Source organism: Vitis vinifera, chromosome 7 (assembly GCF_030704535.1).
Source record: "Vitis vinifera cultivar Pinot Noir 40024 chromosome 7, ASM3070453v1".
NCBI classification, from domain to species: domain Eukaryota; kingdom Viridiplantae; phylum Streptophyta; class Magnoliopsida; order Vitales; family Vitaceae; genus Vitis; species Vitis vinifera.
Genome location: NC_081811.1, coordinates 294,606 through 570,782, shown reverse-complemented (window position 1 = coordinate 570,782; position 276,177 = coordinate 294,606). Strand labels below are relative to the sequence as shown.

The following is a 276,177-nucleotide window of genomic DNA, read 5'->3' as shown; positions in this document are numbered from 1 at the left end:
TGTATTAATAATCATTTTATCATAATTGATTATCAAATATTAATAAAAAAAAGGAGAATATTAATTATAAAGGGAAAATAATCATTTATCAAATTTGAGGAATTCACAAAAATCTAGACTTACTTTATTGTTCAACCCTCTTGAAAATTTTTAAAATAAATTTTAATTATTTTTAAAATAAAATTTTATTTTAAAATTCAAGTTTATTCTATTTTTGATAAAGACATTGTGATAAAATTAGAATTTTCTGTCAAAGTATTTATATTATCTACAATTCCAAAATAATATGAATTATAAAACAAGTTAAATCATGTGAGGTTTCGAAAAGCATTAAGGTAAAAGAAAATTGATTTTATAATGTTTAATTTTATTATATAAAATATTAAATATATTTAAAATTAATTATATATTTATTTATTTTTTTATAAAAAATAAAAAAAGAAATAAGTGAAATAAGTTTGAAATAATATATAAAATAATTTATTGATTTTAAATTTATTCATATTTATTTTATTTTTCTTTTTCATTACTTTTCTTTAAAAAAATTTAATATCGAAACATGACAAAAAAAAAAAAAGAATTTTTCATATTTGATTTATATTGAAAAATACCAAATAAAATCAAATATGATTAAATCAATTAGAAACATATGCAATTTGGAAATATTTCATTTTTATATAAACAAAATAAATAAATAAAATAAATTTAAAAATATGTAAAAATAATTTATCAATTTAAATATATTTTATTTTCCTTTATTTATTTTTTTTAAAACAAGTTTTTAACTCTATTTCTTTTTCTTCAACTTTCCCCCAAAAATTATAAGAGCCAAACACTGAGGAGAGGTTGTATTGGGCTTGGCTTGAACGTAAGCCTGGGCCAATCATTTTCTCACCCATCACCCATGGAGGTAGCGAGCACAAGAAGCAAACCGACGTCGTTTGGAACTTTGGAGTCACTGCAGGTAGAGTCGTAATTTCCTTGAAAATAAGGGCTCTTTGGATAGAGTACAACCTATATAAGGGGCACGACGGAATGAGCTGACTCCTGAGTCTCTTCCTTCTCAACGGAAGCTGAGAGGCCGAGAGCTGAGACTTCACTCCAACCAAGGCCATCTCTTCCATCTCCGAAACCCTAACCCGCCTTCCGTACAGTTCCGGCTCGTCCGAGTTTGAGTGATGGCGAGCAATCCCTCGGAAGCTCCAGCGGACGATTTTCTCGAGCAAATCCTCGGAATTCCCACCTACCCCGCAGCTGACCCTAATTTGGCTGCTAATGACGTGAATTTGGCCGCTCCTATGGTGCTTCAGCTCGGCTCCGGCGAAGGCTCTGGCCACATCGCCGGCGGGTACCAGGGAACCATGTTTCCGTTAGGGTTGAGGTTGGAGCAGGGAAAGAGCAGCTTTCTGAAGCCCGAAGACGCGTCTGGCAGTGGCAAGCGCTTTCGTGAGGAGGTTATTGATGGTAGAGCTTCTACCGTGAAAAATGTAAGTTTTTCTTTCTCTAGCTTTTGTTTGGTTGCTGAGAAAATGGAGGAAAAATGAAATTACGAATCTGTTATATATATCCTTGTAAATTGTTAGTTGTTTCTTTTCCAATATTTTCATGTTGTGTTTTTGTCACCTTCCATGTGGTACTGCTGAAGTGTTCATTTCAGCGGTTTTTCTTTTCCATTGTAGAGGAATTTATAACTTATTGGAATTATTTTATTTGATTTTTTACTTTCAGAGTAATCAGCTCTTGCATTTGGACACACCTTGCTCATGCAGTTTCTTGAATTTGGGCGTTTTTTAAATAATTCAAAGAACTTAACATAATACGTTCAATTTCATGGCAAAAATTTTAGTGGAAATTTTTTCTCCTTGATAGTGTTAGAAAATTTAAGCTGGCATCTTGGTTCCTGTTGAAATCAAAGACATTTCACTTTAAACAACATGTGCGAAAAGTTCGCCTGTGAGATAATTTTTTCAACTGAACCAACACCTGTTTGACCTGTCGATACTGGCACCTAGTCATCCGCTTTAACTGGAAACAGTTTATGTACCTCTTTGGCATTTGGATAACCGGACTTCAGAATTTTGTTGTCTTTTCAGCAATCTTGTACTTGCAAAGAAATTTGCCTTTTTTTGTTCTTTGAACTGGAAATTGTATGTGAAATTTTCATCTCTGTCTCCATTATTACACTTTGTCTAAATTCTTTAATGGTATCAATGCTCCATTCAACATCATTTTCATATTTCTTTGCCTGGTTTTCTTTTTTCCTTCAGAACAAATGAAACCCAGTTGATTGCCGCTATTTGCTGTCTTGTGAATAAATAAGTAAATATTGATCTTAGAAAATAAGGATCAACTGAGGTTCAAACATATATTGAAGGACACCATATTTATATAGAATTCTGAAGTTTCTGGGGTATGTAAAAGAGATCTTTTGAGGAGTGGTTTGGGGGGTGGGAGAATTGTAATTCGAGGGAAGTGAAGAGATATTTAGTGTTGTGCATTTAATCTGAAATTTTAACTTGGGTGAAGTGGGGATATATTTGTCTTTTATTTATATATTTCTTTTTTGCGTTTATGGGAGAGATGTCATGCATTTAATTAGTTGCTTCAGCATTCATAATCACTTCCCTCTTAGATCTCTGCGTTTTACCAATATAAAAAAAAAATGTTTGGTGCTCTTTTATTTCTATTAATTTTCATTTATAATGATGAAGTTATCCTCCAAAGCTTCAAAATGATGTTGCAACAGATTCCAGAAGCTGTATTTTGGCGTTCTGTTCTTTTATTTTAAAGTAATTTCTGGTGTCTGTTGGTTTAGATGGTGCTGTTGTCATTACTTCTTAAAAGCATTTCCATTTACTGTTCAAACATTTCTCCTTTTCCTTGTACTGTTCCATTGGGAATGAAATTACCATCCTGTTGTAGGCTTTCCATGGTCAACCAATGCAGGCTACCGTTGCTGCAGCACCACATCCTCCTGCAATTCGCCCAAGGGTGCGGGCGAGACGTGGACAGGCCACAGATCCACACAGCATTGCTGAGCGGGTAAGCTTGACATAATATACATAAGGGAACAAAAAGGCATAAAGTATTGTAAGAACATAGAGACATAATGAGAATTTTGAAGTTTCATGACAGCCTCCAATAGACAGATATGGAGTATAATACTAGAAATACACAAAGATGTTGTGGCCCCATATCAAACGAAGCAAAAATATGTGTCTGTAGTTTGTAGACTGTCACTTGAAAGTTGGGGAATGAACAAAGGTCCTCTACATCATATGTGCATGAAAGAAGGTGTTGCCTTGTGAAAGAATATCAAAGAAACTATTTTTACAAGGCTCTTTCAGTGGTTTCTTGTGTGTATTTGTGTTTGTAATCAGTGCTAATGATATGCTGAAAATATTGCTAAAATTCTGGTCATATAAAAAATGGAATGATTATCAACTGCTGCAACTCTTTTTCTTCATTCTTCCCTTTGTGTATGACAAATTGGGCTTTTGTTTATAATTCTCAACAAAAAATTTTGGTAGGCATAATTCTCTACAAAAATTGGTGCTCAATTTGAGAGAATCATCCAACAACAAAAAAGATAACAATAATAATAAGCTCATTCCTGTTTATTTGATAAAATTTAGTACAGAAATGGATTTGCTCAAATATGGCTAAACCATGGATCTTAAGTTGATGCATTACAGAAAGAGCACTTCTTTCTTTGGAATAAGCTCCTGTATACCTGATGCCATTAATTATGAATTGGATGCCAAGACCTGGCTGAGAATTGTGATAGTAAGAATAACTAGTGTGTTGATGCACATTGAAGCCATGTGTTTATGTCTCCTTCTCTTTCTTTTCAAAGTTTGTTGTTCCCTCTCTATTTCTTATTGCATAATCGTTGTCCATCTCCTTTGTTACAGTTACGCAGAGAAAGAATAGCAGAGAGAATTAGAGCACTGCAGGAACTAGTTCCTAGTGTCAACAAGGTCAGTGCCTCCTCGATATTGTCATTCTATAACACTATTTCCACTTTGTTGGTTTTTCTGTTTACCTCAGTTGAAGTAAATGTGTTTTTCATCTACTTGATCATCTATAAAAAAGAAAAAATTCTACTTTGACCACTCGAACTTTATCACCAGGAGAAGATGAGGGAAATTATTCTCATTTCTGCAAATAACTACAACAACAACAACAATAAAGAAGATAAAAGTCAAATAGAGCCTAGATTTGTCCCTTCTCAAGTTAGAGTAAAATCCTTTCTTAGGTTAATGGTAAAATTCTTGATTAACTTAATAATGAAAAAAAATTGAGGTTCTTAGCACTTCAAAACGATTTTCATATTGGCCCTAGCATTTCAAACCAATTCAAGTTACTGTAACAAATCATAAACAGCAGAAACAAGGAAAAGAAGCGATTATCAAGTTTATAATCAGGTCTTTCTTCACTGAAAATTAGGCTGTTGGAACATGGAGTATGCATTGACACCTCCCGCCTAGTTGAGATGGTCGTTGCATTAGCTATAGAGAATTGAACCAGTTGCCATCTGATGTACATGCAAAAACAGTAATATCGTAGCCAGGACCATTGAAACATAGGAAAGAACTCTGAGGCTCCTATTTATCACTTTCATTATTATAGGCTTTCTTACTGACTGGGATTTCACTATCTGAATTGTTTTTTGCAATTTTGCCACCTGTGTCATTCTGTCTTGAATATTAAAAGAATCAGTGAAGAAAGGCTTAACTACATTTACTTGTTTTAATGATTCCCTAGAATTGTGATTTAAGATGTTGAAAGTTAAGCTGAGCAGATAATTAAAATCAGCTGTTGGATTGATACGTATTTACATCTGGTTGATACTGGTAACAGGTACATGACAATTTGTTACTTAGTGCTGAGCTCTCTCTTGCTAGTCCCATACCATTCTGTCGGCTATATCCTGATATGTTGTTGCAAATTGATTCAATTTTTTTTCCTACAATCCTCATTTGATGATGAATTTTAGAGACTTTGAAATTATGCCCCTTGTCATGTTGGGGCTGAATTTCAAGAAATCCTAAGCCCTCTATGTTGATAGATTTTAGAAACTTTGCAATTATGTCCCCCTGTCTTAGTGAGCTAAACTTCAAGAATTCTTATTGCAGCAATTCCTAACTTTTAAGTTCCTTGAGTGTGTTTGTTCCAGCTGCTTCTTCTTTCCTTAACTAACCATAATTTTTTAAGTTCAACAAACAATGATGTCTTAAAATTTTCAGACACAAAAATACCCTAGTTTTATTCCAAATCATCTTGACTTATCTTCTTCTCATCTTGTTACATATTTTTTTTGTCGACATGCAAATCTCATATTTGTTGGATCAAGGACTATGAGCAACCCAAGATTGTGGTATTATCTGTTCCGAACAAGAAGAGAAACAGCTGAATAAGATTGTAGTGGTTTCCAGTGCTTAAAAGTACAAAATTTGCAACATTGCTGGAAACACCAAACATAAACAAAATTGGCTTTTCAATGTGTGCCTACATCTCAAGTATCCATAGCCAGAGCATTATCTTTGTAGCTTCTTTGTAACAATCTTAAAATTTTGTGATTGAGATCAAATAAGGCTGGTCACCATGACTGTGTGTTAATGACATTTGTTAGGAAGAACTACTAGTTTACTCACTGCTCCAATTCTGAATCTGGCAATTGGAAATTCTCTACACAGCGGATGCAATTAAGTAGCATGGCCATAGTGATTACAATGTTATAGACTGCCTAATCTCACCTTTATATTTAAGAATTATAGCTGTACATTCATGCTCATGCAAAATACAGAAAATAATGTCGAACTTGGCATCCCATGATACTGATCTGTTGTCCTTGTTTGTGTAGACGGATAGAGCTGCAATGCTTGATGAAATTGTGGATTATGTGAAATTCCTAAGGCTCCAAGTAAAGGTAAAGTGACACAACCATTCTTCTGAAGTTAGAATTGAATTTTATTTATTTATTGGTTTTTAAATTATCTAGTTGTTTTACCATAATCAATCCAAAAATATGTTTAAGTCTCTAGGAGTCAGGTAGGCTATGTAAACATTGTTCATTTAATTTAGCATTCCAACAATATAAAGCTTTAAATAGTTTCCATTTTGGAAATTGGTAATTCACCCCATGAGTTTTCATTTTCATTATCATCACCATTTTGTGCCAAGTTTCTAAAAATTACCAGGCTTTCCATGTGTTCCCTATCTCAGACCAACTTCTTTCCGTTCAAACAATTATTTCTATTTCGTTTCCAGGAAACTATGATTCATAAGTTTCCCATTCTAATGATGGATATCAATACCTAAATTGTGGTTACAAACAGTCAAATTTTCTTTGAGTGCTTTATCGTTTAGATTTCTTCAATTCAAAAAGCGCTCATTATAAACTCAAGCATGAGATGTGTCCTTTTCATTTGGAATTTCCATCCCCAATCTGCTATTGTGGAATCTTAAATAGTGCGGTTGTAATAAGAAAACATAGGACTTGAGGTTGTATCCCATCATCATAGACAGTTGAATTGAGCACTCTCAGATTTTGACGAGGGAACACCCAACATGTAGAAGTCAATAACACACTTGAAGGAATCATGTTTATGCCATCCAGTAAAGGTTGTGGACCATTTGCTTGATAGGGTGTATTTCCTTAGTCAAAAAACAGGGAATAGGGACTACCTAAACTTGTTCCCATTCTCATTTTTCGGAAATCTTCAACTTCATTTTTTTCCCGATTACTGATATTCTGTTCATTAACCAGGTCTTGAGCATGAGTAGATTGGGCGGAGCTGGTGCAGTTGCACCACTTGTAACAGACATTCCATTAGCATCAGTCGAGGTAATCAACAACAAGAAGATATATAAACTTGCCATTTAATTCTCCCCATGTCTTTAATTGTAGGTTTCTTTCTTTTTTCTGCTTTTTTTAAGGAAGAAGCAAGTGAAGGGGGAAGAAATGAACCGGCATGGGAGAAATGGTCAAACGACGGTACAGAACGACAAGTTGCTAAGCTCATGGAAGAGAATGTTGGGGCTGCAATGCAGTTCCTTCAGTCCAAGGCACTCTGCATCATGCCCATCTCTCTCGCTTCAGCCATTTACCACTCTCAGCAGCCGGACACAACTCCACTGATCAAGCCCCAGACAAATCCCCCATCGTAAAACCTCTCCCCACTCCCAAAAAAAAAAAAAAAGGTAACACATCTCATTACCCCGTCCAAATTTTCTCTAAATGCGCCATTGGCCCCACAACATAATCGCATAGCCAGTCACTCCCTCTTAATTGCAATCGAAGTCAGATGCCATAGTCCCCAACTTTTTTTTTGTTACCTTTATATCAGCTTTGTCAAAACAGGGTTTGATGTTATGCTCTTAAAAAAAAAAAATGCATATCACACCCTTAACGTCTTGTTTGAGTTGGAGTAAAAGGGAGAATTTTCAAAGCTCCAATAGATTGATGTGGTCTTCCTTTTTGTATCAGCCAGTGGGGGGAGTAGTGGTGGATGAGGAAAGCACTTTTGTAGTGGGGGGTGTGGTCTCAAAGACTCAAAATATTTTGGTAGTGGGTGGTGGGACCTTGTAAAAGGGATAGATGGATAGATAGGTAGATTGTTAATGTTTTTAATATGTTTATGAAATTGTAATGTATCTTGAGAGCGAATGAAATGCAGATTGTGGGAAGATATAGGAAGGGGATGATGGTTGGTTGGTTGAAAAAGTAGGGTTTTAAAGTCCAAGGGAAATTGATAGTGCTGAACTTGGTCCGTTAAGGGGTGAGTGGGGTGTGTTTACAAAAGTATTTTTGACTTATTTCCCAAATTCTTCTGCATCGATGCATCATCATCATTGGAGAGAGGGCAAAAGAAAGGAGGGATTATTGTGACTGGGTTTGGTGGTAGTGGTGGTGGTTGTTTGGGAAGTTCAGATTGTAGGCAACGTCTTTATGGCACTGACTTGCCTTTTTGTGTTCCTCCAATGGGTGAACGAATTGAACGTATGAAACGAGAGATTCGATGAGATTTTTAGGGCCAAAAGTTTAGTCTTAGTCTTGGGTAGGCCAACCCCACATAATTTTTTTTTTTGATAAGTCTTGGGTCGGCCAACCCCACATAATTTTTTTATGAATATTCTACAAGGTTGGCAAATGCCTTTTTCTAAAAAAAAAAAGAAGAAAAGGAAAAAGAAGATAAATTAAAATAATCTTGCTAAATATCTCTATTTAATAACTAACCTTTTTTAAAAGTAATCTCACGTGATTAAAATTAAACAAATTGAGTACGTCTAAAAATTTCTGACCAAAAATTTTAATAGAAAAAATAGAAGAGCTTTTTCCAAAAAAATAAAAATAAAAAGAGCTTTTGAACCAACGTAAAAGTACAAAGAATTTTATAAATTCCCTTCAAGGAAAAAAAAAGGGCTTAGACCCAAATAAAAGAGATTTAGCCATGCAGAAGTAAACAGTTTATGATCGGTGATTTCTTTTATTTATGGTGTGCAAAAGTAGTTGTCTCTCTTTTATGTCCTTGAAAATATAATCTCAAAACCGGCATCTTGCCTTTTGGTGACCAATCACCGTACACTAAAAAATAAAATAAAATAAAATTAGAAATTAAAAAATAAAAAACTTGTGTAAACGGACATTCAGCAGTACGTAATCCATCCGTCATTCTTGATTTGTTGATACAATTAGAATCAGCCCTATTCAGCGGTTCGATCACCAACTTTGGAACTTGCTAGTTACTGCTGACCCCAGAATTTGTAGTAAACATTTGTATCAGAAATAGTAATTTGTGTTTGTTTTTTTACTTAATTTTAAATAAAACCTTAATATTTAATAGTGTTAAATATTAGGTTGTTTGTTTTTATAGTATTTTATTTCTATTAAGTATTAAAAAGTAAAAAAAATCAATATGTTATTTTTTCTATTTAAAAAAAGTTACATATTTTGGTTTTTTCTATTTAATAAAAAATTTATAATAAGTCATGAAAAAATAGAAAAACAAACAACCTAAATTCTAAAACTAAATTGCTTTCAACAAAAAACCAAAAAAACAAACACCATCTAAAACTTGACTCCCATGGAGAAAAGAATATGAAAGCATGGCCTGCCAAATTTTTGGAAACTCAATGTAAGAGATAAAATTGTTTCTTCTCCAATATTTGCAAATAGCCCATGGATTATTATTGAAGACTCGCACTAAGAATCCAACTTGGTTCTCAGGTATATTCTAAAATAAGATGAACTATTTCTGTGTTCACCATGGTTCACGAAGCAGAGTGTTTATCCGGTCATTCCATACAAAATGAAAGTAAGAACTCGTAATTAAACCAAACAGAGATATCCACCAGACATCAGACTGGTAGAGTAATGCATTAAAAAAAGAATACGGAGACGGTCAAGAGCAGCTTACAACCGGGGGAAGACCATCAGCATGGAAGGTTTTACATTATTGGAGACAATATTTGACAGATTCAAGATTTAGCATGCATCGAGATCCCTGCATGGAGGCGCCTTTGGCTCGCCTAACAAAGTGGTATTCCCTCCTTCTGGGCCACACCTTGTCCGCTGAGGGTTTTGTGTGCCATGCTGAAATGCAAAACAGCAAATAAAAAAAGTGTAGATATAGGACCATCAAACCAAGGCAGAAATGTCAATGTTCGTTGCCCATTTTCACTTACTGGTGGTTTCTCCCCCCTTCTCAACATCTCAACTATCTCAACGACACGTTTTGGAGTGACGTCTTCCTGAGTTTAGCAAAGGGAACACGTAAAACTCCAGAAACTTTCAACCATTTGAGTGAAGAAGTATCACAAAGTGGAAAGAAGCAAGAGGGGTTATAGTGAACTTACATAGTAGTTGTAGGTATATCCTTCAGATCCAGTTGAATAGTCTGCCACTGTGATCATAGGAGCATTTACACAACATCCCTGGAGAAACCAACAAGTTAATAACATCATACCATGCATTCATCACTGAAGATGAGTTGGCGTTGGATCCCACTTAATCGGATCAAAATGGTAAATATGATCTTATGGGACCCAGTGCCTTTAGATTCCCATGAGGACAATGGTTTGATGCCTTATGGTCTCACGGGGAATCCACATGCCCAAGCTCAAGTGTATCGACACAAACAAGAAAAAACAGGTAGACCACACCAGTGGTGTGGTACTTATACGCACTTCTGTCCAAAATTTTTGTTCTTTTGAGATTGGACTTTAGCTGTTTCCTAGATACGCTCATTATTGCCTTAACCTCTGTTCTATAGGCGTCCATTGAAACACCAATAAATGATCCAATTCCGTTTTACTTGCTACCATAATACAATCTCCTCAAGCAGGTAAGCAATGAAGGTGCAGACAGCTAAGCAGGCAAGGAAAAGACTAACCATGCATTCCATTTCACCGACAGAAAACAAGCCATCCTTTGTCACTTCTGCACACCAGAAATTAATAGTGGCTCATTATTTGAACTCTAAGTTCAGATTCTAAAAGCCTGTAAAAGGGTATTGTAATATGAAAAACTAGAGAAAAACATGACACTGTTAACTAAAACTAACCATTGCGCTTCACTCCTAAGTGTTTTAGCAAGGCATCTTCTATTTCTCGCGAACCACGTATCATACAAGGTGTCGTGCCGCATACCAATAGGTGGTACTTACCCACCTGCAAAACCCATGGAAGAGCAGTTCAAGCAGGTAAAAGTTAACTCGCATATAAACCATGAAGCCTGCATTTATACTAAAACTTAGACACGAAATTTTGAAGCCAAGGAAAAAATGAAAACAGAATAAATTTCCTAACCTTTGCTCGGTTGAACATCGAATAAAATGTTGCAACTTCATATACACGGATGGGAGCAACCTCTACAACCTTGGCCACCTGGGCGATACATTATAGATTGGATTACACAGCTGCAATTTATGTAAATAGGAGAGAGTATGTGCCTGGACTTCCTCGTATATCCAAAGAAGCAGGTGATGGGTATACTGTATTCTTCAATGGATATAGAAAAGTTTATCTTCAAAGGCTATACATAAAAATTTGAGAGCATTTTTATGGAACTCCAAGCATCGGCAATTTACATTGTTGATAACTCTTCAAAGGACACATGAGATCACTGTACTATGATTAGTGGTGAAACTAATAGGGGATTCATACACTCAGGGATCACAAGTGTTTAGCATTCAACTGCTCTTTCTTAAATATTCAGCAAGTCAACTAAACTCATCAATAAATAGAGAAAGGAAATTTACTTAAAGATTGTTGTGGCAATCATGAGTACAAGAAAACATTTTCTGTTGAAGCTTAGAACATTGTCTATAAAGCATTAGATTGTTGGTAATTATTCAAAGGACACACAAGATACTTATCTTCTGATTTGGAGGTTACATTAGGGTAGGATCCTGCTTGTCAGGAAGCCATTACAAATAATTACTAGAACATCAGGAAGCAAGGGTTTCGAAAGAAAAAAAGGATCTATTTTTCTGCAATAAGGAAATCAAAGAAGGGTTGTAGTCAAATTTCAACAATTTGCAAAGCCTCTTCAATATTCCTGAAGGTTTAATATATTTTATTAAGCTACATGAAGTTTTCTTTCATCTTCAACAGTGGCAATGAGAATAAACTTAATGTGGCTAGACATAGTCAACTACCACACGACAAGCAATGGAGATAACACTAGCAATCATCTCTATGAAAATTATTTGTCTCAATTAAGGCAAGAGCTTGTGGAATGTGTGTGTGTTATTTATTTATTTTTTTAAGTTTTTCAATAGGTGCAAGAGCTTGTGGGATGTTGCCATGACAATGAGGCAAGTGTCGCTGATGTGTGGTAGCACTTTAACAGATGGAGAAAAGTCTCTCAGACATTGGTTTATTCATAAACATTGACATATGTAGACAAATCAATGCATGTTAGGAATTGTTGTGCATGAAAACATACTGCATCCATTGCTGAAACAGGGAGCCATCCTCCATGCTGCTGCTGTGCAAGATCTAGCAGAGGAATTACTGCAGACTGCTTGTAATTGGATGGATAGTGAGATAGTATCTCCTTAACCTATGCAAGGTAGTCAAAACCCAAAAGTTAAGACTGTTACATCTGCCAAACAATACCTTAATACATTAAATATATAAATATATGTATGTATGTAGATATGAAGACCATGCATATATGTATGTGGTTGAATGAATCCTATCATGAATTCAAGATATGTATTCAAATTTGAGAGTGCAGAAAGTTGTGTTCATAACACCACTAGAAAAATGCACTTTTCATCATCAAGATACTGTATTATATCATAAGGTACATGCTTTTCTAAAGGAGGGAAGTTTCTAGAACCATTTTACCTTCTTTCTGCATCCATTTAGTATAACTTATTCAAAATATTAATGTGATATGTCATGATGCAGTGAAACAACTCTTGAAGTAGCACTTTCCATCTAAAAATGTCATAATTTATTTTAAGTAAAAAAATTACAATGTGTAACTTATTGGATGAGACCAAAATTCTTGCCTATTCCCATGGGAAGAACTCATCTAGGCCTGGTTCAGCTCCAAATGGTTAGAGTTGGTTCACACTCCAGTTGGCTACAGGCCCAAGTAGATAGAGTAAGACCCTAACTAGCTTCAGTTCAACTGTGGCCATGATACCCCATTTTTTTTTTATAGGTAAAGTAAATTCATTAAGAGCCAAAAGGCTAGAGAAAGGGTATACACGGAGTATACCAAATACAAAGAAGCAAAAAGCAAAGGGACAAACAATCCTGACCCTTACTTGGTGGCTAGCCAGTCTACGAAATCTATCAAAGACAAAGTGTGTTCCTCTATATACACCCTAGCCCAATTCACAAAAGTGTACAAAAAAATGGATTTAATATCTTGATCGTTCCTCTCAATATCATCGAAGACCCTCCTATTGTCCACATCAGGTAGAGGGGGGCAGCTCTCCAAGCTTTCTCCCTTTTCTTGTCCACAAAAGATCCATGCCAACCCAGGAGGTTTCTTTTCATCGAGGAGTGCATCACCCATTGCACCCCAAAAAGGGAGAAGATCAAAAGCCATAACATTCTGGCTTTCTCGCAAAACAGAAGAAGGTGATCTGTGGTTTCCTCCTCATATTTACACAAAAAACACCTGTTAGGGATGCTCCAACCAAATCTCCTCAGGCGGTCAGTGGTGAGCAGCCTGCTCCAAGCCACCTCCCACCTAAAGAAGCTAGCCCTAATTGGAACCCAAGGCGTCCAAATAGTTCTAGCCGGGAAGGGGGGCTCTTTGCCCCTTGAGAGTAAGCTATAAAAGGACTTGACAGAAAATGTCCCATTCTTGTTCTCTTTCCACAAGAGCAAGTCATCCACACCTCTTCTAATGGTCAAATGATGAAACTTGCTTAATAAGCTTTCTACTTCTCCCACCTCCCAATCATTAAGGTGTCTATTAAAATGAAGCCCCCAGCTACCCCCAACTCCGTCTTCCTCCCAAGCCTCAGCAACCCAGCCTTCTTTGTTGACGGAGAGATTAAACAAGATGAGGAAAGCTTCTTCCAAAGATTGATTTCCACACCACAAGTCCTTCCAAAACTTCACTCTAGTGCCATCCCCTATGATGAAGCGGGAATGAGAACGAAAGTTCTCCCAACCATTTCTAATGGCCTTCCAAGCCCCCAACCCATAACGGTCTCTTACACCTTTGGAGCACCATCCTCCCTCTTGAAGGTCATACTTGCTAGAGATAATTTGCTTCCATAGGGACTCATTCTCATTAGCAAATCTCCACAACCACTTCCCAAGAAGGGCCTTGTTAAAAGTAGCTAGACTGCAAATGCCCAAGCCTCCTTCCTTTTTAGCTGCACAAATAGCCTTCCAACTTACCAAGTGAGGTTTATTCTCTAAGGCTCCACTGCCCCATAAGAAATCCCTTTGGATCTTTTCAAGCCTTGCACACAACCTCTTGGGGATCACAAAGAGAGAAAGGAAGTAGGTTAGAAGGCTAGAGAGGGTGCTTTTTAGCAAGGTAAGACGACCACCTTTGGAGAGGTATTGCCTTTTCCAAAGAAACAACCTTTTCCTAAATCTTTCTTCCACTGCATCCCACTAGCACCCTAGTGGATTTGTAAGGGGCTCCAAGGGGAAGACCCAAGTAGGAGGTAGGTAAACTCCCTATCTTACATCACAAGACCGACGCAAGAGTCTCCATAAGAATGCCTTCCCCCACTAGGATGGCCTTCGTTTTGCTCAGATTGACTTTTAATCCTAAAATTGCCTCAAACCACATGAAGGTCCAGCTAAGATATTGTAATTGATCTACGTTGGCGTCACAGAAAATTAAGGTGTCATCGGCAAACAAGAGATGGGACACGAACAGCCCCTCTCTTCCTCTTCCTCCCACTCTGAAACCAAAAATAAAGCCCTCATTTCTTGCACAAGACAACAATTGGCTAAGAACTTCCATGGCAAAAAGGAAAAGATAAGGGGATAGAGGGTCACCCTGTCTCAATCCCTTAGAGCTACGAAAGAAGCCCGAAGGGCTTCCATTGATGAGGATCGAGAAGGTAGCCGTAGAGCAGCACCATTTCATCCGATTAATCCATCTATGCCCAAATCCCATCTTAGACATCACATCCATGAGAAAGTCCCAATTGACATGGTCAAAAGCCTTCTCAATGTCCATCTTGAGCAGGAGGCCCGAGATGTTGTCTTTCAATCTAGAATCAAGGGCATTGTTAGCAATAAGAACAACAACCAGAATCTGTCTCCCATGGACGAAAGCATGTTGAGAATCAGAAATCACCTCCCCCATCACTGATTTTAGTCTATTGGCAAGGACTTTGGCAAGCAATTTGTACACACTCCCTACCAGGCTGATTGGTCTAAAATCTCTTAGGTCATCGGTCCCCTCCTTAGGAATGAGCAAGAGGAACGTGAAGTTTAAGCTTCTTTGGAAGGTCCCATGGAGGTAGAACTCTCTAAAGAGACCCAAAATCTCTGATTTAACAACGTCCCAACAAAACAACCAGAAGGCCATTGTGAAGCCGTCCGGGCCTGGGGCTTTGTCACCACAGAAGCTGCTTAGGGTTGCAAAAATTTCTTCCTCAGAAAACATAACTTCTAGGCTGCTGGCCAAGCCTTCTCCCAGCTCCTTGAAGTTAAGGCCATTGATACTAGGCCTCCAATCCCCAGAATCTAAGAGGAGGGACTGGTAGGCTCTACAAACACCTTCTTTTATATCTTCCAAGGAAGAGAGATTCACCCCATTCACTTTAATTTTAGACAGGAAGTTCCTCCTTGCCCTAGCATTGGCCATTTTGTGGAAATATTTGGTATTTTTATCGCCTAATAAAATGCTTAAGGTAACAAGTTGATTTGGCCCCCCAAGAAAAGGTGTTGCTGCTGGAATTGTTGGTGATGCCTAGGTGATCAAAATGCAATATGCAGTGGCAATGCCTAAACACATAAATGGTTCCCTGCAATTGACCTCTCCTTGCGTTGTCATGGGCTTTAAGTGATGCACCTGGTTTCTTTACTCAAAAAACTAGAAACACAAGCAAGGATATTTAATAATAGGGTCTATTTAGCAAATTTTCAATAAAATTTCAAAAAAAAAAAAATAGTTTTTAAGAACAATTCTTACAGACAATTCTCAAATGTTTTTCGGAACAAAATTATGACCGTACACTCAAATATGAAAAACAGTTTTCTTAGCCTATTCTTCTTAAAAACACTGTGCATTTATGTACAAAGCAAAAGTTTAAGACCTGTTATTTGTATTCCTCAAAACACTCTATAAGAAAAACCTAAAAATACCTTAAATATATTCTTAAAAATCACCCTAACTTCAGAACAAATTTTTAAAAATCTATTTGAAAATTGTGTTTTAATTTTAGAACATTGTTTTGTACACAGTGGAGGAGCTATGAATGGAACATGTCATCAAGCACTGATATCAACTATACAAATAGCATTGCACCTCCCATAAACCTCCTCAGGTTCTCGGAAATTGCGAAGGTCAGGGAGCATTTTCTCACATGCATGGTAGTTCTCCTAATACCCTGCAAAGGGTCCCAAAACTTGTACCATCATCAAGATATACACCTATATCATAACTATCATTCAACATACTTCAAAGATTAAAATATGATTTTTAACACTCCCTGCTGTTTTCTTTTGCCTCTTCTACTAAAGGATATTCCCCCATGGAACATAGAATTTACAAAGCTCAAGATGACTCTTACCACGTATTTCCAAATTCCATCCATTTTTTTCCCTTTTGCTTTCATAATTTCAACATTTTCTTCTTTTTCCTTTATGCTACTTGCTTCACATTCAAAGAGAAATGATCTAATATCTTTCTAAGAAAAAGGTTAGAAGACTCCTTATGGTTTCACTTCCCACAGTTTGGTGAATAGGTAGTTAATTCTTGACTAATAGAAGCTTGGTAAACAGTAGTCTAAAAAATTAATTTTGTGGATTTTGTAATGAAAATTAATGCCATGACGGACGCATTACCCTAAAAATTATATCATCTAATCACCAGCCTCCAATGATTGCATACATACAAAACTTATAAATGAATCCGAATAGTTTGAGGCTTAATCATGAAATTGCTTATATATTGCTTTATCCTTCATTCTTGCAATAGAAATGTGTTCGATTTCCCAAACTATCAGCAAAAGTATATGTAAATATCAAAGATCACTTCAATGTAAGTATCGAATACCATAACATGAATCACAATTATTCAGAGATTCAAAAATCTGAGCATTACTCACTTTTCCCTTGTTAGCATCATTGAACTCCCAAGGAATGTTAGGGTTGTTATCCGGAGAATCAAGATGCTGAAAAGACCAATTTCACCAACACACTAAATAAAAAACAGAAATAATAATCGAAAATCAAATGCGATCAGTAGAATCAATGTATCGAACTCACGTAGTTTAGGGCAGTGGAGAAGGATCGAGAAGTCTGGCGGAGAAAACAAAATGCAGAAAAGAAAAACCGTAGTCAATTAAGGAAATCGGGGAGTGATTGTACAGAAAGAAAATGAGAGTAGCTAAGAAGAAAACCTGATGATTTTGACGGAAAATCTGGCGAACCTCAAGGAGGCGTTTGGTGGCGAGACGAGCGAGCATTTTTGGATGAACCGAGAAGAGATTTGGGGGAAGAGAGAGAAACGGCGTGCGTGAGGAGTGTGGAGATCTTATGTCAGTTTTTGGGCTTCTTGACGAATCCACCCAGCTTCGTATCTGGGCTAAATAGGTTGTGGGCCAGGGCTGGCCCTTGGCCCATTTAAATCCCTCGATGAATTTAATCATGGGAGAATTATCTTTGAAGGTAGATGGACCCAAATTAATAAAAGGTCCATATAACTCTTCAAATTAAGTTGAAGGATATGAAATAGTAATGGACAAATATACTCTTTAATAACATATATAAAATATTTTATAAAATTAAGTTAAATAATTTTTTTTCAATAATTTTTTTTTCAAAAATACTAAATTAAATAAAAGTAGTTTTCAAAAATATTAAATTAAATAATTTTTTTTTCAAAAATATTAAATTAAAATTTTTTTTTCAAAAAAATTAAATTAAATTAAATTATTTAAAAAAAATTAAATTAAATAAATTTATTTTAAAAAAATATTAAATTAAATAAATTTATTTTAAAAAAATATTAAATTAAATAAAAGTATTGTAAAAAATATTAAATTACATAAAAGTATTTTTTAAAAATATTAAATTAAATAAAAGTATTTTTCAAAAATATTAATTTTTTTCTCAAAATCAACAAAGGGCATTTTTGGAAATACTGAAAGATGATATTCTTCAACTCAATTTCCATACTTTCATTGGGTCTTGGGCTTAATTTGAAGAGTTATATGGACCTTTTGTTAATTTGGGGGCTCATCTACCCCCAAAACATAATTCTCCCTTTAATCATTTGCATGCCAATATATTGCACCAATCTTTCTTTTTAAGCGTCCATTTACATCCAAAAAAATTAAAAATAAAAATAGTATAAAATGTAAAAAAATAAAAATAAAAAAGAAAAAAATAATCTTCTATGTAATATTTTAGGCTATGTTTGGTTATCGATAAATTTGAAAAAAAAATACAGAGGGAAAAAAATAGAAGAAAAATAAAAAATAGATTTAAAGTTAATAAATTATTATTATATAATAATTTAATTTATTTTTTAACTTATTTAGCTCTTTGTATTAAGGTTAAATAATTTTAAACTATATAATTTTTTTAATAATTTTAATTATATATATATATATATATTTACTATTTGAAAATTGTTTGTTTTTTAATATTTTTTTCCTTTCCTATTACTTTTTTAAAATCAAACATAACATTAGATATGTTATTACTAGTTGAAGAATAATTTTTTTTAAAGTTACATTTGATTATCATAAAATACTAAAAAAGAAAAAATATTAAGAAAAACATTTTTATCATGTTTTGTTCTAACATGAAAAATAAAAAAATAAAATAAAATATAATTAAAATTAAATAGAAATGTATGTATTTTAAAATTATTTAATATTTACATAAAAAATGAAAATAAGTGAACTAAATTTAAAATAACATATAAAATAATTTAAATTTTTTAAATTTATTTTTTACTTTTCATTAAATTTTTTTCTACTTTTTCTCTTTATTTTTTTTTTCTTTCCCATTTTCACTCCTATATTTCCATATACCAAATATAGCCTACATCAAGACGTTATAATTACACTTAGAATGCTCTCTTTTCTTTAGTATTTTCCACGAGACAACAAAATATAAAAAGTTTATTTTCTTTAATATTTTTTATTTATTTGATATGTTTTGAAAATTAAGTATAACCTAAAAAATCAATTTTTTCATATTTAGTTTGACTATAAAAAAAGATGAAAAATGTTAAATATAACTAAAATGATTAACAACTTATATATTTTTAAATTATATAATTTCTATATAAAAGAGTTAAATAAGTTAAAAGAATTTATAATAGTATATAAAAATAATTTATCATTTTTAAATTTATTTTGATTTTTCTCTCCATTTTTCATCGAACTTTTATGATACTTTACCTTATTTTATAATTTTCTTAAACTCTCTGTTTACCGTTTAAGAAAATATCATATATTTATATTTTAAAATATTTGAAGGGAAAAAAAAAAGAAAAAGAAAATAGAGAAACAAAAAGTAATTCAAAATTTTAGAGCGTTAGGTTTTAAAGGCAATATTACTTGATAAAGAAGAGCCTCAGAAAAGATTTCCTTCTTGTTTTTGGCGCCGAGAGATAAATATCTGAGAGAAGAAGGCGAGGGAGGAGGGCAGTCATGTTGAACCAAACGGTAGGAAGAACAAGTATCCTCAACTGTGTTCCCAAAACCCCTCTCTTCAAAACCCAAACCCTCTTTTTGTCGCCATGCCCAAACCCCTTCTTCTCTTCTCTGCCACAACCCAAGACCCAGTTGAGATGCTCTATCATCTGCAACTACAACAATGACCACCACAACCAGGCTGTATCATACCCTAGACCCTCAGAGGTGCCGTGGAAGAAGGAGCTCTGCAACTCCGTCAGCCTCATCGGCATCGTCGGAGCTCCGGTTGAGATTAAGCATCTCAGCTCCGGTAAGGTCCTGGCCTGGACTCGTCTCGCCGTCAGGAAATCCGCCTCCGACACCACCTGGTGATCCATTTTTTCGTATCTCTATGTATTTTCTTGTTTATTTTGAACTATTTTGTTAAATCGCCCAAAAAGCCCTATTTCCTTGTCTACTTGTGGTGTTTTGTTAGAAAAGGGCAACAGTTTTGCGGGATTAACAAGCATTGGGAGTTTGGATGGTAGTGATAAATAGTGAAATGAGTGGATTATTAGTTTGATTGATTTTGTCAATGAGATTATGTGAGAAATGTAGTTTCAGATAGTAGAAATGAATTGGTGTGAGTTGGTCTATCAATTATGGGTGTTTCTCTAACGTGATAGATGAATGCTGTGGGGTTAGAGGTGCTAGGAAATTAGCTTCCTAATAACAGACAATGCCAATGCTTTCATGAAATTTGCTAAGGATGGAGCAGGGATGAATCCTGTATTTCAAAATTTCCATATTTTACAGTTTCATTTCTCTCTTACATTAATCAGGGAAATTTCTCCTTGCCCACATGCTTACTCATCTGTATTATTATTAAGTTAACGTTCTAGAGTTGTTTTATCAACACCGACATCACATTCTTTTTAATATGTTTTTGGTATTATCTCAAGACCAGCATCACTGCACTTCCACCAAACCTGCCAAACTGCACTGCAACCCCCAACACACCACAATGTCATCATTGTGTCATCACCTTGTATGGTGACTGCTAATGATTTTAAAATGAGTTTGCACAACCATGAGCCAGCATGATTTTAGACGTTGCAGGTAAAGATCTTCAAAAGAAACAAGCCAAATTGGCTTTCCTCATAACCACCATCATATAAATACTTAAGAATGTGTAAAGTGTTGGTGTCGGCCACATCATGAAACAGCTGTGGATTTGGGAATGTGTTGAACATGCTAATTTGGGATATGGGTAAGTGTGAGATATATGTTGCATATGGTTATTAAAGACTTTTTCCTCACAAGAATGTTTAATCCAAGTTAGTTACCTGCTTCTTTATATCTATAAGTTCACAAGAAAACTTTCCTGTTGCATGAATATTTACAATGAAGTTTGCTTATAGAACAACATGGAGGACAACCCTAGGGTGGTTGTTACACTAGATGAACTAGGAATTCACTAGTTTAGGTTTAATGATGCAGGAGCACTCATGAAGTATGTAAAGGTTAAATCACCTCAGTACCTTAAAGATAGAATTGTTTAATCATTAAGAATTACTTGGATTAGGTTTCCATATATTTACGTTTTCTATTCTAATTGGACTTTTATTGTATTAGTTTTATACTTTATTTAGGTTTCTATTTTATGTTTTCCTGTTAGAAATTGTTCAGTTATAATTAGGATATACCTAGGATTTTAGACCATTATTCATATCATCATATGATAAAAGGTGTTATTTAAAATATTTCTCTCTTGAATTTTATTCCAAGAAAAGTTTGTACTCCTTTGTTTGTCACTTTTTTTATTTTTTTGCTGCATCAAATTGGGATCAGAGCACAAAATCTGTATCATGATTGGCCATGGTAGAAGAGAAAACTAGGACCAGCAAATAAAGATGTTGAGATGACAGAAGTGATTGAGGATTTGTCACGAACTAATATAAATAGTGGAAAGCCCATATAGAGTGTTTGGAAGGCAACCGTAACTCCTTGGACATACTAGAAGGTAATCACGAGGATGAAACTTTTGAAATAGAAGAAAACCCCCTTTACTATGCTAAACAAAGAGATAGCATAGAGTGAAGTCAGTTAGAATATAAATTGATTCAACATTTCAACATTTGATTTGAACAAAGGAGGAATAAGAAGTGAAGTCGTTAATTTTTTTTAGGAAGATGCATGCCTAAGATTATCTTAATTGGGAAACAAGTTTGGGGAAACACTTCAAGTGGAAACCTATGGCTAATGAAAGAAAAATTTTGTTTGTTAATGCTTAAGTTGAAGGGTACTGCACTTCGATGGTAGCAAAGAGTTGAAGAGCAATGTAGTTGACAAGGCAAACTAACAATCAGTACATGGGAAGACATGAAAACAAAAACCAAGAAGCAATCTTTACTGGTGGATTATTATACTATGAAGTTGTATGAGAAGTTATGCTCCTTAAGCTAAAGGGATATGTCAATTGTGGAATATACCTCTGAGTTTGATAATCTTTCTGTTCAGGTTAGTTTAAATAAGAGTAAGGTAATAAATGATGTCTCTTTACCTCGTAGGCTTGAGTGCATAATTAGAGATAAAATGGGGGTGATGCGTTTGTTCAACCTCAAAGATGCTCGACAATATGCCTTAATGGCCAAAAGGAAGGCATGGTGCTTTGGTGCGAGAAAACTGTATCTAAGTGCCTTAATGGTGTGTCACACTTGAACATAATTGTTGGCCTAGGTGTTTGGAGTGATCAAACAGCTTAAAAGAATGAGCAAAAGATTAACTAGTTAGACTGCTGATATCAATATCCATGTTGATAGGGGTAGAACAGGGAAAAAAAAATACATAAGCTCAAATTGTAAAATGCCCTTGCTGCAAGCTCTTCAAAATTGGACAACATGTCACAAATTTATTGTTTCACTTGTGGAGAGAAAGGACACACTTCTTGTGCTTGTGCACAATGGCGAGTAAACCTCACGCAGTATGAAGATGAAGAAGAGGAGGTACTGCCTACTGGAGCCAACATATGATGATATGATGAAGAAGAAATGGATATTCTTCTAGTGCAAGGGGAATCCTTGATGCATACTTGTCGTTCATAGTGGTAAGTATGCAATGTTACTCTTGATAGATTAGTAGCGAGAATATTGTTTTAAAAGAGGTTGTTGAAAAGTTGCAGTAGTCCATTAAAAGGCATCCTACCCTTTACAAATAGCATAGTTTTGAAAGGAGAAGAAGGTTTTGGTTGCTTCCCATTGTTTAGTGAAGTTGACTGTAGTGGTTGCTAGTAATGATGAAGCTTGATGTAATGTTGTGCCTATGGATGCTTGTTACATTCTATTGGTAAAGACTATGGTTATATGACAAAGACATGGTCTATTATATAAATCTAACACAATTAAATTATTCCTAAGAGGAAAACATAAGATTAACTTTATAAATACCCATGATGGTAGACAATTATTCATTCATTATTTATTCAATAAAACATATCATTTGAATCTCTATCCTGAATTTTATTCCAAGAAGAGTTTTTACTCTTTTCTTTGTCATTTCTTTCCCATTTTTTCCCTTGCATCATTTAAAGAGAAGGAGGAACTAAAATTATGACAACAGAAAAAGAAAGTAAAAGTCTAAAAAGATAACAACGAAAAGATAGGATGACTTGAAGTCTCACTAAGGCCTTTCTAGCAGTTTCACAAGGAAGAGAAACAATGAAGTGTCACCACTAGAAATTGCAAAGTTTGCGGAAAAAAAAAAGGGGCATTATTCATCATTAATATCGTTTTACAGCAATTAGCATTATTCAAAGGTTTTAAAAGAACTTAAAAACTAGATAAAATCATTAAAAAAAAAAAAATCTAACCTATGCAGTAATTTATTAGAACTCTTCTTTTCTTTCCTAAAATTCTAGAATCTTCCAAATAATGGAATTAAAAAATTTCTTTTTAAAATTAGAAACTTAAAACTTTATAGACATTTCTTATAATAAAAGCTTCTAATAAAGAAGTCAATCCAAATTCTAAAAAGGGCTCAAGTAAAAACTTAAAAAAAAAAAATGGAAATAAAAAATTTAGAAATATAGAAACTTCTTCTAAGGAGAAATTTCTAATAAAAAAATTTTCAAATTCTGAATGAGACTCAAATAACCAACTACTTACTAATCCCATCGACAACACACTATTATAGAGACATTACATTTTATCCTTGGTGTGGAATGTAAAGATTGGGAAGCGAAATGATTTTGCTATGCTTCTGTATCTTGAAAAGTGGAGGTCAGATAAATTTGATACCGAGACACATTACATTTCATCCTTGGTTGTTTCATGAAATACGAATGCTATTTTGAGGTTTTAAACATCTCGCAAAAGTGACAGGTGATTTCTTGTTCTTGTCTTATTTTTACCTTTTTTAAGGATCAATTTGACATTCTGGGATGAGCTGGCACATGTTGCTTCTCAACATGTTGAGAAAGGCCAACAAATCTATGTTTCTGGTCGGTTAGTTTCAGATACAGTTGAAAATGATGAGGGAAAACAGCAGACATACTACAAGGTCTTGTGATTTATAACTGTACATTTTTACTATTCTATGTGCGTATGACTTTTTTCCAAATAGGTTATGATTATCTCAGATTCCTGCAGGTGGTTGTTCAGCAACTGAATTTTGTTGAGAGAAGCTTCTCATCAGCGGACGAGTCTAATTCCTTAGCTGCAGGCAATTCATTTTTGTAACAGATCATAGTCTTGTAGGAGCAGGACTTTGGTTCCATTTTCTATTTATTTACTTATTAATACTACTACCTTTTCAGGTAGAAAGCTTGGAAGTCCTGCTACCAATAGTACAGGGTCCATCGAAGAACTGTGGCAAGCCTTCTTTGCTAATCCTGTAGATTGGTGGGATAACAGGAAAACCAAGGTAGGTTTTTCAGTTCTTTCATAAATTTGGAAGATATGTGTATATTATGTCACTACTGTGTATCTTCTTGGGCAATAGGCTTAGATTTGATGTAAATGTGTTCATTTGTATAAATATCCTTATATGGGGGCAATGTTCTTGTGGCCTTGTGCCTAGTGCTGGCTTTGCCTTTCATGCATTGAGGTTCAGATCCACCATCCAAACTAGGAATTTGCAGTGCCTATACAATAAATTGCATGACTCCATGGAAAATATGACAGGTAACTTAGAAATTAAAAATATGGATGAATTACATTTTTCTATGTTATATTTTTGGCATGGATCATAGTCGATGATGAACCTGAACTAACTGGATTGAAATACTCTATTGAAGTTCTCTGGACAAGCACTATATGTGGACTTGAAATATGATTCCATTCCAGTTGCATGATCATATTGTTATAAAAAATGTGATGCTTTATCCCTTGAACTTTAAGTCAATCTTGTTGTGTGATTTGCAGAAAAACCCAAAATATCCTGATTTCAAGCACAAAGATACTGGGGAAGCATTGTGGGTTGAAGGCAGGTACAATCCATCATGGGTGAAATCTCAACTGGCAATACTGGACTCAAGAATGGAGTCTTTTCGTGATCAAGATGCTAGAATGCATGTAAATCTTATGGCTGGTGATGATTTCATGCCTTTCTAGCTCATGTTGCTGATGTCGGATTTGGTATCATCAATATATTTCTTTGTATAGTTATGGTTTCTTTATTTCTTTTTTTTTTTCTTCTTTTTTTTGTTCCTTTTTTGGGTCAGAGATGATTATGAAGAATCTCAATGGGCTTTTTTTTGTAGCATGTACTGTGTACTGTGGAATTTATTTTGTGTTCTGGTTGTATGTTGCTCCTACCTTTATTTGGCTCTTTAAATCTTCTGGAATTTTAATCAATCATATTCACAATTGAAAAGTTCTTTCTTGAGGTTTGAATGTTTCTTTCATAGAAATCATGATATGTTCACTAGCTATACTCTGACTAGTTATACTAGAGTTTGCAGTTTTCCAGGGTGCTTGGGCTCTAAATCTGGCTACCTCAACCCACCACATTTATGATTCATCTAAAATCTCTAACCTCCCCAAATTCATTAGGAATTTAAGTGGAAAGTCGCATGCAATATGATTACTAAAACACTTCAGAAGTTTAACATGATTGTTGGCCTTAGGTTGGCAGGTAATGGGAGCCTGACCCCAACATGACCCTTCAGGCAGATTGGCAAGTTCAGGTTGGAGTTTGTATTTAGTTCAAGTATGGATGAATATTTCACTTCACAAAATCGAAGCTTGGAGTGTGTAATGTTCTTTTCCTTTGAATGGTTTGGATAAATATTCCACTTAACGAAATCAAAGCTTGGAGTGTTTAATGTTCTTTTCCTTTGAATGGCTTAGGTTGGTTGCTTTCCTTGCAACATCTCTTCAGTAGCATGGTTTTACCTATCAAAAAAAAAAAAGACCTTTGCAGTAGCATGTGCTAGTTGTTTGGGTGGCCATCCTAACGCCTGAATATCAGGGTTTAGGTCCAGCTATTCAAATTAGGCATTGGGCTTTATTTCCTACATGTATATGCAGCATCTTATTCAAATGCTCGGCTTGGAGAACCCACATGAGAAATTACTTTTTGGGTTCTCCGAAAGTTGCTGCAGTTGTAAAAGCATCATGACAGCTGAATAGATGTTAGCTTAGACCCAGTACATTATTATTGCTTCAGCCTTCAGAGTATGTGGTCATAGAGTTGAACAAAACATTTTGTGTTGTTGGGAATGGGTGAGTGGACATTCCAAATAGAGGGGTTGCTTTTTCTTATTGCTTTTAGTCACTATGGAATTGGGACCAAGGTTTAGGTTCTTTAGCAACATGAAGGAGAAATCCTATTGGATGAGTTGTTGATCACAACTAGTGTCTTGTGTATCTTCTAATCCTGGCAGGTGGGCTTTGTTGAAGCAAATACATTACTAATTTGATGCCATGAAGCCTAGTGGTCAAGTGGATAAAGTGATGAAGGTTGTGAAGATCATGGGACCATACAGATACTGTTTGGATGGGGTTTTGAAGTTGGAATATAAAAAGAGGGTATTTATTTGGTGGCAGCATTTTCCTGTCTTGAATATGTTTTCAGCTTTTAGGAGGTGAACCCCACAACTGCAATGCAGTTGCTTGTAGAAGTGTTGCTGCTGAAGGAGTCATCAGGATTCTGTGGTTGGAGTAAAGTGGCTTTAGTAGTGGAGTTCACTCCATTTTTTGTATTTCTAAGGCAGACTCAGACAGTTACTGAACTGTGATGTAAGATAGGTTTATACTTCAAAGTATCTTTAACATAGATCATGCATTGTATTGAGTTCAGGATTCGATGTCATTATTTTTGAGAATATTTGAATGTAGATGCGCTTCCTAAATAACTTAACCTGTATCCAATTTAATGTTAACCCAGAGGACTGTTAATAGGTTAATGCAAGACACAACTTGATATATGGTTTGAGTTCTGAGAAGTCAAATCATTCATCCGTTCAACAAGAAAACAGAATCTAAAATTGCCAACAGAGAAGGAGGCCTACTGCTTGATGGCTTTGCTTCATATGTCTGGATGCAGACTCCATTCCAAGTACCAAGTCCTATAAAAAATTATTAAAGGAAAAATAGAAAAGACTACTGGGTCCATCCTCTGCATATGAACAACATAGAGGGCTTCCACCTTCATGTAATAAAGACTGTCATCTGTTTGAATATTGTAAAACCCTTTTGCGGGTTTTGTGCTCATTTACAGAATAAATTTACATTGCTTGTTGAGACTTCCAATTGATTTTCTTGTTTTTCTTGTTCTTTGAGATGGTCAAAATTGATTACCTCTTGGACTATGTACTATCTCCATCCTCAAGCCATTCTCTTTACATGGATGAAATTTTTTATGCATCTTTATTGCCTTGGTGATCTAAAGGAGGTTTTGTAAACTAGTTGATTGACCAGCTGTAGGCTTCCAAGAGGGAATTGACCAAATGATCTGCTATTTTCCCAATCTTGCATCTAATGTATTCATTATAGGATTATTTCTTGGTCTTAGGCACTTAATATTTTGGCACAAAAAGATATGCATCAATTTCCCAAACCATGAGAAAGGAAATGCAACAAGGCCGATTAGGTGATCTTCCTTTTTTTTAATGGCGAATCATTCATTATTTATGGATGCTGTTTGTAAGACTTGCCCAGTTGTTATTGGTGGAAATTTTAGATGCCTTGAAGTTTCTTTTATTTATATTTCTACAGTACTTGAAGCTATCGCTGATTCATACTGAATGCACATAAGTTTGGAAGCATGGAGTCCCCTGACTGAACAATACCATCCTCTATGCTTAGATATGAATATCCTAAAGCATGTCAGATGCCCATATGATCTAGTTAGGGTTTTGCTGCAATCTCCTTTCAATTGTAGCCTTCTGTGTTCTAGGAGACTAGGACATCTTTTTTGTGAAAGCATAGAATATTGTGCTAAGTTTTGAAGCAAATCCCAAATGCCAATCTGAATTTTAAGGACACTATGATTAGCCAGAGATTAACAGAACCACTGCTTATTAGGAATTCCAGCAATCTAACTTTAATGAACTCATTTCTGGGTGTTTGATTATTTAACTTGTTTAGATGATGCCTCTGGTGTAGATCTAGTCCCTTTTCTCTTCAGCTCAGTGGTATGGTTTTCCTATCTGGTCCCAAATTTCTACATTTCAGACGTATTAGGTTCTTCTAAAACCTAGTTCCTGGATTAAAACTGGAACACCCCCACAAGGTGGATTGCTCTGGTATTTTCCCCTCCCATCCCAGCCCTAGGTATTTACAGAAATTATGGTGACCCAGGTCACAAATTTAATCCAGCGCATGGGGCAAGGGGCTAGATGACTTTGAAGTTTACCAATTCAATTAGCTCACTGCCCGTGACACACTTCCCACTCATCAATTTTTGAGGATTATTCTACTGGAAATCCATTAAATGGCATCTGAATTTGAAGAAATCATTTCTGACGATATGAAGTTGATCATTGCAGGGCTTCAAAAGACTTGAATCCTGTTTAAATTTGGTTGTTGTTGCATCTCTGGGATATATAAACCCCTCTTATGATCAATCTTTTAGTTTCTTTCAGCCAAGGCAGATATATATAGCTTACACAAAATGTTGTCCTTTCCTCTTTTCTATATTCTTTTGATAATACAGAGCCAAAAAAACAGCAAATATCGGGAAAATTGTGAAGGGTAAAGCTTATTTTCGTTTTGTACACTGATATCTAATGTAGTATAGGTTTGGTTTGATGAGTTGTTACAAAACTCGACAGCAAGAAAGTATTATCAACATTTGACATATATAGATCTATCTTGTGCTGTGTAGGTGAAAACCGAGAGCCCAAGCCAAAAGATTATGTGATCTGATCATCAGAGCCTCCCCATCGTTAAGTAATTCTAATTTTCGGGTTTCATTCCGATCCCTTCATGATTCTTAGCCTCTTACAGGATGAGATGAACATCTCCCATGGAACATCTCCAACCAGCATCCAGTCACCATCTTTATCTTCATAAGCAGGGGTATAGTCAGATCCATTGTAGCCTTCCCTCTCTGAGTACTCACCTGAAGAAGTAAAAATACCATCAAACTCATCAGTCACCATAAACAAACATAGATCATCATCATCATAGATCACTAGTGTTGAGAATCTTATCCTCCTTACCTATTCTGAACTTGAACATATTCTCCAAGGCGTTGAGGAGCTCCGGGTAGCTCTTGTAAACCTTGAGATCGATCTTTCTGAGGTAAGGAGCTCCATCCATGCTCACTTTCACGTACATTCCGGCCCCCTCGGCTTCCCCTTTCCTCTGTTGGAAGCTGTTTTTCCGGTATGATCGGACCGGCGGCCACCCCACCACTTGTGCTCTGCAAATTCATCACATAACAGTATATTAGTCTCATTTCATGCAACCAAAAAAAAAAAAAGGGGAAAAACCCTAGTCATCGATCAGTCCCTAATCTACAAAGTACTTACTTTGGTGGAGGGGCGTCGTCGTCGGCATCGGATATACAAGAGCTGCTCTTAGACCTAGTCTCCTCGGCCATCTCCGGCGATGCTCTCTTTTTGCTCCTAACACTAGTAGATGATTGTTTCTCAGGCTCATTGGTCCCCGGTAACCCTAGTCTTAGCTCGGTCGCCTCAAGATTAAGTCCGTTATCGTAAACCACTGGCTTCTCCATTTTTCCCGATGATTTTTCCGGTGAGATGTTTTTGAATTCCGATCAAGAGTTGTAATGATGAAGAAGTGTTTGCTGTGATGAGAATGCTGGGAGGATGAGAGAATTTTTATAGTGTGATAAGGGTTTGGACAATATCTAGGTGACTTGTTCTCTTCGTGCATGAATTTCACACGGGGAAACACTAGGCCCACACGCTGTGCTCCTACGCGCTAGTGGAATGGACAATTAGACGAGGGAGAAAGGAGGGTGTGTGAACGGGGTGCACCACGTGTGGGGGAAGCGCGTGGGGTAAGGTGTCGACTGGGAGGGACATGCACAAGTAAGGGTGTTGGTGAGAGGAGAGACAGATGTGGGGCAGGTGTCGCGTGGTGAGGGGACAAGGGAGGGACAAGAGGAACCGTTAGTATTGAAGAGGGTGGACCAGGAATGGACGGCGGAGATATGGGGGTGGAGAGCAGGGCATGTGAATGAATAGCATGGGCATGTGGGTGGAGGCTGGTGGAACCCATATGGGGTGATGCACGGCATGTGGGATGCCATGTGGACATGCCCAAGCCCCCATACTATTTAATTTCCCATGAGAAATTTCAATATCTCGTTTTATGACATATTTGTAAAAAAAAAATCCTAAGGTTATTAAATTGATAAGTAAATTTGAATAAATAAATAGGATCTTGATCAAAACATAAACAAATAAGATTATTTTTTATTATATAATTGTATTATATTAAAATTCATCTTTTTATCTTTTTATATAACATTTCAATAATTATTTTTTTTAAATTTTTAATAAAAATAATTTATTTAAATGATATAGAGATCTTTATGATTTTTTTTAAAATTAAATTTTTTTTTATATAATATCAAAAAATTATTTTCGATATTATAGAAAGATGCTTCCTCTTTCTTTTTTCTTAATTTTCAACACATGACAATCCAGATTTGGTTAGTGGTTGGGATAATAGAACCATGATATGTAAGATGGCTCATTTGTAGAGCTTATGAGGAATTATCGTGAGATATTGAGATGAATATGTCGGGGGACATGATTGAACAAAGAGAGAGAAAATCTATGGGGATATTGAGAAATGTGGAAATGGTGGGGAGGAAATTAATATACAGTTAGCTAAAGGTTGAATCAAAATAAAGTTGTTTCGAGCGTGTGGAGTACGGTACTCCATACACCACCCTGGAGGACCACCTTGGGCCAATTCATAAAAGTTCAAGATGCCACCTTCTCCACCTTTTTTTTTTCTTTTCTTGTTTTTTTTTCTTTAACATGTGATTAAAATTAGTTAAAACTTTTTTGTCTTTTTGGATTACTTAATCTTTATAGAGATAAATAATTTATTAATTTTTAAAAAAATTCTTCAAATTTTTTTAATTGAATTATCTCCCAAATTTCCAAAAAAATATTCCAAAAATGCTAAACATATTCAAGATGAAAAAATAAAAAATAAAAAATAAAAATCTAGAAGTATGTTGAAGAAGGTGACAAGAAAAGTTGGTGATCATTGATTGCTTGTATGCATCTTATATTAAATGGCCTAAGATTTTCTTGGCTTAAAAAATTTCCAGGTTAGCTAAGGCGTGTGATGCATGACACTGAACCTGCAGGGCCACCACAATGAAATCCATATAAGCATCTCTGCCAGCAGAGTTGGCCAGTTGAGAAAAATTTGTGGTTCCTGAGCTGAGTCTCAGGTGGTGCAGTTATGGCCAAAATCTTCTTAGATCTCAAATGCTTCACTGAGATGGGGATGTACAACAAATTGTCTGTTCCTGCATAAAATGCGATAGCGCAATGTGATCGTTACTTCTATGAGCTTCGTCCACAAGTTGTTGACATGAGCCCTTCGTGTGTGGATTTCATAGCCTCTCAGAGACCAGGGTGGTTGTGCAGCAGCTGTGATGGAATGTGCCGACGGCGACTCGGGTTTTTTGCGTAGTAATTGTGAAAAGTATCGCGATGATACAGTCATCGGCATTGTCCTCATCATCATCATCATTAAATCTATTTTATTTAATATTTTTGTAAATTTTTTAATATTAAATAAAAGATAAATTATAATGTGGAGTTCAATATGGGGTGATTGAAAAAGCATGGGAATGGTAGGAGTAAAGAAATTGCTGTGGAATACTTTTACTTTTATTGGTGTCGGTCGGCACGCTTTTGACATATTGGATAGAGTGAGAATAAATCCTAGAATGGAAATCAAATTTTGTTCGCCTCTGGATAAGGATTTCTTAGTGGAGAAAAAGTTGATCATAGAAAATGTATTTTTCTTGTGTTTGGATGCAATGAAAAAATATGAGAAAAAAAAAAATAGGAATAGAGGATGAACAAGGTTTAAAAGATTTTTTTATTTTTTTTTCATTTTACTTAGAGATGAGAAATATTTGGGGAAAATTGCATTGCTTAAACAATCTTATTTTACTTCCCTATCAATATTTTCATAAAAAATTAAATAAGAGAAAAAATAATAAATTTTATTCTTATAATTGTTTGGTTTTAGCCAATTTAAAAGAAAAAAAATAAAAATTTAAAATCAATAAATTATTTTTTATGTATTTCTTACAAAAATTATTTTCCTCATTATTTCGTTTCTTATTTGAAACAAAAAATCATATACAAGAAGCAAACACAATCCAACACTCAATTGATTAAACCGTTATTTTAGTGGGCCTAACTTTGAAGAAACATTAGTGGTGATATGAACTAATAATTAGTTTCGTCAAACTATTTGGACAAACTTAATTAATTCTCTTTTTCTTTTTTTTTGGTTCAAAATCAATCAAATCGAGGTTTGAATTGAATAGGGAGGGTGGCGGTGGGTATGAATGTAGACAAGAAGGGGAAAGAAGGTCGATATTTTGTGGGATCCCAAAGCACATCCACACACGTATAACACACCAAAAAAAGGAACAACTCAGAGATGGATGGGAATGAGGGAAGAAAAGAGGAGGCATTAGGACAAGGGAAGGTGTCACAATTGGAGGTACCATTCTTGTAATAAATCTGGAGGCATGGTCTTGTGAAACCAACTCACTTATTTTGGGAGGACCACAGACACCAAGGTCCACCACCTTTTTCTGCCCTCCTCTATGGATAGGATGTTTTTATTTTTTATTTTTTTTGAAGTGTCTGTCTATGCCGAATTCCACTTCTCTGCCACCCATTTTCATGCCCCACTTCATAATAATTCTTTGGACCATCTTCCCATCATCCATGCATGCATGCATGCATGCATGAAATGCCCTAGAATTTCCAACCTACATTTCAAGGAAAATGTTAATAATGTTTGGTTACATGGAAAAAATATAGGAAAATCAAAAGGTCTTAAAAAAAAAATTCTATTGTTTGGTTATTTATGAAGATAAATTAAGGAAAAAATTAATTTGAGAAAATAATTTCGTTTACTTATATAATATATAAATAATTTTAACTTCATTAACCTGTAATTGGTTCTTTGATAGTATGAGGAAAAATACAAGGAAAATGAAATTTTTTAAAAAATAAAAATAAAATTAATTAATTTTTTTCCATAGTTTTTTTAAATTCATATAATTTATTTTTCATTAATTATATGAATATAAAATAATTTGAAAATGCTTTTAATCTAAATTTTTGATTTCTTTTCTTTTGTAATTTTTATGATCAACCAAATATTTAATTTATTTATTCCACTAATTTCTAGATATATGATGAAACTTTAAATAATTTTAAAATCTTAGGGTTTGAACTTTGGGAGGTTAATTGATCCGATTACCCAACATAACATGTCGGTATATAAATTATGTAAATAACCCAAATTCAGCACTTGGAAGTACATGTATGAAATTCGAGAAACAACCCCACCAAACAAGATGCAAAATTTAATTGGTGTATGAAAAAAAAGGGGACCACATAGAAGGGGATAAGAGGGCAGCAGGCAGCAGCTTTACAGAATTAAACAAGAAGATACACGGAAGGAGGGCTGTCCCAGCTCCACACACACAAACAGACGTACGTGTGACTGTGCGAGGTGTTTAAATGGGTGATGGCGAGGTGTGTGTGGGCCTCTCAAGTCTCAACCCACACGTGGTACTAGACTTCTGGTAAGAAAATGCCACTCTACCAACTGCCCATGTCCCCCCCACCTCACTTCCCTCCCTGTTTCCTCTTTCGTCTACCTCTTCATTACTTATTTCTTGTCTTTGCCCATACATGTTTTCCTCTTCATAACTTTGGAACAACTAGTACATGTTTCGGATCTAAAAAAATAGTTTTTAAGAACCGTTATTAATTAATTATTATTTAAAAAATAAAATTTTGTATTGAAATATAGTGTAAATTTTTTTAAAATATTATTTATTTTTTAATTGTTATTTGGAATATTCAACAAACCCACTACTAAAAACACTTCAACTTTGTTCTAAAAGATAATATATTTTTTAAATGATTTTTTTATCAAGCATATTTTTGAAGTTAGAAAATTGTTTATGATTCTTAGAAATATAATTTTTTTTTTCAAGATCAATTTTGAAATAGTTCCTTAATATATGTAAGTTTTTTAAAACAATTCATTGTTTGAACTTTAATATAGAAAATGATTTTCTCGTAGGACTTATTTTTATTAAGGTATTTTATACTCATTATAATTTATTTAAATTATTTTTTGAAAATGGTTTTTAAAAATAGTTTTGAAAATGCTCAAATACTCAATGAATAAATAGTTGAAAACACCCTAAATTTATTTTAAAAAATAATATGTTTTTGAACAAATTTTGGAAAAATTATTTTTTATCAAAAGTTTGTTCACTGTGTTTTCTAAATTAGAAAAGTGTATTCTATTTTTAAAAATAGAAAATTAGTTTTATGAATAGTTATCAAAAAAAAAAATGTGAAAACACCTTAACTTTGTTGGGAAATTATACCATTTTTACAGTAAATTATCAAAAAATTGTTTTTTTTTTAAAATAAATGAAACTTATTTTTAAAGTTAAAAAACAAAAATTTTAAAGACAATATTCAAAACATTTATTTAAAAATAGTTTTAAAACGGAACTCAAAAGTTTAATATTATATTAATATGTATCAAACCAACTTAGGACAAAACCTTAATAATTAAAGTTGGAAATGTAACTTCATAATAGAAAGGTTTGCTTGTGTCATTTTTACGAGACAGCTAGATGAAATACTTTTTTAAATCTTTTGGGTGAAATTAATTTTCTCAGTTACCAAACAAATAATAGAAAAGAAATAGATTAGAAGGTCCCATTAAGCCCTCTTACATGCATGGGTGGGTGATGAATATTAGAGGCTATCACAGGCCTAGCGAACTAGCTTGGCCCCATGGTTGGTTCACATGCATGAAAAAAAGTCAACAAAAGAGTAAAACCACTCTTGATTTTGACTTGGAATGGCTCAAGCCCAACCTTAGGCCCAAACCCAAAACTCCAATTACTTTTAGTTTCATGGAAAAGTAGGTTTTTTTTTTTTTTTTTTTTTGAAAAAAATGGCCAATCTAGCTTGAGCTTAAGGCTATGTTTGTTCCCGGAAAATTTGAGGGAAAATGTAAGAAAAAGAAAATAGAAAAGAAAAGTGGAAGGAAAGAAAAAAATGAAGGAAAATAAAAAATAGATTTAAAATTAATAAATTATTTTTATATATTTCTTCAAACTCATTTCACTTAATTTCCTCCATTATATAAAGATTAAATAATTTAAAAATGTATAAATTTTTAACTAATTTTAATTATATTTAATTTTTTTAAAAAAAATTTATAATAAAACCAAACATAAAAAAACTATTTTCTTTTGCATTTTTTTCTTTCTTTATTATTTTTCAGGAACAAAATATAACCTAAAGTAGTATTTGGCTTAAAATTAGAGTCGATAACAATGATTATATATATAAATTTGACTTAGTTTTTGTTTCGAGATCATCATAAATTAAAATTAATAAATTAAACATCCTAAAATCTAATTATAGTCCAAATATTGACCTCGAAACCCAATTATTGATAGAGAGCACCGTATCTCAAAATTGGTAGATGAGAGTTCCTGGTGAACATGAAGGGTTACTTGCAAAGGAATGTTGATATAATATGATTGACAATTCAATCAAGTTGAGTATAATTAAAACTCTTATCACTAAATTAGGCATAACTACTGGGCTATCTCCCCATAACCCAACAATATTAATTGAGAAGCAAGCAATACAAGATGCATTCACACTAGGGATGTCGTGAAATTAGATGTAGATTCATGGTCACAGGTCAATGCCCATTTTATATTTTATATTTTATATTTTTATTTTTATTTATTATATTTTATAGTATTTATTTATTTATAGTACAAAAGGGTGGCAAATTCAATATTAAACGCCAAAAATAAATGAGTAGTCCAATTTCAAGTCTTGGCGTCACAAGAGACTATTAGAATGACCATGGAAACATGACAACTAGATTTCTTTTCCTTTTTTTTTGTTAGTTTTTTTAAGAAGCTTATTATTAGGGTTTTTTTTTTTAATGGTGAGAAATTTTACTAAAATAAATTAAATAAAAAGAAAAAATATTTCTTGTTCTGGTTGCTATTTATCTTTAAAAATTTTCAAAATTTAGGAAAGTTTCCCAAAGAAAATTTCAGATATAATTTAAAATTTTTGGGTCTAAGGGTATTTGAAAAATATATATTTATGTTTTTAGAATAAAAAATTATTTTTTAACTTCAAAAGTATATTTGACAAATTTTAGACTCAAAATAGGTTTTTAAGAATTTATTTTTAAAATTGGATGCCTTTTAGAATAAATTTGATATGTTTTTAGAGTTTTATTAGAGTTAATGAGAAATAATTAGAAACATGAAAAATGGAAATTTTAAATTATACATAATTTATATGATGCATTCATAAAAAATAAGTTGTGAATTTTCTATTTTTTATTTTTACATATTTGAGTTTTTTAAAATTATTTTATTTTAGTTAATTTAAAAAATTCATTTTTGAGAAGTATTTGAAAGAGCCCCCTAATTCCAGACCAACTGAGCAATAATATTTTCTCTTCCCTGAATAATTAACCACCGTCCAATGAATAAAGTACAAATATATCTGGTCCAACAATAATTGAATTTTACCTCTTACCCAAAACCCAAACCAAAAAATAAAAAATAAAATTTTTTTTTTCTGACATAAATCATGAGATGATGATTATGATCTCTGACCCTTGATTTTTCAGTGAGATATCCACGTGTCGAAATCCCAGATGAAGAAGAGGAGTCAGACTGTGGCCTGCAGAGCAGTGAGGAGGATCATAATTGGGCTGCTGCAGCTGCTGTTATTATTTATTAAATATTAAATGCTTAAATAAATAATAAAAATAAATTTATTTTTTGTTAAAAAAAAAAAAGGGCAAAGGAGGAGAGCAGTGGGCTACCCTGGAGCGGCGCACATGGGATAAGGTTAGAAGGAAAGGTGACAAAGGCAACAAGCTCACATGCAGAGTTGGGGTGGGACCCACACCTAGAATGAATCTCAGCACATGCTTCTCTTACACGTGGGTCCCACTCCCCTCTTAACCAACCACCGATTTTTTGGGCCGTCTTCATTTTCATCGCCATTTTTTCACATTTTTATTTTTCTTTTTTATAAAAAATGCAGTAATAGTAAACTACAAAAAGGACCCTTATATTTTCACTTATATTTATTTAAGTCATGTTTGAATATATATATATATATATATATATATATATATTAGATTAAAAATCCTATAAAAAAAAAAGTAGGAATTCATGTGTAAAAAATTCATACATTTGCCAAAAAAAATTAATTTAAGAAGGTAAAAAAATTTCATTTTTTGTATTTTTAAAATTCTAAAAAGAGCTTTTAAGAACATATAATGATCTTATATTTTATATATAAGTTTTTATTTTAAAAAATAAAAACCCAAAAGTGTATCAAGTTGTTACCAACTCTTAAACTATTTTTTTTAAGTAATATCAAACTTATTGATATCCTATTTTGTAAAATCTAGATTGACCAATTATAAAATGTCATATGTTTAATACATATCATATGAGTTTCGGCTTAATACTATCGAATATCATGTGTTTTGATATTAACATAATAGAGGACACATATCATCCTTGATCTCCATGCATAGATGAATCCATCATTTAGGTACTCCTTCCATAACTTTTATACGATAGTTTCATGTCAGTTAGATATAAACACGTATCCTCAAATCGAGAACTCTAATAATAAAGTGTCTATTCTATTATAATGTTATATATTGTTTTATTTGATATTATAACATTCAAATGCTTAAATCATATGGAATTTTAAATTATTATAATGGAAAATATTAATACAATAACTTATTTACCATTGCCCAAAAAAAAAAAAGATTTGAATTGAGATGTTAGAATATAAAGAGAATTTTCCCATAGTGCTACTTGATAGATGGTACAAAATATTAAAAGGGAAATTTTAAAATAACTCTTATACATTTGACTTCTTATCAAGTCCAAAGCACAAAACAAAAATTTTGAAAAAGAGGTAAAAAAAAATAAAAACCTAAATTAAATATATCATTTTGAGATAAGAGATTATTAAAGTTAGTGTAATTTATACTAAAAAATAAAAATAAAATGAAAATGAAAGTTTCTCAATATATAGAGATTAGGTTGGAAAAAGGTAAAAAAATATGTTGGAAGAATAAAAAAGAAGATGTCTCCCATGTGTGAAGTAGATTTGGGACCAAACACCACATAAAGGTTTGTCCATGGATGCCCTAATGGCAAGGCAGTTGAGTGTGGCTTTCAAATATTAATGCAAATCTTTCTGCTTTTGTGTTCAAAATATTTTTGGGGCACAACCCAACACTTAATGCTGCCAACATGTTTTCTATGCCACCTTGTGGTACATAGGTTTGGGATTTTTCTACCTTATGTTATTAATGTTTGGATCTTCAAAAGAAAAAAAAAAGGAAGAAGAAAAAGAAAAGAAAGCCCTTCATATGTTTGGTTTTTGGAAAAATTTGAGGAAATACAATGAAAAAGGAAATAGAGATAAAATAAAAAAATAGATTTAAAATTAATTAATTATTTTTATATGTTATTTCAAATTCATTTTACTTATTTTAATTTTTCCATATAAAAATTAAATAATTACAAAATATATAAATTTTTAACTAATTTTAATTATATTTATTTTTACTTGATTTCTTTATAATACAATCAAATATGATAAAATCATTTTATTTAAAATAAAATAAAATAAAAATCTTTAATACTTTTTGGGAACCAAATATAACCTATGAGTTAAAATCAAAGTTTAAGAAGATTTTGAGGTAGCAAATCAATATAAAATCAAATGCAAAATTTAGATAATTGAAATTTATGATCATCGAATGAAGGTGTAAAAAAATAGAATTTACGTGGAACTAAAACATTCTTATAAAGCAATGAAACTATTGTGAAGATATAAAATACGTGTTTTTATCTTCAAAACACTTTGATATTTTAATTGATATAAGTTATACTTATTCCAAATTCTAAAGGAACATTAATTCTAAATATGTACTTTTACAACCATGTAATAAAATTCAATAAGGTAAAGAATTATGTTAGAATCAACAAAAGGATTACTTCCCTTTTTTGCCTTGCTTAATTAGGAAATAATTTGATAAACCAATTAATTGAAATCTCATGTGTGTGGACCACAAGTTTAATAATCAAATCATCACAAATATCCCAAAAATATGTGAGGAAAAAAAGAAGAAAGAAAAGTAAGGGTGCATACAACCATTGGAATAATATAAGAAAGAAGCCCTAGTGGTCCATGGACAACCAACATTTGTACCCTCAATTAATTAGTATACTGCATGTCTTAATGGTTTGATAGTTGTACATTCAAAAGAATCCACACCCCATGTTTGGTCAAAAATCCGTAGCCATGAATTTGAGAATGTTTTTTCTCATATGTTATATTACAAGAATCAATTCTATGGTTCTAAGTTGTTGTGTTGTACAAATCATTCATGGTTGGCAACAAAATTAAAACAAGATGCAAATCATAACAATGATTAAAAAAATGAAGAAAGATAGAAAAAAAAAATAGTTTTTTTTAATTGAATTTTCTTTGTAAGTGACGGTTTCTATAATACAGATATAGAAAGAGAGAAAGTCACAAGAGTCTGGTTAAAAATAAATAATATTCATATAGTTTAAATCACTTAATGTAAAAACAATATTAGATATTATTTTAATGTGTCCCTATTTTTATGAAACTAATTTTCAAGCAAAAATAGTTGAAACATCATTGAAGAGTTTGTAGGAATAACAAAATAGTCAGCATTAATTACTGGTTTGAAAGTGTCTTGTAATGATATGACATATTTAGAAAAAGTAATATGAGAATCCTTTGTCAAGAAATAAGAAAATCTTTCTATATTAGAATATTAGTTGAAAAAAATCATAAGCAAATTCCTAAGCCACTTAATATGACACAGAGAAGAATCAAAATAAAATCTTTCCATATGCTTAAAATTAAAAAGGGATGACACAGAGAAGAATCAAAATAAAATCTTTCCTAAAGCATTTAATGTTTTTATTGGCAAAAAAAATACTAATTATTTATTATAAGATTACGATTCACAAAATCCCATAACAACCTCACATATAATTCCAAAACTGTTCCAATAAAAAAGAGCCAGAAGAGTCATCCATTTCTTGATGCTATAATCACAATCAACAATATAACATTCTATCTACTAAATATCTTAAAAATATGTCTACAATGATAAAGTCTGTCTACATAATTTATTTAATAAATAAGTAGTTTTTTAATCAATCAACATAATACAAATTTGACCCGTATTGACCCATTTAATAATCTTATCGATTAACCTAATTATAACTTTAAATTATTTAACTCATATTTGACTCATTTTATTTTATTTTTCAAATGAACATATCAATTAGGTCATTAATATGTTTGATTGAAACATTAATCATACAGTCTTATATAATACTTACCTCAACCAAATTATTAAATAAAATGATTTGATTATTAAATAAGTTATATAACATGTTATTTATTTAATAATTAGCAGGTTTATATTCTTTACATAATTATTATTCATGTTGGTTTTTGGTTGACTTATGAAATAGAATGCATAAATTTTGACACAATACGAGCAAAACCCATCAACACGAATTATCACCATTATTTCAACGGTTGTAAATAAAAGTGTTTTAACTAAAATCACTTTCACATATACTGTTAAACCCTTTTACATTATGTGTTTAGTGAAGTCCATTCCTTGGGCAATGTTGGGCTTATAATGGTCCATACTTTATGCATAGATATTTTACCCACAACCAAAATGTAATCATTGCCACTTTTAATATCCTAACCTTTTCTTCTTGATCTCTTAATGTAAATCTTAGAGTAAATAAAATTAACTTTAAAACATCATCTTCAAAAGGGTTTCACTTTATCCATCCACCCACTATTCTATTAAGAATATACCCTCATCATTAACTCTAGAATCACACTCAAACAACTTACCAATTCCTCTAGTAATTTCAATAAAATCATTAGTATTATCATCATTAATAAAAATAAAAATAAAAAGTAAAAAAAAAGTTAAGAGTAAGGCAATAATGCTTAATCTTAATCCAAATATTCCTAATAAAATAATAATAATAATAATAATAATACATAACATACGCTTTACATTTTCTCTTTTATTATTTCAAAAAACGTAAGTGTAAGAAACCAACAACCCTCAATGATTTAACAAAATATTAGTAGATAGATGAATAATATGAATTAATAAACACAAAAAGAACTTAATCTTGAATATCGAGTTCAATTTCCAAATTCAATTCAACAAAGTCAATTTTGAATGTAGTTCTTAATTTCTAATAAGCCCCAATGAATCTCTTGATAACCATTATTATTTAAAAAAATAAATGAAAAAAATGTTATAAAATACTGTAAACCAAACCTAAATCAATCCATGAAAGAGTCTCTCCATATATAATATTACACAAATTAATATCATCTACAAATAAATAGGTTTCATATAGACCAAAGACCACTCTATAAAAGAAACCATTATTATTAGCTACGCACCATATCCCATGCGAACAATAATATTAATATACTTCCTTTTGTTTAAGATTAATTTCCAAAGGATAAAGTCATTGTTTTCTTTGTTTATAAAATTTGGTTACTTTGTCAACAAACTAAACTATTGTTCTACTTTAGATTAAAAAGTGAAAACAAGAAAAGGGTTGGTGACTTGTGCTTAGTACTCATGATAAACTTGGATCCAATAATCAAATATGCTTTCATTGCATCTATATAAAACAAAGGAAGATTCATGGTTTGGTCATGAGAAGTTGATTTAAATCTAGATAAGTCAAAAAAAAGTTAAGAAAGAAATCTAATGCCATCTTTTCGATCATAATGATGTTTATGATTATTTAGATGTTCTTATCCTACTCCATGGATTGAATTTCACTCTAGAAGTTTGGTTGATATTTGTGAAGTTATTGAGGAATTTGAACAATATTTTTTTCTCCTTTTTAATAGCATAAAAAAGGAGACAAGCATGGGAAATAAAGAGAAAAACATAGTTTTAGATTATTGGAAATTTATAACAAAAAATTGTTTTTCATTTACTTCTTTCTTTTACACATACTTCTCTTATATTTTTGTCTTTGCACATTTGTTTCTTAATGGAGGAAAAATATTTGTCCTCCCATTTAGTATTTTACCCTCAAGGAAAAAGGGTTTGAATAAAAAATTTAAACACTTTTCTTCTTTAGGCCATTTCTCAACTTCAACAAGTTTGTAAAAAATGACATAAAAAAATATGATTAAAAATATTCATAAAATATAAAACATGGGTTAAGATTTAATATTAAAGGGTACTTATCGATGTTATATTTGTCTTAGTCCAATCTTAGTTCAATAGATATAAAATAAATATAATTAAAACACGGAGAGTGTGGTGATGAATTGCTTATAAAATTTTAGGTTTTATTATAGTATCAGTATGATACACATCAAAAAATTTGATCAATTAATTAATATTACATGCACTTTATTTATTTCTTTATTTTGAACTGAAGTTTAATTTCATTATTTTGTATTTAAATTAATCTCATTTGTTTCGTAGATTTAAATCTCATCATATGTTTTTAACGATTCAAATAGAATTTTTGGCAGGCATTGTTATTATAAAGTTTTTTATAGAATATAAATGCATTTAATTTTGTAATTCTCATTAATTATAAAACTCTTTACACGAGTCTTTCACATGGCCTACCACAAAAGGCATCCCTTTCCCACTTTCGATATTAAATAAATGCGTGCAACCAAAGGGGTCCCTAGTTATTGACAAACAGAAAAAAATAAATAAATTGAGGATTCAATTAATCGGGCCGATCTTTGCGATAAAAAAGCGGGCGTGGTAGCCCCACAAAACACAATCATAGGACGCTAACGTCACCGTGTTGTCACCAATCCCAGCAAGGTTGGAAAAATCCAGCTCACTAAATCCACCACGTGTCACCACCTCAATTATCGAAACCCAATAAAGACAATGCACCCATCCGTATATTAATACCACTAAAGCCCTCAACACCCCGCTCCCTCTTCCTCTTCCACCATTATATTATCGTCGTCTTCTTCTTCTTCAAAACTACTTTCTCTCATTAACTTTCTTTCCAATTCAATTTCTGACTGCTGTTCTTTATACAGAGCTCTGAAATATCTGTAGAAAGTGAGGTAATATCCATGGAAGTTGCCCGGAAAATGGCAACCATGCACGGCGAGGAGCGGGAAAAGCCCGACCTGAACTTGGAGGCGACGGAGCTCCGGCTGGGGCTGCCGGGAGGAAGTGAAGGAAGTGAGGTGGTGAGGAAGAGAGGGTTTTCGGAAACTGTGGATTTGAAGCTCAATCTGTCCGGGAAAGAAGCGGGTGTTGATGACAACAAAGTGAAGAGTCTGCAGAAGGAGAAGAGCAAGAGCCTTCTTCCTTGTGGTAATGATCCAGCCAGACCTCCGGCCAAGTGAGTTTCTTAACAGATTTTTTTTTTTTGGCGATTTATCATTTGTTTGTAGTATAATTTTGAAAATATGAAAGAAATAAGCGAAATTATTGTAGTGGGGGTTGTTAGGTGGGTGAGGTTTGGAGCTGGTTCATGGGATCAATCATGAATCTCTACTGTAATTTCTTTTCTTTTCTTTTTTTGGCAAAATCAAGAGGTTTTTTTTTTTTTTTTTGAAAACGACATAAAAGCCAAGTTTGCTTCCAAAAATTTTGAGAATATATATGAGAAAAAAAAACAATAAAAAAGAAAAATAGAAGAAATGAACAAACAAATAAAATTTAAGCTAATGATTTTTTTTTAATTTATTTTATTTGTTTTACAGAAAAATTAAATAATTTAGCATTTTTATTTTTATTTTTTATAATAAAGAAAACGTAAGAAAATATTTCTAGGTATCTTTTTAACTTTCCCTTAAAACCAAACCTAGCCCTATGATTTTTGCAAGTCACCATACCAAAATTTCAACAATTAAATTGAGGGAAATAAGCTAGAATTTATCAACCTTTTTGGCTTTGATTTTCTTCTCTTTTTTCCTGTTAAAAACAGTTGTTCTCATAATAAAGTCATTAACTAAAACCATACATAAAAATAAAGCAGGTGAATAATTCATGGAAATTGGAATTTTAGGGCACAGGTTGTGGGGTGGCCACCGGTTCGGTCCTTCCGGAAGAACATGTTGGCCGGGCAGAAGGGCGGCAGCGAGGAAGGGGAGAAGGTGAGCTGCAACGCAGCCTTTGTGAAGGTTAGCATGGACGGAGCGCCGTATCTGCGTAAGGTTGACTTGAAGATGTACACTAGTTATCAGGAGCTGTCCAATGCCTTGGGCAACATGTTCAGCTCCTTCACTATTGGTGAGTATAATGCCAAAAATTAAAGTGATAGAAGTTCTAACTCGATATATGTACTCAATTACTTTTAATTGGAAACTCATTTGACCTCAAAAGTGATAATATCTATATTTTAGGGAATAAACCAATGATGTGGGACTTTGAAAGATCTCGTAATCTTATAAAGATAATGAAGATATTGTGTCTATATTAAGGGTTATAAGCATGTTTAATTATGGTATGATTCTTTATTTTTATTTTTTGAAGGGAATTATGGATCACAAGGAATGAAGGATTTCATGAATGAGAGCAAGTTGATGGATCTTTTGAATGGTTTTGATCATGTTCCAACATACGAAGACAAAGATGGGGATTGGATGCTCGTTGGAGATGTCCCATGGGAGTAAGTTCTTCCAACCATGAGTTTTGGCTTAAATCACCAAAAATATATATATTAGGCAGAAAAATAGTTTTTGAAATAATTCTAAAAAATGATTATCAATTATTAATAAAAATAAAATTTTGTTTGCACATTCAAATATGAAAAACAATTTTCCTACCTTATCTTTGTGAGGACATTATACACTTAAATACTATGTAAAAGTCCCTAACTTATATTTTGTATTTCAATTCAACATTTTACAAAAATAACCCTGAAAATACCTCAAATTTATTATCAAGAATGATCTTTTCATATCAAATTTTGCAAAAACTGTCAATCTATAATTTATTTATCATGTTTTCTAAATATTACAAAAATAATTTTAAGAATAAATTCTAAATAGATCCTTTAAGTTATCTTATTTGGTTTAAACCACTAAGATATTAATAAATAACAATTGATAACATCTACCCTTTTGGTTCCATTCAGGATGTTTGTGGATTCATGCAAACGCTTGCGCATAATGAAAGGAAAAGAGGCGATAGGGCTCGGTTAGTATCTTCAAATTATTGCTAATTAAACCTTTCTATAAATGATATTTGAGTTTATTTTTAGAAATTTCTTATTTTCTTTAGGTATTTATGCTAATGCAATTTTTATTTTTATTTTTGGGTTTAATTTCAGCACCTAGAGCCATGGAGAAATGCAAGAATAGGAGCTAAGGCAGTGGCCACCACAGCCTGCTCCTTTGATCTTCAACGACCGAAAGGGCCAAGATGGATTGAGCAGGATGTTTGGGGGTGTGTAATATTATTAATTGTGGTTTGATCATATAAAACTTGTGAGATATTTGAGTATTAATTATGGACAGGACTAAGAAAAAAACCCAAAAAAAAAAAAAACTATTTCTATTTTGTGTTGCAAGACTGGGTCTCTATGCCTTTGTTTAATTAGCATTATGGCTTGCTTAATGACAATTATAATAATGTCCCATTATGTTGAATCTATTGTGTGTGTGCCTTCATCAATATCCTATTAAATAATTATCTCCACTCTTTCAATATCTGCACCCAATGTTTAAATGTCTATGGTCTTGTCTCAGAATCTTGGAGATTAATTTGGTGTTGTTTGATAACTTCTTTTAAGATATATTTTTTTGCTTTATGGAATAGAAAAAAGTTTTTAAATTTTAAAAAATGGTTTTTTAATTTTTCACATAAAAAAAAATAAATTTGAAAATCATTTTATTAAAAGAATTTTCGATTTTAAAGTATTTTCAGTTTTTTTTTTTTATATAATGTTATGAAACATGACTGAAATGTAAACGATATTTTAAAAACGTTTCGATTATACTTAAATGTTTTAAATAAATTTTGAAAACCATTCTTAAAAATTGGTTTTTAAAGAAAATGTTTTAAATAACATTAGGGAAACATACCAATTAATAATTTTTGAAAGCAAATAATATCTTTTCTGTTTAAAAATTCAATCTTTCAAATGGGATTGTTTGTAGGTGAAGACTCAAAATTGAGAACTGAATGTGTTCCATGCCATGGTTGAAGGAGTGAGAAGCATATCATGTGAATGTGGATGGAGCATCAATTATTTATTGCCCATTTGATTAGAAAATTGTTATATATATACATTTTTTTTTTTTTTGTAAATTTGTGATATGAATCTACAGGGTAGCCCATCATGATTAGTAGACTTGACCAGTGACTATGGTCCCCCTGTGTTAGTGGCCATTCATTGTTTGAAATTTGTGAATGGGTTATGCTGGTTGCTGCTACCACTACTACAATATGATATTCCATTCCATTCCATTTAATTGTGTATATTTGATCAACGTGAAATTAAAAAAATTTGTTGACTGAGATTTTCATTAGTGGAAATAATGGGTTTGTGTCTCTTTTTTTATTTTATTTTTAAGGGCTAGTGTAGAAAGTTCTTTTAACATAATAATAAAACAAGATTAACTTCTATAATATTTTATGAAAAAATATAAAGGTATGGAAATAGTCAACATATTGACTACAACCTCTCTCTCTCTCGTGTTCGTTTCAAAAGGTTAATTTTATACCATGTTTGATTCCTAGAAAGAAGACATTAAAAAATTGATTTTGTTTTTTTCATTGTTAAATATCATGGGAAAGAGTAAGAAAAATGCTCAAAAAGAGGGGAAAAAAAAAAGAAGCAAAATGTTCAAAGGGATTTTCCTTCACATTTTTACAATTTTCCCTTCATACATTCAACGAATAAAAAGTAGAGAGGCCCTCAAAGCCATGCTAAAAGTAATATTGCAAAAAGCATTCATCACAGCTTTACAAAAAAGGGAATTGAAGCTGAAAGCTCTTCTACTTCAAAGTTTTCAATTGGATCTTTTGTATAGCACCAATAAAAGGTCATAGGGTAGAGAAGTTTACAATTGGGTCCTTTCTATAGCCCCAATAAAAGGTCATAGGGTCAAAAATCTCTCTCTTTTCTTTTTTCAAAACATTAATAAATTTCATTGCTTCATACTGAACCCTTTTTATTATACCTAATCTCATTACTTCATTCTGAACCCTTTTTATTATACCTTCAGATTTGGCTATATACTGTAAAGATTCAGACTTTTTTTAATAGTTGGGTATGGTATCCACTAAAATTATACTCAAAACTCCTTGAAGGAGGACTCTTTATGTAAACTGTCAGAACAAAGGTTTTAGACATTCAAAAAAGACAACACCAGACTATACCATTACCACCATGCTAAAGTTGGTTTTCCAACATCCAAGTGGGGTGGCCACTGTTTACCAAATGGGAAGCAATGAATTCAATCATCTATTGATTCTTCCTGGACACAGTCGACAGCCCTAACTTTTCCATACTACACACTTAATATTCTGTATGTTGGTGTATTCACCATTGATGGAGACTTCCTCCATTGCCTGGATTCTTGGGTAGGTAGGTAGGAATAGGAAGGTATGATGCAAAAATGAAAGAAAAATTTAGTCCTTAATGGATTATGGAGCTGAAGCTTATGATCTTGAGCCAAAACCTTAATGAAGGAAAAGAAAATTCCAAAAGAAGAGCAAACCAGGCCTCTACTGCACAGTTGAAGTATCAGAGCCTGAAGCTTCATCAGGGTTTTGAGACTAAATTTGGGAGTACTGAACACTTTTAATTAATTCATAAGCAGCAGAGAACAGACAACTATCTCAGAAATCTCAGAGCTCTTTCTGCACAAACAAGAGTGGTGCAAGTTTCACGAAGTGTTTCTAGACCCCATTGTTATGTTTGGATCCTGGCAAATCCTAAAGAAAGGGATAAAAAATATCAAGGAAAATTATTTTCTTATATTTGGATTTCCCTCTCCATTTTCCTTAGATAAAGGTGAGGAAATTTTGGGAAAAATACATTTCTCAATCATTTTTTCCCTCACACTTTCCATAGATAACCAAACAAGAGAGATTTTTATTTTTTATTTTTAATTTTCCTTACCTTTTTTCTTTTCTTATATTTTGCCTCTTTATTTTCTTTTCCTCAAACCTTCCAAGAATTATACACAGCTTATATTTCAGCCAAAGCACCTACAAATACAGTGGAAAGAGCACTTTAAACAAGCGCATGCTATACAACTTTTAGGATTCAGAGACAAAGGAATCATAACTCGAAGACTAGCACTCCAGGCAAGGGCAAAGTGATATTCCATATCATGGTGGAATATCACTGTGAAGGTGTCTCCACCATCATGATTAATTTAGCCAACAGATTCTCTCTGGGTCATTCAAAGAATTTTCATATGATGCAAGAGGATAGATATTTCTGCAGAGGTGGTTTCTAGCTTCAGGTGGGTGCATAGGTAGGAAAGGGGAAAGTGGACTTCTTAGCTAAAGCGTCTGATGCCACTGAAGAAACTGTAACCTAAGCATGTTTCTTTCTTCTTCCTATCCTAACCTTGCTTGCATTGATTTAGGGATGAACTTCTTCTTGCTGTTTATTTCCTGTATGCTCCTTTCTTAAATAATTAAGGTATCGTTTTGTTAGTATTTTGGAAATACTTTTTCGAGAGAACTAAAATGACCTTAATTTCAGTTTAAAGTTCAATGGCAAAGGAAACTACAGAACCAAAATTAAATGCTAATAAGCTAAACTAGGGAAACAAGGGGATTAGATTCTGAAGTTCTATCCCTCCCTTTAAGGAACAAAGAGATCCCCTTAACACCAACTTAAAAATTTTCCTCTATGGGACTGTTTTCCATTGAATAAAAAGCAAACCCCCAATAAATAAATTTGACATATATACACATATATCCTAAGTTCACATAAAGAAAAAATTATTAGCTCCCTCAATTTGTTTTTCATTATTTCTATACAGTGGGTATCAATTTTATTTGGCATTGGGTTCAACTGACCTCATGACATTCATTCTCTCCTAGACACAGGAAGGATTCACCAACAGGTTTCAGAAATTCACTGACCTTATTACTAGGTCAGCATTTCTCTTTGACTTGATTATGAGCTCTGCATTGGGCCGATCATTGTATTCTATCTGAAAGCCAATTACAAGTTAAAAACTTGGAGGATCAATTAGGATTTAAAAAAAGGAAAAAAAAAACACTTTAATAGAGAGGTTTGATGATAAGGAGAGTGTCAAAGGAACTGATAAGAACCCAATGAAGCTTACCCGCCATTTAGCAATATCTGGGGGCTTTCCTATAAAAAGCAGAACATAAGCAGATCAGTACAGGACCATTTTTTTTCACTTTTACAGATAAGCAATTGCTTAACAATATGAGACTGAACACCTGTTGAAACATGTCTTTTTACAACTCGCTCCATAGATGTATTGATGTCAACCTCAATGAACCTAGACAAGAAATGCAAGGGATAAGAACTTAAGTAGGCAAAGCACAGAAACCACACCCACCCCCTTCTAAAACACTTAAATAAGATCATATTAAATTGTTAAGCATGAAGAATTTCAAGCTTAAGTTTGTGTCCAGGTGTAGCATAGAGTCTCAGCAGTATTACTATCATATACTTCTCTCAACAAAACATTGCTGCCCTCAAATAACCAAGGGAGCAATAATTTCCAGAAAGAATTCAATGCTTACCATTTCTCATCAAACATAGATGATACCTCCTTCCAATCCCCTTCTTGCAAGAGTAAATAATTTCCTTCTACTATCACTACTTTGTGCCTGCAAACAAGAAAAAAAGCTTGTTTGATACAGTATGGACAAAAGCCCCTACCACTTGGATAAAAGAGAGTTATGTGCTGCTGCAACCACCTTCACAAAATCAAACAGAACAAACAACCCCAAAACACCATGGCTGCATTCCCTCCACAAAAAAATAAATAAATAAAACAAAACAAGACAAAATGAAACACGAATACATGGAAAAGAAAGAAAAAAAAAACAAAGAAAAGGAAAGAGAGTAAAGTGGCCAAAATATAAATCAGTTAGAAAAAAGAACTAGTGTCCTTGATTCAAAATGGATTTTCCAAGGTACACATGTTGTACACCAACACCCATGTTGTCCCTCAATTACATAAATCAAAATTCCATGGTTACTATCATATGGACTGGATAAATGTTCATAAACACCCAGTTCATTATGAAATCAGCGGCAGCTGTTGATAAGATTATCTATGTGAAAGAAGTAAATTACTTACTGGAGGCTGATAAATATATCATCTTCAACTGGATCTCCAACACCATGATCAAACGATGGTGCATAAACTGACCCCTACAGAAAATATTGCTCATCATAATGCAATATGAGAAAAGTACTCATGTACCACAAATTTTTTATTTTTTATTTTTGAAAAAAAAAAAAAAAGATAAGTTTATGCACCAACCAGTTCTAAAGTCTCAACAAGAATAAAATGACGCAGCCAACATCAATAGCTACTCACCTCATGCCGCAGTCTCTTCAGACATGTCAGCAGTCGAGTGGGATCAAATGTCCATGGAGCTGATTGACCAATTGCAGGATTAAAACTGGTAATGTTTACAAGGTTTCAAATTAGTGATATCATAAATAGAAACCTCACCTCCCCTTCTTGCGTGGGCTTCCTCTGGATCCTAAGATTCAAGAACATTACTCAGAATTACAAATATCTGGAAAGTTTCAACTATGAAGCATTATGGTTCATATATATGCAATCATAATACCTAAAAGACAGTGCTTTAACATCTTATAGCACCTCTCATGGTAAAATCAAAAGTACATATATAGGACCACAGTATATTTAAAGTGCTTCATACCACAAAAATGATGCATCAGATTGTAGGTTCTTCTTTGTTTTATGCCATTCACAAAAGATGAATAAAATGATATTCCTTAAATGCAAATTAATATAGTAACTAATATTCTTCAAACCTAAATCCCCAAGATAACTCACTTTAGGATATTGTTCCAAACTCGTACTCTATTCTCGCTTGGAGTTCTCTAAATAAATTTGGATAAAGACCTTTCCCACAAAATTTCTTTAAAAATGATGTTTAAGACTCCTTATAATCTCATGTGTTACACCTCAAGCATACAGCATATTGATGCATCTAGTTATAACCAGTATCAAGATTGGTGATTTGTGTTCAATTTTTTTTTTCAACAGTTGCATCATAGTCTGTTCCTTAATAACATTGAGACTTGTTCCACAGCACTAGTGTTCTCTTGCATTTTATTTGAGGCTTTTCTGAGTTTATTGTCATTCAAATAGTGCTCTAAAGACTAGGAAATGCCCACAAAGTAAAGCAATGCTTTGGAATGGAAGTCAAGGTAGAAAACCAAAAAATAAAAATAAAGTAAAAATTTTGGGGAAGGCCAACCTCCATTGCATCCAGCTGATGACGATAAAGATGGAACCCATCCATGGGAAGAACTGCAGCAACATCTGGAGGCCCAACTTGAGAATCAAATGATGAAGCTTTTTGTGGCCATAACTTGTTGACACGCCAAGCTACTTCAGATGCTAGAGTGCTCTTTCCAGCACCAGGAGGACCAGCTAAACCCACAATACGCCTGCACAATATTTTACACAGATAATTCTTCTGAAAAGTAATAAAAAATCTTTTAATTGGTCAAACAGGAGCAAAAAACATGCTCTTTACAATAATTCCTAAATGATAAAACAATAAGTGAAACTAACATACAGTTTCTCATTGACTATTATCATGCAGCCCCTGTGTCCTATAGTTCAAAGCCTATGGAGAGAAAGCTGGGAACCACAGGTAGGAAAAGAATTGGAAATTTATAACCACACAGACATTCATAAGCATGTCCATGTAGACTCCCATAAACTCTAAGAGAGTTAAAACCCAAGGATGTACCCATTGAAAGATTTTTCCTTTGCAATCTAATTTCCTTTGCACTATCCTAAAATGACATGAGGGATGCTTTGGGTTGGTGCATGGACTTATGATTTGGGTCAATAGATGGGCAAGCCCAACAACATTTTGCCAGGGTGACTGGCGACTGCACGAACCGCTCAACCTCACTAGGACAAACTCCTGCACACAAGGATAGTTGTGTGACCCCTAACTATGCCCCTCCAACAGTCAGGTCAGTTTGGAATCTACCAACAGAGCTTGCAATAAACAACTGGCTCTAGGATAGAAGCTCAACTTTTGCACCAAATGGAGAGTGCGTTGTAGTCAAGCATAGGAGTTAGAGGGAGTCATACTATGAGAGATAAACAGGCTCACCCCCAGCTGGGGTCTGGGCATCCTTATGTAGTCTCCAATGTCCTAACCCTGGCTGGGTCAACGGTTACCTTGCTGGTGTATGGGAATGGAGCTGAGGCACCACAGATTAGACAATTCCGATTTCTCAGGCTGCGCCTAAGCCACTGTGTTAGGGCTGCCATTGGCTAGTCAATGTTGCTTCAGATGGCGACCAGTGGACACACTTGGGTCAACAGAATTAAACAACCCTATGGCTACATTCTCCTATGTAGTCCCCTTCAGATTTCAGACAGAAGGCCTTGATTGGACCTTGCCTCTGGCCAAAAGGGCTCCAACACCTCTTATGGGCTACTCCAAGGCCAATATGTTCTCAATTTGGCCCATTCGGCAGACGATGTCTCCTTCTCAGCTACGATGAAGCAGGCCCAGGGAGTGGGGCCTCAGGTTGCATGGTCTGCTCCAGATCCAAACTCACCCAGGAGTGGCCGGGCCCTTCTCTTTGCATCAGGAAAGAGGTGTCCAATAGTAAGGTACCAATATATCAATTCTCACATTTATCATCAGCATGTAGAGTGAGAAGAAAAAGGAAGAAAAGAGGAGCCAGACAATTAGGATAAGGCATTGTTGAGTGCTTGAGTCTGCAGTATGTTACTTAGCAGCACTGTTCAGTAATACAACATGCCAACATACTAAGATTGCTTGATGGGCACTTTTGAATGACACTTCATATATATAAAGTCTTATTTGCCTATCAAAAAATAATTATAATAAGATTGCTTGAGTCAAGAAGCTATAACTTACTTTAAATTAGGATTTGATGCTACTGCTGCAGTAGGAAGAAGACGTTCAGCCAAAGTATCATATATCTCATCCATACACCTTGAAAAGAAATGAAAACGACAGTTTAAATTCAAAGAATACGCATGATTGCATACACAACTGAAAAAGTGAACATTTTTTTTACAAGTAAATTTTTGTTCCCATTGGAACTTGAACCTAAAACCTCCCACAAACCCTCCACGACCTTTTTACTACTTGAACCAGGCCTCAAGGTCAACTGAGAAGTGAAAACATCAAAGTAAATAGTGTTCAACTTCCCTGCGTTTCATAGTTCATAGAAAATTGGATCATTAGGAAAACATGCTTGCTGTCGCAACATATATTTAAATCAAAACTACAAAATGACCATCTCACTTATAAATGTATGATATGAATCAAAGAGTTTCAGTTCAAAATGGTCTTTCATCCAAACAAAACATCCCTTGGGGGAATGTTTTGAAACTTTTGTTCAAAATAGCCTTTTTCTCGCTCATCCTTTGTCTTTCCATTTTTTGTTTTCTAAAATTGTTTGGAACCACCATTTCAAAATGTGGTTTCTAAATAATTTATATATATATGTATATGAAAAGGGCTAGTAGCCTAGTTCAAATAACAATTTGAAAACATGGCTAATACATATATTTTATTATTTTGTTGGGTTAAAGAGCCAATTTGACCCGAAATTATGAATCAAAGTTATAGCATTCAAATTCAGCCAGAAAAAATGACACCACTGTGATACTCTCATCATATTAAAAAAGAGAATGTGATTTTTTTTATTTACTTTATCTTTTCCTATTTAGCGAGGGGTTTCATGAACTTCTGAATCTAGTCATCCAAATTGAAAACCGGCATACCTGCCATCCACGACAGGGATTTCTCCCTTTTGACTACATGAAACCTGAAAATTAAGTAAGCCAATATATCACTAAAAATAACCATACCTATATTTACAATTCCTAAAATTCCAAAAATTAAGAAGAAGAAAATATTTTGATGGTTAGCAGCAAAATTTAACCTTCAAACAGCTTTCCCTTCCAAATTGAGACCTAGTCCCACCAAACAAAGGTTGCACACTTCGTCTAGTTGGTGAATTGAGCACGGAACATCTATACGTTATTGGAACCTTCACCTTTCTTAGCAGAAAAAGCTCTGCAGATGAGTCACCCCTCTTAATCAACACAAACCAAGAACAATTATCCAAAAAAAATAAGCGATCAAACAACACAAAACCTAAACTCAAAGACCCGAAACAAAGATAATTTGAATGAGTAAACTTCAAACATGTTTCAGTTTCTTCTTTCCAAAAAAAAATTACTTTCTCTTATGAGTATCTGGTCTTGGCCCTCGTTTTGATCCTTTGAACACGAAATTTCCCCATATCAAAGGCATTGCTGCAAAGAATCGATATTTTGCTTTACATAAAACATAAAACATGTTTCGAAAACAAGATACGCCTCGAAACTGTCATTTGATTACCAGATCAAACACATTATTCTTCAATTAATAAAAAATTAGGGCTGTGGATGCATTTTTTATATGAAATTTACAATTTTGCAGTATGTAAGGAAATAACGCAAATTTATCTGAAATTGTGGGGAAAAAACGAATAGAGAATTAGGAGAAGAAGTAGACCTGATGAGGAAGAAGAAGACCAAAACCCTTGTGAGGATGTTGAAAAGGAAGCGACCTCCATATTTGGACGTTAATACTGTAGAGTGAGAGAATGAAGAAGAAGAAGAACGTGGCGTCGAGTTTTTCATCCCAAGTACAGGAGGAAATTATTAGGTGCGTTTTATTAAAATTCCAAATTGATCCTCAAATTTTATGAATATTACGGTTCGACCACATTTACCTTTTCAATCTCTGCCATTAAAATCTATGTTTTCTGAAGTAATGGTCTAAAATGACCTTTACCACGTGTACTTTTTGAGTGTATAAAAAGTCGATTGAAAGGATAAAATAATCGATCAAACCGAATTTAACGGTTGATTGGATCAGAAAAACATGATCAATTAGGTATATATTTTTAAGTTTTATTGATGGTATCCTAATTACTTTGCTCTCATTTGATTCGAACTTTATTCAACCATTTAGATTTTAATAGTTCAAATTTTTTGTTCCATAGATATCACCACGGTACCTTAATATTTTTTAATGATTTTGATTTTCTAGATGTAAAATCAAATTAAGCGGCTTTGATGCACGATTTTCTATTTAAAAGAGAGATAATAACTAAAGTTAAACCAAAAATTATATATATAAACTTATAATATATAATACTTATTAATTATGTTATTAATGTTAATATTATATCCATCTATTGACACATAAGTCATGTTATAGTGCAAGCCTTTGGTATTTATTCAAATAATATCTACTTATAATTTTTTTTTACCCAAATTAACAAAATAAAAAACAATTCTTCTAAAAAATCATATGACAATAGTTTTAAAAAACGTTTTTTAGAATCACTTTCTAATCAAAATAATCATTAATTATATTGATTCAGTTTAATTTTAATACTCAAAATCAAATCAATCAATCTATACTTGAACTTTTATTTAACAAATTTAGAAATCACATAAAAATCGAATTTAATACAAATTTAAAAATCATATATCTTAAACCCGTGACTTTAATAGTTGTCTGACTGATTGGGGGCGAATCCAACAACTACTTTAGTTGCCTGATTGACGACCAACACCAATTGTCCATTTTCCTTGGGACAAACTCCTGCAAACAAAGGTAATTTTCAAGGAGATATTATTGGATTCGCCCACCAATCAACCCTATCCAATAGTTCGTGTACCAACAATCAGGGAATGGGAAATGGGAAATGGGGAACGGACAAGGCTATTTATAGCAGGGCCTTGGACACGCAAAAGAAATCAAAACAGAAGCTTGCACACAAATGCGATGACAAAGGGAAATAAATTCTTTATTTGAGAGGCAGGAAGAGCCGATAAACTTAAATGTTCATGCCATGTCTCTTCCTATGTCAACTTGACTTTGAAAATGAAACAATATTTGTTTTGGGATGTAAAAGAGGGTAAGGCACTATTCAGTGGGCACCAGCACACAAACCACCATTTCAACAATTACAGATCATTTGGTTCCTGAGGACCAACAAGAATTTGCTCTTGAGTGTACAGTTAGTGTGGTGTTTAGGGCACATATATTACTAATCCATGAGCAGAGTGCACCGGCGTTTCTGGGCCCTCCCCATCTTAAAGTCTGATGGCTATAAAAGAAAACAAAAGCTTTAGTAAGATACTGAAATATAACACGAGTTGGTTTTAAGAAAAGAAAGAGCTTCAACTAGAGTTTAGTCATATAAATGGAAAAGGAAAAATGAAAATCTGCAACTAAACTGTGCTTTGATGATATTATTATTATGGTGAATTCCATTTGCTAGTCATTGAAGTATTTGTACAATATGAGACAATCAGGCATGCATAATGGCATACCCCCACAAACTTCAGAGAATTAGTAGTTATTAACAACAAACTACCAATTATAAACTGCAAGCATGAGACTGAGTTGCCTAAAATTTGTCAACAAAACATTTCTTTATTACAAACATTGCTTACAGTTAAATGGGCTTTTCAATTTACCTGAGGGCTTAAAAAATATGGAACTCGAACCCTCTTGGAGCCATCAGCTAATCGTTTGCTAGGGAACTGATTTTCTACAGCAGAACCATTATTAACCTGCAACACCAGGAAATTGCAAAAGTTTGATGACCATAATTTTGTGCAATCCATTTCAATCTTCATATAAACATAAGGAAAACATTATGTTATATTCGAAGGTGTCACAAGATAGTGTTATATTCAAACATGCCATAATAATCTTGTGGAGTGTGAATCATGAAAGACCAAATTTTGAATGAGAATCTGAGCTCTGGTCAAACCCACCTCAACTAGAATCAAATGATTGATAGATTCACTTTTTTATTCATTCAAAGCAAATGTAAAGGACATCAAATATGTTGCATGAGGCCCACATCACTAATAGTTTGATATGTATCTCTACTTTGATGCAATGTTTTGCTGAATATAAGATTGGGCAACATAGACAACTAGCATATTTTCGTGAAAGGTGTTCCATAACTTGTGCATCAAAAAGGATAAGAACATGGAATTTCAACTAAGGATTCCACCAATGTAATCTTATACTCTGCTTGGTACAATAACGAGGTGAACTAGGATTTCAAAATCCTATTCCCATGTTTGGATAGGGGTAAGTTGCAAGGACTGATAAGTTATCCAGCTCACTAATCCCCCATAGATGGGATTTAAAAGTCCCACTCATGTAGGTAGGGTACACATCCATGGGATTGGATAATCTCATCTCAACATAAGGTTTTGCGAACAAATATGTTTTCCAACGTCATCCTTATTTCAATAAAGAACCAGACATAAAATAGGGATATTGTTTCCTGAGAGAATAATATCCTTGAAACATAATAAAACCTAGTTCATCACATTTGAACCTTTTATCCAGCATGCCAAATGTAGCCTTAAAGAACGACATTGTTCCAGTGAAAGGAAGCACATAAATTTATAGTTGTCATGTGAGTGGGTGTATTATTAAAACACATTACTAGCCTAATTTCAAGAAACTAATACCAGAATAAGAAAAGGGAACTCTTTTCCATCCTGCAGGACCATGAAATTCTCAATCAACAAAGTGACAACCATATAATGCTGCAAACACACTAGTTTTGGGGGTTCAGTCTGGATACCAAAGAAATTACCAATCCTTTGGACTCGCATTGACTAGGAAAGCAATCATCCAAATACTAAAACATATCAGTGCACCATTAAAAATGTTTAATGAACTCTACGAGAAACTGGCTTTTCTACCTGGCTTTCAATGGCTCCAACTAGTATGTCTTGGCAACCTGATGCGTGTACGCTCTCCAGATTGGGACACTGAAGAAGCAATCTCTCTGAGGAAAAAGAACAAAATCATTAATTAAATAAAAGAAATCCAAATTCCAAGTCTTTATAAAGAATTAAAGATCATGTGCTCAGCAGAGGGCACCAGATAACATACCTGGATGCAAATTTGTACAAGAGTTCAGATTCAAATCATTGAGTTCAGGGCAGTTTAAATACAGAGCCTGCAAGTAAATTCACAAATTCAATATTTAAAGACAGAAACTGCCTCGATAATGCTCTATATGCTTAGTTATCATTTTAGGATAAAGAAGCTCACATCTAAGCCAGAACAACCCCACAAACTGAGTTTTTTCAACCGACTGTGTTTAATGATCAGCTTCTGGTAAATAAGGTGCATCTTACTGTTGGAAACTTGCTGTGATTCACAATCAATGTTTTCTTCAGAGGGTGGACCCTGGGAATTTGGGTCACTTATGGTCATCCCACAGTCCATAAGTTCCAAAAGGGGCAATTGAGCTGTGGCAAATTGAATGCCACCTGAAAGACAAAAGATAAGAGATTAATAAACAATAGCTAATTCAGGAACAAATAAATAGACAAACAAAGGAGTATAGCAGATTGGGAACTGGAGTTGGAAATTACTGGATGAAATGTTAGGGCAGACTGCAAGAAGCAGTCTTGATAGGGTTTCAGGGAACACATTGCAAATCATTCCAATGCCACTGTCACTGATACTAGACCTGAAAAGGTCAGAGATAGATTCAAAATGAGAGTCTTGAAAATCAAGCAGATTAGATCTTTCTTCTAAAATCTCAATTGCAGGTAAAATATCTGAAATCAATTTCATACTGTGTTTTCATTAGGGAACCTACCCTTGCAGACCTTTTCTCTGTTTTCATAGATGTTACATAAGACTAGAATTAAGACACAACTTAGGAAATTTATTACAAGTATAGCGCTCACTTCTACAGTATTATTATTTTTTTAAGTGCTCACTTCTACAATATTATATTAAGGGCAAGTTACATATGGAGGTATAACTTAACTACCAGAGTATGAAGTCTTTTTCTCTGAAAAGTTAAAAACAAGGGCGAATTTGTTGCTTAAAAAAATTGAGCTTTGCCAACTACCTCACTTAATGAATAAAAAGTTGAGGTAGCTGCAAAACAACTAAAAACTGGAGGGGGAATAACATAAAGTGAGAAGCATTTACACTGCCTTAATCTGAAGACAATACCAGAACCTTTACAAGTTACCTAAGCAAATAGCTTTCAAGACTAACCGATTATCTTATAAATACTCAACAATCAAAACTATGGACTAGTGCATACCCACTCAAATCAAGCAATTCTAAATTTGAATAGCTTGATGCAATTGCAGCAACTGATGCATCAGTGATTTCTGATCCAAGTAGAAGTGAAAGCATTCGCAGCCCCCTGAACATAGAGCAATCAAGCAGCATGTATCAAACTTCTAGACATTAGACATCTGGTGCTTAAAAAGTCAGATTTTTCATAAGTAGACTATGAAGGTTCTATGACTGCAGTGCTGAATAGTTAGTAATGTACTTTTAATGCTTCCATCCATATTTTAGTAATTGTAATGACACATAATTATTAAACTGAATTAATAAAATAAATACTGGGAATATCAACAAATAATAAACCCAGCACCAACCACAGTGTCAAATTATTAGACTAAGGATTAGCCACATTACCAAATTAATAAGCTAACTATGAGTTGCATAACCAAAGTAACAAACTAAACATGATTGAGTAATGCTTTTAATGATCTCTTAACAGATTATTGATGATATTCCCATAATTAATGAACTAAATATTAAGCATGATTAAAGTATTTGGAAAACCTGAAGTTTGCAGCTGCAAGAGCAAGGACAACTGAATGAGAAAGTCTAACTGAAGCAATGTGTATGTTTTGCAACCTTAGGCAGGTCCTTGCCAGACCATCAACCATGGTAGTAAGATCAGTACTATCATTTTCATGACGAGAAAAGTCCAAGGAAATCTCTTTTAAATTGGGGCAATTAAAAGCCTGCATAAAGGAGGCTTGGATAAGTACACGAGAATTGGTTTAAATGTAAAAGTAAGTAGATAAATAAGAAAATGAGTTAGAACTGAGGATGATCAGCACCTTAAGAGAGAAAAGGATAAGGGAAAAATAATCACCATCTTAGACAGGGAGTGCAGATCTGAAAGCCAAAGCGTAGAGAGACTTGACGAACAAAGAATAAAACCCCCAAGATTAGAACACCCTTCCATCTTCAGGCTTTTAAGGCATCGTTTATCCGCCACAAAACGACCCAATTCATCTCTGCAATTGGAGATCATAAGATGACCCAATTACTTACTTGAAAGTAGTATAGACTATTTATCTTACTCCACAGACCCAATTACTCACTTGAAAGTGGTACATACCATTTATCTTACACCACACAGCAGAGTTTAGAACAAACAACAATGAGACTATAAAGTTCATTTGATACGTTGAAGGGCTAGAGTTCATCTAAACAACGAAAAGCAAACCAACACCCACAAACACAAAAGGCAATCTGAAGAGTCATGACCATGGTCTACAACATCAACAGTGAAAATGACAAATTGTTTATGGTCCACATCCACGCAAAAGTATCATGTAATCAGCATTAAAATTCATTGTCCAATTTGGGAATTATCAAGTTTACCCCAATACTTTTTAAAGCTGGGTGGTCTAATCATGCTCTGCATTCATGCCAAATCCAGGTTTGGGCAATAATTCAGATTGAGTGGGTCAATATTTGCAGTGTTTCTGAAATCTATAACATGATAAAAATAAGCGCACCAAATAAAATGAAATAAAAGAAGTAAATTATCATTTTAATCAAGAGAGCAAAATAGAAAACATACCCTGTAATCCGGTTGATGGCAGTGACAGCTGTAGAAATCTCCATGTGTTCAAGATTAGGGCATGAAAATGCAATGCAGGCCAGCATTGTTGCATCCACAACACTGCACAACCGAACAAAAGTATGAAAATCAGATCAATACTCCTTCACTTTCAATTTTACACTTTCTGTTTAATCTTTTTTTCCAACAAATGCATAATTTTTACTACATAACCGCTAAAATTAATCAAATAAAGATTTTAAACAAATCTTTTCAAGAAAAATGACGGATCTAATAGTGATCTGTCAAATTAAACATTCTGATTTTCCAGCTCAGAGGTTGATTTGTGGTTGATAAATAAATCAGCATCAATTTTTCACTTAAACAAGCTTAAAGGAATAATCTTTGTGGTAGAACTCCATAATAAAAAATTTAATTTCCTCCTGTTGAAGCTCTAGATGAGATCTTTATTTACGTTTATTATTATTGTTATTTTTTGCATGAAACTTCAGATCGTTTTCATTTAGTTAGCTCACATCCTTGGATCCATTATCGACTGAGTCATCCCACCAAACCCTAGATCTGAAAGATAGTGTCATCAAAACCCTACAAAGACCCTAACCTTTCCATTCTAAGAGAGAGCCTAACAAGCCCCGGACACTTCTGCAACACCGATCCAACAAACCCAACCTGAGCCCTCGCCGGAACCCTAAGCCTGAGCTCCTCCGCGGACCTCCATAGCCTCCTCGCTGTCTCTCTCCACCCCTTACACACCTGCGCCGCTGCCAGCATTGCCGCCGGCGGCAGTCTCCTCATCACCTCCCACAAGCAGCTCGCCGGCAACCCACCGCCCCCCAACTCCGATCCCGCCTCCTCCTCATCTTCAACAACCACCTCCTCCTCAGCCCCTGCCGACCGCCTCACGTCGCTGTCATCAAACGAAAGCGCCCGCCGCAGGTGCGTATATTGCTGCCTCGGCGACGGATCCGCCGTCGAGGCGGATGAGTCCGTCGGCGTAGCGGCGCCGCTGAGGTTACAAGAATGGCCTTTCTTCGGCTGACCACACCTGCCACAGTTATAGCTGCCACGCTTTTTACCACGCTTGGCGTCGGCCAACGCCGCCATGGCAGAGGCGGAGCTGCCGCCGCCGGTGGGTGGATGAGGCACGTGGCGGTGCTGCATTAGAAATTTCTAGAGTGAGAGTAAATGAGAGGAGTGAGAGGGAGATTGACTGAGGGCGCCAACAAATAAAAGAGTGGTCGGAAAGGCGCGGGAGATTACAGAAGTTTTGGCGCCACGGTTTTGAAAAAAAAAAGGAAATGGGAAGGAGCGTGAGCTGTCTAATGGAATGACGTAAATGCCCCCACGGTGGCATAGACTTTTTGTTCGTTTACTTGTAGTTAACGGACGAAAAAGCCCCTGGGATTAGCCGCTTTAATTGGATGTTCTAATTTGCGTGTGCCGTCTGGATTTTCGCTTTTAGCCTTTTACTACATTTATATTTTTGGATTTTTATTAAATCCCACGTGATTCTATTATTCCAGGCAAAAAATTAATATATATGATTAAAAAAACTTAAAGGCATATTTTTAAATTATTAACAAAAATGATTTTCTAACTTATAAAACATGTTTAATAAACCTTCGATACAAAAACAAATTATTTTTTTAATATATAATTTTAATTCTTTTTATAAAATATGTTTAGTAATCATAGAAAATATTTTTTAAAAATTATAATTTTTATATAAAATGTGAGATATTTTTATAAAAATAAGTTTAAAATATTTTTTTCGTGTTTAAATTTTAAAATAAAATGTTGAACCATTTTTTAATAACAGTTTAAAAAAATCATTAGCAAACAAACGTTTCTTCGTTAAGCCACCTTCTTATTATTATTATTATAAAAAAAAATTAAACATAACGGTTGACATAGGCATCAATTTGGTAACAATAACAATATTAAATATGAATTTCAATTTTGAATATTGACCCAAGCTACCATTTTCCACATCTACTCATTTAATAAGTTTGACTACTTATTCGTGTTTAAATTTTTAAATAAAATTTTGAACGATTTTTTAATAACTTATTTTAAAAAATTGTTAACAAACAAACTTTTATGCATTAATTCACCTTACTATTATTATTATTATTTATTTTTCAAAGAAAAATTAAACTTAATGGTTAACATATTGGTCTATTTGGTAACAATAATAATATTAAAACATGAGTTTCAAGTTTGAATATTCACCTTTCTATGGAAAATTTAATTTTGAATATTGACAATTTTCTAGGAAATTTTTGCTTTACCAACCTTACCATTTTACACGTCCGCTCGGTTAATAAGTTTGGCTTTTCATACAAAAACAAAATGAATAAAAATAAGGAGAAAAAATCATTTAATAAATTGACTGTTTATACAAAATAAATAAATAAAAATAAGGATTAGTTGTCAAAACTTTGGGATGAAATACTTGGAATTAAGGTTTGGTTTAACAAAATAAAATTTGAAATTAATGTTTTTATTTTAAGTGTATTTGTAAAAAAAAATTCAATGTGTCAATTACAAAGACAAATCAAATTAAAGAAAAATTGAAAAAAAACAACTTTCAAGACTTTATATATAATTTTTTTGTAAAATTGTTGGTGTACTAAAACCATCAATATTTTCATAATCGGACCAATCATTAAACCAGAAAAATTACTGGTTCACGATTCATTGGTCGATGACGTCATAAATATATAATTTATAAATTATTAAAATTTAAAATAATTTATATTATTTAAAAATTAAAATTTTATTTGAAAATCAGAACATTAGTTTTAAATTATAAATTTAAATTAAAATCAATAATTTATTTAAAATTGTAATGTTTTCAATTATTTAAATTAAAATCATAAGTTAAAAAAAAAAATATATATATATATATATATATATCAAAAGAAATAAATAATAATGAGATAACCGATAAGGTAAAAAAAAAATTTGGAAGAACGAGATGAGAGGAGTGGGCAGGTTCTAGCAGGGTTTTGGAAGGTGGGGTTTCCACTTCCAACGCGGGCTTCCGACGGACAAAAAGGGGAAACCTTTTCGGTTTTTCCAGCGTAGGGGAGAGGTGGTGGTTTCCAGCACAGGGAGAATTCCGCCGAGCAAGAAAAGTTTTTCCGGCGCGCGCAAGCAGGGAATGGTGGTGTTCCAGCGGGGTCGCGGGGTGGCTTTGCAAGGGGGGTGAGGGGCTTGCCGACAAGGCTTTTTCCAGCGCGAGGGTAGAGGGGGTTCCAACGGGATTGCAGGGAGGTTCCGGCATGCAAGAAGAGCGCACACGGGAGGGGTGGTGGTGTTCTGGCGAGGTCACGAGGTGGCTTTGAAAGGAGGTGGGGGTGGGGGTGGGGGTCCTGCTGGTAGGGTTTTTCTGGCGCTCGGGCAGGGAGGGTTCCAGTGGGTTGCCAGAAGGGTTTCGTCGGAGGAGAACGACAACAATGAAGAAAGAAAAAAAAATGTTGAACCAGACGGTTATGAGGAAACCGTTCGATTCATCCGATTCACCAATCAGACCACCGGTTTAACTGCTCCAATTCCGGTCTGACCATTTTCCAGCCCAATTGACCAGATCGGATTGGAACCGTGACCGGTCGACGATTGGACCGGTCGAACCAGCTGGTCCGGTCCGGTTTTTAAAACCATGAAGACCATACATTTTATATTTTACTTAAATATAAAAAACCATTCAAGTACTAATCTGTTTTTATTTTTTTTATAATTCAATAATTTCATATTTTCAATTAAAACTTTGTGTCAAAGTTTTTATAAACGTGTTTTAAAAAATTTTAAGAAGTCAAATATAAGTTATTGAATGTTTCAAACCTTGAATTGAGGTCTTTTACAGACTTTATAGTCAATGTACATCTGCAAACACTTTTTTTCCCCATAGCATGTATTCAACTAGTTAGTGTTAAACCTTAACCAATCAAAGCACGAAACCCCAATAGTCACCTATCAAAAACATTAATTGATAATAGTTAGTAAGTCAATTGAATCATTGCTCTATCAAATGACCCCAAATTGTGTCTAATAATTAGTTTGAGTTTCGAACTCTTATAAAAAGACTCAAAACTTCATTGTAATATTTGAGCACTAAAGGAGTATATTTTTAGTGTGCCTTACTTCAAAACTTGCATTCTACTAACGCACCATTCAATCACGATTTATTGTGTACCAAGTGAACTTAAATTTTGTACTATGATTTTATAAGAATGTGTGAAACCAACGTTTGGTTAATCTCGATTTTGATGATAACAAAATAAGGTTTAGAACTAATAATTATATTTCAAGTGTGATTAGGCAAGACGATTTCCAAAGTGGCAATCACAAAAACAAATCAAGGCAAAGATAAATCATGAAGAAGAAGACCACCTCAAAGAGAAGTGTTTTTCAAGACTCAAACTTCATAAGATCTCTTTGTAAGGTTGTTGGTGCACTAAGATTTTTATGCATTACATTTTTTACTTATGCACAAAAATCATCAAAGAGTTATTTTGTTTTAAATATTTTAAAGATTGGATGATTTCATGTTTTCAACTAAAACCTTGTGTCAAATGTCTTTCCAACTTGTTTAAAAGGTTTTAAGTTGAAAAAACTAGTTTCTTGAGCCAAAAACAGTTCAACCGATTGAATCGGATGAGGAACCGGTTGACCGACCGCCAGCTCAACCGGTCGAGGGTGCAAAAAACTCTCTTTCTTCCAAAACGGTTGTTCAATTGGTTGAGGTCCGATTGAGATCTAATCGAGGTCCAATGGTCACCTATCAACCATTAAATGCTAACGGCTAATCAACCAGTCGAACCCCCAAAGGCTAGTTTGGTTTTTTTCTTCTATAAAAATGTTTCAATCTTCATTGTTTCATGAACTTAACTTTCCTAAACCTTTCTTTAATATATTTGAGCCTTGGAATAGTTTTTTTTTTTAGTACACCATTGTTCTAAAATTTGCATATCTTTAATGCACTATTCAATCTTAGTTTTTTTGTATCATTTGAGCTTAAAGTTTTTGTACTAGGATTTTATGAGATCATTTATTTGTAAATCTTTGAGATGAAGTTTCTCAAGTGTGTGGTATCACTTGAGGGGTTGTTTAAGAGTAAGATATCTCTTGAGAAGTGTAAAGGGTGTTTAGAACCAAAAGTCCAAGATAGTGAATTGGATCATAATCCAATTGTATTTATTTAAGGCTTGGTTTGAAAGCCTTGAATTAGTGGAACTTCAAGCTTAGGATTTAAATTAGAGGAGAGTGGATGTAGATCGGGTTGCGCCGAACCACTATATCTTTATATTGCTTATTATATACTTGCATATAATTGTCTCTTACTTTCACATAGTTTGAATTTGCAAAAAAAGACCATCACCCTATTCTCCCCTCCCCCATTCTCCCGTTTTAAGGTGATTACCATATATTGGATTAACCTAATTTTTCTAACAGAATGTTTCCTACCATTTCATATAAACTTTTTAGAGAGAAAAATCTAAACGTTAGGTATCATTTAGTAATCCTCAAATGTGGTATATCACTTAAGGGATTATTCAAAGTAATTTATTTTTTAAGGATTGGAAAGAGTGTTTGAAACCACAAGTCTACAAGGAATGATTATAACTATAATCCAATTGTAAAGTTTGGTGGCTTAGGTTATAAGTCTTGGAATAGTAGAACTCTTACTCGGTTAGGAACTTGATGATAATAAACATAAGTCGGATAGTATCGTACTATTATAAAAATGAGTGTTTGCATTTTATCTTTCTTACTATTTTTCATTGTATTTATTATATATTTACATATAGTCGTATTTCACATTCATACAATTTAAATTTGTCAAAAAAAACTTCGTTTTATTCATCCACTTCCTTCCTATATGGTGATTACTTCAAATTGTTCTAACTAAGATCTTAATAAAATATATGTTGAATTGACCATTGGTCAAAATGCATATGTTTTATACTGAGATTGCAAAAATAAATGTTATTTAACCTTCAACAAAATATTTATTACCATGTATGTTTTTAGAACCAATGATATTACATAGCTTGATGTGATAAAATAAAGTATTTGATTTTCTAGACATTATGTTTGATGGACATGATAGTACACTCCTAAGATGTTCATGCAATCTTGTTTTGGGATCTTACACGACTTATGTAATCCAGTGACGTCTTAAAGTGAGATTGTTAGTTCTTATATAATTATATTAGGTTAGTGGTAAAATCAAATGCAGCAACATAGTACACTTTATTGTGCCCGTGATGGGATGACTAGGAGAATAGCTTTTTGGTATTGTGATTTGAGGCAATGGGACCCTAATGGTACGTGGATGTGAGAGTTCACAAGTGTTGGGCTTTTATGCAGCTAATAAATTGAACATAAATAAATAAATAAACTTTTAATGTTAGATAAGGCTCAGGGATGACAATCATATGAAATTTGCCAAGTACATTTCATTCCAAGCCACAACAATGTATCAAGAGCACACAAAAACTAACATCCTCCAAATGGATGCATATTTCAATGAGTCGTTACTTATGGATTTAAGACCCTTCATAGGAATTATTAGAGATAGACCAAGGTATTTCATAGGGTTGTAAGTTAGGTTGGCCCAACCCAACTCCTTGTTTGAAGGTATTTTTTCTTTAATATTTTAAGAAATAATACTAAAAAGGTTTGTTTGAAAATAAATAAATAAAAAATAACATTTTTTATTACTTATTTTGTTTTTATACTAACCCCATTTTTTGAAAAGAAAAGTTCAATTTTTATAATAAAAGTTTTAATATTGAGTTTGGTTTTTTTTTTTTTTAAATATGATTTTACTTTTTTTTTTTTTTATACATTGAACTCATTTTTTTCAAAACACTAGTTTCATGTGAAATCCCAAACTATAATAGTTTTAGAATTATTTTTGAAATAATATTTTTTTAAAATAAAATAAATAAAAATAGATTATTGCACTTGTCAAACAGGCCACACTTGAAAGCCTTAGACCATATTTCTGGCCAATCATTATGGTAGAAACAATTAGACAAAAATGTGTGACTTTTTTATTGTTTAAAAAAAATAAAAATAGATTATTGCACTTGCTCTACAAAAGGTAAGCCAACATTTGGAATAATCACATGTCTCACTTTTTTTATTGTTTCATAACTAGTACTTTACCTTTTCTCCTCACTAGAGTTGTAAAAATGTGACTCAATCAATTTTCTGATAAAAAAGTAACTATCGATGCAGTCAATTTATATTTGAATCGAAACCAAGTCAATTTTTAGTGACAAAAAACCTAAACCAAATTGGACTTGATTAAGATTTGTTTAATTTGATTTAAATGATTTGTTGAATGCAAGTTAATTTGAATCCCAAATCTAATTTATTTTTAAAATTAATTGAAATCAACTTAGATTTAAAGTTCAAAAAATGTTTAAATTTTTTAACCCGAAATATAAGGAATGCATATAAAAATTAACATGATTATAATATAAGAAGAATGAATTGTTTTACTAATCTAATATAAAAAAGCTCATTACATATTAAACAATTATAAGTGTTATGAATTTGAGGCTAATCCAACTTATGGTAATCACCCTAGAGGGAGGGTGAATAGGGTGGTGGTCTCTTTTTCACAAATTTAAACTATGCAAAAATAAGAGACAATTATATGCAAGTATATAATAAACAAAATAAACGCAATTGCATATAATTTAAAAGAGTTAGGGAAGAGAAAGTGCAAACACGAGAGTTTATAGTGGTTCGGCACTTCCTTGCGTACGTCCACTCTCCTCAACTTCTAACCGAGTAAGGGTTTCACTATCTTGAAGCTTCAACCAAGCTTCCAATCTCTTTACAATTGGATTATGGTTCCAATTCACCCTCTTGAACTTTTGGCTCCAAGCACCCTTTACACTTCTCAAGAGTTATCCCACTATTTGAACAACCTCTCAAGTGATACCCCTCACTTAAGAAAATTCATCTCAAAGATTTACAAATAAAATGATCTCTCAAAAATCCTATCACAAGAACTTTAAGCTCAAATGATACAAGAGAAAGCAGGATTGAATGATGCACTAAAGATATGCAAGTTTTGGAATAATGGTGCACTCAAAAATACTCTTCCAAGGCTCAAATATAATCAAGAAAGATTTGGGAAGGTTTTGCTTATTAAACAATGAAGTTTTGAGCCTTTTTATAGAAGAAAAAAATCATACTAGCCGTTGGGGGTTCGACCTCGACCGGTTGACTAGCCGTTAGGAAAAGTGATCGTTGGGCCTCAACCGGTCCTCGACCGGACGAGCATTATCGGTAGACCGGTTGAACCGGTTGAGCCATTTTTTTGGCTCAACACTCAACCTTTTTCAACTTAAAACCTATTAACACAAGTTTGAAAATCATTTAACACAAGGCTTTAGTTGAAAACATGAAATCATCTAATTCTTAAGATATTTAAAACAATATTACTCTTGGATGATTTTGGTGCATAAATAAAGAATGAAATGCATGAAAGTCCTAGTGCACTAACAACCTTACAAAGAGAGCTTAAGAAGCTTTGGTCTTGAAAAACTCTTCTCTTTGAGGTGGTCTTCTTCTTCATGATTTCTCCTTGACTTGATTTGTCTTTGGATTGCCACTTTGGAAGTCGTCTTGCCTAATCACACTTGAAATATGATCATTAGTTCTAAACCTTGTTTTGTTATCATCAAAATAAAGATTAACCAAACCTTGGTTTCACAATAAGTTTTAAAATATCGATTTTATTTTATTTTTATAAGTTATAAGACAATAAAATAAAAAATCGATAAATTCAGTTTCAAATTTCTCAAAAATCGTTTAATTATGTTTTTATTACTAAGTCCTTAATTCATCTTATTTTGAATCATCGTATCTCCATTTATTCTCCGACCTCTTCCTTATCTTCATCCATGGTTAGTAACAAGTCAACCATTGTTGTTATCGGCTTTAACCGTTTGGAATAGTGAATTAGAAAGAAAGTTGTGTCTAAAAATTTAAAGTAAATTTTAGAGTGTTTTATCCCTTTCAAAATAATAAGGTTTTTCTTCAAATGTGGTGTAGGAGACATAATTTTTCTTAATTAAGAATTTTGTGTTAAAATATGGACTCATGTATGTAACATAGTTCTTGATTAAGCTATCCGTATCTATTTCAATTTGTGTTTATTGAGTATGGGTCACCTTATGTGTAGAGGCCAATGCCATAATGAGTCTTAGATGATGGGCCTAAGACACGCGAGGTCCAATAGTCCAAAGGGTATGGTCCCTAAGGTATAGAGGGTATATAAGGATAAGTGTCTGTTCCTTTTGAACACATTTTATTTTAAATAGAACAAAGCGCGCTCTCTCCCGCTCCCATCGTTAGAGAGATTATAGAAATGGTGGATACTCCTCTATAGCCTTAGAAGATCCATACCTTGTTCAAAACTCAAAGGAAAAATTGACTTAAGTATGTTCTAAATCCGTGGACAAGATGACATAGTTTCTTCACATGATTAAACATACGATTCTTGTATGATATTATTGGATTTGAAATGGTTTATGCATCAATTGGTATCAGAGCCTCATGTTTAATCATTAAGAAATTGCCAACATGAAACTCAGACAACCAAAACACATAATTGGATCAAAATTCTTTAATAGTAGTCAAACCAGTACCATCTGTGCAATGCCTTATGAGCACGTGGGGGTGGCTTGTGTCGTCTGTCGGCCATGGGTGCCATTGGGTGTAGATGAGGCGCCGGTCGGAAAATGCGCCATTGTAGGCGTTCAAAAGTCGTCACGTCGTTCCCGTTCCAGAGACGCCGTTCAGGCGCCATCTTGCGCCGGTAAGAGACGTCGTTTAAGCGCCATGGCACAAGCGTTCAAGAGACGTTGTTTAGGCGTTGTTGCAAGCCTCCTTGTGACGCCGCTCTCAGCATTGTTGGGGATCGGAGTTGAAGACGTCGTTTGGCGTCATTTCCAATCAGAGGCGTAGTCGAAGACGTCGTTTTGGCGTCGTCCCTAATCAGCAACGTCCGGCATCGCTTGAGGGTTGCACTGGCACCGTTTTGGCGCAGCGAATGACATGGTTGTAGGCGACTTTGGGTCGTTTGGGGCTGCAGTGGATAAAAAAATAAAAAATAAAAATAAAATAAAATAAAATTATGGGCTTGCAATGAAGGAGATTGAGCCAATGGCATGGAAGCCCAACATGATTTGGGTTTAATTAATAGTTGACCGGTTTGAAATCCCTTCCAATATTCAGAGAATAAGCTTGGGTTGTTTCTTGCCACTGTAGATGCTCTTTTTATAACACTTGTCCGATTTTCTTTACTGGTTTTTAGAATGGCATTTTCCAAGCCATGGGAGTTAGTGATGTTGTTCATACCTACAACACCTGCCACTTATGAATATAATTTATCCACAACGAGAGATAACCATAAGTGAAATAAAATAAAATATATATATTTTTGTGATTGATTGTGAGCTTCATTGTTAGGAATTCAGCATCTTCTATAACTGCAAATGTTAATAACATTCATGTGCCTAATGACACAAACTTCAAGAAATGAAGGAACACGTTATAATTGTGTTTGTGTGCATGGATTTGGACTATGCATTAAGAGAGGATCGTCATCCAGACCTTACTAGTGTCAACACTGCTGAGCAAAGGTCTACTATGGAAAAATGGGAGCGATCCAATTGCATGAGTCTAATGATAATGAAACACTCAATTCCAGAAGCTATAAAGGGTGCAATACCCGAGGCAACCCAAGCCAAGACATTCTTAGACTAGATAGAAAATCGATTCGCTGCAAACGAAAAAGTTGAGACAAACACTATTCTTAGTAAGTTTGTCTCCATGCGGTACAAATGGAAAGAGAATATAAGGGAGTACATAATGGAAATGTCCAATCTTGCGACTAGACTCAAGGCACTAAAGTTAGAGTTGTCAGAAGATATACTCGTGCACTTGGTTTTGATTTCTCTGCCTACACAATTTAGTCCATTCAAGATCAATTACAACACACAAAAGGAAAAATGGACTCGGGATGAGCTTATTGTTCAGTGTGTACAAGAAGAAGAGAGATTGAAACAAGAAAAATTGGAAAATGCTCACTTGGCTTCCACATCTCAGGGATTTGGTACCAGCAAGAAAAGAAAGAGGGACAATAAAAGAAAACAAACTGCAGTTTCTGGGACATCAAAGTAAAAGGTGCAGAAAAAACAAGATAAAGAGATCATTTGTTTATTTTGCAAGAAAGTTGGTCATATGAAGAAGACATGTACCAAATACACTGCTTGGCGTGAAAAGAATGTAGGACCTCAGGCGCTACCAACTCTCCTAAAAGCAATTGCTTGTAGGAAATGCGCATACCCTAGCCTTATAATGCATTCACCCAAGCGCCCACGGCGAACACAAGGGGAGCTGATGGACGTGACCAACCCTCTGATCTGCCAACAATCTCCCCCCAACGACACCCCTAGGGTTCAAACCCGTGACCTCGACTCTGATACCACTTGTAGGACCTCAGACGCTACCAACTCTCCTAAAAGTAATTGCTGGTAGGAAAGACGTATACCCTAACCTTATAGTGCATTCACCCAAGTGCCCACAGCGAACACAAGGGGAGTTGATGGACGCGACCAACCCTCCGATCTGCCAACAAAGAAAGGTACACTTCTCAACTTTGTTTGTTCAGAAATTAATTTAGCAATAGTGCCTACTAACACTTGGTAGATAGATACGAGTGCAACTACTCACATAAGTGTCACAATGCAGGGTTGCCTAAAAAGTCAAAGGCCAACCGATGGTGAAAGATACATCTATGTGGGAAATGACAACAAGGCTGTAGTCAAGGCTATTGGTCTTTTTAGGTTACAGTTAGACTCTAGATGTACTTTGGATTTGGAAGAGACCTTTGTAATACCATCGTTTAGATGGAACTTAATTTCTGTTTCATGTCTAGACAAATGTGGATATTATTATTCATTTAGAAATGGAATGGTTAGTCTTTATCAAAATTCAAATGTTATTGGTACAGGTAGTCTATCAGACAAATTGAACATAAAGGCCTCTAATGGAAATGAAACCTTGTATTCAAGTAATTATGGCATTAAGCGAAAATTAACAATTGAGAATTCTTCAATGTTATGGCATAGGTGTTTGGGTCATATTTCAAATCAACATATTCAAAGGCTTGTGTTAGAAGGAATTCTTGATCCACTTGATTTCTCGGACTTTCAGGTCTGTATAGAAGGTATTAAGGGTAAACAAACAAATATAAGGAAAAATGATGTCAATAGGTGCGGTGATGTCTTGGAATTAATACATACGGACATCTGTGGTCCATTTCCTACCCCTTATTGGAATGAACAACAATATTTTATTACTTTCATTGACGATTACTCACACTATGACTATCTTTATTTGATTCATGAAAAGTCTTAGTCATTGGATGTGTTCAAGAATTTTAAAGCTGAAGTTGAGAACCAACTAAGCAAGAAAATAAAGGTCGTCAGATCTGACCGTGAAGGTGAATATTATGGTAGATATGACGAATCCGGTGAACAACGTCCAAGGCCATTCGCCAAATATTTGATGGAGTGTGGTATCGTTCCTCAGTACACCATGCCGAGGACTCCAAGCCAAAAATGGGGTAGCAGAAAGGCGAAACCGTACTCTTAAGGATATGGTAAGAAGTATGATCAGTCATTCCACCTTACCAGAATGACTTTGGGGCGAAGCTGTCAAAACTGCAGTTTATATTTTGAATAGAGTCTCAAGCAAAGCAATAGCCAAAACCCCATATGAGTTATGGACTAGCAAGAAACCTAGTATTAGGCACTTGCATGCCTGGGGTTGTCCAGTTGATGTTAGGCCTTACAAGCCAAATGAAAAGAAATTGGACTCTAGAACAGTGAGTTACTACTTTGTAGGGTATTCTGAAAGGTCGAGAGGTTTCAAGTTCTATGACCCCTCAACTAGATCCTTATTTGAAACGGACAATGCTAAGTTTATTGAGGATGTTGAGTTAAGTGAGAGAGAACCATTAAGAAAGGTGGTCTTTGAAGAGGAATATGTTAGTATTCCTATTATTACAACTGAACATGGTCATATTATGTTTGATGACACTATCCATAATGTACAACCAATAACAGAGATTGTAGACACACCTGAGATTCCTCCTGCTCAAGTTATTGAACCAATTCAAGTTCATAAAGAGGTAACTCAACAACCTCAAGAACCTCAAGTACAAGTGCCACTGAGAAAATCCACTAGAAAAATGAAAAGTGCAATTTCAAATGATTATGTTGTATATCTCCAGAAACATGAGTTTGACATGGGTCTGGAAGACGATCCAATTTCAGTTAGTCAAGTCAAACAAAGTTTTGACTCTGAAAAGTGGATAGAAGCCATGAAGGATGAAATGAAATCAATAAAAGACAATGGTGTTTGGGACCTAGTAGAGTTGCCTGAATGTGTAAAACCGATTGATTATAAATGGATTTTAAAAATCAAGCGAGATTCAAAAGGCAACATTGCTAGGTATAAGGCACGCCTAGTCGCAAAAGGTTTCACTCAAAAAGAAGACATTGATTATAAGGAGACCTTTTCATCGGTTTCATCAAATGACTCCTTTAGAATCATCATGGCACTTGTGGCTCATTATGGTTTAGAGTTACATCAAATGGACGTTAAAACTGCGTTTCTTAAAGTTAACATTGATGAGACAATATACATGGTGCAACCGGAGAACTTTGAGTCTAATGATTCAAAGCAACTTGTATGCAAATTAAAAAGGTCCATGTATGGTTTAAAGAAGGCATCCCAACAATGGTACCGAAAGTTTGATCAGGCGATTACTTCATTTGGTTTTAAGGAGAACATCGTTGATCAATGCATATATCTCAAGTTCAGTGGGAGCAAATTCATTATCTTGGTGCTATATGTAGATGATATTCTATTTGCCAGTAGTGATGTAGAACTCTTGCATGAAACCAAGCGATTTCTATCCAGTAAATTTGACATGAAGGATCTTGGTAATGCATATTTTATGTTGGGTATACATATCTATAGGGATTGTTCAAGAGGTATACTTGGGCTATCACAAAAGTCCTACATCGATAAAGTGTTAAATAGGTTTGACATGAGTAATTGTGCACCAGGAGACACGCCTGTGGCAAAATGCGATAAATTTAGTTTGCACTAATGTCCGAAAAATGAACTTGAGAAGAATGATATAGAAAGGTTTCCTATGCCTCAGCAGTAGGAAGTCTCATGTATGCACAAGTTTGTACGCATCCGGATATTGCGTACATTGTTGGAATGTTAGGCAAATATTTGAGTAACCCAAGTATGGATCATTGGAAAAAGGCAAAACGGGTTATGCGGTGTTTACAAAGAACTAAAGATTATATGCTCACATATCGTAGATCCAGTCATTTAGAAATCGTGGGATATTCGGACTCCGATTTTGCGGGATGTCTTGACAGTAGGAGATCCACTTTAGGCTACATCTTCATGTTGGCTAGAGGAGTAGTTTCATGGAAAAGTGTTAAACAAACACTTATTGCTTCTTCCACCATGGAAGCATAATTCATATCCTGCTACGAGGCATCAAACCATGGGATATGGCTACGGAATTTTATCACTCAGTTGCAAATCGTTGATGGTATTGAGAAATCATCGAAAATCAATTGTGATAATAAGGTCGCAGGACTATACTCTAAGAACAACCGAAGTTCGTCAAAGTCCAAACACATTGACATCAAGTTCTTGGTTGTGAAATAAATAGTTTAGGGTCTTCAAGTATCGATTGAACACATAAGCCCAAACTCCATGATTGCGGATCTTCTTACTAAGGGTTTGCCACCCAAAGTATATCATAAACATGTCACACATATGGGTGTTGTACATATTGATGATGTGCTATTATAGTGAGAGTTTGTATTTAGATTTTGTGTTTGTTTTCTTGATGTGTTATTATGTTTGTGTTATCTATACAAACCTTGATTTTAAAGATTATTGTATTTGAATACTCTGAATTGAAATGATGACTTTCAAAAGGAGTTTAGCATCAAGTGTTGAAAGTGGAATTTGACTATTTTTAGTCATAAAGTAGGACCAATTGGAAATAGACATATTAAAGATCACATTCTATGTAATTTCCATTCTACACATTCATACTTGATCCATGTTGCTAATTTTGTTAATGTTGTGATCATTGATGGATCTAATTATAAATACGATTAACGAAGGCCGCTTTAATCCTATGTTAGCATAATTAGTCGACTGGATTGTTTAAGGATATTTAGATAGAATAGCAAAGATGAGCTCAATAAAGTATTATCATGAACATTGTTCTGTAATATATGTGGTCCAAGTGGGATATTGTTAAAACATGGACTCACATATGTAACATAGTTTTTTATTAAGCTATCTATATTTATTTCAATTTGTGTTTATTGAGTATGGGTCACTTTATATGTAGAGCCCAATGCTATAATGGGTCTTAGATGATGGGCCTAAGACACTCAAGGCCCAATAGTCTAAAGGGCATAGTCCCTAAGGTATAGAGGGTATATAAGGATAAATGTTTGTTCCTTTTGAACACATCTTCTTTTGAATAGAACATAACGTGGTCTCTCCCGCTCTTATCGTCAGAGAGATTACAAAAACAGTGGATACCCCTCTACAACCTTAGAATATCCATACCTTATTCAAAATTCAAAGGAAAAATGGACTCAGGTATGTTCTAAATCCATGGACAGGATGACATAATTTCTTCACATGATTAAACATACTATTCATGTATGATATTATTGGATTTGAAATGGTTTATGCATCATTTTGATTTAATTATAAAATATAAAATTATCTCTTATTTTCAATAAAAGTGATTTAAAAATATTGTTTATAAACATAAAATCCATTTTTTAACAACAAAAGAAAAAATTAAAAACCATCTCAAATAATTTTAATTTATTTTATTCAAGGAGTTGTTGAAGTCAGTATTATTTTTGCTTTCAATCTGAAATGTTGCTTTTATTTAATTTTTTAATGCCACAATGTACGTGCAGCACGTGAGCGTGAATAATTGAAATGTCGTTATCTGCTTATCCATTAATTATTTTAATAGATGTATTCATTCATATTTATTTTTTATTAAATCAAGTTAAAATATAAAAACGACAAATGAATCCTATCAAATCTTATTGAGATATTCGTAATCTTAATTGATTATTTAAGATCATTTATTTTTTATTCATAGATCTAAGTTTTGGTCTATTATCTTTTACATAAAAAACAAAAACAAAAATTCGGTATCATTTCTTTTGCACTGTTAGGATAGCCATGGCTCAATTACATGATTTTAAATAAAATTTAAAAAATAGCAAAAGAATTTTAATAAAAAATTAATAGGTATATACAACATTAGGACACTTTGTAACTGACACTCTTGTGATCGATTTAATAGATATTTTTTATCATTCATATTTTGGATCGAGTTTATTCTTGCAATAATAAGATGAATTGAGTTATTGACATTTCTTCAAATATGTTATTGAAATCAATCAAGATACAAGCAAAACTCTTATGGAAGAACAATACAGTTATTTTACTCATTTTATTATAAGTATACATACACAATGATGGGTCTCTCGAGGATATGAGTTATTTTTCTCTTTTTAAAGTTTATCGTTCTCATTATATTTTTTTTGAAGGAATTTATATATATATATATATAAAGGATCGTATTTCTTTTATTTTCAAAAGATAAGAAAAATTATACTTAATTTACTTTTTGAAACAAACTATTTTAATTTTATTATTTTTATAAATCATATTCAAACCATAGGTTGTGCTTGTCAAAATTTTTATTTTGTAAAAACCAAATTAAAGTAAGATATTTTCATGAGAGCAAACATAAGTTCTTTGCAATGGAATATCATATTTTACAAATTATTGTATAAGGTTGTTTTCTTTAAATAGTTTTTTATTTATTTTTACTTGATGTAGCAACCCTGCTTAAAGGGCCCATTAGGAGACTAATCGTATTGCATATCAAAATCAATAATGAAACCATTGACTCAAATGATGGAATAAGAGTAAGCAAACTCAAAAGTAAAAAAAAAAAAAAAAAAAAATCTATGAGAAGGAAAAAGGTATTAGAATCCATAAAGTATGGATAACTAAATAATATTGAATGGGCTATGATACTAAAGCTTACACTCGATGATTGGTTCTAGGCCTAACTTAACTTCAACTGGACCTACAGGTTTCTCGTTTGAAAAAAAACAAAAAAGTTTTATTTCATTTCAACTCGGATTGTTACAATTGATGTATTTCTCCTTCACTTGGTCATATCCTTCCAATGAAATAACCTTTTTAAGCCAAAAAAAAAAAAAAAAACAATTTATAAAGTTTTAAGGAAAAATAATGAATGGCTACAAATATTAATTGAAAATTTTCACTTGGATGTACAAGGTAGTTGAAAATATGCTAGCTAGTGGAGCAAACACATCAAATATTGTCATTCAAGAGTAGAAGCACGCTACTAAAATGTCATTATTTTATCTAAATCATGACTAGCAAGTTAGAGGGGACATCTCTTAGCCTCATCTTGAATTATTTGTATAACTTACTAATTTTGTTCGAGTTAACATAAATTTACCCTAAATCTTCTAGGTGATGTGACTAATCACCAAAATTTTGGTTTAATAAGTGAATTTTTTTTTGACATCAAAGCTTTACATCTTGTCACCTTTTATTTATTTGATACCATGATTAATTTTTCCCTATTTTATTCATCCTATTTGTATCTATTTATATTTTGTCGCTTTCTTTTTATCATTGGTCACATTCTTATTTCATGCATGTAGATGAGATTAAATAATGACAATAATGTGGCCCCAAAAGGTATTTTTCAAACCCTTAAATATTATATTTAACTTTTTAGGGAATTGTATCGGTTTTCATGGATCAACTAAAAATTAGACGAAAAAATAATCTAATAAGTTAATAACTTAATTTATATTATTAAATAAATGGAATATGTTTAATAAAATAATCTAATATTATAATTTAAAAATGAAAACAATTTTGACTATAAAATATAAATAATTTATACTTAAAAAATAAGAAATTTGGTATCAAACTACCTGTAATGTAATCGAGTAAAAGAGATTTACAATTCAGAATAGGTTAATAACTTAAAAATTATTTTAAATTTTTAATTAGAATATTAAATTATTTAATCATATATAACCAATCTACTAAATAAATTTAATTAAATTATTAAATTATATTAAATCATTAAATTATTTTATCAAATATTTTTTTATGAATTATTTAAAATTAATTTAAGTTATTAAATAATAAATATTAAATTTTATCAAATTTTCTCTAAATACTGGTTTTATCTAGAAGAACTTCAATTTTTTTTTTTCCCCAAATATCATCAATTTCCAAACATCCTCTAAATTTTAAGTAGAAAGAATTCAAATAGATGTATCTAATATTTTTCTTAAAAATAATTTTTAGAGGAAATATATGAAATTTAAAACCCGATAATAGTTTAATGTATCTACAATAAACCCCACGAGGAGTTTACCACTTTGACCCAAATTCCGCTTATATCACCACATTTTTAAAATAATAATTTATTGCAAAACAACATAATTGAGCTGTAAAATATATTATATCTTTCATTATCAGAGATGGCCGGTATGTGCTTTGGACCACTTCGTGGAAGATGACGATAAGAATAAATTTAGAAAATCATGTTGACAGAAGATATTTCCAAGAAATGATACCATACATATTATTAATATTATTTTTTTTATAGGCACTTTGAATTATTAATATTATTAAACCTAGTATGGTATTTAAATAGTAGATTAGTTTTTAATTTTAAATATTTTTTATAAAGAAAAAAATTAAAGGAACATTTTTTCTCACATTTTTAATTAAAAAAAGAAATAAAATTTTATTTTCTTAAATCTATTTTTTCAACTTTTTTTCATAACATTTAATATAAATTTATTTTATTAATAAATTATTTTTGCATATGGATTTAAATTCATTTTATTTTTAAAAAATTAAATGATAGTAAATTACATAAAATTTTAACTAATTTTAATTATATTTTATATTTTTTTTCATGATAAGTCAAAGAAAGTAAAATTTTCCTTATTTTTCATGGTCAACCTAACAGAAACAACCTTTTATCGAATAATTTGACATATGTGTTTAATTATTTTCACGTGTAAAATAAAAATAAATAAATAAGTGGAAAATAGACTTTATATGAAACGAAGAAAAGTATTCCACCTCGATGGCCTCCAAATGTGTACGATTATTGAATTTATTCAAAGCATCATCATCAAAAGTACTTTTGTACAGTGTAAACAATTTAAAAACATTTTCTATATATTATTTTTCTTTAATTAAGGTTTTTTTTATAACTATAATTGCTTTTTAACAAAGCATTAGCTAACAGATTTTAAATCTACTCCAAAATAACAATAAGATTACAATCAATCAGTGGGCGGTTGAAAGGGAATCTGGGTTGGCGTTTGGAAGTCAAGAAAATTGGGCAAAATGTGAGGAATATGGAAAAAATGAATTTATTCCAAGAAAGGCCACATTAATTTAAATGGCTGAAAATGGAAGAATTCAATGACGTGACTCCAGCTTCCTCTGTAATATGAAGTCCAACCCATTTCCACTGTCGCCCGCCCTACCAACCTCATTGAATTTTATTCTCTCCTGTGATGGAAACGTTTTGTTACACATAATATAAAATCAAAATAATAATAAGTGAAAATAAATTAATTATAAGTTAATAATTTTTTTTTATTTTCTTTTTTAAATATTTTCTGTGGTTTTTAAGCTACCACACATGCATCCCAATATCCCATGACTGGAGAATTGCTTCTCGTGATGCATGCCATGTATTATAATATTAACAAAAATCATAGTTTGGAAAAGGGAGTGGTTGTCAAAGGCTAAAAATATTTTTCTAATATTTTGAATACTTTTTTTTAATTAAAAATTTGTTATTTTTATGAATAAGATTTTATTTAAAAACTCGAGTTTTCAACTTATATTATTTGAACACACAACACTTATGTGTAATGTAAAAGTTTTTAAAATATTTTTTATCTTTTGAATTATTATTTGTAATACTTTAAAAAATTTTAAAAACATTAAATTTATTTTAAAAATAGATTTTTTTTAAAATAAATGTGAAAATTTTATTTTTTGTCGAAAGTTGCAATATCCCATCTTGACCACCGAAAAAAGGTTATTAACATTACATGAATATGCATAATAATATAATTTAGATTATTAAATATGTTTGATAAAATAATTTAATGCATAACTTGTTAAAAATAATTTTAAATATTAAATTAAAATAATTAGTTTATTGAATCTATATCCTTCACCCTGTTTGCCTCTTTTACGATTATGGCTTCTCATCAATTACTTTTTTTTTTTTTTATGTATGAATTATATTTTTAATATGTATATTTAGTAAATAAATTTTATTACTTAAGATTAAAAATATATATTAATAAAAATAAATATATAAATTTGATAATTTATAAACAAAATTTAAGTTCATTGTATCAATCAATATTAATAAAAATCAAATAATAAATTTAAGCCTAGGATGGAGTTGGGTTCAAGACGTAGGAATGTTCAACAATTTTTTTAAAAGTTTAAAAACCATTAAATAAAAAATAATTCTAAAGTTATTGTATTAGAAAAAATGGTAAACTCGTGTTTACAAAAAGACGAGTTGCATATAAGAAATAATCATCTTTCTTAAAAACCAAATTTAGATAATAGATGAGTTTGATATAAAAAGAATCTATTTTTTTTTTAAATACAAATTTAGAACTTGTGGGAAATTGTAGTACTCAACCTACTTATTGTAAAAAATAAAAATGTTTTTACTATAAAAAGTAGAAACATTTAAAAAAAAAATATATTGACGAGAATTATAAATGATTTTAATATTTTAAAAGTGATTTTTAAATTTTATCAAACACTTAAATTTCTTCTAAAAATAGTTATTCGGCTATTAAGTGTTATTTAAAAACACAACTAAATGGAACCTAAATGCAGTACATTTCATTTAGTTTGAAATGGGGTTGGAAGGGAAATTTGACCATATTTTTCAAATAAATATTTTTTCAAAAAAAAAGAAAAAAGGAAGTAAAATTGTTGTGTGAGCCACGCGAGGGGAAGAAGAAGGCTGCTCTTGACCGTGTGTTTCCACGGGTAGGTCCTTCCAAGTTCCAAGTTCAAGGTTACAAATCGTGGAGAAAAGCGCGTGGAATCTTAGAATTTCTAGGAAGAAGACCCTGGTTAGAAACCATTGAATAATCACTTTGATTACATCATAAGGTGACCACGAGTATCATATGCTGGGATTTTTTTATAAAAGCACTGACCATAGCTTACGGTACAGCATATATAATATCATACCACCTCCCTAGCCTTTCTAGACTGCAACCTCGTCCTCATCCCCATATCTCCATTTTTTTCACTTTCACTTTCACTTTAAGCTTTTTTCAGAAGCTTCAATGGCCATCTCCATCGCCCACATGACCCTTCCCTACACAAGTCATGGGCGGAAGTCAGAAAATATTTTTCCAGCCTCATTTTCTAGCCAGAAACCTCAGTTTCTACGCGTTGATGCAGACGAGATCAGTAGAAAGATGAGTACCGTGACCAGGGTGTCGTCGAAAACCACCAATGGGTCATCAACGGGCATTGGATCGTTGTATTCCATCATCAATGACCTCGAGAAGGAAAAGACGGTCAAAAGAGAGCATGAGGAGCTAGTATCGGAGCGGTGGAGGGAAATCCATGGCGAGGATGATTGGACTGGAATGCTAGATCCGATGGATCCCCTGTTGAGATCGGAGCTAATCCGGTACGGAGAAATGGCTCAAGCTTGCTACGACGCATTCGATTTCGATCCCTTCTCGAAGTACTGCGGGACCTGTAGATTTATGCCCAGAAAATTCTTCGATTCCCTCGGAATGGCCGGCCATGGCTACGACGTGTCGCGATACCTCTACGCCACATCGAATATCAATCTCCCCAATTTCTTCAAGAAGTCCCGATGGCCTAAAGTCTGGAGCAAAAACGCGAACTGGATCGGATACGTCGCCGTGTCGAACGACGAAAAATCAAGAGTTCTAGGGCGCCGGGACATAACCATCGCCTGGCGCGGCACGGTGACCAGACTGGAGTGGATCGCGGACCTGATGGACTTTCTGAAGCCAGTATCGTCGGAGAACATTCCCTGCCCTGACCGGACGGTTAAGGTGGAGTCGGGATTCCTCGACCTGTATACGGACAAGGACGAGAGCTGCAAGTTCTGCAAATTCTCAGCTCGGGAGCAGATTCTGACGGAGGTAAAGCGTTTGATAGAGATGTACCCTAACGAAGAACTGAGCATAACCTTCACCGGCCACAGCCTGGGCGGCGCATTAGCGGTGTTGAGCGCGTACGACGTGGCGGAGACGGGGCTGAACGTGCTCAACAACGGGCGGGTGCTGCCGGTGTCGGTGCTCTCGTTCTCCGGGCCTAGAGTGGGGAATGTTCGGTTCAAGGAGCGGCTGGAGGGGCTAGGGGTGAAGGTGCTGAGGGTGGTGAACGTGCACGACGTCGTGCCCAAGTCTCCGGGGCTGTTTTTCAATGAGCAAGTGCCGGCGATGGTGATGAAACTGGCGGAGGGGTTGCCATGGAGCTACTCGCATGTTGGGGTGGAGCTGGCGCTGGACCACAAGAACTCGCCCTTCTTGAAGCAGAACGCCGATCCCATTTCCGCCCATAACTTGGAGGCTCACCTGCATTTGCTGGATGGGTTAGTATTGCCTCAAAAATATGAAAAAGATTTCCTTAATTACCAAAGCTGAATGTTTAATCAACTTTTTTAAAAATCTAGGTAATAGTAATTTTTAAATTAGTATTTTCCCTTTGAGATAGTGTCTACTGTTTGATAAAATTTTAAAATCCTAGAAAATGACCCCAGTGATTCCATCAGTGATCAGTCGCTTATTATGACTTTTTCATATGTTCTCTTAATCCAAACACTCAAGCTCACTTGGGTTTCAGGGCGATTTCTTATAAAATTTAGGTATTTAATTGATTTTTAAAAATCTAAAAAGTTACTTATAGATTACAATTTAAAACTTTATACAAGGCATTATCAAAAATATTATTAAAATATTTGTTTGTTGTTTTTAATCTATATGATCTAGAATACTCTAAATAGACTCACGTCCGATCACTTATCACTTAAATTTATTATTTATATATTAAGCTAAAATTTAGAAGTAGGAGGCCTAGGGACTTTATAGGATGGGACACAACGATGAGACCATAGCATTTTAGATTCCACCCCAAATGGCCAACATCATGTGTCACACGATACTTAGGACTGTTGTGGGTGGCGACATTATGAATTTTATAATAAGTCCTTTAAGGTGAGATAACCATACAAGCAACTGAATAATCATAATAATATGTTCCACCGTACTTTAAAAAAATATTAATTTATTGAGTATGATCGGTTCTGCAGATACCACGGGAAAGGCCAGAGATTTGTGCTGGCAAGTGGGAGAGACCCAGCGCTGGTGAACAAGGCATCTGATTTCTTGAAGGATCACTACCTGGTTCCCCCGTACTGGAGGCAGGACGAGAACAAAGGCATGGTCAGAAGCAGCGATGGGCGGTGGGTGCAGCCGGAGCGGCCCAAGCACGAGTTACACGACCATAACCATGCAGATATGCACCACCACCTCGGCCAGCTAGGCCTTTCTTCTGGCCAATAGAGATGGTTTGACTCATGGCTATAGCCTACTTCCAGTTTTGGGTCCTCTCCATTTGTACAAAACAACAAGTATATATGTAGTTTGTTTATTTACATCTGTCTTTTTTGATAATTATGCGTAATTATTTTTAATTTTATTAATTTTTAAGATTTGTTTTGCCTATGAACACATTAATTTTATTTTAAAATTTTAAACTATGAGTCGTATCTGTCATTGTATGTGTGATAAAGATGCGAAAGGATTAGGTAAGGATATTAAATGATAAGCATTGGATACCATATAAAAAACCAAATATGTTATTGAAGAAGAAATTACTAGTCTATTCTTAATATTTTACATTTTAATCTCATTCAAATGAAAAAAATAACATTCATTGAACTTCACATTCTTAAAAATCATTTACAAATTCAAGATAAGCTCGTACATATATAATATTAAAATTTTATTCATAAAAACATTGTTCATTTGGTCTAATCGGTTTCTACGACTTTAATGCATATGCACAATTAAAAAGTGTTTATACACAGTATAGTGATATCATTTGCAATTATTCATTCCTTTGTTTAATTATTAAGCTCGTAGCTTTAAAACTTAAAATTAAAAGAAGATTTTTTAACCTTCCTCTATGTAGATATCATTAACTCCTGGTCATCCCGACTTTCAACATGTATATGTAAATGAAAAAAACCCATGTATATTTATATATAGGCCACAAATTTATTTTATTTTCATATTTTGAACATGGGATATATCAAGCAATCTTATTATTTTATATCATAGTTTTACGTGTTACACCCAAATTCTATTATAGGCTAAATAGCCCAAATTACAATTTTGATATCACGTAGAATGAGTGCTTTTTCAGCAGCAAAAAACAAACACATAGTTGATTAGACATGTCACTAAGTTATTAATAAAAAAATACAAATTTGTAGAAAGGGAATCATGATTAAAAATTAGCAACTGGCAGCCATTATCATGTGAAAAACACATCACTTGCAATTTACTATTGCTGTTATCATGGACGACCTTTACCAACTAGGAGTTAAAGCCACATTTTTTTTAACCCACCAACCTATTATTTAAGACTTAAAAAATGACTTGGAAACTCTTTTAAAAAGACCACGACATGATGGGTGCAAGACTAATTCATCAAATTATGACTTTAATTACTCTTAATTAGCCTTGAAGCATAGGGTTAGGGTTAAGTCATAATGGTTTAATTGACCATGCACTCCACTTTATTGGTTTAATAGTGTGACTTAGGTGCACAAAAACCTAAGCCATGTTGAGAAAATCAAACCCTCTAACTAGCAACGAGGATACCAATTATGACTTTTATCATGTCTACAAATCCAAAGGTGGGCTTAAATTCATGGATTAAGACGTTACGTTGATTTCCCATTTTCCCTTCCCTTTTGGCCAGACTTTTAATGCTCTACCCTCAATTTTTTTTTTCTCCAATGATTTGTTCATTTATATAGAATCATAGGTAATGATAAATTAATTTTAAATTTAAGTTTTATCATGACACAGTTTTGTTGTGACTATTTTTTATTTAAATAATTAATTGAATTTAAAATTTAAAATTTAAAATTAAAACATAATTATTTTATAATTATGATAGGTGTCATAAAATGGGAGCCTACCGTTTCTTGTGTTTGTAGAATATCCAAATTTAAGTATAAATTAATATATACTTCCTTTTATTTTAATTTAATAAGAGTAAGAATTATCGTATGAATAAAATTATTATTTTAATGTTTTAAAATATCATCCAACAAATCCTATTTAATTATGCCATACTCACCACCTCGAGCTTCAACAAATGATAGCATGTGTGTTTTTTTATTATTAAATAATTAAAATTAAAATTAATTAATTTAATAAGAATAGTCAATTGTATATAGATTTTTATTATACAATATTAATATTAAAACATATGCATGGAGTTGTCACGAATTTATAATATATTTTTTAATATAAATATTTTAAAATTTATTTCATTTTTCTTAAATTGTTTTTTCTATGATATTTATTAAATAATTAAAAATTATTGTAAAACAATGACAAATACAATGCAAATCAAAGGAGTAGAGATGAAATATATTTTACTTTGATATATAATAGGGAAGAAGAAATCAGAAAAGAGAGTTGAGAAAGTTGAGAGACTGAAAAATAGAGAGAATGTGACGAATAAAATTTCTTTATTTTTATTGGGATGTATGTTATAAGAGAAGGGAAGCTCTTTTACCGGCTTTCCAAATGACTTTCATTAATATCCCCATTAATGAATATTAATGAAATTCATAAATAACATTAATAGTTTTCATTAATAAGTATTAATGGAAGTCATAAATAATACTTAATTAACATTAATGGGGTGACATTCATTACTTCAGTTATAACAAAAATTACATAATAATCACTTCATTACTTAATTGTTCACAAATCTTGCACTTGAAGCAAAACTAGTGTTAAAACTAAAAAATTATAATTTGGACCTTTTTTCACTATTGTGAAAGCATATAAATTGTAAATTGTACATTATGAAAAACGTCAAATTTAAGCCATTGAATAAAAATATAAAAATTTAAATATAAATAAAAACATGTTTGATAGTGTTCTTAGTAAAAGATTTTTTTTTTAAAAATTATTGTAATTTTTATGGATGAAAAATGCAAAAACTAAGCATTTTAATCCTGATGCTTTGCGATTGAGTGTAACCGTATAGCGCCCAATTTTATTTGTATCTTTAAAAAGGTTATATACCCTTTAAATAAATTATTTATTCTTTGAAAATATTCTCATGGATGGGCCGGGTTGGCCCATCCGGCCCAACTCAGTAGTACTTGATCAATATTACGACTCTCGGTATTCTTCTCCTTTCACCGTTTCACGTGGTGTGAACCTCACATTCGTCGCCGTCAATTGCTCCGGTCGCTGACGCTGACTTCCGGAAACAGTTCTCCGACTCAGTATCCCTTTTTCGATCATCCTTACCTCATTTCTCTTTAGCTTCCTTCAGGACTGACGGAGTTGGAAGAAACCGCCGCCAGGTATCCCTAAACCCTAACCCTAAACCCTAACTTTTGTTTTTTTTCTCTGTTGGATTCAATATGTCGTATTATGTGTTGACAACCGATGGAGAACGATTTTTATAGTGAAGAGACAATTTATTTTACAAATTTTTGGCAATTCCAAGTGAGAAAGATGTACTTGAGTGGCTTCATATGTGTTATAGCAGTATAGTATGGGTTATATATTTCTATATTTTGTTTGGGAGTTTTGGTGGAATTTGTTGTCCTTTTTCCCCTAAGAACAAGGGATAAGTTTTTGTGCTTTTTCCGAACCTGGGTGTGCTGGAAATTGTTTATCTAAATTCGTTTGTGCTTGGAAACAGTAGAAGAAATGGTGGTTCCGGCATTGATGTTGTAGAACCTTATAGCTTAATTTGATTTGCTGCAAATTGTTATGAAATTTGGGTTTGGATAATGTGTCGTTGATGGAAATTCACTGATTTGATCTCTGATAATCTCTCATGTCTCTTTTCATGTTTTGCTTGCTTTAACTTGAATGTGATCGACATTCTATTGAATGTTAGGAAATTGGTAGTGTTTTGGAATCCATAATACTTCGTTTGGTTCTAGAAAAGGAAAAAGTGCTTAAGACAGATTATTTTGGTATGTTTGGTTTACCATAAAAAATATAAAAGAAAATTAAATAGAAATAAAATTAGTTAGAAACTTATACATTTTGAGATTATTTAATCTTTATAAAGAAGGGGAAAAAAGTGAAGCATGTTTAAAGAAGCATATAAAAAACTTATTAATTTTAAATTTATATTTCATTTTCTTTCACTTTCTCTTTCCTTGTATGTTTCCTCCCTATTTTCTTTCCCTCAAAATTTCCTTCACTTTTGTTACATGTTCTATGGCTAAATACAATAGGTTTAAATGCTGGAGCCATGATGTTCTGAAGTTTAGCCATGTATGATTGCTCCATTTGCCCAAATTTTCATTTGTTTGGTGATTTGAAATGACAATGTTGAACTTGATTATCTTGGAACGCTTGACTATAATTTTTTCATAGTGTTTCTTTAGTTTGTTTTTTCAAATCCAGGGGCCGAGATTTAAGTATTTATGTCTTTGCAATTGGATTTTGCATGTTTTTGCAGAAATAAATTGTTGAAGATGAGTTTAATTTCTCAAAATATTCTCCGTAAAAACCGAGTCAATAAGACTAAAAGGGAGGATGTTGATGTGCCTTCACCTTTGGAAGGAAATGAAAATGAAGATAGAAAGGAATTGGTTCCAGATATTTTAAGGACTAAGAAGAGGAAGAAAGAACACAAAGAAGAGGATAAGCAACTGGAAGTTGAGGAGGAAAGAGAAATGAAGAAGCTGGAGAACTTTTTGTTTGGATCTCTCTATGACCCAGTTGAATTTGGGAAGGTAGGTGAGGAAGAAGTACAAACCAAGGCAGAGAAAGATTCTACTTTGTTCTTCACTGATCGATCAGCTAATAGTGCTCTATCTTTTTATGAGGAGGATGCAGAATTCCCAGAGGAAAGTAGTGGTGAAGAGGACACCAAGCAAAGGAAACCCGTCTGGGTGGATGAAGAAGAGGAGAAAACCAATATAAATATTTCTAAAGTTAACAGATTGAGGAAGCTGAGGAAGGAAGAGGATGAGAGTTTAATTTCTGGTTCGGTTTATGTCTCACGATTGAGAGCTCAGCATGCTAAGCTGAATCCAGGAACAGAGTGGGCCCAACTTGATTCATGGTCGAGGACTTACAGCTCTGATTATGGTGAATCATCAGATGAAGAAAATGGGGCAGTGATTGCTCCAGGTCATAAGGATGTTGAAGCCGTTGATGATATCCTTCGGACAAATGAAGACCTGGTTGTGAAAAGCGGTACAAAATTGTTGCCTGGACTTCTGGAATATTCAAGACTGGTAGATGCAAATGCAGAGGATCCTTCCAATGGTCCTATTAATTCAGTTCAATTCCATTGTAATGCTCAGTTGCTGCTTACTGCTGGACTAGACCGAAGGGTCAGATTTTTTCAAATTGATGGCAGAAGGAACACCAAAATTCAAAGTATCTTCCTTGAAGATTGCCCTATTCGGAAAGCATCTTTCTTGCCTGATGGGTCTCAGGTTATCATAGCGGGGCGAAGAAAGTTCTTTTACAGCTTTGATTTAGTGAAAGCCAAAGTTGATAAAATAGGACCCTTGATTGGTAGGGAGGAGAAAAGCTTGGAAGCTTTTGAGGTTTCCCCTGATTCTGGTACCATTGCCTTTGTGGGCAATGAAGGTTACATCTTGTTGGTTTCATCAAAAACAAAGGAACTGATTGGAACCCTTAAGATGAATGGAACTGTTCGTTCATTAGCTTTTGCTGATGATGGGCGGCAATTATTGAGCTCGGGTGGAGACGGACATATTTACCACTGGGACTTGAGAACAAGGACTTGCTTCCATAAAGGTACAGATGAAGGCTGCATAAATGGTACAGCTCTCTGTGCTTCCCCAAGTGGAGCTTTGTTTGCTGCAGGTTCGGCCAGTGGGATTGTGAATGTTTACAATAAAGAAGAGTTTTTAGGCGGCAAGAGGAAACCAATGAAAACCATAGAGAACGTAACCACCAAAGTGGATTTTATGAAATTTAACAATGATGCTCAGATATTGGCTATCAGTTCCAGCATGAAGAAGAACAGTTTAAAGCTGATACACATTCCATCATATACTGTATTCTCGAATTGGCCTCCCCCGAATAGGACTCTGCATTATCCACGTTGTTTGGATTTTAGCCCTGGTGGAGGTTTCATGGCAGTGGGAAGTGCCGCTGGAAAAGTGTTGCTCTACAAGTTGCATCATTACCAGCATGCATAGAGCAAATGCATGTGATCCTGGCAATGTCTCATCACAATGCCCTTGCTCTTTGTTCCTCCCAACTCATGAAACTTCGGGTACTTAAGCCCAGAGGGCAGACAGCTGCCTCTGTTTTTCCCTTTATTTGGTTCTTCTTTTGGATTAAACTATAGTTTTCCTAAACCTCCATAATAGCTTCATGAAAACGTGTGGATGGTTTAGATTCAAACTGGTTTTCACGTCATAACTTGTTTTCTATTATTTATGCTGTGAACCAGTGATTAATTTTGGGAAAGTTTTGAGGTGTTGTAGCCGAGAGCTGTGGCATACGGGGCTCATGGGGGAATTTGTCTTTGTTTATTTTATTTTATTTTATTTTTATTTTGTAGCATTATCTGTTTGGATAAGAGGTCAATCGACGAAGTTGTAATCTAGCATTTTTGGGTTTTAAATCATTTCCCTTTAAGATTATTATGGTCATCATGATTTGTTTTTCTCATATTTTTGTTTAGTAAAAAAGAAGCACATGCTGCCAGGTTCGCATCTTGATGACTCCTCAAGGTTTGGTTCCGTGGTGAGTAAGGGCTTAGCCTTCAAATTTGAATGGTTATTGGTTTTAAATTGAAAATTGAAATGAGAAACTAATGGTTGAACAATTCAAAAAATATAAAGAAAACAGTTTTTTTGAACTCAAGTTTGACAAATATGTTTACCAAATTGTTTTTGGTATTTGAATTTCAGATGGATGTTCGTTCCTCAAAGCAATTAAGATCTACTTTTAAGGGCAATTCTGAAAAACTATTTTGCTAAATCAATTTTTGAAAGCATTGCTAAAGAATCCTAAATCAAATAATATTTTTTAGTCTTGATCATCAGAGTTTTTCGATCAATGGTCAAAACAGTTGAATTCTGTCAACAAAGGAATTCAAATTTAGAGGCTTTGCCACCTATAAAAACTCCAATGGAGCAAAAAAAGGGTAAACCCTTCATTATGGAAATCAACAACGCATATCAGACGATTTATTTGTTTCCTGAACCAAATGTCAATGAAAATGATGAAAGGCAAATTTTAAGTTACTCAAATTCCTATAAAGGAAAAGAAAATTTACAGTAACAAGTTTGTAGGAGAACCCTTGGCCCCCAGCAGGATCTGCACTCCTCTAGTAAGGCTCCATTTCCGCTGCATGTTCATACCTCAGTTTCCTGTCATTGACCAGTTTATTGTTAGGTTTCTCCTGCAGTTTTAAGAAGGCCAAAGTGAGGAATTTGTAGGACGGAAAGAAAAATGATATTTTTACAAAGTAAAATATATGATTGTACCAAATGAAAATTTCTTTAAAATTTTGTCGCTTGGAACAGCCTAATGAAAATTCAAGATTTATTCTGAAAGCAGGTTGTTATTGGGAACAAATATGAGGTTTTTAGTTTATTATTTTTTTGTAGAGTGTCCTTAACAAAAATTGAAAAGATATAGAATATTTTGTAAACATTTGCATCATACATAATATACAAAAAATAAGCCGTGTAAAATGTTTTTTATATTTGAATTCCAAACAGGATTTTGTTCTTGAAAACAATTGAGAACTGTTTTGAAGAACTGTTCTGAAAAAAAAAAAAAAAACTGCTCTCAACAACGTGGCTAAACATGCCTATAACTTCTTTCTAAAGTATGGAGTTAGAACTAGCATCTAAACTAGTGCAGCTAGATCCAGTTGGTGGGACAAATTCCATAGAAACCCAATGGCAACTAGGCCATGCAGGATTGAAATTCTCAAGCTAGGCCAGTAATCATCAATCTGCCAAATTTTTTGTGGAACTGACCCTGCATGACAACCTTTAAAGGGAAACAAGAACTAGAAAGTAGAAGCAGAGACTAAACCCAATGTGCTTAATGTTAACAGAAACAAAGAGACAATTGTTCATCTTGTGTTTCATTAGGCCTATAATAGACAGTAACATGCAATGCTATAGCTCAAGAGGCATGCCAAGGAGAGCCTAATCTAGTAATTAGAGAAGGGAATGTTTTGGCAGACATTTCCAGACCTGCCTTCAGGAGAATAGATCACATTCCAGTCATATACCCGTATCTAGTGCTGTTGACATGAGTAGTGAACTGAGGAAATAGAATTTCAAATTTTGAGAAGACTTTGCAGTAAAAACATGAACACAGGAATACAACAAAAGTTGTTTTTGTGGCCACATGATAGCATTTTGGGTTTAGCAATAATACCTATGGTTTGAAGCTCTATTGATGGACTGGTGTTTCATTGTTAAAAATGTCTCATTAAATCAAAAAAGGGAAAGGAACCAAGGCAAACTGAAAAGCTCCAGCAACCCAAATGGAACATATTTGCTAAAAGATCATGAGATCAAGTTGGGCAACTATTCTTACCAAAAGTGGGAGTGCTATCATGCCCATCAGATAGATTGGAACTCATGCTAAACCCCTGCTGCAGCTTTAACCTCGGGATCCGTCTTTCCCTGAAACAAATTTGAGCAAGAATCATATTCAATCCATACAATTCATGAACAATTGCAGGTTAAACTAGGGTAATGGATCAAAATGAAGATAAAGATATAGACCAAAAATACGTAAATATCAATGGAAATATGTACACAATATTGATATCATAAATTCTGCAAAGAAACTGAAGGAAATTGTTATGAACACCAAAATTCAAAGTGAAACTTTAGGAACTGATGGGAAAATGAAATAGCTTAATTTAGACCCCATTCGCTTTTTTTTTTTTTTAAGTTATCTACTTGAATAAAATTTCCTATCTAAAGGAATATAAGCACTAAGAATCATGTTTAAGAAAATTTTTACATCTTAATTGGATTTTCACATTATGTTTAAATTTTTTAACCCAAAATGTAAACATATATCATATCAGATGTTTAAATTATTTTATATTTTCAATTAAATTATTTATTTATTATGAAAATTTGAGACAATTCTTTAATTATTTGTTAAGAAATCACAACTGACTTTTAAACTATTTTTTAGTCGTCGAAATAATTAATGAATTAGGAAAGAGGAGACACCTAATTGGTTATTGGAGATTTCAAATCCTCACCAAATATGATCTTTCGCATTAAATGTGATAAACTCCACTCTTCTTTCTTTCTTTCTTTCTTTTTGCCATCCTATCCCAAGAAGATTAGAGCCGTTGAAAATAAATTGTCAGAAAATGACCTGTTTGTTGCAATCTCAATATCTGTCCAGAAATTTCTGAGATCTTTTAAGACCCCATCAAAGATTTTAAACACCATCCACTGTCTTTCTTAGAAGAATGGCGGATGGAGGACCAGTGAAGACAGAAGCACTCCTGTTGGGGCTGCTATCTCAGATACGTAGTAATGACAGGGTATGAGTTCCAGACCATGCAGACCAGCCATGCTCCTATTCTTGCACAGACCAGTATTTATTTACTTCAGTCTCATCCTCATTTTTTCTGAAGAGAATTGCCTATCTACTTTGGGGTTCTATACTGGCTAAAACCCCCTTGTCACTCCCTCCTCTGCCTTTTCTTTTATAGTAGATCATCTGTTCTTTCCATTTCTTAAATAGAAATACAAATCCCTAAATTTCAGTAAAGATATTGCATACAATGCTGGACGTGCTCCCCACGCACTCATGACACACACATCATGGGAAGGGAATGGCAAATTTCCTAGTGATATATCCTGAATTTCCCAGAAAATTTCAGCTAAAAAAATGTTGTATATTTTGCTGATTCTGCAAGATACATAAATGGTGACCAGAAAATGTATCAATCGCAACCAAAATCTGAAAAATATCACCAAGCCATCGGTGATAAACTTAGGTCCATGGTTATCACATGCTGGTTGGGCTCAAGAATATAAATAGACATTGACAAATTCAAAATTGTGAGGTTCCATTGTCCCCAGAAGAGAAAAAAATACAGGTAGCCATAATTTTTAAACAGGTCAGTGGTTCATCACTTCTTAAATAGGTCAGTGCAACAGGACTAAGTCTATGATAAATAACCGATAAAAAGATTCTGTCTGACACAAACCTCGGGTGGAGAGCTGTTTCGAATCTTCCGAGTAGGAGTCCTCATTGTGACAAGCTCCTCTGCTGCAGTAGGGTGGATTCCCACAGTGGCATCAAAGTCTGCCTTTGTCAAGCCAGCTCTCACAGCAACTGCAAAGCCCTGGGGTTTTGCCATAAGAATACAACCAATTAATTGCAGATCTAACAAAAATAAGTCAAGCAATGGATTAGAAGGCAAACCTGCACAATTTCTGGTGAATCTTCTCCACACATATGCAATCCCAGTACTTTGTTAGTCTTTGCACAGACTATAAGTTTCATGAAAACCCGGTCTGGGAGTCCAGAAAGAGTAGCCTTTAGGGGCCTGAAGTTTGCTGTGTAGACATCAATGTCTCCATATTTTTGTATAGCCTACAAAAATGATTCAAATATTAATCGCAAGGGATGAATCTCAGCTGCTGCAAATACAGAAGAGAATTGGCATCACCTGTTCTTCAGTAAGACCAACTTGTCCAATAGGTGGCTGGGAAAACACAGCAGATGGTACAGCTCTGCTCATAAGAAGAAACAATCTAGTCAGGTAGCTAATACAGATCAAACTTAGCCTTTTACCATTTAAACTCAAACTTGTATTAGACTTCCTTCTCAGGGAGGAAACAAATTCCCATATTCTAAAGGTTTTGGTTGTGAAAAAGTACAAAAATGCTTTAGAACACTAAGAAAGGCCATTTTCAACATTTTCATGCATGTTCACCTAATCTTTGAGAAAACTAAATTGAGAGTAAATTACTAGAGCAGACAATAGTTAAATGTATCTAGACAGGAGCATCTCTGAATCCTTATCCACGCCAACAATGCTACCAAACAATTTTGCACAAAATAGATAGAACACCTATAATCTGGTTTTGTTGGTTCATTCCCAAATAGAGTTTTAGCTAATGCTCCTCCCTCCATCAAAGCAACTGGAGTCAAATTTATTCTATCTGTTACATCTCCAACTGCCCAAATGGAAGGAACTGATGTACGGGAGAATTCATCAACCTGAGAAAGCAATAAGAGTGTATGAGAAAAAGCACAAGGTACAAAAATCACAAGAATGGAGCAGAACAAATCTCAGAGAATCAAATATTCTTACCTCTATTGCTCCAGTCTTGGTCATTTTTACTCCTACTGTCTCCAATCCTAAGTTCTGCAATGTATTATGAGTTTATGTAAGCAATCAGAATGTTGCATCCTTTACTTTTTCAAGTGCCAACTTAGTTCTCACAAGAAAGATTGACTCCTGCATGGTACAGGCATATTTTGATAACTTACCAATCAAGGCATCACAGCAAGTTATGGAATGCAATTCCATCAGTTGACATGAAGAGAACAAAATGGAAACACACACCTAACATTGCTTTGATTGGCAAATCAACAAAAGAAAATGGGTATACCAAATAGAAGTCAACCATAAAAGTACAAAAATCAACCTTTGTATTAGGCCTGCGTCCTGTTGCAAACATGATATGGGAGAAACCTTCAACTGTTCCTTTGTTAGTCTTTAAAGACAGAGAACCATCAGCTGATTTGAGAATAGCCTGAGGCGACTCTTCTGTATGGAACTCAATTCCTCTTAGAGACATCTGTTCTGCAACAAAATCTCTGACCTGAAGGCATTGAAAATGCAAGTTTGACAAACTATTGCACATGTAGATAGGAAAAATAAAATAAAAAATCAATAATATCATATGCAGTTCCTTACATCTTCATCAAAACCTCTTAAAACCTTTTTCTGCCGTATAAATACATGGACGTCAGTATTCAAACCATTGAAGATACCAGCAAACTCCAAAGCAATGTACCCACCCCCAACTATTCCAATTTTCTTAGGTTTTGAGGGCAAATCAAGTGCAACATCAGAATCTATGGCATGTTCACTTCCAGGAATTTCAGGAATGAAGGGGCGGCCCCCAACTGCAATTAGTATGTGCCTTGCTGTATATAGTTTTCCATCCACGTCAACTGTGTGTGGGTCCACAATCTACGGATAAAATCATTAAAATTCAAGCAACAGTCATAAAAAGCATGAAATATGAATTCATTTCAGAGAAGAATTCTGTTTATTTCTAATCTGGCTTTACAATGATATCCAACCTTTCCACGGCCTTCAATTAATGTGACTCCAGCATTTTTCAGAATGTTCTTGTATATACCAGTAAGGCGCTGCAATTCAGCGTTTTTGTTAGCCATCAAGGTGCTCCAATCATGCTTGGGTTCAGCTTCAAATTTCCATCCAAAACCACCACTCTCATCAAATTCATGAGAGAATTTGGAAGCATACACAAGCAATTTCTTTGGCACACATCCACGAAGTACACACCTGCATCAGAAAAATCTTGTTAAATTTATTGGCATTCTAATAGAATTCAGAAAATAAAAATGCCAATAAGGTAACAATAGGAAAATTTAGAAAATGTTGTTGAATTTTTGTAACATGCAATAAAATAACCATGTCAATTAATTGGGTAATAATTGGAAGGTTCAGAGGCATCAATATTTTTTTAATTGCTGAAGATGTGATGAAAAAATGCAAGTATGAAATATCAGCTGAAATACCATTTTATGAAATAGTGATAATATCTTAAGCCAAAGGCATCTTGAAAAGAACCCCCACTTAGGGATAGCTTACACTTTAATAACTATTGTTTTTAGAGTCTTGTTTGCCTTTAAGGACATAGAAAAGATACGAACTTATTTGGAACTCTCAAGTAGGCATTCAAGAAATTTTAGATTAGGCAAAACCTCCAACAAATTCACAAACTAAAACATTAGGGATGTATTTCCTGCAGAGGCGACAGTGTCCCAAATGACCTTCAATTTTGAACTTTCTCTGCTTCATTTGAACAGTACTATTCCCATTGGTGGGACGCCCTATCTTTCATAGGCAAACAAAGTGCATATATTGACAAGCGCCAATCAGAAAAGGAGCCGCACCCCTAGTACACTGAGATTCCATTGGTGGGATACTGCTCACTTGTATTAATGTCATTTTAACTCATTGCTACAAGCTAAAGCAGAACTTTTTGTACCCTTCAATCAACATGTGTACCAAAACATTTTGAGGTAGGAAAAATAACAGAAAAATCTGAGTTTGTTAGTACTGGCTAACAACATGGGTGTTCCTTTAAGAGCCAGAAACTGGAAGTTCAAAGAGTAACTTTTAGTGTGCAATGAAGTTTCTGTGTCTCAATTCATTGGACAGCAACTAGTTCTCTGTTCAATCATCTTCAGTATTCATATCCTGATTTAAAGTTAGCACTGGCTTTGCATATTAGAAATTCAAGTCACTCTTATACAAAATTGAAGAGCTGAAAGTCTAAAACACTAAAATTAATAATTTGATTAAGGCACAACAATTTGAATTTGTGCCCAAAGGATGCATTAATTTTCTATTCAACTTTCTCTCATGTGCAAGATTAAGGTCATGTAGCTGTAACCTTAAAATCCATAATCAACCAAGAACGCTAAAAAGGAAAAAAAAAAAAAGAAGAAGAACAATTAATTCAATTCAATCAGAATTTCATAACCAAAGTAGAAATTAAATTAAATTAAACAAACCAAAAATTAAATTTATCCACTCCGATGAATAAAAAACACACTGAACTAGAAGCAAAAGCTAAAAGTAATTCAAAGTTCGAATGAACTGCATTGAAATATCAAAACCCAAATGCAAACTAAATTCAGAATTTAAAAAGAATCCATAATTCAAATTAATCTCTCCCAATCTCTAATCCCAAAAATAAATAAAAACTAAAAATAGGCCAATACAAAAAAAAGAAAAAGAAAAAAAAAAGAACTTTTTATACATACATAACGCTATGAATGCCCAAAAAATAAAATCAAACTTTTACACATAAAACCCCACTTACGTGCCGCCAACGCCACCGGTGGTCTCGGAAGATATGGTAGCAAAAGGAAGCTCACAAACGGCAACCGAAGAGCCGAAGTTGGCGGCGAAACGCGAAGCCCTAACGCCGCCGCTGCCGGCGCCGATGGTGAAGAGGTCGAAGTCGTAGTGGCGAGGCTCGGCCCCATTCTCGGACTCTGCTCGAACTGCAAAACAACGACGAGGAGAGAAAGAGGAAGTGCGCTGAGAGAGAGAGCCTGGGGCTAGGGTTAGGGTTTTGGAGTGAGAAAGAGAGGAGGAGAAGTTGAGAGAAAGAGAGATTGGGAAATTTCTGTAGAGGGTTTGAAGCTTTGGAGAAGAGAATGTGAGCCTGGGCGTCGACAGTGAGGTTGCCGCAGCCATATTCCTTTTTCCTTCGCTCTTTCCTTCTAATTTTTCCCTTATATATCTTGTGGTTAAATAAAAACGAATTTCTAAAGCACTTTTTCAACGCCACTTATTTATTTATCTTTTTTTTTTTCATACTTTTTTGTTTTATATAAATATACAACATAAAATTGGTTACTTATTGTTAATAAATAAATAATATAAAACCGAAGTTATTAAAAAATAAAATAAAAATTTATGGATTTTTATTTTCTTTGACCGAAGCAAAAGGGCAATTACTTTTTGTAATCTTGCTAATTGTTGTAAATTAAGAGTAATGAATGACCACATTGATGGTCATTATGAACTCCATTTACTCATCTTTAAGATGAGTAATGGGAGTTCATAATGTGAAGCCTATAAAAGGCTTCTTACCCCTCCCATGTAAGAGCATCCCGAGAAAAAGAAGAAAGTTCTTCCTCTCATTCTCTCTCTCTCTCTCTTTCTTTCACTTTCTCAATTTTCTTCTTTGATTCCTTCTTCCATATTATATATCAAAGTAAGATATATTTTATCTCTATTACTTTGATTTGCATTATATTTGTCCTTGTTTTACAACACATTATCAGCACGAATTGCTCTAAAGGTAATTCTCGTATCTTAAACTTGAAGTTATTTATATTATTGTTGATTTGTTTTGTTACATATTGTTAAAAGTTATAAACAAATTATTTGATTTTGTTTATAATCAAAGTTATATCAATGCTATCAAGTTATTATAACTGATTTTAATAATATTGTTTTGTCATATATATGAAGTTATTTGACAATGTCGAATATCACAAAACTCGAATTTGTGGCACTTGACATTTCGGGAAAGAACTATCTATCTTGGATCCTTGATGCTGAATTACATCTTGATGCAATGACCCTTGGAGCTACGATCAAACAAGGAAATCAAGCATCCCTGCAGGATCGCGCAAAAGTATTGATTTTCCTTCGCCATCACCTCCATGAAGGTTTAAAAAATGAGTATCTTACGGTAAAGGACTCTTTTACTCTATGGAGTAATTTGAAGGAAAGATATGACCACCAGAAAACTGTGATTCTCCCAAAAGCTCAATATGATTGGATGCACCTAAGGTTGCAAGATTTTAAAACTGTTAGTGAATACAACTCTGCACTTTTCAAAATCAGCTCTCAATTAAAGTTGTGTGGAGAAAAAATCACAGAGGAAGACATGTTAGAGAAAACTTTTACTACGTTTCATGCCTCGAATGTGCTCCTGCAGCAGCAATATCGAGAGCGTAGATTTACAAAATATTCTGAATTAATATCATGTCTTCTTGTTGCTGAACAAAATAATGAGCTTTTGATGAGAAATCACCAGTCTCGTCCAACTGGATCTGAACCATTCCCTGAAGTGAATGCAATATCGTCCCAAACTCGTGGACGTGGACGAGGACGAGGACGTGGTCATGGAAGAAATCCTTGATACCATGGTTCTTATAGTAATAATTCTCAGAAAATGAAAGCCTCATTGCACCACCAGAAGTGGAACAATACTGAGACAATACAAGAAAATGGGAAGTGTTTACAAGATAAACCTCCTAAGAACCATGAGAATAATTGTTATAGATGTGGTATGAAGGGGCATTGGTCGCGTACCTGTCGTACGCCCAAACATTTGGTCGACCTTTACCAAGCATCAATAAAAGCTAAAGGAAAAGAGATAGAGATGAACTTTACCGATGGTGATGGATTGGACCTAACCTACTATGACATTGATTTCTTTGGAGGTCCCAATGAAAAAACAGACCATTTGATAAATGATGAAAAAATCAACATTGATTGATGTTACTTTATATATAAAATAATATATTATTATGTCTTATATTTACATCTTATTTACTTTGTTATTTACATTATGCCTTGTTTTTTTTGTTATATCTGAAATCCATGTGTTATTTGGTCTCAAGATGAATGAGGATGATGTATGTCTCGCAGACTGTGCGACCACGCACACAATTCTTCGAGATAAAAGATATTTCCTCAAATTGACATTAATAAAAGCTAATGTAAGTACCATATCTGGTACTACAAACTTAGTTGAAGGCTCTGGAAGAGCAAACATAACGTTGCCAAATGGAACTAGATTCCATATAAATGACGCGTTATATTCTAGCAAATCTAGAAGAAATTTGCTCAGTTTTAAAGATATCCGCAGAAATGGATATCATATTGAAACTATGAATGAAGATAATGTAGAATATCTTTACATTACTTCCATTATATCTGGCCAGAAGCTTATAATGGAAACACTCCCGGCTTTTTCCTCTGGGTTGTATCATACAACTATAAAGCCTATTGAATCATATGTTGTCGTGAACCAGAAGTTCAATGACCCAAAAGTTTTTGTCCTTTGGCATGACAGGCTAGGTCACCCAGGGTCTTCAATGATGCGTCGAATAATCGAACACTCACATGGGCATCCACTAAAGAACCAGAAGATTCTTTCGCCCAATGAATACTCATGTGCTGCCTGCTCACAAGGTAAATTGATAATCAGACCATCTTTTACTAAAGTCATATCTGAGTCACCAATCTTTTTAGAAAGAATACATGGAGACATATGTGGGCCTATCCATCCACCATGTGGACCATTCCGTTATTTTATGATCTTAATAGATGCTTCTACTAGGTGGTCACATGTTTGTCTCATTTCTACACGTAACGTAGCCTTTGCTAGACTCCTTGCACAAATAATCAGATTACGAGCACAATTTCCAGATTATCCAATTAAGACAATACGTCTTGATAATGCTGGCGAATTTACTTCTCAAACATTCATTGACTATTGCATGTCAGTAGGGATAAATATTGAGCATCCTGTTGCTCATACTCATACCCAGAATGGTTTAGCAGAATCCTTCATCAAACGTCTCCAATTAATAGCTTGACCATTACTAATGAAAACCAAATTACCTACTTCCGCCTAGGGACATGCTATTATGCATGCTGCAGCTTTAGTCTGTATTCGACCTACAACTTACCATGAATACTCCCCTTCACAACTTGTGCTTGGAAAACAACCAAATATCTCTCACTTACGAATCTTTGGTTGTGCAGTATATGTACCAATTGCACCTACACAACGCACTAAAATGGGTCCCCAACGAAGACTTGGGGTTTATGTAGGTTTTGATTCTCCATCTATCATAAGATATCTTGAACCTTTGACAGGCGATGTTTTTACAGCCCGCTTTGCGGATTGTCATTTTAATGAGAGTGTTTTCCCATCATTAGGGAGAGAAAAGTCGATTCCTGAAGAACGACGAGAAATTAGTTGGAAGACATCTACTATGACCCATCTTGATCCTCGTACAAATCAATGTGAACTAGAAGTTCAAAGGATCATTCATTTGCAAAATCTTGCAAATCAATTACTAGATGCATTCATTGATACAAAGAAAGTGACAAAGTCACATATCCCGGCTGCAAATACTCCAGCACGGATTGATGTCCCTGTAGGACAGTTAACAAATGAATCTAAGATACGCCTGAAGCGTGATAGACCTGTTGGCTCAAAGGATGTAACTCCCCGGAAGAGGAGAACCCAAGAAAAACTTGGCACTCTAGAAGAGACCATCAAAATGACTGATCAGTTTAAAAATTGATAAATCTATAGCCCTAGAAGAGGCACAAATAATGCAGAAAGCCCCTGAAGAAGTACATATTGAACAAGAAGCCCCCGAAGAGGCACATATTGAACAAGAAACCCCTGAAGATCCACATATTGAACGAGAAGCCCCTGAAGAGGCACAGGTACCTGAAAATTGTGAGATCTCAGTAAGTTATGTACAAACGGGAGAAAAATGGGATCGAAATAATATTGTTATTAACAATATTTTTGCTTTCCAAGTGGCCTCTGATATCATAAGAAATGATGAAGATCCCGAACCACGAAATGTGGAAGAATGTCGACATAGAAATGATTGGCCAAAATGGAAAGAAGCTATACAGGCAGAATTAAACTCATTAACAAAACGAGAAGTTTTTGGACCTGTAGTCCAAACACCTGAAGATGTAAAGCCTGTTGGGTACAAATGGGTATTTGTACTAAAGCGCAATGAGAATAATGAGATCATAAGATATAAAGCGCGATTAGTAGCACAAGGTTTCTCGCAGAGACCTGGTATTGACTATGAGGAAACATATTCTCCCGTCATGGACGCAATCACATTTCGTTTCTTAATTAGTTTGGCAGTCTCAGAAGGACTGGATATGCGTCTCATGGATGTTATTACAACATATTTATACGGATCCATGGATAATGATATATACATGAAAATCCCCGAAGGATTTGAATTGCCTGATGCAAATAATACAAAGCCTCGTAGCATGTACTCAATCAAGTTACAACGATCCTTGTATGGATTAAAGCAATCTAGACGCATGTGGTACAATCGCCTTAGCGAATACTTGCTAAAAGAAGGGTATATGAATAACCCTATATGCCCATGCATCTTCATTAAGAAATCAGAAACTGGATTTGCAATTATTGCAGTGTATGTTGATGACTTAAATCTTGTTGGAACTCCTGAAGAGCTCACAAGAACAACAAATTACTTGAAAAAGGAATTTGAGATGAAAGATCTTGGAAAAACAAAATTTTGTCTCGGCCTGCAGATCGAGCATTTTCCAAATGGAGTTTTAGTACATCAATCAACATACATTAAGAAAGTTTTGAAGCGTTTTTATATGGATAAAGCGCATCCTTTAAGTTCTCCAATGGTTGTCCGATCACTTGATGTGAAAAAGGACCCATTTCGTCCTTGCGAAAAGGATGAAGAGTTACTTGGTCCTAAAGTACCATATCTTAGTGCTATTGGTGCACTTATGTATCTTGCCAATTGTACACGTCCAGACATTGCTTTTTCTGTCAATTTATTAGCAAGATACAGTTCCGCTCCAACTCAAAGACATTGGAATGGTATCAAACATATATTGCGTTATCTTCGCGGAACTACTGATATGGGTTTATTTTACTCAAGGGAATCAAAGCAACAATTGCTTGGATATGCAGATGCAGGATATCTTTCAGATCCACATAAAGGTAGGTCACAAACAGGGTATGTGTTTAATTGCAATGGTACTGCTATTTCATGGAGATCTGTCAAACAAACAATGGTAGCCACATCATCAAATCATTCAGAAATACTGGCAATTCATGAAGCAAGTCGTGAATGTATATGGCTAAGATCTATGATCCAGCATATTCGGGAATCATGTGGACTCTCCTCTATCAAAGATGACCCGACAACATTATTTGAAGATAATGCTGCATGCATTGCACAAATAACAGGGGGTTATATTAAAGGAGATAGAACTAAACACATTTCACCAAAATTCTTTTATACACATGAACTCCAGAAGAGTGGTGAAATTGATGTGCAACAAATATGCTCAAGTGATAATCTAGCAGATTTATTCACAAAATCATTGCCAACTTCAACATTCAAGAAGTTAATACACAAGATTGGAATGCGTCAACTCAAGGATATCGATATGAGGGGGGGTATGCTTGTAAAAGGGTGTTAGTGTACTGTACTCTTTTTTCCTTCGTCCAGGTTTTGTCCTACTGGGTTTTACTGGCAAGGTTTTTAACGAGGCAGTCCTAATATACCAAGAAAAGAATATTGTACTCTTTTTCCTTCGCTAGGTTTTTCCTATAGGGTTTTTTACTAACAAGGTTTTAATGAGGCATATTCTTTTAATATGGTGGTCATCCAAGGGGGAGTGTTGTAAATTAAGAGTAATGAATGACCACATTGATGGTCATTATGAACTCCATTTACTCATCTTTAAGATGAGTAATGGGAGTTCATAATGTGAAGTCTATAAAAGGCTTCTTACCCCTCCCATGTAAGAGCATCCTGAGAAAAAGAAGAAAGTTCTTCCTCTCATTCTCTCTCTTTCTCTCTTTCTTTCACTTTCTCAATTTTCTTCTTTGATTCCTTCTTCCATATTATATATCAAAGTAAGATATATTTTATCTCTACTACTTTGATTTGCATTATATTTGTCATTGTTTTACAACACTAATTTATTTTTTGATGTAAAATATGAGAATTTAGGGTCAAAATGGCTTTTTATTGAACAAAATGTAGATTATTGTTCAAAATAATTCTTTTTTATTTATTTAAAATTTATATTTTGGAAATAAGATTTTTATGAAAATTAAAAACCATAATTTTAAAATATGTACCAAAAACGTAATTTTATTCAAGATAAGATTTTTAATATATATTTTTAAATAATAGATAAGATTTTGATTATTTCAAAAGTCGGTCTCATTGAGTATTTTATTAGTAACAAAGCCCATTTTGAATCCAAACTCAAAATTTGGAAGCAAACCTAGCACCGTCTTAGAAATGACGTGGCAATGTATGGTAAATGATGTGGAAACATAGAAAGGCAGGGCAATAAGAAAAGAAGATTATTATTATTATTATTATTATTATTGGAATACTTATAATATGTTTTGAGTAAGAAGATGAATGGTAGGGAATCAACCTTTCTATAAACTATAAACATGGAATGTAAGGCGACTAGGGAAATTTTTTATCTCTTTATTAATCAAATAACGTGTTCTTTGTTAAATGTAAACCTCACAAATTATTCCTTGATAGTTACAAATTATTCCTTGATAGTTAGGAGGTTTAGGGCCAGCAACGTGAGCCCTTTGTGAAATTTTAGTAAAATATCACAAAAAATGGGATAAAATTTTGGCCAGACCAAAATCAGTCCATATCACTTATAATTTCTTATATTTCTTTGATATATTTTATTCTTAATTTATTAATATATGTTCGGGCCATTTTACGTGTACCTTAACTAATCTCACAGGGCCCTAAAGTTAATGATTGAGTAAACCTCCAATGGCTAATATATATATGTATGTATATATATTTTATCAATAAAGTCTTTTAAAATCGTGTAAAATTTTTTTTTTTAATAAATTAATAAAATAAAATTGTCTTTTTTTTTTTTTTCCTATTATCTTTCTCACAATTTCTATCACAATCTAGACAATATATTTATATCAAATTATCTCTTCACAATTGTTTCGCAAACACATAATTGTGTTTCACACATATTTTATGTGTTCAATGTCTAATATATTAGTATGAAATGGTACGTGTTTGGTGGGGCTTGGGATTGAGTTTTGATAAGTGAAACCTCAACCCCAAGACCATCTCAACCTTAAATTCGGCTGAGATTTCTCAGCCAAAATTGTCTTTTTTTTCTTTGTTCTTGCCTTTCTGAATTCGGGTTCAGATCAGATTTGGCCCTATTAAGGGACAAAAAATCCACCAAAAGTGAGATAATTATGAATGTACCCCAAGTTCCAAGGCTGTTTACCTACCATATTGACATAAAAAAGAGCTAGATCAATAGCATTTTTTCTTTCAACCAAAATGAGAAACTGTTTCTATTTTATCTCCTATGATCTGAAAATTAAATCAAGCTAGAGATATGATTTCATTTACTGTTCCTGATGCTGCTTCCTTTTTAAGTTTTAACAGATTACCACCATGAAACAGGACCTAAACCATCATAATCAAGTGATCCCTGCAAAATAGCAAACAGAGTTATGAGTAACTCCTTGAGAGATCCAATGATTCCAATTGATCCAAAAGGAAGGATATCTTCAATTTAAAAAAAAATATATAGCTTCATATTCATCTTTCCTTGGGATTAAAGGAATTTATATATGTTTGGGAGCTTCATCTTAATTACAAACCATGAAGTCAAGTATATAACTAGAAAAATTCAAGAAATAAGAGGTTATTTGTCTAGAAAATATAAATGTCTGGGAGCTTACTCTACATAATTCAAGGAGATCTTCAATTTACTTTATTTTGCTAGACCTTATGATGGCAATATTATTTCATTGTTCTCATGTGAATTCTGCCGAGTGGTAGCGAACTAAAAGAAGAACCATAAAACAATATAACATAACTAGTTTTGGGCACACTCCATCAGATGGCACCAAGAAACTCTTACAAGTGAAAACAAATTCTATAGGAGTAGCAATATCACTCTGCGTTGGCCCTTAAAATTATACCACAGCTTCCAAAGGAAAGAAAGCTTGAGGTGACCCTACTTCTAGAGATGAAATACCTTGAAAATGAGAAGTTCAAAGGATGAACTTACCATAATCACCATAGGGGCAAATGGCTTTGATTCTTTTGGTTGCTCAACTGGAATTGGAGGATAACTTACACTCTGAACTTGAAACCTTATCTGCAGCAGAACACCAAAAGTTAGAGGCAAACCACAACTACGAGTTTTAGCGTTAAGTATAGAACTGTCCAGAGGATAATAATATGGCAACTAAAACCTCATCTATCCCATCTATAGGAAATTTTTGTTCTTGATAATCCCATATCCATATGACTTGACCCCTGTGATTCCATAAAAGGATAAAAGTAGAACATTATACATACAGATGTAAAGAGTAGCAATGAAATGAATGAAAAAACTACAAGAAAAAAAAAAGCAAAGAAAGTAAAAATTGAAGGTGAACCACTGATCAATCTAAATTTAATTCTACTAAACAAGTCAATGTGGGGTGAGAAAGCTTACTTCTTTTCTGGGTTGGGCTCACAATGGCATGGATTTGGCATAAGATGGACGGGAATGTAGATGTCATCAAAGAATCCAAGAGATACTGTCCATCACAGATTCAATATCAGCAGTATGGTGCCATTAAATAGGTGTTATTCATGATGATGACATGAAATAGAATTCACAATGTGCAATTCAGTAGCAGCCCAGCAGGATAGCAGCTCTTTTCACAGATAAGAAACCAAAGGATGCCTTAAAACAAGGTTTATTTTAAACTAACAAAATTCCGAATATCCACTCTACGTCTTCGAGAGGCAACTCACTGACACAGGGGACAACTAAGTTGCATTTAGTATTTGAAGAGCAACTTGACCTTGACCAAATCAAAAAAGCATAGCACCAAAGCCAATAAAAATAATAACCAACTAGAAAGGACTAGGCTAAGTATCTAGCTAAGGTCACAAACTAATAACCCTAGGTATTAAGCCTAATGCTTCAGAAGCTGACTTCTTAACTCATAAGCCACATTAAGGAGCAACAATTATCAAGTTGTGAAAAGAATATTTTGGGAAAAAAAAATGAACAGCCCATTCCTTGACAACAAGTGATTCGGAAATAACTTCAGAACTATAATTCATGAAAGTGTTTTTAAACAATCTTCAATCTCTAGCTCTGATTTTGCAACCTGTCTTTGAGAACCAAGCATGCCACTTCTACAACAGAGCTAGACAATGACTTATACAAAGATACAGGGCCCACAGGATTCAACACCATTTCCCAGGTCTGGTAAGAGTACCACCAACTGGTACAAGTCATTTTCATCCAAATACTGTTATGCTGCAACTAAAATACCATTAACTCCCAAAGCCTTTCTTATTTTCATCTTGTGTGAACTAATATGATATAATTGAAGGCCCTATAAGGACAAGGGCAAGGCAAAGAAAGTAGCGAGAAAGGAGAATAACCCAAGATTCTGTAAGTAATATGGCTCTAGACACAGTAGAGCGTTAAAAATGGATTTCAATAATTGAACCCAAGTAATTGAGGCTTTATTGATTTGCTTAATTTTGACTCAAGTTGCTTCAATTCTTTGGTAGAAGAAAGGGATTTCCAGAACCGGCCATAAAAATAGCTAATAGCATGGCCTGATTTTGATTCAAGTTGCCTCTAATTCTCTGGAAGAAGAAAGGAATTTCCATAATCAGCCATAAAAATAACAAATTACATGGCCTCATGGTTGCCACCAGTTAGTCATAATCTAGGACATGAAAGAGAATTTTCCTTCAAGAGCAGGAATTCTCAAGAATTTGGAGGGTGTGCCTCGATCAATGAGTATGTAGTTTACATAATCCAACAAATCTCTAATCTGGATATTTGGTAAGGAAGTTGATGGTCCCTGAATCAAGGATATTTTCAACCAAAGGTATTGAGTTCTGTTTGAAGAACTGCAATGAAGACAGCTAGCATCATATGCGTGAAAAAAGTTTAAAGAGAGCATTGGGCAGTTCCGCAAAAACCACAACTGATACACTCATTTCAATGGTGCTTGAGCACCAGTTTTAATATGTTATCATCACATGGAGCAGCCAAAAGGTCATGTTTAACCTCAGACCCACCAAAGAGGAAACAAAATCCGGCAGCACTCAACGAGTCAGACGATGTACACAGATACATACATTGCAGATGCGTGTGATGAAAATGATAACACCAGTCCCCAAATTTATGGAAGAAAAAAATACAATAACAGATGCAAAAATATTTTGATTAATTCGTAGTCAAGTAAGAGGCATTAAGACATACATCGTAAGCCATTGGCATCGGATTCTTTAAGTTTTGCAGTGATAATCTCCCCGACAAATGGACGGAACATAACCAGTCTGAACTCCACCTGCCTACCATGATTTTCAATTATTATATGAGCAGAAGCTTAGGTAGAGTTCGACACTCCATCAAAATTGATTAAGCCTATCGTCCTTTTCAATTCATTTTGAAAAATGCCACAATCCCAGATAGATAAATTATGAAATATACCGTATAGGTTGAAGCACCATCCCCAGGAAAGACGAAACCACCATCAATGGATCTGATATCATAAACTGATATACACAGCCCCAAATTCGCAATAACCTTCGATTTCATCACAACACATTTTTGTCAGTCCCTTAAATGCTCAGAAATCACAATAACGAAATGAAAACGCAAAGACAACGCTCAATCTCCAGACCTTATCTAAGAAGAGACTTTCAAGCTCTCCTTTGATGGCTTCATTGAGAGGAAGGTCCAGAAGATGAGGCGGCAAACGCAGTGTGTGCTCAATTAAGCTAAGGTAGAACATCTAAACCTAGAAAACAAAAAATTTCGAACTCAAAATCAGTTGCAGATGCAGATTATCACAGGAAATTGAACAAATTAAAGTAAGAAGGTGTTCACGATTCGTCGACAGCGAGAGGAGAGCCTGAAACGAACGATGGTCGGAGAGAAAAAGGGAGAGCTCAGTTCGAAAAAAAGGAAAACTATTTCAATACAGTGAAAAATAAAATTCAAATTTAATTAAAGGATTTTATTTTATTTTAAATTTATTTTATTTTATTGTTCTAAAAAAACTGATATCAAATTTCCTAATTAATTTTTATTTTAAATAAAATAAATTATTATGTTATTAAAAGAACAAATATTTATATATATATATATATATATATTTTATTTTATTTTTATTTTTTTTTGTTATAAAATATGAGATTATGTACCACTATGGTAACTTATGGATGATCATCCATAAATATCTTGTGTAACTCCCTATAAAAGGGAGATACCCCTAATGAATTTTAATAGAGTTTTCCCGTGCATTCTATTCTCTTCCTACATTCTGATTTCTCTTTCTTGTTTTCTTCTGCTTTCACTTTATAATTTTACAACACATTATCAGCACGAATTTTCTCTATTCAAAGAAATAAAAAAGAATAGAAAGACGTTCTTATCTTCCGAGAAATAGAAAGATATTCTCTCTTCTTTCTCACAAAAAGGTATCTGATAAACTTATATCATGATTTTCTATTTTATTACCTTTTGATCTCTATTTTCATATATTTTATTTGAATACATAAACATATATAATCCTTATAACCAGAAGTTACGGGGTAAATTATAAATTATAGGATACATTCATAACCAGAAGTTATGAAAAATATATACAATCCCTATAATCATAAATTATAAATTATAAGGCACATTCATAACCAGAAGTTATGAAAAATATGTACAATCCCTATAATCATAAATTATAAATTATAGGGTAAATTTATAACCAGAAGTTATGAAAAATATGTATAATCCCTATAATCATAAATTATAAATTATAGGGTAAATTCATAACCAGAAGTTATGAAAAATATGTACAATCCCTATAATCAAAAGTTATATGAAAAATTATAAAATTACAAATACATGACCAGAAGTTATGTATATGATCCTTAATTATTTATTTTTAATTATACGGTATAACTAGAAGTTATACTAAACAATATTATAGTCAGAAGCTATAAAATAAATAAATAAATAAATGTTCATAGCCTGAAGTTATGTACAAATCTACATAATGAAAGTTCATAGCCCGAAGCTATGCACAAATCTACCCAATGAATAGTTCATAGCCTGAAGTTATATACAAATTTATATAAAAAACAGTTTATAACCTGAAGTTATGTACAAATTTAAATATTTTCTTGTTCTGACAAAATAATCATGACCTGAAGCTATGAAAGATATTAACTTTTAATTTCTTTAATTTATTTTAATTATATTGTGTAACTAGAAGTTATACATAAATAGTTCATAGCCTGAAGCTATGTACAAATTTGAATATTTTCTTGTTATGACAAAATAATCATAACTCAAAGTTATGAAAAATATTAGATTTAATTTGTATTTCGTACTCATTTATTTTTCACAACAGGAATTATGGAAAACAATTTTTATTAATAATTGTTTCATAACCAGAAGTTATGCATATAATTTCTAATTCTCTTGTAACTAGAAGTTATTCAAAACAAAATTGTCAATGAATCTTGGAGCTATGATCAAAGAAGGAAAACAAGCATCCATGCAGGATCGCGCAAAAACACTGATTTTCTTCGTCATCATCTCTATGAAGGTTTAACAAAAATGAGCTTTTGATGAGAAATCACCAGTCTCGTGGACGGTGACGAGGACATGGTTGTGGAAGAAATCCCCGATACTATAGTTCTTATAGTAATAATTCACCAAATTCTTAGAAAAGGAAAGTCTCATTGCACCACCATAAGTGGAATAATATTGAGGTAAAACAAGAAAATGGAAAGTGTTTACAAGATAAACCTTCTAAGAACCATGAGAATAAGTGTTATAGATGTGGTATGAAGGGACATTAGTCGCGTACTTGTTGTACGTCCAAACATTTGGTCGACCTTTACAAAATATCAATAAAATGAAAGGAAGTTGAAATGAACTTTATTAATAGTGATGGCCAAGTGGAACTAACCCATTTAGATGTTTCAGATTTCTTTGAGAATCATAATGAGAAAATTGACCATTTAATTGGCGATGGAAATGTTTGTTATGATTAAACGTTATGTTTTTATTTAATTCTTTGCAAATATGTTTATTTTGTTATCATATTTGAACACATTGTTTATTGTTCATTTTTTATAGTTTATTTCACATTTTATTATTTATCATTTAAATTATTTTCTTTATTTATAATTGAAGATACATGGATCTCTCTCATACCTTGATCCATCACTACAATTAGTTTGATTATTGAAATACTTCTTAGTTATTTCATGTATAAATTGCTCCACACTTACAAAATCAAATGTGTGAGATACTTATGAAATATATAACTTTAAATTATCTTTTTATATTTGTTTTATTGTGTTATTGTAGACCTTCAATTTTGTCCCTTTAGCACATGTCTTTAAGTTCGTTTTCAGTACTTCAAAATAGTTCCTTGGTGGCCCATGGCTACTCATACCACTTACCTTTTTCTGAGTCACCTCGGAGATTTTGGTCGAGGGATTATCTGACCCATTATTGTGACCCTTGGCAGCCCTATTTTAGACTTAGGTTTTTCGTTCATTTTTAGGATAGCTTTTAGGGTAGCTCATTTAGGCACCCTAGATCCACTTAAGCACTTAGGCCCATTAGGTCCACCTTGGCCCACTTAGTCTCACCTTGACCCATTAGTCTTTTTTTTTAGTATGACTTGTATGGTTGTATGACCCATTTATCTCATTTACTTATTTATTTATTTTTATTTTTTATTATTACTAACCACTTTTATTTGATCATTTATTATGGTTTTATTTATTCATTTATTTTAATTTATTTTCATTATTATCAATTATTTTTAGTTATTTAGTTATTTAGTATTCTTACTTATTTGTTTATTATCTTGTTATTTATTCATTTATCTATTATTATCATTTTATATTTTCCGATTTATTTATTTAGTTATTTATTTATTTTATTATTTATTATCTATTTTATTATTTATTTATTTATTTAATTTAATAATTTGAAATTTTTATGGAAGAAGTCTACCATTGGAGAAGTTTTTGAAAACGGTAAAACTCTTTAAATGATATGCATGGATTGTAGGTGATATGCGTGGATTGGTATTGTTTGAAATTAAAAAAAAAGGAGTTTTTCCGGTGCATAAGATAAAATCTGGAGAGAGGAAGACTCCTCACGTAGAAGGACTGTTATTTGCTATAAAAAAAGCTCTAACAGATAGGTATTGGAGGACTTTCGGCACATAGAAAAAAAAAAAAACAGAGAGAGAGAGAGGCGGGAAAATTGGATTTTCAGAGAAGACTTTCTAGTGAGAAGCTGTCGGTGGAGAAGAAGGAGAGGGCGGTTGAAGAAATCTCAGACGACGAACCAGTGGGATCTCCTTGCCAGAAGAGAGCGTTCCTCGGTATGTTTGTTGAGAACTCCTTACTCATTGATATTATCACTTTGTTCTGTATCCTCTCTGGTTAGTGTTCTTTTACCATTGTTTTTTGTTAGGATATGAAGGTGATATTGGTCTTCTCTTCTCTCATATTCTTTTAGTTTCATCTAATCATAAATCTGAACATAGTCTCAATCACACCACTGGTCTGCGAATCTATCGACTTCAGAAAGAAATGGGATCCCATTTAATGCCTAGTTTCCTTGTTTATTTTGTTATGGATATCCTGTATTTTGTTTCGTTTACTACTCTACATCTAGTATCCCGATCCATGTCCCTGTTTTTGGCTCACATATTTGAATTTACTCTGGACGTTTGGTTTCGTGTTCTGATTTGCACTTGAGAGAGAGGGTTCAGTACATGACAAGCCATATATTGTGTTAAATGGAAATTTTTTTTTTTTTCACTGGAGATTTTAGATTTCAAAAATTGGTTTGCATAGGAACTCTTCCCAAAGTCGGACCTTCGACAAGCCATTCAATTCCTAGTCATTCCTAATCTCTAGCGTTCCTCTATCTGAATTTCAGATAGATTTGGTTACCCACTTCCCGAAAACACTAGAAACTGAGTCCACTCCTTTTAGGTCACTGCTTTCTCATCATTCGCGGGATGGGTCTTCCACATCTGCTTGTGTTCCTGTTCCTGACATGAAGACCCTAACTGGTTCGTTGCGATCTTCTCATTTTGAAGCCCTAGATGATCAAAGTTTGGTTCCTACTTCGCCATGGTCTTGGAACAGAGAAACTAAACCACCATTCTCTTCGTACCTTCCTCGGGAAATTGAACCCACTATGGTGGGTGCTGGGCTTGTAAATCTAGGCAACACATGCTTTCTTAATGCAGTGCTCCAATGCTTCATGCACACTGTCCCCTTTGTCCAGAGCCTTCGTTCTTGCAATTATGCCATGCCTTGTCATAGTTTTTATGGAGGGTTCTGCGTTCTTTACACTTTCCGAGATCATATTGAGTCTTCCATAGCTTCTTCATGACGGGCGATCATGCCTTTGAAACTTGTTGACAATTTCATCTAGTTTGTAGAGATACCAGCAGGAAGATGCTCTTGAATTCTTGTAATGCCTGTTAGATAGACTAGATAGTTTCTTTTTACTTGACAAATCAGGATAAAGGCTCCCATTCTCTAGATGATAACTTAGCGAAACATGTTTGGTGATCGTCTCTTCAGCAAGCTTCGATGCTGTGATTGAGGGCATATTTCCGACGCATATGAGCCCTTGATAGATCTGAGTTTGGAGATTGAAGATGTTGATACACTTCCTCGTACTTTGGAATCATTCACCAAGGTAGAAAAGATTGAAAATCCTGAGATGAAGTTTACACGTGATAACTGTAAGGAAGAAGAGTCAATAAAAAGCAGATTTTTCAGGCAGACTTCAAATGGTGGGTCCCTTGGGATCAGGGCTGGATGATAGTGATAGATATGTAGGGATGGTGGCAGCTAGTGGGGAAATTATATTGTACATCAGCTTCAGCACGTAAGGGAGTAGCCACCATTCTGACGTGAATTCCCCATTGTGCACCCTGTTTATGATTATCTTCCTACAAAATACACAAAACTTTGTCATCTCAGGTGCAGCTATAACATCAGTATACCTGTTGAGACCCCTTCCTACTGAGATTTCTTGATCTAAAATCGGTTTGTTAAAAAGAAAAGAACTACCCATCTTAGGTATTAAATGATTTAATCTTTGCTGCTAGTTTTCATCAAACCACTGACCCTTCAACTTCAAAAATTCATTTTGACAACTTTAGGATATCTGTAAAAAATTTCCAGAAATTTTATGACTTTCCTCACTTCTTGAACTTGAATTTGAGGTTTTGTTTGAGTTAGAAAGTCATTCTGAGATAGAAGATATAAATGAGTCTTTAGGGGGACTCCGTTTTCACATAGTTCTGGACACCCAAGATCTTTTGGAAAAAATAAAATACTAGAGGACTTTTTAAAATTGATTCAATATTTTTTTCTCAATTATAAGCTTCTTGAAATTGATTTTAGACACATAAAATATTAGAAAATATGCATTTTTGAGGGAGATAGGATTTTTCAAAGTTGTGCCTACTGCGCATGCTGGAGTTTGTACATCTGATTAGATTTATAGTTTTAAAAATATTTTTGAGTACTATTCGACCCCGAATTTATTTTTCATGTGATATAGACATTTTGAAATATGTGTGTGATTTTTTTTATGATTTTATAGGATCATTTATTATTTTTTAAAAAAATTCATTTATGCACGTCACTTTTCCTTATCTAATCTGGACTTTGTAGAACCTTTTGGTGCCTTTGCGATAATCTGTCTTTTGAATGAGTGTTTGGCTTTCGGTATGTTAATCTAGGTGTGTAGGAGTTGTTTCCTGAAATTTTTTGTAATCAAATTCCACCCTAAACCATTTTTTTTAGAAATTGTTTTACGATGCTTCATTTTCTAACCGCATGCTGATGGTTTTATACCTTACTTGAAATTGTTATTATTTTTGGAGTCATTTAATTTGTCTTAGCTCAATTTTGGCTTTGAAACTGTATATTAGACATAATGGATATTTCATATAATCTATGCTTGCCCTAACCAATCTAGCATTTTTCGAGGAATCTTATAAAATATACTTGCTATCCAGGTACATTCTCTATCCTCTAATTCCAAAATTCTGTGAAAATGCATGCTATCATGAGCTATATCCATGCTTTGATTTAATCCTTGGGTGCTTAGATGTATGTTTGACTTGCTTGGATAAAATGCATGTTGCGTGCTATATCTCTATACTAACTTTGATGTCTTGTGATAGCGCTTGAAAAGTCGTTCAGGTACGCACTTCGATTCCCTCTCATGGTTTGTTTTCTTATTAGGCATGCAATATTTGAAATCACCTAGTCTACTTAGGTATCCATGATCAACCATTTAATTGCCACGCTTCCCTTAACTTAGTCAGTAGAGACCTTTTTAGGGCTTAGAGGGGTGCTACCTCCTAGAGGTACCTTCCCAATAAGTAACCTGATCCCCGGACTTAGACTCGGGTTTCTCAAAGACATGCTTTTTCCAAAACTATGGAGTCACTTTTTAGGGTTTTTCTTTTTTGTTTTATTTTCCCTTCAAAATAAAAATAAAATAGGTGGCGACTCCAACTTTTTTTCAAAAATCAATTTTTCACAAATAAAAAGCGAGTCTCGCCGATCGAGTGGGGGCGCACGTGAAAAATGCGGGTCCACAGTTATATATGCTCTCATTGCTTTTATGCAAGTTATTAAGTTAAGTCATCATCGATGACTAATATTTTTCCATTGATTTTAACTCTTTCTCTATGATAATATTTATTCAATTCTATAAAGACAAAGTCTTTATGATAATGTTTTATAACTTGTTACTTTGATGAAATTCTTGTTTCATTAATTGCACAATATTGATGACAAACAATGTCAATACTATATTAGGTGATATAAACCAAATTAAAGGCTCTAGAAGAGCTTATACTATGTCACTAGTAGTATTTGATTCCATGTGAATGACACTTTATATGATGATAGATCCAAAAGAATCTTTTAAGACCAACTTGGTCCCCCGGGTAAAAGGTCATATGAATGTACATTACAAAACCAGAAGTTTTTAATTAGTGACTAGTCTACCTATACACTTAAAAGGTAGAATGACATGTTGTGCAGATTATCATTTTAATAAGATAATTTTCTCACCGTTAGGGGGGAGAAGAGCCAGTTCCAGAAGAACGGCGTGAAATTATTTGGAATGGATTGACTTTGACTCATCTTAATCCTCATACAAATCAATGTGAACTAAAGGTTCAAAGGATCATGCATTTGCAAAATCTTGCAAATCAACTACAAGATGCATTCATACAAAGAAAGTGACAAAGTCATATATCTCGGTTGCAAATACTCCAGCACGGATTGATGTCCTTATAGGACAGTTAACAAATGAATCTAAGATACGCTTGAAGCGTGATAGACCTGTTGACTCAAAGGATGGAACTCCCCAGAAGAGGAGAACCCAAGAAAAACTTGGCACTTTAAAAGAGGCCATCAAAATGATTGATCGGTTTAAAGTTGATAAATCTATAGCCCTAAAAGAGGTACAAATAATGCAGAAGGCCCTGAAGAGGCACATATTGAACAATAAGCCCTTGAAGAGGCACATAGTAAATAAAAAGCCCCTGAAGAGGCATAGGTACCCGAAAATTGTGAGATCTCAGTAAGTTATGCATACACGGGAGAAAAATGGGATCAAAATAATATTATTTTCTCTTTCCAAGTAGCCTCCATAAGAAATGATGAAGATCTTAAATCACGAAATGTGGAAGAATGCTGACATAGAAATGATTGGCCAAAATGGAAAGAAGTTACATAGGCAAAGTTAAACTCATTAACAAAATGAGAAGTTTTTGGGCTTGTAGTCCAAACATCTGAAGATGTAAAGCCTGTTGGGTACAAATGGGTATTTGTACGAAAACGCAATGAGAATAATGAGATCATAAGATATAAAGTGCGATTAGTAGCACAAGGTTTCTCGTAGAAACCTGGTATTGACTATGAGGAAACATTCTCTCCCGTCATGGACATAATCATATATAATTTCTTAATTAGTTTGGCAGTCCCATAATGACTAGATATGTGTCTCATGAATGTTTTTACAACATATTTATATGGATCCATGGATAATGATATATACATCAAAATCCCTGAAGGATTTAAATTGCTTGAAGCAAATTGTACAAAGCCTCGTAGCATGTACTCAATCAAGTTACAACGATCTTTGTATGGATTAAAGCAATCTGGATGCATGTGGTACAATCGCCTTAGCGAATAATTGCTAAAAGAAGGGTATGTGAATAAACCCTATATGCCCATGCATCTTCATTAAGAAATCAGAAACCGAATTTGCAATTATTGCATTGTATGTTGATGACTTAAATCTTGTTGGAACTCCCAAAGAGCTCACAAGAACAACAAATTACTTGAAAAAGGAATTTGAGATGAAAGATCTTGGAAAAACAAAACTTTATCTCGGCCTGTAGATCAAGCATTTTCAAAATGAAGTTTTAGTACATCAATCAACATACATTAAGAAAGTTTTGAAGTGTTTTTATATGTATGAAGCGCATCCTTTAAGTTCTCTATTGGTTGTCTGATCACTTGATGTGAAAAATAACTCATTTCATCATTGCAAAAAAGAATGAAGAATTACTTGGTCCTGAAATACCATATCTTAGTGTTATTGGTGCACTTATATATCATGCCAATTGTATACGTCCAAACATTCTTTTTCTGTCAAATTATTAGCAAGATATAGTTCCGCTCCAACTCGAAGATATTGGAATGGTATCAAACATATATTGCGTTATCTTTGGGTCTATTTTACTCAAGGGAATCAAAGTAACAATTGCTTGGATATGCAGATGCAGAATATCTTTCAAATCCATATAAAGGTAAGTCATAAACATGGTGTGTGTTTAATTATAGTGATACTGCTATCTTATGGAGATCTATCAAGCAAACAATGGTGGTCACATCATCAAATCATTCAGAAATTCTTGCAATTCATGAAGCAAGTTGTGAATGTGTATGGCTAAGGTCAATGATCCAACATATTCAAGAAACATGTGGACTACCTTCCATCAGAGGCAATGCAACCAAGTTACATGAAGATAATGCTACTTGTATTGCACAAATTAAAGGAGGATTCATAAAAGGTGATAAAACTAAGCATATTTCCCATAAATTCTTTTATACTCATGAGCTCCAAAAGAAATGTGAGACCGATGTTCAACAGATTCGGTCATGTAATAATCTAGCAGATCTATTCACAAAGGCATTACCTTCGACTGCATTGAAAAAGTTAAGGTATGACTTTGGAATGCGAAGATTGAGAGATCTACCATTTGAAACGTTGAAGAAATCATAATCATGTTTACATGAGGGGGAGAATGATAATATGTATATACTGCACTCTTTTTTCTTTCGTCCAGGTTTTGTCCCATTGGGTTTTACTGGTAAGGTTTTTAATGAGGCAATTATAGTACTCCAAAAGAATATTATACTCTTTTTCCTTCACTAGTGTTTTTCCCATAGGGTTTTTTCCTAGTAAGGTTTTAATGAGACATATTTTTATGATCATCCAAGTAGGAATGGCAACGGGGCGGGTTCGGGACGGGTCGCCCCCATCCCAACCCCGCTCTGTTTATTAAAAACAATTCCCATCCCCGTCCTGTTTAAAAAATTAAACGGGGCGGGTCGGGGCGGGTATGGGAATTCCCAGTACCCGCCCCGCCCCGTTTAGTTTTTTTCAACATACACCATTGGGAATCATATTGATGGTACACCACGGCGATCTGAGCTGAGATTGTAGTGATGGTGAGCGGCTTTGTTCTATACCAAAAGAACTGGTTCAGAAACCAGAGGAGCACGCACGAGACCGTTCCGAGAACCACATTCGGAAGGTGAGCACCGACAGAGAAGGGTCGTTTGTGGTGGGCACAGTCAGAGCCACATGTTTGATCGGTGAGTTCTTTTCGTCTAGGCAGGTTTCAGTGAAGAAGACGATGGCTCCAAGCTCGAATACCGCCCTTCGATACTGCAGAAAACAGAGAGATAGAGAATGTTAACTTTCTTTTGCAAAGATGTGAAGAAGAAGAAGAATAGAGGACTTACTAAAAGGGGAGGTGATTTCGTTTAATTTTTGGGATTGAATCATGAGTTGAGAATCTGATGGAATTGTTATGGTTCTGGAGTGGACTTGTGCATTTTTGATCCTGGATCCTCATGTTCTTGGCTTGAAAAGTAGTTTTAGTTTTCTTTGTTCCTGATCTTGTTTCATTTTTCAATTTGGGTGTTTTTGTTGTTTGGTCTTCACTCCAATCCTTGCTTTTGTCATTTCGATGAAGTTCTGTTTGAGTTCATTGCTCAATCTGTTATCTTTATGTTTAATTTTAATTTTTTTTTCCTGTAATTTAATTATGGGTTGCTCTGAAAGCAGATGTATAGTTGAAGAATGAAACAAATCATATTGATGGTACACCATTGGGAATTTTATATGTAAACGGGGCGGGGTGGGGCGGGGCGGGATGGGGTAATACCCGAACCCGCCCCGGGTTTTAAAAAAAATCTCATACCCGTCCCAAACCCGTTTATTAAATTTAAACCCCGTCCCATTAGGGGCGGGGCGGGGTGGGTACCAGAAAAAACCCGCCCCGTTGCCATCCCTACATCCAAGGGGGAGTGTTATAAAATATGAAATTCTGTATCACTATGGTAATTTGTGGATGATCATCCATAAATATCTTGTGTAACTCCCTATAAAAGGGAGATAACCCCTAATGAATTTCAATAGAGTTTTCTCGTGCATTCTATTATCTTTCTACGTTCTGATTTCTCTTTCTTATTTTTTTCTCCTTTTACTTTATAATTTGACAACAATTTTTTATATTTTTATATTTAAATTTTTTGTTTTTTTTTTCTCTTAACACCATCAATAATAGCTTTCTAAGAATATGAATTCCTTGAAGATAAAATCAGGACTATTATCACTAATGATAAGATGATAGTCACAGGAAGCAATATAAAATATTAATGTAGGTGTTTAATGAATCAATTTAAAGATTTAATATAATCTTGATTGAAATGATTAGGGATATGTTTGGTTTATTTTAAAAATTATTTAATCTTTACATATAAGATGAAAAAAAAGTTAAATAAGTGTAAAGAAAAATGTAAAGTCATTTTCTTAATTTTAAGATTGTTATTGAAAATAGTAGCACCAAATATAGGAAAATAAAAATATATTTTAAAATAATTAATTATTTTTATATGCATTTTTAGACTATTTCACTTATTTTTACTCTTTCATTAAATAATTTTAAAATATATTATTATTTTTAACTAATTTTAAATATATTTAACTTTCTTTTTTTATTTTTCATGATAAATTAGAAAATTCATCTTTTTTAATATTTATTTTTATATTCTTGTGCTTTCATTAACCAAATATAATATAAATGTTTATTTATATTTCTTATTTTTCTTCGCTCCTTTTTATTTTTATTCTCTCTTTTATTTTTCCTCACAATAGATTTTTAAATTTGAAAAAAAAAAAGGAAAAGAAAATAAAAAAAAATTCAATAAATTATTTTTAAATATTATTTTAAACTCATTTCCCTTATTCTAACTACTTAAATTTTTTAAAAATATATAAGTTTTTAATTAATTTTATTTATATCACATGTTTGCATTATGTTATCAAAATTCTGATTAATATGTCATCGAAGTAGCAATTTAAAAATGTGTACATTAGATATGAAATTTGGATTAAGCTGATCAGCTCCAAAATTTCAGATTAGATTCCACTCTAATCATTTAAGTTGAGCACCCTGGTGTTCCTCCAAACATGCCTTTAAAGAATTCCTTTGCAAGAGACTTGACTTCCATACATATATTCTTCCTGACTTTTTTTAGTTTAGAGCCATTAATTTCCAGGGATACCCTTACCATCTTATGTCTCCCAAATGCGGCCAAATAGCCATTTTCCTATCTAGAATCAGAGAAAAGGAAAAATTTGTTTAGAGAGATCGGGTGACCCGACCAGTAACAGCATTTCTCGATTTCTCACCATTTCAGCAGAAGCTTTTGGGAGAAGTGATAGCGAAATTGCAGATCTAAAGAGCAGCAAAATATTTTGCCCGCTCACCTTCAAATCGATCGAAGGTAGGCTTTTGCCACTTCGCTGTCTCATTCCACCATTTTACACAAATTGTTGAAAAAAAGGGGCCCAAGTTACGCAAAATTGCAGATCTAAAAACACCGATCTCAACGTCGGTAAAATCTGAAGTTGAAAATCATTCAAAACCAGAGATTAACGGAGGAAAGAAACTGAAGGAAAATTTGTATATGTTGAGAGAGAGGGGAAAGACAGAGGCCACCTCCAATTCGCGGTCAACATCACCATTTCCTTGATCGATCCACCGTTTCTGCACAAATTTTTTCGAAGAAAAAAATTTTGACAGGAAAGAAACACTCACCATTTTAGAAGTCAAAGCTCCGGAGGAAGCCAGGGCTCATCTCTACCTCTTCTTTAATCTTCACTTCCCAAGAAAAAAAGCTCCAACGGATCACAATATCGGTACCATTTATTACAGCCAAACAGATATTTATACACATGCACAATTTTCTAATACCACGTGCTTCCACCGTGCGTTAAATCACGCGCGCCAACTTCTTCCACATTCGACGTGCGAAGGAAAAAAAACTCATGGCAGATAAAGAAGAAAAAATCTGATCAAGAGACCCACAAAAAATACAAATAAAAATAGAAACAGTCCGCGATCTTATTGTATGATTTACATAAAATTAAAATAACGTTATATTTGAAAGCTCAAAAAGCCTATAGTATCATCATTATCACAAACACACACAAGTTTGAGGAGGAGCGGTAAAGCCAGAAGAACCGAAGAAGCCTATCGACATCATTGATGAGTGGATGGAGGCCATGGACGATGATGGTCACCTCCATTGCCGCCCCCTATATGGGTACAGGAAGAAGCAGCAGACGGAGGGACCGGAGCTTTAGCCATTAAAACAGCGTCCTGACGAGTGGAGGGCATGGGCGATGGCCACCTCCATTGCCGCCACCTATATGGGTACAGAAAGAAGCAGCAGAAGGAGGGAGTGGACCTTTTCCCATTAGAACAGCATCCTCAGAAGTGGGTGGAGGACATGGGCGATGGTCACCTCCCTTGCCACCACCTATATGAGTACAAGAAGAAGCAGCAGAAGAGCTTTAGCCATCAAAACAGCGTCCTGACGAGTGGATGGGGGGCATGGACGATGATCACCTCCATTGCCACCACCTATATGAGTACAGGAAGAAGCAGCGGAAGGAGGGACTGGAGCTTTTACCATTAAAACAGCGTCCTGACGAGTGGATGAGGGGCATGGCCGGTGGTCACCTCCCTTGCCGCCACCTATATGGGTGCAGGAAGAAGAGGCAGAAGGAGGGACTGGGGCTTTTGCCATTAAAACAGCGTCCTGACGAGTGGATGGGGGACATGGCCAGTGGTCACCTCCCTTGCCGCCACCTATGTGAGTGCAGGAAGAAGAGGCAGAAGGAGGGACTGGGGCTTTTGCCATTAAAACAACGTCCTGACGAGTGGATGGGGTGCATCGGCGGTTGTCACCTCCATTGCCGCCACCTATATGGGTACAGGAAGAAGCAGCAGGAGGAGGGACTGGACCTTTAGCCATTAAAGCATCGTACTTAAGACTGCTATCAACCCTAGCACCTCCCACAAGAGTTGTGGTGAGAATGAACCAGACAGAGATTGAGGAAGAGACCCAGATGACGATTTTGTTGAACAACTTCATGTTGTAATATGAGTGTGAAATCATAAGCGATGGATGGGGAGAGGGTGGTGGGGTTTTATAGACAAATGCACTGCAAATCTGCAACAGTGGGACAAATGGGGAATGTTGGGAGCTTTGGGTATAAGCTAGATTTGGCTGCGTAAGCGTCCTATAATGAGGAATGTCTGGTAGCTTTGGGTAGAGTTGGATCTAAATATTGGCTGCAGTTGATCTAACTGTTCACCATGTAGCCGCCCAAGAGAGTCGATCCTTAGTATTTGTATGAAAAAAAGACTCGTGCTCCACATGGAAAAAAAAGTAGAAGAAGAAACAGTAGAAAAATGAATGGATTCTTTGTGATCATTAGGAGTGACAATAGAAAGAGAGGAATAACATGAATTCACAAAAATCTATGCGGACAGACAGTGGAAGAATATTACCAATTTGGGACCAAGACTGAGATGGTGTTCAAAGAAGAGAATGAGTTTAAGACCAAAATAATTTATTTGTAAAAAAAAATGATAAGAATAGTATCCATTTGAAAATATTTGTCAAAGTAGTCTTCTTTATCCATGTAAGCATCCACATGGATTTTAAGTGTAAAAAACCACCGTTGGTGACTGTGGTTTTAAAACTTACAGAAATTTCCTTAAAACCACAGTTACAAATTGTGGTTTTACAATTTCTCTTAGAACCACAGTTACTAATTGCGGTTTTAAAAGAAGTTTCCTTAAAACCACAGTTACAAACTATGGTTTTACAATTTCCCTTAAAACCACAGTTAGTAACTATGGTTTTACAATTATTTTTAATTCGTCCCCATTTTAATGGTGTTATAATTTTAATATTATTTTTAAAATATTTTTTTTATCAAAACAACCATAAAACCACAGTTACTAATTGTGATTTTACTAATGGTGTTGTAATTTTAATATTATTTTTAAAATATTTTTATCAAAATAACCATAAAACCACAGTTAGTAACTGTGGTTTTACAATTATTTTCAATCCGCATCTATTTTAATGGTGTTATAATTTTAATATTATTTTTAAAATATTTTTTTATCAAAATACCCATAAAACCATGGGTCTTGCTACGGTTCCGAAAAGCACTTTTCGGTACCATACCCACTTTTTTGGGCTAATAGGGTAGAGACACATGGCATGCTAAATTAAAAAAAAAAAAAAACAAAACCTCTTCTTCAAGTCACCCAACCGGTTGCCATGGGAAATAATCCCATGCAACACACATTGTTACATTTATTACATTAACCAATTATAAATTTGTTTAATGTAATTATTTTGTTTAGGAATTTTTTTTTATGAAACAAAAAAATAAAGAAAATTTTGAAAAAATAAATTACTGTTTATTTATTTTTGTACTATAAAGTGATTAAACCCCACATAAAGATTAAATTTAAAATAAATAAAAAAAATTATAAAGAATTTGGTGATATAATTTATAAATTAAGGAAAAGTAAATTTAACATCAAATAATTTGTTGACAAAAATTTGACGAATATTTGAAGTGTGAAAAGCAATATAATTGGTTTATGAAGTTAAAAAAATGGGAAAACTAGAACTAACTTTTATAAAATATATATTAAATTAAAATTAAATTAGTTGTGTACTAATTATTAATTGAGAATATATGATTAAATTATTTCTTAGCTTTTCAAAAAAATTGGTTGAAATATTGAAAATACGAAAAAGGTATAATTACTAACAATATGGAAATCCAAACCCCTCACATATTTTTTCGGTAAATTTCCATTTTGAATTTTTCGATCCATTTCACACCCTCAAAATGTACTGAATTTTTTAGTATTTTTGGATTTGGATTTTTTCGGAAATCATTTGATCACCTCTTAAGTGTAATGAACTTATTTAAACAATATCCAAGCCATATTAAGTTCCAAAAAAGTTTAAAAACTTCAAACAAGTGGAGAATCTGGAGGGTACGAAGCATATGAGAATTCCTCACATTCTTCATACCCTTATGAATTTTTTAGTATTTTTGGATTTGGATTTTTCCGGATATCATTTGATCACTTACCAAGTGTAACAAACTAATTTAAACAACATCCAAGCCATATGATGTCCCAAAAAATTTTAAAAAGTCCAAAGAAGTGGAGAATTGGGAGGGTACGAAGAATGTGAGGATTGTGAATTTTTTAATATTTTTGGATTTGGATTTTTCCGGAAATCATTTCACCACCTCCTAAGTGTAATGAAGCTATTTAAACAATATCCAAGCCATATGAAGTCCCAAAATTTTTTAAAAACTTTAAACAAGTGGAGAATTGGGAGGGTACGAAGAATGTGAGAATTCCTCACATTCTTTGTACCCTTTTGAAATTTTTAGTATTTTTGGATTTGGATTTTTACGAATATCATTTAACCACCTTCTATATGTAACGAACCTATTTAAACAACATCCAAACCATATGATGTCCCAAAAAATTTTCAAAACTCCAAAGAAGTGGAGAATTGGGAGGGTACGAACAATGTGAGGATTCCTCACATTCTTCGTACCCTTGTGAATTTTTTAGTATTTTTGGATTTGGATTTTTCCGGAAATCATTTCACCACCTTCTAAGTGTAACGAACCTATTTAAACAACATCCAAGCCATATGATGTCCCAAAAAATTTTAAAAACTCCAAAGACATGCCCGCTAGAATATGACTACATGGGAATCCATATATGAGTGTTTTGCCACATGTGCATACATGCTCACGTAGGTTAACACGATGTGTTCTTCCACCAGATGATGTCTTTTTACTACCCCTACTGGCCTTCATATGAAACAGTCCTTGGAAGTGATCATACAAAACAACCTCATGAGAACCTGCCTTAACAACATTTGCATTAATCTTAGCATCAACATAAGGAGTGTATTGTTCACCTAAAGCAAGTCGACTAGTACCATGTTCTCTTCTTACAGCAAAGTAACTATTAACTCGATAGAATGTCAATTGAACAAATGCGGTGATAGGGAAACTTCGTGCCCCTTTAAGCACACTATTGAACATTTTTGACATGTTTGTAGTCATTATGCCATATCGTCGACCTCCATCATGTGATAGTGCCCATTTCTCAAAGGGAATAGCCTCCAACCAACTGAGTGCGTCTTGATTGATTCTCCCAATTGTCTCCATATGCATGTTGAATTTTTCTACCTTAGTTTCTAAGGCGGCTCTGCATAAAAGTTGTTTTAAGCATTTGTCCTTAAAGTGAGTCATAATGCCCGGATGACGATCAGAGATAACACAAAGACCCCTTCTTTGAGTTACTCGATTTCTAATACATGCCAAAAACCATCCCTAACTATCAACATTTTCACCCTCAGTTAATGCAAAAGCAAGAGGAAACAATTGATTATTTCCATCACAGCCCATGGCAATCATTACAGTGCCCTTATACTTCCCATACAAGTGTGTACCATCAATAGTTAACACAGGACGACAATGCTTGAAGCCCTCTATGGAAGGATGAAATGCTCAAAAGACTCGCTGAAATACCTCTTCATTTCGCATATTTCCTGGGAATGTTTTAGAAATTACAACACATCCTGGATTGGCTTGCTCTAAGGCACCAAAAAAATGTGGCAGTTTAGCGTATGATTTATAGAAATCACCAAACAAATTAGTTAATGCTTTACGCTTGCCTTTCGAAGCCTTAGTGTATGAGATATGGTACCTGAATCTTTCTACAACACTTGCTTGAATGGCAGCCACTGAAAGTGTGAATTGTGTCTTAATCATTCCCTTTATATGGGCGGCTATCAGGTTTGAGTCTAACTGATGATGATCTTGGTTCATGCAAGGATTGACACATGTGTGTGGGCCACTATATTTGTTGATCTCAAATAAAGATGTCCCTTTAACAACTGTAGCACGTAGTCTCCAAGGACATTGAGTCTGTTCAACTTTCTTGCATCTTAGGACCAACAATTTCTTTGTGGATGACAAAACGATATACTCTTGGTGCGAATTAATAGAGTACATCTTTACAACATGTTGCAAATCTCCTTTGGAATTAAAGATTTGTCCAACTATGAACTCTCCAGTTGGATGTCCCATAAGAGTGTTTCCCCATGGGGTCCATTCACTTGACACAACATGACCAATGTTTTCAACATTTTCAAATTGTGGTGATGGCGCCAAATGATATTGCATTGGAGATAATTCAATTGGGTCATCTAAATCCTCTGTATCTGGATTGTTTGACAAGTTACATCCTTCCCCATCCACAACCACATATCTCATTTGTTCTCTTTCAATTGCCTCACGAACAGCTAAAAAAGGCGAGCTACCTTCCCTATCTTGATTATCATCATTATGAACATCCTCGGCTCCTACACTGTCATCATCACATTGTGTTCCTTCTTCGTCTTCCTCATCCTCTTCTGATCTATGCTTAAAAGTAAATGGATTTTGAACATTACTAGTACCATTATTTTCACCAAGTAACAAAGACATGCAATTACCAAGTGGTGAATTCATTTGTAAGTCAATAGGTACTTGTTCAAAAAATAACTCAACTTCATCCATCCCAAATCTGTTATGCATTTCTAACATTCGAGATACACCACTATCATTCTTTACTGGGCAAGGTTGGAATTTATTCCCTTTTTTCATAGGATACTTACAATTAAATATTAATCGAAAATGTTCTTTATTGATGTCAGTGACCGAGTATATCATTTCCAACAGTTGTTCATATGTTGTCCCAAGAGGCACATCAATAGGTTCAACCACAACTCTATCCCCAACATAATCAACATCGGTCTGTGTTCTCACCATTTTCCCATTACAAAAACAAACTATTGCCACCGATAAATTGACATAGTTTACCTATAGAAGAAGCCAAAAGAATCAAATCAATTTCATTTTTAACCACAAAATTACACAATATAAAACATTACTAATAACATCAATTTGTAATGAAATAACAAATAACAATAATATGGTATGTTATTAACAATAATCAAATAACAAATAACACCTTAATATCCAAATAATTCAATGTTTTTTATTAATAATATTTTCTTATTATTTATTACCATTAAAATTGAATAAAAGGTTGTTATTTTTCCATTAACAATTAAATTGTCTTTGTTTAAGCTACCCAAATTAAGTGGAAATTTTTTTTAAATTTGTTCAAGAATGGATGTAATGTGTACATATTCAACATAATTAATAGTTACGACTATAAATGTTTTAATATTTTCCATTTAAATAATTAAAAAAGAGAAAGCGGAATAGTTAATACACTTTTGCTTATGTCTGGTTAATTTTTTAATTTTTTTAATTTAATTAAATTTCTATAATTTATAATTTAATAAGTTAAATTTGAAGTAAAAACTAATATTTTCTATATATTAAATTTGGTTTTAGTGTTTTTTATTTATTTATAACTATTGAGTTCTTCAAATATTTTATAATCTTTAGGAGTCTATCTCGATCTTATAGATTTTTCCCTCTATGAACTAAAATATTTATAAAAATATTCTAAATAACTTTCCTTATTCTATGAGGAAATATGATATCACAATAATAAATTAACTTAGAAAATACTTTATACAATATTCTTTACCAAAAGGAATTTATAATAATTGAGAATTTGATACATTTTCTAATATATGATACAATTCAAAAGCTAACCAATAATTACAAGCAATTTTCATGATTTGGAGATCCAACCTAGGTTCTACATGTCTTTTTATAGTTTTATAAAGTTGTTAGCATTTGTATAAGTGCTATTAAATGTTCCACATGCCATTAAATGATTCGAGTTCTAGGAGCCCTAGAGTTTGGTCATGATTCGAGTTCTAGGAGCTCTATAATGGGGAAGAGATTGTTATATGCGCAATAATATTATCTTTATAAAAATGATGATTGAAAAATGACACACTCAAATCTCCTTCATCCTAATAATTTTTTATAAAAAAATATATATAATAAAAAGTATATATTTTTTTAGAGGAGAAAAAGAAACAAAAATAAATTTAATAATCACTTCCAATTTTATAAAGTTAATAAATTATGAAAACAAATTTAAAAATAATTTGAAAAACTTAAGCATTTGTAATGATGGTTTCTCGATAAATCTAGTAATTATAATAAATAAGAAGATAAAATATTTATTAGGAAGTGTAGAGGCTTTCACTTTTCTTTTTCTGTAACTTTTTGAAGTTGCTTCCATATGTCTTATGTCAAGAAGATTCCCATAAATATGTATTAAACCTGGAAGAAGCAGATTCTTACAAAAAATAATGAGACATTTTTCCCAATTTTTTACTTTAATGCATAGGTGTTTTACAAAATCCACAAAACAAAGCTTTTTGAATTTTTGGCTATAAATTTTAGTTCCAGATTCTCACTAGGCAAATATTAATATTTGTTGTTCATATGTATTGTTGTATGTGTATCATTGTATTGTGCATTATATTTGTACCATAAAATACACTTCAGATGAGATACAGCCAAGCAATAAATAAGATTTACATCAGGAAAATGAATTATAGCATTGTATTGTAAGTTTTCTAACAAACATGCTTACAACCACTAAGGTACTTTTAGAAATAGTTGATGGATAAGATCAAGCAAGCTACTGCCTCATAACCAGCAATAGCAGGCCCATGTTTGTGAGGAATTGAAGCTTCTATCCGGGAGCGAGTAATTGTAAGGCTGTTGAAATTTTACCAGTAGTAATGGTTGAGAAAGTTGAACATGTAAAATATGCCACAAAAAATATGAAAAATTAGCACTAATGTGAAGAGCGTGCTTTGATCAGTGTAAAGCAAAGATCAGTACATTAAGCTCTACATGCAGGAGTGTATTTACATTCCATATTGGGATTTCATAGGTTTCCCCTAAGCACCCTGCTAAAAGCCATATTTAATTTCAAACCCTTCAACTTTCAGTCAGTAAACTCTCATTTTAATAACCAAGGCATAATAACATCTTTCACATACTTATCCAAGAAAAGTTAAAAGGAAAAAACATCATCAACAGTTATCATCATCCAATTTGTGATTGGAATTGGCTAAAAATAAAAATTTACACTTCATGTGCAGGGATAACAGAAAATAATAAACCAAATGATATTGTAGTCACAAATTCATCAGGGGTGGCCCTGTCCTGTAATACATCATCATTATTCCAGGTATAATCAAAGCCAGATAGCAATAGACCATTTGTCCCAATTTTGAGGAACTCACTAAAACATATTCTTTTCTAAAATTAATAGCCACTTGATGCATTGTAACTATGTTAATTTCCAACATATTAACTCCATTTTTATAGAAAAAAGAATTTTTTTTTTCTCCCTTTCGAAACCCCAATTCTGCTGTCTTTTGTAGGCCTGCACATGTCTCATTTCAATGAGGACAAGGATGGTCATCTATCTGATCCGACACAAAAGACCCTTGCTAACTTTATTATACCAGGAGATGCTTCTGGAAAGAATGTGGGTGAACACAGTTTGTTGGGCTCAGATACAAGTGATAGCCACTTCATGGTTGACCCAGAAAATGATCTTTCTATTGACAACCATGAGACATGTCATTATGTTTCTGAAGACCTGTTGGACAGCAACCTATTATCAGATCTTAATCACTGTAATTTTAATTTGAGTAATAATTCTGGTAAAATAGACAACAATAACGAACTTCCCCTGAATGGATCTGTGGCTAAGGTATAAACCTTAACCTCTCCAAGTCTTTCTCTCTCCCCCCACCTTCATCCAATCCGAAATCCATATTTTGGATCACGATGAAGATGAATCATGGGAAGATCGACAGTTATCAGGATTCCGAGATGAGAGGAAAATGAGGCAAAGGTTAGGGTTTTTCGGGTTCTAGGATAAGAGGAATACAAGATGGAGGAAAGGGTTTTTCAAGTTTTTTGGATAGCTATGAAATTGAAAACAACTTGAGATTTTTAAAATTTTCAAAACAACTTGTTTTCCTTTGTTTGGTTGGTGAGAAAGCTAAGGAAAATGAGTGGGAAAAAACTCATGAACCCGAAAAAAATTTACCTAGCTGCTGGTGGAGCTGCTGGTGGGAGCCACTGGTAGGAGCCGCAGTCGGTGAGGAGAGAAAATGGAGCCGCAGATGGTGGAGCCACATAGAAGAGAATACTTTCTGGATTGTTGATTTCGGGAAAAAAAATTGGGTCTCCAAAGTAAAAAAACAAGTTTGACGAAGATGGCTTGTTGACGTGGATTGCTGATGTGGATTCAAAAGAGTATTTTGGCCAATAGTTTAAAAACTAGATTAGTTTGGGTTTTTTTTCCCAAAGAAATACTACTTTGGCTGTAAACTCGAAGAGAATTCATGGTAACTTTTCAATGTGATATGACATGATAAGATGTTTAAAGTAGTTGTAAGTTATAACAAGACATTCGTAGAGCTTTTGGAAAATGTAATGATTTTATAAAATAATATTCCATGAATCGGATTGTATGTTTTTGGGACTATTTTTTCCTTCTAATCTTCATCATAAAACTACAGTTGAAAATGTTGATTTTAGTATGAAATTTTATGAACGAAACAATTAATGTTGGCAATGTTGGTTTCAGTACATAAAATAAGATCTTGGTTTTAGTGTGAATTTTTTATAAGTTTTTAAAAAATCAATATTGTCAATAAAATTACATTTGTTAATATTGGGTTTAGTGTGAAGTTGAAAAAAGTAAACAACCTTGTCGATTTTACAATTTTTTTAATTTAACTTAAAATCGCATCTCCTAGTATTTGTTTTGTTGTATATAAAATAAAATAAAATTTTGGATGATTATTTTGTAACCCACTGTATTCTTATTATTTATTTTTCTTAAAAAAAAAAAACTTTTTTCAAAAACTTCCATTGGTGTGAGATCAAATGCATAAGGTTATGATTCTAAATAAAACTTAAAATTAAATAATTTTAAATAATATTAAATATTAAGTTATTTATTTTTAAAATATTTTATTTTTATAAAGTATTAAAATATATATATATATATAAAAACATTTTCTTAATATTTTTTAAAAAATAAATATTTTAATTTTTTCTATTCAATAAAAAATTTTAAAAATAAGTAATAAATTAAAAAAAAAAGAAAAAGTTAAAATATAAAAGTAAATTACTTTTAAAAACAAACGTTAAACCATGTTTGAGAATTGTCATTGATAACCGTTTTTGTTTTTAAAAATAAAAAGATATAAAAACATATTTATTAATTCATTTCACTTGGCTTTTAAAATTATTTAATAGAATAATTATATAAATGTATATATAAAAAAAGGGAAATATAACATGACATACAATACCGACCACATTTCAAATTCTCACCCAAAACCCACTTTTAAAATCCGCGACCAAGCAAGCCCTCTGATCCTCTGAAGTGGCTTTGATTGCGGCTGGGGTGACCCACTGTGCGTGAAAACCAAGAAAAAAAAGGTTAACTGGGACCGGCGGTTCATGGAAGAAGGTGCAAGAAAGGAAAGCTATGGCGGCAGGGGCTGTTATGAGAAACGGTTAAGAGCCACGAAATTTGATTTGAAAATTGTAAACCAAGTAAAAAGGGAGGCAGGAGATCGGCATCTTAGAGATCAACTTAAGCAAGTAAGCTGAAAGTGATCTTCCATTTTTTTCTTCTTTTTTCCTTTTGCCTTTTTTTTTTTTAAATAATATTGCTTCATATTCCTCTTTCCTTTGGATGAAAAAGGAGAAAACAAAAAAACACTAAACACGAGAACATGTTAGAAAAAAGGGATTCAATAAAAATGGCAGGAGATGTAAAAAGTTAAGTAACATAATAAAACATAGGCCTTGACCAAATTAGGAGGCCGGCAAAGAGAATGTAGGGAGTTTTTTTTTTCAATAAAAAGAAAAAATAATATTACTTTAATTAAACCCAAAGGACACCCTATGGAGGTAATGGGATTCCCTTTGGCCTTTGCAATCATCAAGAAATTCCTTTGAAAGGTTGCCTCTAAACCCTTACCACCCAAAAAAGTTCTCCAAAGATAAAGTAGATATGTCTACTTGCAAAAAGTATAAATGACTCTTACATAAAAACGATCATAAATGACTTCTATATTATTATTATAATGTATCTTTTTTAAACCTTAATGCCAAAAAAGTTAGGGGATAACAAGGGAAATAAAATAAGAAGGAAGAATATAAAAAAAGAAAAGAAAAATTAAAACTAATAAATTATTTTTATGTATAATTTCATACTCATTTAACTTATTTTAATAATGTGATATAAAAATTAAATAATTTAAAAATGTATAAGTTTTTAATTTATTTTAATTATATTTGATTTTTTTTAATAGTATAATCAAAACACTAAAATAATTTTTAAAATATTTTTTGCTTTCCTGACTGTCATTTACAAAAGCAACAATCCTCTCTGATAAAATATTATGAAATTCAAGAGACACCATAAAAATTGATGGAGTTTCATAAAGACAGAGAGGTGACTACTGTGCCTCACATCAATTGTTACATTTTACAAAGACATGTAAACTGATTCAAGGATTGCCGAAGAACAACTATTTTCCTCATTGAAGAGTTTAGAGCATTTAAATTATTGGAAGAAGAAAACAAGCCAAAATAATCTCAAGCTGCCATTCTCTTTCAGTGGGACACATCTATATATACCTGGCACTCTCAATTAATGGAAAGCACATTTGATGAAGATCCGACAAGACAAAGATTCAATTTTTCCATCTGATTCTGCCCATCCACATATACTTGTAATCAAGAGATGATTTTTATTTACACAAACAACTAAAACTAGTAAAAATACAAACAGGTTGGGTGCATCCAGAAAGCCTCCAAGTCCATGAGCATATACACTATACTTGGAGAACTCACTGAATCAATCACATAGACAAATATTGAAATGAATTTAGATCTCTTTTTTTGGTAATCTAACAGGTGACTAATGTCCAAGTTGCCCCTTCATATAAGCAGTATTTGTAGGTTTCACTGAAATCCAGAGTAGCTCACTAGGTTCTATAAAAGCAACCAAAACATTTCCTTTACAATAATATTGTCTTTCCATTTCCATTTGTGCACTCATTGTTCAAAAATATCATTTACAAACACATGAGAAAATATATTCTTATTAGCTAGTCTCCATAGCTGAAGAAAAGACTTCAATTAATAACATGTTCCTTAACAAGTGATTTGGATATGACTTCTGAACTACAAGTCATAAAAGTGTTTTTAAACAATCTTCAATCTCTAGCTCTGATTTTGCAACTTGTCTTTGAGAGCCAAGCATGCCACTTCTACAATGGAGCTAGACAATGACTAGTGAGAAAGGTGAATAAATTGTGCTTCCATAAGTAATATGGCTCTAGACATGGTGGAGCATCAAAAATGGATTTCAATAACTCAACACAAGTAATCGAGGCTCTGCCGATTCACTTAATTTTGACTCAAGTTGCTTCAATTCTCTGGTAGAAGAAAGGGATTTTCACAATCAGCCATAAAAATAGCAAATAGTATGGCTTCATGGTTGCCACCAGTTGGTCATAATCTAGGATATGAAAGAGAATACTCCTTCAAGGGCAGGAATTCTCATGAATTTGGAGGGTGTGCCTTGTTGAATGAGCAAGTAGATTACATAATCCAACAAATCACTAATCTGGATATTTGGTAAGGAAGTTGATGGGTCCCCAAATCAAGGATATTTTCAACCAAACATATTGAGTTGGGTCCCAAGAACTGCAACTAGCGACAGCTAACATCATTTGCATGAAAAAAAATCTAAAGAGATGATTGGGCAGCTCAGCAGAAACCACAATTGATTAACTCATTTGGATCAAGTGCACTGATTAAAATCATTTAAATCCAGATAAATTTTGCTTTGCATTAGCCTAATAACATTATCCTAAAATTTTGCTTTACAACTGTCTCGTCAAAGTCATGTCACTCATGTGGTGCTTAAGCACCGGTTTAAACAAGTTATCATCCCATAAAGCAACCAAGAGGTCGTGTTTAACTTCAGACCCACTAAAGAGGAAACAAAAATTGGCAGCACCCAACAAATCAGATGATGTGCGTAAATACATACATTGCAGGTGTGTGTGATTAAAATGGTAACACTAATCCCCAAATTTACAGAAGAAAAATGTAACAACAGATGCAAAAATATTTTGATTAATTCAGAATCAAATGAGTAAGAGGCCTTAAGACATGCATTGTAAGCCATTGTTGCAGATTCTTTAAGTTCTGCATTGATAGTCTTTAAGGTTAAAAAATGGAATAACAAATGGACGAAACATAACCAGTCTGAATTCCACCTGCCAAGGAGCCATGATTGAGCAAAAACTTTGGAAGAGTTGGACACTCCATAAAAATTGATTCAGCCCATCGCCTTTTTCAATTCAATTTCAAAACGGAGGAATATGCAGGCAATGCCACAATCCCAGATAGATAAATTATAAAAACAAAAATTTAGATTACGCATACCGTATAGGTTGAAGCACCATCCCCAGGAAAGACAAAGTCACCATCAATAGATCTGATATCATAAACAGAGACACACAGCCCCAAATTCGCAATAACCTTCATCACAACACATTCTTCTCAATCCCTTAAGTGTTCTGGAATCACAATAAAAAAAGTGCAAACGCAAAGACAATGCTCAATCTCCACACCTTATCTAAGAATTGACTCTCAAGCTCTCCTTTGATGGTTTCATTGAGAGAAAGGTCCAGAGAAGGCAAACGCAGTGTGAGCTCAATTAAGCTAAGGAAGAACATCTAAACCTAGAAAACGTAAATTCCAAACTGAAAATCAATTGCAGAGGCAGATTATCACATAAATTTGAGCAAATTAAAGCACAAAGTATAAATGGTTTCATCAATGGGAATTTGGTTGTTCTAGGGTTTTAATCTCCGACCGGTGACCGCTGCCACCGATCAGGGATAGGAATATTTCCTTACCTGCCGCGCTGGCGTGAGACGGTCGTCCCTCGAAGGGTTGCTACTCGTCGACAACGAGAGAAGAGAGTGAAAACGAACGTGGGTGTGGGAGAGAGATGTTTGAAAAAAAGGGGGAGAAAATCAAAATTACTGTTTAATTATAAGAATAAAAAATAAAAAATATATATACTACCCAACAAAAAAACATACATAATTTTTCTATTCTTAAAACTATAAAAGATGAGGTTTTCTATTCTAAAAAAAATTGGTATCCAATTTCCTCTCAGTGTTTTCATTATTAAGTTATTTTATTTTGTAAAAATTATATCAAAGTGAATAATTTTAATAATAAAACTAAAAACATATAAACTAAGGCTTTAAAATGCTATTCCTAAATTAAATATTTAAATAAGTTTTATTACGATTAATAAATTCTTTTTTCTCACAACACCATTATTTCGAATACCTTCTTTATAACGTGAGGAATATATACTAATGATGAGACGTAAATACTTAAAATAAATGTAAAATATTAATTTAAGTATTTAATAAACTAATATAATAATTTGGTATGATTTTAAAATTTTATTCAAATGATTTTGTTTATTTTTAAATTATTTCAACTTTATGTGCAAGAAGAAAAAGAAGTGAAATGAGTTTGAAAAAATATATAAAATTAATTTATTAATTTAAATATTGTTTGATTAAAAATAATAAAAATGAAAAACTAGAAATATATATATATATATATATATATATATATACTCAAACATAATAAATTATTTTTACATATATCTATGGACTATTTCCTTTTTTTTTTTATTAAATAATTTAAAATTTTTTAACTAACTTTAAATATATTTGAATCAAATATAAGAAAATTATATTTTTTTTTACGTAATCCTTGCTTTCATTAACCAATATGATATAAATAAATATATTTTTTTATTTTTCTTCATTTTTTTCTTCTCTCATTTATTTCGATTATTTTAACTGGTTAAATAATTTAAAAACACGTCACATCTAACTTATTGTAGTTGTATTAAATTTTCTATAATGAAACCATAAAATTTTCTTCTATAGCCTACCCTAATCATTATGCATTATGTTATCAAAATTGTTATTAATATGGCTTCGAAGTAGCAGTTTGAAAATTTGTCCATAGACATGAAATTTGGATTAAGCTGAGCAGGTCCAAAATTTTAGACTCGATTGTACCCTAATTATTTAAGTTGAGCACTCTGGTGTTCCACCAAACATGCCTTTAAAGAACTCCTTTTCGAGGGACTAACTCTCATGTATAACGTATTCTTCTTGACTTTTTCAGTGGAGAGGCATTTTCCGATCTAAAAACAGAGAAAAAGAAAATTTTGTACAGAAAGATCAGGTGACCCGGCCAGTAGCAGCATTTCTTCGATTTCTCACCATTTCTGCATAATTTTTAGGGAGAAATGATAGTGAAATTGCAGATCTAAGGAGCAGCAAAATTTTTGCCCATTCACTTTCAAATCGAAGGTAGGCTTTTGCCACCTTGTTGTCCAATTCCACCATTCTGCACAAATTGTTGAAAAAAAGGGGCCAAATTACGCAGAAATTCGAAGCCCGACTCCTGCAAAATTGCAGATCTAGAAACACCGATCTCAACATCGGTAAAATCTGAAGCTACAAATCAATCAGAAACAGAGATTAACAGAGAAAAGAAAACGAAGGAAAATTCTGTACATGTTGAGAGAGAGGGGAAAGATGGAGGCTACCTCCAATTCACGGCCAGCATCACCATTTCCTTGATCGATCCGCCATTTCTGCACAAATTCTTTTTGAAGAAATTCAACTGAGAAAAAAAAATCAATAAGAAAGAAACACGCACCATCTTAGAAGTCAGAGCTCCGAAGGAAGCCAGGGGCCAGGGCTCATCTCTACCTCTTCTTCAACCTTCACTTTCCAATAAAAAGGCTCCAACCGATCACGGTATCGGTACCATTTATTACAGCCAAACAGGTACTTATACATGTACAATTTTCTAATACTACGCGTTTCCACCTCGCGTAAAATCACGCGCGCCAACTTCTTCCACGTCCGTCCGGAAGAAACGTGGGAAGAAGAAGGAAAAAAAGAACAAAAAAAATCATGACAGATGAAAGAAGAAAAAATTTGATCAAGAGACCCAAAAAAAAAACAAAAAAAAAACCAGTTCGCAATCTTATTATATGATTGACATAAAATTAAAATAACATCGTTGTTGAAAGCTCAAAAATAACCCATAATATCATCATTATCACAAACACACACAAGATTTAGGAGGAGTGGTAAAGCCCGAAGAACCGAAGAAGCCTATCGGCATCATTGAAGAGTGGATGGGGAGCATGGACTATGATGGTCACCTCCTTTGTGGGTACTGGAAGAAGCAGAAGAAGGAGGGACTGGAGCTTTTGCCATTAAAACAGCGTCCTGGCGAGTGGATGGAGGGCATGGGCGATGGTCACCTCCATTGCCGCCACCTATATGGGTACAGGAAGAAGCAGCAGAAGGAGGGACTGGAGCTTTTCCCATTAAAACAGCGTCCTGATGAGTGGATTGGGGGCATGGGCGATGGTCACCTCCACTGCCGCCGCTTGTATGGGTGCAGGAAGAAGCGGCAGAAGGAGGGACTGAAGCTTTTGCCATTAAAACAGCGTCCTGATGAGTGGATGGGGGGCATGGGCGATGGTCACCTCCCTTTTCGCCACCTATATGGGTGCAGGAAGAAGCGGCAGAAGGAGGGACTGGGGCTTTTGCCATTAAAACAGCGTCCTGACGAGTGGATGGGGGGCATGGGCGGTTGTCACCTCCTTTGCCACCACCTATATGGGTACAGGAAGAAGCAGCAGAAGGAGGGACTGGACCTTTAGCCATTAAAGCATCGTACTTAAGACTGCTATCAACCCTAGCACCTCCCACAAGAGCTGTGGTGAGAATGAACCAGACAGAGATTGAGAAGGAGACCCAGACCCAACTGATGACTTTGTTGAACAACTCCATGTTGTAATATGAGTGTAAAATCATGAGTGATGGATGGGGAGGGGGTGGTTGGGTTTTATAGACAAATGCACTGTAAATCTGCACCGGTGGGACTAGTGGACAGTGTTCGGGAGCTTTGGGTATAAGCTAGATTTGGGTACGTAAACGCCCTATAATGAGGAATGTTTGGGGGCTCTGGGTAGAGTGATCCGAGTATTGGCTGCAGCTAATCTAACCGTTCACTACGCAACCGCCCAAGAGAGTAGATCCCTGGCGTTTGTATGAAAAAACCGATAACCTTGAGGCTTGTGCTGCACAGGGTAGAAAAAGTAGAAGAAGGAACAGTAGAAAAATGAATGGATTCCTTGAGGATTGTGCTCCACAGGGAAGAACAAGTAGAAGAAGGAACGGTAGAAAAATGAATAGATTCTTTGTCATCAATTAGGAGTGAAAATAGAAAGCCAGAGGAACCTCATGAATTCACAAAAATCTATGGGGACGGAAAGTGGAAGAATATTTCCAATTTGGGACTAAGACTGACATGATGTTCAAAGAATGAGAATTCATGGTAACTTTTCATTGTGATGTGACATGATAAGATAGTTAAAGCCCTTTCTTATAAGACATTGGTAGACTTTTTGGAAAATATAATGATTTTATAAAATAATATTCCAAGAATAGGGTGGAACGTATGTTTTTGGGACCATTTTTCCCTTCTAATCTTCATCATAAAACTATGATTTTAGTGAGAAATTTTATGAACGAAACGACCAATGTTGCCAATGTTAGTTTTAATACATAAAATAAGATTGTATATGCTATCGTTGTTTATAGTGTGAAGTTTTATAAGTTAAAACAATTATTATTGTCAACAAAATTATATTTGTTAATATTGATTTTAGAATAAAATAAAGAATCAATATCGTTAGTGTCAATTTTACCTATATTTTTTAAATTAGCTTAAAATCGCATCTCCTAGTATTGGTCTTGCCATATATGAAAAAAAATTAAAAAGTTTCCATCCTAAAAGCATGATTTGTACAATTATTTTGTAACTCAATATATTCCTACAATTTGTTTTTCTTTAAAAAAAAAATTATTGTTCCAAAAAACCCAATGAGTATGAGACATAATGAATAAGGTTACCATCTTTCACACATGTAATGAAACATCACCGGGAAATAAAAGACTTCAATGTCTTAAAGAATTAGGGTCAAATTAGATCTTAGTAAAATAAAATATAGGTTTTATACATGTTTTGAGATCAAACTAGCCTTATGATATTTGTTTTTCAAAAAATAAAAAACAATCATGTTGCAATTCACTTTATTCTTACAATTTGTTTTTCTTTAAAAAATTGGTACTTTTTCAAAAGATTTGAATGCGTGGTAGACGTAATGAATAAGGCCACCATCCTTCACACATATAATGTAACATCACGGGATGATACAAGATTTTGATGTTTTAAATAATATTGGGTCAAATATGATTTTAGTAATAAAAGAATATAGATTTTGGACATATTTTGAGTTCAAGTTAACTTTATAAATTTTTTTTTCAAATGGTTGAAAATGTTATTTCTAAAACTTAAGAGTTTAGAGTTCAAATAATTTTTTTTTTTAAACAAATTTCTAGATGAAGCATGAGAGACAAATGTTTTAGAATATGCCTAAGTGTATGCTTTCATGCGTAAAATTCATTTAAACCCAAAAGGGTTTAAGAATTGTTATTGAGAGTAGAATAGGTTTCGTTTTTTTTTTTAAAAAAAATGAAAACATTTTATGAATTTGATTTCACTTGTTTTAAAAACCATTTTAAAGAATAATTATATAAATATTAAAAAAAAAATCAGAAATAAAACATTACATATAATACCGACCACATTTCAAATTCTCAACCAAGACCTATTTTTAAAAACTGCGGCTGAACAAGCCCTGAAGTGTTTTTGATTGCGGGTGACCCACTGTGCGTGAAAATCGAGAAAAAAAAAAGAAGTTAAAAGAGACCGCCGCTAACGGAAGAAGTTACAAGGAGAGAACGCTCCGGCGTGGGCTGTTATGGAAATTAATATAATAATAATATTGAGAAACGGTTACGAGCCATGAAATTTGAAGACCAAAATAAAAAGGGGGAGGAATGAGGATCCGCATCTTAGAGAGCAACTTAGGCAAGTAAGCTGAAAGGGAAAGTAAGCGTATCAGATATCCCATTGATTCCAATTAATCCAAAAGTTAAGTAGATCTTCAATCTCTCTATTTCTTTTTTTTCTTTTTTTTAAATATTGCTTCATATTCCTTGATGAAACCCTCGGATATATGGATCCAATAAAAAGGGAGAGGGGTCTAAAGAGTTAAAGTAACATAAAACAAAGGGCTTAACCAAATTGGGAGGCCGGCAAAGAGAATGTAAGGGAGTTTTAAAATATATATATATATATATATATATTAGTTTAATTAAACTCCAAGGATACAGTAATGAGGAATGAGATTCGCAATCATTAAGAAAATTCCTTTGAAAGGTTGCCTCAAACACCTGCCACCCAAAAAAGTTCTCCATAGATAAAGTAGACATGCATGCTTGCATAAAATACAAATGCCTCTTACGTTATGAAGTAGGAGACAGGAAGTAAAAACCTTTATAGAAAGTTAAAGAAGTGTATGCACAAATAAAAAGAGTTTATGATCATCACAAATTTATGTTATTTTGTAAATTCTTAACATTTGATTTCTTGTACAAATTCTCACCATTTGATTTCTAAATCACACACACATAAACATATATATATATATATATATATATATATATATATATAGTAATAAATAATTGTTTAATAAAACCTCAACTAACTCTAATTCAATCTTATAATAAACATTTTTGAGCTATATGGGAACATTTTTGAATCCTTTGAATTTTTTTATTATATTTTTTAAATTATTAAAACTAATAAGGCTTATATTTGTAATATTTTATTATTAAAATAATTGTCTTTTTAATAAAACTTGGGATTGTATCTTTAAAACTCTTTGAAAGTTTTTTCTTATTCTAATTTTTTAAGAAATTTTCTATAATACTGAATCCTATAAGATCCATGAAAAAAAATAATATGGGTAAATATATGAAGTAAAATAATAATATGAAGTACTATGGACTAAGAAAAAGAAACAAAAAAACTTTATAAAATATAGAAAAGGAGGTCAAAGAACTAAGAAGCGTGCGAATGAGAAAAGAAAAAGTTTATGAGTCATCAAAAAAAGTTTATTACACAGTGAAGTTTTTTATGTTAATTTTTAACTTTTTGTGTATTAGTGTATATATATGTAAATTTGTATTGTTTTGTATATTCTTAACATTCACTGTCTTATGCAAACAAATAATAAGTATTTTATGGAACCTTGATCAAGTCTAATTTAATCTTATATTAAACTTTTTTGAGTTGCATTGACCAATTTATCAAATTGTCATAAGTGAATTCCACTTGGGGTATCGCCAGATCCCCTAGTACTGAGTGGTTGTTTTTTCCCCTGCAATACTTCTCAACCAATTTCCCAAATAGCAATTTACGACTTCCATTTGACCATTTGTTTGTGGGTCCTTTATCACTGGTTGTGAATGATTGATTTTTTCAATCTTTTCAACCTTGGTTTCGGAGGAGCAAGTTAGAAAGAATGAGAAATAGAACCAAAGAAGTGACATGATATCACCAACTAACCTACTTGTATGCCTGCTTTCGATTGTTGTTCAAAGGGTAAAAGGATATAGGAAAGGGAATAGGTTAGAGACGGTTATTAGTGCTAGTTTTGATTCTTATATGTAAAATAAAAATATGTTTGATAGTAATTTTTAAAAGTGTTTATAGTATTTTTAATTTTTAAAAAATAAAAAATTTCAAGGGTTAGAAAGACTAGAAATATTTAATAATTTTCAAGTGTTGACACAAAGTTTTAATATTAGGAATGAGATCTTTCAAATACTTTGAACTTTTTTTCTTATCATATTATTTAAATTATTAAAATTAATAAGACTTATATTTGTAATTTTTATTATTAAAATTAATAAAACTTGGGATTGATATTTTAAAAACTCTTTGAAAGATTTTTCTAATTTTTTTAAGAAAAAATCTATAACATCGAACCCTACTCAAGATCTATGAAAAAAATAGTACGGATAAATAAATGAAGTAAAATAACAATGTGAAGTACAATGAAGCCAAACAAAAGAAATAAATAACTCTATAAAACATGGAAAAAAAAGGTTGAAGAAGTGTATGTATAAGGAAGAAAGAGTTTATGGATGATCACAAAAAACTTCAAAAGATACTTTGCAAATTCTCAACATTTAATTTCTTGTACTAATTCTCACCTTTAGGTTTCTAGCTCACATAGTTTTTGTTTATTAATAAAAATAATAACAATAATAAACCAATAAATAAAAATAATCACTTAGTGAAACCTCAATCAAGTCCAATTCAATCTTATCTTAAACCCTGTTTAGCAGTCTTAGAACATTTTCCAATATTTTGAAATTTTAAATTATTAAAACTAATAAGACTTACAATTATAGTTTTTATTATTATAATTAACAATTTTTTTTAATAAACCTTGGGATTGATATTTTTAGAACCCATTAAAAGTTTTTTTTTTCTATTCTACAAGGCGGAATGCTATAGACAATCTACAAAAACAGTATGGATAAACAAATCAACTAATAATGAAGTAGAATAACAACACGAAGTACTATAAAATAGGTAGAAGAAGTATATGATCAAAGATAATGAGTATATGGGCCACCACAAAAGTTTGATGAGATACTATTTTTTTTTCTTGAATTATCAACATTCAATTTCTTGAGCAAATTCTCATAAGATTTCTAGCTCACATAGTTTTTACTTAATAATATAAATAATTACAATAATAATACACAAATAAATAAAAGCTATTCAATGAAGTCTCAACCAAACCTAATTCAATCTTATATTGAACCTTTTTGACTTGTTTTGGAACATTTTCAAAAACTATATTCATGGAATAAAAGTTTATTTGAAAACTTGGAATATTCTCCTACCATTTTTTATGTTTCCAAATATTTCTTAAAATTAACTTTTATTTATGATATTTTATTTTCAGTTATTCTTCATATTTATAATAACCCCCCATAAAACAACCCAAAGCAATTTAAATACGTTATCATCAGAAGACAACCCATTTTTAGAGCAAATTTTTTAAAAACTGTTTTCTATTAAAATAAAATAAAATTGCCAAATGTGCTTTTAAATTTGAGCAAAATTTCCACGGCTGATGATATTTCTTCTTGACCAAAGCCAGAGCTACGTCAATAGCAGTTTCCCCTTCCAATCAAAATGAGAAACTGTTTCTAAAATTTAATATTTATCTCCTATGATAAGAAAATTTAAATCAAGCTAGGGGTATGATTTCCTTTACTGTTCCTGATGCTTCTCCCTTTTCTTTTAACAGATCACCACCATGAAACAGGACTTAAACCATCATAATCAAGTGATCCCTGCAAAACAGAAAACAGAGCTATGAGCAACTCCTTGTCAGAAAGGAACTGTCATTTACAAAAGCAGCAATCCTCCCTGATAAAATATTATAAAATACCAGGAGAACAAATTCAAGAGACACCATAGAGTTGATTTTCAGAAAGACAAAGGTGCCTCACATCAATTGTTACATTTTACAAAGACATGTAAATAGATTTAAGGATTGCCGAAGGACTACTAATTTCCTTATTGAAGAACTTAGAGCATTGAGATTGGATTGGAAGAAGAAAACAAGCCAAAATAATCTGAAGCTGGCATTCTCTTCCAGTGGGGCACATCTATATATACCTGACACTCTCAATTAATAGGAAGCACATTTGATGAATATCCCACAAGACATCCACATATATTTGTGTACAAGAAATGCCTTTTTATTTAAAACTAGTGCAAATAGAAACAAGTTGGGTGCATCCGGAAAGCGTCCATCACTATGAGCATATACGATATACTTGGAGAACTCACTGAATCAATCAGATATCCAAATATTGAAATGAATTTGGATCTCTGTTTTTGGTAATCTAATGGGTGACTAAGGTCAAATTGGGTGGATCTGTCAAAATTGTCTTACAGGCTTAACCTCCTTTTTTCTTAATCATCTCTGGGACTGTTATTGCTCAAGCTATATTTGTCTCTTCCTTCATATAAGTGGTATTTGCTGCTTTCACAGAAATTCAGAGTAGCTCACTAGGTTCTATAAAAGCAACCAAAACATTTCCTGTACAATAAAGTTGTCTTCCCCCCATTTCCATTCATGCATTCATTGTTCAAAAATATCATTTACAAACACATTAGAAAAAATATGTTCTTATTACCTATGACATATGTATATATTAGTAACAGAAAAAAGGGCCTTTTGGTATGTATAAATTAATGGAATGCCTGAACATAACAAGAATATGACAAAGAGTCCTATAAAAATGGGCCTTTGGTTTTTATTTTTTTTCCTTTATGGAATAACCAATTTATTGCACAAAGAAAAAAGGAAGATGATAAAATCAATAAACATGCACAGTATACAGAAAGCAAAGAAACAAAAAGACAACAGGTTTCTCAACAAGAGAAGAGAAAATGAAAAACTGCAACTTAGTGAATTGAGAAAGCCTAGAATACATCGACAGCGTCCTAGATTAAGAGTGCCATATCATACAAAATGATGTCTAGAAAGAAAGATTTCAATATCACTACCGTGAAAAACAATTTCATCTTCACCGATGAATAAACTTTTGGCTTACCACAAGTGGTATCAACCCATAAACTAAAGACTTAGCATAGTAGGCATATCTAATACACAACATGTATCTGTATATATGAGAATTCTAATAAATGGATAAATAAATAATCTCCTAGTGAAAATTAGAGAATAATAATTAAAAACCAAGAAGTCAAGTAATTACTAGAAAAATTCAAGAAATAAGAGGTTATTTGTCTAGAAAATATAAATGTTTGGGAGCTTATTATGAATAATTTACTAAAAGTCTGTTTACTTCATTTTTCTAGTCCTTATAATAGCAATATTGTTTCAATGTACTCAAACGACTGCCAGAGTGGTACCCAACTAAAAGAAGAGCCATAAAAGAATATAACATAACTAGTTTGAGCACTCTCCATCAGCCAGCACTTAGAAACTCTTACCAGTGAAAACAAAATCTTAGGGAGTAACAATATCTCTCCGCAGTAGGCCCTTAAAATTATACCACAGCTTCCAAAGGAAAAAGAGCTTGAGGTGCCCTACTTCTAGAGATGAAAAACCTTGAAAGGATGAAGTTCAAAGGACGAACTTACCAAAATCACCATAGGGGCAAATGGCTTTGACTCTTTTGGTTGCTCAACTGGAACTGGAGAATAACTTACACTCTGAACTTGGAACCTTATCTGCAGTAGAACACCAAAAGTTAATGCAAACCACAACTGGAAGTTTTAGCATAATTATAGAACTGTTAAAAGAATTATACAACTTAAACCTTGTCTATCCCATCTATAGGAAATTTTTGTTCTTGATTATCCCGTATCCATATGACTTGACTCCTGGAATTCCATAAAAGGCAAAAAAGTAGAACACTATACATACGGATGTAAGGAGTAGCCGTGAAATGAATGAAAAAAACAAAAGAAAAAAAGAATGCAAATGGTGAAATCCTAAACAATCTAATTTTAATTCCATTAAAAAGTTAAATGTAGGTGAGATTCTTTTATGGGTTAGGCTCACAGTGGGATGGATTTGGCATAAGATGGACCAGTCTGTAGACGTCTTCAAAGAATCCAAGAGATACTGTCCATTACAGATTCGATATCAGCAGTATGCAGATATTAAATAGGTGTTATTCATGATGATGACACAAAATAGAATTCACCATGTGCATAGCAGCTATTTTCACTGATGAGAAGCCAAAGGATGCCCTAAAACAAGGTTTATTTTGAAAAACAAAATTCTGATATCCACTCTACATCTTCGAGAGGTAACTCACTGAGACAGGGTACAACTACGTTGCATTAAGTATTTGAAGAGCAACATGATCTTGGCCATAATGAAAAAGCATAGCAGCAAAGCCCATAAAAATAATAACCAACTAGAAAGGACTAAGCTAAGTATCTAGCTAAGATGAAAGATCACACTCCAATAATCACAGGTATTATGCCCAATGCTTCGGAAGCTGATTCCTTAACTCATGAGCAATGTCAAGGAGCAACGATTTTGTGAAAAGAGTAGTTAGGAAAAAGTATATGAATAACATGTTCCTTAACAAGAAGTGATTTGGATATAACTGCTGAACTAAAAGTTATAAAAGTGTTTTTAAACAATCTTCAATCTCTAGCTCTGATATTGCAACCAGTCTTTGGGAACCAAGATGCCACTTTTACAACGGAGCTAGAGAATGACTTATATGAAGATAAATGGCCTACAGGATTCAACAGCATTTCCCAGGTCTGGTACGAGTGCCAACGACTGGTACATGTCATTTTCATCCAAATACATCAATTGAAATACCATCGACTCCGTTTTCATCTTGTCTGGACTAATATGATACAGTTGAAAGCCCTACAAGGACAGGGGCAAGGGCAAGGCAAAGAAAGTAGTGAGAAAGGTGAATAAATTGTGCTTCCATAAGTAATATGGCTCTAGACATGGTGGAGCATCAAAAATGGATTTCAATAACTGAACCCAAGTAATTGAGGCTCTGTCGATTTGCTTAATTTTGACTCAAGTTGCGTCAATTCTCTGGTAGAAGAAATGGATTTTCACAATCAGCCATAAAAATAGCAAATATAAGAAAATGATCTTTTTTACCATTTACATTTCCCCTGATCCTGTGCTTTCATTAACCCAATATGATATAAATATAATTTTTATTTTTTCTCATTTTTTTCTTCTCTAGTTTATTTCTCTCACATTTATTTCAATTATTTTAACTGGTTAAATAATTTAAAAACACATAAGATCTAACTTATCCTAGTTGTATTTAATTTTCTTTCAAATTTTCCATAATGAAACCAGAAAATTTTCTTCCATAGCCTACCCTAATCATTATCACATATTTGCATTATGTTATCAAAATTGTTATTAATATGGCTTTGAAGTAGCAGTTTGAAAATTTGTCCATAGACATGAAATTTGGATTAAGCTGACCAGGTCCAAAATTTTAGACTCATTGTACCCTAATTATTTGAGTTGAGCACTCTGGTAGTCCACCAAATATGCCTTTAAAGAACTCCTTTTCAAGGGACTAACTCTCATGTATAATGTATTATTCCTGACTTTTTCAGTGGAGAAGCATTTTCCGATCTAAAAACAGAGAAAAAGAAAATTGCGTACAGAAAGATCAGGTGACCCGGCCAGTAGCAGCATTTCTTCGATTTCTCACCATTTCTGGACAAATTTTAGGGAGAAATGATAGTGAAATTGCAGATCTAAGGAGCAGCAAAATTTTTGCCCATTCACTTTCAAATCGAAGGTAGGCTTTTGCCACCTTGCTGTCCAATTCCACCATTCTGCACAAATTGTTGAAAAAAAGGGGCCAAATTACGCAGAAATTCGAAGCCCGACTCCTGCAAAATTGCAGATCTAGAAACACCGATCTCAACGTCGGTAGAATCTGAAGCTACAAATCAATCAGAAACAGAGATTAACAGAGGAAAGAAAACGAAGGAAAATTCTGTACATGTTGAGAGAGAGGGGAAAGATGGAGGCCACCTCCAATTCACGGCCAGCATCACCATTACCATGATCGATCCGCTACTTCTGTACAAATTTTTTTTGAAGAAATTCAACTGAGAAAAAAATTTGATAAGAAAGAAACACTCAGAGCTCCGAAGGAAGCCAGGGGCCAGGGCTCATCTCTACCTCTTCTTCAATCTTCACTACTCAATAAAAAGGATCCAACCGACAGCCAAACAGGTACTTATACACATGTACAATTTTCGAATACTACGCGTTTCCACCGCGCGTCAAAGAACGTGCGCCAACTTCTTCCACGTCCGTCCACACAAGATTTGATCAAGAGAAGTAAAAAAATGAAAATCATGGCAGATGAAAGAAGAAAAAATTTGATCAAGAGACTCACAAAAAAAATAAAAAATAAAACCAGTTCGCAATCTTATTATATGATTGACATAAAATTAAAATAACATTGTTGTTGAAAGCTAAAAAATAACCCATACACACAAGATTTAGGAGGAGCGGTAAAGCCCGAAGAACCGAAGAAGCCTATCGGCATCAGTGAAGCGTGGATGCGGAGCATGGACGATGACGGTCACCTCCTTTGTGGGTACTGGAAGAAGCAGAAGAAGGAGGGACTGGAGCTTTTCCCATTAAAACAGCGTCCTGGCGAGTGGATGGAGGGCATGGGCGATGGTCACCTCCATTGCCGCCACCTATATGGGTACAGGAAGAAGCAGCAGAAGGAGGGACTGGAGCTTTTCCCATTAAAACAGCGTCCTGATGAGTGGATCGGGGGCATGGGCGATGGTCACCCCCACTGCCGCCTCCTGTATGGGTGCAGGAAGAAGCGGCAGAAGGAGGGACTGAAGCTTTTGCCATTAAAACAGCGTCCTGATGAGTGGATGGGGGGCATGGGCAATGGTCACCTCCCTTGCCGCCACCTATATGGGTGCAGGAAGAAGCGGCAGAAGGAGGGACTGGGGCTTTTTCCATTAAAACAGCGTCCTGATGAGTGGATGGGGGGCATGGGCGGTGGTCACCTCCATTGCCGCCACCTATATGGGTACAGGAAGAAGCAGCAGAAGGGGGGACTGGACCTTTAGCCATTAAAGCATCGTACTTAAGACTGCTATCAACCCTAGCACCTCCCACAAGAGCTGTGGTGAGAATGAACCAGACAGAGATTGAGAAGGAGACCCAGACCCAACTGATGACTTTGTTGAACAACTCCATGTTGTAATATGAGTGCAAAATCATGAGTGATGGATGGGGAGGGGGTGGTTGGGTTTTATAGACAAATGCACTGTAAATCTGCACCGGTAGGACAAGTGGGCAGTGTTCGGGAGCTTTGGGTATAAGCTAGATTTGGGAATGTTTGGGAGCTTTGGGTAGAGTGACCCAAGTATTGGCTGCAGAGAGAGTGGCAAGAAAGAAAATGTCGACACGACATCGGCGATTTCCACCCCCCCAGAGCGCCCAAGAGAGTAGCAATCCCCCCCTTTCCCCCCCACCGCCCAAGAGAGTAGCAAGGAAGAAAACGTCGACACGACATCGGCGATTTCCCCATCTAGACTAACTTGCCTTTGTTATATAATATGTTTTAATACAATTGAATTAAATAAATTATATTTTAATATTAATATATATTTTAAAATTAAATATATTATAATCAAATATCATAATATTATATATAATTTAATAATATATATATATATATATATATATATATATATATAAAATTTATATTTTTATCGATATATACGATATTATTATCAAATATGATAAATCATATTATAAATATATCAAAATTTTTAATAAAATAATTTTAAAATATTCATTATACTTTTAATTATATTATTATGAGATTTTTTTATATTTTTATGAGTTTTTAATAATTTTAAATTTATCAATATTTTTTTTTAAAATATATATTGATATATTTATGATATATCCATAAAATCAATATATTTGTTATTATTAATATTTTCATCAGATAATAGATCCCTGGCCTTTGTTAAAAAAATTCGACAAGCTTGAGGCTTGTGCTGCCTTCTAGAAAAAGTAGCAGAAGAATTCATCGAGGATTGTGAAGAGTCCGAAGACTTGTGCTCCACTGGGAAGAACAAGTAGAAGAATGATTAGATTCTTTGTCATTAATTGGGAGTGAAAATTGAAAGCCAAAGGAACCTCATGAATTCACAAAAATCTATTGAGACGGAAAGTGGAAGAATATTTCCAATTTGGGACCAAGCCTGAAATGATGTTCAAAGAAGAGAATTCATGGTAACTTTCCATTGGCCTATGACATGATAAGATAGTTAGAGCCCTTATGATAAGACATTGGTAGACTTTCTGAAAATATAATGATTTTATAAAATAATATTCCAAGAATAGGGTGGAACGTATGTTTTTGGGACCATTTTTTTAAAACATAATTTTTTTTTAAAACATCAAATTAATATATATATATATTTTTTACCTATTTGAACTCAAATTTTCAAAAAAAGAAAAGGAAAAAAAAGGAGAGTGTCACGAAGTGTGTTTGGCACGCTCTGCTAAAGGACGTGGTAGCAGCAGCCTGCGTCAAGAAAACGGCGTGAACGTTGCTTCCGCAAGTCTTCTAATAATCCAAACAATTAATAGAACATGTGAAAAGGCATTGACTAGTCAAAAAGGCGACTTATCCTCAAAAGGGCGACTGATCCTTATTACCGTGACACATACACCATACACGCACCAGCACTAGGATGAAATGTTGCCGGACCTTGGATTTTATGAAATTTTCAACAAAAATACTTATATTCATGTAAATTTTTATACAAATAAATTTGGGAAAGTTAGGTTTTGGATTGGTGATGCGGAAAATATATGATTTTGAAAATTCAATTTTACATATTTCAAAATTGATAATGTAATTAGATAATATTTGGAGAATCATGCATTTTCAGCTTATGTGTATTTTAATGCTAAAAATACCCTTCACCTTGCCAGCTAAGCATTCGACATCTGAAAATTCTGAAAAGAAAAAACTCTCCGAAAAGCCACAAAGCCAATATCTCTCTCGTATACTACTTTTCCCCTTCTCTCTCCCATTCTCAATCTCATAAACCCAAAATGTTGTAAAACCTAACCTCTTTCATTTCTGTAACATTCTCGTCTCCCATTTTGTTGATAAACATCAACAACCCAAAACCTAACTTTCCCAAAAAAAAAAGTTATAATGCTGCGGAGGAGAAGAATTTATCAGGTGGATGTGTTGGTAAATGAGAAACGAATCAGAAGGAAGAGACAAGGGACTACGGGAGGAAACCGGGAAAGGTGATATGATATCCTTTTTGTTCCCAAATTACTTGATCCAAAAACCCTAATTTCTAAAACGAAGATCAGATCCGGGGAAAATTGATAATCGGAATCAATGGTGGGTGCATCGAGCTCATGGTCTCGCGCATTGGTTCAGATCTCACCCTACACCTTCTTCGCCATCGGTATCGCCATTGCCATCGGCGTTTTCGTCTTAGGTGCCGCTTGGTACTTTCTCTTCCCTCCATCCCTTGTAAAATCCACCAAAATAAAACAACTACTAAAATTTTTGCATTCTTGTCAAACCAGCGGAGGTTTAGGTTAAATTGATACATTATATTTGTTTTTTTTTTTTTTTTTTTTGGATCGTTGTTTTGATGGTTGCGTTATTGCTGCATTTTTAGGGGAATTTATATAACTGGAAGTAGTCTAATTGGTGTTTCCATCAAAGCTCCTCGGATTACTTCAAAAAATCTAATTAGGTGCGTACTTCAACTTTCTTTCTTTTTTTCTCGCTGGTTTTATGGATCATTGATGTGGTATTACATGGACTAGTTCTCTAGACTTATCAAAAAAATATTCGAAAGGAAATTTTTTTCTTCAAAATGATTCCCTCAAAACAAGAAGATTTTATGAATTTATTCTTGTTGATTCAGATTCTGTAGAAGTTTCCCATATTCAAAACAGAGATTCTACAAAAATTTGTTATTCAAAATGCAAAATTTTCAAAGTTATTTTTGAACTTGAGTAGAGACAATCTCTTGTCACCCATAAAATGTTTTCTCAAAATTTTAAGCCATCTTCATATGATTATTATGATTATATGGATGCATGGTTTTGTGTTTTTCTCTTTCGTCCATTCGATCATTCCTAGTTATTCCATTAGTATTTAAATTTCAAACTTCCTTTCCAAATTGGTTCCAAGAATGGTGGTTATACTTTGGCGCCATTCCAACAATTTTATATCCTCAAATCAAACCATCTTTTGATTACTTCAAAGAGCATGCAAAGGGTTTGATCTCTGCTCGATGTTCTCAAACTCTTTTCTTCACTTCTCGCTTTCAAATTCCATGAATCTTGTGTTGAGATTTTGTTCAAACACATCTAATTGATCTTTTATTTCCCGCGCATTTGGCGTATGAATTCAAAGTTAAATGGTGGTCAAACTTCTCCCCATCTTCTGCTCAACAACTTTCTCATATAAAAAACTAGATTGCAGCAAAGGCTCCCTCCAATATTCAAAATCCTTTTTAACTTCATTTTCTTCTATATGAAGGAATTCCAACTTCATCAACACCTTTAGTTGCACATTCTTCCATCAAGCTGTTGAGAGAACACCTCAAAATGCTTCAGCAACGTGCGGTGGAAACCCTCTCTCAACTGGCTTCAAATTTTGATGATGATGATTCAACCTCTTCAATTCTCAAAGAGCCCCAAAATGAAGACATGTGTTATAGCTTGCCATACACAACGTTGGACTAAGATGGAGTCCTTTCTCTTCAACAATATTCAAAAGCGTCAAATCAACTTCAAAGCAAAATACAAAACCACACATCCATATAATCATAATAATCATACGAAGATGACTTAAAATTTTGAGAAAACGTTTTATGGGTGACAAGAGATTGTCCCCACTCAAGTTCAGAAATAACTTTGAAAATTTTGCATTTTAAATAACAAATTTTTGTAGAATCTCTGTTTTGAATATGGGAAACTTCTACAGAATTTGGATTAACAAGAATAAATTCATAAAATCTTCTTGTTTTGAGGGAATCATTTGAAGAAAATATTTTCCTTTTGGAAATTTTTTTGATAAGTCTAAAGAACCAGACTTATTGAGATGATGAACTTCGAATATTCGAACTTTCATCAAATGGGCTTTTGCAATGTAATTGCTTGGAGCCTGCTTTGAAGGTTGGGCTTGGGTCACTTGATAAAATGTTTGAGAAGGCTTAAGGATATTTCCTAAGACTTGAAATTGGTTTGAAATTTGGGTTTGAAAAATAATAACAATAATAATAAACAAACAAATAGCGAATATTTTATGGAACCTTGACCAAGTCTAATTCAATCTTATATTAAACTTTTTTGAGTTGCATTGGAACAATTTCAAATAATTTGAGTTTTTTTTTTCTTATTATATTATTTAAATTATTAAAATTAATAAGACTTATATTTGTAATTTTCATTGTTAAAACAAATAAACTTGGGATTGATGTTTTTAAAACTCTTCGAAAGATTTTTCTATTTTTTTTAAGAAAAAAATAGTACGGATAAATAAATGAAGTAAAATAAAAATATGAAGTACTATGAGGCTAGACAAAAGAAATAAAATACGGAAAAGAAGGTTGAAGAAGTGCATGGATAGGGAAAAAAGAGTTTATGGATGATCACAAAAAACTTCAAAAGATACTTTGCAAATTCTCAACATTTAATTTCTCGTACTAATTCTCACCTTTCAATTTCTAGTTCCCATAGTTTTTGTTAATTAATAAAAATAATAACAATAATAAACTAATAAATAAAAATAATCATTTAATGAAACCTCAGTCAAGTCCAATTCAATCTTGTATTAAACCCTTTTTAGCAGTTTTAGAACATTTTCCAACATTTTGAATTTTTTAAATTATTAAAAGTAATAAAACTTATATTTATAATTAATATTTTTTTTTAAAAACCTTGGGATTGATATTTTTAGAACCCATTGAAAGGTTCTTCTTATTCTGTTTTTTTATTTTTTTACTTTTTATTTTTTATTTATTTATAATTCTACAAGGCCGAATGCTATTGATGATCTACAAAAACAATATTGATAAACAAATCAACTAATAATGAAATAGAATAACTACGAAGTACTATGAAATAGGGAAAAAGAAATAAAAGAACTTTATAAAATATAAAAAAGCTGGTAGAAGAACTTATGATTAAGGAAAATGAGTATATAGGCCACCGCAAAAGATGAGATACTAATATATATATTTTAATTATCAACATTCAATTTCTTGAGCAAATTCTCACAAGATTTCTAGCTCACATAGTTTTTACTTAATAATATAAATAATAAAAATAATAATACACAAATAAATAAAAAGTAATTCAATGAAGAAAAAGTTTATTTGAAAACTTGGAATATTCTTCTATCATTTTTTATGTTTCCAAATATTTCTTAAAAATAACTTTTATTTATAGTATTTTATTTTCAATTATTCTCCGTATTCATACAATTATTTTTTATAATAACCCCCCATAAAACAACTTAAAGCAATTTAAACACATTATCATAAAACAACCCATTTTTAGAACAAATTTTTAAAAACTGTTTTATAAAATTTTTTTTTGCCAAATGTGCTTTTAAATTTGAGCAAAAATTCCAAGGTTGATGATATTTCTTCTTGATAAAAATCAGAGCTATATCAATAGCAGTTTCCCCTTCCAATCAAAATGAGAAACTGTTTCTAAAATTTAATTTTTATCTCCTATGATAAGAAAATTTAAATCATGCTAGGGGTATGATTTCCTTTACTGTTCCTGCTGCTTCTCCCTTTTCTTTTAACAGATCACCACCATGAAACAGGACTTAAACCATCATAATCAAGTGATCCCTGCTAAACAGAAAACAGAGCTAGGAGCAACTCCTTGTCAGAAAGGAACTGTCATTTACAAAAGCAGCAATCCTAACAAATTCAAGAGACACCATAAAGTTGATTTTCAGAAAGACAAAGGTGCCTCACATCAATTGTTACATTTTACAAAGACATGTAAATAGATTTAAGGATTGCCGAAGGACTACTAATTTCCTTATTGAAGAACTTAGAGCATTGAGATTGGATTGGAAGAAGAAAACAAGCCAAAATAATCAGAAGCTGGCATTCTCTTCCAGTGGGGCACATCTATATATACCTGACACTCTCAATTAATAGGAAGCACATTTGATGAATATCCCACAAGACATCCACATATATTTGTGTACAAGAAATGCCTTTTTATTTAAAACTAGTGCAAATAGGAACCAGTTCGGAGCATCCGGAAAGCGTCCATCTCTACGAGCATATACGATATACTTGGAGAACTCACTGAATCAATCAGATATCCAAATATTGAAATGAATTTGGATCTCTGTTTTTGGTAATCTAATGGGTGACTAAGGTCAAATTGGGTGGATCTGTCAAAATTGTCTTACAGGCTTAACCTCCTTTTTTCTTAATCACCTCTGGGAGTGTTATTGCTCAAGCTATATTTGTTTCTTCCTTCATATATAAGTGGTATTTGCTGCTTTCACAGAAATTCAGAGTAGCTCACTAGGTTCTATAAAAGCAACCAAAACATTTCCTGTACAATAAAGTTGTCTTCCCCCCATTTCCATTCATGCATTCATTGTTCAAAAATATCATTTACAAACACATTAGAAAAAATATGTTCTTATTACCTATGACATATGTATATATTAGTAACAGAAAAAAGGGCCTTTTGGTATGTATAAATTAATGGAATGCCTGAACATAACAAGAATATGACAAAGAGTCCTATAAAAATGGGCCTTTGGTTTTTATTTTTTTTACTTTATGGAATAACCAATTTATTGCACAAAGAAAAAAGGAAGAAGATAAAATCAATAAACATGCACAGTATACAAAAAGCAAAGAAACGAAAAGACAACAGGTTTCTCAACAAGAGAAGAGAAAATGAAAAACTACAACTTAGTGAAGTGAGAAAGCCTATAATATATTAACAGTGTCCTAGATTAAGAGTGCCATATCATATAAAATGATGTCTAGAAAGAAAGATTTCAATATCACCAACATGAAAAACAATTTCATCTTCACCAGTGAATAAACTTTTGGCTTACCACAAGTGGCATCAACCCATAAACTAAAGACTTAGTATAGTAGGCATATCTAATACACACACATGTATCTGTATATATGAGAATTCTAATAAATGGATAAAAAATAATCTCCTAGTGAAAATTAGAGAATATTAATTACTAACCGAGAAGTCAAGTAAATTACTAGAAAAATTCAAGAAATAAGAGGTTATTTGTCTAAAAAATATAAATGTTTGGGAGCTTATTCTGAATAATTTACTAAAAGTTTGTTTACTTTATTTTTCTAGTCCTTATAATAGCAATATTGATTCAATGTACTCAAACGACTGCCAGAGTGGTACCCAACTAAAAGAAGAGCCATAAAACAATATAACATAACTAGTTTTGAGCACGCTCCATCAGCCAGCACTTAGAAACTCTTACCAATGAAAACAAAATCTTAGGGAGTAACAATATCTCTCTGCAGTTGGCCCTTAAAATTATAACACAGCTTCCAAAGGAAAAAGAGCTTGAGGTGCCCTACTTCTAGAGATGAAAAACCTTGAAAGGATGAAGTTCAAAGGATGAACTTACCAAAATCACCATGGGGGCAAATGGCTTTGACTCTTTTGGTTGCTCAACTGGAACTGGAGAATAACTTACACTCTGAACTTGGAACCTTATCTGCAGCAGAACACCAAAAGTTAATGCAAACCACAACTGGAAGTTTTAGCATAATTATAGAACTGTTAAAAGAATTATGCAACTTAAACCTTGTCCATCCCATCAATAGGAAATTTTTGTTCTTGATTATCCCATATCCATATGACTTGACTCCTGGAATTCCATAAAAGGAAAAAAGTAGAACACTATATATACGGATGTAAGGAGTAGCCATGAAATGAATGAAAAAAACAAAAGAAAAAAAGAAAGCAAATGGTGAAATCCTGAAAAATCTAATTTTAATTCCATTAAAAAGTTAAATTCTTCTATGGGTTTGGCTCACAGCGGGATGGATTTGGCATAAGATGGACCAGTCTGTAGACGTCTTCAAAGAATCCAAGAGATACTGTCCATTACAGATTCAATATCAGCAGTATGCAGATATTAAATAGGTGTTATTCATGATGATGACACAAAATTGAATTCACCATGTGCATAGCAGCTATTTTCACTGATGAGAAGCCAAAGGATGCCTTAAAACAAGGTTTATATTGAAAAACAAAATTCTGATATCCACTCTACATCTTCGAGAGGTAACTCACTGAGACAGGGTACAACTAAGTTGCATTAAGTATTTGAAGAGCAACATGATCTTGGCCATAATGAAAATGCATAGCAGCAAAGCCCATAAAAATAATAACCAACTAGAAAGGACTAAGCTAAGTATCTAGCTAAGATGAAAGATCACACTCCAATAATCACAGGTGTTATGCACAATGCTTCGGAAGCTGATTCCTTAACTCATGAGCAATGTCAAGGAGCAACGATTTTGTGAAAAGAGTATTTAGGAAAAAGTAAATGAATAACATGTTCCTTATCAACAAGTGATTTGGATATAACTGCTGAACTAAAAGTTATAAAAGTGTTTTTAAACAATCTTCAATCTCTAGCTATGATTTTGCAACCAGTCTTTGGGAACCAAGCATGCCACTTTTACAACGGAGCTAGAGAATGACTTATATGAAGATAAATGGCCTACAGGATTCAACAGCATTTCCCAGGTCTGGTACGAGTGCCCACAACTGGAACATGTCATTTTCATCCAAATACATCAATTGAAATACCATGACTCCGAAAGCCTTTTTTGTTTTCATCTTGTCTGGACTAATATGATACAGTTGAAAGCCCTACAAGGACAGGGGCAAGGGCAAGGCAAAGAAAGTAGTGAGAAAGGTGAATAAATTGTGCTTCCATAAGTAATATGGCTCTAGACATATTGGAGCATCAAAAATGGATTTCAATAACTGAACCCAAGTAATTGAGGCTCTGTCGATTTGCTTAATTTTGACTCGAGTTGCTTCAATGATTAAATCATTTAAATCCAGATAAGTTTTGCTTTACATTATCCTAATAACATTGTCCCAAAATTTTGCTTTACAACTACCTCGTTGAATTCATGTGCGGTTTTAATCATCATGCGATTCAGCCCATCGCCTTTTTCAATTCAATTCAAAAACGGACGAATATGAAGGCAATGCAAAAGTCCCTGATGGATAAATTATAAAAAGAAAAATAGATTAGGTATACCGTATAGGTTGAAGCACCATCCGCAGGAAAGGCAAAGTCACCGTCAATAGATCTGATATCATATACAGAGATACACAGTCCCAAATCCGCAATAACCTTCATCACAACACACATTCTTCTCAGTCCCTTAAATGCTCTGAAAGCACAATAACAGAATGAAAACGCAAAGACATTGCTCAATTTTCACACCTTATCTAAGAATTGACTCTCAAGCTCTCCTTGGATGGTTTTATCGAGAGAAAGGTCCAGAAGATGAGGAGGCAAACGCAGTGTGTGCTCAATTAAGCTAAGGAAGAACATGTAAACCTAGGAAAAGTAAATTCCAAACTGAAAATCAAATGAATCAATTGCAGACGCAGATTATCACATAAATTTGAGCCAGTTAAAGTTAAAAGTACAAATGGTTTCATAAATGAGATTTTGGTTGTTCTAGGGTTTTAATCTCCGACCGGTGATCGCTGCCGCCGATCAGCGATAGAAATATTTCCCTAACTGCCGCGCCGGCATGAGATGGTTGTCCTCGAATGCTTGCTACTCGTCGACAATGAGAGAAGAGACTGAAAAGAACCGTGTGTGCATGGATGGAAATTTGGGGAAATATCGTGGAATTCGTGGAAATATCGGAGAAATTTCGGCCAGACATTTCATATAAATTTCGCTGAATGATTGGAGAAATTTCGCCCAATTTTCGGAGATATTTCGCAAAGCTAATTTGCTGATTTTTGTTAACTTTCGCCGATATTTTGGAATTTTCCGCGACATTCCAGGGTTTTTTCGATAAATCCCGATTTTTCGAGGCCTTCACCCTAATGTTAACAAAAACAGCCTCGGCCACTTGGCTTTCTCCAATAAAATAGGAAAATTTGAAATTGAATATACTAATAAGTGAATTTAAGGTCTGTTTAGATATACAGATGGGGTGAATGGGGCATCATCAACCCACCTTTAGAAAAAACAAAAAAAAAAAAATCCCACTAACCGTATGATTCCCTTCGAATCAAGGGGGTAATATAACAACCCCCAACCATTTAGATGACAACTATATACCTCATAAACAAAATTTGATGAAGAATACTTATCCATTATATATACAAAAGAAGAAAGGACTTGATTAAAGATGCGTATTACCTGCTTTAGATTTTGTTCAATTAATTTTAGACTACATTTTACAATAATTTCAAAAATCGTTTTAATATTTTTAATATTAAAAATATTTTCTATAATCACTACTAATTTTTAATTTAATTTTTGTAATTTTTGAAAACATTTATATTTACCTCCTACCTAAATTGTTCTCACAATCCCACATCTTTGCATTAATACTTCTTTTACACATTTCATGACTTTGAATTATGTTACACATTTCATTTTTAAAAACACATTAATATATTGGTTTTAAATTTATTTTATATCTTATTTTAATTTTTGTCTGTCTTGCATTCCTCTTCAAATTTTATTTTATTTTATTGATTCAGAGGTGTTTTTCTCTCTACTTTTCTGGGAAAAGAAAGGAAAAGGAAAAGAGGGCGAAACCTCAATTAGCTCCAAATGGGTAAAAGCAGACATCAGCAGAGGAAAAACCAAGGAAAATTTTGTACACATGGGCTAAATGATATACACACACGAACAATTTTTTAATGGCACGTGCGTTAAATCACTCGCCAACTCCTTTGCATAACAAAGAGGAAGTAATAATACTAATGATAATAATTACAGAAAAAGAAAGTAAAACCAGACAACCAGTTGGCAATCTTACGATATGATTAGCGTAAAATTAAAAATAGCATTGTTGTTGAAAGAGGAAACGACCCACAATATCATAATCACTAAAGACAGAAGAGAAGCGCATGGACATCGGCATCAGTGATGAGTGGATGGGGGGCATGGGCGATCACTTCCATTGCCGCCATCTACACGAGTACATGAAGAAGCGGTAGGAGGAGGAGGAGGAGGGGCCGCTGCTTTTGCCATTGAAACAGCGTCCTGATGAGGGGATGAGTGGCATGGGGGATGGTCACGTCCATTGTGGCCACCTATATGGGTGCAGGAAGAAGCGGCAGAGGGAGGGACGGGACCACTTGTCCTTACACCAGTGTCCTTAAGGCTGCTTTGAACTCTAGCAGACGCCACAAGAGTTGTTGTGAGGATGAACAAGAGACAGACAGAGATTGAGAAGAGGGGCCGGATGTGCACTTCCTTAAACGACTTCATCGTGTTTATCAAAATGAGTGATGGTGGAGGGGATAGCAGGGGGCGACGGGCTTTTATTAAGCAAATCAGTTGGTCTAGGGGAAATGTTTGGGAACTTTGGGTAGAGCTGGATTCGAGTGTTTGTTTCGTTTTCATGGGAATGGTGTTTGGTGGGGCAATCTACTTGTGGCAAGAAAAGGTAAAAGAAGAAAAAGTGGAATGAGGAATAAAGAATAAACTGGGCTCCCTGCCCACACAAAGATCCCCTCAAACTAGAAAATTCATGGACTTTTCGATATCATAATCATAATACAGACAAAGATGTGTTCAAACTAGAAATTTCATGGACTTTCATAAGACATCCAAGTGCCACAATAGGGTGTGAGATTCAGTGGATACCGTATCCATATCATGGATTAATTAATTCAATTAATCCACATGGATCAACAAAAATGAGGGGAGGAGGTATAAATAGTCAAAAGTAACATACAACAAAGGCCTCGACCAAATTGAGAGGCCAAACCACTAGGGAACTATTATGTTATAAAAGGACACATCATAAACCACTTGGAGGCCCAATCCTAGCCCCAAAAGTCTTGAGGATTATTTGTCCTATTCTTCCCTGGTGTTCTCACTTGTTGGAGGCCAAATCCTAGCCCCAAAAGTCTGAGGATTATTTGTCCTATTCTTCCCTGGTGTTCTCACTTGTTGGAGTCCAAACCAAATGTCCAAAAGTCTTTAAAGGATGAGGAGAGAAAAGATGTCGATGATGAAATAATCACCTTCCCTACCTCTCTTTCTCTCTCTTATGCTAATATACTGAAAGTCATTCAGAGTTCCCTCTCCCTCTCCCTCTCTCTCATATTGATCTCGGATGCTAAAATGTAAGTCATTCGGAGTTCAGTGAAATGCCATTTTCAAAAGGTTCAGTTCCTTCCCCATTGTTTAAAGAGAGTGCCACAGGCTTCACAATGGCCCCTAGAAAAATATAATAATAATATGGTAACTGGGCTTGAAGAGATGAACCTTTATTTAGAGAGGAACTTCGTATAATTTTATTATTATTAAATGAACAAATTTTGTTTTGTTTGTTTGTTTTTTTTTTTCAATTTTTCAATACTTCTATTTTTCTTTTATTTTCAAAAAGGAACTCAGCGGTGCAGTTAAGAGACAACTTCATAGCAATAGCCCCTATCCAACTTTTAGGAGCTTAAACACAAAGAAAGGCAAATAATAAAAAATATATCCAAAGGCATGTAAGGTTTAACAAATGATGCAATCTACTGATCTCAGAGACCAAATAGAAGTTCACCAACCCAGTGTGACATTCCATGCATTACGCAACACGCGCGACAAAGAGGTCCCACGCGTTTTGACTAACATGGGGGCTTCACGTTCGCTTTAATGTCTCCATTCTCTTGTACAGCCCTACCAAATAATAATCGTAAAGGTCAAACCATGGTCAGTGCCACATACCTCCACATATTGTCTAATGGGATATTGACACCTGTAAAAACTACAATACAAAATTAAATAAAACCTGTTAAAATGAATGGCAGATCCCACGTAACATATTCAATGCTCCAAAATAATTCTTCCTAACCTACCTGCACGTTTCCGTATAATTTCTCCTCATCACGACCAATTTCACCTGCTCCACACAAGACCACCTTCCAGTAGGTCGCTGGGAAAACACAGCGGACTGTCAAATTGACCAAGTTGAGCAAAACCAAGGTTTAAAAATGTTAATATTTAATGCTAGAAAATATCATGCAGGGGAAGTTTCGGTACCACATCATTTTTATATTGAGAAAAAAAATAAAATTAATAAATTATTTTTACATCTTACTTCAAAATCATTTCACTTGTTCAATCTTATAATATAAAGATTAAATGATTTAAAAATATGCAAAATTTTTTACTAAATTTAATTATATTTAATATTTTTATGTATTTTTTTTTTTTTCCCCTTAATATTTTTACTCCAACTGTCTACAATCCTAAGTCCTGCAGTGCATTTCAAGTTCGTGTAACCAATCAGAATTGGCACATCCATTACTTTTCAAGTGTAGAATTAGTTCTCAAAAGAAAGATTATGACTCGTACATGGTACAAGCATATTTTGAATACTTTCTAAAGACAGAGAACTATCAGCTGATTTGAGAATAGGCTGAGGAGGCCCTTCTGTATGGAACTCCATTCCTCTTAGAGACATCTATTCTGCAACAAAGTCCTATTGCTTACTTATCAATAAATAAGTAATCTCCTATTGAAAAAATATTCTCACTGCATTATCAATTAATAAAATTAGAAAACATTAATCATTATTCTCCCCTTCATCTGGCTTATTAAAAAAGGAAAAACTTATGAGGTTTAAAATGATAGTTAGCTTAAGCACGTGTCCCAAGTTTGGAACCTACCTTTCCTTTTTTTCAACACTCCTCTTTTTTCCTTGTTTTGTTTTGAAACTTGAGGGTTCCAAAGAAGATTGTTTCAACTGTGTGTATAGGGTGCAACCCATTTTTCTTTTATTGGCACTACCTAACATATTTGCTTGCCTTAAAAGAAAAAGTTATCCTGAAGGTGTAACTTAATGCTTTCTTGATATTTAGATATAAAATCCTTTCCAATCAAGATTCTTCTGACCTTCTATTAACATTTCCATGACTGGGTTCCTCTTCAAGAAATTGTCTTCATATTGTTTCTCCATATCATGTCTTCCCTTTCAGGTCACGCTCCATTCACTAATACTGCAAAACTTGTCAAGGACAAATAATTTATCTCCCAAATGCTGTAGTAATACATAAATGCTTAAGATTGAATATTGCATTCATCTCCCAATAGCTAGTGGTTTACTCATGTTCATTAATTTATTAAAATTTTCAGTTAACCTCTCTTTGAGTGGGTCTAACCCAAGAAGTTTGCTGACAACTGAATAAACTCTTATGTTTTTAGTGACAGAAAATAGGTCGTGGCTCACTTCACTAAAGCCCGTACCTTATGTGCATCAAGCTCTAGGAGGACTTTGCACCTTGGTGTGCCTTGGGCCTTTTAAAACTATGTTTGTACCCTTGTTTCCAATGCTTCAAGTCCACCAAAACAATTCCACATATAAAGCAACATTTCTGACTGCCATGGAATTGGAATTCTGCAAAAATTCAATTGCGGTACAATCAGATGCAGTCTTAATTTTTTTACAGATAGTCAACTTAATTTACAGATATCTACCTCACCAATGCATCAATGATCTCTAAGCCTCTTTCTTTCTTCATAATATTATTTCATCAAGCCAACCATTTGACAATACCTTTCCCATTCTCTTCAACCCACATAAAAGGACTATTTCAGTTTCCACTTTGAAAGATATGGTAATTGAAAAAAGAAAACAAAGGACTATATGACAAATAAATAAAGTTTTGCTATCTGAATTTGTAAAGAACTCAATTGAACAAAACCATTAAAAAGGCATGGGCATTCAAATTCCTTCACGAGGGTGGAGCCAGGCACAGACATTTTGCAGCCATTCACTAGAATATTTGGAAGAAAATAGATGGGCCCTTTTTAATTAAAAAAATGCAGCTTCATTAGAAAACGAGGAAAAAAAAGAAGAGAATTAGCATTTCTGCAACACCCTAACTATATGGCCATTAATCCTATTCCAATAAGGAAAATATTTTGGAAATTTTTATGAGACAATACATATATATAATAAGTTGCCATTTTTATTCATATGTTAGATTGTCCAAATGAATGAAGTGTCATCATTGCACTAGGAAATAACCCCTTAAAGGTCTATGCTATGAAGGTCTCATTCCCAGGTCCCCAGATCAAATGATTATTGTGATCTTTTATTGCTAAAGATGTAATGATTAAAGCCCAATATTTTGTTGGGTCCTGTGACTAAAAAGGTGACAAAAATTGAGTTACTGCTTGAAGCCCACACTAAACCAGCAAGGTTGCTGCAACTAAAAATCATACCCTTCAGGTATGAGACAGAAACAAGCCCTTTTTTCCTTTTATACAATCATTGTGTTCGATTATGGACTACTAAGAGTGGCAACTCTACTTATTCCATTCTATGTTAAATAGATGAATAATAGAACATATGAAGTTTTAAAACTAGTCGATGAATGTTGCAAACAACAGAATGCAAATGAAAACTCTTTTAAACTTCATAGGCAGTTTACATTTATGCATATTTGCAAAACTAGTGGCACCACAGAAATACAACTTAAATTTCTATCATAAAACCGTAAGAACAACATAAGTAATCATTTGGGAGGGAAAAAGAGAGTGACCTTTCCATGTGGATTCATAGCTTTTAGGCCTGTTGAGAAATTTGACCCATTACTTTTATCCATGATCCACCTGACCAAATGACAAACGGTGGGCCCAAAAACTACCTTTGATGCAAATTAATATTGACAAACTGTAACAAGTGCAGTCAGGATAAAGTGTATGTGTGTGTGTATGATAAAAACAAATGCTTTGCTTATGTTAACCTGGAAGAATCCATTTCCAATCAACATGTCAGTAAAATAGGTCTGACATGCTCCATCAAACAGCTTTGATTTTCCATGCAAGATCTATGGTGGAGGGGCCTGACAACCAGTGACAAAGCCCACCTGTTGAAGTAATAGTTCACATACTCAACAACCACCAAATGAGTCTAATGCTTATTATGTTCAGTTTTCTAAAACAATCTCTTACTAGATCATGAAACAATTAACTCACCAACCATTCCCCAGGGGACAACTTTGATTCACCTCAGTGAGGCACTGTAGCACCTTTCATGTTTGTAGCAACCACTATGCCATAATCAGCCCCAACCATTTTCAAAAAGGACCTAAAATAGGAAATAAAATCAAAAGATTCAACAAATACTTGAATTCATCATAAGTCCATAGAATTCAAATCCATTAAGTAATACCTGAATCTCATCCATATTTTAGGGGGGAAAAGTCTAAATTAAATCCATTTATTGTTTTTGTCAGCAAGATCCAGTTTTACTTGGTCAAGTTAAAAACACAGATATTAAAGTGGTGCCACACTACAGGGGTGCATAAATGCTTAAAATTTTGTGTAAGTTTGGCAACCAACTTCCAATGTGCTTCTACAATCAGTCAAGAATAGAGAAAAAGAAAATGATTCTTAGAAGCATAAAATGTTATAGTTGGAATCGCCCTTCCTTTTATATAACAGTTAGATATCAGAATACATATGTACATTCGGAAAATTTTCCAGTAAGAAGAATGCCATTAATCATTTAATCCAGAGTTTAGGAACACTAACAAATTGTCAAATAAGATTCCCCACAACCTTCACCATGAAATAGGATTTGATCATGATGCAATTTGACAAGCCATCTTATAGAGAGAAGTGACCCAATGTTAGCTAAAAATCAATGTCCAAAGAGTTTCCAAGTACATTGTGTTCACTCTCTTTAGCATAACCACAATTTCATCAAAAGAAAACTAACCACCATGTTGTAGTTGTCAACACAATAACTTTGCTGCAGGATCACGTTATCTCCTCTAATACACTTCTCATTCATCAAAGGAAAACCAACCCTTTTGGTGTGTCCCTAGGAATGTCTTTCTAACCACTTCCTGACATAATGCTTCCTATGGTCAAAGGTGTTTGGCAGCTAGGTTGTGCATTATTACCAGCCATCGCTTTAGCACCCACATTAAGAATATTACTTTGCAATTCATGCAAGGAAATTCACTTCGACAACTGACTCTAAAGCTCCCTCAAACCATCTTCATAGTCTTGCTGCATCAGAGATATAAAAAACCAACACCAAAATATGGTGACATTTCCAAAGAAATTATGAAAACTCTAGTGAGTTTCTTTGTGAAAGTTCAATAATTCAACATCAGTTGAATTGAGAGGACAACTGAAGTTGGGTTGTTATATGGTATAGGTTGTCTAGCACATGCATATGCACCCTTGGCAGAACAACTGGAGTTTGGACACAAGCCCATTAATATAACTAGTGCCATAGTAAAAGGAAGATGAGATAATAAATGAATTATTTTAAATGTATACAGGGCTAAACCCCTAGGTAGATAGATGAATGCTCTACATGTTGCTTTAAATGATAAATAGATACATTGCTCAACTTCTCCTAAACAAGTGTGCAGGATATTCCTTCTTGAAACTTATAAGAAAAGACAGACTACACAAACATACATTGTTCTTCGCAACTCTCAATCACTTTTCATTGAGAACCATGACCATCTATGTACACATGTTATTCATTTTAACAAGGAGAGAAAGACCAAAAAAGCCCTGGTTTTCTTAATTAGGTAAGAGCAAAAATAAGTGTAGAATACGCTCTCTTGAAAAGTCACATCTAAATTAAGAAACAAAACTCTCAAATAAATGGCCATAGAAGGGAGTGCTAAGTAACATGCAAGTATGAAATAGTTATTTAATTTTCTGTGGAAGTCTTTGATAGATTGAGATATTGTCAATTACAAAAGGCAGAACCACATTTGGTTGTTACAGTGAGCTCATATACATTGGAGTGGGAAGGCTCACAAGCACGCAGCACACGCTGTGCTGGTAAGCGAATCAAATACTCTTACCGCAATGCATTTCTAGTTCATGTAACCAATCAGAATTGGCACATCCGTTACTTTTCAAGTGTAGAATTAGTTCTCAAAAGAAAGATTATGAGTCGTACACGGTACAAGCATATTTTGAATACTTACCAATCAAGGCATCACAGGAAGTTATGAAGTGTGATTCCGTCTTTTGACATTAAGAGAACAAAATGGAAACACACCTAATGTTGCTTTGATTGGAATATCAAGAAAAGAAAAAGGCTATACCAAGTAGAAGTCGTACAAAAATCGACCTTTGTATTAGACCCCTGTCCTGTTGCAAACATGATAATATTATATAGGAGACTAGGAGTAACCTTCAACTATTCCTTTGTCATTCTCTAAAGACACAGAACTATCAGCTGATTTGAGAATAGCCTGAGGAGGCCCTTCTGTATGGAACTCCATTCCTCTTAGAGACATCTATTCTGCAACAAAGTCTCCGACCTGTAGACATTGAAAATGCAAGTTTGGCACTCTTGCCCATGCAAATAGCAAAAACAAATACTAACATCATATGCAGTTCCTTACATGGACTGAGCCGGTCAAACCATTGAAGATACCAGCAAAATCCATAGCGATGCACTCACCCCCAAGTATCATAATTTTTTTAGGTTATGAGGGAAATCAAGGGCAGCATCTGAACCTATGGCATATCCACTGAGAGGAATTTATGGAATGAAGGGGCACCTCCCAACTGCAATTAGCATGTGCCTTGCTGTGTTTAGTGTTCCATCCACATTAACAGTGTGAGTCCACAATCTGTGCATATAATCATTAAAATTCAAGCAACAGTCTTAAGAAGTGTGAAATATAAATTCATTTCAAAGAATAGTTATGATTATTTCTAATAAACAGAAAACTGTTTTCAAGAACAGTTTCCAAACAGGGTGTTAGTCACTATCTAGAATACACACACATGTATTTTTATAAGTGAGGAGCAGTCGATTCTGTCACCAAACAGCTCTTTCCTTAGAAGTTTACAGTTTTTTTTTTGTTTTCCCCCTCTATGGCATAACCTTTTGATACAACTTGTATGCCTATTGTGCACATTTGTATAGTTTTTTGTTGTTTTATTTATAAAACTTCTTGCTTACTTATCAATAAATAAATAATCTCCTATTGAAAAAATATTCTCACTGCATTATTAATTAATAAAATTAGAAAACATTAATCATTAACTGTGAAGTCAAGCACAATAGTAGAAAAAAATCAAGAAATAAGAGGTTATTTGTCTGGAAAATAAGATCATTTGGGAGCTTATTCTATATCATTTAGTAAAATTCTACTTACTTTATTTTGTTAGCCCTTACGATGCCAATGTTGTTTCAATGTGCTCATATGAATTTTGCCAGGTGGTAGCTATCTAAAAGACAAGCCACAAGTCATGTAAGTTTTTTTAAACAATCTTTAATCTCTAGTGCTGATTTTGCAACCTGTCTTTGAGAACCAAGCATGCCACTTCTATGATAGAGCTAGACAATGACTATATGAAGATAGAGGGCCAACAGGATTCAACGGCATTTCCCAGGTCTGGTAAATTGACCAGCCAACTGGTACATACCATTTTCATCTCAATAATGTCATGCTCCAATTGAAATACCATTGATTCCTGAGGCCTTTTTTGTTTTCATCCTGTGTGGCAAAAGCTGCAGAAAATGCACTAGCGAAAAGGACTAATATGATTCAGTTGGAGGCCCGACAAGGACAAGGAAAAGGCAAAGAAAGTAGTGAGAAAGGTGAATAATAACCTGTGATTCCATAGGTAATATGACTCTAGACATAGTCAAGCATCAAAAAAGGAATTCAATAGTACTTGAGGACTCAAGTTGCTTCTAATTCTCCAGTAGAAGAAAGGGGATTTCCATAACCGGCCATAAAAATAGCAAATGGTATGGTCTAATTTTGAATCTGCTTCTAACTCTCTGATGGAAGAAACAGATTTCCATAACCGGCCATAAAAATAGCAAATTGCATGTCTTCATGGTTGCCGCCAGTTAGTCATAATCTAGGATATGAAAGAAATTTTCCTTCGAGGATAGGATTCCTCATGAATTTGGAGTGTGTGCCATGTTAAATGAGCAAGTAGTTTGCATTATCTAAGAAATCTCTAATCTGGATATTTGGTAAGGAAATTTATGGGTGCCTAAATCAAGGAGTTTTCAACCGAGTAACTAGTGACAAATAAGAACACATGCATGAAAAAATTCTAAAGAGAGCATTGGGCGGCTGAGAAGAAACCACAATTGATAAACTCATTTGGATCAAATGCAATGATTAAAATCATTTAAATCCAGATAAATTTTGCCTTACATATCCTAATAACATTTTTCTTTTCACTTGAATGCATTGTCATCATGATGCATAAGATACAAAAATTACTCCCAGATGCTCTGAAATCACAATAACAAAATGAAAACGCAAAGACAATGCTCAATCTCCACACCTTATCTAAGGAGAAACTCTCAAGCTCTCCTTTGATGGCTTCATCGAGAGGAAAGTCCGGAAGATAAGGATGCAAATGCAGTGTGTGCTCAATTAAGCCGAGGAAGAACATCTAAACCTAGAAAACGTAAATTCCAAACTGAAAATCAATTTGCAGAGGCAGATTATCACAGTAACATTAACAAATTTAAGTACATAGTATAAAAAAATTTATTCTCTAACTTGTTTTCGCAGTCTCAACGATGCTTTTGTTTTTCGTAAGGTTCTTCAGTGAGATTTTGGTTGTTCTAGGGTTTTGATCTCCAACCGGTCACCTTTTCAGCCGGCCACGGAGAGGAATATTTCCTAACGTGTCACGCCGGCTTAAGACGGTTATCTTCCAAGGGATGCTATTCGTCGACGGTGAGACTGAAACGAATGTGGCTGAGAGGGAGGGAGAGGGAGACAGAGAGAGGGAGCCCCCGTTTGAAAAGGAAAAAATTATTTCAAGAATTTGAAAAAAAAAACAAGTCAAAATTAACTGAATAATTTTACAATTAAAATTTATTTTAATTTTATAGTTCTTTATAAAAAATTTAGATCAAATTTGGAAATGGTTTGATAAATTTTTATCTAAATAAATTATTTTTTAGAGTAAAACTTTTTAAATATTTTTAAAAAAATATTGTCAAAACCGTAATAACCACACGATTTTAAATTTCAGCACTAAAATTTTGATTTAAATTTTTTTAATGAAGCTTTTTTTTATTAAAATATTTAAATTTATGTATAAAAAATAGTATAAGAAAATTCTTTATATTAATTTTATTTTTTATTTAATAATATATATAAATTGTTTAGTAAATTTATGATATTATTTTTTAAAAAACTTTTAATGTATGAAATAAGATACCTTTGACCTTCGTCGCATATGGAATGTATCCACTTCAATAGCCCTATGAAAGGTGACCCAATGGGCTGGTCCAAGTTTGCAAGAGGAGGTGTGAGCCCAACCAATTTGTGTCCAACCCATTATGGCCCACAAGTCCACACACAAAAATTCAAACAACAGTTGGATTTGATTTTTAGAGGGAGTGTGAGAAACAGAAGGAAACAGTGAGAGAAACAGCACCAAACTGAATAGCCACCGGAAGAGAGCGTACAGTATTCACATTGGAGGAAGACATGATGGCTTATACGGTAATACGGTTATACCTTGACGCTTATTTCATCTCCACTCTCCACTGCCATCTCAACAGTTTTGTTGATGGGTTACACTGTTTGAAGAAAGTCGTATCAAAACACATATATGAAAACACGCACAGCCCAAAGTCTGGAGAGACTACCCTCACCCCTTTGATGGAGGAATTCATGGCCACCCATTCCATCCCATCATGACCAGTTTTGCTCAAGGTTTTTAAAAATATTACTTTTTTCACCTCTCTATGAGTTATCCAGAGGACCTGATGAGTACATATTGTGTTCTGAACCAATGAGTTTTCCCAGTCCCATGTTGGGTATGACAAGTCTCAGCATTTACAATTCTTCTTTTGAAAAGGTGGTAAATATTGATGATATGAAAAATGAAAGAGATTATAACTTTCTCCCTTGCCTTGCAAGATATCTCAAATGACGAGAATGCCCACAGAGTCACAGATTGAAGCTATAACAGAGTCAGCAAATGATAAAAGATATTTATTATGAAAAAGAAACAGAGTAGAAAGGAGAAAAAGAAACAGAGAAGAGAAGAAGAAAACAGAGTGCTCTGTTTCGTTCTCTTTCTTTTCATCAGAAATATGAGTAGGAAAGGTCTAGATATAGGAGACTGGAAACAGAGAAAGCTATAACTAATCTGAAACTAATTTCAGCTCATCCTCTTACAAAAACAATTGTTTAACTAACTAACAGAATTTTATTCTTGAATGAACATGAATCACAAAATTAAAAAATTACACAAGGTGTTGTGAATCAAAACTGGGAAAAATCCACCTCTTTTGATCAACAACCTTGGCTAATAAAATAGCCTTACAATAACTAATTTATAAGAAAAACAGCCCACGTTTTACACTAACAAATAACGTGGTAAAGAGTAGAGAATAAGTCAAAGCTGGAAACTACCCTGCTTAATAGGGATTATTAAAACAAAAAAAAAAACTAAACAATCAGAAAACTTAAATCTTGACACAAGGACCTGATGATCTTCAAACACCCAGAAAAAATCCAAACCCTTGCTCGATCTTATTATTATCTAATCCAAAACCACACGACATTATGTACATATATATACATAAGTGCAGGGGCTATAGCAGAAGCGCATGATCATCATCAACCTCATGGAGGAGTAGTGGGTGTAGTGAGGCAGGGGCGATGGTCGGCCCTATCGTCGCCGCCTATATAAGTGCACGAAGAAGCAGCAGAAGATGGGACTGGACCTCTCGCCATTAAAACAGAGTCCTTGGAGATGCTATGAACCCTACCACCTGCTACCAGAATTGTGGCGGTGAGAATCAAGCAGAGAGAGATTGAAATGGAGAGGAAAATGAACTTCATGTTGTGAAATGAGTCATGAGTTGTGCAATTAGAGTAGTTCTTAAGAGGGATGGTCTTGGGTCCTACCCACGGAAGTAACGCTGTGAAATGTGTTATGAGGTGTGCAAGTGCGTACTCCCAAAAGTTAAAAGAAAAACCCAAAAACCCTTTTGTTTTTTTCCTTTCTATTCCTCTCTCATCTCACCACCACATTCTCCCACTCTCCTGCTTACTCACTACTTATCCCATCCTCCACTTTTCTCACACTTTCTCTCGTTCTTACCCACTGCAGCCACCCCTCTCTCTCTCTCTCTCTCTCTCTCTCTCTCTCACGCTCCTTTCTCTTTCTCATTCCTTGCATCAGTTTACTTCCTTTCCACCGTCATCCCTCTTGTCTCTTTGTTTTTTTTTCCTCTGGATTCCCGTTTCCCATCATGCCGTGATCCTAACTGCTTTGTTTATTACGATGACCTCGTCATAGGACTTCCAGATCGGGTAAGTTTCTTTTTTTAAATTTCCACGATAGAGTGTTTGCAAACCTTTATTTAGGTTTGGTTATTGAACTGATTTGAGCCTTTGAATCTGATTGGGGTTGAATATTATTCATTTGGGCTTTGTTTTGGGCCTGATTTATTGTATTTTATTTACTCTAAGTATGGTCCCAATTTCTGGTTATTGGATGAAACCACCATGGATACATACCACATGCAGGGCCATATTTGCAGAGCAAGAGAAGGTTCAGGAATAGTCGTGGGCCGTATTTAAGGGTACTAGGCCCTAGAGTACAGGCAATGGTGGCGTGTTTTTTTTTTTCTCCATATATTAAGGGTGTATATTCTGATTATTTCTTTTTTTTAAAATTGTCATTTTTTATTTTAAAAAATCTTTTCATTAATAAAAAACAGCCCAATTTTTTTATTTTTTATTTAAAGGTCCAAAAAGTCATTTTTTTTAATTGTAAAACATTTTTTATAAAATTGATGAACTTTCTTTAATAAAAATAAATTCATTTAGTAAAATGCTTTTTAGATGAAATTAAATAAAAATCTCTTTTTAAAATAAATATTGAATTTGAAAATAATTTTTATAAATAGGAATTGTAAAATAATCATTTTGAATTGGAGTATTTTTTAAATAATTTGTAAAAATCACATTCTTAAAATAAAGATCATTGGAACTATTTTTGAAAATAAAGTTGTAAAATTAATGTTCTAAAATAAAATTTGAATTTGAAGATATTTGGTAAATATAAGTTGTAACAAAATTTTTTATTTACTAAAAACCAGATTGAAAATAAAAGTTGTAAAAAAAAAATTACTTGGATTGGAATGTTCTTTTAAATAATTTGTAAAAATCGCATTTCTTAAATAAAGATTTAAATTGAACTTTCTTTTCTTTTATGCTATGTTTGGTCCTCGGAAAATTTGAGAGGACATGTGAGAGAAAAAAAAAAAACTAATCAAAATAAAAAAATAAAAAATAAATTTAAAATTAAATAAATTATTTTTATATATTTCTTTAAATTTATTTCATTTAGTTTTCTCTATTATATAAAAATTAAATAAATTTAAAATACATAAAATTTCAACTAATTTTAATTATATTTGATTTTTTTATATTTTTATAGTAAAACTAAATATTTGAAAATCATTTTCCTTAATTTTTTTTTTAGTACTTTTCGAGAATTTGACATTAATAAATAAGTGAAAACCTTCTTTTTCCTTGTAAAATAATTTTTTTCAAATAATAATCAAATTAATGTTTTTTTTAAATGCATAAATTTAGTTTTCAATAAAATAATAAAAATCAATTCCTATGTAAATAAAATAAAATTGAAATATTATTTTGCAAATAAATTTGTAAAAATCCTTCTTTAAATAATTTGTAAATTTCCTTTTTTAGTAAATAAAATTTGAAATAAAATATTTTCTTTTGGAAATAAAATTGTAAAAAATTAATTATACCAAAAGTAAATAATATAAAGTAAAATCAATTTCTTGTAAGTAAAATCAAATTTAAACATTTCTCTTTCAATCTGTACTTATAATAAAAGATAAGGAAAAGTCAATGCAAGTAAAATCAATTGTTCAGCTTTGTGAATAATTCTTTGACTCCGGACCCATTCTATACCTCTTTATTTTCAAGGTCCTTAAATCTTGGGCCTATGGGAAGAGAATATATATAGGAAAAGACTCAAAAAAGGCAAAATCTATACCCGGCACAACATCTGGATCAGGTACAAAATCACCATAAAGGTGTAAAGCTATGGACCTTTTTCTATAGGACCAGTGGACCACCATGTGAACCAAAAATACCATCAATGAAAATCTTGCAACGTTAAAGAATATGGGAAATGACAATATCTCTATTTTATTTATAGTTTATTTTTAAGATTAATACCACATTCCTCTTTTTAAATACTTTATAATATTATTAAATTAAACATTTTTTAATAATGGAGGTGATAGCCATGTCTACTGTAATATCAAGCCTAGTTGAAGAAGGATTCTTTGTTGATCTAATTTTGGTGTGATTTTCTTTCTCTTTAAATTTAGAAATTGTCACACAAATTTAGATAATAAAAATGTTTTTCCTTACCTTTACAAAATATTTTTTTATGTTTGATTTTAGTATAAAAATATAATAAATATTAATGAAAAGAATTAAAATAAGTGTGAGTTCTAAGTAATATATAAATAATTTATTAGTTTTAAATCAACTTTTTATTTTTTTTCAAAATTTTTGACTTTATATATATATATATTTCTAACAAACGTAACTTAAAAGTTTATATCTTTTATCTGAAGGGAAATAAAAATAGATAAAAGCTCAAAAAGTAAGTGAGTTGAAATAGAAAAAGAGAGGGAAAGAGACGCCCAGCATGCAAGGGCTTGGGAGAGTGAGGTATAAGTTATAACCAAAGAGAGAGAAGACTAAGGAGAGAGGCATGCCCAAAATACAACTAAATTGAGACACGCTTAGAGAAAGAAAGATGCCCAATATGTAAGGACTAAGGAGAAAAGCTTGTCCAAAGAGAGTTTATTCCATTCCCATTTATGGAACGACCTTTTAACTATAAAGGTATATAGAGGCATGCCCAAAATACAAGTGGGTTGAGACTTGAGATACACCTAGAAAAAGATAGATGCCCAATTTGTAGGGCTGACATCCTAGAGAGAGATAGATGCCTAATAAGGAGAGGTATGCCCAAAATTTAAGTGGGTTGAGACACACCTAGACAGAGATGTCCAGTATGTTCGTTGTATTTTTAAAACAACATATATAACAAGATAAACTATAAAAATCATTCCTACATTTTTTTTTTCATGTTTTAATTTATTCCCTAATTTAAAAAAAAAAAAAAATTTTGAATTTAAAGGCCAAATAGGTCATTATATTAAGTATTTTCATAGTAAATAAATCAGATATATCCAAATATATCATACAAAAAATTAATTATATCAATCTTTTTGTGCTTTTTGCATGGATTTTTTTTCATCTATTTTCGAACCAAAGAAAAATGTTTATTAAACATTTGGGTATGGTCTAATATTTATTTTTATTTTTTTGAAAAAAAAAAACCTTGTAGATACGATTATTTTTGTAATTCACTTTATATAAATTTGGAGGACACCCATGTCTCTGAGATTTGGTAGGTGTCAAATGTGATGAGATTCAAAATTGGTGCCTTAGAACTGTTGCAGCTGCCATCTTGGAATTATGCCCAATGCCCATCTCTTGATAATTCATACGGCAATAGGCAACTGAAAGATTTGTACAACCCAATGAGAAAGAGGGTTGAGCCACAGCTAGAGAGGCAGAGAAATTACAACTTTTAAGCAAATATAAAGCCAAGAATTCAAGAATTTTTTTTCTCCTTTATTTGCTTTTCCACAAATTTCATTTCAGAATTGATGTCAAAAAATCACAGGAAAAAAATTAGAAAAAGAAAAACCCACTAACTGTTGAATCCTAACAAATCAAGGGGTAAACAAGCCAACCACACACAAAAAAGCAATGAAGATAGAAGGGTAAACATACTTTCAAACATGATCCTGAGAATCATTAATGAAGGCAGTGCCTGTGGTCCTGATTCAACTAGAATTTGTGGCCAAAAGCAGAAATCGATTCCCCAATCTTCAAAACAAACTATTGACTGATGAAAAATGGGCTTCTGGTTTCATTGTATGTTGAACTTCTGCAACGATTCTTGGTGAAGAAATTAAGACAAAAAACAAAAGAAACATACAGATTTAATGTTGTTCGACGGATTGCCTATAAGGAAGAAGGCTTTTACTATATCTCAAGATAAAAGAGTGTTTATACTAACCCTTAGTAATGAAATTTTAAAAATACCCCTGAATAGTACATTTGCCTATTTTTCTCAAGTATGAATTTCCCTCAATACGAGTCACATACTACAACATTGTATAAACATTTTAAGTTCAGCAATTTATTCCCACTGCTCCTCCAAACATGCCTTAAAAGAATCCTTTTCAAACCCACACATATTCTTCATGACATTGAAGAGTCGGACTCCAACCAAGGACTAGGCATGTAAATACTAAATAGGCCAGGCAGGACCCACGCCAAGTCTTAGCTTGCGTTCAGGCCAGGCTAAAATATTTAATTAAAATCAAGGGCCTCCCTCGACCCAAGATTTTCATCAAACCCAGTTATTTCAACTTCAAATATATGCTAATTAGCCTTAGTCACACAGTGCTAATCTTTTACATGTTTCGTAACTTTGAAATAGGAAAAGAAATATGAAAGAAAAGGCCAAAACAAAAAAGGAAAAATCTATAACCAACACAAAATCCAATACCAATTGTTCAGGATATCATAATTTTTCCGTTATTTGAAAGTAGAGCATGTCGTAGAAAGCCAAAAACTTACCTTCAAAACCCATAGTAGTTGCAGAGGATGCCTCAAGAAAAGAAGAAGGGGATGAGAGGAGGATAGATTCTTCACTTGCTCTGACCCTTCTCGCGTATGGAATGTATCCGCTTCTCAACAGCCCTAGACATTTTCTAAATACTATGAAAGGTTCCTTGATCCAATGGGCTGGCAGAAAGGTTGCAAGAGGAAGTGTGAGCCCATGGGAAGCAATTGGTGTCCAACCCATTACGGCCCACAAGTTTTACCATTGGTTGTTCAAGCCACATACAAAATTCAAACCATAGTAGATTTGAGTTTTAGAGAGAGAGAAGCAAACAGTGAGAGAAAGAGAAACAACACCAAACTGAATACCCGCCAGAAGAGAACATACAGTATTCACATTGGAGGAAGACATGCTTGAGTTTTATTTATCTCAGACTCCAATCTGCAACAATGCATTGGAAAAGGTACAGCAACAAACTGGGTATCCACCAAAGGCTAATTAATTTGATCTCTCCACAGTTATGTTGATGGGTTCCATTGTTTGAAGAAAGTCATATCAAAACAGATACATGAAATCATGCACAGCCCAAGAAACCTGGGAGAGACCACCTTCACCCTTTGATCGAGCAAGCCATGGCTAGTCTTGTAACCACCCCATCCATTCATTTTAGGTCTAATGAACCCTCACGGTTTTGAAAAAACCAAATATATATATATATGAATTTTTTTCATATCTCCGTACAGACATTGCATCCTCTTATAGACAGACCCGCTCCATGTAGATGTCACGTCCTCTTATAGACAGATTCGCCATCCTCTTTTAGAGGACTGACCATGTAGATATTCGCTTTGCCCCTTTTTCTCCATATATGTCTTTCCCTCGATGTGAGCCACATACTACAGCAAAACACCAATAAAAAATCCAAACCCATGCTCGATCTTATTATTGAACAATCCAAAACCACACAGCATTATGTTTATATATATATATATACACATATATTGGCGAAGATATACCAGAAGCGCTTGATCATCATCAACCTCATGGAGGAGTAGTGGGTGTAGTGAGGCAGGGGCTATGGTCGGCCCCATCGTCGCCGCCTATATAAGTGCAGGAAGAAGCAGAAGAAGGTGGGACTGGACCTCTTGCCATTAAAACAGAGTCCTTGGAGATGCTATGAACCCTACCAGCTGCAACCAAAATCGTGAAGGTGAGAATCAAACAGAGAGAGATTGAAAGGGAGACCCAGATGAATTTCATGTTGTAAAATGAGTTAGTGATGAGTTGTGCAAACAGAGCTTGGGGCTTGGGTCTCCGTTTTAAAGAAAATTGGATGGTCCTGGGTGTTGGGTCCGACCCACACGAGGGAAAGGTTCTTTCAAAGGAGTCAAATTTTTGACTGCTCACTACTGGCCGTCCGATTTTAAAATATAGTAAAAGCCATGAGTAATACAGTTGAGATTTTGCTGTTTGACCAATACATGGAGTTTGATTAATGGAGGTCCCACCCAAGTGCCAGGTGTTAATTAGGAAGCAGGATGCTTTGTAGACTCCACCACCACCCCCCATTGAATTCATGCTTCCAAAGATTTCCACTTATCAGTTACAACTTACAACAACTCCACCTCCAAATGAATTCATGCCATTGCATTCTTTTGATTCTATTTCTCCTTACAACTCAATAAAGATGGGAGTTTGTGTAAATTGCACACCGCCCATTGAATTCATGCCATTGCCATTGCATTCTTTTTATTCTATTTCTTATTCTCCGGCTTCCTTCGACTAGAAGTAACACGGTTCAAACACAAGAAGAAAAAGTGTGAGCGGGCCTTTCATGGGTTTGTATCATTGAGTATACGGTGGAAGAATGAGAAGGTAAATACACTTTAGAATTGAAGGAGGATCGTAAGCCAGCTGTAAAGACAGTTTAGTCAACAAGAAGGGAAGACGCAATACCTGAAGACAAAAAATGTTTTTTCTTTTTTTATATATATAAAAAAATTTATATACTTGAATGGATGGAAAGTGGTCCGGATACACTGCACCCAAATTAAAGCACAGGGGTAAAATGGTCATTTGGTAAAATAAAAAATAAAAGATAAATAATTGAAAGAGGGTAGAAAGTTTTTTTTGTGTTTAATTTTAGACTTTTAAGATAATAAAAAGTCTTAAAAGTGGGCTGTTTTTTTATATAGTATAAATATAGATATAGTCTTATAGATAAGTCTTTCATGTAAAAGTCGGTTATTAATTGTTTTTTATTTTAATTTTAAAAACCGAATAAAATTAGAAAAATGTACAAGGAGAAGTTAGAATTTATTTATTTTATTATTTTATTTCCTTTCGCTCAGGATTCATTTCAAAATCTTCAAAGTTGAAACAAAGTTTCAATATTTATGAGATGAATGACAAGGCAACATGGAGACGAAATAGTGCAAGAAGAATGAAAATGACAATCTTGCTCACTTCTGAAAGCGTCGAAGCCTTTAATGTTTTGTCACTCTGCTGGTTCAACCCCACTATTCTGCACAAAATTTGTGGGAACTCAATCCAAAAGATTTCGACTTATCATTGAGTATACAGTGGAAGAATGAAAGATGCTCTAAATTCTTGTGTGTTGGCCAAGTCTCACTCACTCTTGCCAAGTAAAGTAATTCATGTATAATAAGATCTTTTATTCATATATTTCGTTTTTAAAGTAATTTTAATTTATATAAAAATAAAAATAAGAATGAGAAGGTAAATATACTTTGGAATTGAAGGAGGATCGTAAGCCAGCTGTAAATACAGTTTAGTCAACAAGAAGGGAAGAGGAAATACGTGAAGACAAAAAATGTTTTTTCTTTTTTTATATATATAAAAAAATTTATATACTTGAATGGATGGAAAGTGGTCCGGATACAATGCACCCAAATTAAAGCACAGGGGTAAAATAAAAAATAAAAGATAAAAATAAAGCAAATAAATTGAAAGAGGGTAGAAAGATTTTTTTGTGTTTAATTTTAGACTTTTAAGATAATAATTTTTTTTTTTTTTGATAGGATTTTTAGATCTCAAAAGTCTTAAAAGTGGGCTGTTTTTTTATATAGTATAAATATAAATATAGATATAGATAAGCCTTAACAAATTATTGGATTTCATGTAAAAGTCGGTTATTAATTATTATTATTATTTATAAAAAAAAAACCGAATAAAAATAGAAAAATGTACAAGGAGAATTTTGAATTTATGTTTTTATTTTTTTATTTTCTTTCGCTCAGGATTCATTTCAAAATCTTCAAAGTTGAAACAAAGTTTCAATATTTATGAGATGAATGACAAGGCAACATGGAGACGAAATAGTCAAAGAAGAATGAAAATGACAATCTAGCTCGCCCCACTTGCTCGCTTCTGAAAGCGTCGAAGCCTTTAATGTTTTGTCACTCTGCTGGTTCAACCCCACTATTCTGCACAAAATTTGTGGGAACTCAATCCAAAAGGAATGAAGTCTAATAGTCCTTGCAGGCCTTGGGGTGGAGCCGAAGTCGATTCTAAGCTTTTATCGCTACTTTCTGAAGGAAAAAAACAGTACAACCTCAAAAGCTCCAAATCGAATCAAAACAGAGATTAGCAAAGGAAAGAAAACCAAGGAAAAAAATGTAGGAAAAAGGAAATTTTGTACGGGAAAGATCGGGTCACGGCCAGTAACAGCATTTCTTCTATTCCTTACTATTTTCGCAGAAATTTTTAGAAGAAATGGTAGCGAAATTGCAGATCTAAAGAGCAAAAAAATTTACCCATTCCCCTTCAAATCAAACGCAGCCTTTGTTACCACTTTGATGCCCGATTGGGAAAAGGAAAAAGCCAAATCACAACAGAAATTTGAAGCCCAACCGCTGCAAAATTGCAGATCTAGGAACACCGATCTCTATTTCGGTGAAATACGAAGCTACAAATCAACCAAAAGTAGAGATCAACAAATGAAAGAAAACTAGGGAAAATTTTGCGTACTTGTATACTTGTTGAGAGAGCGGAAAGATGGAGGCCACCTCCAATTCACGGCCAACATCACCATTTCCTTCATCGATCCACCATTTCTCCCCAAACTATTTAAAGAAATTCAACAGAGAATAAAAAAAATTTTTGATCTTCTACTTTTCCACTAAATTCATCTCAGATACTTCAAAAAAAAAAAAAACACTAATCATGCATCTTACAAGTCAGGTCTGCGGAGGGAGCGATTTCTCGTCTCCAACTCCACTTTCCGCGAAAAAGCACCAACCGGTGAAGATGAAGGCATCCTTTTATGATTTATTACAGGCAAAGAGTACGTACGCACACTACACACCCATGCACTCCCCCATATATATATATATATATATATATATATATATATATATATATATATATATATATATATAATTCCACTTTTAATTTTCACGCCCTGTATCACGCGCCCCTACTCCTTCCACGTTCAACATAAGTTACATACATTACAAATGGGGAAAAAAAAAATTACTGCAAGATAGAAAAAAGAAGATAGAGAGAAAGAGAGAGTTTTATTGAAAAAATTGAATAATATGCAATACAATACCTCTGCTATATATATAGCAGGGATTAGGAAAACAGAGAGGCTTACAACAAACTAAACTATTAGTTGTTAAGCCGTTTTGCTACTTTTGCCTAATTTATGATGAAGAAGAAAATATCTGATAGAAGAAACCCACAGAAGAATCAAAACGAGCGTTTTAATTTTCAAGGTGTGTTATCACGCGCGCTGAGTTCTTCCACTTACAACATAAGTCACATAACAAATAAAAAAAAACAAAAAACAAAAATCATTGCAGATGAAGAAGAAAAAAATCTGATCAAAACAGAAAAATTAATTAAAACCAGTCTGCAATCTTAGTATACGATTAGCATAAAAGTAAAGATAACATTGTTGTTGAAAGCTAAAACATGAACCCATTGTATCATTAGCACAAACACACAAGAAAAAGCTAGCAGAAGCGTCTCGATCGGCCATTAGCATCAGCATCAGCATCAATGATGAAGGGAAGGGGGGGAGCGGGGGCAGGGGTCATCTCTATTGCCGCCGCCGATACGCGTACAGGAAGATTCAGCAGAAGGAGGGACTGGACCTTTCATCATTAAATCAGCGACCTTAAGGCTGGTGTTAATCCTAGCGCCTCCCGCAACAGCTGTGGTGAGGATCAACCAGAGAGAGGCTGAGATGAACGCCCAGATGATGACCTTGTTGAATGTCTTCATGTTATGAAATGGACGCAAAATGCCGGGGATGTCGCCTCTGAGAGAGAGAGAGAGAGAAGGGAGAGAGAGGAGGGAGGGGTGGTGGGGTTTTTGGGATTCGGGGGGTATATATATATAGAGAGAGAGAGAGAGAGGCGGGGATTCACCGTACGTGTCGACCTCACTAAAGAAGTAGCCAGAAGTGCCGTTGCACTGAAAAACGCGCCATTCGGGAGAACAGTGCATGAGATTGCGGCATTTAGTGACTGGCGTAATCGGCTGTTTTGATTTTATTCTTCTCGTTGGGACGGTGAGGGAAAGTAATTTGCCCTGCCCTAGACGTGGGAAACCATTTGGCATAAACCCCACCGACTTGGCGTTTAGAAGAGGAGCCATCACATCCTCTGGTTCGACGGGGAGGTGCTACCCTGAAATTTAGATGTCAAGTGGCCTTAAAAAATAAATTTATTTTTTATTTTCATTATTTTTTTCTTTCCTTATTTTCCACTACCCAAGACACATATGCATGAAACAAATATAACTCTCGTCAGTAAAAACAATTATGAGGGAGCAGTGAGCACCCATATCTCTATCTCTGTGCAGGAAACTCTTGTCAGTAAAAACAGTTCTGAGGGAGCAGCAATGTGCCTCTGCAGAACAAGAAATTTCACATGGAAGAAAGGCAGGTTCTCTATGGAGTATGCTGATATAATAAATATGGTAAATAGGAGAAGCCCAAGACAAAGACAAAGCTGAAGCCCAAATACGTTTTCCCATGTAACCACTAATAATTCCCAAACAACATTTTCTGACTTTTTTATTTTAGGTGGGGTTGTGAAGAGGCTGGTCGTGTGCCGCAAATAAGTTTTTCCTTTTTTGTAGACGGGGGCTGTGAAGGCAGGGAGAGAGAAGACGGAGAGATTCCAAGGGAAGGGGCATACATTCCTGGATGTAGAGAGAAGGAGAGATTCTTGGGGGTAATTTTTTACTTTATTTTAAATCAAAATTTGAGAAAGGGGGGAGTTTTAATCAAAATTTGAGAGAGGAGAGAGATTTTTTAGTCTCAATTCTCAACTCTATAAGTTTACTCATTCCTATTAAAATTTACTTAAAAATAATCAAAATATTAAAAATATTTATATGAGAAATGGGAAAATGGGATACATCAACTTATGATTATTTCTGTATCAAAATTTGAGGGAGGGGTGGTGGGGTGAGTTTGTCTTCTAGGCGACACTGGCTCCATCTCTGAGAGAGAGAGAGAGAGAGAGAGAGAGAGAGAGAGGAAGCAGGTGGTGGGGTTTTTTTTTTTTTTGGGGAGGGAGGGGGGGTGGGGTGAGCTTGTCGTCTAGGCGACACTGGGTCCATCTCTCAGAGAGAGAGAGAGAGAGGAAGGAGGGGTGGTGGGGTTTTTTTTGTTGGGGGGGGCGGGGGGGGGGGGGGTGTGTGTGGCGCAGTTGAGTAGGAGAGAGAGAGAACCTCTCACAGAGGAAGAGAGAGAGAGAGGGGAGTGGGGAGGGTAGGTTGAGATTTGGGGCATGGATCATGAAAACCATGAATCAAAAACCCAAAAATTTGCTAAGAAACTTCAACGTTTTTTCTTCTTCAATTTTCTTTCTCGTTCGTTTCATTTCAAGATTTCTAAATTTAAAACAAAGTTTATTTTTGAAATGGATTAGATAGGGTTTTTCCATCCAATTATTGGATAAATTTTATGCATCTTCCTTAAGATTTTGATTAATTATACCTAATTCCCATTAATTTAAAATTTCATTAAATGCTTGTTTCTTGCATTTGTTATTTATTTTGAATATATATTTAGTCAAATTTGGAGTTAACCCATTTTAATTCAATCATATCATATTTTAATCCAACTATATTTAAATATCAAATAAATCTTTTAATTAAGATGGAAGAAGAAGAAGGTAATAGATAAATTAAGAATATTCAATATTATTATATAAAAACATTCTTAAAAGGAACTTAAGACACTATAAAAGTAAAAGAATTGTAGGATATTCATGTTCAAAGCTTCTAACATCATTACACAACTGGTTTGCAATGGTCGGTGCCCCAAGCCCATCCCCTTTCAACAACTTCACCCAATAAAGGATCTGTTTTACCCATATACTTGTATTCTGATGTCTCAATTACCTTAATAAAGACCAATGTATTTTCCAGATAATCTTTTTTAACTCCCGAATCCATTCTCACCTTTTCAAGAATCATTAGAGTTACTCCACATAATTTTTTCCTTTTTTTCTCCAACCCCACATTTTTAGCAACAAGTGAAAAGAAAAAGCTGAAAAGAGGAAGAGGGAACAATTATAAAACTAGGCAGAGTAGTTGGGCATACAAGAGGTAGTTTTACAACCACAGATACAGATTTATGAAGAAAGTAGGAAGGGCATGAATGGGTGTGGGTTAGTTACAGGGACAACCCAGACTCTTCATCCTCTTCAAGAGTTGCAGTGTAGACAAAGTAGAGAGCCCAAATCAGACCAAACACACCAAACAGGATCCAACCCAGAGTGTTGTTGCTCAACCCAAATGGAAGTCCCGTCCCTTCTGTGCTCATCCTCTCATCCACCAGAGCCATGGCTGGGCTTGACATGGTTGCAGCACAGGCTGCTGCCATCAGTGATGCCCCCATCCCCATCTTCAAGCTTCCATCCTCCACACTTGGCTTCTCCTTCATTGAGCATGTGACTCTTCCCTTCTTTGCCATCACCGGCAACCCTGCAACCAATCATCAATCCATAAAACTAAGGCAAAGACAGGTGTTGGAAAATGAATGAGAATTTCTATACTAAACAAGAAAATCTTACCCAGAATGGCCGATGAAGTCCCCACTGTTCCTCCATTTGGGCGGAGACCGACACGGGGGAGGGATGAGGTTGGAGTGCTGGCTGTGATGCTGGCCATTTTTCTTCACAAAAGGAGAGGATCAGTTGGATTCACATTCAGGGCATCAAACTAAAGTTAATATTGTTGTCATCAAGTCTGTCCAATGAACCACACAACTTGGATAAATGATAGCCCCTCATTTGAAATCTCATATCTGAATACATCCAACCAACGTCCTCCACGTGTTGCATCATATCTGTAAACGGCAGGTGTTGGCCTGACAAGAAGTCAAGGCTCTGTTTGGGGCACCCCTTTTCAACCTAGTAAAACTAAATGGCAAACACTACTGGAATAAACAGACTAGTTGTCATAGCAAGAAACATCATACTTTCTCGAAACCCCAGATGCGAACATAAAATAGCAGAGAAGTTGATCAGTAAGTTGAAAGCAAGTCATCTGTCTGAGACTACATGAGCATCTGAGATGAATTATATACACAAGTAGCAGAATTACAAAATCCAGAAATGACGGTAAGTTCATTTCCATTATTGGTATAACCGTATAATTTGACTCAGCTCCAAGAAGATTATAGCTGAAAAAATTGGGTAAAAATGAGCCGAAATGTACATGAGAAATGATTGAAGAAAAAGAATTAATTGAACATGTGACGTTACTCGTACGTACTATGGAGTGGATCAATCTATACCACTTCTCATGTTGTGGATTTTTAACTACTCGTGTATGTTGCACTGTTGCAATAAAGGGTGGCCATAGTTTAGGTGTTTGCTCCAATAGCCCTTGTACTTTGAAATTCCAATTTCCAACCATGGCTTCATAACTCCATCATACTGGATTACAGCTGCTCGCTCAATCTGGCTCCGCCCCACACCAGACTCATAGCCCAATCCAAGGGCATGCCATCTCCTGTCCAAAGCAACTGTCCGCTTATAGAAGGTGACCCAACCTAAGGGCAAGCTCCCAGCCTTCCACAACGGATTCTCAAGTCCCTGCAAACCAACCATGGGGTAAACAAACATAAAGGCATTAGGTGCATACTCAAATTGAAACACAAATGAACAAATCTATGGTACATCAGGTATCATTGAATCTGTCCATATCTACAACTACATATAAAATATGTGTATATGAAGTGCTAAAACAGAAAAAGAAATATAATTAGGCTGGTGGCCTGATATCAAAAGTAAAGCTAGGTTGAAACCAGAATAAACTAGCATCTCAAGGCCATTATTTACAACAAAGCCTTGTTCGCCAACTAGTTATTATTAAAAAATGTAGGACTATACACACAAGGGAGCACATCATGTATTGTTGGAGTAGGACACAAGGGAATATGTCCCCCACAGCCCATCATCTGTCTTTACCAATAAAGAGTAGGACAAAACATAAATTGAAACCACCTCCGGAGAAATATAAGTTCCCACAGAAACACCACATACACACAGATGATGAGCATGGATGATTTAATCAAATCCAGAGAGCTGTGACAATGAAGGACAGCAAGTACCTAGGGCTAATCACGAGAACTAATAGGTTGGATTCTTGGCTAAAAATATTTCTCTTAAGGAGATATATGGCAGATTAGGATAGCAGATTAGGCTGTTGGGTTTAAAAAGAAATGGATGCAAGGACAACCCAAAAAACATGAATTCCATACCATTTGAAGGTATTTATGGTAGACAGCTGTCAAATTCTGCCGCCTCCACTCATGCAGATCAAATAAATTCATCCCAAATGCCCATGTGCATGTCTTGGCATCAAACCTCTCAGCCACCATTGGATCAGAGAAGTTGATAAACATATCCATCCGATGGAATGAAGGCTCAACTTCCTGACAAGTCTCCACTGCTCCATTTACTTTACCCTTCATATCAACACTCCAAAGTCTGCTCAGATCTCTCTGCACCACCACATCATGATCAAGGAGCACAATCTTATCAAGTTGAGGGAAGACATCTGGCAGATAGAAACGAAGGTGGTTCAGTGCAGAAGTATATCTTGAATCGTGGGAGTTTTGCTTCTTCAATGTTGAATTATATTTGGCAGCCAACCATTCAAATTTCTCTACACTCTGGATCTGTATAGTGGCTTCACCAGGAGGATTTAATAAGAACCACATCAACATTGCTGGGTGGTTGAGCGAATCCGTCACCACATGGAACACAATTTTCTCTGGATCCTGAAAGTGGTCAAACAAAGATAATTGATTCCTTATCGTCACCAAAATAAGATAATCAGTCTGCTCAGTTGCCTCCAAAGTATGTGGCTCTACTAGTGGTGGATTCATTGCAGCAATGTACTACTAGTGGTGTATTGGAATAAGCACAAAAACCCAAACTCTTGCAATTGTTAAAATTATAAAGCATTTCACCCAAATCCATGATTTATTATAATATTTGGAAAAGGACATAATTATCAAACTTCAACAAGAACACAATTGCCACAAGGAGAACTTTTTTTTTCTATTGCTGGATTTGTTGATGACCATTTTTTTATCGGTAAAGCAAGAGAATATCATAAAAAAGAAACACCAACAGTGTTCTCCAAAGTAGACAGGGGTGCTAGAGAATATTCAGTTGGATGACCATTAAGCACCCCACCCCAACCGCCTCTCTGATCATTATTCAGTTGGTTCTAGTAGTAACTTCAACTTAGTTTTATTTATTTTTTCCATTTCACATTCAAGGTTCTTTCATTCTTCTTAGTTCTCTTATTTTTCTTTTATCAACAATAGTTCCAAATTGTTATAAAAAGTAATACAACTCAGAAGAAAAGAGATAGGACAGTTTACCATAGCATTGGAGATGGTAGATTTCACAACCACGGCACAGGCCAGAACATTATCAGAGAAGACAGCATAGTGATAGAGATTTCCATCATTCAATTTTTCTTGGTTAGGGAAATTCTGCTCCTCAGGCTGCAGGGCAAAATATTCGGCTGTCAGCCTCATAGTAAGGCAGTGAAAGCCTTTTGGGGTTGTCCTTCCAGCAAGCTCAACCAGATACGTTGCTTGACTCTTCTGTGCCCGAACCTGTTCTTCTACCCTGTTAGTCATGGCTCGGAGCTTGGAGACTAAAGCAGAGCAATCTGTATAAATGTGACTCGCTTTGGATAAGGATGCTTCCATGGTTCTCATCCTCTGCAAAGCACTGCAAAGTTCATTGATGTTATGTGAGAAATGGATTTATGCACTCTCTCCGCCTAAATCAGAGCTGGTCAAAACATTTAATTTATATGTGAAATACAATCACTTCCAATCTACAATATTCTTATTTACCAATCATTTTTAATTTCCTCATTCAACTCCATTTTTGGGCTATTATATATTTCAGAGTTAGATGCAAGTGTACAAACAAAGTAGTGAATTGCTTTACCTCCTTGACAAATCTGAATCCTTGGTGGCTTCACCCACAGCCCGCTCCAGCTCCTTAATTCGTAGTCTTAACTCTTTCACTAGGTGGGAATTGCTGCTTGGTGGTGCAAGATTCAAGTATGCTTTTGCCCTAATCACTTGATCTCTTATCTGTTTTATCTTCTCATCAGTCACCCTCTGTGGTTGGGACCGTATGCTCTGGTCATGTTGAACTTTTGTCAAGCTAGATTGCTCCTGCTACCAAGACCAAACCACATTGATAAGCCAACAGCAAAGACTATAATAAGTTTGTCACTTACTTATAATAAGGATTCTTCTATCAGTTTCCTTTCATAATCATAAAAAACCAATGACAAATACATCAATCCAGAAACAACTTCCACAGTATTACTCAATAAACAACCAATAGATCTTTGCAGCTGAAACTTCAAACCACAATGAGAAATCCAGAAACCTCCTACTTTTACTATTTCTGGTCTAGGTTTAAACAAGAAACACAAGCTTAACTAAATTCTAACTCCATAAATTTCTAACAGAGACCACACACACAAAGGGAAAAAAATGTTCCATTGTTTTTTTTTTATAGGTAAATGAAGATCGTATTAAATTTAAAAGGTATACACAACGTATACAAAGCAACAAAAACCAAAAGGTGCGAATACATGGAAACAAGCAACCACACCCTATGGAGAGCCTAACCAGTCCACAAAATCAATCAACGACATAGAACCATTCCCAATGTACAATCTAATCCAATCCCAAAAATGATATGGAAAAAATTTTTAATTCTTTGGTCCAAGCTTTTACAATTCTCAAAGGTTCTCCTATTTCTCTCCTTCCAAATAAACCAAAAAAGACATAAAGGAGCAACTTTCCAAGTCATTTTTCTTTTTTTGCCAACAAAGGAGTGGCTCCAACTCAAGAGCATCCCTCTCATTAAAGAGTGCATCACCCATTGTACGTCGAATAGAGCAAAAACCAATTGCCACAAAATACACGCTTTTGGACAATGAAGGGGGACATGATCCCTCATTTCTTCTTCTGTCTTGCACAAAAAGCATCTATTAGGCATCCTCTAACCCCTCTCTGTAAGCTGATCCTAAGTCAATATCTTAGCCCAAGTCGCTTCCCAAACAAAAAAGCTAGCTCTTACAAGAGCCCAAGAGTTTCATGCTATACTGAGGGAAAGATTCCGCTCTCTTACTTATTTCATCTTATCATTATTATAATTCTTTCAAGGTTAATACAAATAAATATTTAACTCCCTCCTATAACCTGTGAGTTGATGATTTTAAGATCTCAAAGCAAGTAATGGCTGAATCAAGAACATGTGAGATGATTCCAGTTATGCTAATAGATGCTTCAATCCACATGTTCAAACTAACTTAAGAAAGAAATTGAATCATCGCTCTCCCTTTTTTTTTTCTTTTTGATAAATAAAACGAGATAGAACTATATTGAAAAGAGACGCCAAAACAGCGACTCAAAGTATACAAAATAGATCCCCCCCTCTTCTCCCCAGTTGGAACAAAAAAAGCTATCAAAATGAAGGTGCAAAAAAACCCCACCCTCAAGGAGAGCCCAGCCAATCAATGAATCATTGCTCTCCCATACATTAGTCAACCCCTCAAACCCTCCCTGCTTTTTTGTAGACATGTCCTAATATAAAAATAATGCCTTCCCTGGTTTTTTGTAGACATCCTAATATAAGAATAATGATATCTTTGTGATGGAGATAAAGATGTTAAATTGTGCACTTATAGGATATAATAATGTTTTTATTTGGTTGTTTCTTTTAGGGTTATTATTATCTAGTGATAGAATTTTATTATGGTTATGATTCTTTACATTATTATTAGAACCAGTTTCCTAGTAGAGTTAGGATTGTCTGTCTATATATAGGGCTAGTGGTGTTAAACACTTTAGACTTTTGATTAATAATAATCATAATTATTTAGAATTTTTCTCTTTTACTTATATATCTCTCCTCTATATTATTTTTCCACTACTGTTCTACATCACTTTGTCCTCAAAATTTTGGTGATGTTTCACAAATATGGCATTCTTACAAATGGTTGTCAATTAAGCCTATCAAAGGGGAAAAAAAGGGGAAAAAAATATTAGAGAAGAAAGAAAAAACAGTACCAAATTAAGCTTTTCCACGTTCAGTTTGCCTTAAGATCAGTTAACTGCTGCAACCCCATAAACTATATTCGTACTTCCGCTTTTTCTACCCATGCTAACTAGTGGCATGGCATTTGCAATGTATTTGCACTAGCATTGTTTAACCTGACGCCATAAAGCATATTCATTCTTTCTAGTTATACTACCTAGTGGCATTGATCAACTGTTGCAAATGCCATAAAGTATATTCATTTTTTGTAGTCATACTAACTTGTAGCACGGCCTGTTCAATGTGTGAGCATGCCTGACACATACATTTATTTTATTTAATTTCCATCAAACATATTTGTGCATCTGGGGAATAAATCTAATACATTCTTTGGAATAATGTGGCACACTTGTGCCTTAGATGAGATCTGCCTGATTAAAGAAAACATCATGTGGCAAGACCACATGAATCCATTTAGACAGATAGAACTAGGGAATAAGGATTTAGATAATCTCAATATCATCGTAATGATAACCATGCTGAAGCAATTCCCAAATACCAAGTATTGAAAAATCTCACTGCCAAACAAGCTATCCTTCTAGTAGTACTAATACTTCTGATCAAATTCACCAGACAGGTAAAAGTTTGGAGCCATTTTGATCAAGGAACTCCAACTCTCCAATGAATATTATCAAATTTCAAAGTCACTTTCACAAGATACCCCATTATGACCTCCTGAATCTACAATGCATCCCCTCGTAATAAAGACAAAAGACCCCCTGCAATTCTATCCACCAGCAAGGACCTCAGTCACAAACTTGTACAAAACTACAACCACAATAACAGGCTGGACTTATATGTAATATAAATTCTACTCTCTATATATTTGAATTAGATGATTGAGCTTGTTTGCAAGCATGCACATAGCACAAAATACAAATCACAAACAACTACAGATTCCACCATCCAGATATCTGTATTGACTAATTGAATGGGGAGTAGTTGATGACAATTAGGTATTTATCTTCACAATTAAGGATACAAACATTTTAAGCATGATCTTAGTCACAAAAGATAGCTCTATAAAGAGCAGCATGAATCAGGTAGAATGATTTTCAAACTGCAAGCAATAAGATTTTCCTTGATTTCAAATCAATAGGATAAAACTAGCATATACAACACTATAGGTTTCAAGGCAACATTAATGTGATAAAATCTACAATCATACCTTTCCTCCAGAAGTTGTTGCTAATTTTTTCTGTGGATTTTGCTTGTTTTCTTCCTTCACTTTGTGTTCAGTACCTGAAATTCAAACCAAATGCAAAATATGATTAAATTCAAAATACTAAATACTGATTAACTTATACAGAGAAATTTACATACACCCAGCAAGACTAACCATTTTTTCCCAACAAATCAGCAGTAAACCCACTGGAAATGTTGGAATTGGGATTCTCCTTGGATCCGTCTCTGTACACAACTAGGTCTGGCTCTTTTAAGCCTTCATCCTCCTCCTAAATCAAAACGCAAAGTTATTCGACTAGTTATAAGTATCTAATCAAACTCAGACTGCAAATGCAAAGCAGATCCAACCCAATTTAAATTACCGTCTCGACAACACTAAGTGTTTCACCATCTCTCCTATACTTCTGCACCAACAAACAAACCCCACCGTCAGTCTCTGTTATAAAAACCACTACCTACCCCATTTGGTTGCTAAGAAAATCTAAGAAAATAAAACAATCAAGATTTCTAAATAATAGATTTTTATTTTTTTTAATCCCAACAAAATAACGAGCCTCCCCTCCACTAACACTAATGCAAAACAACTATTCAAAATTTTCCATCTCTTTGGCTCGATTTTCTCCGCAACCAAACATACTCCCATTTAGAAAACACAGCAAACTGGAACCAAAGAACAAGGATTCATACAATACTCGGTAAATCCTCCACAAACTCTTTCTTCCCTGCATCCACAGATTCACAAACAATATCAACCAATACGTATCAATAATCCAACACAATTCATCATGTGACCAAAAAAAAAAAACCCAAATGTAAACATGCATATGCATCTCACCTAAAAAAACTACATGCTTGAGCCTTTCAGAGAGTAAAATAAGTGGACAGAAGACAGAAAGAGAGAGCAAATAGAGGATGGCGATCCTCTTCCATCGCCAAGACTGCTTCATCAAGATCAGCAGCAGATGCGACCCGTTCTCACTCTAGGGTTTCCAATTTCTCCCAGCAACAAGAACATGTGCTATGTAGATTCTAGAGAGAGAATGAGAGGATCTTCAAAGAGAGAGAAAAAATAAGAGTTTTTTTGGTCTATTGATTTGGTTCGTTCCTGTATGAATACGCATCCAACACCGTGCTTTTGGATTTCTAGAGAGAGAAATATAAAATTTTTTAGAGAGAGAGAAAGCGGAGAAGTAGGAGAGATCTATAAAGAGAGAGCTTCTCCCATGTTCGGACACTGAGAGAAAGTGTTTTTATTGTTTTTTGTTTTCTTTGTTTTTTAAAAGCAACCATCTTTATTTGTTTTTAGTTTGGAATTTTTACACTTCTCCGGAGTCGCGTCGTGATTGGAGACGCGTGAGTGGCGATGTATGATGTGGATGGTGGTAGGGACATGGATGATGATGATAATGTATGATGTCATGGTCATTTGGATGGTTCCCTAAGCTATAAATGGTGAAAATTTTGTCATATTAGGCAAGATATCATGAAAGAATCCATTGTTTGTTTGATTATGACAAAATATGAAATAAAAAGAAAATTATCACAAAATCTAAAGCCAAAAATACCAAATTTTCTTTAAATGTAAAACTTTTGTAAATGTGATTTATTTGGAATATTTATGGAAAATATATAGTAATTCCTTATTTTTCTAAAATATTATTATTAGTATTTACACTCTAATTGTGGTTCAAAATTTATAAGGTTATTCATTGATGTTTACTAAAAAGATATTAAGTGGTCATAAAATTTAAATTTCATATATAAATTTTATTTTTTATAAAAAAAATAATATTAAATACTTTTATTTAAAATATCTTAAAAGGTTAATTTTGATAAACTAAATAAATTTATAAAGGTGATTTGATGAAATTTAAAACCCAACATGGATTAATATATTTATATTACACCTTTGAGGCTCTTGATGAAATTAACCAAATTTATGTTGACTTCCAACTCAAAGCTTTCGTGGAGGGGAGTGAAGTAATTGGTAAGTTTCCTCCATGCACAAATATTCTATTCTTTCTCCCTGGTATTGCCCAAGGTCCCCCTTGGGATTCAAGCCACATGGTGACATAAAATATTGGGCACATGATTGGTCGCTTTCAAATACCTTGGAACTCTAAATTGTACAAAGCAAGGCCTTTTGATCAAACAAACCAAAAGTCATAATGATATATCTACTTGTAACATTTAGAAGGAAAATAGGAGTTTGAAATCCCATTTTAAAAACATGGTTTTTACAACATTTAGAAACTATATTTTTAAAATATGATTTATAAACATTTGATAACATCTCAAATTTATTCTTTTTCCCAACAAATTCTCAAAAACATGTCCTCAATCCAACATTTGTTAATCTTGTTTTTCAAATTCAAAAACTATTTTTAAATCACAAAAACTGTTTTTCATAACAATCTCGAAGTGTCCAGACTTTTCCTTGAATGAGTATGGCCTCACAATCCCTGTCTTCCCTTTTTTTCTTTTTGGGCCACTAAGTCGAAGTCAAGGGAAGATCATGACAGGCGAGAATTTATTTCATGCTATGAGCTAACCATATCACACATGAAGACATGTGATGGTGAGGTGGGGTTGGCGGAAGAAATGTGAACACTGCACACTTTTTCATTTGGACTAGATAATACTAAACTTGATTTAAATTACTAAATTAGGTCAAATTATTTTTCATTTTTTTTTAATATATGTATTAGATATCCATGTTGAACTTGCATTAACAATAAAGTAGTAAAACAATATATATATATATATTAATAGAATAGAATGAAAATGAATTAGAAATTATTAAAGTCAAACTTACTTTTTATTTTTATTTTTATTTTTTATATGCTTTCATTATTTCTCTATCTTGATCATTTCTATCATATTTACAGGATTGAAATATGTGCAATTACACAACAGAATGGTTCTTTCTCTTTGCATGTAAATATTAAAAATTATGCATATAAAAGAATTACATAGTTTTATTTATATTTAAAATCAAATATTATTTTTTTAACTACAAAATAATATTTTTAAGGATTAAGGTTATTAAATATAGTCTTTTAAATCTCCCTGAATATTAACTTTAATTAAAAAATAATATTTATAAGTGATTAAAAAAAAATTATATGCCTTTCTCAACCTTTGAAAGAGCCCTTTTAGCTTTTAAAATCGTGGAGAGGGGACTTCCACACTTAGGTCTAAATTCCATATAAATTATTTTTTAAGTTATAAGCTATTTAAACAAATTAGCTATAGAAACATATATATTGTTTGTGAGCTTGATAATGAACTTCTAGCTTAGAAGTCAATTCAAACAAGTTATTAAAAGATTTGGAGAAAACCTAACTCCAAACCTAGGTTCAAGACACACCAAGGTTAAAGCCTAAACTCGAGACACATTAGGGTTTTAAGAACAATCCATAAAACATATCAAGGTTCAAGCTTATGCTTGAAACACAAAAGTCCAAATCCAATAGACAATAATGTCCAAACCAAATCAACACTAAATTCATTTTTATTTTGTTCAAAATAGTCACATGTCTAGGTAGAGATACTTCTAAATTTCCAATAGGGAAGCTCAAGTGCCCATGCAATATTGCTTTGAACTATGTAAATTTGAATATATATATATGTTTAATAGATTATACAATCAATAAATATAATGACAATTCCCTTATCATATACATGTTTTTCGGGTATACATGGTTAAAAGTGAGATATTAAATTCATTATGCATACAAATATAATATTCTTATTATGTTCTACAAATTACTCACTCCCTTTTATGTATATATTGTCCACTTTAGACATAATTGGTTCTTATGGGTTTAAAATAAATATATATTATAGAAAGGAACATAATAAATATATAATTTCAAATATTAGATATCATAACAAACTTGTGATTTTTACGCTGCTAACATGATATCATAATAAACTTCAAATAGTTTCAATGAATCAAAAAACACCTCTTAAGTAATGATCAAGATCTTATAATTTAAAAGTAACTTTCCCCTCTCCCCGCTTTAAATTATTTTAAAGGAAAAAAAATATCTTCAATTTAATTTTTTTTAAATGATGATTTTCAAAAAATGATGATTTTTAAAATAAAATTTAATTATTTTCATGTGTCTTTTATAGAATAGTTCACAAATCTATTTCACACTTGAATCCAAAATATATTTTTATTTATAAAAATATTGAGAATTGTTTGTTAGAAATTATTCTTAAAAATCGAGAATATTGTTGAATAGGTGTTGATACTTGTGGAACTATGAAAAAAATACAAAATAAAAACAATCTTTAACTAAATTTATTTTTTCCATTCTTTTTCATACAAAAACAATAATTAATTTTAAAATATATAGTTTTTAAAATAATTTTATTACTTTTAATTTGCCTATCTCAGTCAACTTTCCATCAAGGCTTAACATTAATATTCCTCTTTTAGGTTTATGTTATTTTCCTTAATAAATTTTAAAAAGGTTAATAATTAAAAATATGCTCTCTCTCACTTTCATTTAAAAAAAAATTAGAAAATCTAAAAATAGGTTTAATTAACTATCTCTTTTAATATAAAATAATAAAATTGAACGAATATTTTTATCTTATTACTAAGAAAATTCTAAAAAATATGATAAAATCATAATCATCACGTCCAAATACAAACACATGACATCAAAATACAAAACATAATAATATTATTTTCACTTTATTAAGTGATAAATGATGATTAAACAAATATTTTGTTTCTAATTTTTAAACTTATCTTCGCTTTTTCCTGCTCGTCTTAAAAAATAAGGGGGGTTTTAAAGCACACCCATTATTAACATAATAATATTATTTTCCACTTTATTTAGTGGTAAATGCTGATTAAACAAATATTTTTCCACGAAAGTACATGAAAAAAATAGGACAATGCCTTTTTAATAATTAAAAAACAATTGACATTTTCTAGAAGAGATGCAGCGCGTGAAATTCAGTGGGTGGCATCTTAAATGACTTTTTTTAACCCCAAAAGGATTGGAGTGAGACGGAGGAAGGAAGGGGGATGATGGTCAATATCCACGCAATGATAGGAGCGTGGGACACGCGCTGACAGACGTGAGTGAAATAAACATTAATGAGACTATTTGAAACCTTTTCCCCTCCAATTTTAACTTACACCCAACAAACTTCACTACCAGCCATTAAGCCATGCAAATATCTCAGAGCCTCCAAGCTTTTACCAGTGCCTTTCACTTTCCCTCACCCTCCAAAACCGTAAATCTCCCTTCTCCCTCACCCTCCAAAACCGTAAATCTCCCTTCTCCCACACCACCACTCTGCTCAGTCCCAACCCATGTGAATTTTTCACAACCCCACTTCACCAAACTGCAGAAATTCTCTGGTTTCCGTTACCTTTTGCCATATAAGTTCATGTAGATGTGGTGTTTGTTTTTATGTACCAGAGGTGTGGTTTGAATGTTTGGTAATGGGTCGAGACGGGTTTGTCGTTCCCGGGGATATTCAACTGGCTTCGAAGAAGAAGACCGCCGTTAGTAGTTGGGTTTTGATGAATGACAATGGGGAGAGTACAATTCTGGATGTGGACAAGTATGTCATCATGCGCCGCGTGCATATTCATGCCAGAGATCTGCGCATTCTTGATCCTCTCTTGTCATATCCTTCGACCATTCTTGGAAGAGAAAGAGCTATTGTTCTCAATTTGGAGGTGAATTCTTGATTTTTCTTTCCCTTTGCAATCTCAGTGTTTGGTTTGTTGTTGATTTTCCTTTGTTTTTTTGTGGCTTTTTTCTTTTCTTCTTCTTTCCGGTTTCAGCACATCAAAGCAATTATCACAGCAGATGAGGTAAATCTCTCTACACTGATTTGTCTCTAAGTGCATTCTGTCTGAGTTTGTGGAGGGGTAATTTATGCAAACATTTTGGAATAAAAAATTGGGTTGTTTGGGTTGATTTTCAAAATTGGGATTCTTACTTTGTTCTCCTCGGAGTATCTCAAGTAAATGAGGAGAACTGGGGTTAGTCTGGAGTAGATTGAGACAGGTTTTAAGGCAAATTGTCCTTTGTTTTTGGGGCAGGTATTGCTTCGAGATCCGATGGATGATAATGTTATTCCTATTGTTGAGGAGCTCCAAAGGCGGTTGCCAGCAGTAAGTACCAGTTTCCAAGGCCAAGGAGAAGAGGAAGACCTTGGAGCGCAAAATGATGCTGAAGCTGCTGAAGAAAATGGTGAATTGCAGTTAGTTTTTCCTTTTTGGGTTCTTTCCTTGTGACTTTAACAATTGATAGAATGGAAATGTTGTCACATCTTATTTCTATTTAGGGTTGATTTTGGTACCAGTTATTATTCTTTGTTGCTCTATCATACGAGTTTTTAGTATCCTGATGCACTGAGTCATTCAATATAGAATTTCCATTTGAATTCCGGGCTCTTGAAGTAGCACTAGAAGCCATCTGTAGCTTTCTTGATGCGCGGACAAGGGAGCTGGAAACTGCTGCTTACCCAGCTTTAGATGAGCTAACCTCCAAGGTAAGGGCTTGGTTAACAAAGTACTCTCTCTGCTTGATCCATATAGTTCAATTCATCTAGGAATTAGCAACTCTATTTTCCAGACTATCATGTCTCAAATCCCTTGATAGTGTTAACTGGAGTTCGATTTTCTTTTATTAACATACCCTTGCAGATAACTTTCAGGGGCTCGGATTTTCCTCTCTTAAGAACATTATGTTGTTTTAGGTACCCTCATTGAGGTTAAAGTCTAATTGGTGGGATTATTTACTGAAAAAGCCTGTTATCACACTCAACTTTGAGGATAGTCAACTTCTGGGAAAAATCAGACTTAGGGGAGATGAATGATATTGGAAGATAGAAACATTTAACTGCTTATTCTACTAACCTTGAGTTGAAATTGAAATTTTGTTTGTTACCAAGCTAAAAGTTTCTTTTGGTTCTTAGCTAGAATAGTTACATGAATCTATACATCCTGTACAGCTGTAGTGGAAGGGAGCATTGTTAGGAACATGAGAGTTCAAACTAAAAAATCGAGCAAAAGGGCAATCACAACCATCCAGTATCTGCTGTTCTTCCAGGCCCTTCATCTGACAATTTTCTTGACCCTGCAATCAGCACTGTACAATAAAAAGCACACACAAAAAAAGAAGAAGAGATTTTGTTCATAAAGACTATGTTCTGGATTTTGGAGTAGAATCACTTCATGTTCCAGCTTTGGGGTAGAATCCCTGTATCATGCTGGTTCTAACATAATTTAATAGTCATCTTTTTTGCGACCATATACCAGAGTTGCTAGTTTTTGCAAGCTTGTTGCAAGGTTTAGTGAGTGCTAGTCTTTAGATATTTTAAATTGGAATGAGTATTTGGGTTTTCATATGATTGCTACTATCATGATCATGATGTTCATTTTATCCAATTTGTGTACAATTTAGATACTTCTCTTCCCCTTCATCATTTGTAGTGAAACAGTTACAATTACGTGCAGATTAGCAGTCGTAATTTGGATCGGGTTCGTAAATTGAAGAGTGCCATGACAAGGTTGACCAATCGGGTTCAGAAGGCATGTTTATATCTCTAACACACTAATATTTTTCTCAATTTTGGGCTGGATTCCTTTCTTTCAGTATTAAATTACAATTATATACTTATATGGGATCCAATTCAAGCATTTTACTTTGAGGTGAGCCCATGAAAATTGATTTATTATCTTTAATGACATGCTTGGACTTTGAAAAGCCCAGGACGTGTGTTTAGGTGTTTCATGGTAGCTTACTCAGTTTTGTATTATGGTTTATAACATGGTCATTTCAAGAAAATAAAAACGGAAATGAGAATTCAACTGTTCAGTGATGTCTGTGAATCATTTTTCTTTATTATAGATAATCTTTGTGGAAGAATTGGACACCAGAGTATTTTACTCTCCTCCCTTTAAACAAAGAGGTTAAATCATTATATCAGTTAGCATTAAATGATTCTCTGTTTACTTGGAGACTTCATCCTTTTTGACCTGAAGTACATTAATTAATCTAATTTTTTAAATCAGTAAATTTGACTTCCTAAGTGAACTCCAATGAAGAAATAGCCTTCCTTCTAAAGCAATCATTTTGACTTTATATTACTAACTTCAACCTATTAATTGAATTATTAGCCCCAAGTAGCTGGTGTGAAGGCATTGCCAGGTCAATAGCCTTCCTCCTAAAGCAATAATTTTGACTTTATATACTAACTTCAACCTATTAATTGAATTATTAGCTCCTAAGTAGCTGGTGTGAAGGCATTGTCAAGTCTAGCCTTCCTCAATTTTTAAATCAGTAATTCTGACTTCCTAAGTGAACTCCAACGAATAAAAAGCCTTCCTCGTAAAGCAATAATTTTGACTTTAATACTCACCTCAACCTATTAATTGAATTATAAGCCCCAAGTAGCTGGTGTGAAGGCATTGTCATGTTTAGCTAGGTAAGCTATCAACTGAATTACCTGAAATTCCCTTTTTTGATATTCGCTTGTAAGGAAAAAGATTAAAAAAAGTTACCTGATACATGGATTGTTGGGTATGCGGAAGGTGAATGAGCATGTGGTGACAAATTATACTTTATATCACTAATTGAAATTGGATAAGCTGTTTCAAATGCAAGATTGGTTTTTCTTTCTTCAATGATATATTAAGATGCTCTATGTTTTGTTAGGTTTCAGTTCATTTTTTATGATGCTCCTCAAACATTAGCAAAATAAAGGAAGAAGAGAGATGAAAATTTTCCATCTAGATGGTCCATATATACCACACTTGCCCAACTTTCTGGACACATTTTGAAAATAGAGCTAACAATTCCTTCGGTTAGAATATTTGTCAATTGATCTCCAAAATTCAGACTCAGGGGTACATGGTCAGTCTTTATATTTCATTAATAAAATGTCAATGCACTGCAATGTGCTCAGTTTTATCGTGATAATCAGATTTTGGTTGTGAATTGTTTGGATTATGGCTCATTCTCATAACTGCGTATTCTAAATGAAGTAATTTTTTTTCCACATTGATATTAGGCAGAATAGAAATTTTTGAACTAATACACTAGTGCAAGAGGACGCACACCTGAAAAATAGACTTCAATTCTTGTACCAGTATGATCAGCCTGAGTTTCACACTGTATTCTCAATTCATATCCGTGATGCATATACACACTTGGTGTATGTTTGTCGGTTGAAATTAGTAAATATTGTTATTGTAAGGACTTCTGTACCTGGAATTTTAAACTTATCCTTTCAGATGCTTTTGGTTCCAGGTAAGAGATGAGCTTGAACAACTTCTGGATGATGATGATGATATGGCAGACCTGTACTTATCAAGAAAATTGACTAGGGCTTCTTCATCATCCAGTGGTTCTGGTGCTCCCCTCTGGTTGCTTGCATCTCCTACAATAGGCTCAAGGATATCCAGAACAAGTAGAGCAAGTGCAGTAACAACTCATGAGGAGAATGACGTTGAGGAGCTGGAGATGTTGCTTGAGGTTGTAACTGTTATCCAAATGCCATTTATTTTGTTAAACACATGCTGAATTCTAAGATGAATCCTCCTAAATTTGCAGGCTTACTTTATGCAAATTGACGGCACATTGAATAAATTATCCACGGTATGCACCAAATTTGTTGTATACAGGCTTCTTTTTTATTTGAACAGTTGCATTTGTAAGCACTGCCGGGATATTCTCATTCTGATTGAAGCAGACTCACCGGGAATATTGCAGTCTGCTGGATTTTTTTTTATTTTTTATTTTGGTATCTCTCTGCTTGCGTTTTCATATATATATATATATATATTTTTTTTTTCTGGTTTATATTTTGGCCTTTTTTCCATATCCAGCTGCGTGAATACATTGATGACACTGAAGACTACATTAATATTCAGGTAAATGGTTGGACAACTTGGTACTTGACACCAAAAACAGAATTAAATTGGTTGATAATATTGATGGAGTCTTTTTACATGTATTAGACAAAAAGGAAAATTTCTCTCTTACTTTAAGAAGTATTTAAAGATAATATTATTGTTTTGTGATCTAGTGTGTTCCTTGTTGCAGCTTGACAATCATCGAAACCAGCTGATTCAGGTGCTGTATCTTGAAAAGTTCCATTCACATCCTTTATGCATATAAACTTCCAGTCATAATCAATTTTCACTTTTCTATGGCGGCAGCTTGAGCTCTTTCTAAGTTCTGGAACTGTCTGTTTGTCTATATATTCTTTGGTGGCTGCTATATTTGGCATGAACATCCCATATACATGGAGGAACGACCATGGATACATGTTCAAATGGGTATGTGGAGTTCATCATCTCACTGCCAAAAAAAGAATAAAAAAACACATTGCCAAGGTTTTGATTGTTTAGTTTTGTTTTTTCCCTCAATTTTTATGCCTAGGTGGTCATCCTCTCAGGAATGGCTTGTGCATCCATTTTCTTGTCAATAATTTCATATGCTCGGAGCAAAGGTCTTGTTGGGTCTTGAAAAATAAAATCATTTGGGAGGTGAAACAAATGTGCAGCCGCTCCAAATGAGCCTGCAGATGAGATTGATGAAGCATTGCTGATTACTTGAGGGCTTGTGGAGCTGGTTAACAACTTAGTCCATTCAATGCAGGTGGCATTAGCCAATGAATGAAAAGGTACTTGTATCAGTATATCATGTTATTAGAATGTGATGTGATATAGCTAGAGATGTAGCATTGTTGCTGTAAGAAAAAGACGTAAAAATAGCTGGTAGGTGAATTCAACTTTATTGAAGTGAATTATGTAAGTTCACATTTAATGGAAGAGGGTATTAGATTTGCTTATGTCTGATCTCAAGTTACTGTCCTGCCACACTAGTTCTCACACATGATCCTCCCATTACCCTGTGAATTAAGCCGAGCATGGCATACATGAGGAACGGGCATGCGATGAATTAATAACAACCCTTCTTTGGCATTTTAGTGCCAACAGTTCTGATGATTTTTCCCTCATTTTAGGTATAGCTACTCATTTTGATCCAAATGATTGATGGTTGGTTTGTTGAAACAGTGATGATAAGGTTGGTGCAGGTGGTATTATCTTTATACGACTCCCCCTTTTCTGCTGGGCTAAATAGACCCGAAACGGCCCCCACCCACCAAAACTAAAGGAAGTGTCCCAACTTCCATATCAAATGGTGTTTGTAAATTGTATCCAACTCATTCAATTTGACCAAAATATGGAGCACTAGTCTTTCATTTTTGTGTTGGGGATAAATGTATGCCCAAGATCCAATCTATCATGTAATCAACTTTAGTTTTAATAAGGTATTAATTCTTTATTTCATTATCATATTTGTTTAAAATAGTTTATATGATAAGGTCCTTGATTAAAATTTGAAAAATTGTTATCATGATAGAGATTATGATAATGAGAAGCAATTCTTTTAATAATTTTAATCTAAACTGTTCTTGATCATAGAATTATTGTCAACAGGACATCAATAATCCAGATAGATCAATATACATGTGATGGTCTTTATTGGATAAATATTGATATATCTCATTTGTTAAATTACATATATAGATGATGCACATGTATATATATTGATCTATATATATACAAAAAATTCCTCGGAAAAATTACATTTTTGTTCCCATATCCTTTCAAATTTTACCATCAGGCTAAGACCCAGAAAGAGAGGTCCACCCCATGAAGCTTGACACTTTAGGTTTAGGGCAGTGGCCCCCCAAGGCCATCAAATGATATGGACTTTTAGGGGTATTTGAAGAATCAAGGTATGAACACCAGGGGGCAGGTGAAAGGGGTCCATAGTCCACACACATAGGCAGTGGGACTCTGGTTTGGTGAGATGGAGGATGAGACTATTATGCCCTCTGCTTTTCCACACAGAAATGCCATTTGGCATCGCCTTTTTTGACTTCCCACAGCTTGTAAAATCCATCCTTCAAATGCAGCAGTGTGTCTGCCCTTTCCCATGGCCTTCATGTGAAAGAAATGACATTTTCTCAGTGCTGTTGTTTTCATGCCTTCCTTGGCTTACATGCATTGTATCTCTTCCTTTTATCCTTCAATTTAATATATCCCGCAATGTACATATATTCTTCTTGAGGTGGTTAAAAAATAAACAAATACGAAAGATAAAGAAGATACCGAAATTAACTCATATATATAAATTGGTGGTAATTAAATTGTAATTTAAACTATTTTATATACTTCTACTTTACATTAGGATTTTATTTTATTTTAGTTTTTTTAATAATGGGAATCCACCCCTATTGACCCTTATTATAATTATTGAAGGAGGAAGCTCTAGACCAAAAAGGATATAGTTTTGTTTTTGTAGTGTAGGGTACTATTTTATGGAACAAAAAAATGAGAGATGAAATTAGTTTGATTTAAAAATCATAACATTTAATTTTGACCTTTTAAATATTTGAGAAAATAAATGTTCAAGCCAAATGAATAAAAATTTGAATTTAGCTAGACATATTAGTAATATTTTTCTATTAATTAAAAAATTAAAGATTTGTTGGAGAATTGTTCTAAAAAATAATTTTATATATGTTTTAAATATAAACAATTTTTTAATTCAGAAAACATGTTTTACAAAATTTTGACTTAACATACATATTTTAAAATTCACTATGAAAAACATATCATTTAAAGGTATTTTTTTATATTTAAAATTTCAATTATTTTAAAACTAATTTAAAATTATTTTCGAAAATATTATTGAACGGACCCTAAATCTTCCTATTTTTTAAAATTTTCATGTTAATACAACATCTAAAATTTATCTACATTTAAGTTGAAAATTGGAGCGGAAGGATAAGAAAATGATAATGAATGCATCTCTAATATGCGCCTGTAGTGACATTCAACATCCTCATCCACCCCAAACTTCCTGTAGTAGACACGAGACTCGTGCGCATCTTACACTTCTGCGCACTCCCGGTGCACTTTATTCCAGCAACTCCCTTTGACTAGTCTACTCTGTTATTTGTTTTTTTTTGTTTTGATTTTTTTCCTAAACTATTAAACAAAAACAAAAACAAAAAATTAGCAATAAATAATTTAAAATTTATGAAATTATTAGAAAAGGTGCGTAGATGAAATAAAGAGTTGTAGGGAAAATTTGATTTAATAAAGTTAATATAAATAAAAAAAATCCAGAAAAATAAATATAAATTTCAGTAAGAAATGATGAAGACTTCCTGGGGAAAATAATTTGGATAAGCACATGAAGAAACAATTATTAGTATTGATGGAATTGTAGATTTGCGTGTTGGCCACTTCTAGGATAATATAAAAACAAGCAAAAGCCTCTTGTTTCTCTCTCTAGCCCCTCTCTCTCTCTCTACATTTCGACTCTTCCAAACCAAACAGATCATCATCTTCATCATCATCTCTCCAAATCCACCAAACCCTTCTCATTTCTCAGCAAATCACCCCTACCCATTTTATTTTTTTAACCTTCAAACCCTTATCTCTCTCTAATTCGCAGGTCTCTATGCACCCAGCCCATGATTCCCATGTGATATTTTTCTTTTTGTTGGTGTGTGTGCAAGGCTGGAAGTTATTGTTTTTATTTTTTGGGTTTTTTTTGCCTTTTCTTTTCTATTTGTTGTTGTATTTTTGGGTGTGGTTATCTGTAATGTTTTGTTTTTGGTTTGGTATTTTGGGTTTAATGCAGGCGGGGATAGGAGAATGGACGTAAATTTCATGTGTTTGTTGTCTTTGATGCTAACATGCACCAAGTGGGCACGTGGGTGAAGTTTAAGGGTTGAAGGAGGGATTGGGGAGATGTCGAATCAGGTGGTGAAGGTGAGGAGAGAGACGATTGCGGCATGCATGACATGTCCTCTCTGCAACAAGCTCTTGAGGGATGCTACCACCATTTCTGAATGTCTCCATACGTGTGAGTTTCTCTAATCTGTTTCTGTAACCCTGTTTTGACGTTAATTCTTCAAATCTTTGATCTCTTTTATGTGTTTTCTCTGCATTTTCCATTTTTTATGATCTGGGTTCTGGTTATTTGGCATTTCCCTCATCTGGGTTTGCCTTGGTTTGGTTTGATCTATATTGATCTGGGTATTTCATAGTTGTGAATGGGCTTTTGATATTTTCTCTATCCAATATTGAAGATTTAATGGGTGAGATTTGAATTTAACAACTAAGTATAAGTAACCTTCCTGTTTCATTGATCTAGCCATTCAGATACGATTTAGTATTTTTCGGAAATTGGAGAATTAAGTATCAAGATGTTCATGGGTGCTTTCCTGTTAAATTTCATTCACAAGTTTTTCTCCGTTACCTTGCTGTCAAAAGCCCTTTTCTTTAAAGTTCATGCTTTGAGCAGTCTACAGGTTTAGTTTATCTAAAGTCTCATTGTTTCTTTCATGAATGCAATCTGTCTTTTTAAATCTAGTTTTCACTCATAGGTTTCTGTTGAACAGTCTTGGTATCTGTTTGTTTCAAATTTATGCTTATAAGTAGATTGTTATCTTTGAATTTGTTTTGATGCTTAGTTGGGACTAGGGCATCTTCTGTATTTGCCTCTTGTTTTCTATTTTATTCTGTTGGAGAAGAATGTAACTTGCACACTGTTTTGTGATTCCAAATATTTGATTGGCATAAGTTTTTATAATCACTTTCTCAACCCTATGCAAAAATCTATAAAGTCCATTCTCTGAAATCCTAAGTTTTTTTGAGTACTTTCTTGATGCACAAATTTGGATAAGATTAGGTCCATGTGAGTATGCCCCTTCTGAACGTCTTTAACTCAACTTGACTGGGCAATGCCCCTTTTTAGTACCTTTTTTGACACTATAGACCGTGAATTTCTTACGGTTTTGTCTTTTGATTTAAATCCAGTTTGCAGAAAATGCATATATAACAAGATATCGGATGAGGAACTAGAATGCTGTCCAATATGCAACACAGATCTGGGTTGTGTTCCACTGGAGAAACTGAGGTTAGACCTTTCTTTTACCTGCTGCTTTGCCACCTTCTCTTTCAATCTTTATATTTCTCTTTTCTCAAATGGTAGTCAGTTGCTCATATATAGTAGAGTATCATGGAAAAGAAGCAATTACTTCAAGTTGAGATGTTTGGATTTTGAGTGTATCATATGAAAGGGGAGCTCACAAGATGCACTTATTGCATGATTAATAGCCTTGCAAATGTACAAGGCATCTATGACTCAACTAATGGCATTTTATCTTTTATGAGAAATAATTATGAAAGAAAACTATAATAGGTGAGTAGCTCATGAGACCCCAGGGATTTTCTGCTATTTGTCTAGTTTTGTGTGTGTTATAGTGTTTGGTGGTGGTTCCACAGTATGTTAGCTTCTTTTTATTTCTAAACAATGTAAACATATGATGAATCTAATAGTTGTTTGACATGGAGGTTGTGGAAATTGGTGGATGTTAATCCATGCACATGCACATGATTACTGAAGATTGTTATGGTATTCAGGTTCTAGAACATTTGGGATGATAATGTTCAAAAATGGAGTTCAATGACCGCCCTTTAGTAAAAAGGAAGGAAAAAAAAAATGTAATAGGAGCAATTCTTAAGATATATATTAAATTCAAAGTGAGCTTCTTAATTGGTTTTTTATAAGATTTCTACTGGAGCTTTCTTTTAACTGGCTGGAAATGATGAGATAGTATAAAGTTAAGAATTTAGATAAATACAAGTACAAACCCATGAAACTGAAAAAGTAGAGTTTTTGTTTTCCATTTCTTAGAGCTAACCTTGATTAGGTAGAAGGACTTATAGCCTAAGAAGTTCAAATGAATTAGCATTTATAATACTTGTACTGGTCTTTTCAAATGCATTTCCTTTCATTTGGTCTTAAGAAACAGGATGCCATGAGTTATGCCATCAACTCCCTCCTCCCCTTTTCCCCCAGTCGCCACTTGTTTTTGAAAAGTCTTACTAAGTAAACCTAGGTAACCACCCAATAGGGGGATAAATTGGGTGATGGTCTTATTTTCAATTTTCTACCAAAATTCAATGTAAGTAGTGTATGTTTGCAAACAAGAAGAATAAATTGTTGAATATAAAGAAAATAAAGAAAAAGAGATTGCAAACAAGGAAATTTTATCTTGGTTCAACAATCCACCTACATCCATTGAGGTGTTTTCACTATACCAAGATCCTTCTCAACAATAATTCTTCTTAATCTCCTTTATAGTTTGATTCCTTGGGCTCTAATAAATCTTTACAACTTTAAGGCTTTATTCACAAAGCTTTCTCACAATCTCACTAGATTACAATTGTGAAGAAATACAATGAGAATTCTTAAAAGGAATTGATACACAACTCATGCTCGAGCATGGGAGCTTTAAATGAGGGTTAGCAAATGTAGATTCAAAGCACTCTTAATGATTTTAAGATGACTCTTAATGGTATATAAAAGATTTGGACGTGTGTTAGGTTTATGTTAAATGTGTCTAAAGCATTGTACTTTTTGGAGTCGAATTAGCCATCAAACACAAAGTCCCTTAGAACCAAAACTTCATGTGGTGGTTCGCTTACTAGTCATTAGAGCATTTAATGTATAACAAGCAACCGTTATAGGCTGAAACATGTACACATGGATGTCCACCTGGATGTCCACATGCTAGGCAGTAGCTAAAAACTCCATTTTACCATTCTTAGCACAAAGAATAGGGGGTTATGGGTATCTGCCACATGCACTTTGATGGTCCAATGGCCCTAAATGAGGAGTTTATCAATCATTTGATATCTAAAACCAGACCATTTTAAAGAATGCTTTAATTGATGTTTTGACTATTTTCAAATGTACAATGTCTTGGTTAAGTTGAAGAACCTTAAAAGAATTTCATGTAAAAATCAAGATTCAAGTCTATCAAAAAGGGGGAAAAAAGAATAAAACTAGCCTTAAAAGAATTTCATGTAAAAACTAAGATTCAAGCCTATCAAAAAAAAAAAAAGAAAAGGGAGAGTAAAAACTCCTAAGCTAGGTAAGGCTTTGCCATTCTTACGTAGTGCACTCTCACTTATCTTACATGCAAAAAGGCAAACAAATACCCTAACTAAGGTCTTTGTCTTGATATACAGGTCTTCTTGCTAAACATTATCTCCTTTTTTAATTGCACTTTGACTTGCTTCTTTCGATATGTGAGGATCACTTGAACTTTGGCATATGGAATAATGTGATCCTTTTAAGCCTATGTACTTAGAGAATAAATTCATTAGTGTCTTTAACCTTTATTTTGTCATCGTCAAATCTAGGATTACTCAACCATTAGGCTAACAGTTTTCTAGTTTATTCACAAATGACCATCTTGTGAGTTATGGATGTGAATTTGAGAACAAGTGGCTAGTTTATTCACAACACAGGTAAATTAAAGGCATATGTTCACTTTTATAACAGTGAATTTAGCAAGGCCCCCTCAGTTTTTCATCCTTATACCAAAACAAGGGTTATGAAGTTCACCCTGGATGTGAAGAAGTTGCTTGGTAGTAGTTTACCATAAGGTTGCTGTTAATGATATACTTCAATCTAGGGGCAAACTAGTCTTTGCTCTTTAGGATTTGTTTCTTCTGCAAGTGGACTGATTGGTCACTTGTTCATGCAGTGCTTGTTCCTGCATATGATTTAGTGGTTGCGCTTTGGTAAAGTTGGTCTTAGGTACATTTCCTCCATGATTAGGATTGTTTTTGGCATCTTTAGGGGAGGGAGGGAAAAGGTGCTTTTCTGTTAGTGGTTTAGAACTTTGGATAAATTTTTGGGCAAAAAAATGGGATTTTTTAGGAGAGACACAACTCTGTTGACTCAATACAGGAGAATATCACTTTCCTTTTAGAGCTTTTCTAGACCTAAATTACCAAATAGTTAAGGGATGTTCTGCATGGCTGTTAGATCCTTGCTTGTTCTTATAGGGGAAGTCTTTACTTCATCTCCTTTTTATTGGATCCCTCATCTTGAAAGCACTAATCTGAACTTTGATGGCTGCTACCTTGGCTGGTTGAGTCTGATCGGAACATTGGTATTGTTAAAGAAGTTTTTTTTTTTTTTTTTTTCTGAAACAGTGTGTTGTTCTGCTAAATTTGGTAATCTTCCTAAACCGAATCTGATCTAATGGTACAAGTTTTTAACTTCCATCCTATTTTCAAATAGAAATTCATTATGTGATGATTTTGCATCACTTGTGACCATCATTTCAAGGCTTCAAAAAAACATTCACCATCTTGTTCTGCATGGTATTCATCTTTCCTTTTACTTATTGGTGTAAGAAACCACATATGAAACACACCATATGGGAGTTCTAGGTCTTTTAACATAAGATGAATTGATCCTCAGAACTTATGTGGAGATGCAAAATACATACATCATGAAGAAATGGTTTGTTAGTCCTCAATTACCATATAGTTATTTTTATCCACCATTATTGATTGATGCATTCACATGCATATCCATTTTTCTCTTTTTTTCATTTACCTCTTATAAAATTTAGTTATGTCTCATTGGTGCTTAAATTTTTGTTCCATGGAAGATGATTGGATTAGAAGAGTTATGCTATTATAGATGTAAATAAAAAGCTGAAGAGGAACTAGCTATTTGTTGATTTTGTGCACTGATTGGTAAAGGATTCCACTTTTTGGGCATACATGCACAAGCCCTTATGTAGATAAATTATGCATTTTGAGTAAAATGGAAGTCATTACTTAGGGTTTCTTATATATTAAAGCATGTTTTTCAATCATCAGGCCAGACCACAATTTGCAAGATGTAAGGGCCAAGATTTTCCCTTTCAAAAGAAGAAAGGTGAAGGCACCTGAAGTTGTGCTTCCAGTTACATTACCTGTTAAAAGAAAGGAGAGATCACTCTCATCCTTGGTGGTCAGCACCCCCAGAGTATCAACACAGACTACAATGACTGGAAGAAGAACAAAGTCTGTTGCAAGAAAGGCTACTGCTTTAAGAGGTTCCGGTTTTTCAATTGAGAAGCTCATTAAAAAGGAGGAAGACTCAGTGGGAGAGCGTCCAGCGAGCTCAAGCTCACCTGAGACTCTAAATAAATTCACTCAGAACATAAGGCAGGTAAAGGAGGCCAACATGATCTGTCAATTCTGCCCTGACTTTATTCTTTTAGGCTGCTAATTTGGTTTTCTTTCCAGCTTTAAAAGAGTTAAGTGTATGCTTTAATTTGTAAAAGATTTGCAAGCTTACTTATTTAACTGGTGCAGAATTCACCCTCAGCAGAGCCATCTATCCACTCCACACCCAATAAAGAAACAGAGAATGGTGCTGAATCATGGGAAGGGAAATTTGATCTCTGGAAACCTTTAAATTGTTTGGTGGAAGTTGCAAATAGGACTAAGTCTCTTAAGTTTAACTCACAAGGGTCTGCTGTTAAATCGGAACCTATGCATGTTCCTGATGGTGAATCGCAAGTGCGCAAAACCAAAGTTAAGGAACATGGACGTAAATCTAAAGTTCAAGATGAAAAAATAAGCACCACTCCTGTCTCTGCAGAGTCAGTTAAACCTAAAAAGTTGTGCAGGGTTCGCCGAAGAAGGGCAGCCGCTTTTGGGGAGCTAGGCATTTCACCCCAAGCTGTGCTAAATGCTGTCAATAACCATAAAAGAAGAACTGGGTCAATTTGGTTCTCTTTAGTAGCTTCTGAAGACCAGTGAGGAACTCATCTATGAATTTATTTTAAGCTGTCACTTCTAGGGATATTGAATAAATTTATTAAATGTTTCCTACGCTGATTGTCTGTTCCATAATAAATGGTTGCAGGGAAGGGGATGCATCATTGCCACAGATATCTTCGAATTTCTTAAGAATAAAGTGAGTTCCTTTTGGCCCCCTTACATTTCTTCTGGCACTAGGCACCATTTACATTTGATTAATGAGTCCATTTTTTTTGAAGTTTTTATTTTTTATCTACATTATATTCATAAAGATGTTACTTTAAGTAGTACATAATTTCACATGTATCAGTCCATTTTCATTTCCATGAATGTTATCATATCATGCTAAATGGATTCTTCCTTTGGCTAAATAGTAATTTGATGGGTGGCCTTCAAACTAATGGAAGATTGGAACCATTTTTTCCCTTGAGCAATTCCCAGAGTTGCAATGTCAACATTTGTAGCAAATGTGGGGGGCATAGAGAGAGGAAGAAAGAACTGCATATGGCCTTTATCAATGAAGATGATGCATATATAGGGTAGAGATATAATATAGAGGATTTTAGAAAAAGAAGGGAGGACCAAATAGATGTATTTTGATATGTCTATGGATCTGAATGATGAATCTGTTACCATCATGAGCATAACTAGAGATATATGAAGGATCAGGACTAACTCCCTATCTTTCTTTTTGAATCATGGATGAATCAACTGGACGCATACTGGATGAGTTTCTATGGTATATACTGTTTGTGGAGAATATAGTTTTGGTTTATGAAGCTAAAGTAGGGTGAAAGCTTAGTTGGCCTCAATGGAAGATGCTTGAAATTAAAAGAGTCTCCAGATAAGTAGGTTTGAGGCTGAATATATGTAATATACCTTTGTAAAGTTGAAATGGAAATAATAAAGTAAAAAATATTGAGAATATACCAAAAAGTAATTATTTGTGTTACCTAGACTTGATGTCCTGAACAGGGAGAGAGATTGAACATTGTATTTACCTATAGAATTGGAGAAGAATAGTTGAAGTGGACGAGTTTTTTTGTAGTGTTGTACAATTGGTGTTCGCCTGTCAAATTGGAGGAGGATTTACAAAACTGCCATGTAACCAGCTATGCTTTATAGAATCATGAGTAGTTGAGATGGTCATCAAATGAGCATGGATGAAATATTGTTGAAATTGTTGAGAAGGTTGTTGGTTTTTATCTTTTTATGATAGGTCTTTCCCTTTTTAGGTTTCCTGCTAAGACTTGATCCCTCCTATGTCCCCATCCCAACCCTTAACCACTTAAGCTAGGCATCAAGGATGGATGTTGAGAAGAATGAAGGTGAGAGTTGTAAGACAAAAAATTACCAAATTAAAAATAAGTACATTTGGAAGAACCTAGGGGTAGGCACAACTAAGGAGCAAGTTGAGGGAAAATACTCGAAATGTTTTGACCATGTGAAATGAAGACTATAAATTGCATAGAACATAATATAGATAGCTTAAGGAAGCTTCAGCATATAGGAGGAATCTGAAAATGGACATGAATTGAGCTAATATGTTTGCATATGATTTAGCAGACAATATGCCCCTAGATACAGCTGATTGTCTAAATAATTAGATTAATACACCATGTTTTGCTAGGGTTTATCCTTCACTGTGCTGCTGCTCATGAGGACAAAAGTAGAGAACTGATAATCTTATTTGATATCTCTTGTTGTGGTATTGACATCTTATATAATAGGGACTCAACTCGGAAACACACTATTGTTTGTGTTTGTTTAAAATGGTAACCGACTAACAGTCCTTGGCTGGTTGTGGTGTTGTGACTTGGGAACTGAATAAGAAATTTTGCTGTTGTGCAACCTTTTTTTTTATTTTTTATTTATGGGCAAATACAGGTGCATTAAATAGCCCTTGGTAAAAGGGGGTCCACACCCCATGTATATAGGAACCTTATATAAGGGAACCACAGGAAAAAATGAAAGAAGAAAACTATACAAAGGAAACCTATCAGCTTCTACTTAAGCCATCTATGAACTCTAAAAAAGTGCAGTTAACCATCCCAAGCAGGACTTTGGAGCACCACCAGAGGGATTTGATGAAAATCTCCTTCAATTTATAGTTGGAAACCTCCTCCTTATTGAAGACCCGGTTGTTACGGTCTCTGCATTTGTACCAAAAGAAAAACAAGAATAGTCATACACCACAACTTCCTCAACTTATTATTTATGCCATGAGCCTTCCAACCCAAAAATGGCAAATAAAATATCCCTCAATAATTGAACTTTATTATAGTGAATTAAAATATAGTGCTGATTCTATATTAGCTTTTCAGAGGCTATATCTATTAAATAAAGACCATCCCCTCCTGATAAGTTGGTTTGTAGTTAAAATCCTGTTTGCAGCTCCTTTCCAAACAAAAAAACAAGGCCTCAAAGGGGCATAGGAACCCTACATCTCTTTTGCAGGGAAAAGAGTGAGGCCTACTGAACACATTGAATTCTAAAAAGACTTCATTTGAATCTCTCCTTCTTCACTGCTATTCATGATAGGTTATCCTCTCTTTCCCCAATCAGATTCACGAATGGATACACTTCATAAACTTATCCACTGGCATTAGCTCCTACTCTTGAAAATATCTCCTAAAACTAGGATTTCAATGACCCTAACATCTCTCAACCACCCAGAAGTGTTCCCCCCCCCACACCAATTGGAATTTTGGCAGTAGGAAGACTATAAAGACAAGGAAAAGTTTCTTTTAAGAAGCTGTTCCCTACCTATCTAACCAAAATCTTGTCCTCAAGATTCCTAATCAAAATGGAGGCTTGAAGGTTGAAGTCATGTCATCCCCTTCTAATGGCTATCCACAACCCCACACATTGTACCTCCTTCACCACTTGAGTGCCCCAACACCTTTCACTTCTCCAAGCTTTCCTTTAATGGCCTTTCTACCCAAACAGTCCCTCTCATTAGCAAATCTCTGTGTCCATTTTCCAAGTAGGGCTCTGGTTAAGGTAGAAAGTTTTCTAATGCCTTGACCACCACCAATTTTTATTTTTATTTTTTTATCTTAGCACGCCCTTGTCCAATTCACCCAATGAAATTTCACCCCAAGTGATCCCTCCCATAGGAAATCTCTTCGAATTTTTTCTATTTTGATTCTCATTCTCCTGAGAACGACAAATAAGGACATGTGCTAGATTGGTATATTGAGAGTGCTTTTGATAAGAGTAGATCTTCCTTCTTTTGACAAGTACTTTTTCTTCCAAGAAGCCAATCTTCTCTTAAAGTGCTCCTCCACAAACCCAAACTACATCAAACTTAAAAAGTTCTTTTGAAGGAAAGTCTAGATATGTAAAGGAAAGTGTCCAATTTAGCATCATAAAGAAGAGGAAACTATCAATCATATGTTAATTCATTGTACGGTGGCAAAAGGTTTATGGGATATTATTCTTGCGTTGTGTGGTGTACAGTGGGTCTTTCCTAATTCTGTAAAGGAGGTTCTTAGTAGTTGGAAAGGCTCTTTTGTGGGGAGAAAAAGGAAGAAAATGTGGAAGTCCATCCCGCTTTTCATTTTTTGGACAATTTGGAAGGAGAGGAATAGGCTTGCCTTTAAAGGGGGTGTGTTAGCCTTTCAGAAATTAAAGACTTCGTTTGTGTATAATCTTTGGGGTTGGGCTAAAGTGTACATTGATATGGAGTCGAATTCCCTTATAGGTTTCTTGGAATGGATAGCTTCCAAGTAGGGGTTGGGTTCTTTTGTTTTTTGGTTTAGGGTTTGTAGCCTTGTATACTCCCTGTATGCTCTTCGGCTTTTTGCCTTCGTTAATATAATCGTTTACTTATAAAAAAAAAATAAAAATAAAGAAGTAGTCAATATATCTGGCCCCATCACCTTGCATTTTTAAACCATGATGCTAGCTCAAAGGAAATCAGCACCCATCTCAAATGCCTTGATTGATCCTCACTAGCCTTCTATAATAGCAAAGTACCATCCACAAAGAGTAGATGGGAAGCCTCCACCCTTCCCTTCTCCTATCCCCAAAAAAGAAACAGCTCCATAACCAAAACAAAAAGGTGAGGAGAGAATGGATCAGCTTGACCCAACCTCATAGAACTTTAAAAGAAACCTGTGGGTGTTCCATTGATTGAAATTGAACATCTCATATTAGAACACTACAACTGAATTGTTCATGTAACACAAGATGCCACAGGAACGCAGAAACTAAAATATGATTTCCTGCGCCAGTTAACAGTAAGGATATCTAGGGAAGCATCACTTCAACCCCCTTAAAGATACCCTTGCTGTCAAGGGTTGAAAAATTTTTAAATGCCAAATTTTATCAATGTTCGTATCCAATAAAAATGAAAAGTAGAAACTTTAATCCTTCCATCATCTCGCCAATGAGTGACTTTTCAATTTCAGCCATCTGTTTCAAAATTCCTTGAATTGTTAAATCAAAATATCTTGCAAAAGAGCATTTAGCTGCGTCAATTCATATCAATATGTGCCATTTTCCTGAATTATTTGACACTCTACTTGGCTGCAACAATTCTTTTCTTGCTTGTCCAAGCGGCCAATGTTTTGCCGATGATGGTGCAGTTCCCAGTTGTGGAATCACATTACTGCTTATTGCCTTTTGAAACATATGAACACAATATCAGGCTTATGGCTTGGTTCAAAATTAGACTTCTTACTGTAGCACATTGGAGAACCATCATATTTGGTTGGAGATACCACATCCCAATGAGGCTGTCCCTGGAATGCATGAACTGAATTACCACACTAATTGCTAAGGCTATGTTCGTTTTGGTACTCTTTCCCAGTCAAATTAATTTGCTTGCCTTGTATTCTTTAGTATCTGAGGTTAATTAAAGAACATTCCTTGCTGAACTCTACAGTTGCCATATGCATGGTAGTGTCTACAGTGGATAAAGTTTCTCTCACCCCCATGAAAGAATTCTCTTTTTCCCAATAATCTGCTTCCAAGCTGGCAGATGGATGAATCTGATAGAACAAGTAAAGCAAACAAAGTGATGTCTAAAAATCCCATGCAAAATAAGTGAATTTCTCTTGAAGGCCTGGCAATCCGAAATAGCCTTCATTCGAGTACTAACTGTCTAGTACTGTAATGGAATTGTGTTTACTTAGAATGTTTCTCAAGCTGAGGTGATTAGCTTCCCTAAGGCCATAATCTCAGCTTCACCTGCCCCACATTAACTAGAAATGCATAATATGATGCCTCACATTATCCATGAAAATCTCAGAAATACCTAATTGACCTGGACTCTCGGGAATATCCATCAAGGATGGCTTTTGACTATTCCTAGTGATCTAGGAATCTAGACACACATGGGTGAATGCACACAGCCAAAGCCAGCAAAATGACAACTCTCTGATAATCTAAGGCATAGGGACTCGTATGAACCCCTTGGTTATTGAGGCAATGAAGTGAGACTGAATTATCTCCCTAGCTGATTCTAAGATCTTCATATTTGCTTAAATTATTCTTCTATTAATTCCTGCTGCACTAATTGCTAAAATTGATAGGTATTCCTTTTCAGATTAAAACTGAAAGATCAATATAAATGCGACAAAATACCTAGGCTATAACCACTTAATTGAATTTATCAAAACATGCATAACATGGCAACTTAAATCCATGAATAGCCTAGGCTATAACCACTTAATCCGTTCTATAGTACATGGCCATTAGACATTCTAAGTGGGGCAAGTTATCAAATGAAAAATATTAAACCATGGGCTAGAACTTGCCCTGTGAGAAATAATGACAATAATGCCTGATTGAATACATTTGTGATGTGGGAGTTAATTCAAGTGGGAAGCATGCTTTGTATGATCACATTGAATGTATTACCCTAAAGAACAGTTATGATTCTGATACTAGCTTCACAGAAAGTCAGAAACCATAGAAAGGACAGTGCCTTCTGGGAAAGAATAGTGATGTAGAATAGAAAAAAGGCATGAAACATTTTTATTTGACACATGAACAATCTTAAGATGGAACTGATCAGGAAATGGGTGACAACTTGCTGATGTTTAGGGAAAATCAAGATCTTGAAGCACACAGCCTTAGCAGAAAAGTAAACACAAAACTATTGTCACTGGCACTAAGAGATGACAAATGAGATCAATTGTTAGAAATGGATTTATCAATGACACTAAAACATTGTGCAATTGTTGCTTATTTTAGGATCTAGAAATTGGAAATGCAAGAATGTTATTTTAATTTCTTCTAGTGGGAAAATTAAAGAAATCCTCTGATTTCCAGGAGATATCTCAGGTCATATTTGTTTCATTCTGTAACAGGGATGTGAATGTACCTGTATCTTTTATCCAAAAGTACCTGATGAGGAAACTAGATCTTACTAGTGAAACTGAGGTGAGCAGATCTGTCCTCGACGACTATACAATCAATAAATTTATGTTTGTTAATCTAGAAAGATCATTTGTACTTAACGGGTATAATTAAATGAACACTTGATTGTTTATTTGGTTGTTAGGATGCATTAAGTCTATGTTAACCTTAGTTTTACTACTATTTTTTTTTTCTAGTTTTTATTTATTTTTTATTGATGTTAATAAAGACAACCAAAATCATTATGCTTTGTGTGGTTTCTGAAGAAGCCTTCAATGAAGCATTATTATGATTATAAAGTCCTAATGGAGCCTCCAAAGTTTTTGCGAAGATGTCATAATTTTACTTGCCTCCAAACATCAGCTAAGATTATACAATAATGCCATGATGTCAAACATCAAGGAATCTTAGGGTTTTGTTTGGAATTTTTTCTTAAAAATAATTTTCTATTCTTCAAAACGAAAAACAGTTTTTTGAATTTAAATAATTTGTTCTGAAAATAGGCAATTGGATATATGGAGAATAGGTCGAGAATCTTTGTGTTGTAAATCATTGCAGTGTGTCTTGACGGTGAATAGACCGAGAAAACTCTGACCCGTTTTGCTCTTTGTCAGCTTAAAGCGTTGAGGAAGTTGGGTGTTCCAAGATTTATATTTTTGCTGAACATTGAGTTGATTCTGTTGCAGGTTGAGATCAAATGCATGGGTCAACCAGTCCTCCCTACATTGCAGCTGCATAATTTAGTTGATTTATGGCTACAAACAGCATCAACATCACAAAGGGTACCGGCATCGATCGGCTCCTCCGGCAAGGAGTTCGTGATGGTGCTGGCTTATGCTCGAAGGCTCCTAGACCCCTAAAAAAATCTGCTTCTTCCCCTTCTTCTCCACACCATCAATAATCTATATTCCCCTGCTGCAGATTTCATAGGAGATGAAATTCTAAAATGCCTACATTTTTTTCTTCTTTTTATTGAGACTTGTCCTTCATTCAGCAGTTTGTCCCTTTAACTGCATGATTCTACCCACAAGGTATGTCCTATGCTTGTTGTGAATTGAATTGTTGTTCTCACATTTTTCGGCTATAATTTCCATGTATTTTCATTGTAAACTATAGTAAAAAGGACTATATCTCTCGAGTACAAGTTGAGATTTAAGTCTTGTTATCCAGTTTTTGACTTCTCAAAAAGTAAAAAATCCTTACATTCAAGTTCATGGGGGGCTTCTATTTTGCTCGCTGAATTTTAATTGTGGTGAACATGGTTGAATTAGTAAATGACTGTTCAGAATAAAATTGTTTGTTTGAAAACTCAAATATGAAAAATAATCTTTTTCAACTTATTTTTGGTTACTATACACTTATTTGTAATGTTCAAAATATTCATCTTTTCAATTATTACTTAGAATAGGTTTTTTTTTATAAAAAAAAATATTGAAAATATTTCAAATTTATTTTAAAAAACAGCGAAAGCCTGCCTTTTTTGAAATTAAAAAACTATATTTTTTTTATTCCAAATTCGCAAATGTTGATATTATGGCATATCGGGAGGGTGTGCCTCCAATGATGACATGGTCCGAGTTCTCATCCTATTCGCCGAGATTCTGAGTAAAGCCGCAGATGTGAGCTTGCTGACCAAAGAATACTGATGAACTTCCCTTTGAAAACCAGGCAGAGAAATCAAGATCACGTGTTTATCAAGAAAAATAGGCACTCGCAAGGCTCCTCCATGAGTGACACTGTCAAATTCTCTTATCGCATTCTTCCTTTCAATGCTAGAATTTAATTTCAGTTCAGGGAAGCAAACCCTGTAGCTGACCTTCAGTCCGTGAACATATATGATATTGGCCAAGCCAAACATCAGAATTTGTGAAGCAAATTCAGAATATAGTTCCACGGCACTGAACGCTAAATTTGGAACAAGCTATGGCACTGTACCATAATCTGCATCAATCGAGTGTAAGATACCAAAAAAGTGAGAAAAAAAAATGATATACCAAAGATACGAGCAAAAGTGTAGGTAACAGAAGGCGAGGGATGCTGTTTTTTGTGTGAAGAAACAGGAAGATCATTTGTAAAATATAAATCCTTTAAATTACATGGTTAATAGTTAATACCAAAAAGTGCCTTTTTCGCTGGAGTGGAAGACCCATTAAATTTTTAACTAAATCAATAACAAGCAATGGGTATGAGAGTACACATGTAGGAATGTGCATTTAAGGACAAGATATCCTCCACAGGCAAGGTCAATACATCATGTATGTTTTGTGGGCACTTTGGTTAGGTGATGTTAATATAATTGATCCATGCCTATCAAAAGCGGGAGGACGAACCTTTCTTCAAAGATCCAAACAACGGTAAAGAACATTCAAATAGGAAATGAAACAGGGAAGAAAAATAAAAGAGTGCAAGGCCAAGATTCTTTGTCTGTGTTTAAGGGGTTTTCACCAAATTTCAACTGGAATCAATATAAAGAATACTGGTTCACAAACATCTGCAACAAGATTTTCCTTTTAAAGTAAACAGGCATAACTCATCAGGAGGTATACTAACACTTATCCCTAAGGAGGTACACTAACCAATATATGAGAGCATGTTGAAATGAGCACTTTGCTTCATCATATCTGCTGTATTAGTGGATTAAAAATAAGAAAGGCAAAAACTATTGTTCAAACCACGCATCTAATTAGTGAGGCCTACCCATTTAACCATGGTAACATGGTTTAAGGATCAAGATTCCTCCAGAGTAATGGGCATGAAAGGGGGAGGCCATGTGAGTACCAGCATTGGCTTTTGAGAAATTCACTGAGAACCATGATGCAGACGAAAGGCTTTCATAGCTTTCTCCTTTTGGCTTCCATTATTTATTTGTCTCGCTTTTTATTGTCCTTTTGAACAACTTTTCCTCACATGGGGCATAAGGGAAAACACATTACATTGGTCTACCACAATCCATTACACATGATCAATCACAACATCAAATGCCTAAACAGACTGGGCAAATAATAGCTTGACATGCATGCAAATGTCATGGCCATCAGCTCCTACTTTCCACCAACTAGGATTGGGTCATCACATTCTTTGTTCCTTGTATATAAATATGTGGTAAATTGACTTGATGAGCACTAGAACATAGAAGCTCAGGCTGATGTGAATTTAAGAAACTACAGAATTCCTATGCAATAATGGTGCTTTTTTTTTTGTTATATGAACATAGGCAAGTAGCATCTGATTAAAGGTGCCAAACAAAAAGAGGGGACACACCCTATGTACATAGGAAGCATACAGGAGGTACCAACTACAAGCAATTATAAAATAAAGTGAACTACAAGACAGAAGAAAATCCATTTGTAAGCAAGAAGAATGTTTTATTAGGGAAATCAAAAACTACAAGCAACTACATCAACAAGCCCTATTCCTGAAGTGAACTCTAGTCGCTCTCAGTCAGCTCATATACTAATAGTACATTTCAACCAAACTATCTACAGTTTATACTATCAATGAGTTTCATCGGTGTACAATTTTCCAAGGGACTATAGACCATTCCCGAGTAAACTTAATAAAAGTTTACTTTAGTTTTTGATCTTAATGCTCTTCTCCATTAAAGACTTATGACACTCTCTCCAAATGTACCAAAACAAGCAAAAGAGAGCTAAACACCAAGCCTTCTTACATGGTTTATTATATAGACATATATATATATATGTATCAAATAAAGGTGTGTTTCAAACATCTTCAAGGGGCACTGACTGATTTTCAACTAATTGTTTTTGGTAGCTTACTTAAAGAAGTACGGCTGTAAAAGTACCAATCAATTGAATAGCAAGTTATATGATTTTACAATGAACATTAAATTGTCCCCATTCAACTTCACTCTAAAAGCATGAGGCAGTAGCTTATTCACATGATTAGTCGATAACATGAACACCCTTGCACACCTCAACAAAAGCATTATGTCTGAACTTGTAAAAGGATTTAAGGCAACAGCTTATCATATGGGTTTTAACTAGACATTTAAACCCCCTGTTAGCTTGACAGGGCAACCGTGCATTATTCTGAATCCCCTAAACAAATCATGCATAGGAAATCTAAGCAGAGTTCGCTAATATGGTAACAAAAAACCAAAGAACCTGAAACAATTAATACTCCTTCCTTCAACAATCACACTTAAACCGATATCATAGTATGAGTTCCCTTCCATCATTTTCATCTACAAAACCAATATAGGGTTGATTTACCAAATACAAGATTTACAAACAAACAAATAATGCTTATAAAGAATAATAAACCAAATCACAGAAATCTTACATGCAAATGTAGCGATTATCTCCCCCGAGAACTCAAGCTAATTCTCCATATAATACATAATACATCCGATCCGAATCAACAACAATCTCCGTGGGAAACCTGAAAATCAAACTTGGCGCATGGGACTACCAACCACCGATAGCAGACCGTCCTCGGCCGCATCTTGCTCGTCGAGAAAGTGATCTTCCGTACCTCTAAACGCGGCGTGCAGGCCAACAACGACAACAACAATAGCCAAAGAAACAACCACATTCAACCAAACGTGAGTAAGGACCAAAACAACGATTGTCACGAGTCCCAGAACAATCAGAACCGTCCGGTCACCGATCGTGCGGTTGAAAATCATAAGAGGCTCGTTGCGGAAGAAGTAGAGGAAGAACCAACCGAGGAAGACGATCAAGAAGACGATCATGGAGACTGGGTGCCACAAGAGGCTGAGGAATAGAATGAAGAGTGCCATCATGACGTAGTTGACTCGGAAATAGGAGACGTTTCGCTTGACGCGTATCGTGACTTCCCCGGCGGCGTACGGACGGGAGAATGACGACAGATCTGCAAATTGGCGCCATGGACGACGCGTGGCGGGCGAGGATTGGGCCCGGAAGTTGAATTGTGGAGCGGAGGTGGAGGGTGAGGGGATGTTGCGGTAACCGGAGGATGATGATATCGACATTAGAGCCCAAAACCCTAACCCCAACCCTAGATTGAGGAACTTGAAGATTCGCACGCAGAGATGTATACCGTAAAACCCTAACAGTAGGGAGGCCTTTTGGATTCTTCATTTGATTTTTTTCCTATTTGTGAGGGAGAACAACGGATACCGGGGGTCAAAACGACGCGTTTTGAGGAGATTCTGAAGAAAGCGACGTCGTTTCATGATTGAAAGTTGTGAGACCGCCACCTTAGCTGTTTTTTACCTTCCCTCTTTATCATTTTTCCTTTCCCACCAAGTATTCTTCGCTTAATTATCATGCTTTTTAGGAAAGTTCCCAGCCACGTAATTGCACCATTCAAATCTAGACCGTTAAAATATATGATGAAATCGTTAAAATATTCGAGATGAGATAAAAAATCGAACCCTCGTCTTCAAAGGTAATTTGGTTTCCAAGGATCAAATTCGAACGTAATTCTTTTTGCTATACCACAAAAAATTTTATCCTAAAACCCCAAAAACTTCTAAATCCAAGCACTTGGATACCATAATCGTTCTGTTTTCATAGTACTTTGTGATCATAAACTGAGAAAGATCAAACCTACATGTGATGAATTCCATGATGATACATCAAATACAAGATTCAGCAAAACAAAAACAACATTCCTAAGCCTTACATGTCATGAAAGAATTTGTAAGTCCTAACATCTATCACAATGAACCTGATGGCACCAATGCAGCCCACTACTGCAACAACTGAGAACCATGTGGCTATGGTGAGGTTAATGAGCTGCACTGAGCGGCGAAGTCTCATGTTTTTGGGCATTCTTCCCGCTTTCAGATAGGCTAAAGCAGGGAAGACGAAGTCCAGAGGTGTGAACCCAACCGCCCCACAGATGGACACAAAGTCCCCGAAAAATGGCATGGCTGCAGCAATGAGAGTGATGACAACCATGTAGACTGAGGTGAGAAGAAGACGGATGAGGTAGTTTCTGAAGGGGATGCGGCTAGCGGTTTTCTGGGATAAGAGTTTTTCTTCTAAGTGGATGAATGTTGGTCTGCAATATATCTAGATGAAGAAGAATCGACATAGATGAAGTTATTTTCACAACGCAATTCTATGTAAATAAAATCATGAAAATAAAGGCATTACTTAGAACTCAGATGGAATTGCGAACAGAGCTACCTGGAAGCACCCTGATATCTGAATCACAGCAAAAATATTTGCCATGACTATTGCCCAATGTGGGATAGTGAGTGAAGACAGAATGTAAGGCTGAACTTGTGATCCAAATGCCCAGTAGCCCCAGAAGGCCAATTGCCAATACGACAAGACTATGAGGACATATGCTGCTGATACGCCTCTATACATGTTCTTCTTTGCAGGTTCCCGCACAGTATTCTGACCAGAGAATGATCGCATTCACTGTGTTGTGATGGAGATCAAGAAAGGAAAGAAAGAACGTCTTTTAACCAAATGTAGGTTGTGAAGGAGAATATTTTACCTGTATTTCTGGAAGCATTGCATCTCCAAAGGAAAAGGCTATTGTGCCAAGAGCGTTGAAGGCTTTAAATGCCTTAGAAGCGGAGCTTCCTTGTAAGCTGTAGCTAACTGAATTCCTGTCAATCTTTTTGCCTAAAATGAGATATGTTATCAGGCAAAGGTTCAGGAAAACCTGAATCAGCTTGGAACATGATGAAAAGGGAAGACGATCAGAAAATTCATCTCAAGCTCACCGTTATAAATTGTCACCCCAATAGTTGTACCGGCAAAGCCAATTGTACTGAAAGTGCACACTGCATTGACCCATCTCAGTGAGTGGATATCAGGAAACTGTGAAAGAAAAAGTTCAAAGGCCCCGAAAAAAATAATGAAATGCTGCAAGGTTAAGGCACCATCTGGGTGATAGTACTTGTAAACTGCCTGCACAAAACATTGAAGTTGATAAACCCTAACAGACCAACCCTGAAAAAATGAAAAGAAGAAATGATAAATACTACTGATCCTGTAAAGATTAATCGACCTTAAGGCTGCTGCCAGCAGCAATTTGGATGGCAATGTTATTGCCCAGAGAAGCCACCTGCTGAAAAAATGCAATAGACCAATAACCCCAGAATCCTTCAAGAATCAGAAGATATCATTATAGTCCAGGAAAATAAAAAACTGGTGGGAAAAATGCAATGCAAGAAAAGCATTAGATTGAGTTCTCCTATATCTGGTTCTTCTAGCTCCAATGTATACAAATATTTTGTGCTAAGAAAACGTACAGATAAGTAACTGTTACAATATGAAACATACAGATCAGTGAGCTATAAGGCCTCAGCATGAGTTCATGCAAGTTGTGCAATTTGGTATTTTTGACCAAAAGCCGTTTATGAAACATGTAAATATTGAAGAAAACATATCCAAAACTGACAAAACAGCCCAAGATGTGAAGGGTCATAGATAAACGCATAATCATACATAACAAACACTGAAAATTCCACATTGGTTTTGTTATTATTGTTGTGTCTTTTGTTTCACTGGTGTGATTATGGAGGGGATACTGACCAAAAATGCTCTGTCCAAGAAGCCGATATGTAATATGTTTCTGCCCATTCCATTTCCATAGAGACGCGATCAAAAGGCTAGAATACCATGTGGCCAGTGTTCCACCCACCAAGCTACTAACACCTGAGTTTGGAATGGCAATAACAAATCCCAGATGAGATTGAGATGGCAAATTTTTTTTCTACTTTTCCTCTCTATTTTCTTTCCTTGACATTTTCTATCAAATTTTCTAAACACCAAACATAGTGCAAAAGAGAGAAGGCATTCAATGCCACCACTAAAATGGTGAAAATTTGGAGAAATTTTTCTAGAAATGTGAATCAACCTCTTGATACTCAACCCAATAAAGTTTCCATACTCAATTCAATGTAGCGCTAAATCAGAGTGAAAAGTAACAACGATTCAATGGGCTTAAACTTAAGAGCCATCTTCAGGGTTACCAAACAGTAAAGAGAGTGATTTGAAGTTTTCAAGAGGGGAGTAAACCCTTAAAGCCTTAGCTTAAACAATTTCATATTCAATTCAAATCAGCAGGCCAAATCAATTAAAAGAAAGTAATAAATTAACTCATAATTGCAAATTAGGGACTCAATCCATGGGAAACAGTTTTTCTTTAAACAAAATTGAAGCTTATAGATTCCACCAAAATTGTATTGGAAACAGTTTTTAAACAAAAAAAAATTAAAAAAAAAATTGAAGCTTGAACATGAAATTTTTTTAATAAATTTGGGGAAATCCAGGAAATATTTAATAAATTTGTTGCTATTTTAAGATTAACTTCAAAGGATAAACCAAATCAATCTTATAGATTTTGACAACTTATTTCAGTACTTGACTTATTCTAGTCGCGCTCACAATTGCTCTGTTTGGCTGCTGAGAAAAAGATAAGAAAACAAGGGGCAAAAAATCCATAACCCACTATAATTTCCAGCGAACCAAGTTATATACCTGGGTTTTTACTTCTCTAGTTTCCCGTATTCAGACTTTTAAAAACAGAGTTCTTTTATTTTTCTTTCCTGCACTTTTTCGGCAACCAAACAAATAGGAAAGCAATGAAATTACCAAGAGGCCATCCAAGAGAAGAAAGAGCAAAGGGAAGCGGAGCGTAGGCAGCTGGAGTGGCGATGGTAGTCGCCACATGGAACGCCGCGTGCTTCCACGTCCCCCTACCTCCTCCTCCTGCAACTGCAACTTCATTAGCTGCTTTTTCTCCTTCTTCTTCATCGACCCTGATTTTCTCTGCAGTTGTTGCTGGTAGCGATAAAGCCATATCTGGCGTTCTTCAGCTCCGGTGGTGGATGGAAGTTACTTGAAAAGTACATCAATGGAGTCTATGCGAGACCAGTCACCACAATAGTTTGTATTTTTGACTTTCTGCTTCACGTTGAAAAATGGGAGGACGGCGTCTTTAACTCCTTGATATTTTTTTCTGTTTACATTTGTTTTTCAGTCGTTGAATGTCACTCCAATTAGCGTATGCTTATTCCATCTCATATTAAAATTCGATGAAATCCACTCGTCTTTACCCTCGGAGGAGCCAATCAAACATACATTACTCGGCCTATTACGAAGACTGAGTTTATTACCATAGAAAGGGTAAGTTTTGAGGTTGAGTGACTTAAAAATCTCTTATTAGATATCCATTTATGGATAAGACCACCATTGTCTCTATATATGCAATATGATAGTCAAATTGCAACAGCACAGGTTAAGAGTTACACGTTTAATGGGAAGAATAGACACATGCTTACATGCTTAAAGCACAATATTGTGCCAACTAAGGTTTGCCATAAGAATTAAATCTCTAGGGTTTGTAAGGTCAAGGTTGAACTTAGCCCATCCTTTGACCAAATCACTAAATAAAAAATTAGTGGAAAAAACATTGAAAGGGATGAAACTCATGTCTAATATACAATTTAAGAGTAATGATAATCCGACCTACAAGAATGGAGATCTCGCAAAAGTAGGTTTAGGTATTAAGTCATTTGTTGACTATAACATGTTCTACTAGCTAGTTATATTTGAGCCTATCCTTAGGGTGTAGATAGAATATATTACACAATGATTGAGAATAATATTTCCATGTAATGAATATCATATTCATCATGGATGATGTGTTTAGTTTTACTTGATGGATTATAGTATGAGAACTTAGGCAAGTCTTTTAGAGTTCTTACGAATATCCAAGCAAAGTGCATGGTCTACTTTTGCTAACTCGTTATGTATACCTCAAAATTAATAAACCAATGTGGATAATAGGTTCCTTGAATTATATAAAGAAACATTGGTTCATAGCAATGTATTTCCACTAGGTTTCTATGACTCAAAACTTATTCATTCTAAGGCTAGTTCATAGCCCATGGATACCAATGCTAATGCATTGGATTCTAATATTCCTCCAATTGTTTTCTTCATTCTCTTCTTCACGCATGCACTATGCGAGGGCTTGTTGGAAGAATGCATGTATGTATGTGTTAGAGTGCAAGAGTATAAAGGTGTCAATCCTACATTGGAGAGGGATTGAAACCTTTTGCACTTTATATAATGTCCCACATCCATAACCTCTTAAGCTTATGGAGGGGGAAGTGGGAGCCTTGCGTGCCCATTGGGCCTAAGCCCGTCCAATGGGATTTCAAGTGGTTTGATCCAAGAACTTACACACACATCCCAACTCTCAGAGTCTCCATATAAAATAAAATTTGCACCTCTGCTCCAACATTCCCTACCTACTATAGTCCATACCATTCCACCGTTCCCTACCTACTATAATCCATACCACCATTATAGAAAACTCATCTATTGTTGTAGTGCAATAAACCATAACCATATCTACTACAAACCCATCTAACTACAATCCCGTCCATCACTATTGCATACCACCTTAGCCGTTGGAACACTGATTCCACCTTACCCACCACAACACACTTCCACTATTACAATCCATTATAGGTTTAACACTTTTTGATAGTTGAAGTAGACTTTACTCTTGCTATAATCATTTCATTTTTCAAACTGTATTGGTCTTGTCCGAGGAGTACACCTAGTTGAGTTGAGTTCTCAATTGTTGAATCCTAAAGGTAGAACATCAACTCCCTATTGCACTAAAATTGATCTCATTAATAAATTAATCTACTTTAAGAACAATACTTTGTCATGTCTCAACCTCCCTAAATTGATAAGTGTCTAGCTTTTTTTTCTTTTTTTTCCCCTTTATTGTCATGTTTTGGACTCAATTTAGTTGTCACTTCATTTTAACCCTCTAGTATTTTGAAACCACCAAATGGAAGATACAAGAGAAAAAGACCATACTCATATATTTGCTTAATATACCATAGTCTATCAAATAAAATTGGATTATATTTCTTTATAATTATATTTAGAGCTATTTATATGTTTACACCAACTTCAAGTGATATTTTCTTTAAATCAATTAATTGAATAAATGGTGCTCATAATCTCGTACAAAATTCCAATATATGCCATTAAATATGCAAAAAATAAAAAAATAAAAAAATAAAAATATTGAACAAGGCATTTAGAAGATGAAATATTTGATTTGTAAGGCATTTTCATATTTTGATATTAAGCTTTTATTTCCAATGCAAGTTTCATCTAGCTTATACTTTTAATCTACACATTTCAATATGATTTTTTTTTCAAATTTTAAAATAAAAATTTAAATAACTTTGATAATAGTGGCAAATTTAAAATGTTGTGAAGTGTTTAAAAGTTAACTTTTTTTTACTTGGGAAAATTATACATATTATATTCAATTTTGGGTTTGAGTTGATCGTATATCAAAGTTTAAAGAACTTTGATATATATATATATATATATATATATATCAAAGTACAAAATAATCAACCATATGAGATCTCGATTCGAATTACATGATCAATGATCTACTTTGATTGATAACATTTCTATATGATATTGAAAGAACAAATGAGACCATTTTCATTGTGTAGCCAAATCTAATCAACCACCATTTTACCTAATAGAATATAATTTTCATTCTTCTTTACAAACCATATCTTTGTCCATAAATTAGATCTACCATGATGCCATTTATTAATTACAAAGATAAAAATTATTTAATATATAAGTTAGTTTTATAACCATTTTTTGTTTATTAGGCAGTAGAAATCATATCTAAATTTTGAAGAATATTTTTTTTTATAAAATTTTCAAATGTTTATAGATTTAAGGGTTTTGAGAATAGCGATAACAATATCTCAATGGCATAACGCCAAATAGGGTGTCATGTGTGTCCTCCAATAAGTTGTGTTGTATTTATTATTCAATTGCACTATACTTTATACAAATTGTAATAACTTTGTATCATGCTAGCTCAATTAGATTTTATTATACATTTAAAGGATATTTAGTAAATTAACTTAATTTAAATCATTAAATAAATTAAATATATTTAGTAAAATAATTTAATATAACTACTTAGACTCAAAAGTAACTTTAAGTATTAAATCAAAATAAATAACTTAGTGAATGTTTGGTAAAACTTAATACTTATTACTTAATGACTTAAAAAGTTTTAAACTAAATTATTTTTAAGTTGATAATTTAAAACTTATTACTTATTTTTTACTTTAAGTATTAAAATTATTTGATAAAATTTTAACTTAAAATTTATTCTAAATCATCAATTATATATTTATCATCATTAATTTTAATTAATATTCATTTTCATTAATCTTAAGTAATAAACTTGTTTGTTAAACATCGATATTTTAAGTATTGCAGATACATGAGATAACTATGAAATATTTACTATAAAAAAATGAGTTATGATATGGAACCCATAATTATAAAATATACTTTCACCATATGTGAGTAAATGAGATAAAATAGAATTGAGATCCTAGATAAATTAATTATTTTAACTTAATACTTAAAATTATTTTTAACTTTAAGTTATATATTGAGTTATTTTATGGGTACATAACTTAAATTAAGTTATTCAGTGGTTAATTTGATTTATCAAAACACCCTGACCTTAGATTTAAAATTTGGGATAACACCAGAGTTTATCCTGTACGTTTTCTAATTTTTATTCTATTTACCATTTTTTTTTGGTTTTTTGTCTATGCTGGTGCCAGACCCGACCCGAATCAGAACCCACCCGCTGTTATTGTTCACATCCATGCCTGCCACGGAACCGCACTGATTCAAACCCACATAAACCCTAGTGAAGAGAAAGACAACGGGAAAATCTCGACGCCCTGTTGCCAAACTGCTTCTCGCTTCCAACAATGGTGTACATAGAATCTTGGGACGAGTTCGTGGACCGATCTGTTCAATTGTTTCGTGCCGATCCAGACTCTGTACTCGCCTTTCTCTCATTCACTTCATATATGTGTTTTTGTTCGTGGAGTCTTTGTTGTTATCGCCGATCATCGTTGACTCTTGTTTGAATGTAGTCTTTTTTATTATTTTCGTTTTGGTTGATTGATTTTGGTGGTTGACCCTGCAGACTCGGTATGTGATGAAGTACAGGCACTGTGATGGTAAATTAGTGCTGAAAGTCACTGATAACCGCGAGGTATGATTTGGATTCAGGTCCAAAACGTTAAAGTCTTGATTTATATTCGGAAATTTGATTTGGGATTTTTTTTCTTTATTGCAATGCGTGGGGCGTTATTTTGGCTTTTCTCAATGCCTCATTGTGGGTTTCTTGCCTTGTATTGGAATGCTTATAAGTTTGTATACTAGAATTCAGTGCATAGGGATGGTGCGTGTTTGATCTTTGTATATTGGGGTTGGTCTTGTTGTATGATGTCCGTGCTTGCTGGTTCCTGGTTTTATAATGCCTTGAATTCGGTGTTGTGAATTTGCCTTTTTTTTTTTGGGGTGGGGCGAGTTGATCTTTGTACGATGACATGAGGTTCTAGGGAAATTTGTTGATGAAAAGGGGTCAAAATCTCTCTCACTTTTGATACAAAGGGACTTCACCCAACTTGAAGGATATTGAAACCCCAAAGATTTTTGGACAGGGAATGTAGAATGTTTGGGTGGTTTTCAAAGTAACATCTCCATCCAGCAAGCCTTACTGCTGCACCAGCATAATTATCACTGCTTTCTTGTCTTTTCTTAACCATCATCCTTGACAAAATCTTCTCTGATTAGGGTGAATTCCTTGTTGTGACTGGTATGCTTGTTGAGTTCGGATCTAAACACCCTCATCTTAAGACTTTGAAAGCTTAAGTGTGTTTTTATTCCTTTTTTTTTTTTGTATGGTGAAACCAGCTGATGAACTACTTGTCTAATATCCTGTGCCACTTGGTTAGTTCATTAAAACTCAGGGTGGCTTGAAGCTTGTATGTGAAATAGCAATTTCTTTGTCTATTACGTTACAACACAATACAAGAAAACCATTGAGACAACCTATGGTTGTGTCACTGAGTCCTTTTCAACATATGTAGGTCTGTACTAGGCTAGGATTGACCACTTGACTCCCTTTTCAACACATGGGGGTTTATACATATATATAGTTAGTCATGTCTTCTCTAATTGGCCTGTGCCTTTCATTAAAGCATAGACAGTTGACATCCAAAATCCATGTGTGTCTATGGGTCATATGTTCATGATGTTTTTGAGCAGTAGCATTGGTTTTTGATGAGATTTTTCTTGAAAAATATCATTAGCTAAAATTTGTATCCCTAAAGAATGGTCATTAACTTATATTGGTGATAGAATGGGAAAATTGGTCAAATTCTTAGGGGTTTAGTTTTGTTGTTTGTTGGATAATGGAGATGGCATAAACCTCTTATTGATTGATAATAGGGTGTTAAGTGATATTATATTCCTTGCTTATTCTTGGCAGTTGGACACCTTAAGAACTTGGACAGGAGAGGGCGTCCTTTTAATGATTTAACATGATCAAAGTTTTTAAAGGCGAAAGCGCAAGGCGAGGCGTTTTTGTGTTCGTGAGGCGAGGCGTAAGCCTCGAGGCGTTGAGGCGTAAGCTTTTTGAGCCTCAAATTATATAATTAATTAATATTTTTAAATATATAAAATAAAATAGCATAAATAAAAACATGAAAACAATTCATTAGAATCATAAAAAAAAGGCATACTAGTTACTTTCACAAAAAAACCATAACAAAGTCATAAAATAGATTTTAGATTCAACTATACTAATAGTTTCAAACTTTAACAAAAAACCATAACTAAGCCATAACAAAAAGCCAATTTTTGATCCTTAAAATTGGTCAATGCCTCTTTGCATTCCAATCTAGCATCTACACTAACTTTGTTACATGGTTTCATACCATGATGAGTTCCGGCTAAGTGATGCTTAAGTCTATTCACCCTTCTCGTGCATCTTTGATTGCAAAATTTACATCTTAAATATTGCTCCCCGGCAACTTCAATAACATACTTCCACACAAAATCTTTTCTCGAATTTTTCGAATCGGAGGAACTCATTCTAAAAAAAAAAACACCAATAATAATATTCAAATTTCTATATAACAATATAATTGACTAAAAAATAATAACAAGACATAATTGAAAGGAATTTAAAAATGAAATACAAAATTTAATTGGTTTAAATTTAAAAAAACCAATATTTTTTTAGAGGAAATTAAAAATTATACACATAAATTTTAATTGGAATTTAATAATGAAATAAAGAAAATTTGGGTGAAAATTAAAATTAAACCAGAAATAAAAAATTAATTTTAAGCAGCCAAATTACCGGAATATTTAGAAAATAAAAATTGATGAAGGGAGCTTACTGGCTTAGTGGCTAAGACTGAGAGCATGGTCAAAATTATTGGCTGAGAGCTTGGTCAAATGATTTAAATATATATAGTTATATGCATATATATTGGATGAAGAGGCATTTGATTAAAAAAAAAAAATTGATGATGAAGGAGACCGGTCGACTGCCAAGAGAGAGACCAGCCTCTGTGTCGAGTTTGTCGACTGCCATGGAAGATGGAGAAAACCATGGAAGATGGAGAAAAAGATGAAGAGATGAAGCCGAGAGGGGGAAGCATGGGAGACGCGAGTTCGTGACATACCTGGAGATGAACGAGAGGGATCGCCGCCGGAGAAGATGCTCTGCGATTGGTCGCCGCCTGAGGTTGAGCACTCGGTCGCCGCTTCAGGTAGGGTTTCTTTTTGGAGTTTTTCTCCCAATTTCTGTTGCCTTCAATCGGGACTCGGGTTTTGCTTTAGGGATTAGTTAGGGTTTTTTTTTTTTTTTTTTTTTTATTTCCGTTCATGGCCACATCAGCTCCTACAAGGTGTGTGCCTCCTTCTCGGAGCGTAAAAGGCGCGATCAAAGCGCACCTCATTGGAAAAGGCGTACGCCTTTCAGGAGTTGCGTTTTATTATTTATGCATCAAGGCGTTTTTGCCCCGCCTCGCCCTAAGGCGCGCCTGAGATACGCCTTTGAAAACTTTGAACATGATAATGTTCAAACTTGTTAGGCTGTTCACATAAGTAAATAAATAAATGAAGTCCTTAGTGGCATCGGATGATTGAAGGCGGCAACATTAATATTTGCTAAGTTGATTGATAAGGGTAGTGATACCATTGTCTATGAGTATTAGCTCATGCTCAACTTGTCAAGTAAGGACCAAATTGTTGACATTGGTGGTGGATATCCTAAATTTATCATGTTTTTGGAGTTGAAGCTTTGTCAATATAAGTGCCTATAAGTTTCTAAAAATTTTTGTAGCAAGTAATTAAGATGCTATGTGTATGAGGTTGGTGTGTTGCATTTAAAAATGAGTTATCCTTTGTACTTTATGGAGTTTATAGTTGATGCCAATGTTTTCTAAACAGGATTGGTCATTGAATCAGAAATGTGAGATTCAATGGTTGGACTGGTGGTTGATATGTATTATTAAAATTAAAAATAATTATAAAAATTAAAATATATATAGATAATCAAGATATTTAATAATATTTTTTTAATATTTGATATTATCAAATTAAATCATGATAAGGATAAATATAAATGTGTTAATATTTTAAATTTTATTAAATAAAACATGTATGATATAATATTTAAATGGGAAGACTTTCAAAATGAAAGAAAAAATTTATTATTTAATTTTATCTATATATAAAAGTTATATACTTTATTATTTTGTACTTTTTAAAAATATTATATTATTTGATTTATATTATTTTCATACTTATTATAATGAAAATATTTTAAAAGCTATTTTATTTTATAGCAACTTGCCAATTTGTACCATAAACTATAATTGGCCCCTAGTGGTCAGCCCCTACTCCTTAACCTTTCGGACCAAGGCTCAATCCTGTTGATAGGGAAACCATTTTGGAATTTTTGTAAATGCATCCCACATCGGAATCCGATGAGAATGTAAAGTTGTTTAAATTCCATTAGTGGCATGAATGTGATGTGCAAGTCATGAGGCGGCCACCCTGGGCCAAAAAGCAGGCCTAGGCCCAACATTTTGGGGAAAAAAGAATGGGGCAGATTAGGCTGATAAAAAAGGGGGTGGACAGGGGGTGCAGAACTGGGCTGGACTGGTTCACCAATTTCACAGTCCAACCGCCATCAACCTGGTTCTGTTCCGTTCTGGCTAAAAAGTCGAACCAGCTGGTCCAGACCGGTTTTTAAATCATTGGTTGATGACATGTGATATTTTAGTATATTTGAGATGCCATGTGCTTCTGGAATCCGTAGCTTTAAAAATAATTTTTTTTTTAAAAAAGAAAATTTATTCTCTAAATAGATACTCATGGATGGCCCTTGCAGTTTGCCTTTGATTTCAATGTAACCGAATGACTTTCTTCTTGTAAAGTATGTTTCAATTCAGAGAAGGCATCTTATCCTCTCAACCTTAAATTAGATTAACTCAGATGGCTAATTCACTTTCTTAACATTCCTGGCCTAGTGGTGTTGTTTTACACCTTTGCAAAACTATTGTTCAACTATTTTTGCATTGTTTTAGTGATGCTCCCTGTGTGACTTGACTCTTGTATGGCATATTAAATAACTCATGGTAGTGACAGATGCCCCATATCCATCCCAAGTTCCAATATGTTTGTCTCTATTGTTCTTATTGTATGAAAGTATTTGTAAGTTCTGGCCATCCTATAATGAGGTGCCCCTTTATTCTGAAAGCTTTTAGTTACATTAAATTCACATTGCCACTGCTTTTACATCATGGACCTGAGCTCAGTTGCGTTTATAAATATGTATACAGGAGATGTAAAGAAGGGTTTTGATATCACTCATGTAAATGAATAGCCATGTTGTCCAGAACCTATGTTTCTGACATTGTATGCTAAGTTAACTTATGTCATCAATCCTTTTATTTTTCCCAGTGTCTCAAGTTCAAGACAGACCAGGCACAGGATGCAAAGAAGATGGAGAAGCTCAATAACATATTCTTTACTCTGATGGCTAGGGGTCCAGAAGGTTTTTTCACCTTTTTCTACTTCTATTATTGTATTATTCATTCAGGATGGATGTGATCATTGCATGGAAATGGAAACCTCCCAACTGGTTTTTCTAATATTTGGGCACAATTCTGATAAACTGTTAGAATTACAGTAATATAAAATTTACCCAATGCTTACAAAATAAATAATCTCTATTTTTTAAGCAGATGCTATGGCTTTTTCAAAAATTACACTCATTTGGATTACTCTGTAGTTGACAATGGGATGAGAAGATATTCTTTGCATGTCCATGCACTGCCCTTGTAAAGTTTCTTCATGTTCTAAAATGTTAGAAAGATGAGTTGAAAGTGAACCTGCAGCAGGACTTTCCATCTTCAAAATTGTCTACATATGAACTTGGCCATTATTAGTAATCTTTCATATATAATTATTTTTTGTTTTGGATCTTGTGTTTGCCAAGCTGTTCTAACAACCAGTCCTCCCTTTTTCTCTCTCTTCATTTAATTTATCATACAGTGGACATCTCAGAAGTTACAGGAAAAGAAGCGATGGAAGTACAGCCTGCCAAGAAAGGAAGAGGAAGGAAACAGTAAATTTATTGTTATCACACAGATTGGCGGCTTTGATCAATAATTCAGGGTTTGTGAATTATTTGGGAGATTTGTATTTGTCAAACCATTGGATTTTAATAGCAGATATTTCTTTTGCCAACTTCAGTACCTTTTTGCTGAGTCCTCTTTAATAGCATACTGATTAGCAATTTTTTCTAGGGATTCTAACTAATGCTTTTCTCCTTTGTGTCCATTTTTTGTGGATAAAGTTTTACTTCAGTTAACAAAGAAGCGATACTTTTGTTGTTTTATGCATGTCATTGTCATTGTGGGGTTGTAGTTTAACTTGCATACTAAATCAAGTGGACAGCAAAGTTCTTGGTTGCCTTTAATTTGTGACACAACCACGTGATGCATGCCATAAGCTCTTTTATTTAGAGTATTGAAAATTCAAGAAATGATGGATTAATATGATATTGTTATGATTCTATGAATGAGTTTTATTCAGCCATTTAGTAGGTAAATACAATCCAAGTTGATGCTATCTGTGTTCATAACTATATTTACTATTTTCGTTTTCTTTACAATTCTTGTTACTATAGTTTATTTTTAGATGATTGAGTTTGGAAGCTGAAATGGAGTTGGATTCAGGTTTTAAGAATATGACTCTCATGAATGAGTTTTATTCACCCATGTAGTAAGTAAATACAATCCAAGTTGATCCTATGTGTGTTCATAACTGTATTTACTATTTTTGTTTTCTTTACAATTCTTGTTATTCTAGTTCATTTTTAGATGATTGAGTTCAGAAGCTGAAATGGAGTTGGATTCAGGTTTTCGTTCTTGTCTTAGATAACAATGGGTTGGTTCAGGTTTGAATGTGTGGATCTAAACTCCCTCTCCAATTTGTCAGTCTGTCTGAGAGCAAGCCATAGTGGACATGGAGATCTGGGTAGCCCTTCCTTTACCATTTCTAATTCTGTGTTCTATGTGACTGGTACTGGTAGGATCCCAAAGCAGTAGCTCTTTGCTTTTCTATGCTTTAGCACATTCAAAAGGTAAAGTGTTACTTCCATGTGCCTCAAAAGCATGTGAAATTCTGCTCCTTTTCCCTCCCAAACAATTCGAAAGGAGGAACATATTCTTCTATTAAAGCCAGGAACAGCAGGATAGAATTTTGATGGGGGGCCAAAGGTATAGGACAAAGTGGATTGTTTGTTCATGATTAGGGTATGTTCCAAGGTAGAGTTCCAAACTTTTGTGTCAACCTCTTTTCTCTCAAAAGAAGAGTCTACACTAAATATATGCTAGGAATTGTTACAAGAAAGCTTCCATTTGGATGATGTGAGTAATACAGGATGGTGTCGGTTGTTTTGCTTTGAGAAAACTACTATTGGTAATGAAAATGGAAGTGGGTTTTTTTTTTTTTTTTTCATATTATCAAGTCTTTGTGAAGATGTGTTATTATTCCCTTTTTTTCTTTTGTAATATTTTGTAAATTTCCATAGATTTATGGTGGGTTTCTTGTTGAAATAGTGTTGCTATTTGCCTTTTGAGCTTTGTACATGTCTGTGCCCAAAGAATGGAGAAAGGAGGTCTCAGATGATTCTCAAGTATATAACATTGAAGAGGAAATATTCCTTGGATGTGGTGAAAGGAAAATCTATGATGCTAAGGCTTGTAGCCATGTGGAGGGCTTGGATGGCCCTTTTTCTTCAAGACCTTTTATTCTTTATTTTTAGGTTTAAAATTGGAACTTGAAGTTGATCTCTTCTTACCTCATCTGATATTTTGCTAAGTTTATTCCTTTTCAACTTTTATGCGGCAAGTAAATGAAATCCTAATGAAAATTACTTTTTTTTTTGTTTCCCATTTGTTTGGTCTAGAAGGAAAATTACAAAAAGAAAAAATTAAATATAATTAAAATTAAATAAAATAGAAATTTATATATTTTAAATTATTAAATATTCATATAGAAAAAAAAAACAATAAATGAAATGAATTAAAAGAAATAGGGAAAATAGTTTATATTAATTTTAAATCTTGTTATTTTCCACTTTCTTTTTACCCATTTTCCTTAAAAAATTTCAAGAACCAGACAAGGGGTAAACTTTTGTTTGTTTTTAATTGAAAGCCTAAAAGAAAAGGCTAAAGCGCTTTCATTAATACTAATTTTAGAAACGCTTTTAAAAAGAATCACTTGTATCTATTTGAAACTTACCTTAAAAGAGATAATGTTTTTTAAAAATTGTTTAAAAAATTTGAGGTTTACTACTTCAAATTTTAAATGTATATTGCCATATTTTATACTAGTTTTTTTATTTTTCAAAATAAAAAGTACATGGAAATAACTAAAAAAATGATACTTAGCAAGTAATTGTCATGTAATTACTTCAAGTGATTTTCTATTTTTAAAATTTCATCAAATACCTCTTGTAAAAAAGTTTCTTCATGTATTAAAAACATATTTTTAATCTCTTATAAAACTACTTTCAAATAGATTATAATATTAGAAACTTTAAATCTTATTTAATGATTAATATTATTTTTTAATAAAAAAATAAAAATATTAATAACTAGGATATTTTTTAAAATTATAATTAAATAAAATATTATTTGATGAAAATTTAAGAGTATAACTTAAGCTTGGTCCAAATTTTCATAATATTTATAATATATAATATCTTATATATTAATATTCTTTTTAAATATATATATATATATATATATATATCACATACACTATATCCTAAACCTTTTCAAATTCTTTTACAAAATACATATAAATTTAATTTTACCTTTTTATTGTTACCTTAAAATTTTATATTTTATTTATTTAAAAAAAAAAACCGTTGTAGTTGGATTTTATGAAATATGTAGGTGTGGACCCTATATTTCGGCTCAATGCGTTTCCCACTTGAATGGCGAGCTCGATTTTTATTTTTGAAAAATGATTTATCGTTGATTAAGAAAATGACTTGGAATCGCCACTTATTTTATTTTATTTTTTTAAAGAGTAAACAAAATAAGAAAGAAAAACCCTAAGTGTGACTCCTTACTTTGGAAAAGGTGGTCTGCAAAAAATCAAATCGGGTTCGGAGGTTAGGTTACTTATCGGAAAGGTACGGTAAAGACCATAGCACCCCTCTAAGTCCCTAAAGTCGGGTCTCTACTAATAAAATGAAGCTGACATGGCAATTGATAAGAACATCAATGAATACTCAAATCGAATCATGCACATATAAGAAACAGAATATGTATAGAAAATAACCAGAATATGAGCGGATGCGTACTTGGGTAGCAAACGACAACGCGCTATCATGGAACAAGGTTAGTGAACAATTAAAGAATAATCTCATGCATGTCATAGAGCAAAATAAATCAATCATGTATGATAATCAAGTCAATCAAATCTCATATGTCGGACCCCCACCAAAGCCCATTTTATCTTGTCTGAATCATTTCCGATAACTCCATTGTTTGGAATTACGAAATTGATTTCTTGCTTATTCCAAAACATTTTAAAAAACAGAGGAAGTATGAAAATTGTTTGCCAGAAATAAAAGTGGCAGTAAAGCTTTATTAAAAATGTGATTTTGGAACCTAAAGAAAATGCTCTAAGGATGAAGAAGAAGGTTGAACGTTGACCAGACAGAATTCCGGATGTGAGATATCCGGAGAAGGTTGAACGTCGGCAAGACAGAATTCCGGATGTGAGATATCCGGAGAAGGTGGAACGTTGGCCGGACATAATTCCGGATGTGAAACATCCAGATGAGGTAGAACGTGGTCATGCAAGATGGTGACACTTGTCAAACATAAGCTGCAAGAATGACTCCCAAAATGGGGTCTACAGTAGGTTTCTTTAAAGTTAAAATATTCCTTAAAACTTCAACATCATGGAATCTTTAAAATGTTGTTTTTGGTATTTAGATAAAAGGAGGCATTTTAAAAGTTATGACTTTATTTAAAAAAAAAAAAAAACCGAACTATAACTCACCCATACTAAAAATCGGGAATTTTGATGAAAATTTTAACGGTCGAGTCAGTTTTTAAGTTACTTTTTAACGGTAAAGATAGTTATTTTTAGTTACTTTTAATGAGGAAAAAAAAATGCAAAGTAATGAATCTCAAAAGTTAAAAATACGCGGCCGCAAGAAAGAGATAAGGATAAAGGAATTGTAGTTAGTTATTTAGACAAACGGTTAAAGAGACTCATTTTAACGATAAAATTAGTTAGTTTAGGTGGTTTCTTTTTTTTTTGGCATAAGTTAGAAGTTAAAAACCAGTTACGTTAAGGAATACAATAAAATTTTCAAAATCTTCTAATTTTTATAATATTAAATTATTATTTTTCGCTTTTAATAATATAAGTATTTTAAAATTTATTTTCGATTCTAATTATTATGTGTCATGTTGAAGATAGATAATTAAAAGAATTATTTGAAAAAAAAAACTTTTGAAAACAAAAATATTAATTGCTTAAAAATATATATTTGATTGAAAATTATTTTTTAAATAAATTTATATTAGTGTAAAATATTTTAAATTAAAAATTTGTTTTGTGAAATAATTCCTTATTTTTCTTCTTTGAGATGAAAATATACCAATAACATAAATTGGAAGTAATTAAATTGCGTTCCCAAGGGCATATTAGTCATTGAAGTGATGTAGACCATCAAATCATAGGGTACTAATTTCACTGAATTAATCAATTACAGAGCCTAATCAAAACCCAGAAATTCAAAAGTACTAAAATGCCCTCACTGGTTGAGAGAGCATATAAGTCAACGCTTTTCAGAAAAAGTGGGACCCAGAGGCTGTCAGTCACCGACTTAACAGTTCTCCCCCGGCGCAATTTAACAGAGCGCCAAGTTCTCCCAGTCAACAAGCCTTGGGTCACGTGTCCACTTTTCATACCTGTTTTCCACGTGGCATCTTCCCATTCACTGGCTTTTGCAACGGCTATGTTCAAGAGTTTTGACTCCTATGCACTTTATCCCTTAAAATATCTATAAAATATATATATATTAATTTTGGTCGGAGAAAAAATGAAGTGGATTTGCATTTAAAAATAAGAATAAAAATAAAAGAAAATGGGAAATAAATTAAATTTGTAATAAATTGAAATTGAAAAAAAAAAGAAAATTTTTTTCAGTGATTTATTGAAAAACATTTACACAATCCTGTCATCCACCTTTAAAATATTGCAGAAATATCATAGAATGCCTTGAAAAGAAGATATAATCCACCAAGATTCTCCTCTATCTCTAATTTAATGTTGCTTCTGTTTTCTGTGTATAAATGGTAATAAAATTACTACAAATATTTTTGGAAAAATTTAATTTTTTTTTTTTTACAAGTCATTTAGATAAATGGGAATTTTTTTTGATAGGTTTTTGAATGAGTAGATGCATTTATGAGATTGGGTTTTAAAAGGAATAAAGATTGAACAGAAAGCATTTATGTGAATGGAGACAGGGCAACTCCGGCTGATGCACACTCTCTCACACCTCAGATGGAGTATAATTCATAAATGCGAGATGGGGAAATAGCCAAAATTAATTAATACAAAAAATCTCAAGAGATTATTAATAAATTAAATGCTGAAATATTTTTGGGAAAATAATAATAATAATTTAAAAATAAACAGTGGTCTTGGGGTGGAGCCCACACTCAAATCTGTGACAGAGACAGCAGTTTCATTTCAGAGGGTCTATAAAAGGTTCTCTCTCTTTAGAGTCTCTCTCCCAAAGGAGAGACTCTCTCTCTAAATTATATAAATATGAATATAAAATGAGGGGGTTTGTAGGCTATTGGGGGGTGTGAAATCCATATGGTGAAGCAAGTCTTCTGTTTCACACCTTTCAATTTCACGGAGATGGGTGGAGGAGAATCTAGGGTTTGACTACACAGCAAAGGTCTGTTCTTTGGTGGTTTCCTTGAATTTTCTTCAAATTTTGGAATGGAACTGTTGTCTGCATGTTCATCCTTATCTTGGGTTTGTCTCATTTTCTTATCATTTTTTACACACCATGTTGAATCTCACTATCTGGGTCTTTCTGCTTTTCAAAAAATTGGACCTTTGTTGAATTGGAATTCTTCAACTTTGATTTTAAAAAAATAAATAACAAACGCTTTTCTTGGATGTGGTTTTCTTTGTGTGGAAATGGACTTTTGACCAGATGGGTCTTTGTTATTTCTGATATGGATTGTTGAAGATTTGATGTTGTGGTGAGTTTTTATTCTTTTTGTGATTTTGCAGGTGCTAATGGTGTTGTTGGGGCTGGGGGTTTTGGGTTTTGGGAATTAGGGTTTTTGGTTGTAGGGCTAAACTCATGGAGGAGGTTGAGAAAGCTAACAGAGCAGCTGTGGAGAGCTGCAACAAGGTTCTAGGTCTCTTGTCTCAGGCCCAAGATCAGATTCAGCGTAAAAAATTAATGGTGGAAACTGGGGAGGCTGTGGTTAGGTTTAACAGAGTTGTTTCTCTTCTCAATACTGGTTTGGGCCATGCCAGGGTGAGAAAATCCAAAAATTTTCAAACCCCTCTCCCCCACAATATCCTCTTAGACAAGCCAAATGCCAAACAAGATCACCCATCCAAGACTTTTCAGTTTCTCCACTCCAGTTCTCTTGAAAAGCCAATTCAAGAAATGGGGTCAAATGCCAAGAACACTATGGGTTTGGGAAACCCATCATTGGAATTGACCTCCAATGGTAAAAGCCCTCTGCAACTTTCTCAACTCATACCATCGTCAACAAATTACCAGTTCCTCCACCACCAGCAACAGCAGAGGCTGCAGCAGCAGATGAAGCATCAGGCCGATACCATGTATCGGCGGAGCAATAGCGGTATCAATCTCAATTTTGATAGCTCCAGTTGTACACCAACAATGTCGTCCACCCGGTCTTTTATCTCATCCCTGAGCGTGGATGGAAGTGTGGCTAACTTGGATGGAAACGCCTTCCATTTGATTGGCCCGGCTCGATCCGATCAGAACTCCTTCCAACATAAGAGGAAGTGCTCAAGGGGAGAAGAGGGTAGTGTGAAATGCGGCAGCAGCGGCAGATGCCACTGCTCAAAGAAGAGGTTTGCTCTATTAATAATACCCTATTGGTAGTAATTGCTTGTGCTTGTTGCTCTTTCTGTCATTAAGAGAGGTTGACTTATTTCCGATCTGTTCAATCAGTAATGCCCTATTGATAGCAATTAGCTTGAAATTGTTCCTATATCCCTTTACTATTGATTTCTCGCATTTTTTTCCTAGTTAGTGGGGTTGTAGTGGTGTTAATTTGTTGCATTTGTGTGTTTTTATTTGTTGCTTGAACAGGAAACATAGAGTGAAGAGGTCAATCAAGGTGCCGGCTATAAGTAACAAGCTTGCTGATATCCCTCCCGATGAGTACTCGTGGAGGAAGTACGGGCAGAAGCCGATAAAGGGTTCTCCTCACCCTAGGTATATTCTGTTAGCCGATTCTTTTTCAGTAGCAAGCACCCTAGATTTTGTAATTCAGAATTAGTAGGAGGCTTGTTGAACATATCTGAATGAATTATTGGATGCCATTACCTCTGAGAGATAGGTGTATGTTTTATCTTTGGTAGTAATGATATACTTTCCAAATGGAATCTCAATCAATTTTTTGGTGCTGGTGCTTGATTGGGCTATTAGACAGCCGGATTCAGAGCAGTTAGTATGTTTTATTCATAGTATTTGGAGAAATTCTGAGCAAACTCTCGGATGAAGGGTTGACAATGGGATTTTGTTGTTTCTTCCATGTGAGTTGATAGCAACTAAGGCTTTATATATTGATTTGATTGAACTGCTTTCTGTAGATTTGATATCACTAGGAAAATTTGATTTAAGGAAATTCATCAACTTCCGATCCTCGGTTTTGGTTAATTCATAACTCATGTATGTGTATGCACCTTAAAATCTACATGATTATTATGATTAGGGAAATCCATTGACTTGAAGCTTAAATTTTGAGGAAATTGACCGAGAACCCATTCTTGAACTTGTGCAGGGGATACTATAAATGTAGCAGCATGAGAGGTTGCCCTGCAAGGAAGCATGTGGAGCGATGTTTGGAAGACCCTTCAATGCTTATAGTCACTTATGAAGGTGAGCATAACCACCCAAGGTTACCATCACAATCTGCAAACCAGTAAACTTCATGGGAAGCATAGCGGAGATCACACCAAGCCCCCCATTGTTCAATACATCAGAGTCCTATTCATGGACTGCCTCATTTGCTCCTGTACATATGTTGCATGGTTTGAGCTTGGGACATATTTGGAGCATTTTTTTTTATGTTTCGGTTCTTCTTCTTTGGTTTTTTTAGCTTGGGAAGGATTGGTTGGCTTCCCAAGCCTTTTTTAGTTGTTGGGCAGGTGGAGGAGGGGGGCCGCGGGGCATGAACCCCAGGACCAGACACAAAATCTGAGTAAAATGGGGATCTCAATTTGTTAGAACTGTTTCTCATCTTTTATTTACAGTCAGTTTTTTGAACATTTTAGTGTTCCTTCTTTAAATGAATGCAATACCCCTTCAGTGTGGCAGCTTTTGTTTTGATTGATTCCGTTTCTCTCTGTTTCTGGTTCTGGATTTGGGATACGTTGCAAAAACCCTGGTTTGATGTCAACATTAATTCTTGAAACTTTTGTTCTTGGTATCTTCCTACTCCATGTCCAAGTAGTTGAAAATGGAAGACTTAAAATACTCTTTCTGCCTATTCTTTTTATTTGAAACCAATCAAATTTGGATGATTTGAGTGAATGCACAATAGTGTGGTGCCCTGGACTTGGATCGGTCTTTTCCAAGCAAACATGCAACACTTAGACAAATGTCACATGAGCATATAGAATAGAGACCTAACATCTTTCCTAAGCAATGGAATAACACGAGTCTAGCATGAGAGTAGATATGATTGAATCAGTGGACTAAAGAGTCAAGGTCTTTCTTAAGCAATGGTAAGGCACTTTAGACAATTCTGACAGAGTGACAAGAAATTGGGTTTGGATTAAAAATTGGCTTAATCAATAGAGTGGAGAACCCAACCAAAGGAGTAGAGTGGTTGAGCTAGGACCCAAATCTTTAGAATTTGTAAGGGTGCTCAAAGAAAGTCTTTTTCAAACTTGAATCTTTGTACCAGACACCCTTTGGGAGTTTGTTTCCTTCTAGTTTTGTAAGAGGGAATTATTCAAAGTCACCCATCTTCAAAGAGGCCCCAACAACAATGCATGTGAAGTATTGGGGGACCAAACATGGGCAATCATGCTTGATATCTTCCTATATTCTTCCTCTATTGTCATCTATATAACAATCTTTGGCTCTATTTACATATGCTTCTCAACTACCGCTTTTAACTATTCTCTTTCTTGAGTTTACAAATTTTATTTTTGATTTTTTAATTTGTAGGTTACCAAATACCTAATCATGAACCAAGCCCATTTTGAGTGTGTTGACGTGTGAGGAAGCCCAATGGGCCTAGACTTGCCTAGTGCACAAGCCCAATTACACCCAAGTTCACATTAGAAAAAATGAAATGATTTGGATCAAAGAACAAAATAATCCTCATAATAATAATAATATAAAAAAAGGGGGTCGCATAAAGAAAGTTTAATTCAAAACGTGTTTCATGAGAGTATTTTATGGGTAAAAAAAGTCTTCAAGTCTGGAAGAACGTCCTTTCCAATAAAATTATCTTAGTATCTTCCTATCAAATATTATAATAACATTCACGCATTCTCATCTTTAAAATAAAATAATTGGAGAGGAGTATACACTTGAAGATTCATGCCTTTCTTCTCACTTCTCATCCTTAAAACCAAAAATAAAAATAATAATGGTGGTGGACACCCTTCACATTCAATGGGAGAATGGGAGAATGCACCGTCTGTAGCGGTGAGTCACGTGACCCCTAAAGTATAAAACACATGCAAAAGCAAATTAGAGAGACTGCTAACCAGTGAAGTAAAAGAAGAGAAGAAGCCGCCACTCGCCAGCATCCGCCGCCGCCGCCACCACCATCTTCTTCGGTCAAACACCAGGCCACTCGATTACCTCTTTGCCCACAATGCCCCCTTTCTACCAATATATTAATATTGTTAATTATTTATTATCCCTCTTTTCTATCTTTGATTTATTTCTATGTATGGACCGTGTGATTCTTCTTCTCATCGTAGGATAAATTAAGAAAAAACTATCATGGCAAGTGACTTGACTCTATGAATCTTCATGGAGCTTTTACCATATCCATATGTAACGCTTTCTCGCACTTTATCAAAACTAGTCTTTTGGTCTTTTGGTATATGGATGTGAAAGCTTTATTTACAAGTAGGCACCTAAAGAATAAAATTCATTAAATGGAAATCCCAGGTTGCGTTGCAAACTGCCATGTCATATTGCTGTTGCATTCAATGATGAGTCAAAGGTCAAATCCACAGTAACTGCTATTCCAAGTTTTAAACCATTTCTCTTTTAACTTCCATAATCCCACTGTACATCCCCAAAAAAAATGGAAAATCTATCTAAACACAGAGGGTAAAAAGGTAAAAAGACACAATGAAACTTCACCATCAAGCTTCGGAGAAGAGGCGGAGTTCAAGGCAAACGCTAACCTCCGGCGAGTTTCTCGGCGTGGAACGACGCTCAGAAGAGCGGCGCCGGGAGGTTCAGGTCGAAGAGGAACGGCTTCTTCTCCTTCTCCTGCCTCATCTTCTTCTCCTCCTCACTCACCATCAAATCCACCGCATCCAACCTATATCCAGTGTACTCCGACCGCGTCGTAACGGCGACGGAGTCGCCGCCGCCAGTTAATGACGGCTGCAGCCAATGCTGCTGCAGACCCTTTCCAAACAACTCCGAGGCGCCGGCCACAGGAGCCTCGGCGGAGGCGAAGGAGAGTCCTCCGTCGCCGAAGTTAGTCTTCGCCTTCGGCCCACGGAGGCTCCTGGCCGCATCGTCGTAAGCCCTAGCGGCCTCCTCCGCGGTATCGAAAGTCCCTAGCCACTTCCGCGTCTTCTTCCACGGATCGCGTATCTCCGCAGCGAACCGCCCCCATGGGCGCTTCCTGACGCCTCTGAAGTGCACCTCCTTGATCACGGCTCCGCCGGATCCGGAAGGTTGAGATCGGCGGTTGAGTGGCTCGACCGCCATGTGGCAGTGTACCGGTGACGGAGCAGAATGAGAGAAGATTTGGTTGATTTGGAGAGGCTGTGACGGTGGTGCTTTGCTATTTATAGAGAGGGAGACAGTCGTGGTTAACGCCGACAGCCTTCGTTTTTTAAAATTTTTAATTAAGTAATAATATAGAAATATTTGAATAAAAAAATAAATATGGGTTAATGCATTGAATGCATGCGTGTTGAGATGGGAATGGAGGATGGAGAAATGATGACATGCCCGTTTCGCTTTCTCTCTCTTTATTGTGTGCGCCCAACTCATTCTTTATTATTTCTTTAAACTACTAATCTTCTCCTTTTTAATAATAATAAATATTAAATTAAGAGTTTACTAAATAATTTATTTTTAAAATTAAAACATATTTGTTTATTAAGTTCCAATGCCACTTGGGTCTTCTTGTTCTGAATTACCAATGCAAAAATAAAAAATGTTGCTCTTAAAGAAAGTGACCGTTAAAAATAAGATGGTAAGATGGTAAAACTCGCTTTTCGGATGGTAAGATCATAGGATAAGTACAAATGACTGATAAATTTTTTTTACAAACATAATGGTGTTTGATGGTAATTTTAACAAATATTTTTAGTTTCTTAAATACTTAAAATATAAAAAAATTTAAGTATTAAAAATATATATATTTTTTTAGAATTATTATCAAATAGATTTTTTTTTAAATACAAAATAAAAAATGTATTTAATAATATTCTATAAAGCATTTTTATTTTTTCTTATACTTGAAAAATAAAAAATTTAAAGTATAAAAAGGATTACAAACATTTACTAAAATCAATATAAAATAAACTTTAAGAGTGTGTTTAACAATAATTATAAGAAATATTTTTAGGTTTTATAATACCTAAATGATGAAAATTTCTAAATATTTATAAAATTATAAATATTTTATAAAATCACTATCAAACGTACTCTTAATATTTGTAATACTTTAAAATTTTTATCTTTTAATTATTAAATATATTATAAATATTTTCTAAAATCACTATCAAACATACTTCAATAGTACGTTTGATATTGATTTTAAAAAGTATTTATAGTATTTATAATATTTGAAAATTTTTATCTTTTATATATTAAAGATATCAAAAACATTTTTTATCATTCCTACCAAACATACTCTTTAAGAGTTTAATAAAATTTAAAAAACACTTTTTATTTTTAAAAAATTAGAAATGTATTTTGAAGAAATCATTTATAATTAATTAAAAAAAAAAACACTTCAAAAGCTTTCGTATCAAAAGAAGGATTATTTGACGAAGTCACAAACGTCTCGATTGGAAGAAGTACCTTAAACACGCAACAATGTTGTTCTTGAAAAAACAAGGTTAAAAAAATAACTTTGGCATGAATGTGTATGAGGAGAGAGTGAAGCTTTACTATAAGACTTAGAAGGATTAGATTGATCTTATCGCCATTAATTGGTTTTCAAATAAAATGATTAAATCTTTGATCCACCATACACTTTAATGACTCATATTCAAAATTTTCCTAAGTTTTATATAAGCATCTGTTAGGAGTGTTACTAATTTTTTTCATGTTTGTTTTGCATTGTTTAGGGGGAAAAACACTTCAATGTGTGTTTCAAAAACAAAATTTTATTCAAAATCTCAAATAAAAATTAGCCTTTTAAATTTATTATGTGTTAAAGGCTTAAAGCATTATAAATATGTGTATATGAAGTTGAAAAGTTTCCACTTTGCAATTATTTTTTAGAATATTTTACAAATATATTTGAAAAAACACTCAAATTTATTCTAAAAAAATACTTCTTTTTAGAATAAACTGCAAAGAAACTGTTTTAAATTTGAAATTTTTTAAACATATCATTTGAGGTGTTGTAGATATTAGTTTGAATAGGGTCTTAGGTATTGCTACTCCTCTAATAAATTATTCATATATTTTGAATTAAGACTTACAGGCGGTTTGACCGTGATTTTAAAAAATATTTTTAAAGTGTGTTTGATAATAATTTTAAAAAGTGTTTTTAATATTTATAATATTTAAAAAATTTTATTTTTTGAGTATTAGAAATATGATAAACATTTTATAAAATACACTTTCTAAAATGTAAGGACCTCGTGTTTGAGAGTTTTTCTAAAAAATGTTTATAAATATTTATAATATTTAAATAATAAAAATTTTCAAGAATTAAAAATATTAAAAGCATGTTTTAGAATTGAGCTCTTAATCTTTTTAATAATTAAAATATTTTATTATTTAATTATTAAAAATATTTTTTAAAATCACTTTTAAATACACTTTTTAATATGCACGTGTAGTAATTTATTCCTTAAAAAAACTATGTTATAGACGTTAAATTATTACAACATTATGTTGACAAGATGGAGCAGAAGGTTATTGTTTAAAATAAAAATGTATTTATCATTTTTTGACCAAAACTCGCATATCCACCAAACTTATAAATACGTGGGATATGATAGGTATAAAAACATATGACATCAGATATTAAAAAGAATTTAATAAATAAATAAATAAGTGAAACGGAAACAAAAGCGATCAGATTTGAAATGTACACTTGTCATAAAGTGACGGGTGGTCCCTGAGGAAAAAGTACAGTGGGTAAGGAGGACCCAAAATGAATTGAACAGTAGACACGTGGAGTGTAGGTTGTGGAAATTAATTAAAGAGGCGGCGCAAGCCAAAGCCAAGCCAAAACCTACCAAGTAGCACGCGGAGGCACGCGGCGCCGCCGGTTACATTGAAAGCTTTTGGTCGAGTAATTGGGCCCCACATGGATCAGACTCTGACACGTTTCTGAAATTATGGGAGAGTCTAGTACAGCGTAGTCCAGGCCCAGGCCCAAAACCATTCCCAGCCAACATTGAAAGACTAGTAAGTCGTGCCATTGATTAGGTAGGTCCAACCTCATTTTTCGATTATTTTGCACATTTTAAAAGTTCCACTTACTTTGAAGTTTTTTTCTTCGTTTGGCATAAAAGTTGTATTTACTTTGATTTTTTTTTCTTTCTTGGTTTGGTCTCTACCTCATCCAATATCTTTCAATTTCCTTAGAATAAATTTTTGGCTCTAGAGTGAAACAAGTTATTATAGTAGATGAAGACTTTATCAAACTTCCCCCTTTTATTTTTGTTCTTTGTTGATGACGTCATTTAAAAGATTTTCAATTTCACAATATTGAAAAAAAGATTAAGAAAAATGATTTTAGGATGAGAAGAAAAAAAAAGGGGAAAATACTAAAAATTCTTTCTTTCTCATCCTATTTTTCTAAATAATTTTAATTTTATTTCCTCTAAGTTCATGCATGGTTCAAAAAGGAGGGAAAATAAAAAATAAAAAAGCAGAATTTTAAAATATTGAGATTATTATTTAAAGGAAGGTGGAAACATTTTGTGGACAAAGTTTCAAAATTGAAGAGTTGATGTGCGAATAAACCGATAGAGATGAAAGTGAAATGTGAAAGCAAGGTACGGCAAAATTGTCAAAGAAAAATTGGGAAGAGTGGAGAAAATGGTGGAAGGTTGTGTTTCATGAACAAAACGTTATGCATTTGGTAGTTGAAAACTCGGAACGCGGAGAAGCTAAGGCCACAAGTTTCTTGCCTAGGGAACAAAAGTCCTGAGCCCCCGGTCAAAAGGCGTTATCAGTGTACACGTCGTTACCATTATTAACATGTAATATCCCTAATTTAGTTTTCACCAAATAATAATAATAAAGATATATTATCTTTTTTTTAAAAAATTATAAATTTTAAACAGGGAGTTTTAGTTTGAAATATATATATATATAAAATAAATGTAAATAATATAGAGAAGAGATAAAACCCTTGAGAAAAAAGAAGACTAAATAAATAAACTTTGAAATTGGTTTCATCATTTATTATTTTTATTCTCAATAGAATAATTTGAAAAATATATTATATGATATCACTTTTTTTTTATATATATAAAGAAAATTGTTGATATATTTCTTATTGAGCCAAAAAAAAACTCATTAGCTTTGATTTTGAAAACCCCTAGAGGTGAGTGATTATTTGTATCATGTTTTAAATTATCAAGTTAATTTAAATTGAATTAGTATTTCATAATGATGTGAATCTATCATGAAAAAATAGTTTTAACTTGATAGAATCACTCTTTACTGAAAATCCATCACTTTTGTTTTCACCTTTATATTGGCAAGAATAACCCAGGCTATAAGCTTGTGGCACAGGGTGTCTCCTCGGATGGTTGTCTCTAAAGTGAGTTCAGTCGTGAAGAGATTTTGGTTTCGAACCTTCTGTAAACAGCTGTATTATAGTGCTTTCGCTAAAAATGGCTTTAAGAAAAATCAGTGTCTACACATGTTATATAACAAAAACTGATTTATCAAGTGGTTATTGATGGTATCAGGAAACCCTCTCAAAATTACTTCCGGGGCAGTAGGTCATAAAGAGATCGTAATACCATCCTCAATAGTCACTGAGATAACCAAATTTCAACGAGTGGGAAGTCTAGTTTTCTGTTTCAAGTAAATTTAGAAGGAAACTCTCAATTTGATTGAAAGACCCATCCTCTCTAAAACAATTGAAGAGAGGCGTGTGAGAAAACGCACTCCATATACACACACAACACAACCATGAACATACAAAACTTAGCACCCTCCTGGCCAACATGGTACAAAGAGTACAAATAGGTTCCATTGTTACTCGTCACAATTTATTAAAACAATTAAATATACCTTTAATTTATTGTAAAAAAACCCATTTTCAAAACAAATACTGTGTTTTTAAGTTAGGCAATCTATTTCTATTCCAAGGAGGGAAAAAACACCGTTTTTAAGAATAATTTCCAAACAAACCCCAAGGATTAACTCATCTCATTCTAATACCCTTATCCGGGTAAAGATCTGACACCGATGCTCCACGAACCAACACAATCTAGACTGTTAATACAATTATAAGATGTCAGGGAAAAATTATCCCAGTATTTTGACCAACAAAAATTTCAGGCAACGCATGCGGTCAACAATTGCTGCATTTGGGGCTCCACTATGCCCAGATTCATGATTTTGAACACAAAAAATAAAAGAACAATGAGCTTGAAAAGAAATAGGAGAGACTGACTGATGAGAGAAAATGTGCATGCACCAACTTTTCCAAACTCGTGAAATACGAGAATCTAAGTGTCCCGGTCAAATCATGTCCCACATTCTCTTTCTCATGCCTGTATTCCATCCAACAAAACTACCACGGTTGACGGGGCAGTGCCACCAGTCCACATTATTATGCCTTTAGCACAGATCCCGGAATGGGACACCTTCTTCATACTTATTTTATTAATGCAATTTTATACGAAAAAAACAAGTTTCTGATCAATAGCCAATAAGCAGCGTCAACAAGGCACTAGTTCAGTTACGTTTTTGGTTCTTACCAGAGCTAACATTGTGCAAGAAAATAAAGAACTAGAACAGATAGAAACCAAACAAAATCCAGTCTAGATAATGAGAGTTACTTTCTCAATACAATAGAATGGGCATAAGCAAAAACTTTTACTTGAGAGGAATGAACCTGGAAGAGTGGGTGGCACCAATACCAGGCCTTCCATGCTTGACAGGTTTGTAAGAGATTGAGAATTCAGCCAGATAATGACCGATCATTTCAGGCTTAATTTCAACTTGATTGAAGGTCTTCCCGTTGTAAACCCCAACAATGCTGCCAATCATTTCAGGTACTATGATCATGTTGCGGAGGTGAGTTCTAACTGGCTCTGGTTTCTCACCAGGTGGTGCCTCCCGTTTCTGTTTTAAGACATCACAACACCAAAATGAAAATATTAATGAATAATCCCCACTTCCTTTGTGATTTACTAAACTGATTAATCATCAATACAAATTAAAGCAAAAAGATAGGAAATTATTGCATAGTTAGGGGTCCCTAAAAAAAGGAAAAAGGGCAGCATAAATAACTTTTTATTAACCTTCTTCAAAGATAAATCTCTCAAATATAAGAGACTTAATTTGAGGCTCCATGTCAGTACTGTGCTACCAGATACCACACATTCTTGCAAGGGTACTCACTAACCAATATCAATAAAATGATCTTTATATGGCAAAAATCATAACTAACTGATGCATAAACAACAATGCAATTTTTACCTGACTACCATTTTATTTAATTTGTGGAAAATGAAAATAATGAAAAACACAAGAATACCAGAAAAATGAAAAATCCATTAGAGTTCTTGTATTGCAGGATCAAATGCTAAACAGAATACGGTTGCAGCAATTAGGTCACTAGCCTAAAACATTTTATCATGTCCATGCATAAATCCTAGAGAAGAATAGCCTAGCACATACACAGATAAATAAATCCTGGAAAATCTTATTTAATCTTATGTTATGGGAGTTCATGGAAGTGTCAAAGGGATAAACACAGAAACACTTGTGAGTGATGAGAAATCGAAAAAGGCTATTAAAGGAAATTATACTGTCCCATAAATTTAAAGCTTGATAATAATAGAGAGAAATTGACGACAGAAAGAACGATTAATCGATATGGCATGATGTACATTGGAGACCATGCATACTGGGGTACACAAATGAAATTGCATACATGAAGAAAATAGGAAATATAATAATACCAAATAGGATCAGAGAAGCTCATGAAAACATGGTATCACAGTCAAAGTTCATAAGAATACGGAAATAGAAGACAGAGCAACAAGATCTTAATACATGCTACTTTTAATCAAATCTAACAGCCAAATTCCATTTAAACGATTGTGTTTGAAGCAACAACTCCCCAAACTGAACCACAGCTATGACTGCCATTGTCGCAGATGTTTTCTATAGGCAGACATGCAGGGCAAGGAATTTTTCCAACCAGCAAGATTAGGTGCGAGTTTTATATATCAAACACAAATTATGAAATTGAGAGGCAAAACACAACAATTAATGCAGAAAAAGAAAAAAAAATTCAACATTTATAGCCTTTTTAGGAATATAATATTAGTCTAAAGTTAACATGCGGACTAATGCCACAAGTTAACATTCATTACATAACATGTTGTACTGTAAACGGAGAAACCCAGACACAGACAAAATGCAAATGTGTGGTTAGTTACTTAAAGTATTAAAAATATGATTATCAAGTTGCATGAGGTGCATATATGTAAATGTACCAAAACTACAAAAGGCTAAACTTCTTTTAGTAAACCTAGGCTATGTGGTACAAATCTACAAGAAAACCAGCTAAGATTAAATCATGTGGAATTTTATGACAACAATTCAATGACATGAGCCTTAAAAATGATTTCTGAAGCCAGTCCAACCTTCAACCCTAAATCCATCAAGTGTTTACTTCAATTTTTCCCCTTTTCATAGGAGTTTGGGATCAGACTGACGTGCAAAAGTCATTCAGCATAGCAAAGACAATTTAGCCTATGATAAACTGTTTACATCTCATCATTTCCCAAACTCCATGGTATCAAAATGATATCACACATTGATAACTCCAACGCATCAATGATAGGCCAATCCGGGATAACTTAGCTCAGCTACTTGGGTAAATGTACCAAAACTACAAAAGGCTAAACTTCTTTTAGTAAACCTAGGCTATGTGGTACAAATCTACAAGAAAACCAGCTAAGATTAAATCATGTGGAATTTTATGACAACAATTCAATGACATGAGCCTTAAAAATGATTTCTGAAGCCAGTCCAACCTTCAACCCTAAATCCATCAAGTGTTTACTTCAATTTTTCCCCTTTTCATAGGAGTTTGGGATCAGACTGACGTGCAAAAGTCATTCAGCATAGCAAAGACAATTTAGCCTATGATAAACTGTTTACATCTCATCATTTCCCAAACTCCATGGTATCAAAATGATATCACACATTGATAACTCCAACGCATCAATGATAGGCCAATCCGGGATAACTTAGCTCAGCTACTTGGGTAAATGTACCAAAACTACAAAAGGCTAAACTTCTTTTAGTAAACCTAGGCTATGTGGTACAAATCTACAAGAAAACCAGCTAAGATTAAATCATGGGGAATTTTATGACAACAATTCAATGACATGAGCCTTAAAAATGATTTCTGAAGCCAGTCCAACCTTCAACCCTAAATCCATCAAGTGTTTACTTCAATTTTTCCCCTTTTCATAGGAGTTTGGGATCAGACTGACGTGCAAAAGTCATTCAGCATAGCAAAGACAATTTAGCCTATGATAAACTGTTTACATCTCATCATTTCCCAAACTCCATGGTATCAAAATGATATCACACATTGATAACTCCAACGCATCAATGATAGGCCAATCTGGGATAACTTAGCTCAGCTACTTGGGTGATCAAAATTTTTTTTTCTGCCAAAGCACATCAAGAACAAAACAAAAAGACTATCATATTTGTTGTACTTCACAAAGTTTGGGATCAGACTGACGTGCAAAAAATATTCAGCATGGCAAAAAAACCATTAAGCCTATGCTAACCTGTTTGAATCTCTCATCATTTCCCAAACTCCAAAATCTGATATTGATTTCATAATTATATTGTCATACAATGAGAAATCTAACCCATAAAATAAACACACAATGAGGTCTATTATTATAACTCCAACAACATAAAATTGCATAATCACTGATTCACTGTAGTAATTTTTTTTCACATAAGGTTCTTTTATAAATGACCCTAGAAGCACAAAATTGCATGATTACCATTTCATCACAGATAAAGTTTTGTGCCCATCCATTTCATTCATAACTAACAGCCAAAACCAAAAGAAAAAAAGAGAGAGAGCATAATTATCATTCTATTACAGATTAAATTTTGTGAAATTCCTACTCAAAGTCAAGCAAATGGAAGAACTGTAGAAAGAAAATAGTTAGTTTTAAGAAGTACACATAAAGATGTTTTATGTGCTTCATAAAACAAGGCAGAAAGTGCATGAGGCAAACCTTCAGTTCGCAGGAAATGCATATAACTGATCTGATAAATTCTTACAGACTTGATAGACAATGTAACTGCCTTGAGAACCTCAAGACAAGAGTAATGAACACTTCCACAACTATTGTCACAACAAACTATGAACTAAACTTCACTTGTCTCAAGTCTCAACTTGCTTCGGTGGGTCGAGGTCAAATGAGTCTAAAACTTTAATCCTTCCCAAGCGGACATGAATGAGATTTTATGATTCACACCCTGAGATACAACCCACTAAAGAGAAAGAACAAACAGAAAATACCCCAGCATTTGTTATAAACAATGTCACACTCAGATTTCTGGTTCAACTTACAACAACTCTAAGAGGCTGAGAAAAAAAGGCAACTGCAACCAAAACACAAACTCTGAAACACTATGCAAGCAACATATTTCCCGATTGATTCGGAGATTAGGACATCCAGGTAAACATTTACAAATCCCACCAGCATAAAGCCAACGATTTATCAGACTCCAGTGTGGGCAAGCAATCAAAAGAATACAAGAAAAATGCAGATAAAACTTACTGCTTTGCGCAGTTTCTTGATCAATGCCATCGGCTTGCGCTTCAAACCACGTTGAAACCTAATATTTCATCAACATACACACTATAAATAAATAAATAAAACCCATTGTAAGTAACACTAATATACATGAATATAAAGCGATGGTATCAGATCGATTACCTTCTGCGAGCACGAGCGGGCAAGAGCTTGACAAGCTCATCAGTGGACATATCCAAAAGAGCATCCAAATCAACTCCTCTGAAGCTGAACTTCTTGAATGTTCTCTTCTTCGGAACCCCTGGAGCAACATCGGTTTCGATATCCGCCTGAAAAACGGATTAAAAAAAAACCGTGAGAATCCTGCAGCAATACAATGATTCGGTTTGATTCTCGGAAAAAAGAAGGCAAGTGAAAGGAAAATCTAAAAGAATGGCTTCATTTTCTCGAAGAAATTCATCATGTTCATTTTTGAATTCAAGGTCTTACCATGGCCGAAGATGTAGAGAGCACAAACCCTAATCCTTGGGAGCTCGAATGCTATGCTAGGGTTTGAGAAGTATTTGCTGTATATTTATAGGGATACCGCTTGGGCGGGTTGATCCGACCTAACCGGATGTGTGGGTGGACTGCTAAACATTTTTAATAATCGGGTTTGCGCTCGGATGAACTCAATTTGGGTTGGGTTCACGAAGTGAAGGTGTGCACAACCGATCCCAACCCAAAACCCGATTTAATATTTTTATAAGGTTTATTATTTTGTATAATAATATTTTTTAATTTAAAAAATTAAATTATACTTTAAAAAGATACTTAGGATTATACATTTTACCCTTCAACCTTTGAACTGTTTTATACTTTGTCTTATAAATTTGTTGAAATGCAATATTTTGCTCCTAAACTTATTAAAAAAATCAATAAATAACAAGTTAAGTTAAAAAATAAAAATAAGATTGAAACAAAAAGAAAAATATTTATTCTTCAAGTTCAAAGCTACCACACTTCACAATTGCATGCAAAACTCACAAATGGACATACAAGCATCCTTTTAAAATAAAAAATAAAAAATGGTAGTTGTCATATTTTGAAGCATTTGAGGAATTTCACTTCAAGACTATCAATTTAAAGTTAATTATACATAATTGAAACCAATGTTCGAATCAAAGTGCAAAAAAAAAAAACTGATTTTTTTTATAATTTTATGAAAGTTTTGTAATTTGAGGGTTAAGTGTTACTCTTTAACAGATTTGGGAAGACAAAGTGTTGAGTTTTGAATGTGAGGGAACAAAATGTAAAACACGCTAAAGGTTGAGAAATAAAATATATTTAACTATGGTAAATTATGATGTAAGACTATCAATTGTCATAATTCATCAAACTACTTTATTGCATGGAATATCAACCTTTAGAGGATATTAAATTTGTTTCAAAATCAACAAAAGACTTTGACATGTGAGTGAGATCCATATATCCCTATGGATTGAGTTAATGTTGATGGAGGTTGGTGACAATATATATACTCAATAGAGGTACCATGATATTTCATAAGATTGAGACAGTGTGTCTCCTTAGGTGATCCAAATGACATGTGATCTAAAATATTATAATCATAGTATTTCTTTTAGAGGAAATTTGACATATGTTTCTTAGAGGTAGAGTATGTTAATTGATCATATAATAAGGAAGATTTGTAACTCAATGATTACATAAGTAATCTTAATAGGTGATAACACTACCTTATTAAATTATAGACATTAATTTATAAGAAGTCTGTATGCAATGGATAGTAGGTCATATATTTGAGCATTCACTTTATTGTAATGACATGGGATACAAAAGTGTAACTGATTCTTTTAAGTAGAATATTGAATTAATTTTAGAATTGATTTTTGAGAGAGTCGGTATTTTCTTATGGATCATAGTAGTCGCTACTTGAGCACCTAATTCATGATAACACATTTATTTTAAGGGATTTGGGTTTTAAATTCATAAATGTACATAAATGCGTTTTTGGTAAAAACGTAATGTTGCACTAGATCTTATGAATTTTCTTTATAGACCAGACTAATTTATTAATGGGGCCCAATAGGGTTAATTAATTAATTTGAACTAACATGGGTTAGATTAGGTAGCCCAAACCAATTTAGGCTCAAGTCATTTAAGCCCATAGAGAGCCCTATAAATACCCTTTTAAGGGTTAAGGTTGTAAACTTTTGCTTGTTTTCTTCTAGAGAGAGTCCCTAGTCACCCACACTTTTCTTGTACCTAGGACTATGTAAAGTGTGATTGGGTGGAAGAAGACTGGGTAGACGAGTTCTAAAGCGATTTCCACGACTTTATCGATTTAGAAATGATCTAGAAACATCAAAATCAAAGGTACAATTACTATATTCTCTAAATCTATAATAATTGGTTTTTATTGTCATGGTTTCCACTATAATAATTTATGGGGAAGCCTAAGGTATAAAAATATGTACCCTATATGATTTAGGATTGGATGATGGAACAATATGAAGTTCTTAGCAACTTATCATCCCACTATAAAAAGTCATTTGCATTTCAATGTTGTGTGATAAACGAGATATAAACTTGAGTGGACTGCCCATGAATTAGTATCCATAATCTAACAATGTAAGTATTATCAACCTTGCATTGTTATCTCTTCAATCATTGAATCTTAAATTTGCTCATTATGTGAATAACTAACATAGTTTAGTTTTCTAAGAGTATATGTCAAATTTTAGTTAAAGAATTACTATGACCATAAATTTCATGATCATATGTCTTTAAGATCACCTAAAAAAACATATTGTCTCAAACCCTATGAGATATTATGATGTTTATATTGAAAATACCTATCTTCACATACCTTAACCAATAATAAGCCAATCTATAAGGGATATATGATCACATTAAAGTCTCACTCATACATGAAAGCCATTAATGACCTCAACATTAGCTCAATATTTTCTTAAGGTTAAGAATCGATGCAACATAGTATCTTGGTGAATTATAATTACTTGATAGCTAACATCATGATTCATTGTAAGCTTTGTCCAATGTGTGACCACACAGTTTTGTGTACTCACTATGGAAAAACCACCTTAATCACCAAAACAAGTCATTCATTCAATTAGGAGGTAATGCATTATAGTCTTAGATAGATTGTGTAAATCGATAAACTAGTTGTGATCTACTTATCATCTTGCAAATAACTCATAACTTGAATTTTTTGTATAACTCCTAATACACCAAAGTCATATACAATGCAAGTGATACAATGTGAATGCTTATATATTAATTAATGCAATCAAGGATAAAAATGAGACAAAAAAATCATAAAAAGTAAATTTATTAATGAAAACTTATTATATTACATTATGTCGTGTTTTTATGAACTTTATCATAACATTATAAACTTTACTACAATGAAGGTAACGACTTTTAAAGAAATGGTTACATGTGCAACATAATAATAAATACGAGTGAAAATGTCTTTTGATAGGATTGAAGCCAACATGTGCTTAGAGGAGAAAAATGCTTCCCTTTTTTTTTTTTTTTTGTTTGGAAAATATAAAAACATGCATTAAGGAAAAGGAAACAACATCAAACTCAACTACAATTATTTCTTTTTTCATGCTTATGTCATAGGTATCAACAAAATTTACAGAATTGTTTCAACTAAGTAAAATTAGTAAAAATTATATTATGGAACTTTGAAATAGTATTTCTAGTAAATTTGTTTACAATATTACATAATAATAATTCCACTTTACTTGGATCCAAACAAATGATGTTTAAACAATTAAGAAGGCTTGGAAAGAAATTAGATTTCACCTCTAGAACAATTAAATCATAACGCAGTTAGACTCTAATCCAACTTGGATTCCTTTGAGTTTTGTTTTTTTAGCACCTAATAACTTCATCTAAGTCACTAACAGAGATCATAAGAGTCTCAAACCAAAGGGTGTTTGGTTTACGAGTTAACTAAGGAATAAGTTATTTTGTATCCATACGTAGAGTTACCATGTTTGAGTGCAAATAGCTTTAGAAGTTTCATTTCTTTAGATACATGCTCAAAACTTGGAGAATATGTTATTGAAGTAACTGTAGACATAAAAAAAAATAGTGGATTAAATTACCACAAATTTGATCTTAAAAAAAAAAAAAAAAATCATCTTATGGATAAGTCTTTCTAATCTCCAACTATAAAAATGATAATAATAATAATAATAATAATAATAAGAAAATTATTATTATTATTATTATTATTATCTTGTTGGTAAAACTTCTCGGAGAAGAAAATTTGCTAAAATTAAGGAATTAAATCCCTTGAATTAAGCAACTAAAATTGGGGAATTTGAAATTCAAATTCCCTATCCTCACCTATAAATAGAGGTGTCTTCTATCAAGAAGGGGGAGGAAATTCAGAAATAAAATAATAAAAAAATCCAGAAAGGAAAATCCAAAGGAGAAAATCCAAAGGTAACTTTGTACCGGAAAATGGGGTTCACAACAAAAGAAAGAGCTTCATCAAATCTCCCTACAAGTTCAGTAAACGGCAAAAAAACTGCTACACATGTTCTTCGCCATTCAACAAGGTCATTTGGGAATAAGCCACTTGTGGCCCTCAATTGATCTTTGAAATCAATAAAACGTCATCGTCATCTTCCAAAGTGTGATCAAAGCAAAAAAAATCAAAGAGAAAATATTCTTTTGGATAGAATATTATTTTTTGAGATTGTACCCGCAATATTTTTAATTTCAATAAATATTTTGTTCACATTATTTTCCTATTTTGTTTTGCTAATTTCGCAGGACCAAAATTTACAAAATTTGTGCGTACAAATTTCTGACACGCCCGATGAGGCATCTCTGCCTCTCATATCTTTTGTTAGAAGATTGATCTCTACTTCATCGATGACACCTAAAAGAACTCAAGTTGTGCATATCAACAAGGGCAATGGCAAGATCGTCATTGCACAATCGACACATGACGCCGCTACGGGCCCCATGACTCGTAGCAAAGCAAAATCAACATTTTCACTCTCAACAAAACAAACAAGTGAGTTTGCTTGTTTGCTAAAACCGGTAAAAACGCATGACGAGCACCAACCATTCATCACCATGGTCTCTCTGGGGGTAAAGAGCCATAGTCCTCGTAGCATGGGAGAACTCCCTTCAACACTACATGATTTTGGGGATGAATCTCCTTGCTTTGTTACCAATGTCAACTCTAGCATTGGCTCACACTCTAGATCGCCAATTGGAATGTCAAAAGAGGAAAACTACTCCAATCATTCCAACTCTTTTACTTCTTCCTTCTCGATAACTATGCCGGTAATGACAACTGGCACTACAACAGTAGAGGAACAATTAGCAGATATGGCTTGCGCCATTGCCAAACTCACCAAGACAGTCAACGAGAAGGATATGCAGATAGTCTCTCTCATAAACAAGGTTGAGGCAGAAGTACAAAATACGGGTAAGTCAAGTCAAGGACTCAACCACCTTTCGAATGTCGTATCTCATCTCGATGATGCACCACATACGTATAGGACAATGCAAGTTGAGAGACAAACAACAGAATCTGCCTCAATAGCGTCATTATCTATCCAACATCTTCAGGACATGATAAATAACACCATTAGAGCGTAGTACGGTGGACCCTCACAGAGTATGCTCATGTACTCTAAACCTTACACTAAGAGGATTGATAACCTATGTATGTCTATGAGCTATCAACTTCCAAAATTTCAATCATTTGACAGGAAGGGAAATCCAAAACAACATGTTGCCCATTTAATTGAAACTTGTAATAATGCAGGTACAAATAGTGACTTATTAGTTAAACAATTCGTCCGTTCTCTCCAAGGAAATGTTTTCGATTGGTACATAGACCTTGCGCCTGAGTATATCAATAGTTGGGACCAAATGGAACGTGAATTCCTCAATCGTTTCTATAGCACCCGACAAACTGTAAGCATGATGGAGCTTACTAACACTAAGCAATGGAAAGACGAGTCGGTTATAGACTATATCAACTGTTGGCGTTCCTTAAGCATTGACTGCAAAGATAGATTATCTGAGGTATCAGCCATGGAGATGTGCATACAAGGAATGCATTGGAGTCTCCTATACATCTTCCAAGGAATACGACCTCGTACCTTTGAAGAATTAACTACTCGAGCACATGACATAAAACTCAGTATAGCCAACCATGGTGCTAAAAAAGACATTATCGTTGACCAGCAAAGAGAAAGACACAATAGGAAAACAAGTGATAAGAATTCAATAAAACTCATCTAAGAGTCAATGATAGTAAATACGACTCCTATCAAAATCTCAACACAAGATAAAAAGAAAAAAATGAAAAAGGCTAGACCAACCTAGGAAAATGAGAAGTGTCGATTCACCTTAAAGGAATTAGAGAAAAAGAAGTATGATTTTTCTGACTTTGATAGGCCTAGTATGTTGGAAGACCTGCTCTAGAAAAAGGTTATTGAGATACCTGAGTGCAAGCGTCCAGAAGAAATGAGTCGTGTTAATGATCCGAATTATTGTCATTACCATTGAATCGCCAATCACCCAGTCGAGAAATGTTTCATCTTAAAAGATTTTATAATGAAACTTGCAAAACAAAAAAGAATTCATCTGGATCTGGATGAAGTAGTAAAGTCAAATCATGCTATAGTCACATTTGGGTCCCTCGATCCTGTTTCGTTACATGTTCCACCTAAGACACTGGGGGCATACGCCGATACTATCCAATGCGAGTCACCGAAACCAAAGCAAACACAAGTGTCATGTCAAGACACCATTCGTCACTTCTATTTTGATAATGAATCAATGTCGTATAATGAAGAAGGTTGGACATTGGTGACACGAAGAAGACCTCACAAGAAGCAAAAATCTCATCCCTACCCAAATCTTCCTAGGAAAGAACAACGTAAGCAAAATATTCATCGATATGCGAAAAAAAAGAAAAAAATAAACCTAAAAGAAAACAAGCGATTGTTCAGGTTGATAACCTCTTGGTACAAAAGGTCATCACCTCTATCACCTTAGGAGAATACTTCCCTCTGGAGTTCTTCAATAAAAGGATGGTGACATCCACTCATATGGTCTCTTGTCATGAGATTTTGAAAGAAAATGAGTCAAGTAAAGATGAAGAAAAATCTTTCGGTGCAGAACCAAACAAAACCAAGGAAGATGATGAGGTAGTAGCAAACTTACAGCGCTTACCCTCGCTCTTCAATATCCATGAAATGTTACAACTTCTTGAGGAAACACGAATTGCACTATCCAGATACTTAAGAATTCATCACTTTATGCCACAAAAATAAAAGGGGCAAAAAAATTTAAGGACAAAGGCCACGATTGTGTGACATGTTGTGTAAACATCACCTACACCAGAGACGATGAAAATGGTGTGACATCAAATTTTACCACAGTTGTTTTCAAACCTCGGCATTCCAATGATGTTCCTTAAAACATGAGCCTAAACTGCATATTACTCCTATCCTACAAGAGCTTAAACTGTAGTAAAAAAAATAAAAATTCTTGGCAAACTTTTTTAACTGAAGAACAAACTCTTTGTATTAAAGAAGTCAAATTTGAATATTCCAAACTAAAATCTCCAACTTCTTTACATACAAGTATTCTTTTCTTTTAGCATGACGCGTTCTCAAAAAGGCAATGCAACCCAGAAGCTAAATCCAAAAATGAAGCTTCAAAAGTTGAAATCAAACTTCAAACATTCTTCAACAAGCTCGTGGAAAAATATCAAATACAAACAAAAGTGTCATTCATCCACCTTCAAAGCTAAAGAAGATAAGGTTAGGTTTTTCAAAACACTTGAGGAAATTGTTGATAAGTTTACTTGAGATCAAGTCATCATTGACCCTCTATTAAATTTTGCTCTAAGAACACGTATTTACCACCATTGGATTAAAATCAAGTCCAAGCTTGACACATTCTTCAACAAGCTCGTGGAAGAATATCAAACACAATACAAAAGTGTCATTCATCCACTTTTAAGGTTGAAGAAAATCAAGATGAATTCAAAAGATTTCTTTTGTTCTCCAAAATGCTTAAGAAAGGTCTTTACAAGTTTGGTTAAGAATAAGTCATCTTTGACCCTCAATTAAAATTTATTCCAAGGACACGAATTTATCATTCTTTAATCAAACTCAAGACAAGTGATGCTCCTGGCCCGCATGAGCATAAACTGCATACGATGCACCAAAAAAAAAAGTTCATTAAGTTGAAAACTTGAAAAGGCAATGTTAGGAATATTAGGCTAATCCAACCTATGGTAATCACCTTAGAGGGGGGGGGGGGGAGGGGGGTGAATAGGGTGATGGTCTCTTTTCGCAAATTTACACAAGTGAATTTAAGAGACAATTATATGCAAGTATATAATAAACAATATAAAGACAATTGCATTTTAAGTCGTTGTAAATGTTTGCCAACACCGGAACAACAATGCCAAATGTCTCACCTTGAGCCATTCTACTAGCTACTTTGAAGACTCTAGGACAAATCAAATTGACACCCCCAAGGAAGAACAAACTTACATAACCAACATGCTAAAAAAATGGCCAAGTAAGTCTCTTTAACAACTGTCTCAGCTATGCCAAGGTTGTCAAAAACTTCCATCTGCGATTGAGTATGAGATTTAATAGGATCAATTTTCCCAGAGGGGTTATGAGTTTCCTTAAGCCTCTGCGCCTTATTCCTTGTACTTTTCTTTGGAGATTTTGCATACTTCATAGAGCATTTGTGCCAAAATGACACTCAAGAGGCTAACTTGACTAAAGACTTCCTTTTTGTCTCAGAGCAAATTTGATGATATGCAAGGAATAAGTTTCGACAACTTGGTAGGAGTAAAGACTTTGTTGCATCATTAGATAACTCTTCCGCGCTCGGCACCATCTCATCATAAAAAGATCCACTGATGGGTAGTCCAACAATACGATACAAGTCCCAAAGAGAGATGGAAACCTCTCCAATGGAAGTATGCAAGGTGTTAGTGGTAGGACACCAACGTTCGCAAAAGGCCCTAATCATAGAGGCTTGATGATCATAGTTGAATAAAGATGCAAAAATAGCTTCATAAAGCTTACATCCTTTAAGGAATGGTCCATGCCGACCCAATGCCTCCTCAACCCATTCCCAATATCCTTCGATAAAGAAAGATTCCCCAAGTACTTTGAATGAGCTTCCCCATTTGTCTTCTCCTTCACGAACACGAGAACCAATAATCCAAATTCATCATGAACCTCAATAGTAGTTGGGTAAGAGGAATTCAACAGCAGAACATCAGAAACAGGTTTCACCTTATTAAGTTTTGAATTGCTAATATTTGTAAACTTGCAAAATGCAACTTGGGACCATGAAGAAATGTGTAATGGGTCCTTTGTCACTGGCATTGACAAAAATTGAAGGTCAGTAAGTGACCTATGCACTGACAAGGTAGTCCCTTCTTCAAAATCTTCACTATCATCTTCAAGAATGGTTACAGTCTTCTCTTTAAAACATTTGAAGAACACCATCCTACACAAAAAAGAGGTAGAAAAATAGATGAATAAAATATGAGTCTAAGTTTTTAAATGTCACTATGCATTTAAGTTAAGCCAATTTGCATAGGTGAAGACCTTAGCACTCAAGTCGTATTAAGCGCTGAAAGTACAACACCGTGTAGCATAAGGGTCATAACTTGTTTGCATAGATACAAAGTATTATTTTAGTTTTAATTAAATATTAAAACTTAAACACCACTATGCATTGAAGTCAAGCCAATTTACATGGGTGAAGACTTTAGCACATAAGTACCGAAAATGCGACACCGTTTCACGTCAGGGTTACAACTTGATTACATGAGGGTCAAATTTTAAACATTCATATTTTTTTTATGGATATTTAATTTTGTTAAAAATTCCCCTAAAGTATTAAGGTAATTTTTTTTAATTATTAATTAATTAAATTAAATTAAATTACCTGAAATCAAATCCACCTTTGCGAATAATGGAGGCTAACGCGAGTTAAAAAAAGAAGGTTTTTTTCTCCCTTGAAATATCACAATGCATTCAAGTCAAACCAATTTGCATGAGTGAAGACTTTAGCACATAAGTGCCGAAAATATAACACCGTGTAGCATCAAGGCTATAACTTGTTTGCATAGATACCAAGTATTATTCCAGGTTTTAATTAGATATTAAAACTGGAACACCACTATGCATTCAAATCAAGCCAATTTGCATGGGTGAATAATTTAGCACATAAGTGCCGAAAATACGACACCCTTTCACATCAGGGCTACGACTTGATTACATGAGGGTCAAATTTTAAATATTCATATTTTTTCATGGATATTTAATTTTATTAAAAAAAATCCCCTCAAATATTAAGGTAACTAAAAAAATTAATTAATTAAATTACCTGAAATTAAATTCGTCTCTACAAATGATGAAGGCTAACACGTGTTCAAAAAAAGTGATGACGTTTCAAGGCAACACATTTGTGGCACGTTTCCATTGAATTTGACATGCCACCTACGACATGGCCTTGGTATGGCATGATATATATATATATAACAAAAAAAAAACTTACAAGTTTGAAGAGGTGAAGATTTCTCGTGGTGAATTCAAGTCGGGTTTCTCAAGTTGGGTTGAAGAACACCTAAAGATCAAAAGAGCTTTCTGAAAAAAGTTCAAGTCAAGTTTCTCAATTATTGTCCGCTTTATATATATAAAAAATGTATATAGAGATGAAAAATTGGAAGGGATTGAACGTGTAAAGCAAAAAGAAAAACGAATTGAAAAATGATTCAAATTCCCTATCTTCACCTATAAATAGAGGTGTCTTATATAAAGAAGGGGGAGGAAATTCAGAAATAAAAAAAAAAAATCCAGAAAGGAAAATCCTAAGGATAAAATCCAAAGGTAACTTCGTACGGGAAAATGGGGTTCACAACAAAAGAAAAAATTTCATCAAATTTCCTTACAAGTTCGGTAAATAGCAAAAGAATTGCTACACGCGTTCTTCGCCATTCAACAAGATCATACGAGAATAAGTCACTTGTGGTCCTCGATTGATACCCGAAATCAAAAAAACGTCATCGTCATATTCCAAAGTGTGATCAAGGCAAAAGAATCAGAGGAAAAATATTTTTTTGGAAAGAATATTATTTTTTGAGATTATACCCACAATATTTTTAATTTCAATAAATATTTTGTTCGCATTATTTTCCTTTTTTTTTTTTGCTAATTTCTCAGGATTAAAATTTACGAAATTTGTGCATATAATAAGATTTGATATTTTTTAATCAAAGTCTTGAAAAATAAAAAACAAAAGGGAAAATGACAAACGATTAACTTTTCTTCCTTCATTTGTTTATAAATGAATCTAATTTTAAAATATCATATAAAGGATTATTATGTAAATTTGTATTATCTCAACCAATTCCTAGAATAACTAAAAACTAGAATAAGAATAACACTTGATTGGAATCTCAAACTTCCAACTTAACTAATCATTAGAATAAGAATTTCCTATTGATTACACTTTTATATTTCCATTTGTGAGTTTAGATGTCAATGAGTTAAACATACTAAAAAATGTGTACTTTACAATCTATAAATAACTTAAATGAAAAGCATAAAATCATCTTTTAAGACTCTTGAACTTTTAAAGACTTTTATTTTTTTACAAAATTGTGATCATATGTAAACAGGGTTAAGTGCAATGAGAATATATTTTACATAATGGATTTTTGGAAATTTTTGTTGTAAAACACCCTCTTATACACACCCTAAATCATTTGGTCTTGGGCCACGGTTCAAAAACACAAAGGCTAGCATAACATTGGTAGCTCAAGTTGATAAGAAATACTTAAAAAGAGGAATTATACTTTAATCTAGGCTTTGACTAAATAGAATCCACCGTTTAAAAACATTTTTGAAATACAAAAGAATATATAAATAACCTCATTACTATTTTCTTTAACTTCCATCCATACTAAAAAACCTAACCTTAATCCTTTACCTTTTGCCTCTTTCTCTCCTCCACCTTATTCTCATCCCCATCTCATATTCTTCCCCATTTTGTTCTCCATCTTTTTCTCAATTCAAATTAAAAAAAAACAAGGGAATCGGGGAAGGTTTAGATGCCTCAAGATTAAAAAGCAAAACTAGTTTGTTTGTAGATGGTGTTTGAAAGATAAAAAGGTTTTCCAACATTTGAAAGCAAAAAGAAATTAATTACATAATTATTTCAAAGCTTTTAATGGAAAATAGTAACCTTTAAGACACAATAATTTCAAAGCATTTAAATACCAAATGAATTCATTTTAAATGAATGTTTTGAAATATGTAAAGATGGGATACAAAATGTTGTATTTGTTTTAGTACATTTTATGAAAGGAGATCATTACTCGGATTTGTAACTTATTTACTAATTTTAAATGAAGTGTTATATTTCATTTTCAAATGCTCTTACCACTTATATAGAAGATCACTTGTTTTTATCCTTTTCAAATTCATAAACTTGATACAAAAAAATTTGGTTATTTAGCTTGTGGTTTAACGTCATAATAAGTAAATGTATGCCCAAATGTTATTAAATACTAAAATATACCACAATCCTTTTAAACATTAATGTTCTGGATCATTCTTTTCTTTTTTTGCATATCATTTGTTTCCGAGTATTCTTTTAGATGAATCAATAAGTAAACACCACTAATACAAACATAATATATATGCTTGCAATCCATGTAATAAGGGCGACAATGTTTGACATGATTTGCCAACATGTTTTTTTATGGGTTTGGATTGAGTATAATCATGTTTTGGTCAAATTCTATTGACTTGCATAACCCGTTGAATAAATAAGTGGTCTTTGGGTCTATTTGCATTGCATAATTCAACCTGAATTGACTCATTCAATAATTGTGCTAATTAAACTAATTGTAACTTTAAATTATTTAATTCATATTTGACTCATTTTAAATTTATTTTTGAATAAATAGGTTAATTGAGTGATAAACATGTATGGTTTATACATTAAACATGTAAACCTATACAAGACTAACTCAAGTTAATTATTAACAAGAAGGATTTGATTCTAGTTTTTAGTTAAACTCGAACATCTCTTACTTATTTAATAATTAGGGAGTATTTAAGTTTATATTTTTAACTTAATTATTATTTATATTGTATTTGAATTGACCTATTTAATAAAATGTTTAAGTTTTGACGCGACACGAACCCAACCCATCAACATGAATTTCCACTCTTACCATGTACCAAATCCATGCACCGCATGTTCAATGGTTAATGCAAGCATGGGTAGCTCAAGAGATTATTAGGATGATTTATACCACATGTCCCTCGAGTCCTCCTAAGTGAGAGCTAGGTTATTTCTTACTTTCCTTATTAAGAAATAGGAAATTAACTTAATCTTATTAAATTGACATTAATGAATGTATTTCTCAAATACAAAACTTAACACTCCAACTTGAGTTGAAAGCAAGACTTGAAAAACTATATAGACACTTAGAATATGCTTCAATTGAGAAACCCATTATTTAGCATTTGAGGTTAATGTGATGATCTTGGCTTATTGACAAATAGAAGGCTCTCATTGGAATAGATTTCATATAAAGTATATTTTACAAGGGCTAGATGATTTATTTTTATGTACTAGTTTCCTCATAACATGGAGCTGACCACTAATTTTAGTTGATAGACAACAATCGCTAAAAAGCAAATTTTCAAAGTGCTCGTTAAAATTCTCTACTTAGCTTAAGCTTTTCATATACAAGAAAATAATAGCATAAAAACTACGCATTGTATATAACAAACTAAAGGTGCAATTTGGATGGATGGGCCTAGCCCAACTTGACTTTTTTGAGTGGGCTTGAGCCATCCAAATTCAATAATCGGGTTTGGGCTCGAGCCAACTTAATTTTATATATCTATACTATTTGTAATTTATATTATCACATTCATTTTATATGTTTTTTAAACATTGTAAAGGGAAGTATGTTGACTTTAATCATATTATGTTTTGTTTCATTCTATTAATAAGATCAATAGATCTGTTTTCCTTTTTATGTTCTTAACCCAAAATATTGTACGATTTGATATTGATTCTTAAATTGAGTTTTACTCAACTCAACATTACCTAACTCAAGCTTGATTCATACAATTTTGATTGATTCTATCAATCTAAGCTTAAACTAAGTTCAACTTGACCTTGAAGAAAAATGTTGTTGGATTTGGGTTGAATATCTAGAGTTCTAAGTCGAATTATATTGAATTTAAGATAAAAGTTTCTTAATTTGAACGGGGCTTATGTAGACCACAAATCCAACCAATTTGTTGGGTTGTAGTCCCACTACAAAGTAACAAAAACAATACCCAATTTTTATATGTATGTTGATTAAGAATGCATGGTAAATTGACTTCACAATATGGATGAGTTCAATGCCTAAACATGAGTACAATGGATTGCCTAATGAATCTAATCTGTAACATTGTCGCAACTTAGAGGGAATGAACATGTTTACTCATGACATGGGTTACAATAGGTTGCCCACAAATTCTATAGTACAAAAACCATACTAGATTTATCTCTTATGTCTAACACATGCCATAGTAGTAGTATGGTTTAGATAAATGATGTAAAATTGTTGTAGTTTATAACCTACCTACTTGGGTTCAATGCATGCTTGGTGTTTTGGGAATAAACTTAGGTCATCCTGTTCAAACAGGTAAACTCTAGATAATCTAATTTCGTATATGATTATACTATGCAATCTAATGCAATTTTAGTCATATTTAAGAGGGTTATTCACAATCTACGATTAATTTCTTATAGCTAATTTTGGTATAACAATGAATAGTGTTTAAAAGGATAGAAGAATGACATAAACATACACCAAGCAATTTTGGTATATACCATCATGGTGGGAGGAAGGTTTGAGGAACTATTTATCAAATCCTATTACATGGAATTATACAAACGGGTTTTTAATACTGATCAATCTATAACTTACATGGATTCAAATTCTAAACTTACTGTAGATCATACTGTAAGTCAATTTTTAATGTGAAACAATGGGCCAAATAGTTTTTATGAAAATAATACACTTGATATTGTTACATTATACTATGAACATTTGTAGAACATGTTCAACTTTAGTGTCATTCTAAGCAATAAAAATCCATTGAATCCTTGTTGGTTTTTTATGGTTCTTAGGCCAATGCCTTCCTTGGCTAATCTGCTATCACACAAAACTCAAAAATCCTATTTTGATTCAAAGTATTATTCTAAAATGAACTCAAACCACAATAACATCAAACCAAACCCTCGTCCTGACCTATGTCGCTTGCAAATTAAATTTCTCTCAAATGGGTAATCCATAGAACCTGGAAAAATAGTCATTGGAAAGCTTATAAAATAAGCTATCACACCATCAAAATTTCACTCGAATCCATCAAGTGTAGCTCGAGTTATGCCCTAAGAAACCAAGCTTAGAAACACACCCATCCTGTCCTAAACGCCCCCTCCCATTAGCTTCCCTATCCATACCGCAGCAATCTAGGGCATTAGCCACCGTCGATAGCGCCAAATCTAAGGGCTCACATTTAAACTTGTCCGAGGGGGTGATCCGTGTCTTGGGTCCATTAGCCAATCAGCACTCGACTTTTGGACACGATGTCATAGACACTTGACTATTTAAATCGTCTCATTTCATGACGCTTGTCACAACAAAATTACCAGTGGAGATAGTTCGATACTCCAGATCCGATCCCTCAAACCCTACCACAAGGCCTATTGATTTTGGATTCGATCTTCTGGTTCTTCAATGGCATCCGAAGAGCCTACCGTAGCTGTTGAGCCTGTGGCAGAACCAGAGGCGGCCGAGCCGGCGGAGGAGAACCCTGCGCCGAAGGCTGCAAAAACCAAGAAGGCTAAGGAGCCGAAGGCTAAGAAGCCGGCCGGTGCGAAGAAGCCTAGGAGTCCTCCTACGCATCCTCCGTATATTGAGGTAACGGATTTGAGAATTTGAATCCGACTTGTGAGTTTTTGGATTGTTTCTATGGTGTGAATTTGAATTTTGTTTTGGGAATTGTAGATGATCACGGAGGCGATCGTGGCGTTAAAGGAGAAATCTGGTTCGAGTCAGTACGCGATCGCGAAGTTCATAGAGGAGAAGCATAAGCAACTTCCGCCCAACTTCAAGAAGCTTTTGCTCATTCATTTGAAGAAGTTTGTGGCTGCTGGGAAGCTCGTGAAGGTGAGAGGCTCGTACAAGCTTCCCCCCAGTCGACCTTCGGCTCCGAAGCCGACGGGTGCTGCTCCGGCTAAGAAGAAGGCTGTGGCAACGAAGCCTAAAACTGCTGCCAAGCCGAAAGAAGCTAAGAATACGAAGGCGAAGAAGGCGCCAGCCAAGCCCAAGGCTTCCGTGCCTAAGCCTAAAGCAGCTGCTAAGACGAAGGCAGCTGCCAAGCCCAAAGTTGCTCCAGCTAAGCCTAAGGTTCCTGCCAAGCCCAAGGCGGCTGCTAAGACGAAGACTGTGACGAAGCCCAAGCCTAAGCCGAAGGAGAAGCCAGCTAAGGCTGCGCGGACGTCCACCAGGACTACGCCGGGGAAGAAGGCTGCCCCTCCGAAGCCAGCACTGAAAAAAACTCCAGTGAAGAAAGCCCCGGCCAAGAGTGTAAAGCCCAAGAGTGTCAAATCTCCGGCAAAGAAAGCCGCAGCCAAGAAGGCGAAGAAGTGATAAGAGGGATAGACAGTGGTGTTCGTAGGGCTAGCTCTGTAAATTTGTGTTTTTAACTTTATGGGTGTATTAGGATCCATATGCCCATGGAAAAATATAGCAGCGGATTTTATTTCTTCCCTTTTTAATTTCCTTTATATCCGGAGTTTCTTTTTTCATTTCTTTTTGGGGGTTTAGAGAATTTGTTAGTTGTATCAGTGGAATCGCGAATTGAATCAGAGGTGATGGTAGCTTTCCCGGGCATATGAGGAGTTTAAAACTTTCTTTAAGACTTTCGCCATTGTTGTCTTTGAGTAAGGTTGTCTATTCGCTTAAATCTCATGGCAAATTCCTATTGATTAGTTCCAAGCAATTGGCTACATTTAAATAAAGTATGGCTACAAGTCCATTTTCTTTCAAGATTGGTTCGGGATTTCAAGATAGGATATAACAGCAGGCTTTCTCAGGACAGGGTGCAGATTAGAGATTTTTTGATATCGATCGGTCGCTAACCATTTATGATTTTTTTATTTTTTCTTCAAATGGATAGAAGACGTTTATTGCAAGTAAACTGATTACTTAGAACAGGTTTCAAGGATGGAGGTGATTGGGAAACACATTTATTTATACTTGGTAAGCAAGGAAACTTTTTGTTTCAGTTA

The 276,177-nt window shown here is 33.9% G+C and overlaps 24 protein-coding genes, 3 long non-coding RNA genes and 5 other non-coding genes across 50 annotated transcripts; 10 read left to right on the top strand and 22 right to left on the bottom strand.

Annotated features, from left to right (window-relative positions):
• The first annotated feature begins 1,037 nt into the window (after positions 1-1,037).
• LOC100247732 (transcription factor UNE12) lies at positions 1,038-7,694 on the top strand. The gene is made up of 6 exons (XM_002281590.5): positions 1,038-1,487; positions 2,923-3,042; positions 3,915-3,980; positions 5,867-5,932; positions 6,773-6,850; positions 6,943-7,694. The coding sequence occupies exons 1-6, from the start codon at positions 1,179-1,181 to the stop codon at positions 7,171-7,173; spliced, it is 870 nt and encodes a 289-aa protein (XP_002281626.1). The 5' UTR covers positions 1,038-1,178; the 3' UTR covers positions 7,174-7,694.
• A 1,476-nt stretch (positions 7,695-9,170) lies between these two features.
• Positions 9,171-17,215, bottom strand: LOC100242595 (NADH dehydrogenase [ubiquinone] flavoprotein 2, mitochondrial). Its single transcript, XM_002281619.5, has 10 exons — positions 17,073-17,215; positions 16,939-16,971; positions 16,779-16,844; positions 11,954-12,070; positions 10,813-10,890; positions 10,569-10,674; positions 10,398-10,444; positions 9,862-9,939; positions 9,691-9,756; positions 9,171-9,598 (listed from the first exon to the last, which is right to left on the bottom strand). Exons 1-10 carry the CDS (start codon positions 17,136-17,138, stop codon positions 9,491-9,493), a joined length of 765 nt encoding a protein of 254 aa, XP_002281655.1. The 5' UTR covers positions 17,139-17,215; the 3' UTR covers positions 9,171-9,490.
• A 1,991-nt stretch (positions 17,216-19,206) lies between these two features.
• On the top strand, positions 19,207-25,172 carry LOC100242562 (protein OSB2, chloroplastic). The gene is made up of 5 exons (XM_010653628.3): positions 19,207-19,690; positions 23,720-23,858; positions 23,948-24,020; positions 24,115-24,221; positions 24,722-25,172. Exons 1-5 carry the CDS (start codon positions 19,338-19,340, stop codon positions 24,908-24,910), a joined length of 861 nt encoding a protein of 286 aa, XP_010651930.1. The 5' UTR covers positions 19,207-19,337; the 3' UTR covers positions 24,911-25,172.
• A 3,228-nt stretch (positions 25,173-28,400) lies between these two features.
• Positions 28,401-29,578, bottom strand: LOC100264878 (auxin-induced protein 22D). The gene is made up of 3 exons (XM_002281660.5): positions 29,278-29,578; positions 28,966-29,168; positions 28,401-28,865 (listed from the first exon to the last, which is right to left on the bottom strand). Exons 1-3 carry the CDS (start codon positions 29,481-29,483, stop codon positions 28,714-28,716), a joined length of 561 nt encoding a protein of 186 aa, XP_002281696.1. The 5' UTR covers positions 29,484-29,578; the 3' UTR covers positions 28,401-28,713.
• A 13,530-nt stretch (positions 29,579-43,108) lies between these two features.
• LOC100259693 (auxin-responsive protein IAA16) lies at positions 43,109-45,804 on the top strand. The gene is made up of 5 exons (XM_002281735.5): positions 43,109-43,550; positions 44,220-44,443; positions 44,687-44,822; positions 45,291-45,352; positions 45,486-45,804. The coding sequence occupies exons 1-5, from the start codon at positions 43,276-43,278 to the stop codon at positions 45,521-45,523; spliced, it is 735 nt and encodes a 244-aa protein (XP_002281771.1). The 5' UTR covers positions 43,109-43,275; the 3' UTR covers positions 45,524-45,804.
• Positions 45,805-49,012: 3,208 nt separating this feature from the next.
• LOC100254581 (putative uridine kinase C227.14) lies at positions 49,013-55,081 on the bottom strand. The gene is made up of 12 exons (XM_002281839.4): positions 54,932-55,081; positions 54,315-54,448; positions 54,154-54,197; positions 53,279-53,356; positions 51,623-51,815; positions 50,845-50,875; positions 50,707-50,765; positions 50,464-50,537; positions 49,901-49,987; positions 49,592-49,653; positions 49,471-49,499; positions 49,013-49,335 (listed from the first exon to the last, which is right to left on the bottom strand). Exons 1-12 carry the CDS (start codon positions 54,990-54,992, stop codon positions 49,249-49,251), a joined length of 939 nt encoding a protein of 312 aa, XP_002281875.1. The 5' UTR covers positions 54,993-55,081; the 3' UTR covers positions 49,013-49,248.
• Positions 55,082-56,211: 1,130 nt separating this feature from the next.
• On the bottom strand, positions 56,212-62,361 carry LOC100254550 (F-box/LRR-repeat protein 17). The gene is made up of 11 exons (XM_002275226.4): positions 61,711-62,361; positions 61,110-61,211; positions 60,393-60,537; positions 60,074-60,258; positions 59,538-59,642; positions 58,849-58,946; positions 58,523-58,743; positions 58,361-58,427; positions 58,168-58,253; positions 56,914-57,009; positions 56,212-56,540 (listed from the first exon to the last, which is right to left on the bottom strand). The coding sequence occupies exons 1-11, from the start codon at positions 62,268-62,270 to the stop codon at positions 56,481-56,483; spliced, it is 1,725 nt and encodes a 574-aa protein (XP_002275262.1). The 5' UTR covers positions 62,271-62,361; the 3' UTR covers positions 56,212-56,480.
• An 8,304-nt stretch (positions 62,362-70,665) lies between these two features.
• Positions 70,666-70,755, bottom strand: MIR845C (microRNA MIR845c). Its single transcript, NR_127864.1, has one exon. It is a non-coding gene; the product is annotated as a microRNA MIR845c (primary transcript).
• An 11,619-nt stretch (positions 70,756-82,374) lies between these two features.
• LOC100249474 (phospholipase A1-Igamma2, chloroplastic) lies at positions 82,375-85,068 on the top strand. The gene is made up of 2 exons (XM_002281871.4): positions 82,375-84,006; positions 84,724-85,068. Exons 1-2 carry the CDS (start codon positions 82,715-82,717, stop codon positions 84,974-84,976), a joined length of 1,545 nt encoding a protein of 514 aa, XP_002281907.1. The 5' UTR covers positions 82,375-82,714; the 3' UTR covers positions 84,977-85,068.
• Positions 85,069-87,773: 2,705 nt separating this feature from the next.
• Positions 87,774-91,335, top strand: LOC100244318 (U3 small nucleolar RNA-associated protein 18 homolog). The gene is made up of 2 exons (XM_002281890.5): positions 87,774-88,035; positions 89,154-91,335. Exon 2 carries the CDS (start codon positions 89,170-89,172, stop codon positions 90,874-90,876), a length of 1,707 nt encoding a protein of 568 aa, XP_002281926.1. The 5' UTR covers positions 87,774-88,035; positions 89,154-89,169; the 3' UTR covers positions 90,877-91,335.
• Positions 91,336-91,817: 482 nt separating this feature from the next.
• Positions 91,818-99,224, bottom strand: LOC100232842 (glutathione reductase, chloroplastic). 2 transcript variants are annotated; one of them, XM_002281899.4, is made up of 11 exons: positions 98,785-99,224; positions 97,010-97,235; positions 96,618-96,896; positions 96,346-96,522; positions 96,009-96,062; positions 95,766-95,914; positions 95,361-95,424; positions 95,114-95,284; positions 94,896-95,033; positions 93,248-93,336; positions 91,818-92,058 (listed from the first exon to the last, which is right to left on the bottom strand). In XM_002281899.4, the coding sequence occupies exons 1-10, from the start codon at positions 99,162-99,164 to the stop codon at positions 93,295-93,297; spliced, it is 1,680 nt and encodes a 559-aa protein (XP_002281935.1). In that variant the 5' UTR covers positions 99,165-99,224; the 3' UTR covers positions 91,818-92,058; positions 93,248-93,294. The 2 variants fall into 2 exon arrangements, with proteins under 2 accessions (XP_002281935.1, XP_003632299.1); XM_003632251.4 differs by having other exon boundaries at positions 91,818-92,090; positions 98,785-99,195.
• Positions 99,225-106,475: 7,251 nt separating this feature from the next.
• Positions 106,476-137,161, bottom strand: LOC100261445 (uncharacterized). Of its 3 annotated transcripts, none has more exons than XM_059737787.1 (8): positions 137,066-137,161; positions 136,778-136,888; positions 136,590-136,685; positions 109,563-109,650; positions 107,781-107,865; positions 107,536-107,599; positions 107,349-107,438; positions 106,476-106,763 (listed from the first exon to the last, which is right to left on the bottom strand). In XM_059737787.1, exons 2-8 carry the CDS (start codon positions 136,880-136,882, stop codon positions 106,719-106,721), a joined length of 573 nt encoding a protein of 190 aa, XP_059593770.1. In that variant the 5' UTR covers positions 136,883-136,888; positions 137,066-137,161; the 3' UTR covers positions 106,476-106,718. The 3 variants fall into 3 exon arrangements, with proteins under 3 accessions (XP_059593770.1, XP_002281971.1, XP_059593769.1); XM_002281935.4 differs by lacking the exons at positions 136,590-136,685; positions 136,778-136,888; positions 137,066-137,161 and adding exons at positions 109,794-109,889; positions 109,987-110,103; positions 110,193-110,287; XM_059737786.1 differs by lacking the exons at positions 106,476-106,763; positions 136,590-136,685; positions 136,778-136,888; positions 137,066-137,161 and adding exons at positions 109,794-109,889; positions 109,987-110,103; positions 110,193-110,287 and having other exon boundaries at positions 107,026-107,438.
• Positions 137,162-138,217: 1,056 nt separating this feature from the next.
• Positions 138,218-139,047, bottom strand: LOC100256324 (uncharacterized). 3 transcript variants are annotated; one of them, XR_786120.3, is made up of 3 exons: positions 138,912-139,029; positions 138,799-138,846; positions 138,218-138,700 (listed from the first exon to the last, which is right to left on the bottom strand). XR_786120.3 is itself a non-coding variant. In XM_010653630.3 (3 exons), the coding sequence occupies exons 1-3, from the start codon at positions 138,912-138,914 to the stop codon at positions 138,428-138,430; spliced, it is 330 nt and encodes a 109-aa protein (XP_010651932.1). In that variant the 5' UTR covers positions 138,915-139,022; the 3' UTR covers positions 138,218-138,427. The 3 variants fall into 3 exon arrangements, 1 of the variants encoding a protein (XP_010651932.1); XM_010653630.3 differs by having other exon boundaries at positions 138,218-138,706; positions 138,912-139,022; XR_786119.3 differs by having other exon boundaries at positions 138,799-139,047.
• Positions 139,048-145,312: 6,265 nt separating this feature from the next.
• On the bottom strand, positions 145,313-149,951 carry LOC100854382 (uncharacterized). Of its 3 annotated transcripts, none has more exons than XR_009465976.1 (4): positions 149,756-149,951; positions 149,459-149,585; positions 147,381-147,470; positions 145,313-145,558 (listed from the first exon to the last, which is right to left on the bottom strand). It is a non-coding gene; the product is annotated as an uncharacterized LOC100854382 (long non-coding RNA). The 3 variants fall into 3 exon arrangements; XR_009465975.1 differs by having other exon boundaries at positions 149,459-149,689; positions 149,788-149,950; XR_009465974.1 differs by having other exon boundaries at positions 149,459-149,695; positions 149,817-149,950.
• Positions 149,952-156,268: 6,317 nt separating this feature from the next.
• LOC100263195 (uncharacterized) lies at positions 156,269-160,965 on the bottom strand. 3 transcript variants are annotated; one of them, XM_059737785.1, is made up of 5 exons: positions 160,298-160,965; positions 160,109-160,204; positions 158,865-158,927; positions 158,632-158,695; positions 158,464-158,542 (listed from the first exon to the last, which is right to left on the bottom strand). In XM_059737785.1, exons 1-4 carry the CDS (start codon positions 160,406-160,408, stop codon positions 158,669-158,671), a joined length of 297 nt encoding a protein of 98 aa, XP_059593768.1. In that variant the 5' UTR covers positions 160,409-160,965; the 3' UTR covers positions 158,464-158,542; positions 158,632-158,668. The 3 variants fall into 3 exon arrangements, with proteins under 3 accessions (XP_059593767.1, XP_059593766.1, XP_059593768.1); XM_059737784.1 differs by lacking the exons at positions 158,632-158,695; positions 158,865-158,927 and adding an exon at positions 156,269-156,656 and having other exon boundaries at positions 158,453-158,542; positions 160,298-160,957; XM_059737783.1 differs by lacking the exons at positions 158,632-158,695; positions 158,865-158,927 and having other exon boundaries at positions 156,691-158,542; positions 160,298-160,957.
• A 2,540-nt stretch (positions 160,966-163,505) lies between these two features.
• Positions 163,506-168,814, bottom strand: LOC104879745 (uncharacterized). Of its 3 annotated transcripts, none has more exons than XR_009465972.1 (8): positions 167,778-168,814; positions 166,801-167,144; positions 166,597-166,666; positions 165,527-165,617; positions 165,296-165,446; positions 164,945-165,048; positions 163,906-163,982; positions 163,506-163,726 (listed from the first exon to the last, which is right to left on the bottom strand). It is a non-coding gene; the product is annotated as an uncharacterized LOC104879745 (long non-coding RNA). The 3 variants fall into 3 exon arrangements; XR_009465971.1 differs by having other exon boundaries at positions 163,507-163,726; positions 165,532-165,617; XR_009465973.1 differs by lacking the exon at positions 165,527-165,617 and having other exon boundaries at positions 163,508-163,726.
• An 88-nt stretch (positions 168,815-168,902) lies between these two features.
• Positions 168,903-171,808, bottom strand: LOC104879746 (uncharacterized). The gene is made up of 4 exons (XR_786130.3): positions 171,577-171,808; positions 171,356-171,472; positions 169,441-169,671; positions 168,903-169,356 (listed from the first exon to the last, which is right to left on the bottom strand). It is a non-coding gene; the product is annotated as an uncharacterized LOC104879746 (long non-coding RNA).
• A 14,468-nt stretch (positions 171,809-186,276) lies between these two features.
• LOC100256361 (photosystem II reaction center W protein, chloroplastic) lies at positions 186,277-187,827 on the bottom strand. Its single transcript, XM_002282023.4, has 3 exons — positions 187,505-187,827; positions 186,802-187,412; positions 186,277-186,712 (listed from the first exon to the last, which is right to left on the bottom strand). Exons 2-3 carry the CDS (start codon positions 186,896-186,898, stop codon positions 186,402-186,404), a joined length of 408 nt encoding a protein of 135 aa, XP_002282059.1. The 5' UTR covers positions 186,899-187,412; positions 187,505-187,827; the 3' UTR covers positions 186,277-186,401.
• Positions 187,228-194,852, bottom strand: LOC100251205 (probable galacturonosyltransferase 6). 3 transcript variants are annotated; one of them, XM_002282066.5, is made up of 9 exons: positions 194,405-194,852; positions 194,257-194,291; positions 193,932-193,973; positions 193,724-193,838; positions 193,553-193,626; positions 190,213-190,445; positions 189,630-189,987; positions 188,496-189,017; positions 187,228-187,827 (listed from the first exon to the last, which is right to left on the bottom strand). In XM_002282066.5, exons 1-9 carry the CDS (start codon positions 194,514-194,516, stop codon positions 187,552-187,554), a joined length of 1,767 nt encoding a protein of 588 aa, XP_002282102.1. In that variant the 5' UTR covers positions 194,517-194,852; the 3' UTR covers positions 187,228-187,551. The 3 variants fall into 3 exon arrangements, with proteins under 3 accessions (XP_002282102.1, XP_010651938.1, XP_010651936.1); XM_010653636.3 differs by having other exon boundaries at positions 190,213-190,448; positions 193,932-193,970; positions 194,405-194,838; XM_010653634.3 differs by having other exon boundaries at positions 190,213-190,448; positions 194,405-194,837.
• Positions 194,853-198,753: 3,901 nt separating this feature from the next.
• LOC100246066 (magnesium transporter MRS2-I) lies at positions 198,754-204,411 on the top strand. Of its 3 annotated transcripts, none has more exons than XM_010653639.3 (11): positions 198,754-199,282; positions 199,391-199,420; positions 199,652-199,802; positions 199,982-200,103; positions 201,071-201,145; positions 202,866-203,090; positions 203,169-203,213; positions 203,444-203,488; positions 203,661-203,690; positions 203,777-203,896; positions 204,016-204,411. In XM_010653639.3, exons 1-11 carry the CDS (start codon positions 199,043-199,045, stop codon positions 204,046-204,048), a joined length of 1,116 nt encoding a protein of 371 aa, XP_010651941.1. In that variant the 5' UTR covers positions 198,754-199,042; the 3' UTR covers positions 204,049-204,411. The 3 variants fall into 3 exon arrangements, with proteins under 3 accessions (XP_010651941.1, XP_010651940.1, XP_002282145.1); XM_002282109.4 differs by having other exon boundaries at positions 198,755-199,282; positions 204,000-204,411; XM_010653638.3 differs by lacking the exon at positions 203,444-203,488 and having other exon boundaries at positions 204,000-204,411.
• Positions 204,412-206,810: 2,399 nt separating this feature from the next.
• Positions 206,811-220,851, top strand: LOC100264728 (E3 ubiquitin protein ligase DRIP2). 2 transcript variants are annotated; one of them, XM_010653640.3, is made up of 8 exons: positions 206,811-207,095; positions 207,285-207,509; positions 208,466-208,565; positions 212,339-212,672; positions 212,819-213,264; positions 213,375-213,425; positions 219,589-219,661; positions 220,324-220,851. In XM_010653640.3, exons 2-8 carry the CDS (start codon positions 207,395-207,397, stop codon positions 220,495-220,497), a joined length of 1,293 nt encoding a protein of 430 aa, XP_010651942.1. In that variant the 5' UTR covers positions 206,811-207,095; positions 207,285-207,394; the 3' UTR covers positions 220,498-220,851. The 2 variants fall into 2 exon arrangements, with proteins under 2 accessions (XP_010651942.1, XP_002275598.1); XM_002275562.5 differs by having other exon boundaries at positions 206,825-207,146.
• Positions 220,852-223,760: 2,909 nt separating this feature from the next.
• On the bottom strand, positions 223,761-224,932 carry LOC100259556 (PRA1 family protein E). The gene is made up of 2 exons (XM_003632254.4): positions 223,943-224,932; positions 223,761-223,844 (listed from the first exon to the last, which is right to left on the bottom strand). The coding sequence occupies exon 1, from the start codon at positions 224,613-224,615 to the stop codon at positions 224,049-224,051; it is 567 nt and encodes a 188-aa protein (XP_003632302.1). The 5' UTR covers positions 224,616-224,932; the 3' UTR covers positions 223,761-223,844; positions 223,943-224,048.
• Positions 224,933-225,138: 206 nt separating this feature from the next.
• LOC100254436 (GABA transporter 1) lies at positions 225,139-228,676 on the bottom strand. Its single transcript, XM_002275600.4, has 7 exons — positions 228,208-228,676; positions 227,146-227,268; positions 226,619-226,713; positions 226,332-226,518; positions 226,100-226,230; positions 225,781-225,996; positions 225,139-225,663 (listed from the first exon to the last, which is right to left on the bottom strand). Exons 1-7 carry the CDS (start codon positions 228,413-228,415, stop codon positions 225,268-225,270), a joined length of 1,356 nt encoding a protein of 451 aa, XP_002275636.1. The 5' UTR covers positions 228,416-228,676; the 3' UTR covers positions 225,139-225,267.
• A 3,521-nt stretch (positions 228,677-232,197) lies between these two features.
• LOC100252725 (signal recognition particle 9 kDa protein) lies at positions 232,198-238,266 on the top strand. The gene is made up of 4 exons (XM_002282233.4): positions 232,198-232,487; positions 232,637-232,705; positions 237,478-237,571; positions 238,072-238,266. Exons 1-4 carry the CDS (start codon positions 232,416-232,418, stop codon positions 238,146-238,148), a joined length of 312 nt encoding a protein of 103 aa, XP_002282269.1. The 5' UTR covers positions 232,198-232,415; the 3' UTR covers positions 238,149-238,266.
• Positions 238,267-243,842: 5,576 nt separating this feature from the next.
• Positions 243,843-246,666, top strand: LOC100257874 (probable WRKY transcription factor 21). 3 transcript variants are annotated; one of them, XM_002282222.4, is made up of 4 exons: positions 243,843-244,027; positions 244,420-245,196; positions 245,438-245,563; positions 246,132-246,666. In XM_002282222.4, exons 2-4 carry the CDS (start codon positions 244,445-244,447, stop codon positions 246,274-246,276), a joined length of 1,023 nt encoding a protein of 340 aa, XP_002282258.1. In that variant the 5' UTR covers positions 243,843-244,027; positions 244,420-244,444; the 3' UTR covers positions 246,277-246,666. The 3 variants fall into 3 exon arrangements, with proteins under 3 accessions (XP_002282258.1, XP_010651943.1, XP_010651944.1); XM_010653641.3 differs by having other exon boundaries at positions 244,372-245,196; XM_010653642.3 differs by having other exon boundaries at positions 243,843-244,107; positions 244,372-245,196.
• Positions 246,667-248,758: 2,092 nt separating this feature from the next.
• Positions 248,759-249,265, bottom strand: LOC100240970 (ethylene-responsive transcription factor 11). Its single transcript, XM_002282279.3, has one exon. The coding sequence runs from the start codon at positions 249,263-249,265 to the stop codon at positions 248,759-248,761; it is 507 nt and encodes a 168-aa protein (XP_002282315.1).
• A 5,343-nt stretch (positions 249,266-254,608) lies between these two features.
• LOC100263010 (small ribosomal subunit protein uS19) lies at positions 254,609-259,469 on the bottom strand. Its single transcript, XM_002282258.4, has 4 exons — positions 259,237-259,469; positions 258,931-259,076; positions 258,772-258,829; positions 254,609-255,061 (listed from the first exon to the last, which is right to left on the bottom strand). The coding sequence occupies exons 1-4, from the start codon at positions 259,237-259,239 to the stop codon at positions 254,813-254,815; spliced, it is 456 nt and encodes a 151-aa protein (XP_002282294.1). The 5' UTR covers positions 259,240-259,469; the 3' UTR covers positions 254,609-254,812.
• LOC132254134 (small nucleolar RNA Z122) lies at positions 256,649-256,738 on the bottom strand. The gene has a single exon (XR_009466303.1). It is a non-coding gene; the product is annotated as a small nucleolar RNA Z122 (small nucleolar RNA).
• LOC132254133 (small nucleolar RNA Z122) lies at positions 257,042-257,131 on the bottom strand. The gene has a single exon (XR_009466302.1). It is a non-coding gene; the product is annotated as a small nucleolar RNA Z122 (small nucleolar RNA).
• Positions 257,435-257,524, bottom strand: LOC132254132 (small nucleolar RNA Z122). The gene has a single exon (XR_009466301.1). It is a non-coding gene; the product is annotated as a small nucleolar RNA Z122 (small nucleolar RNA).
• On the bottom strand, positions 257,692-257,785 carry LOC132254131 (small nucleolar RNA Z122). Its single transcript, XR_009466300.1, has one exon. It is a non-coding gene; the product is annotated as a small nucleolar RNA Z122 (small nucleolar RNA).
• Positions 259,470-274,508: 15,039 nt separating the features above from the next.
• On the top strand, positions 274,509-275,935 carry LOC100247613 (histone H1). Its single transcript, XM_002282310.4, has 2 exons — positions 274,509-274,804; positions 274,892-275,935. Exons 1-2 carry the CDS (start codon positions 274,622-274,624, stop codon positions 275,534-275,536), a joined length of 828 nt encoding a protein of 275 aa, XP_002282346.1. The 5' UTR covers positions 274,509-274,621; the 3' UTR covers positions 275,537-275,935.
• The last annotated feature ends 242 nt before the right edge of the window (positions 275,936-276,177 follow it).

Coding starts and splice junctions, on each gene's coding strand:
- LOC100247732 (XM_002281590.5), top strand. CDS start 1,179: ATGGCGAGCAATCCCTCGGAAGCTCCAGCGGACGATTTTCTCGAGCAA. Junction 1,488..2,922: donor GAGCTTCTACCGTGAAAAAT/GTAAGTTTTTCT, acceptor ATCCTGTTGTAG/GCTTTCCATGGTCAACCAAT. Junction 3,043..3,914: donor CACACAGCATTGCTGAGCGG/GTAAGCTTGACA, acceptor CCTTTGTTACAG/TTACGCAGAGAAAGAATAGC.
- LOC100242595 (XM_002281619.5), bottom strand. CDS start 17,138: ATGCTCGCTCGTCTCGCCACCAAACGCCTCCTTGAGGTTCGCCAGATT. Junction 12,071..16,778: donor ATGATGCTAACAAGGGAAAA/GTGAGTAATGCT, acceptor TACCTTGCATAG/GTTAAGGAGATACTATCTCA. Junction 10,675..10,812: donor CGATGTTCAACCGAGCAAAG/GTTAGGAAATTT, acceptor TGGGTTTTGCAG/GTGGGTAAGTACCACCTATT.
- LOC100242562 (XM_010653628.3), top strand. CDS start 19,338: ATGTTGAACCAAACGGTAGGAAGAACAAGTATCCTCAACTGTGTTCCC. Junction 19,691..23,719: donor TCCGCCTCCGACACCACCTG/GTGATCCATTTT, acceptor ACCTTTTTTAAG/GATCAATTTGACATTCTGGG. Junction 24,021..24,114: donor GTCTAATTCCTTAGCTGCAG/GCAATTCATTTT, acceptor CTACCTTTTCAG/GTAGAAAGCTTGGAAGTCCT.
- LOC100264878 (XM_002281660.5), bottom strand. CDS start 29,483: ATGGAGAAGCCAGTGGTTTACGATAACGGACTTAATCTTGAGGCGACC. Junction 29,169..29,277: donor GACGACGCCCCTCCACCAAA/GTAAGTACTTTG, acceptor ATGAATTTGCAG/AGCACAAGTGGTGGGGTGGC. Junction 28,866..28,965: donor TATGTTCAAGTTCAGAATAG/GTAAGGAGGATA, acceptor TTACTTCTTCAG/GTGAGTACTCAGAGAGGGAA.
- LOC100259693 (XM_002281735.5), top strand. CDS start 43,276: ATGGAAGTTGCCCGGAAAATGGCAACCATGCACGGCGAGGAGCGGGAA. Junction 44,444..44,686: donor GTTCAGCTCCTTCACTATTG/GTGAGTATAATG, acceptor TATTTTTTGAAG/GGAATTATGGATCACAAGGA. Junction 44,823..45,290: donor GTTGGAGATGTCCCATGGGA/GTAAGTTCTTCC, acceptor GGTTCCATTCAG/GATGTTTGTGGATTCATGCA.
- LOC100254581 (XM_002281839.4), bottom strand. CDS start 54,992: ATGGAGGTCGCTTCCTTTTCAACATCCTCACAAGGGTTTTGGTCTTCT. Junction 54,449..54,931: donor GTCTTCTTCTTCCTCATCAG/GTCTACTTCTTC, acceptor ACTCATCTGCAG/AGCTTTTTCTGCTAAGAAAG. Junction 50,766..50,844: donor AGCCCACGCAAGAAGGGGAG/GTGAGGTTTCTA, acceptor TTGGTCAATCAG/CTCCATGGACATTTGATCCC.
- LOC100254550 (XM_002275226.4), bottom strand. CDS start 62,270: ATGCAGCACCGCCACGTGCCTCATCCACCCACCGGCGGCGGCAGCTCC. Junction 59,643..60,073: donor CTTGCAGCTGCAAACTTCAG/GTTTTCCAAATA, acceptor CTCTATGTTCAG/GGGGCTGCGAATGCTTTCAC. Junction 56,541..56,913: donor CATATTTTTTAAGCCCTCAG/GTAAATTGAAAA, acceptor TTTCTTTTATAG/CCATCAGACTTTAAGATGGG.
- LOC100249474 (XM_002281871.4), top strand. CDS start 82,715: ATGGCCATCTCCATCGCCCACATGACCCTTCCCTACACAAGTCATGGG. Junction 84,007..84,723: donor CACCTGCATTTGCTGGATGG/GTTAGTATTGCC, acceptor TCGGTTCTGCAG/ATACCACGGGAAAGGCCAGA.
- LOC100244318 (XM_002281890.5), top strand. CDS start 89,170: ATGAGTTTAATTTCTCAAAATATTCTCCGTAAAAACCGAGTCAATAAG.
- LOC100232842 (XM_002281899.4), bottom strand. CDS start 99,164: ATGGCTGCGGCAACCTCACTGTCGACGCCCAGGCTCACATTCTCTTCT. Junction 96,523..96,617: donor TAAGAGGTTTTGATGAAGAT/GTAAGGAACTGC, acceptor CAATGCCTTCAG/GTCAGAGATTTTGTTGCAGA. Junction 95,425..95,765: donor CCAACAAAACCAGATTATAG/GTGTTCTATCTA, acceptor TCTTATGAGCAG/AGCTGTACCATCTGCTGTGT.
- LOC100261445 (XM_059737786.1), bottom strand. CDS start 110,097: ATGTTCTACCTTAGCTTAATTGAGCACACACTGCGTTTGCCGCCTCAT. Junction 107,866..109,562: donor CGATGCCAATGGCTTACGAT/GTATGTCTTAAT, acceptor TGTGATGGACAG/TATCTCTTGGATTCTTTGAT. Junction 107,600..107,780: donor GAGCCCAACCCAGAAAAGAA/GTAAGCTTTCTC, acceptor ATGGAATCACAG/GGGTCAAGTCATATGGATAT.
- LOC100256324 (XM_010653630.3), bottom strand. Junction 138,707..138,798: donor ATGCTGGCCGTGAATTGGAG/GTAGCCTCCATC, acceptor ATTGATTTGTAG/CTTCAGATTTTACCGATGTT.
- LOC100263195 (XM_059737783.1), bottom strand. CDS start 160,408: ATGTTCTTCCTTAGCTTAATTGAGCACACACTGCGTTTGCCTCCTCAT. Junction 160,205..160,297: donor AGAGTCAATTCTTAGATAAG/GTGTGAAAATTG, acceptor GTTGTGATGAAG/GTTATTGCGGATTTGGGACT. Junction 158,543..160,108: donor ATGGTGCTTCAACCTATACG/GTATACCTAATC, acceptor GTTCTGCTGCAG/ATAAGGTTCCAAGTTCAGAG.
- LOC100256361 (XM_002282023.4), bottom strand. CDS start 186,898: ATGGCCAGCATCACAGCCAGCACTCCAACCTCATCCCTCCCCCGTGTC. Junction 186,713..186,801: donor GACTTCATCGGCCATTCTGG/GTAAGATTTTCT, acceptor GATTGGTTGCAG/GGTTGCCGGTGATGGCAAAG.
- LOC100251205 (XM_010653634.3), bottom strand. CDS start 194,516: ATGAAGCAGTCTTGGCGATGGAAGAGGATCGCCATCCTCTATTTGCTC. Junction 193,974..194,256: donor TGGAGGATTTACCGAGTATT/GTATGAATCCTT, acceptor TTGTTGGTGCAG/AAGTATAGGAGAGATGGTGA. Junction 193,839..193,931: donor CACTTAGTGTTGTCGAGACG/GTAATTTAAATT, acceptor GTTTTGATTTAG/GAGGAGGATGAAGGCTTAAA.
- LOC100246066 (XM_002282109.4), top strand. CDS start 199,043: ATGGGTCGAGACGGGTTTGTCGTTCCCGGGGATATTCAACTGGCTTCG. Junction 199,803..199,981: donor TGAAGCTGCTGAAGAAAATG/GTGAATTGCAGT, acceptor CATTCAATATAG/AATTTCCATTTGAATTCCGG. Junction 201,146..202,865: donor TGACCAATCGGGTTCAGAAG/GCATGTTTATAT, acceptor TTTTGGTTCCAG/GTAAGAGATGAGCTTGAACA.
- LOC100264728 (XM_010653640.3), top strand. CDS start 207,395: ATGTCGAATCAGGTGGTGAAGGTGAGGAGAGAGACGATTGCGGCATGC. Junction 207,510..208,465: donor TTCTGAATGTCTCCATACGT/GTGAGTTTCTCT, acceptor ATTTAAATCCAG/TTTGCAGAAAATGCATATAT. Junction 213,265..213,374: donor TTAGTAGCTTCTGAAGACCA/GTGAGGAACTCA, acceptor AAATGGTTGCAG/GGAAGGGGATGCATCATTGC.
- LOC100259556 (XM_003632254.4), bottom strand. CDS start 224,615: ATGTCGATATCATCATCCTCCGGTTACCGCAACATCCCCTCACCCTCC.
- LOC100254436 (XM_002275600.4), bottom strand. CDS start 228,415: ATGGCTTTATCGCTACCAGCAACAACTGCAGAGAAAATCAGGGTCGAT. Junction 226,519..226,618: donor CTGCTGGCAGCAGCCTTAAG/GTCGATTAATCT, acceptor TGTTTTGTGCAG/GCAGTTTACAAGTACTATCA. Junction 225,997..226,099: donor CAATGCTTCCAGAAATACAG/GTAAAATATTCT, acceptor TTCTCTGGTCAG/AATACTGTGCGGGAACCTGC.
- LOC100252725 (XM_002282233.4), top strand. CDS start 232,416: ATGGTGTACATAGAATCTTGGGACGAGTTCGTGGACCGATCTGTTCAA. Junction 232,488..232,636: donor TTCGTGCCGATCCAGACTCT/GTACTCGCCTTT, acceptor TTGACCCTGCAG/ACTCGGTATGTGATGAAGTA. Junction 232,706..237,477: donor AAGTCACTGATAACCGCGAG/GTATGATTTGGA, acceptor TATTTTTCCCAG/TGTCTCAAGTTCAAGACAGA.
- LOC100257874 (XM_002282222.4), top strand. CDS start 244,445: ATGGAGGAGGTTGAGAAAGCTAACAGAGCAGCTGTGGAGAGCTGCAAC. Junction 245,197..245,437: donor TGCCACTGCTCAAAGAAGAG/GTTTGCTCTATT, acceptor TTGCTTGAACAG/GAAACATAGAGTGAAGAGGT. Junction 245,564..246,131: donor AAGGGTTCTCCTCACCCTAG/GTATATTCTGTT, acceptor GAACTTGTGCAG/GGGATACTATAAATGTAGCA.
- LOC100240970 (XM_002282279.3), bottom strand. CDS start 249,265: ATGGCGGTCGAGCCACTCAACCGCCGATCTCAACCTTCCGGATCCGGC.
- LOC100263010 (XM_002282258.4), bottom strand. Junction 258,830..258,930: donor CCCGCTCGTGCTCGCAGAAG/GTAATCGATCTG, acceptor ATGAAATATTAG/GTTTCAACGTGGTTTGAAGC. Junction 255,062..258,771: donor TCAAGAAACTGCGCAAAGCA/GTAAGTTTTATC, acceptor GTCTTAAAACAG/AAACGGGAGGCACCACCTGG.
- LOC100247613 (XM_002282310.4), top strand. CDS start 274,622: ATGGCATCCGAAGAGCCTACCGTAGCTGTTGAGCCTGTGGCAGAACCA. Junction 274,805..274,891: donor CGCATCCTCCGTATATTGAG/GTAACGGATTTG, acceptor TGGGAATTGTAG/ATGATCACGGAGGCGATCGT.